At 40.2% G+C, this 247,876-nt stretch overlaps 6 protein-coding genes across 18 annotated transcripts in view; 3 read left to right on the top strand and 3 right to left on the bottom strand.

Annotated features, from left to right (window-relative positions):
* Positions 1–42,991, bottom strand: part of LOC140481459 (ubiquitin carboxyl-terminal hydrolase 35-like) — a 105,304-nt gene extending 62,313 nt beyond the window's left edge. The window contains exons 1-6 of one of the 3 annotated variants that reach the window (XM_072577661.1): positions 42,582–42,991; positions 38,744–38,852; positions 21,715–22,407; positions 13,660–13,795; positions 5,511–5,640; positions 4,797–4,898 (exon numbers count right to left, since the gene is read on the bottom strand). In XM_072577661.1, coding sequence (XP_072433762.1) covers positions 4,797–4,898; positions 5,511–5,640; positions 13,660–13,795; positions 21,715–22,407; positions 38,744–38,759 — 1,077 coding nt within the window. In that variant the 5' untranslated portion in view covers positions 38,760–38,852; positions 42,582–42,991. Of the gene's footprint in view, positions 1–4,796; positions 4,899–5,510; positions 5,641–13,659; positions 13,796–21,714; positions 22,408–24,665; positions 24,759–38,743; positions 38,853–42,581 lie in introns of all 3 variants that reach the window. The other 2 variants (XM_072577660.1, XM_072577662.1) reach the window with 2 other exon arrangements.
* Positions 42,992–51,654: 8,663 nt separating this feature from the next.
* Positions 51,655–58,462, top strand: LOC140481457 (BTB/POZ domain-containing protein KCTD21-like). 4 transcript variants are annotated; one of them, XM_072577656.1, is made up of 3 exons: positions 51,655–51,766; positions 56,450–56,639; positions 57,085–58,462. In XM_072577656.1, exon 3 carries the CDS (start codon positions 57,118–57,120, stop codon positions 57,904–57,906), a length of 789 nt encoding a protein of 262 aa, XP_072433757.1. In that variant the 5' UTR covers positions 51,655–51,766; positions 56,450–56,639; positions 57,085–57,117; the 3' UTR covers positions 57,907–58,462. The 4 variants fall into 4 exon arrangements, with proteins under 4 accessions (XP_072433757.1, XP_072433756.1, XP_072433758.1 ...); XM_072577655.1 differs by having other exon boundaries at positions 56,450–56,966; XM_072577657.1 differs by lacking the exon at positions 56,450–56,639.
* A 57-nt stretch (positions 58,463–58,519) lies between these two features.
* Positions 58,520–117,465, bottom strand: mitd1 (MIT, microtubule interacting and transport, domain containing 1). 3 transcript variants are annotated; one of them, XR_011961529.1, is made up of 10 exons: positions 117,146–117,465; positions 113,111–113,266; positions 111,973–112,074; positions 106,893–107,029; positions 106,128–106,214; positions 104,515–104,630; positions 101,638–101,698; positions 78,962–79,079; positions 64,877–65,031; positions 58,520–58,628 (listed from the first exon to the last, which is right to left on the bottom strand). XR_011961529.1 is itself a non-coding variant. In XM_072577659.1 (9 exons), exons 2-8 carry the CDS (start codon positions 113,253–113,255, stop codon positions 78,984–78,986), a joined length of 744 nt encoding a protein of 247 aa, XP_072433760.1. In that variant the 5' UTR covers positions 113,256–113,266; positions 117,146–117,465; the 3' UTR covers positions 76,204–78,552; positions 78,962–78,983. The 3 variants fall into 3 exon arrangements, 2 of the variants coding, with proteins under 2 accessions (XP_072433760.1, XP_072433759.1); XM_072577659.1 differs by lacking the exons at positions 58,520–58,628; positions 64,877–65,031 and adding an exon at positions 76,204–78,552; XM_072577658.1 differs by lacking the exons at positions 58,520–58,628; positions 64,877–65,031 and having other exon boundaries at positions 76,204–79,079; positions 117,146–117,464.
* A 534-nt stretch (positions 117,466–117,999) lies between these two features.
* mrpl30 (mitochondrial ribosomal protein L30) lies at positions 118,000–143,427 on the top strand. Of its 2 annotated transcripts, XM_072577653.1 has the most exons (6): positions 118,024–118,170; positions 119,972–120,038; positions 133,370–133,453; positions 139,867–140,013; positions 143,072–143,145; positions 143,238–143,427. In XM_072577653.1, the coding sequence occupies exons 3-6, from the start codon at positions 133,376–133,378 to the stop codon at positions 143,350–143,352; spliced, it is 414 nt and encodes a 137-aa protein (XP_072433754.1). In that variant the 5' UTR covers positions 118,024–118,170; positions 119,972–120,038; positions 133,370–133,375; the 3' UTR covers positions 143,353–143,427. The 2 variants fall into 2 exon arrangements, with proteins under 2 accessions (XP_072433753.1, XP_072433754.1); XM_072577652.1 differs by lacking the exon at positions 119,972–120,038 and having other exon boundaries at positions 118,000–118,170.
* A 5,307-nt stretch (positions 143,428–148,734) lies between these two features.
* Positions 148,735–156,010, bottom strand: txndc9 (thioredoxin domain containing 9). Of its 2 annotated transcripts, none has more exons than XM_072577651.1 (5): positions 155,881–156,010; positions 153,067–153,287; positions 152,634–152,752; positions 150,683–150,937; positions 148,735–149,407 (listed from the first exon to the last, which is right to left on the bottom strand). In XM_072577651.1, exons 2-5 carry the CDS (start codon positions 153,253–153,255, stop codon positions 149,293–149,295), a joined length of 678 nt encoding a protein of 225 aa, XP_072433752.1. In that variant the 5' UTR covers positions 153,256–153,287; positions 155,881–156,010; the 3' UTR covers positions 148,735–149,292. The 2 variants fall into 2 exon arrangements, with proteins under 2 accessions (XP_072433752.1, XP_072433751.1); XM_072577650.1 differs by having other exon boundaries at positions 155,830–155,919.
* A 195-nt stretch (positions 156,011–156,205) lies between these two features.
* Positions 156,206–246,571, top strand: eif5b (eukaryotic translation initiation factor 5B). 4 transcript variants are annotated; one of them, XM_072577645.1, is made up of 25 exons: positions 162,690–162,795; positions 163,801–163,875; positions 177,309–177,410; positions 177,501–177,597; positions 178,768–179,398; positions 190,768–190,982; positions 192,860–193,010; positions 193,771–193,875; positions 195,784–195,873; positions 198,758–198,832; positions 199,095–199,396; positions 201,430–201,537; positions 204,231–204,341; positions 204,451–204,518; positions 206,669–206,810; positions 214,624–214,755; positions 217,350–217,532; positions 223,964–224,125; positions 227,661–227,792; positions 228,734–228,865; positions 228,958–229,034; positions 232,690–232,854; positions 233,506–233,644; positions 233,820–233,981; positions 245,828–246,571. In XM_072577645.1, the coding sequence occupies exons 1-25, from the start codon at positions 162,761–162,763 to the stop codon at positions 245,933–245,935; spliced, it is 3,699 nt and encodes a 1,232-aa protein (XP_072433746.1). In that variant the 5' UTR covers positions 162,690–162,760; the 3' UTR covers positions 245,936–246,571. The 4 variants fall into 4 exon arrangements, with proteins under 4 accessions (XP_072433748.1, XP_072433749.1, XP_072433746.1 ...); XM_072577646.1 differs by having other exon boundaries at positions 162,691–162,795; positions 177,501–177,591; XM_072577647.1 differs by lacking the exons at positions 162,690–162,795; positions 163,801–163,875 and adding an exon at positions 156,206–156,420.
* The last annotated feature ends 1,305 nt before the right edge of the window (positions 246,572–247,876 follow it).

Below are 247,876 nucleotides of genomic sequence, written 5' to 3'. Positions count from 1 at the left end.
GGGATTATGCACCATCACCTGCAAATTCCCCTCCACGTCACACATCATTCCATCTAGGGAATGTAGAATCCTTGTCACTGGTAGAAATGCCATTCTAACAGCACTCAGTGTATCAAAAAGTAACATTAACTGTAGATGTTCAAGATGGTAGGTCACCATCGTCTTTTCAAGGGCAATAAAGGAATGGGAAACAAACGTTGGGTCTTGCCAGGAACATCCAAGTTCCATGACTTCAATTTCTCCTAAAGTGGAATCTCTAGCCAGAGGTTACTATTTATTTTCGAGATCTCTTATCTTAGGACCAATGTTTTGTCAATGACAAGCCTTTAACACACTCACAATATTCTTCCATGTCACTATCATAGGAAAATACGTTAGCCTTAGAAAATATAAGTCAAATATGCAGTAAACTGTTCATAATACATCTTGCAACATATTTCATTGCTTCTTTCCATCTACTATAAGATGGAACACAAATTAACCATAGGGTTAGATACAGTGGTTAGTGAAAGCCTCTTTCCTCAGATGGTGATAGCTAGTATGAGGGGACATAGCTAAAAATTGAGGGGTGATAGATATAGGAAAGATATCAGAGGTAGTTTCTTTATTCAGAGAGTAGTAAGGGTGTGGAACACACTGCCTACAATTGTAGTAGACTCACCAACTTTAAGGGCATTTAAGTGGTAATTGGATAAACATATGGATGAAAATGGAATAGTGTAGGATAGATAGGCTTCAGATTATTGCGTTGACCTGTGGAACCATCGAGGGCCGAAGGGCCTGTACTGCACTGCAATGTTCTATGTTCTACTGTTGACGAGGCAAATTTGTACCTACAACGCTTAGCGATCTGACAAAACCATTCTAACTTTTTTTGGTGCAAGCTCATGTGTCTGTGTGTAAGGGAAGGAGGGGTGCTCTTCAAAGTAGCGTCCAGAAACAATTCTGAATTGCTATAAAAGGGTGTTTTCTTTCCTCAGCAAGTGAACCAGTTTTAGTGCCATATTGTACAGCAAGGGTGGGGAGTTCAAAACTAAGGGCAATATTTTGAAGGCGAGAGGAGGAAGATTTAAAACGATCAGAGAAGGAACTCTTTCACACAAAGAGTGGTTTGTATGTGGAATGAAGTGGCAGAAGTGGTAGATGCAGGTACAGTTACACCATTTAAAAGTCATTTGGACAAGTACATATATAGGAAAGGTTTGCAGGGGTATGTACCAAACACAAACATAGAACACAGAACATAGAAACGTACAGCACAGAAGAGGCCCTTCAGCTCACGATGCTGTGCTGAGGATTATTCCTAACCTAAAATAAAATAACCTAACATATGCACCCCTCAATTCACTGCTATCCTTGTGCATGTCCAGCAGTTGCTTAAATGTCCCAAATGATTCTGCTTCCACCATCACCACCGCTGGCAACGCATTCTATGAATTCACAACTCTCTGCGTAAAGAACCTACCTCTAACCTCTCCTCTATACCTTCCTCCTAGTATCTTAAAACTAGGAACCCTTGTGCCGGTCAATCTTGCCCTTGGGAAATGTCTCCAGCTACTGACCCTATCCATGCCTCTCATTACCTGTTATACCTCGATCAGGTCTCCTCTCTCTTCTTCCTTCTCTCCAGAGAGAAAAGTCAGAGCTTAGTCAACCTCTCTTTGTAAAACAAGCCCTCCAGACCAGGCAACATCCTGGTAAACCTTCTTTGCACCCTCTCCAAAACCTGTGTATCATTCCTATAATAGGGCAACCAGAACTGGACGCAATATCGCAAGTGTGGTCTCACCGGGGTCTTGTGGAGCTGCAGCAAAACCTCGTGGCTCAAACTCAATCCCCCTCTTAATGAAAGCCAAAACACCATATGCTTTCCTAACAACCCTATCCACTTGGCCACTTGAACACCAAGATTATGTACTTGAACACCAAGATCCCTCTGTTCCTCCACACTGCCAAGAATCCGGTCATTAATCCTATATTCAACATTCACGTTCGACCTTCCAAAATGCATCACTTCGCATTTATCCAGGGTGAACTCCATCTGCCACTTCTCAGCCCAGCTCTGCATCCTGTTGATGTTGCACTGCAACCTGCAATAGTCCTCCATACAATCAATGCCACCTCCAACCTTTGGGTCATCTGCAAATTTACTAACTCACCCCTCAACCTCCTCATCCAAGTCATTTATACAAACTGCAAAGAGCAGAGGCCCAAGAACAGAGTAGTGCAGGACACCACTCAACACTGACCTCTAGGCAGAATAAATTCCATCTACAACCACTCTCTGCCTTCTGTCAGCCAACCAATTCTGAATCCAGACAGTCAAATCTCCTGTATCCCATACCTCCTGACTTTATGAATGAGCCTACCATAGGGAACCTTATCAAATGCCTTGCTGAGGTCCACATCCACCACTCAACCTTTGTCGACCTGTCTCGTCACCTGCTCAAAGAACTGAATATTGTGAGGCATGACCTGCCCCTCACAAAGTCATGCTGACTGCCTTTAATCATGCAATGCTTTGCCAAATAGTCATAAATCCTAACCCTCTGAATTCTTTCCAAAACCTTGCTGACCACTGACGCAAGACTAACTAGTCTGTAATTGCCATGGAGTTCCCTACTCCTCTTCTTCAAAAAAGAGAAACAACATTTGCCTCCTTCCAATCCTCCGATACGACTTCCGTGGGAGTGTGAGGAAGCAAAGGTCTTTGCCAGCGGCTTAGCAACCTCCTTTCTCGCTTCCTGGAGCAGCCTGAGATAAATCTGGTCTTGTCCTAAAGACTTACCAATCTTAGTATTTGCCAAAATTTCCAGCACATCAACTTCATCAATCTTGATATGTTCAAGCCTGTTTCCCAGCTCCTCTAAGTTCTCATTCACAACAAGGTCCCTTTCCTGAGTGAAAACCAAAGCAAAAAACTCATTTAGGATTTCCTCTATCTGCTCAGACTCACATACAAGTTCCCTCCATTATCCCTGATCGGCCCTAACTTCTCCCTGATTATTCTCTTAATAATCACTTATGAGTAAAATGCCTTTGGGTTCTTCCTAATCCTTCCTGCCAGGCCTTTTTCGTAGCCCCTTCTGGCTCTCCTCAATCCATTTCTGAGCTCCTTTCTAGTAAGCCTGTAATCCTCTAGAGCTGTGCTAGATCCTTGCTTCCACTTTACGTAAGCTGCCTTCTTCCTTTTGACGAGAAGCTCCTCTGCACTCATCATCCAAGGCTCCTTAATTTTACTCCTTCTTGCCTGTTTCATATCACAACAACTGCACCTTAAAGAGTCTCCACATGTCTGTTGTGCTCCCAATCTCTACTTCCCAATGCCTGTCTGAGCGCGTCATAATTTTCTTTTCCCCAATTAAATATCTTCCCTTGGTAACTGCTTCTTTCCCTCTCCAATGCTATGGTAAATGTGTGGCAGTTGTGGTCACGGTCACCAAAGTGTCCTTCTAATGCAAGATCTGACACCTGTCTTGGCTCATTGCTGAGTACCAAATCCAAAATGGTCTCTCCCCTAGTCAGCCTGTCTACATACTGAGTAAGGAAACCCTCCTGGACACACCTGACAAAAATGGCTCCATCCAAACCATCTGCACTTAGGAGGTTCCAATCGATATTGGGAAAGTTGAAGTCACCCATAAAAACAACCCTGCTACAACTGGATTTTTCCAAAATCTGCCGGCCGATGAGTTCTTTAATCTCCCTACTGCTATTAGGGGCTAGTTTAATTTGGCAAACTTGGTCAGCATGGACAAGTTTGACCAAAGGGTCTGCTTCCATGCTGTATGACCCTAAGTTCATGCTTACCAAAGTTAATTTTTTTTTCCTGTTTTAGTGTCATTCATGACAGACAATATATCAATCTAACATTGCAGTGTTCCCTACAACATAGTTTCCCACAGGATATTTAGCTGGCTCCTCTTAGCACTTCAGTTTCTGTTCTAAGCTTGCGCTGAAGCCTTGGGACTTATTCAGCTGCTAGAACTGCATAGAACCCAGTTAATCTGAAGACAGGAATATATATTGCTTTTTATCTTAAACGTGTATTTACATATATTGTACTGTAGGGCTCCCCAAAATTGGGTTCAGGACACCAAGCCTGTGAGCTTAAATTACGGGGTCACAAGCTCAAAGACAGCAAAGTCCATTGTGGAGATCTGACAAGCATTCTAATAGCTTTGCTTTCATTTCAGTAGGCCTTTGCTTTCAAGGCTCTCCTTACCACCAACCTTTCTCAGTACTAAGCTGTCACAACTTTCAAGCCTCAAAATGAGGTTACAATGGTGGAAAAATAACTGTAGTTTTGAAAGTACAGCAATCTCATGAAGCCCATGTTCAAATGTAACAAAATTTGGACAATATTCAGGCTTGGGCTGACAAGTAGCAAGCAACACACATGCCACAACCAATACAAGGCAATGACTATCTCCAATTTGGGACATTCATTCCACCACTTTCAATATCGTGGAGGTTACCATTGATCAGAAACTCAACTGGTCTCACCATATAAATATAGTTGTTACAAGATTAGGTCATAAAATCTGAAGTGTGGTTTTAACATGGATTCCTTTATGATTCACTTAAAGCCATTTCAGTTAAAGTTACAAATTTCAAGAGCACAACTGCAAATTTGAGGACTTATTGTGCCTGTCAAAATGGTGCCATTAATGCTTATACAATCATAAAATCAACAAGATGTTTATCGTGCTGATACAAAAGGTTCTGGTTCATGGTGAAAACTACTTTCATACTGCCTATCCGTTCTCACTTTACAGAGGAAGGATTATACATACAATGTGGAAAGCTTCTGGTGAATGTTGGAAACTAAGTAGCATGTATTTCAACACTTCCAGAGCTCCTGCTCTAACAATTGGATAAAATAACCTGGAGAAAACCTGGAAAACATTAAAAAATATACATCAATGTATGGTCTCAAGACAGACAAAACAACTTGCACATATATAATACAGGAGGTCCTAAACTGATTCACAGCCAAGGAAGTACTTTTAACATAAATGACACTATCTCACACAGGATATGTTGGAGCTAATAAACACCGAAAAGTCACAATGAAAAATATATATATTTATAAATTGATCCAGATGCAAAATTGCAACTATTAAGTAGGCAGAATACTAAGCAAAAACCCAACTCCAGTATTTTATAATTCGCTTTTCTGCTTTCCAGTCACCCTTAATCCTTTGTGGTTTGTTATAAATGGTGCACAGTAGTTCCATTCTATGTTCAGGGTTATGTTAAATGCTGCATTTCAATTTAGATGTTAATTGTTATAGTGGTAGTGAAATTAAAGCAAAGAAAAATCTACCAGCACAACTACAAACTATTAGTTGTAGCAACAACCATTGATCTACAAGAATGTATTGACATTTCATTTTTTGGCACTTTAACCTCGATTCAAAACTAAGTATTTTGAATAATCCATTACATGAATATTTTATAATTTACTTCAGATAATTTCAGAATCAGTCCAATAAGGTGACACTGACCTGTTCAATTTTTGCAAGTGTGACTTCAATCAAAATGCTGAACTTTTTCACAGCTGCTAAACCTTTCAATAAGCCAATAATCCACTTGTCTATGTTTCGGGCTAATGGCCATGAAAGCCAATCAACCATGCTGCAAATTTTAAAAAAGGTGACACTGTTATTAATTGAAAATAACCCTTAAAAAGTCTTTATAAATCAAAAGAAGTGCTATATGAGAAATGTTTTAAAAATGTATCTTGACTTCAACCTAGGATACAATGCATCTCAGAAAAAAAATGTGAAATAAACTCATTTACAAGTTACTGTACACTTTAAAAGTCAGTAATATATAACAAAAAAAATTAAACCAACTGTCGAGTGGAACAAACGCCCATGACAACCCAAGAATGGGCAGAATTAAGTTAAGTATTGAACAGTCTATTCTTAAAAAAAACTCTCTGCATAACGAATAGTTTACCACAATTAAAAATCAAGGTAATACCTCAAACTGCAGATGAAGCATTGAAGAAAATGAGATAATCATGAAGCAAGCACATGAGGGAGAATTCCACTTTTGAATTTCTAATAAAGAATGAAGTTTCAGTTATGGGATGGTTAAAAAGTTTTCATTTTAACTTAATGGAGATGTAGGAAAGATGTTGTGCATCTGAAGACTATGAAGAGCAAAAGAGAAATATACAGCTACAATGATCATTGTTACAGCAGCAAAAGAACGGGAATACTGTTAGAGATAGATAATAGTGCTGGCGCATAAATTCAGAGCTGGTGATGGTCACTGACAAAGATTTCAATCTTGAAAATACATTCAGGAATTGCAAATATCGCTTTGCTGGAAGATCAGAGTAACTTCTAAATTGTTTCACACCACTTCAAAGACTTGAGAAACAAGATCAGGACAAATGAAAGTGTTCATCTGAACAATTCTATAACTGCCTCCTCGCAGGGAAGAAATAGCAATGAATTGAAACACTGAACATTGTACTGGTGGTCACGGACTAGGCTAGAACATTTAAGATTTATTAGCTTTAATAAGAGTTATTTATATTTTAAAAGTAACAGACAATGTGGCATTGATAGATACAGTAGAAATGTCTATGCCTCAAGATTAGTAAAGCAGCAATAAGCAAATCATACAGAATAGCCAGCTTAGGTCCCAGATTCCTCTTATCATTTCTGGATGCATTCCAATCCCAACCCTCCATCAATACCTCAGCCAAAAAGGCATATACCATACATAAACATTATAAAGCTGTTTGATCCAAGAAGGCATGACAGCACATTTGGAACTCGTATAAATAAAGTTGGATGCGCCTACTGGAACCAATTATTTCAGTCCCAAGACTGAGGAACTCCTCAGGATAGGTTTGGAGGGATATGGGCCGGGTACTGGCAGGTGGGACTAGATTGGGTTGGGATATCTGGTCGGCATGGATGGCTTGAACCAAAGGGTCTGTTTCCGTGCTGTACATCTCTATGACTCCATGAGCTACTTTACTGACCTTCCTTTTGAAAGGATTAAAAGGCTTCTGTTAGAATAGTCTCTCCTAGGGAAATAAGATACAATTAGTTTTTAAAAAAGCAGAAAGATGATTAGCAGGTGCTCACTAGACAAGAGAAAGAATGAAACAATAAAGACAATGTCAGAAGATACGAGGAAGCCCTGCATGGATGAGAACAATACCTAGTGTATGCATACACAGGAACAAGGAACTGAAGCCACAGATGCTAGTTTAGCATGAGGCTCTATGTTGTACAGTTGAATAATGTCACGCGTATGTGACTACAGGTGTAAGGAACGAGTATGGTACAGTGGTAATCTCTGTACCTCAGGTTCAGAGGGCCTGAATTAATATCCCAGATGTTTGTAATACAACCCCGAACAGCTTGATTTGAAACTCTCTGAAGGAGGAAATATTTATAACTTTTTAAAGAGTCTTAGGCTGCTTAAGGCTGGTTCTCCTTTCTTACCCTAAATAAATAAATGCAATCTGTACCACATATTCTGGTTGTTTGGACAGAACCATGAAGGATGTCCAGACAGAACCACAACGTATCTTTATTTTCTTTTCCAGAAGACAGACAGCAAAGAGTTTCAAGTTCATATGCAGGACAAGCTTTTTGTTATAAAAACTATCATTTTAGTACAAGATAGCAGCAAAGTAAGATGTTACAGCCGGAGCTAATCTTCTCCATCTGTTCTTTTTCCATGCTTTATTCTCTTTCTTCCTTGCTTTTTTTTTTCCAACTAATGACTTTGACTTACCGGAGGGGAAATGGAGGAGCTGGTGTGCCCTGGAGCAGCAGCAGGCGCAGGGGAGCAAGCCCTGGAAAAAAATTTAGCATGGAACAGCTGAGAAGCGGACTGGAGCGAGAACATTTGTTGGTCTGGGGCCTGGCATCTGCATGCAGACCATGTGTGGAAGCTACTGAAATGTAATGTTTAAGTGTAAGTTTATATGACTATAATGATTAAACTTTTAACTATGTCTTATTTCTGTAAAATAATTCAACCCGTTTTCTTTTCTGTTCCTCTTTTTGTATCTAAAATGTGTGTGTAGGTATTTGTATCTAAGATGGCGCCATAAGTAGTAACAGTAAAACTTTTCACTGTGCTCCTCTACAACTGTACTTGAACACACTTGACAATAAAGGGTATTATATTCTATCCAAAGGCACAGACATCAACACACAAGCAGTTACAATTGAAAAAAATTTAAAAAGGAGATTTAAAATAACAGGAAGCTGGCTGGCCTCCCAATACTGTCATGTGAACTTGGAACAACTTTGAGATGCAAATTCTCTGAAGGCATTTGGCAAGTTACTTTTGAAAAACTGAGATGACATCTAAGTTGTAAAGAATCAGCATGCTAAAGACGCTAGTGCCTTCGATCAAATTGGAATATTTGAATTCTGTTTTATGAATAGTGTAAAAATACTAAAGAGATTTAGACAGGTAAGCTTCTTTGAGACTCATGTACAATTGAATAGTAATAAGAACATGCCTCAGTTAGTACAGAAGCAAAACAATAAACATATTTGACAACTTTGAATAATTTATCAGGATGCAATTCAATTGAATCTATCAATTTGGGATTATATATAAAGTGAACAAAAAGTGTAAATGAGACTAGTATTTATCAACTCTTGTTGGAAATATGCATACCATTATCAAATTCAGTTCTATTTAAAGGTGGTAAAGTATTAGAGCTCTTGCTGATTTTTCATTACTTTTAGTTTATTCTTTTATCAATTTTGGTTTGGAGCTGTGAAATAAAATGACTTTTGTATTCTGGGTAACAGCTTGCGTTGAAAAAAAAGACCAACCAAGGTTTTGTTTATTTGAGGCCAGGCCTGGAGGTTAATTGCACATTGGTTCTGATCAGAAGGTTCTGCAGATGTTGTGTCACTGGACAACAGCATTAAGTTTAAACAGACAGCAGAAGTTGATTATTAACAAAGTCATTGCCTGGGATTTGGTTCCAGCAAGTCTGGAAAAGACTACTTGCTCAAACAGATGACAGATGTTGAATGGTAACTGGGATCTTATTGAGAAGGCTAGAATTTAAACAAGATTTTGGCTGTGTTTTCTGTGGAAAAATAATCTGGCTGTTGATGCTACAGCATTAAGATTTGAAAACTCCCTGCTCACCTCCCATGTCTAGCTCAGAATAGAAAATGAGGTATTACTGCATACATCTGAGTCAACTGTAAAGGAGACCCTGACTGATTTTCTGAAGATGTCAATCAAAAATTTATCATTTATTCCTACGGAACAATGCATAGTGGAAACCACATAAGCCACCTGACCAGTTCTGTTCTTTTCTTTTATTTATGGCTGTATTGTGTTCAGCCTCACAAAGAAGACAAAGACTTTTCAGTTTATAACATAAGCCAATTAGATTACTTTGTTTAATTTTGCTCTACCAAAGCTATTGTCTTGTTAGTTAATTGCCAGATCTTTTGTTTAAGCTACAGATTGTCATCTGCAATTGGTAACTTTAAACATCTGATTAGGAATTGTTGGGGTTAACTTTCAGAGTCTTTGAAGGTTTTAATTTTACTGTTTTGAAAATAAGTAGCAATGTTGATTTGGCTTGGCTGTCAATCTCCATGTTGTTACTAGAGTCAGGCCACCACCCAAAACAGAAGGGCCATAGCTGGAGAGAGGAAGAATGGCTATCTTTTGATAAGGTCACAAGAGTCAAGAATGGCTTTATGTTGGAGAACCATGTAAGAATACAAATGAATCTGAAGTAACTAACACTGTCGCAAATCAGTTCAAAACGAGTTGGCTCAAAGAATGGAAATATTATGTTGCAAATTTTGGTGTGGCTAGTAAAATGAGATAACATTTTTAAATCAGCAAGGCACGCATTCAGCCATTTGAGAAATTGATTAAAAACAAAAGGATAGAATTAAAATACATTAATTTATTCAATTTAACAAGTCCAAACAGATGGGACAAAGTATGGCATGGAACAACATTGGTGGCTTGGTCCAACAGTGGAAGACAGCCAATTGGGTACCCCCTCTTGAGGTAAACAGTTGAAGGAAACACAATCAAGTTAATGATGTTGCCATAGCATTGAACACAGGGATCTCAGTCGTGAATTCAATTGATTTGGTAATAGAGGATCAAAAGATCCATATTTTATAAAGAGTCATAGTGATGTACAGCATGGAAACAGACTCTTCAGTCCAATTTTAAGTTCATAATTTAAGAAAACTGTGGTAAATAGGCAAGGGATCCAGGACAAACAGCTTGACACAGACAAGACCTGAGATAGGTAATTTGGTGTTTGGCAATTGTCCAAAGAATCATACATAAATAGCTTGATTAATATGCACAACAAGTTCTCAGATGATGCAGTGAAGAATGATGTCGAACAGTCATAGGAAACTGAGACAAGTTCATGAGGGAGACATGCTTGTGAATAACAAACACGCATTTGTTTAACCTGTAACATTCCATACTGTTTGGGACATTACATGTGTTAAATAAATTGTCATTATTATACCAGGGTCAATGCCTGCTAAGAGATTATTCAGTGCGGAGAATATTCAGGTAATTAGGGAGAATTAATGTATAAGGGATCGTAATATGCAGAGACAGAAGGTAATGTGATAGATATGACATGAATGTGGTGCAGAAATACCTTCAGAAGTGTGTTACATCCAATATAAGAGAAGAAACAAAGAGCGGGTTTAATGCAGCAGTCAGTTGTTTGATAGAAGCTATATAGAATGCAGTAGAGCCAACCCACATTGCGCATGCAGGCTTAGGGAGATATTGCATTACCTCATCCCAAGAAGCAAGAACAACACGAATAATGGGAACAATTAATTTTGTCATTTAATCAGCCATGCAGAATGTGCATATCTATGGGTACTAGCTCAGGTGGAAAGGTAGAACAGTTGGAAAGCTATAGGAGAGAAACACCTAACATATCAACCAAGGCAGTAAGGAAAACTGGACAGTATCTGAGCTAGTCCTCTGTTACAATAATTCCACTGTTGCCAAATATTTTCCAGTTATTCAAGTTACAGCCCAGCAACTATACAGAGTATAACACACAGCAAAAACAAGCTAGGGCACTTGATAATGTCAAGCAGGGAGGACGTATGCAATTGGGAATTGGATGTACAACTCAACCAAAAGATTAGGATCAACTCCAATGTTTTGGTTATTGTCCCATTAATACTAGCTCTATACTTAACATATTTGGTTTACTGCACCACAAGGGCATACAGAGGATGGTGAGTATGGGATAGAGGAAATGCGATGGCTTGACAGTTAAGCCAACAGCCGCACTACAGCGTCAATATGTACATATGGCAGAGTGAAGTAGCTTTACAATCGTAAGCTTGATACCTGGCTGGTAGCGATGGGTGAAGGAGCACAAAGGGAAAACAAAAGGGTGAAACAGTTTCAGTTAGAAGTATATTTTTGTAAAAAAAAATGCAAGCAGTAAATAGCAGAACTGAAAATGAACAGATATAATCTCAAAAGGATAAGGAATGAAATAAATCGAAGTCAGCAGATGAGGAGCCTTTCACAGATGAGAACAATACCTGGTACACGCACTTATCTCTCAGCCCTCTTGGGCCTCCCCCACATTCCTGATGAAGTGTTTATGCTAGAATCATCAACTCTCCTGCTCCTTGAATGCTGCGTGACCAGCTGTACTTTTCTAGCACCACACTTATTAAACAAGGAACTGAAGCCAATGACCACTGTTGAGCAGATCATTCTATGTTGTGGAATTACCTAAGGCTGGTTCTTCCTTTGTATATCCAAATAAGCAATCATACTGTGTACTGGAATCTGCCGGTGACTCATCAAGTCACACCACAGCACTTCCATCATGTTAGATGTGAGGACATTGCTAGTGATGGCAGAGTGTTCAATACAACTCAATTTATCACACTGAAGCACAATACAGAAATGGCAGCGAGACCCACACAACATCCAGGTTTGGGTTGATAAATGATGCTGATATCTATTCTGTTGTAGACAGGCAGGAGGCACGGTGGCACAGTGGCTAGCACTGCTGCCTCAACACCAGAGACCCAGGTTCAATTCCCGCCTCAGGCGACTGACTGTGTGGAGTTTGCACGTTCTCCCCGTGCGTGGTTTCCTCCCACAGTCCAAAGATGCGCAGGTCAGGTGAATTGGCCATACTAAGTTGCCTGTAGTGTTAGGTAAGGGGTAAATGTAAATGTAGGGGTATGGGTGGGTTGCGCTTCAGCAGGTCAGTGTGGACTTGTTGGGCCAAAGGGCCTGTTTCCCACACTGTTATGTAATCTAATCTAAGAGGCTGGAAGAATATAGCAAGCCCAGCAACATCAGGAAGTGGAAAAGTCGACATTTCAGGTGTTATCCTTCTTCAGGACAGGGGTGGGTGCCAAGGGAGCTGCAGATAAAGGGGGTGGCTTGGGGAGGGTGGTGAAGTGGGGATAGGTGATGACAGTTGGAGGCTCACCTGCCTCTCGTCCAACCTAGTTTACTGTATCTGGTGCTCCCAAAGTGGTCTTCTCTACATTGGGGAGATGAAACACAAATCTAGGGAATGATTCACCAAACATCTCTGCCAGGCCTGCAGGGGCCGGCCGGACCTCCCAGTCATTGCCCACTTTAATTCCCCTTCCCGTTCTTTTCCGACATGACCATCCTTGGCCTCCTCCACTGCCACAACAAGTGAAACCGAAAATTGGAGGAACATCACCTCATCTTCTGCCTGGGCAGCCTACAGCCTGGAAGACTCAACATAGAGTTCTCCAATTTCAAATAACTTCCTTTCCTCCTGTCCCCTGACTCCCTTCCTGTCCCCTCCCATCCACTCCTCTCTGTAACCAACCTGACTCATTCCTCCCATTGACCAACCACGTGATACCCTCTACTTGTCTTCACCTATCCCCACTTCACCACCCTGCCCCCGCCAACCCCTTTATCTGCAGCTCTGCCTACACCCATCCCCAGTCCTGAAGAAGGGTTACACCCAAAATATTGACTTCTCCACTTCCTGATGCTGCCAGGCTTGCTGTGTTCTTCCTGCCTCCTGCCTGTCTACTTTGGATTCCAGCTTTTGCAGTTTTTTTGTCTCTGATATCTATTCTGTTAACACATTATGTCTGGTAGAAAACAGATAGACACGGCTGTACAATGGTAGTCTTTTTCATATATTGAAACATCTTCAGTCAATTTAGCTTCTCACTGCAATTTCTACTTTCCTGCTGAAATGAAGAACCAATAATTTAACCCAATAATGAATAAACCAAGACATTCAAAATCTGCATGGTAATTGACTTCCCATCATTTTACTCCCCCAGATTCTTAATTTCCACAATATTTCTTATTCAATCCCACTTAATTTCCATACAACATCCTGGCCAAGAAGTGAGCGTTATACTTCAAGCCTCCCTGGGATAGCGTGCCTCTAACTTGTGAGCAAACAATACAGGAAAGGGCTTGTTCTTTGTTTAGTGTCTTTTCTACGAAATCACAAAGTCACCGTGCAGCAGTGGAAAATTCAGGGCCCAAAGGTTTGAGCACAGTGCTGTATCACGTTAATAAAGATCAAACACATGATCCTGCAACATAATTATGTCTTAGTTTTAAAATGATCTCAACAATCCAGAGAAACCTTACTTGGTTAAAGCAGTCATCAGCTCTTTATCTGTAATGGAGTCGTCATTGGTCAAGTTTCGAATGACCCCATCCATGAGTTCCAACGGAACATACTGGATGACAGTGGCCAGTGCATTTGATGGTCCCTCAGATCCTTCTGCAAAAGATTAGTAAACATCAACTAAAATAAAGTTCTTTGAAAAAGTATTCGGAGTCAAGCTTTTAGCGTAATCATATTAAAGCAGCTTTTCCTGAAAATTCAACATGTTTTCTTTCTGGATCTGAAATTGTAACTCATCATAACAGCATATCTTTAGTAGGCTCCCAATTTGTTTCAGGACAGAGCACTGTAAAACATTCAAATCATTAAACCAATGTCGTTGTATATCCTCATTTGGTCTACTTTGCTCCTTAGTCAATTTCCTGCTGTGCTGTTGCAGATAATGCAAAGTTATTTCGAACTAAATAGAATTTTTGTAACTAATATCTTAAGAATTCTTATACCACACAACCACCTGATGAAGGAGCAGTGCTCCAAAAGCTAGTGCTTCCAAGTAAACCTGTTGGACTATAACCTGGTGTTGTGTGATTTTTAACTTAATATTCTCACATCTTCACTTTGCATTATCTGTAAATCACAACAAAACAAAACATCCATCTAACTTCTTCACCCACACTACAAAAGGACATATACATTCAGAAATAAGTTTCTTAAAACTTTGTGTACACTAAACTGCTCACATGATTCATCAATTGGTCCTATTTCTTCAAAGCACTTAAACTCTGCAATCTTGTACCATATCACTACAGTAGTTCTAATTTTCTAATAAAAGAAAACAATCTCTCTCCAATTAATGAAATGCAGGATATACATATCCAGGTGACATTACCTGTAAACCAGATCTAGTTCAAGTGAACTGCATTTTTAGATGTCATTAGAACAGACTAACATTTTGGAGTATGTTAATATAGTATAAGAAACTTCTTTACACAGACTTACAAAACCTAACAAGAAATTATTAGCGAATATTGGCTTCAAGTTATTTAGCAATAGGGTGAAGAATGCAGAAATGCAGCACTTCAAGTTCTCCATTACATAAGCATCTGCTCAGTTTATTTTCACCCAGCTAAGATTTTGAACACATTAGGGACTATAGAAAAAAAAAACTGCAAGAATCCTACTAATTAGCCATACTTGGCATTTCATGACTCCAGACTAATTTACAGAAGAATTCACTAAATTATCTCTGGCTCATATGAGTAACACAAAGGAAACTGGCACAGCATCTGCAATGTTCCCAGGAATGTGGTATTTGTTATGATCCTAAGGATGGCAATATTTTAATAAGATAGATCCCAGGAGAAACGTGGCTTGATAGATCATTAGTTTTATTTTTAATTTTGTTTACCATGAAGGTCAATGACCTCTTTACAAGAGGATACCAATGTACTTCAACCAAAGAGCACAGCATTTATTGAATATAGGCAAAACAACTTTTATTATGCTACATAAAAACTATAGAATAATCTCATTATATCTCAAATTGACACATTCATTTTATCCCAGCAATAATTTTACAGACACTCAGATCTAACTGAAAGATTTCCCAGATCTCCAAACTAAAACTTTCTTGCTTAGATGTAATGAATTTCATTTCAGCAAACTTCTGCGCATTCATTTGATTCTACTTTCTTCTGTTAACATCTCTTACAGAAACCTTGAAAACCTGCCTCATCATCTCTGGCTTGCTAGTCATTCAACTGAAAACTGCATAACGCCCTGCAAAGGCGCTTACACTCTACGTTCAAAATGATTTTCTGACCTTAAGAGACAGTCAGACTTTCATAGAAATGGAAAACTAAAATTTATCTTTGCTCCATTTTATCAGTCAAGTTCTCAAATTATTATAGAAGTCTTCAGAACATACTTACCTAATAACATTTGATAAATATGGAAGTTTCTACAAAAATAATAAATATACAACTTAGAAACAATAGAGATGCAATGGTTTTTATACAAGTCAAGATTGATTGGTGTCCCTATTATACTTCACCTCGGCATGAATGCTAAAAATAAAGTCACACTATTTCAACAGTCTTCACAACAGATAATGATTTCATAGAAGTACTCAAAATTCCACTATTTACTTGCCTTTTAGACCCAAGTTGACAGAAAGCACAGACCAGTTTTCCGTAGTTAATGAGAGTGACCATTTATTATGCATAGAGAAATTTTAGCTACAGAAACAATAATGAATTGGCAACATATAACACTACTCATTAAAACTCTAACCCCCTTACAAAACTCCCCCTACACATACATACAGATATTCTCAGACACAAAACAAAAAAATTCATGAGTGTTAAGGGAAGAGGCAAAGACTAGGAAGACAGTTCAATGGCCCCTGTCCACAGGTTCACTTAGATTATTCTTTTGGCATTTCTGGACTTGCTGCTCATCGATCTTCCTTTCCCATGTACCTTCACTCGCTTGTAGGAGGCACAGGGTAACTGGTCCACACTTATAAAGTATCTGACTTACTGGTTTAAAAGCACAGGTCACAGTAACTAAAGGGAAAATAAAACAAACATGAGGAATGCTAGTTTATTTTCATTTCAGAGAAAAGGGCAACTCTTTGCTTCTGTGTTCCAATAGCATCTGATCAAACATTTAAATTTACAAGCTGGTCAGCTACCTCAGACCCAATCACAGTTGCTGGCAGGCAAAAGGTCATCATCATCAACAACCGGTTCTAACTCAACAGACCAATCAGCTACTTGTTACTGGCCAAATCTCCTTCATACACACTCTCCGATTCCAATTCATCTTCAGTGACTTTTCCCATTGACTGGACAAACAGCAGTGTAAAGAGGTGCCACAATGAGTGTCTGGCAACTCACTTTTAAAAAGTGCAGTAAACCCTTTGCATAATCCTTATTTCTTAAAACCATGCTTTCCCCATTTCATTCCATAATCAAAAACACAGAAAAATTACATATCCAGTCTTTACACTTCCAATGTACTGCTCCAGAAGAATGAGAAGCCGTCAAATTCCTTTAAAGGATGTCAAGTCTTAACCAGCCAACCTGGTATCAAAAAGACGTTTTTTAAAAACTCAGCTAAGTGCTGTCCAAGTAGCTGAAAGAATGATCTGACTATGTCAGTGAAAGCAAACTCGATGCTAAGTCCAGTGGCATATCAAATGCCCATTTCGTTGCGTTACTATAATGGAACAAATTGCATACCAAAGGACTAGCTATACGTTAGCTGCTTGTTTTACTTCTACCAGTTACACACCCTAGTAATGTCTCAGGTCATTTAGGATCTTGACTGTTGAGGATATGAACTGGTTTCCTTATCAATAGGAGCTCATGGACACAGAGCTCCTGCTGCAGCATAAACACCAAACAGGTACTTCAACAAAATCATCACTGATACTGCAAACAAATTTAAACATCAAACTGCCTTATGATCCCTGATGAGATTACATGAATTGAAATGAAGAGTTAAGATTAACTCTTCCTTTACAAGTACGTAGAGGTTGAGATTCCAGGTACTTCGTAAGAGAATAAGGCCACAGTGGATTTGCATACATCTGTGGATATTTGTAAACGTGGGAGAGTCGGCATTTTGTCCCAAGATTGATCATACCTGGCATATTGGAAGATAGTGGAGGTTGTTGGAGGTCAATCACCTCAGCTCCAGGACATCTCTGCAGGAGTTGCTAGTGATATATTCACGGACAAACGTGCCTTTAGTGGGCGGCACGGTGACACAGTGGTTAGCATTGCTGCCTCACAGCGGCAGAGACCTGGGTTCAATTCCCGCCTCAAGCAACTCTCTGTATGGAGTTTGCACATTCTCCCCGTGTCTGCGTGGGTTTCCTCTGGGTGCTCCGGTTTCCTCCCACAATCCAAAAATGTGCAGGTTAGGTGAATTGGCCATGCTAAATTGCCCATAGTGTTAGGTGAAGGGGTAAATGTAGGGGAATGGGTCTGGGTGGGTTGCGCTTTGGCGGGTCGGTGTGAACTTGTTGGGCCGAAGGGCCTGTTTCCACACTGTAAGCAATCTAATCTAATCTAAAATGTCCTCGGCTCAACCACCTTCAGCTGCTTCAATGACTTTCATTTGAAGTTCACTGATGACTGGACAATGTTCAGCATCATCCTAGACTCCTCAAACAGTGAAGCAGTTCATGGTCAGATGGAACAAGGTCTGGACGATAAGTGACAAGTGACATTCGCATCATCTCATATAAGAGACAACCTAACCACTGACTCTTGACATTTTATGGTGTTACCATCACTGAATTCCCCACTATCTCCATCGTGGGGATTATGGTTGACCAGAAAATTAAGTGAACTCACCAATTAAATAATGGTTACAAGAGCAGGTCAGAGGCTAGGAATACTGTGGTAAGTAATTCTCTCTAGACTCGCCAAAGCCTGTCCACCATGATGAGGCATAATTCAGATGTGTAATGGAACACTGCCCAGTTGCTTGGTTGAGTGTAGCTCCATCAACAGTCAAGAAGCTTGACATTGTCTAAGGTAAAGCAGCCTGCTCGATTGGCACCACATCCACAAATATCCAACCCTTCCACCATTGACATTCAGTAACAGCTGTATATATTATCTACAGGACACACTGCAGAAAGGCACTAAAAGATCCTTGGACAGCACCTTCCTAACCTACAACCACTTCCATCTATAAGGACAAGGGCAGCAGATAAACAACAACAACACCATCACCACCACCTGCAAGTTCCCCTCCAAGCCACCCACCATCCTGGCTTGGAAACATATCCTCATTCCTTCAGTGTTGCTGGATGAAATTTCTTGAATTCCCTTCCTAAAGACATTGTAGGTCTACCAACAAACACAAGGACTACAGAGATTCAAGAAGGCAGCTCACCACAACCACTTTCTCAATGCAACGAGGACTGCCCAGCCAGTGACACTCATCACATGAAGTGTTAAGTATATAAACCTCTCTGCTTTCTGAATCCATGACACAGATGAAGTGAGAACTTGGATTAATCTTTTACTTTTGTGATGATGACGAGAGTAGTGGGGTTAGACTATCAGTGCACTTTCTCAAGTTGGTCATAAAATCAAAATGAAAGCAAACTAGAATCCATGCTTCATTCCCACAAAGTCATAATACTAAAAATATAAATTGTTAAGTTAGCTAAATTTCTGGTGTTTTTTTTAAATGCAAAAGAGTTGTGGTTAACGTCCATGTCATGGTAGACAAGCAGGAGGCTAGAAGAACACAGCAGGCCAGGCAGTTTCAGGTGGTGGTGAAGTCGACATTTCAGGTGTAACCCTTCTTCAGGACTTGGGGTGGGTGTAAGGGGAGCTGCAGATAAATGGGGTTGCGGGGGTAGGGTGGTGAAATGGTGATAGACGAAGACAGGTAGAGGGTATGACCTGCTTGGTCAATGGGAGGAATGAATCTAGTTGGTGGCAGGAGGGAGTGGAAGGGAGGAGGGGGGGCTTGGAAGGGAGTCAGGGGACAGGAAGGGAAGTTATTTGAAATTGGAGAACTCAATGTTGAATCCTCCAGTCTGTAAGGCTGCCGAGGTGGAAGATGAAATTTTGTTCCTTCAATTTGCGGTTTGGTTCGTTGTGGCAATGGAGGAGGCCAAGGATGGGTCATGTCGGAAAGGGAGTGGGAAGGGGAATTAAAATGGGTGGTGGCTGGGAGGTCCAGTTGGCCTCTACAGGCCCGGCTGAGATGCTCCCCAGAGCATTCCCCAAGTTTACATTTGATCTCACCGATGTAAAGACGACCACATCGGGAGCACCTGACTTTTTTGTCTCTAACCAAAGTCATGGCTGAGGTTCTAATACAAAGCAATGCTCCCTACAATACTGACGTGATGATGCATTTCCAAGATGCTAGTACTTCACAAGATTTAAATTGATTTAATACCTGCCTGTTTTGGGGGGTCAAGTAGAAACAGCCCATACAGCAATGAAACAAAAAAGCTTCGCTTTCAGTAGCCTGGCAAAAGTTATTCCTCAAGGAAACATAACCAAATGGACTTATGATTGTCATAGGTGAAATATTCATGCATTAAAAGGAGTGATGGCAGTTTGGAAACATGATACTAGCCAACCACAGCATCAAACATTTCCAGGTAAATTTAGATACTTTATTTGGGAAGGATATTTAGTTGTATAATCTAAACAAGATCGCTTACAGATACAACTTCATAAAAAAGCAAATATTATCAACAGCTTGCATTTATGTAGTGCATTTAATGTAATGAATCATCCCAAAGTGCATAACAGGAGCATTATCAAACAAAACTTCACACATGACAAAGAAAACATTAAGACTACCAGCTTGGTCAAGAGACAGCTTTTAAAGAGAACATTTGAGTTAAGAAAAGAGACAGTTTTGGAAGAAATTTCCAGAACCTAGGGCTGGGGCAGCTAAGGCACAGGAATAAACAAAAGCTGTAGGAAGACATAGCTAAATTAGACATAACCTAGACCTGGACAAGCAGGATAGTACAAAGGCAGGGAGGAGAAATGCCACAGAGATTTGAACAGGACAACAGTCATAAATTGGAGACACTGGTGGACCGAAAACAATGTAGGTCAGTGAACACGGGGATGATAAATACAACTTTTTGCCCTTATATATATATTATAGAGCCATTTGAATAAATGGGACGTCAGTGGGACACAGTGCTGTCACTGGGTCAAAATCCTGGAACCACCTCCTGAACAACACTCAAATATGTGCACCACATGGATTGTTGTAGCTCATGACAGCTCACCAGTAATTTCTCAAAGGAAAAGAGAATAGCATTAAAGTCTTGCATTACCAGCAATAATCCATTGCGTGAGAAATATTTTTAAAAATTTCAGATCAACATTATGAGGATTTCAATAGCACATAATCTGGGGCATAGATAGGTTATCTTAGAGAGGGAGAAGTGGACAGTCAGAGACAATGAAGTTACAAATTTAGTTCAGAGTTTAGTTCAATACTAGACTGTGAAAATTTCCAGGGTAGAATCAGTAACAACGTAACAGTTATGGACAAGGTAACAGTCATAGGTAATTGCTTCATCTTCAAAATAGAAGCCAGCCCAAGAATAAATCCTTCAGAGAACTGAGATGATGATGAAAGAAAGTGCAACTGCAAGAGATTCTTTGTTTACAAGAACTATTTCAGCGTCGTCCCACTCATCTAGATAAAAGAGAAGAATTGGCAGAGGTGGATCTTGACAACTGTGTCAGAGGTAAAAACCAGGCATGGATCCTTTCACATGACTGATAACAGCATATTTTGTTTAATCACAAGTTAAACGTTCTCTAAACTAGGCTGCCAACATAAAATTGAATGACGGAAAAGAAGTTATTTTGCTCATAAACATCCAATCAAAAAACTTTGATTTAATAAACACTGCAAACGAGTGTAAAATGTACTCACTACTGAAGACTATCAAAATATGGTGCAAATGGTTTTTATTCTTTTTAACAAAAAAGTGAAGCCTGCATTTAGGACTACCCCTCTTTCCCCCAGCATTTTGCATGTATGTATACCCACCACATCTATTCCCTTCAGCAGTGCACATTCATAAATATGGTAAAAATGTACTGAAAAAAGAGCAAAATGGTAACAAGAGGCCAAAATAATATTTTCAATGAAGCTGCTTCAGAACAAAAATGCGCACTCATGATCTAAGGTATTAATGTTAAATGCAAGAGCAGAGAGTAACTCCAAGGTTCATTAGCACACTGAAATGCCTTTGCAAATGTATGAAGAGCTTCTCCATTTGAACCAATCTCAGGTAAAGTAATCAATAGCAATAATTCATCATACAACACTGCCTGAACAAGTCTCAGTTATTTTGGAATATCATAGCATACAAACATCCAAGTTCTCCCACAAAACAGAGCAGAAAGAAAGTAGATAAAAACCTACAAATTTAAGAAACATTTTAACCTTTGGATGATTCCCAACACCCTGAAGATAGGTTGGTTCACAAAAAGTTTGAAGGTAAAAAAATAAACATCTAATAATCATTTCAGATACAAGGCATTTTTCCTTACCTGTTGATGAAATAACAGTAAACAGCTCCCGCAAGGATGGAATAATGGCTGCAGTTTGAGTTTGCCAGATTCTCTGTAACAAGCTGCTTACTTTATTTACTTGATCCAAGAATTCCACTATTTCATCTTCCTCTTCTGATCCATTCTGAAACTGTCCTATGCTTCTAACAAGTTGCTGGCAGAATACCACTCGAAACTTCCCAGTGGGAATACACTGGGGAAATTCAACAATAAGTTTACTAATGCTGGCACATAGCTTTGATCCAGGTTTCTCACACACTATTCGGAGAAGTTCAATTTGGAGGACATGAAATACTTCATCAGCAGAAGAATTGTCTTGAACATACTTCAATCCTAGTTGAATGTACTCAATAATACCAACACTCCTCCTGTTCAATGTTCCATAACCATCTTGCATCAGTTTCAAGATAAGCTTCGCATCAAAATAAATCTCGAACTCTGAAATGTGGTTCAGAGCATAGGCCTCTAGAACTTCTTTGCCCACATCCTTTTTGAATTTTGTATCACCCAACAAAATAAGATTTGTAGATAACTCAAACATAGCCCAACACTGTTTACTGTCGAGAGGTTGCTTCGCTGCCTCTAAAATACGTCTCACAAAGCTATGTTTTACTGAAGCTGGATGTTGGGACAACAGCATGGCTTCTAATATCTTGTCCATGTCTTTGGAATCTAAAAAAAAATTGCATTAATTCCATTAAGTCACATGTTATACACACATTATTTATGAATAATTATTTGGTAATAGAGTTCAAGTATTGATCAAAAAAGACATTTTGTTAAAACACTTCACCTTGTATTAATATATGCAGCTTCCGGTAAATGCAAATTGAACAAAGCCATGTTCTTTGCAGACTCAAAGAACATGTACATGCACAGTGCCTGCTTCAGTTTAACAAAATAGGTGACCACCTTTTACTTGTTCATTTCTCAAGGCTGTGCACTGACCAACCATAATTAAATGCTTAGGTTAAAAATATTTTTCATGAACCTGCTCACGAGTATTGAGTGTATGTCTGGAACAGGTGAGACTTGAACATAGATAGCAATGCAAATATTATACCACAAGCTGTCTTAATGCCTGCTTTAAAAGTTAATCTCTGCCTATTAACTATCAAATCAGCAGTAACAGATGCATTCCTCATGGCTATGCCTCTACCACTTGCTGATCAATCTGCATTTTCCTCTTTCCCAAGTAGATGTTGGTTTTCTCCACGAATTTATAGTCTTGTGAAAATGAATGCAAGATGAAAAGTTTGGACAAAATTAGAGTATTTTCAGCAATATTCAAAATTATTTATTGATGAAAGCACTAATATTTTGAAGTTACTAAAAACTACTAAAATAAATTAAGTCATTTAACTGCCAAATACATACAAAAAGGCATGTGTAAAAGAAAGTGCATTACATTGCTTGACTAGGTACAAAAATCAATAATTTAAATTCAGCACAGTTTTAAAATCTATGCTGCTGACACTAAACTTTACCTGACATCCATTTCTCTCGATGACTCCTCTATTGCTGAATTATTTGACAGCTTATCTGACATCCAGTAAAGGAGGAACACAAATTTCCTCCAATTAGTTATTGGGGAGAATGGCACGATTGATTTCAGTCACTGCTCCAAAATCTGTACACTAGCACTGACTCTATCCCTCTTCCTAGCAATTGTCAGCAGTTTGTAACTTTGGCATCACTGGTTAAAATGACTCCTGAACCACTTATTCACAGCATCATTACCACCACCTAATTCTTTCGCCTTGCATTACCTGACTTTGCCCTTGCTTCAGTTTATCTGGTGGATAAACCCTCATTCATGACGTTGCTACTCTAGACTTGCTCGTTCTAACGCACATCTGACGAGCCTTGCACAATTTAGTTTCTGTAAACTTAAGGTCATCCATGTACTTCCTTGCATCATATCCTGTTCCCTATCACTGCTATGCTTGCTGAATTACATCAGCCTCTGATCAAGCTATGCCTCAATTTTGATAATTTTCATCCTAGGTTTCTCTAATCACCCAATTTTCTCAACACTACAAAATATTTGCATCCGTTTAATTATAGCTTCAAGCATTCACCCATTGTAAATTTTCCACTGTTGGTGACTGTGCCGTCAGCTGCCTATGCCCTAAATTCTAGAATCCCATCTTGAAGTCTCCAAAGCTCTATTCCTTCCCTTTGTATAGTCCTACAAATCCACATTTACGACCAAACCTTTGGTCAGCTATGCCAATCATACTATATATAAATACGTTTTACAATATTTGTGTGAAGTAACTTAGGATACTTTATCTTCAAGGTGTTCTATACGTTCATGTTGTTTCCTTTTCAATGCTTCAAAAATATTGCATGCACGGTGGCACAGTGGTTAGCACTGCTGCCTCACAGCGCCAGAGACCCACGTTCAATTCCCACCTCAGGCGACTGTCTGGGTGGAGTTTGCACATTCTCCCTGTGTCTGCGTGGGTTTCCTCCAGGTGCTCTGGTTTCCTCCCACAGTCCAAAAAGGTGCGGGTTAGGTGAATTGGCCATGCTAAATTGCCTGTAGTGTTAGGTGCAGGGGTAAACATAGACGAATGGGTCTGGGTGGGTGCACTTTGGCGGGTTGGTGTGGACTTGTTGGGCCGAAGGGCCTCTTTCTAAACTAAGTAATCTAAGTAACATTTCAACTTATTGGTTACATTATTCATTAACCCCTTCCAATAATCAGGTGAACGTATTAAGGGTTTAGCAATAAGCAATCCAAAGTACTTGGGAACTAACAAAGACAGACTTCCAGACTGTCAAGGTTAATACCAAGCAAAACCTTTGGGTAGAAACAGACAATGCAAATACAAATTGTGGGAAAAACAGAAAACCTGGATGTTGACATGTGGGAATAGTAATTGTGAATTTAATAATGTTATGAAGATGTGAGTGTACTATACCTTTAAGAGAGTAAAAGCTAGCAGTGACAGTACCAAGCGTTCTCAATAAGACACAATGTAACATGTGCTCCAGCTACTGGGGTAGCTAGTTGCCTGGAAACAACAAAATAGATTTGAATTAGGCCAATCAGTTTAAATTATAGCTCAAAAAAATACCAAATTCCAATCAAGTTTGAATTGAGTACATTGACAATCTTAAAAGCCAATGACACAGTCTGACGCCTTGGGGTACAAGAACGGGGAAAATTGAACAGTTGGGATGAGAACTGCCACCAGACCAAGATGTAGATTGCTAATCAGAACTCCCTGAGAGGTATCTCTAGAGAGAAGGAGTTTGCATAGAGAAAAACAGACACTGATCTGAGAGCCAATCTACCGTTGAAGATAAAGAGAAGATTCAACCACTGGCAGGTTTTAAAATTTGGATTTTTCTGTAAATCTTATTGGGAGTTTTATCAGACTAGTATTATAGAAGGGAAGGTAAAAGATAGGTTAGAGGAAGGAATTGCAAATAGTTGTTAGTTCATTATTCTGTTATAATTTATGAAATGAAGTTGTTAATGTTTACTTTAAATAGTTCTTGGCCACTTAAATTTTTAAGATTACAGCATGGGATAAATCTTTTCTGTGTCACTGATTTTAAATTAAGCTGGAGGGTTGACCCCATGTCATAACAATAAACACGTTGTAATCTGCATAAAGCTTTAAAGAGCTCTATAATTCAGTAGAATAAGCTTTGACCACAAATACATACTTTTTTCACGAGTATGAAATAAACTGTTCTCCCGAGTTCCTCTATCACTTTGTCAAGTACCCCTACACAGTCAGCGGGATCATGCATCACACCCCCAGGAGGGCACTGCATTCGAGTAAGCATCTTTTAATTTAGCACCTATAGTTAGACCAAAAGAATTAAACCAGACAGATGTAGATGATATGCAAATAATTTGAGGGAGCATTCAGTATGACTAGCTTGACATGAAAGGGCAAAATCATGCTGGCAGAGCAGGGAAGGGTTAAGTGAGAAAACCAAAGTGCCATGCAAATAGGTAAGACCCCTCAAGGTCTCGTAGTGGAAAAGTGAGGCAGGAGCTGCACTGATCAGGAAGATAGAACAGTATAGGCTGGTGAATATGGAACCAACGACATAGGAAGGGAAAAGGTTGAGATTCTGAAGGGAGATTACAGAGAGCTAGACAGAAATTTAAAAAGGAGAGCCTCGAGAGTAGTAATATCCGGATTACTCCTGGTGCTACGAGCTAGTGAGGGCAGGAATAGGAGGATAGAGCAGATGAATGCATGGCTGAGGAGCTGGTGAATGGGGGAAGGATTAACATTTTTGGATCACTGGAATCTCTTTTGGGGTAGAAGTGACCTGTACAAGGACAGATTGCACTTAAATTGGAAAGGGACTAATATACTGGCAGGGAAATTTGCGATAGCTGCTCGGGAGGATTTAAACTAGTAAGTTGGGGGAGTGGGACCCAGGGAGATAGTGAGCAAAGAGATCAATCTGAGACTGGTACAGTTGAGAACAGAAGTGAGTCAAACAAACAGTCAGGGCAGGCAGGGACAAGGTAGGACTAATAAATTAAACTGCATTTATTTCAATGCAAGGGGCCTAACAGGGAAGTTAGGGCATGGTTAGGAACATGGGACTGGGATATCATAGCAATTACAGAAACATGGCTCAGGAATGGGCAGAACTGGCAGCTTAACGTTCCAGGATACAAATGCTACAGGAAGGATAGAAAGGGAGGCAAGAGAGGAAGGGGGGCGGTGGGTGGCATTTTTGATAAGGGATAGCATTTCAGCTATCCCGGAAATACATCTAGGGAAATGTTTTGGGTGGAACTGAGAAATAAGAAAGGGATGATCACCTTATTGGGATTGTATTATAGACTCCCAAATAGTCAGAGGGAAATTGAGAAACAAACTTGTAAGAACATCTCAGCTATCTGTAAGAATAGTAGGATGGTTATGGTAGGGGATTTTAACTTTCCAAACATTGACTGGGACTGCCATAGTGTTAAGGATTTCGATGGAGAGCAATTTGTTAAATGTGTACAATACAATTTTCTGATTCCGTAAGTGCACGTACTTACTAGAAAAGGTGCAGAACTTGACCTACTCTTGGGAAATAAGGCAAGGCAGGTGACGGAGGTGTCAGTGGGGGAGCACTTTGGGGCCAGCGACCATAATTCTATTAGATTTTAAATAATGATGAAAAAGGATAGACCAGATCTAAAAGTTGAAGTTCTAAATTGGAGAAAGGCTAATTTTGGCAGTTTGAGGCAAGAACTTTCGAAAGCTGATTGGGGGCAGATGTTCGCAGGTAAAGGGACGGCTGGAAAATGGGAAGCCTTCAGAAATGAGATTTTAAAAATCCAGAGAAAGTATATTCCTGTTATGGTGAAAGGAAAGGCTGGTAGGTATAGGGATTGCTGGGTGACGAAAGAAATTTAGGGTTTAGTTAAGAAAAAGAAGGAAGCATATGTCAGGTATAGACAGGATAGATTGTGTGAACGCTTAGAAGAGTATACAGGAAGTACTTAATCAGGAGGGCAAAAAAGGGGACATGAGATAGCTTTGGCAAATAGAATTAAGGAGAATCCAAAGAGTTTTTACAAATACATTAAGGGGAAAAGGGTAACTACGAAGAATAGGGCCCCTCAAAGATCAGCAAGGCGGCCTTTGTGTGGAGCTGCAGTAAATGGGGGAGATACTAAATGAGTATTCTGCATCAGTATTTACCATGGAAAAGGATATGGAAGATATAGAAGGTAGGGAAACAGATGGTGACATCTTAAAAAAATACCCATATTATAGAGGAAGTGGATAAATCTCCAGGACCTGATCAGGTGTACCCTAGAACTCTAGGAAGCTAGAGAAGTGATTGCTGGGCCTCTTGCTGAGATATTTGTATCATCAATAGTCACAGGTGAGGTGCCAGAAGACTGGAGTTTGGTTAGGTGATGCCACTGTTTAAGGAGGGTGGTCAGGACAAGACAGGGACTATATCAGTGAGCCTGACGTCAGTGGTGAGCAAGTTGTTGGAGGGAATCCTGAGGGACAGGATGTACATGTATTTCGAAAGGCAAGGACTGGTTAGGGATAGTCAACATAGCTTTGTGCGTGGGAAATCATGTTTCACAAACTTGATTGAATTCTTTGAAGTAACAAAGAGGATTGATGAGGGCAAAGCCGTAGATGTGATCTATATGGACTTCAGCAAGGCGTTTGACAAGGTTCCCCATGGGTCACTGATTAGCAAGGTTAGATCTCATGGAATAAAGGGAGAACTAGCCATTTGGATACAGAACTGGCTCAAAGGTAGAAGACAGAGGGTGATGGTGGAAGGTTGTTTTTCAGACTGGAGGCCTGTGACCAGTGGAGTTCCACAAGAATCGGTGCTGGGTCCTCTACTTTTTGTCATTTACATAAATGATTTGGATGCAAGCATAAGAGGTACAGTTAGTAAGTTTGCAGATGACACCAAAATTGGAGGTGTAGTGGACAGCGAAGAGGGTTACCTCAGATTACAACAGAATCTGGATCAGATGGGCCAATGGGCTGAGAAGTGGCAGATGGAGTTTAATTCAGATAAATGCAAGGTGCTGCATTTTGGGAAAGCAAATCTTAGCAGGACTTCTACGCTTAATGGTAAGGTCCTAGGGAGTGTTGCTGAACAAAGAGACCTTGGAGTGCAGGTTCATAGCTCCTTGAAAGTGGAGTCGCAGGTAGATAGGATAGTGAAGGCGGCGTTTGGTATGCTTTCCTTTATTGGTCAGAGTATGGAGTACAGGAGTTGGGAGGTCATGTTGCAGCAGTACAAGACATTGGTTAGGCCACTGTTGGAATATTGCCTGCAATTCTGGTCTCTTTCCTATCATAAAGATGTTGTGAAACATGAAAGGGTTCAGAAAAGATTTACAAGGATGCTTCCAGGGTTGGAGGATTTGAGCTAAAGGGAGAGAATGAACAGGCTGGGGCTGTTTTCCCTGGAACGTCGGAGGCTAAGGGGTGACCTTATAGAGATTTACAAAATTATGAGGGGCATGGATCGGGTAAATAGGCAAAGTCTTTTCCCTGGTGTCGAGGAGTCCAGAATTAGAGGGCATAGGTTTAGGGTGAGAGGGAGAAAATATAAGAGACACCTAGGGGGCAACCTTTTCACGCAGAGGGTGGTAAGAGGCAGTTAGATGGGTATATGAATAGGAAGGGTTTGAAGGGATATGGGCCTGGTACTGGAAGGTGGGACTAGATTGGATTGGGATGTCTGGTCAGCATAGACGAGTTGGATCGAAGGGTCTGTTTCCAAGCTGTGCATCTCTGACTCTATGAATAAATACTCGTGTTAGAGGCTGCTGAGGTGAGGTTAAAAGCCTATGGTTGGGAAAATGCCACGCAGGTAGGGGAAATATATGATTCATATCACAGTCAGGTGAAATCAGATTAATGCAACAGGGAGAAGCTATTTTGTTCAGGTGGGATTCAGAGGGTTTCATTACCAATTTACAGCAGAACAGCAGTCAGAAGTGATTGAGAAGGCTCAAAGGTCAGTTAAACCCCCAGAGAACAAAACGGTTGATGGATGGATCAGATGAAAAATAATGAGGAGGACTTTTGCACCTGTTCAGATTAGTTAATAAGAAGAAACTACGAGTCAGTGGCTGCAGCAAACATAGACGAAAATAAAGTAGAAACAGCTAAAAAAAAGGAGAGAGTAAAAGCATACCAAACATGGATCACAACCACTCACTGCACTGAAGTGCAAGATTGTAACTCACCCTATAATTAAATAGGACTCAATGAATTTTTGGGTATTGTTCACAAAGAATTTCAAAAGTTTGGACAACTATTTGGAAACTGTGTGAACTGTACATTGAAATTTTAATTTGAAAAATAACTTTTTCATGTTGTACAAGCTTAAATTGTTTCCAAAATAGAGATAAGCTGCATTTTGGCAGACAATTTGAAAGGCAACTAAAGACAACTGAAATGTATGATAAAACCAAAAAGAACGTACTATCGTATTTGAAGAGTCTATTTGAGATTCTCAGAAGATTTTGGTCATCTTTTAAAATGAAATAAAATTACAACATGTCCCCAACCTCACATCCCCTTGTCAGACCAGTGCAGTGTTAATTATTTCTGCTAACAGTTTTCTTTTTGTTCCAACATCCACCCAATACTGCTAGATGTGTGTTTTTGTGTTTTACAGACATCCAACCTGGATTAAAGACTTTGCCTTTTACAGACTTGGCCTTGACCAGTCAGGCCATGTGCAATCTTCTGAGACCAGGCATTTAATAATGGGAGAATGCTAAACTAAATTACTTGAGTCTCTGATCCAAGAAGCACAGTTTAAAATAACCAAAGCTGGGACTCAAAAAGGGGAAATTACTTGAGGTTTACAAATCACCACAGTAATCCAATACATTGATGATCATCTGCTTACCTTGGGAACTGTTAAGGAACACACAGAACTTTACTGGATATTCTAGAAGCAATGAAGTTTAAAGTCAACTCAAATAAAACAATGGGAACTTTGCTGCATTTGAAAGGAGGCAATGTAGAAACTGCCAAGGCCTGAGGATGTAAGAGATAGATTATATGATTGTATAATTATTGTAAAATCCTTTACCAAGGACTTAGCTAAAATGGTTGCATCCTTTCAAGAATTGAAAAAGGGGAGAGCAGAGCTAAAGAAGTTGCATCGGTTGAAGTTGGTTAAGCCTAAAATGTTCAATTAAGAGCAAGAATGAGCAACATAGAAGTAGTTTGAAGGAAAACAAGTTCTTAAGAACTATTAAAAAGAGAACCTGTTGGTTTGAATCTGAAATATTTTTGTGACGTAAAATGTCTAAAACAAATTACTATGGAAAACTTCAGATACCTAATCATAAAACATGAACATGAAACAAATGTTAGAGCTTGAGATCAAACAGAGTTAAGAATATCATAAAGATAATTTCTAAGAATCATGAGAAGATACAAACAGTAAAATGTGTTTTGGTTTGAGAACATGGGACAATTAATTAAAATACTAAGAAATACCCATGATTCGGGTGCAAGATGCAGTTTCAGGAAAGAGAATTGTGGAATCTTTAAGTTCATTTGACATGGTTGTTAAACCATTTGTGTCTAAGTGTTTGTAACTAAGAATTATCAACAATTTCTGTTACAGAATGTTATTGAACAAGATAAACTGTGAATGGACAAAACCACAGATAGATAGTAGCCATCCACATCAAGTATGATGGAGAGAAAAAAAAACAAATTGAAATGCTGCACAAAGTTAGCACACATGTGCTACTGCATTTAGCAGGCTAACATTCATTCAGACAATAGGTAAGCCTTTGGGATTTTACAGGATTATATCATAGGATTAAGTTGAAGGAGAGCCTATAGGATGACAGAATAGATTCACAGAATCCCTACAGTGTGGAAACAGGCCCTTCAGCCCCACAAGTCCACACCGAATCTCCAAAGAGTAACCCACTCAGACCCATTCCCCAACCCTATTATTATATATTTACCCCTGACTAATGCACCTGACCTACACATCCCTGAAGATGCTGGGCAATTTAGTATTGCCAATTCACCTAACCTGCACATCTTTGGTTTTATAGTAAATGACAATAATTGAAAAGGAAAAATGAAGGAAAGTGGAGTGAAGATTTTCAGATCAGCCATTATCTCAGTCAATGGCAGAGCAGATGCTATGGGCTGAACAGCTGACTTCTGCTCCTATATTCTGTGTGGACTTAATGAAGATGATGTGGGCAGCAAAACAGCCAACACCTGCTGCATAAACGAGGCAACAGGAGTTTTGATATGGCAATAGTTGATCATTGCTGATCTATAACCATTCATCGTGATTACACCCAGAGGTTCCAGCTAGATTGAGGAAGGTAGAACTGGTTGAAATATAAAGATAAGCTGTGGAAACCATGAAGGTCAACTTGACGCAATACCCAAGCATATTTTTCTGTGTTATCCCACTACTAATCAAATGCCTCACCCTAATCAAAGGCATGGCACAGTGAGTGTAATGAATATATTAAACACTCCAGCAATAGGCCTTAGCATACCTACAACAGTTGGAATTAAGAACAAACGATACTTTTCATAAGGTAAAAACAATGACTGCAGATGCTGAAAATCAAATACTGGATCAGTGGTGCTGGAAGAGCACAGCAGTTCAGGCAGCATCCAACGAGCAGCGAAATCAACGTTTCGGGCAAAAGCCCTTCATCAGGAATAAAGGCAGTGAGCCTGAAGCATGGAGAGATAAGCTAGAGGAGGGTGGGGGTGGGGAGAGAGTAGCATAGAGTACAATGAGTGAGTGGGGGAGGAGATGAAGGTGATAGGTCAAGGAGGAGAGGGTGGAGTGGATAGGTGGAAAAGAAGATAAGCAGGTCGGACAAGTCAAGGAGGCAGTAACTGAGCTGGAAGTTTGAAACTAGGATGAGGTGGGGGAAGGGGAAATGAGGAAGCTGTTGAAGTCCACATTGATGCCCTGGGGTTGAAGTGTTCCGAGGCGGAAGATGAGGCGTTCTTCCTCCAGGCGTCTGGTGGTGAGGGAGCGGCGGTGAAGGAGGCCCAGGACCTCCATGTCCTCGGCAGAGTGGGACGGGGAGTTGAAATGTTGGGCCACGGGGCGGTTTGGTTGATTGGTACGGGTGTCTCGGAGATGTTCCCTAAAGCGCTCTGCTAGGAGGCGCCTAGTCTCCCCAGTGTAGAGGAGACCGCATCGGGAGCAACGGATACAATAAATGATATTGGTGGATGTGCAGGTGAAACTTTGATGGATGTGGAAGGCTCCTTTAGGGCCTTGGATAGAGGTGAGGGAGGAGGTGTGGGCACAGGTTTTACAGTTCCTGCGGTGGCAGGGGAAAGTGCCAGAATGGGAGGGTGGGTCGTAGGGGGGTGTGGACCTGACCAGGTAGTCACGGAGGGAACGGTCTTTGCGGAAGGCGGAAAGGGGTGGGGAGGGAAATATATCCCCGGTGGTGGGGTCTTTTTGGAGGTGGCGGAAATGTCGGTGGATGATTTGGTTGATGCGAAGGTTTGTAGGGTGGAAGGTGAGCACCAGGGGCGTTCGGTCCTTGTTACGGTTGGAGGGGTGGGGTCTGAGGGCGGAGGTGCGGGATGTGGACGAGATGAGTTGGAGGGCATCTTTAACCACGTGGGAAGGGAAATTGCGGTCTCTAAAGAAGGAGGCCATCTGGTGTGTCCTATGGTGGAACTGGTCCTCCTGGGAGCAGATCCGGCAGAGGCGGAGGAATTGGGAATACGGGATGGCATTTTTGCAAGAGATAGGGTGGGAAGAGGTGTAATCCAGGTAGCTATGGGAGTCGGTGGGTTTGTAAAAAATGTCAGTGTCAAGTCGGTCGTCACTAATGGAGATGGAGAGGTCCAGGAAGGGGAGCGAGGTGTCAGAGATAGTCCAGGTAAATTTAAGGTCAGGGTGGAATGTGTTGGTGAAGTTGATGAATTGCTCAACCTCCTCGCGGGAGCACGAGGTGGCGCCAATGCAGTCATCAATGTAGCGGAGGAAGAGGTGGGGAGTGGTGCCGGTGTAATTACGGAAGATCAACTGTTCTACATAGCCAACAAAGAGACAGGCATAGCTGGGGCCCGTACGTGTGCCCATGGCTACGCCTTTGGTCTGGAGGAAGTGGGAGGATTCAAAGGAGAAATTGTTAAGGGTGAGGACCAGTTCGGCCAAACGAATGAGTGTGTCAGTGGAAGGGTACTGTTGGGGACGTCTGGAGAGGAAAAAACGGAGGGCTTGGAGGCCCTGGTCATGGCGAATGGAGGTGTAGAGGGATTGGATATCCATGGTGAAGATAAGGCATTGGGGGCCAGGGAAACGGAAGTCTTGGAGGAGGTGGAGGGCGTGGGTGGTGTCTCGAACGTATGTGGGGAGTTCCTGGACGAGGGGGGATAGGACAGTGTCAAGGTAGGTAGAGATGAGTTCAGTGGGGCAGGAGCATGCTGAGACAATGGGTCGGCCAGGGTGGTCAGGCTTGTGGATCTTGGGAAGGAGGTAGAACCGGGCAGTGCGGGGTTCCCGGACTATGAGGTTGGAAGCTGTGGATACTTTTCATAATGTTGTTCAAAATAAAAGCTTGTGAAATAAAACCACAAGTGAACAACTGGAACATCATAATACTTGTTGTAAATGCTTTGCTTACCTATCTGCTTGGAGAACCTAAAAATAATCAGATCCATTGAATTGCAATACAACCAGAACCAAAAATAAAATAGCTCAATATTAGCATTAAAGTAGCAGTTTATTGCTGGCAATCCAAGGAGCACCTCTGATCTACAGAGCTTTGATTGGTGGCCGAAATACTTGTCAAAAATATACTGACTAGCATGAATAAAAAGTGACTAGGTTTCAAACTCTCGAAGAGCTTCAAGAAAAATGCATAAAGTGTTTCTACTTGAATTAGATGATTTGGTTTCTAGCTGGGACCACCTGGCCTAATATATAATCTATATCGAGCTATTATTTCAAAACAAAATGTTTTTAACTGAACATGTACCATAACTGAGAATATATCTAAGGTTGGAGGTGTTGTTGTCAGTAAAGAGGACTGTTGTAGGCTGCAGCGTGACATTGACAGGATGCAGAGATGGGCTGAGAGGTGGCAGATGGAGTTCAACCTGAATAAATGCGAAGTGATGCATTTTGGAAGGTCGAATTTGAAAGTTGAGTACAGGATTAAAGACAGGATTCTTGGGAGTGTGGAGGAACAGCGGGATCTTGGTGTGCAGGTACATAGATCCCTTAAAATTGCCACCCAGGTGGACAGGGTTGTCAAGAAAGCATATGGTGTTTTGGCTTTCATTAACAGGGGGATTGAGTTTAAAAGCCGTAAGATCTTGTTGCAGCTCTATAAAACTTTGGTTAGACTACACTTGGAATACTGTGTCCAGTTCTGGTCGCCCTATTATAGGAAAGATGTGGATGCTTTGAAGAGGGTTCAGAGGAGGTTTACCAAGATGCTGCCTGGAATGGAGGGCTTATCTTATGAAGAGAGGTTGACTGAGCTCAGACTTTTTTCACTGGAAAAAAAGGAGGAAGAGAGGGGACCTAATTGAGGTGTACAAGATAATGAGAGGCATAGATAGAGTTGATAGCCAGAGCAGGGCAGAAATTGTTAACACGAGGGGTCATAGTTTTAAGCTTTTTGGCGGAAAGGATGAGGGGATGTCAGAGGCAGGTTCTTTAAGCAGAGAGTTGAGAGAGCATGGAATGCGTTGCCAGCAGCAGTTGTGGAAGCAAGGTCATTGGGGATCTTTAAGAGACTGCTGGACATGCATATGGTCACAGAAATTTGAGGTTTATCTTATATGAGGATCAATGGTCAGCACAACATCGTGGGCTGAAGGGCCTGTTCTGTGCTGTACTGTTCTATGTTCCAAATCAGTATTTACACACACACACACACACACACACACTGAAAAAAGTTACATGGTTTCCAAAATCAGAACAAAATGTACACAGAAAAAAAACCAAAACCATATAGGAAAATGTATACTACCAGAAAGATCAAGTGGGTTCAATAAAGGCAAAAGCACGTGCGACATGAACTTTATCCTTACGCATATGCCACGCACAACAGATGGGACTCCATTGTGCCTTTGTTGACCTGACAAAGGCCTTTGATACAGTAAACAGAGGCCTGTGGAAAGTTTTAGCCGAACTTGAATACCGTGATCAAGATGCAAATCTGATACAGCACTTTTACAATGGAATTGCAGCCAGAGTCACTGACTGGGTGAATCCACCAATCCCTTTGTCAGAAATACTGTGAAGCAGGGTTCTGTCACAGCTGATTTTTTTTCAGAATTCTATGCTGGCATGCTTTCCGAGATATTAAATAGAAACATTGAGAGAATATCTATTCAATTCGGAACAGTTGGCAACCCCTCCAAACTGAGAAACTGAAATTTTCAACCAATTTCCAGTCATTTCTTTTTAAAAAACACTTTTTCATTCACAAGATGTGGTGGCTTGTATTTATTGCCCATTCCTAATTGCCCATCAGATGATGATAGATGAACTGCTGTGGTGTAGGTATATCAACAGTGCTTTAGGAAAAGAATTCCAGGATTTAGACAAGGGAATTGCTGTTGACCTACAACTCTGATCCCGTGTCATCCACAGTATCTCCTTCAAATGATCATGGACTGTTTTTCCAAAAAATGGCTGATGGATGTCATACCCATCAATTAAGGAATTCAGAGATACTTTACCAACTACCAAATTCTAAGTAATGATCCATCTACTACAACCTGAAAAAAAATGTTGAAAACTTCATCCACTTGAGGAGCACAATCTTCAGAAACACCGACAGTGTGGTAAACAGATTTGAGATAGCAGGTCAGCAACTGCATACTCTAGCAACAGACTGTGCAGAAAATGGGCTAACACCTGCTGTGTACAAAGCTATGCCAAAACATACTCTTCTATACGGCTGCAAGACATGTACAACTTGCATTATGCAGCTCAACTGCTTTCACACAAGACATATTGAAAACAAATAGAAGGACAAAGTGCTCAGAACAGAGGTACATAGAGCAGAGATATGCGCAACTCAAGCACTCTATCAGAGCCACTCAAATGGATTGGGAATGTACTATGTATATCTGATTGATAAATTCCCTTTGGTGGTCGGGTACTCGCAACTTAAACTTGAACACCGCCTACGAGTTAGGCTCAGATAAAGATTAAGGTCTCCGAAACAAAGAAACCGGGCATGTCCACTACAAACTGGAATAAAGTGCAGAACAAATAAAATTCTGAGGAGCAATCTCAAGGACTGGCATTATTTCTTTCAAAACAAGAACACAGGCAAAGGAAAAAGGCCAAAGGCCAATTTGGAGACCAGCGCCTCCCAACGGAAGTCTTTGACTATATATTGGAAGCCGAGGAAATGAAAAATCAGCCTCCATAGCCACGTTACAACAGATGACCTGACAGATGTAAGGAATAAAAACAGCTTTAACAGGAAACCAAAGAAAATTTTAAAAATCAATTGCCCTGATGCCATGACATGTTGCCCAAGCACTCTGTTCTGACTCAGTATTAAATCCATTGGTACACTGTAGTCACAATTTATAGAGAGCAGAAAGGTATGGTTGAATCAGATAGTCTAAGTTGCTCATAAAACAACACAACCATTTTCAATATATATTTTTTTCAATCAATTCAACAATAGTGGTGAAATTAAAAATTCACAATTCCATGTTCAAAAATGTTTTTACAACAATCCTGATGAAAAACAGCATGATTTTAAACATTATTTTAAGACAAAACATTTCAGGATGTTTGATCAACACAAAACGTAAAATATTCTTGAAACTGACAGCTGACTTCAATTAGTGATATAAACCATGGTCTGAACTGTCATTATCAGAATCTTGAAATAATATGTTGGCTTTTCAAGCCATGATCATAAGCCTAAAATTTTTGGATTGAGTGCTCTGAGGCAGCAATGGCAGCCACAACTACAAGATAGATGCAAGGATTTAAAGCTTTTTTCAAACTGTGGACATATGTAAATGAATCAGGTCAGAGAGTCTCAAGAGTCCTACTGCATAGAGACAGACCCTTCATTTTGGTCTATGCCGACCAAAATGTCCATCCACGCTAACCCCATTTCCCTGCACTTGGCCCATATCCTTCTAAACCTTTCCTATCCATCTATTTGTCCCAATGTCTTTTTAATGTTGTTCATGTACCCGCCTCAATCACTTCTGATGGCAGCTTATTCCATATGCACACCACACTCTGTGTAAAAAGGTTGCCCCTCACCTTCCTTTTATTCTTTCCCATCTAACCTTAAACTGATGCATTCTCATCATGGGGAAAAGACCAAGTGCATTCACCAGTGCCTTTCATGATCTTGTACACATTTATGATATCCCCCTCAGTCTCCTACATTCTAAAGTTAGAAATCCGATCTTATCCAACCTCTCCCTATAACTCAAACCATTGAATCCTAGCAACTTGTAAATTTATTCTGCACTTTTTCTAGTTTAATAACATTCTTCCTATAGCAAGGTAACCAAAACTGAACACAATACTCCAACTGTGGCCTCACCAACATCCTGTATAACTGCAACATAATTACCCAACTTCTATACTCAGGGCACTGAGTGATGAAGGCCAGTGTGCCAAAAGCCTTGTTCACTGCCCTATCTAACTGTCTCTCCACCTTCAGAGAACTAAAACATGAACTCCAAAGTCCCTCTGTTCCATTAGACCCTACTATTCACTATGAAACTCCTACCTTAATTTGACTTTCCATTATATAAACCTCTATTTATCTATGTTAAACTTAATTTGCCATTTCTCAGCCATTTTCCACAGTTGAAGAAGGTCCTGCAGCAATTTCCGATAACATTGCTCACTGTTCACAATACTGCCTTTTTAGTGTCATTTGCAAACTTACTAACCATGTCTTGTACATTCTCATCCATTGCAGTCTGCAATGGGCCCAGCACTGACCCAAGTACACCACTCGTCACAGACCTCCAGTCTGACAAGCATCTTTCCACTGTTACCCTCTGCTTTCTACTATCAAACCAATTGCATATCCAATTCGCCAGCTCCCCCTGGATTCCATGCAATCTAACCTTTCAGAGCAGTCTACCATGTGGAACCTTATCAAAGGCCTTAGTGAAAGCCAGGTAGACTACTTCTACCACCCTGCCCCCATCAATCTTGCTGGTCACTTCATCAAGTGACAAATGTGAGGCATAATCTCCCATGCACAAAGCCATACTGACTACTCTTAATCAAAGCCTGTTTTGCCAAATGCATCTATACCTTATCCCTCAGAATCTTCTCAAGTAACTTGACCTACCACAGAAGTTAAACTTACTGGTATATCGTTCCCAGCATTTTCTCTGCAGCCCTTTTTGAAAAAGGGCACAACATTCGCTCCCATCCAGTTTTCCAGGATCTCACCCTTGGCTAATGATGACGCAAAAATATCAGCCAGGGCCCTGCAATTTCTTCTCTAGGTCTTGCATAATACCATAAAACTTACTCACGACTCTGTTCATTTCACAGTTCGAGGTCTTTCAGGTCCCCCTTCACTCTTGTACACTTTAAGTACTCACAAGTTTTTAGCCCATTGGGGAAAAGTTTGGGAGCCTCTGGGTAAAATAAAACAACATCAGGGAATGATTCAACAAGGCACTTTTCAAAAAAAAAATGTATTTTCTGAAAACAACAGCACTCAAGCAAATGAGTTTACAACTTATGAAAAAAAGTCTTACTTTCAAAAATTTAAGTTGGTCATTTGAAGTGGTTTGTGTGGACCTGTCGGAAAATTATTAACAGCCGGTAGAATTCTTGGAATTGGATCAACCATAATTGATCAGAAATCAATAAAGTTGGGAAAGTGGGAGTGTAAATTTACAAAACTCGATATAAGAGAAAACTGTGTTGTTAACACCTGATCACACATGGGTATGCCAGGAGAAACCTGGAAGGATTCTGACTGGAAAAACAAAAGGACAAAAGAGTAACTAGGGAAAGAATGGGTCCTTTAAAGAGCAGCAAGGCCACCTATATGTGAAACTGCAGGTGATGGGCAACAAACTAAATGAGTAGCTTGCATGCGCTTACTATACAAAAGCATATGCAAACTGCAGAACGTGGAGATATAAATAGCGATACCTTGAAAAGTGTCTACATGACAGAGGAAGAGCTGCTGGATGTCTTATAATGCATAAAGATGGATAAATCCCTTGGACCGGATCGGGTGTATCCCAGAACTTTGTGGAAAGCTAGGTATGTGATTACTAGATCTGAAAATGTGTTGCTGGAAAAGCGCAGCAGGTCATGCAGCATCCAAGGAACAGGAGGATCGACGTTTCGGGCATAAGCCCTTCTTCAGGAATGAGGAAAGTGTGTCCAGTAGGCTAAGATAAAAGGTAGGGAGGAGGGACTTGGGGCAGGGGCGTTGGAAATGCGATAGGTGGAAGGAGGTCAAGGTGAGGGTGATAGGCCGGAGTGGGGTGGGGGCGGAGAGGTCAGGAAGAAGATTGCAGGTTAGGAAGGCGGTGCTGAGTTCGAGGGATTTGACTGAGACAAGGTGGGGGGGGAAAATGAGGAAACTGTAGAAATCAGAGTTCATCCCTTGTGGTTGGAGGGTTCCTAGGCCCACACCTCCCCCCTTACTTCCCTCCAAGGACCCAAGGGATACTTCCATATCCGCCACAAATTCACCTGCGCCTCCACACACATCATCTATTAGCACCTTCCTTTGTGATTACTAGATCCCTTGCTGAGAAATGTGTATCATCGATAGCCACGGGTGAGGTGTCAGAAGACTGGAAGTTGGCTAACATTATTTAAGAAAGGCGGGAAGGAAAAGCCAGGGAAATAGAGACCGGTGAGCCTGACATCAGTGGTGGGCAAGTTGTTGGAGGGGATTCTGAGGGTCAGAATTAGCATTCATTTGGAAAGACAAGGACTGGTTAGGGATAGTTAACATGGCTTTGTGCGCATGAAATCACATCTCACTAACTTGATTGAATTTCTTTGAAGAAGTAACAAAGAATATTGATGAAGGCAGAACAGCAAACGTTGTCGATATGAACTTTAGTAAGGCATTTGACTAGGTTTTACATGGTAAAATGGTTAATAAGGTTAGATCACATACAATACAGGGAGAACTAACCATTTGAATAAAAAAATTGGCTCGAAGGTAGGAGACAGAGGGTGGTGGTGGACAGTTGCTTTTCAGGCTGAAGGCCTGTGACCAGCGACATGCCACAAGGATCAGTGTTTTTCATCGTTTATAAAGAAGATTTGGATGTGAATATAGGAGTTCTGGTTACTAAGTTTGCAATGATACCAAAATTGGTGGTGTGGTGGACAGGAAAGAAGGTTACCTCAGAGTACAACAGAACCATAATCAGATAGGCCAAGTGGCAGCAGATGGAGCTTAATCTAAACAAATGTGAGGTGCTACATTTTAGGAGGGCAAATCAGGGCAAGACTTGTACACTTAATAGCAAGGTCCTGGGGAGAGTTGCCGAACAAAGATCTTGGACTGCAAATTCATAGTACCTTGAACGTGGAGTTACAGGAAAACAGGCTAGTGAAGGAGGCATTTGGTACACTTGTCTTTATTGGTCAGTGCACAGAGTGTAGGGATTGGGTGGTTATGTTGCAGTTGTCCATGGTATTGGTTAAACCACTTGTGGAATATTGCATTCAATTGTGTACCTTTGCTATAGGAAACAGGTTGTTAAACTTGAAAGGGTTCAGAAAACATTGCCAGGATTGGAGGGTTTGAACTATAGGAAGGGGCTGAAAAGGCTGGGTCCATTTTCCCTGGGCAGAGGACGAGGGGTGACCTTAAAGAACTTTATAACATGATGAGGGTCGTGGATAAGGTGAACAGTTAAAGTCTTTACCCCAGCATAGGGGAATCCAAAACTAAAGGGCACAGATTTAAGGTGAGGAGAAGACAGATTTAAAACAGACCTAAGGGGCAACTTTTTCATGCAAAGGGTAGTGCATGTATGAATGAGGTACCAGAGGAAGTGGTAGAGATTGGTACAATTACAACATTTAAGAGGCATATGATGGGTACATGAAGTGAAAGGGTTTACAGGGATATGGGCCAAATGTTGACAAATGGGACTAGATTTATTTAGTATATCTGGTCAGCATGGACGAGTTGGACCAAAGGTCTGTTTCCACACTGTACATCTCTATGACTCTATGTAAGCCAAAAAAAGCAAAGAAGCCTAATCAGATGTAAGCAAATTTTTGCACAAGGAACCAGTCAGTAACAATTAAGATGGAGAACAGGAGTACACAGATTGATCAGTTTGCTTGATTAGTTCAGTAATATATAAAAGGATAAATCCTTTAGGAAGTTAAACAGATGATCAGGAATTAAGACTTCAATTCCAGATAAATCCTCTTTGAAATATCCCATAGATGCATAAGGGTCACCAAAAAACACCCATCCAACACAAAAAAAGTCACGAAAATACAGGAATCTGAATGAAATGTAAGGATAATGTCGTGAAAGCAGTAAACTGCTAAATGCACAGCCACTCACTGTGTTACAACCAGTCATCAGCATGTATGAAAGTGATAGGTGAGGAACTTGAGATAGCAGCGCTTACAGTAAACAGATTTCAACCACGTCCTAAATGAGAGATCATCTCTGAAGAGGGTAATCGCTACTCACCAAGGGTAACTAAACATGAGACAGTGCGTGATTTCATGTAATACACGAACTACAACAGCTAAGGTCACAATTCAATACATGATAACAATGAATTATGGTTTTAGCTTGCTGTGCTCATTCTACAACAATAAGATCAGAAAAATGCAGTCTGCACATAAAAATGTCCAGGGCAGCTTTTAGCGTTACAAAATTTAGTTAAGAGTCATCCATTGGAAAGCTACGTGCATGTTTAACGAATTGTAAATCCACAACATTGATTCTAGCATTGCTAGAATTTTAATATAATTTCAATGATTCAAAGCTGTACATCATTTTGACCTTACACCTCCAGAAAAAGGTTTACTAAAACAGGATTTTAAAATGATCATTGGTTTAATGGCAGTCTCGGGTATCACTCATCATTTGCTGTTATGGTAGTTTAAAGACAACAAAATATTATTCGTTGACGCAGAATAGTTAGATTCTAATCATTTTGCAAATATAACAAAATATCCTAAGATATTAACTTAACCAGCAAACGCCATTCTGCATTAAGACATTTTGGGAGTTGCAATGAATATGCAGAAGTTAGTCTCAAGGTGAAATCACAATTAAAAGAGGTTTTGCAAAAAAAAATGTTAGCGGACGGGAGCCTTCAGAGCACATCTGCAAGAATCCTGACACTCACTCCCGAGCAGATGAGAAAGGCGGAGGATCCACACAGCTGCCAGCCCCCGACTTGGGGACAGGGGAGTTTAGTTAACGCCAGTTCGATGTCATGGCTCTCGATCTAACCTCCAAACGCCGTATCCAACAGTTGGGGAGAAACAACTGGGGCGAAAGAAAACAAAAAAAAATTAAGTTTAGAGTCCAATGCGCGAAGTCGAGAACTATCAGCAAGGCGACCGCTAGGCCCAGTATATCCGCAATGGGAGCTGCTAATGTCCGCAGCATCAGCAGAGATTCTTTGGCCTCAATCCCAGCTCCATCTCCGACTCCAACGGCACAGGTGACAGCGCGAGCGGCCCATCACATCCAGAAGGTTCCGTCTATCCGCAGCCAATGAGAGCGAGCGAGCAGCACAGCAAGCCCCACCTCACTAACGGACCGCCAGCCAATTCAGTGCGCCGGACTGCCCAGGAGGGACACGCCCACAAACGGACTATCACCCAATCAATGATGAGGCAGGCAAAACCCGCATTGTCCACACCCCATTGCGCATAAACAAGATGCGGAGAGAAAACTCCGTCCTAAGGATGGAGAGTCCAAGTCACTCTGGTACATAGTGCACTGGTCCCAATTTCATATGGAACTGTTCACACTCGACACAAGACTCATCCTACCCGATTTTCTATGCTGTCAGTCCCTTCTCAACTCATACATACATCTGGAATATCGTGTGCAGTTTCGGGTCTCGTTATCTAAAGAAGGATGATGTTGCTAGAGAACGAATGCAGGATTTATGGGCGTGATATCTGGGATGGCAGGACTGAAATATGAGGCAAGGTTAGAATTTTAGCTAGAAATCGTAGGAAAGGAGGGGGAAGTTCACAGAAACAAGACATCCTAACAGAACTAGACAGTGCAGGTACAGGAAGGATGTTCAGGGAGGGATGCAGAACCGTGAGTCACAATTTAAAGATATTGAGTAAACCATTTAGGACTGAATGAGGAGAGGTTTCTTCACCTGAGAGTGGTAAGCATGTGGAGTTTGCTACTACTGAACATAGACCAAAACATTGTATGGTTTCAAGAAGGAATTGGATATAGCACTTGGGGCTAAAGGGATAAAATGATATGGTGGAAAAGCAGAAACAGGCAATTGAACTGGATGTTCAACTTTGATCATAATGAATGGTGGAACAGGCATGAATGGCCAAATGGCCTACTTCCACTCTTCTTCTATTTCTGCAATACATGTGGCAGTGATTTACACATCCCTCTCCCCACAGTCTGTGTAAAACAATTTCACAAAAGATCCTTAATTTGTGAGTCAGGCAATGTTCTATTTGTCTGTAAGACCTGAAGTCCCTCACTCACATTAAAACAGATCTTCAAGCTATTTATCCTTAGCTCATGGCTTCTGAATAAAAATCACTGGACTTGATTGTTCCAACACACTGTTGATTGGACAGATAAATGCAAAAGAAATGCCATGAGCGGTGGAGTCCATAAGACCATAAAATATATGAGCAGAAGTGGGCTATTTAGCCTATCAAATCTGCTCCAACATTCAATTAGATTATGGTTGATCTGGTAATCCTCATCTTCACTGATCTGTCATCAAAACATGGTGTATGTGAACCCCTATCTAATTCTTCCTGCACCACCTTTAAACCTTTTATACCATTTTATACATTTATACTGCATAACTTCAATCTTCTCTGCATTAAATATCATTACCAAAATCAAGACTGATCATACCATTCTGAAGTCTGCTGCTACCTTTCCAACCGCTAATTTTTTGGAGGATTTTTATCATCTTAATTGGATACTGCTCCCAAATTTAGGTCATTAATGTATATCAAGAAGAGCCGTAATCCCAATGCTGTTATTTGGGTACGCCACTGTATACTTCCCTTCAGTATATGAACAATCCTTTTTAGCTCAGTTACTGGCAACATCTCATTAAGTAAAACTCTTCCTTTTACAACTCTCTTTTGACTTTCTCTCATTTAATTTCTTGATCTGCTTATTTGCATGGCGATGAACACATACTTTGAGTATTAGGAGTTTAGTACTCTTACATTCTTTTTTTTTTAATTTTGCCTTTGACTGCTGAATCTTCCTTTGTTGGATATTCTCCTAGCTCTTTTCTATATTATTATTCTACATTATTAACATGGACCCTCCTTTCAACATGCTTTACCCATGTTGAAGATGAACTAAAAGGAAGGTTGTGCTTTATGTTATAAAGAAGCACCAGAAGACAGTTCTTAACTCTATCTTCAACTTGACTAGTTCCAAATATAGTGATTATAAAGAGGTTAGCCAGATGGACCACATAGAATTTCTGTTCGCTGGTTGGGGCTGTTAATCGTGTCCAATCACGGTGCTTTGGCTGACAGATATAAACAGGAGAGGCTTGCTGGGTCTGTATTGTCTGCACGTTTTTTTATGTAACTGGATTGTCTTATGTATAAAGGTCATTGTTGCCGTCTTTTTATATTTGAAACTGGGATTTGTGGTTTGTCCTCAATTCCCTGTAAACTGGTTGAACAGTAGGGTTTGGGGCCTAGCTTTGCTGCTCCTCTCCCTTGTAAAATTGCTGTTGTAAACAGTTGTAAATGTTAACTGTTTTTTGTAAATTATTTTGTAATTTGTTTAATAAAATATTATAAACAGAGGCTTGCTGGGTTTGTATTGTATGCACTTTTTTTTCAGTCACTGGATTGGCTTTTTATGTACAAATGTCATTGTTGCTGTCTTTTTATATTTGAAACTGGGATTTGAGGTTTGTCCTCATCTCCCTGTAAACTGGTTGAATGGTAGGATTTGGGGCCTGGCTTTGCTGCATCTCTCCCTTGTAAAATTGCTGTTGTATACAGCTGTAAATGTTAACTGTTTTCCTTTTTGTAAACTGTTTTGTAACTTTTTAAATAAAATAATAAACAGGAAAGAAAATAAACAGGAGAGGCTTGCTGGGTCTGTATTGTATGCACTTTTTTTTCTGTATCTGGATTGGCATTTTATGTACAAATGTCATTGTGGCTGTCTTTTCATATGTGAAACTGGGATTTGAGGTTTGTCCTCATCTCTCTGTAAACTGGTTGACTGGTAGGGTTTGGAGCCTGGCTTTGCTGCTCCTCTCCTTGTAAAATTGTTGTTGTATACAGCTGTAAATGTGAACTGTTTTTTGTAAACTATTTTGTAATTGTTTAATAAAATAAAAAAAAGGAAAAAAAAATAGGAGAGTCACCCAGTTAGGCGGTAGTGTGGGGAAAAGAAAAAAAGTGTTACACATTCTGACACTCTGACATTCTGTTAAAAAAGGAAAAAAAACAGAGTCACCCAGTGCGGGGGAGGTGGGGGGTGGGGGTGGGGGTGGGGGTGGGGGTGGGGGATGGTGGGGAGAGCAGTTCAGAGGACCTCCTCGTCTGCGGTTATGTTAGAGCCCGGGTGTCTCTAGAGAAGGAGCACGCGGTGTCCACCAATACCCTTGAGTTGTTCAGGGAGGGGTGGGCACCAAAGGGAGTGGAGTTCATTATTTCCCCCTCCAACTCTATTTTGATTTAATCCCTGCCCTCCCCTTCATTGTTTAATCACGCAGAATTGCCCTTTGATGTGAAGGGCACTGCTTGTCACTGGCCACTGGGGAGTTTCTTTGCTTCCTGATGGTGGAAACTGAATAAAGATTCATGCACCTTGTGTCTTTCACTGTGTCTCACACCTACACACACACAACATGGGTGCTGGGGATAAAATAAGCACTACTGCAGTTAGGCGGTAGTGTGTGGGTAAATAAAAAAAATTAATAATTAAAAAAGAAAGAAAAAAAATAAACAGGAGAGTCACCCAGTTAGGCGGTACTGTGGGGCAAAGAAGTAAAAGTGCGTTACACCTTCTGACACTCTGACAGCTAAAAAAAAAGTGTCACACATTCTGTAAAAAAAGGAAACAAAATAAAAAGGAGAGTCACCCAGTGCTGTGGGGGGGCGGGGGGAGGGGTGGGTGTTGGTGTTGAGGGCAGGTCAGAGGAGCTCCTCGTGGGTCTGCTCCTAGGCCTGGCCAAACAAGCCATAAACAGGTCCAGGCAGCAGGCCATGGAGGGGGTCGTTAGGGTCGATTGTCTGCCCCTCTTCTGCTGTTATGTCAGTGGCAACAAGAGAAAAACACGCCTTTGAAAAAACTTGCTCACAACAGTTATCTTTGAGTTGAGATAAGCAATTTAGTCATACAGATGTACAGACCTTTCAGTCCATGCCAACCAAATATCCTAATATAATCTAGTCCCATTTGTTAGCATTTGGCTCATATCCCTCTGAACCATTTCTATTCAAATGCCCATCCAATTGCTTTTTAAATGTTATCATTGTACCAGCCTCCACCTCTTCCCCAGGCAGTTCATTCCATACATGCATCACATTCTGCATGAAAAAGTTGACCCTTCAGTCCCTTTAATATCTATCCCATCTCACCCTGAATTTATGCTCTCTAGTTCTGGTCTCCTCCACTCCAGGGAAAAGACCTTGTCTTTTTATCCTATCCATGCCCCTCATGATTTTATAAACTTCTATAAGGCCACCTTTCAGCCTCCAACACTCCAGGAAAAATAGGCCCAGCCTATACAGCATCTCTCAATAGTTCAAACCCTACAACCTTGGCAGCAACCTTGTAAATCATTTCTGAACCCTTTCAAGTTTCACAAGATCTTTCCTATAACAAGGCGTCCAGAATTGGTTGCAGCATTCTAAAAGCAGCCTAACCAAAGATTTGTACAGCCACAACATAACCTCTCAACTCATAAACTAATGCACTCACCAATAAAGGCAAGCGTACCAAACGCTATCTTCATTAATCTGTCTAACTATGACTCTACTTTCAAGGAACTATGAATCTGCTGCACTCCAAGGTCTCTTTGTTGGGCAACACTCCCCAGGACCTTACCATTAAGTATACAAATCCTACCCTGATTTGCCCTACAAAATATTGCACCTCACAGTTATCTAGATTAAACTCCATCTACCACTCTCAGCCTATCTGATTAAGGTTCTGTTGTACTCTGAGGTAACCTTCTTTGCTGTTCACCACACCACCAATTTTGGTGTCATCTGCAAACTTACTAAATACACCTCCTATATTTATATCCAAATCTTTTATATAAATGATCAAAGGCAGTGGACCCAGCACTGATCCCTGCGGCACACCACTGGTCACAGGCCTCCAGTCTGAAAAGTAAACTTCCACTATCACCCTCTGTTTCCTACCTTCCAGGCAATTTTGTATCCAAATGGCTTGTTCTCCCTGTATTCCATGTGATCTAACCTTGTTAACCAGTCTACCTTGCAAAATCTTGTTAAACACCTTACTGAATACCATATACACAATGTCCATCGCTCTGCCTTCACTAATCCTCTTTGTCACTTCTTCAAAAAGCTCAATCAAATTAGTAAGACATGATTTCCCACACACAATGCTATATTGACGATCCCTAATCAGTCCAAATTTCCAAATACCTGTAAATTCTGTCTCTCAAGATCCCCTCCAACAACTTGCCCACCAATGATATCAGGCTCAGCAGTCTACAATTCACTGGCTTTTCCTTACCACCTTTCTTAATTCTAGCGTTATGCCATTATTTGGGAAGCTTGACTCATTTGATCCTGCCCTCGAAGACTGGGCACAGTACGCAGGAAGAATGCATTATTTTTTCTGATCAAATGACATTGGGGGGTTAGAAGAAAAGCAATGAGCTTTTTTGGTTATTTGAAGCCTAACTTCCCCTGAGACAATAGATACTAAAACCCTTCAAGAGTTGATGGATTTAGTTAAGGAATTTTAAGGATCCTAAGCCTCCTGTAATTCTGAGATGCTATCTGTTTTACTTCGCAATTTGAGAACTAGGAACCAGTAGTGGGATTTTCGACTAAAATAAGCTGACTGGCAGAGGCATGCGACTTTGGTTTAATCCTTAATGAGATGGTATGTGGGATTAATGATGTAACCTGACTAAAGTGCCTATTAGCTGAAGCTCAACTGAACATCAAACAGGCACTACATCATAGGCTTTATCATAGACATATGAGTTGCAGGGTATTCCAATGGAAATTGACACCCTCGCCAGTCTGACTGAGCTTGGGGAATACCACTTGAGTCAATGCAACTGCATAGCCTCATTCAGGATATATCCTGAACAGAGGGACCCTTGGTCTGTCCACAGCAAAACCCCAAAACACAGCTAAGTCTTGGCCAAATGGTTACAATTTTCTTCAGGATCAGGTCTAGCATGCCATTGTAGTTGTTGCTGGTATGCGGACATGAGACAGCAAAATAGCCCCATTAAACCTAAATTGAGTAAGAGAACTCATGGCGTTCAGGAGAGCGCATACCTTGGAAAGTCCATCTATATCTGGTTTGGAACAGTCAAATTGCTTACAATAATCTTCACATTTGAATAGTTTTGTTGTGTAGTTTTACACCCACATCCACATCAAATCCTGCCAAAACTGAAACAGGTGGTGGTGATGGGGAACCACAGGGCCATCACAACCAGAATTGAAACCTTCTTGGACCCAACAAGACCAGATCACCATAGAGGATAGGATATTATTATGGGGAGCAAGAATCATTGTCTTGAGCAAAGGTCACTGCAGATACTTGCTGAACTGCACCAGGGTCATCCAGGTGTTTCCAAAATGACGATATTGGTGAGAAGTAATGTCTGATGGCCAGAATTGGATGCAGACATAGTTGTGTTGGTGGGGCAGTGCCCAGAGTGCGAACAAGTACAAAAACTACTGTAGCAACAACCCCACATTCACGGGAATGGCCGGATAAACCCTGGACCCTGTTACATGTGGAAAATGCAGGCCCTTTCATGATTTCAGTTTTCTTAGTTCTTGTCAAAGTGGTTGGACATGCATGGGGGGGCGGGGAGGGTTAAGTGGCATCAGAAATGCCAACGCTGGACACAAGACTCCGCTAAGTGAGAGAGACATTTTACTTCAGGGGACGATTTGGTGTAGGAACCACAGGAATGGTCCTGCATGGGTATGGGCCATGATCAATGGGAGGTCAGGACCAGTGACGTGTAAACTTCGGGTAGGTGCGACAGTCGCGAACAAACAAGTGGACCATATGAAAGATGCAAACTCGCAATCAGTGCGGGAGTAAAAAAAGCTCAACTCCTTGACAGCCTTTCTGACTACTCTGGAACATGTGGTTTCTCCCTTTCTGTCAAGCATTAAAGATTCCTCAGAATCTGAGATGAACATGGCGGATGTCACCTCTTTGATGCCTTTGCTTCCTGAACAAGAGAATGAGTGTGCAAGAGCTGAGTCCAGTGCATTAGACATCACCCGTACCAGAGGCAGAGTGGGAGGAACCTGACCTGGTGCTAAAAGCTCCAGAGGAGCTACAAAAAAGAACCAGCCCATGTCCTCAGACTTAGAGGGTGAAGTATGTAGTCATTGAATATGAGTTCGCTGATTGGGGCTGTTAATCTGTGGCACTGGAAAAATACAGCAGATCAGGCAGCATCCGAGGAGAAGGACAGCAGGAATGAAGGACTTATGCTCGAAACGTCGAGTCTTCTGCTCCATGGATGCTGCCTGACCTGCTGTGCTTTTCAAATGCTACACACTTCAACTCTGATCTCCAGCATCTGCAGTCCTCACTTTCTCCTAGTCACTGTTAATCTGGTCCAATCCGGGAACTCTGGCTGACAGATATAAACAGGAGAGTTCTCACACCTGCACACACACACCATGGGTGCTGGGGAAAAAATAAGCACTACCGCAGTTAGGCGGTAGTGTGGGGGTTAAAAAAAAGAGCAGGAACGTGACAGGTCCAGGCAGCAGGCCATGGAGGGGGTCGTTAAGGCCGACTGCCTGCCCTTCTTCCGCAGTTACGTTAGGGCCCGGGTGTCCTTGGAGAAGGAGCATGCGGTGTCCACCAACACCCTAGAGTTGTTCAGGGAGATGTGGGCGCCGCAGGGAGTGGAGTGCATTATTTCCCCCTCCAACTCTATTTTGATTTAGTCCCTACCCTCCCCTTCACTGTTTTGATCACACAGCACTGCCCTTTGATGTGAAGGGCAGTGCTTGTCACTGGCCACTCGGGTATTTTCCTATCTTCCTGGTGGTGGAAATTGAATAAAGATTCGTGCACTAGAAAAAAAGAAACAAAACAGGAGAGTTAGAGGTTTTGTTCACTCTGAGAGCTGACTCTGAGGGACCTGAATCAGTGTCAAGGAGACTCTACGTGTAACTCAAGGGTGACTCTGGGAAGGACACCAACATCTGTGGAGTTATTTCACTAATCTCTTGGATGTGGGCGTAAAACTACACACAACTACTCGAATGTGAAGATTTTGGTAAAGATTCAATACATTCTCTTGGCAATGGCCCTGTGACAGTAGATGCATATCTCCCATGATAAATTAACAATTTAATTATCATGTATAAGCGATTTCAAAATATTCAAGATGTAGGGTCGTAACTTCACAATACAAAATAAAGCAACAAGGACACTGGAAATCTGAACGAAAATAAAAATTGCTGGAGAAACTCAGCAGGTCTGAAGAAACTGGAAATTTTAACTAAGTTTTCTTTTGCAGATGTTGAGTTTCTCCAGCAATTTTTTTGTATCATAATTTCAAAAATAATTTTACAAGTATAGACTACACTGCAAAAATACTCAGATTGCTACTTTGAAATATAGATACCACAAAGCGTTGCAACAATTTATTGATATCAACTCTGCGCATTAAAATCGTACGAAAATAATTTTGAGCTTATTAACACAAAAGACAACAAAATCCAATTATACAATGGGATCTAATACGTTAATCGTTTAAACGTTATTACTGAATACAAATATACTGTGGCAGCTTGGTCTATAATCATGACTCGTTTTAGCATCTCGGCACTCAGTTTTTTGGATATGCTACACTATTCGTTTCTCGGCAATTTTAATTCTGCCGACATCCAAAACCGAACAGATAGCCAACTACAGCGCTAATCACAGTAACCTTTTCTGGAAATAGGCACAACGCGCATGAGTGTTTGCGGTGCATTGTAGGCGTTGTAGTTCACTGTCTGGTGAGGGTTTGGTAATGTCACATAAACAACGGGCAATAAAACCACAAGGTCCAGAAGTTACTGCGCTACTAGCTTCCACCACGGGTTTGTCATGAAGTTGGGTTGATACAAGGTGAGTGCAGTGCACTGTACACAATACAGCCTTTGGTCCAGCAGCGTTTGGTCGCATTTCACATGTGCTTTATCTTTGGAGCGAACGGCTTTTCCAGAGGGAGGAAGTTAGGGGGAGGGGAGCTGTAATTGAAGGATGCATTTTGAAACAATGCAGTTTCACATTGCGGGGCCACAATCTTCTGGATAAAGTGCGTTTATTTTAGATAGATTTTTGAAAAATAAATTCTGCTTTAGATTTCATTTTCTCTGCGCACTAGAGTGACGAACAAAAAAAAATGCTTCTGCGCTATATGGTGGGTTGTTAGGACAAACCATGGGGCGACCGCTGTTATGTTTTTGCAGTGTTAAAGTTTGTAATATATTTAATATTTAACTGACAGACAAATTGACTATTGGGAAGCAAAATGAACACAGTAAACTTTAGAACTTAGATTTATATTTGGTGACAACATGTTGGAGCCAGCTTTTCATTGTGACATTTGTTGGCTTAAGAATTTGACAGGCTTTGAGTTTGAAATCCAAATAAACTAGGTTATTTATACCACTAAAGCAAAAACCCCTCTTTGTCATTATTTGTGGGAAAACTTAGAAAAATTAAGTAAAGACTGTTTCAGTGCTTTACACATATGGTAACTGCTGCCACTAGAACATTTCACTGAATTCTTGTTTTTTTCAGTTTCATGGTTATGTGAATGTTGCTGCCCTAATTGCTCTTAAAAAGGTAGTGAATGGCTGCCTTGTATTGCTGAACTCTGTATGCTATGCGTATCTGCACAGTGCTGTTAAGGGATATGTCATATCAACTAATGGCAGCTGCTGAGTGGGGGTAGTTGGCTGTGCCAAATCCTCTTCTATTTTATATTATGTTAAAAGAAATACATTAAACAAAATTAGTCTAACAGCACTCTAACAAGAATCAAAAAAGAAACATACAATATATTTTAACTTGAATTTGTATGAAGATAATCCAGCACTGCAGTAATGCACCCCTTCAGTGAGCATTGATTGTGGAAGGCCTAAAATGTAGCAATGGACACTGCATGCTCCCTTTCCAACAACATCTGAGCACAGATATAATCTAGTAGCTTGCTAAAATCATTTAACAAAAAACCTGGGAAGAGAGGCAAGCAGTCGGATAAGCAATTCCTTCCACAATCTTGGCCAGGAGCAGACTCACGAATGATTCCTGATCAAGGGCTTATGCCCGAAATGTCGATTCTCCTGCTCCTCGGATGCTGCCTGACCTGCTGTGTTTTTCCAGCACTACACTCTCGACTCACAAGTAGACAGGATGATTTAGAGGTAGACTGCCCTTTTCACGGAAAGCTGCATCTAATCACAACCAATTGCTGCCCAGTTGTATTAGCCGGTAGCTTCTGACATTAGACCTGAGACTCTGCCAGGTTCATGAATGCAGCACAGGAGACATTAGGAAGAGGAGTGTTGCTGAACAAAGAGACTTTGGAGTGCAGGTTCATACTTTCTTGAAAGTGGAATCGCAGATAGATAGGATAGTGAAGAAGGCATTTGGTATGCTTTCCTTTTGTCGGTCAGTGCATTGAAATAGCAGTCGGGAGGTCATGTTGCAGCTATACAGGACACTGGTTAGGCCACTTTTGGAATATTATGTGCAATTCTGGTCTCCTGCTACAGGAAGGATGTTGTGAAACTTGAAAGGGTTCAGAAAAGATTTACAAGGATGTTTCCAGGGTTGGAAGGTTTGAACTGTAGGGAGAAGCTGAATAGACAGCTATTTTCCCTGAAGTGTCGGAGGCTGAGGGGTGACCTCATAGAGGTTTATAAAATCATGAGGGGCATGGATAGGGTAAATAGACAAAATCTCTTCCCTGGGGTGGGGGAGTCCAGAACTAGAGGGCATAGATTTAGGGTGAGTGAGGAAAGATTTAGAAGAGACCAGAGGGGCAACTTTTCCACACAGGGTGGAGCATATATGGAATGAGCTGCCAGAGGAAGTGGTGTAGGCTGGTAGAATTACAACATTTTAAAGGGCATCTGGATGGGCATATGAATAAGAATGGTTTAGAGGCATATGGGCCAAATGCTGGCAAATGGGACTAGATTAACTTAGGATATCTGGTTAGCATGGATGTTTTGGACCAAAGGGTCTGTTTCTGTGCAGTATCTCTCTATGACTCTTCAGTGGAGAGAAGGTATGTCGCCACAGGAAGGGGGTTGGGTGCTGGCGATTTAGAAATTAGAGATGATGCATAACTGGAGAAATCTGCTGAATTGTGAGTCATTTTCAATGACTTCCTGCATGGCCATGGTCAGTGAATATATACAGGACATTAATGAGGCCTCTTCTAAACGCACTGTTACAGGAAGGATATTATTAAACTGGAGAGGGTTCAGAAGAGATTAACCAAGATGTTGCTGGCAATGGAATTAGAAAGAAAGGCTGATGAGGCTGGGACTTTTTTCATTAGAGCTTAAGAAGTTGAGGGGTAACTTTATAGAGGTCTATAAAATTATGAGGGGCATGGATAAGATGAATAGCAAAGGTCTTTTCCATAAGGTAGGGGAGTTCAAAACTAGGGGGCAAATTTTTAAGGTGAGGGGAGAAAGATTTAAAAAGGACATGTAAGGCAAGTTTTTTACACAGTGGTTAGTGTGAGGAATGAACTACCAGAGGAAGTGGAGAATGCAAGTACAGTTACACTGTTCAAAAGACATAAATAGGACAGATTTGGACGGATGTGAGCCAAACATAGACAAGGTGAGACTAGTTTAGTTTGGGAACATGGCCGTGTGGACTAGTTGGATCGAAGGGTCTGATTCCATGCTGTGTGACTCTGACATTGACTGCCCAAAGATCAAGAGTGTGGGACAAAAGTGCAGAAAATATATAGCAAATTTCCCTTTAAGAAAGAAGCCTTAGTCTACAGCAACACATATAAACATGGCCAATGGATTCCTTGTGGCCATAAAATTCCAGAATTGACTTCACCAAAGGTTACATGTGGTTTGCAATGTGTAACACATCCATAATGGATAGCAGTTGTACACCACTAGAGGTCTCTGTCACTGCTGGCTGGTATGAGGGAATGCCACAGTGTGTTCAGATGGCAAAGTGAAGGAGTTTGCAGCAGCAGCCCATACAGAAAAACCTGACACAAAGGACAAGGAGGGAATATCCTCCAGACTGCTCAAAATGTGGGACATGCATACTCCAAGAGGAACCTAGGGTCAATGTGAAATTCTATCCGAACAGGGAGTAGTACAAATGGAAATCAGCTGCAGACTTCAGTAACCTAAACACTTCTGGGTCAAGCATCATCATTGACCAGAACCTGGAATTGACCAGGCATGTAAATACAGTCTCTAGGAGAGCAAGTCAGAAGCCAGGTATTCTGCAGCATGTAATACACTTCCTGCCACCCCTACCCATCCATCACCACTCTGCCTGACCACCATCTACAAGGCATATCAGGAATGTGAGAGAATACTCACCACTTGCCTGGATGTGTGCAGCCCCAACAATCAAGAGGTTTGAAATCGTCCAGGAAAAAGCAATCCACTTGATTGGTATCATGCTTGATATTCATTCCCTTCATAACGGCACAGTGGCCATCAGTGTATATCATCAAGAAAATGTTCTGCAGTAAATGACCAATGCTTGGTTGGTCACACGTTCCAAACTCATGATCTCTACCACCTAGAAGGACAGGGGCTTAAGATGCATTTGGCAAAACCACTTACCTGCAAGGTCCCTGACTTTGAAATATGTCACTGTGGGAGTGTGGGTATCCCTATCACTAAAGGAAGCCATGGGTTCAAGAAGGCAGCTGACTACCATCTTCTCCAGGGTAATTAATGATGGGCAATAAATGCTGGCCCAGTAGTGGCATGCATGTCCCTTAAAATAATGAAGTATTTATAACACACAAACCAGTAACCTGGCCCAACAGGTCTGTGTTCATATTTGTGTTCCAAAGGGGCCTCCTCTCAGCTTGCAGCATCCTCCTATCAATTCAGTCTATCCTTTATAATATTTAGAATTGCAATATAGAAGTTTATTGAAGTGCTTTTACCCTTCAGCTCAGTTAAGATTTACATAAAAAAATACCCAGCACTATACTAATATCTTGATATTTATCTCACATTGAGGTTTTGATGTTATTTGAAAACTATGGAGCAGATGTTATTCCAGAAGGAAGAAATGGATAAAGTGAAATTCCATGAATATGCCCTGAAGTATGTGAAAGGGAGACAAAGAAATCAAAATAAACAAGACAATGCAGAAGTTTTTTTTAATTTTCATTGTAATCTCTTCTTGAAAGCATTGAATAGAAATCTGTTCCTAGGCTTTTTCTGAAGGGTTTTAGCAAGCTACGAGATTAGATGCCAGAAAGCTGCATCTAAAGCTCTGCTATTGCTAGTCTGTGCCTGGTTATGGACTAATCTTTCCAGTTTATATACCTTTTACCAACTTCGAGGTTGATCTGAAACTGACTTCAATATGACAGAATTAAGCAATCTGGAGTATTATAACAACACAGTATCAGAGTAGCACTGGTTGCCTGCAGTTACTTGAAATATCTAGTTTCCACAGAAGCAAACTATACCATGTAAACAAAAAGTTAGATTGTCGATATGTCAGTCATATGTTACAAATCGGAGTATAAACTGAATGCACTTTTTTCAATTCATTCCCTTCTAGATATCCGTTTTCTTCAGATAAACTACTCCTTAAAGTCATCTTCATTGGAAATGCATTGTATTGTAAAGCATGATATGGAGGTGCCAGTGTTGGACTGGGATGGACAAAGTTAAAAATCACACAATGCCCGGTTATAGTCCACCATGTTTATTTGGAAATACTAGCTTTTGGAGTGCTGCTCCTTCGTCAGGTAGCTAATAGGACACAGCATTTACAGTAAAAGATCAAAGTGTCATACAACTGATGCGATGTATTGAACCAACCTAGATTGCTGTGCAGCAGAATAGTTTTATGGCATCCATTTTCAGTTCGACTGTTAGTGTTGTATGTAAAATTAGAAGAAATCTTCACTTATTAATCATATTTCACAACAATTATTATAATGCACCTCAAGCAAAGCCAGTCCCATTTCTTTCCTGGACTGTTGGAAAACTAATAGAATCACAAGTGTTTCAAAATGCTTGACCAAGAATAGGAGGCTATGGATAAGAAGTTGCAACATGTTAACATCAAAGGGGTAATTGTGAAGGGATACAAAGAGCATTTTGTTTAACAGAATGGTTTTGATCGTTGTATTAAACATTGCTTTCATAAAATTTCTCTTTCTCTTTTTTGATCTTTTTCCTATAAAACAGATTGTAATAAATTAAGATACTACACAGTGGCAAATGAGAATGTCTGACCCTATAACGTTAAATGTAGGAGGAAAGCTATACACCAGTTCTCTAGCAACATTAACACGTTATCCAGACTCGATGCTGGGTATCATGTTCAGTGGGAAAATGCCCTCAACTAGTGATCAGCATGGTAACTTCTTCATTGACAGAGACGGGAAAATATTTCGATACATTCTAAATTTTCTGCGCACATCAAATCTCGACCTTCCAGATGATTTTCAAGAAGTGGGGCTGTTGAAAAGAGAAGCTGATTTTTACCAGATCCAGCCTTTGATACATGCTTTGCAAGAAAGAGAATCTGAAAATGCCAAAGCAGAAAGAAATGCAATGCTCAACATTACTCTTGATCAGAGACTGCAGACTGTTTATTTTACAGTTAAACCAGCCCCACAAATGTACAATTTAACCTCATGTAGCACAGAGGTCTTTGATGCAAATATATTTTGCACGTCAGCTGAATTCTTGAAACATTTGAGCTCTAAGTTTTGTTACTTTGTGAATGGTAAACTTTTACCAATTGGCTATGAGAAAAAAGATCCATACCATTTGACACTACAATGGGTTGGACATGTGGCTGTACTGCCTGAAGATGAATATACAAGACAAAACTTAAAAAGATTATGGATTGCACCTACAAATGAGCAAGTTAACAATTTTCAGTTATTTGTAGAGGAAGTGTTAAAAACAGCAATGAGTGATGGATTCCATGTGGATTCATTACAGCCAGATTCCTCTGATTTTATGAATTATAAGGTACTACGTTTAGTCCGGTATAAATAAAACTTGTCATTTAAACTATTAATTATTACATGTTTCTTACTGTGTAACAGTATAAGCCTTAAGCTTCTCCTATTCCCCCTACCCAAACTGTATGGCACTTTAGATTCAGGATTGCTGCATTTATCTATATTGTGTTTATTGCTTTAAACAATGAAAGTCTAACAATATAAAATGTGTGCCAGTAGTTTATTTAATCATAACGCTGGCAAACTCTGCCACTAGTTCAAACTATTTAGTTGTGCCCTGACATTTGCAATTCTTGTATGACTATGTAGATACTAGTTTGCACTGGATTTTTAGCTTTCACATTTTTCAGCAGAAATATATAGTACAAAAAATGCTTCTTACGCTGTCCAAATTTAATGTTCCATTTTTGGAAAATTATCTTTGATAATTCAATATCAGATATTTTATTGGACATTAAGTCATACTGTATATATCAGTTAAAGTACACAAACAAAACCTTAAAGTATTTGTTTAACAATGGAAAATGATACAATGTTTTGTATCAAGTCTTATAGAATCATAAAAATTTACAGTGCAGAAGGAAACCATTTGCCCTATTATGTCTGTATCGGCTCCCAAAAAACTTACCTAGCTCATCCCATTCTCCAGCCCTCTAAATTCACACTTGCAAACATAAATCCAGTTCTCTTTTGAAGCATTCTTTGGAATCCGTCTCTGCCACTCTGCCAGGCAGCACATTCCAAATCCTAACAAATCTAAGAGAAGACCATCTTAGTGATGAAATAAAACAAACAAGAAAATCTAAAACCTCTTCAAACTGATCAAGTTAATGTAAAATAATTTTATTGGGGATGCAGTTGATTTTGGGCACAATGTCTGCATTTACAACATGGCTTGTAGACAACAAATGTCTGTTTTGAAGCTGTAAATTTCTCATCGTACCTGTTATTCATTTCTGTGGGTATCTTGGTCATCGGTATTTTGCTGTTTCATTCTGTATTTTAATACATTTACCCACTGGCATTTAATTTTAAAACGAAGCAAATGGGCCCAAATATTTTATTCTGCCTTTCAGCTCTGTATTATACTTATCCTGAAAATTTGCATAGATATGATTAAAAACAAGTAATTTTCATGATATGGATTGTGTTAATTAACATACTTTTGAAATAACATAGTTAATGCATTATTAGCATAAATTAATGAGTGGGAAGGAAGGCAACAGGACAACTTAGCAGGACCTCTGTTGGGTCAACAGTGGCTCTTGACAAGTTGCACTTATATTTACAAATTACCTGTATAAAACATTTAAGCAAAAGGTGTATAGGGTTTGATTTTCCAGACCATTTATAAATTTTTTTGATAAAATAACTTTGGTAGTAGAGAACTTTAATATTCCTGTAAAAAGGCACATTTTGTCAAAGGTCTTTGTCTAGCAATAATCAGAACATTTTGCAAGATTATAATTTCAAGGGGAAATGAAGACTCCTGTTGCATGAGTAAAAATTGCACAATTGTTGGTAAGTTGTTGATATAGGTGTTGCCATGGACAATGCACCCAATAATGGTTATTATCAGGTTATATGCCAGGTATTGTTAAATTTTAAATCAGGCAGGTTAATACTGGTCAGCACGTTTTCCTGAAAAGCAAAACAAGTGAATGCCTAACACCTATTTTGTTGAGGTGAAACAGATGCAATGGTCATAACTTTTTTTTTGCTACAAAGCCATGGCCCTGTGCATTAATATACATTGCTTCTAATATTTGCAAGTATACCACACTGACAATTCTACTGACAATCCTAAAATGGTAGTGAGAGTAATTCCTTGCATACTCAAGATTATTCAGTAAATGTCCAATTGCAGATCTAATGTTAAGACTGTTGAGTTTTGCATGCGTAAACCAGATGGTTTAGATCACTACCTTGCTTGTTGTGAACAGTGAGAGACATGTTATTTGATACAATCTTCTAGTCTTAGGGATATGCAACCTACATATCATAACTGATGTCACGGTGGTGCTGAAATTCATATTTGTATGATAGACGGAATGTCTTTTTGGCTTGACGGTAGCATCATCCTGTTAGTGGTGAACACAATTAGCTGCGACTACATAAAGTGAAACAGCAAGTTTCACCTATTGCTTACACATTTGAGATATCACACCATTGCAGGATAAGCTGAGGTAGATTGTGCACCAGGAGTGATTATCTTGGGGCCTGTGTCAAGTGCAATATACAATAAAACATGGTCTGATCAGGGTAGCAATTTTCTTGCAGGATAGCTTTGCACCTAATTTCTGCGTCAAACTTGCACAATGAATAAATGGTTCTGGCTTTACTTACGAGGTCAGTTTTTTAATGCTCAGAACTGTAGGAATCCTGTGCTAATTAGTGACGATAGATTTGCGGTAGACAGTGATTGAGAACAAACTCTGACCGATTTCTCGATGAGGATATCAAGGAAAGGGAGCTTATTTTTCTGTTCCATTTCATGTGAATTTGAGCATAAGATGGAGCTTATTAAGAAAATTCTTACATGCAGGTGTGGATTCAAATATAGCAAATGAGAAATAAGAAAGGGATGATCACCTTATTGGGATTGAATTATAGACCTCCTAATAGTCAGAGGGAAATTGAGAAACAAACTTGTAAGGAGATCTCCGCTATCTGTAAGAATTATAGGGTAGTTATGGTCGGGGATTTTAACTTTCCAAACATAGACTGGGATTGCCATAGTGTTAAAGGTTTAGATGGAGAGGAATTTCTTAAGTGCATACAAGACAATTTTCTGATTCAGTATGTGGATGTACCTACTAGAGAAGGTGCAAAACTTGACCTACGCTTGGGAAATAAGGCAGGGCAGATGACTGAGGTGTCAGTGGGGGAGCACTTTGGGGCCAGTGACCATAATTCTATTTGTTTTAAAATCGTGATGGAAAAGGATAGACCAGATCTAAAAGTTGAAGTTCTAAACTGGAGAAAGGTAAGAACTTTCGAAAGCTGATTGGAGGCGGATGTTCGCAGATAAAGAGATGGCTGGAAAATGGGAAGCCTTCAGAAATGAGATAACAAGAATCCAGACAAAGTATATTCCTGTCACGGTTAAAGGGGAGGCTGGAAGGTATAGGGAATGCTGGATAACTAAAGAAATTGAGGGTTTGGTTAAGAAAAAGAAGGAAGCATATGTCAGGATAGATCGAGTGAATCCTTAGAGTATAAACGAAGTAAGAGTATACCTAAGAGGGAAGTCAGGAGGGCAGAGCAGTAGATGTGATCTATATGGACTTCAGCAAGGCGTTTGACAAGGTTCCCCATGCGACACTGATTAGCAAGGTTAGATCTCCTGAAATAAAGGGAGAACTAGCCATTTGGATACAGAACTGGCTCAAAGGTAGAAGACAGAGGGTGGTGGTGGAGGGTTGTTTTTCAGACTGGAGGCCTGTGACCAGTGGAGTTCCACAAGAATCGGTGCTGGGTCCTCTACTTTTTGTCATTTACATAAATGATTTGGATGCAAACATAAGAGGTACAGTTAGTAAGTTTGCAGATGACACCAAAATTGGAGGTGTAGTGGACAGCGAAGAGGGTTACCTGAGATTACAACAGAATCTGGACCAGATGGGCCAATGGGCTGAGAAGTGGTAGATGGAGTTTAATTCAGATAAATGCGAGGTGCTGCATTTTGGGAAAGCAAATCTTAGCAGGACTTCTATGCTTAATGGTAAGGTCCTAGGGAGTGTTGCTGAACAAAGAGACCTTGGAGTGCAGGTTCATAGCTCCTTGAAAGTGGAGTCGCAGGTAGATAGGATAGTGAAGGCGGCGTTTGGTATGCTTTCCTTTATTGGTCAGAGTATTGAGTACAGGAGTTGGGAGGTCATGTTGCGGCAGTACAAGACATTGGTTAGGCCACTGTTGGAAAATTGCATGCGTATCCTATCGTAAAGATGTTGTGAAACATGAAAGGGTTCAGAAAAGATTTACAAGGATGCTTCCAGGGTTGGAGGATTTGAGCTAAAGGGAGAGAATGAACAGGCTGGGGCTGTTTTCCCTGGAATGTCAGAGGCTAAGGGGTGACCTTATAGAGGTTTACAAAATTATGAGGGGCATGGATCGGGTAAATAGGCAAAGTCTTTTCCCTGGGGTCGGGGAGTCCAGAATTAGAGGGCATAGGTTTAGGGTGAGAGGGGGAAAATATAAGAGACACCTAGGGGGCAACCTTTTCACGCAGAGGGTGGTACTTGTATGGAATGAGCTACCAGAGGAAGTGGTGGAGGCTGGTACAATTGCAACATTTAAGAGGCATTTGGATGGGTATATGAATAAGAAAGGTTTGAAGGGATATGGGCCAGGTGCTGGAAGGTGGGACTAGATTGGATTGGGATGTCTGGTCAGCATGGACGAGTTGGACCGAAGAGTCTGTTTCCACGCTGTGCATCTCTGACTGTATGAATAAATACTCATGTTAGAGGCTGCTGAAGTGAGGTTAAAAGCCTATGGTTGGGAAAATGCCACGCAGGTAGGGGAAATATATGATTCATATCACAGTCAGGTGAAATCAGATTAATGCAACAGGGAGAATCTATTTTGTTAGGTGGGATTCAGAGGGTTTCATTACCAATTTACAGCAGAACAGCAGTCAGAAGTGATTGAGAAGGCTCAAAGGTCAGTTGAACCCCCAGAGAACAAAACGGTTGATGGATGGGTATATGAATAGAAAGGGTTTGGAGGAATACGGGCCGGTGCTGGCAGGTGGGACTAGATTGGGTTGGGATATTTGGTCGGCGTGGACAGGTTGGACTGAAGGGTCTGTTTCCATGCTGTACATCTCTATGACTCTATGACTGTATCATTACTATCGGAACTTTGTCAGGTGTAGAAGGTTAGGTATCATTCCATCGAAGAGATGTTTCTCATGGAACCCAACACAAGGTATTTGCGAGTGCTGGGGAATCCCCCAGCAACACCATCTTTTTGGATGTGCAATATTGATGTAACTGACACTGAACTGACAGTGATGGTGACTCTGTGGCTAGCACTGCTGCCTCACAGCGTTAGGAACCTGGGTTCAATTCTAGCCTTGTGTGACTGTCTGCTTGGAGTTTGCATGTTCACTCTATGTCTGCCAGGTGCTCTGGTTTACTCCCAACAGGCCAATGATTTGCAAGTTAAATGCAGTGGCCATGCTTAAATGCATGATGATAGGGATCGGGTAGGGGCTGGGTTTGGGTGGGATGCACTGACCCTCTGCACAGCCTCTTTCTGCACTGTCGGAATTCTGTGAACTGAATTGCACAAGTTGCTGAGTTCATAAGTTCAACAAATATTAATTCACTCCAAGTGCCAGATCTAGATCACCATGATATCGTTCTGCAGTGCAGCTGTCAATGCCTTCTTTGAGAGGTACAGTCAGTTGTCTAGCTGTATTAGTTAAGCACATGTACACTGGATTGCTATTCATATACAAATCCTATATGGTCACAGAATCATCCAGTTATACAACACAGATATAGGCCCTTCAATCCATTTTGTCCACACCAACTCATCCTAAACTGATCTCGTCCCATTTGCCAGCATTTGGCCCATATCCTTCTAAATCCTTCCTATTCATTTACCCATCTAGATGCCTTTTAAATGTTATAATTTTACCTGCTTCCACTACCTCTGACAGCTCATTCTATACACTGACCACAATCTGTGTGAAAAAGTTGCCCCTCTGGTCCCTATTAAATTTTTCCCCTCTCACATCAAATCTATGCTCTATAGTTTTGGAATACCCTACTATGGGGAGGAAAAAAAAGGCTGTTCATGCTATCCATGCCCCTCATAATTGTGTAAACTTCTATAAAGTCACTACTCAGCCCTTGCTGCTCCAGGGAAAAAAGCTTCAGCCTCCCTACAGCTCAAAACCTGCAATGCAAACAACACCCTCGTAAAAGTCTCTGAACCCTTTCAAGTTAAACAGCATCTTTACTGTAATCTTTCATTTTACAAGTGGTTTTGAGCAAGATCTCTATGTATCAATTCACCCAACTATTTGACCAGTTCATGTTGTGCAGAACCCTATTATAAATGTCACCTGGCTGTTCATTGCTTTTAAACAAGTCCAGTAAGCACTTTGTTTGCTTTCAAATAAGATTATTCAGCCATTCTAACAGATAGGTCCAAATTTATCATTAAGAATGATATTGATTTTGTTAGTGTTGACTTTGTTGACATTGTCATGCTCATTAAGGATGACTATTCTAGTCCCTATGTCACATTTACTAGTATGCATGTCTGTGTTGGCCTTGAGGCCTTGCAATGCTGCTGGACATTCACAATGCATATGAAGTTAGGACAAGTAATTCAAAACCTGATCATCATCAAGGATACACTGCCTTGTTTATAAAATGACTTGTATCAGAATGGTGCCTTATGCAAAACCAGAAGAATGCTGGGCTGTTACTAGACACACAAAAGGACCTGCTGTGAAAAAGATTAATCTACTTTGAAAAGCATAGTCATGCAAGTTATTATTGATGAGCAGGAGTTGAGGAGGAAATAAGTAACCTACAGAGTAAAGACAATGGAATAATTCTGATCATAAATGTTTTCATTACTGCAGGGCCACATGCATATATACTCCTTATTTGCTCACAAGATATCTAACACTTAAGGCTGTGAAAAGAAAATGGACAAAAATAGAAAGTAAGTTATTTAAAAACAATTAAATAAATTTGTGACTGGGCAACTGGTTAGAATAGGATTTGAAAACAAAGTGAAAGGGCCAAAGTAGAAGGAAGACATACCAACAATTATAAGAGTGATAGATAACAATGTATTAATGCATGACCACTGGATATTTTTATTACATCTTGACATTTAAATTAAAAAGTACCTTTTACATAAGTTTTTTTTAAAAATTTCTCAACCATGGTTGAAACTCGTCTTGCTGAGACAAGTAACAAGTGATCGTACCTTGGCTGAATTACTCAAAGCAGCAATAAACACATTGTTTTTACCTAGTCTTGTGAGGTGGACACAATGACTGCAGATGCTGGAAATCCGATTCTGGATTAGTGGTGCTGGAAAAGCACAGCAGTTCGGGCAGCATCTAAGGAGCAGTAAAATCGACGTTTTGGGCAAAAGCCCTTCATCAGGAATATAGGCAGAGTGCCTGAAGGGTGGAGAGATAAAGATTAGAACCTATTATTAATCTTAAAGTTCCAAATGCAATTATTCATAATGATCTCCTCTTAGATTAAAGAAGGCACATTTGTTCATGAATATAACTGTGCTTTTGAAAGGAGTATATTTTTTATTAGATTACTTACAGTGTGGAAACAGGCCCTTCGGCCCGACCCTCCGAAGAGCAACCCACCCAGACCCATTCCCCTACATTTACCCCTTCACCTAACACTACGGGCAATTTAGCATGGCCAATTCACCTAACCTGCACATTTTTGGACTGTGGGAGGACACCGGAGCACCTGGCGGGAACCCACGCAGACATAGGGAGAACGTGCAAACTCCACCTAGGCAGTAGCCTGAGGCAGGAATTGAATCTGGGTCTCTGGTGCTGTGAAGCAGTAGTGCTAACCACTGTGCCACCACTGCCTTGGTAAGAATGTTTGTTTCAGTGCCTTGGCATCACATTAAATACGTAACTGGATTTAGTGGTAGTAGCCAATTTTGCAGCATCCTTTGAAATAAACATCCATGCAATGGCTATGTAATTCCTGAAAATTTGCCTTGACTAGGTTGTTTTATTATTGTTAATATTATCTATTATTTAGTAGACAAAGTTTACATTTGTTGCTTTCGGAAACATGCACAAGCATTTTGGAGCTGGAGCTGACCAGGAGCAAACAGAGAGCAGTCTGGGAAGGTAAGAGATTCTGATTTGAAACAATTTCAACTGAGGAGAAACTAAAAAGTGACATCACAGGAGGGCTGTGATTTGATTGGTTAATAAGGGAGTCTGCTGAATTTGAATCTGTATTAATTTGAATCTTGTTAATTTATTGGTTACAAAGTGCATAAGCAAAGATACAAAAAGTTAAAATTTTAAAAAACAAATTCAAAACTAATCAAATAAAATAAGGACGGAGGGTCAGGTGATGTGTTCTTGCTGCATGATGTGGGAGCTGGTGGACCCCATTGTGGTGCCCAGTGACCATGTCTGTAGTAAGTATTGGTTTCTGGAAGAACTCTGGCTCAGAGGTGATGAGTTGGAGACTGAGGTTCAAACATTGTGACACATCAAGGAGGCGAAGAGTTCCTGGATGCTGTGTTTCAGGAGATAGTCACACCATTTACATAACTAACTCAAATTCACCCAGTGGTCAGGGACAGGAGGGTGTGGCTGTGAGTTGAGGCAGGCAGAGGGTTCCCGGGGGTGGAGTTGCAGGAGCCTCAGTCCCTGTCTTTGACCAACAGGTTTAAGGGTTTTGCTCCCTGTATGCTCGCGAATGGGGACTGCAGGAAGGATGAACCAACTGACCGCAATACTGTGGTGCAGGGACCCATTCAAGTGGGGGGAGAGAAGAGAAATGTTGTTGTAATTGGGGGTAGTATAGTTAGAGGCATAGACACTGTTATCTCTGACCCGGATCAAGAGTCCCGAAGGTTGTGTTGCCTGCCTGGTGGTCAGGCTCAGGATACCTCTTCTGGGCTGCAGAGGAACCTGGAGTGAGAGGTTAAAGATCCAGTGATCATGGTCCACATAGGTACCAATAACATAAATAAAACTAGGGCAGAGGTTCTGTTAAGGGAGTATAAATAGCTAGGCGCTAAATCAAAAAGCCAAACCAAAAAGATAATAATCTCTGGATTACTATCTGAGCCACAAACTAATTGGCACAGGGTCAATAAGATTAAGCAGGCAAATGCGTGGTTCACAGATTGGTGTGGGAGAAATGGGTTTGGAATCATGGGACATTGGCACCAATACTGGAGAAGAAGGGACCTGCTCCAATGGCGGTGTCTTCATCTGAACTGTGTCAACCCAAGTCCTAGCGAATCACTTAACTCGGCCTGTAGACAGGACTTTAAACTAAATGGGAGCCGGGGGGGGGGGGGGGGGGGGGGGGGAGAGGGGCTCAGTTATTGGACGAATTACAAAACCTGAATTAAAGGAAGAGGTAAGAGTGCAGAACTCAGAAGAGATTATTAAAATCTCCAGCACAGACACAAATAGGAAAGAGTGTATGGGCAGGATTAGCAATCAGACTGGACAAATGAATGACAATGACGAGACAGACAGTTAATACAGGACAAGAAGTATTATATTTGAATGTACACAGTATAAGGAGGAAGGTAAATGAGCTTATGCTCAGATAGAAATTGGCAGGCATGACGTGGTGGGCATCACATAGATGTGGCTGCAAGGGGATCATGATTGCGAGCTGAATATTCAAGGATATTGAAAAGATAAGGGGGTCGGGTTGCCTTATTAGTAAGAAATTAAATTAAATCAATAGTAAGAAACAAAATAGGGTCAGATGGAGTAGAGTCTGTGTAGGTAGAATTGAGGAAACACAAAGGTTTAAAAATAACCATAGTTGGAATTATACCTAGGCCTCCAAATAGTAGTCAGGAGCTGGGGCACAAGATACACCAGGAGGTAGAAAAGATGTGCAGGCAAGGCAAAGTTACAGTGATCATGGGGGATTTCAATATGCAGTGGACTGGGAAAATCAGGTTGGTAGCGCATTGCAAGGAAAGGAATTTGTGGAATGTGTATGAGATGGCTTTTTGGAGCAGCTTGTGGTGGAGCCGACTAGGGAACTGGAATACTGGATATAGTGTTGTACAATGAAGCAGACTTGGTGATAGAACCCTGAGGAGGCAGTGATCATAATATGATTGAGTTTACTCTGCAATTTGAGAGGGAGTAAATAGAATCAGAGGTAACGGTATTACAGCTGAATACAGGCAATACAGAGGCATGAAGGAGGAGCTGGGTAGAATTGACTGGGAGAGAAGCCTAGCAGGAAAGACAGTGGAACAGCAATGGCAGGAGTTTCTGGGAGTAATTCAGGAGACACAGCAGAGATTCAACCTGAGGAAAAAAAAACATGGTACAGGGAGGTTGAGGATGAGGAGAAAGTGAGGACTGCAGATGCTGGAGATCAGAGCTGAAAATGTGTTGCTGGAAAAGCGCAGCAGGTCAGGCAGCATCCAAGGAGCAGGAGAATCGACGTTTTGGGCATGGGTCCTTCTTCAGGAAGGTTGAGGCAACCATGGCTGACTAGGGAAGTCAGGAATAGCATAAAAGCAAAAGAGAAAGCATATAACGTGGCGAAGGGCAGTGGGAAACCAGAGGATAGGGAAGCACCCAAAGACCAACAAAGGGCATCAAGAAAAGAATAAGGAGGGAGAAGATTAAATACGAAGGTAAGCTAGCCAGTAATATAAAGGAAGACTCTAAGAGTTTGTTTAGATACATAAAGGACAAAAGTGTAATTGGGCCACTGGAAAATGATGCTGGAGAGATAGTAGTGGGGAACAATGACTGAGGAACTAAGTAATTACTTCACATCAATCTTCACAGTGAAAGACACAAGTAAATCCCAAAAATTCAACAATTTGAGGGGGCAAAGCTGAGTATGGTGGCTATCACCAAGGAGAAGGTATTAGAAAAACTGATGGCCTGAAGGTGGATAAATCATCTGGACCAGATGAACTACACCTAAGGGATATAGCTGAAGAGATAAGGGATGCATTAGTGGTGATCTTTCAGGAATTGCTAAAATCGGGGAGGGTCTCAGAGGACTGGAAAATCAATAACGTGACACCGCTGTATAAAAAGTGAGTAAGGCAAAACATGGAAAATTATAGATTGATTAGCCTAACATCAGTCATGGGTAAGATCCTGGAATCCATTGTGAAGGATGATGTTTCTGAATATTTGGAAGTGTATGGTAAAATAGAGCAAAGTCAGCATGGTTTGATCAAGGGGAGATAATGCCTGACAAATCTGCTAGAATTCTTTGAGGGAGTAACAAGCAAGTTAGCCAAAGAGAGCCAATGGATGTTATCTACCTGGACGTCAAGAAAACCTTTGACAAGGTGCTACACAGGAGCCTACTGAGTAAGAAAAGTACCCATGGTATCAGAGGTAAGGTGCTAGCATGGATACAAGCTTGGCTATCTGGTAGAAAGCAGAGAGGACGGCAGCCAGTGATAAATGGTGTTTCACAGTTTCATTGTTGGGACTACAACTTTTCACTTTATACATTAACGATTTAAATGAAGGAACTGAAGGCATTCTGACTAAGTTTGCAGACAACACAAAGATAGGTCAAGGGACAGACAGCATTGAGGAGGTGAGGAGGCTGCAGAAAGATTGGACAGGTTAAGAGAGTAGGCAAAGAAGTGACAAATGGAGTACAACATAGGAAAGTACGAGGTCATGCACTTTGGTAAGGAGAATAGAGGCATGGATTATTTTCTAAATGGGGAGAAAATTCAGAAGCCTGAAATGCAAAAAGACTTGGGCGTTCTAGTCCAGGATTCTCTCAAGGTAAACTTGCAGATTGAGTCAGAAATGTTACGACAAGGAGATGAACTCCTCTGTTAATTAAACCAAACACCCAGAAAAGCTCACCTTGCCTTGTAATCTGTTAAGATATGAGTGACAGAGAACTCACAAATTCAACAGTTTAAAGAAAATAACACAATTTATTTTTTAACCTAAAAGTGAACATTAAACAACTACTTACAATTCTAAGCCCCCTTTCTCTTAACTGCTTATTGTCTGCCTCCAACTCTGTAACAATATGCTGTTACAATAAGGCTCTTATCAAAACTACATCAACTTAATTTCAAAATCACACAGCAGCTGTCATCTTCTGTGTCTCTCTTCTTCCAGCTGAGGATCTCCCTGGATCGTCTTTCTTTTTTTATTGCGAGTATGTTTCACATGAAAAGGTACCTTTTTAATAAAGAGTGTTTCTTAATTTCTTGGAGTGCAAGATGTGAGATCTCCAGGCATAATTTAAACTGGTTAAATTCGAATTTTTGTCAAAACAGCAACCAAAACTCAGGCATCCCTTTCATAGCCAAATGTTATATATTTTAAATTTTCCAGTATCCTCTGGGTCTGCCATCTGGTCATATCCCAGGTGCTTGTAAACTCTCCGTTCAGAACAGCATTCATTCTCTCTTAAAGATATAGAACACACCTTCAACTTCATAACACCTACCTCCTTAAGAAAAATATGAATAATCATATTGAAAAGATGGCTTCAATTTTTTCTAATTCTTAATCCCCATATGATGAAATACACCGGTCATTAATCTAAATTATAGTTTTCATATTAATTTCTGTATACTTACATAACATTGGTATCTGTCTAATTCTATCTACACTTTCTTTAAATCTGTGATCATGCATTTGCTATCACCTTTTTACAATCCGCAACATGTACAATTTGTAAATTAAAAGTCTAACATAAGGTCTCAATGAAACAGTCTCATATTTGTCTTTAAATCTTTACAAGCATGTATGAGGATTATGGTCTGTGGACACAACCGTCTCTAACACATTGTTATATAAACATTAAAATGTAAGGCCAGTACCAAACTCAATAATTCTTTTTGATGGGAGAGTATTTTATGGGTGTTAAGTTTCTTTGAAAAATAGCCAATTGGCTGTTCAGTTCCATCATCATCTTCCTGTAGCAGTACAGCCCAATTCCTTTGTCACTAGCATCGATTGCAACTTTGAAGGGTTTCCAAAAATTTAGTGTAACTGGTGCAGTGATTAGCATAACTTTTAACCTCTCAAATGCCTTCCTGGCATTGTTTTGTCCATCAAAATTTTGTGTTTTTTTAGTAAATCATTTTTTAAAAAAAATTCATTCATGGGATGTGGGCATCGCTGGCTCGACCAGCCTTTATTGCCCAGTGAGGATTTAAGAGTCAACTACGTTGCTGTGGGTTCGGAGTCACACATAGGCCAGACTAGGTATGGTTGTCAGTTTTCTTCCCTAAAGGACATTAGTGAATCAGATGGGTTTTTCCAACAATCGACAATAGATTCCTGGTTATCATAGACTCTTAATTCCAGATATTTATTAAATTCAAATTCCACCACCTGCCATGGTGGGATTTCAATCCAGGTTTCCTGGGTCTCTGGCTTAAGAGTCTAGTGATAATACCACTAGGCCATTGCCTCCCCTGTTAGCAGTGCTCCCACGCCACTGAAGTTTGGAACAAATTTCCAGCAGAATACGCTTAGTCCCAAAAATCAAAGCACCTCTTTCTTCAAGGATGGTCATGGAAATTCCTCGATGGCCTTTGAATCATGTTCCTTAGGGTCAACCTTCCATGACCCATGTTATGTCCCAAGAATGTCATCCCTGCCTTCGCAAATTCTATTTTCTTTAAGTTTATTAACAGTTTAGCTTCTCATAATCATTCAAAGAGCTCGGCCAATTGTACCATTTGATCTTTCCAAGATTCGTTATAGATTACTACATCATCCAGATAAACTGCACAAATTGTTAATCCAGCCACAACTCCATTCATGAGTCTTTGGAATGTGGTTGGTGCATTCCTCATTTCAAAGGGCATCACTTTGAATTGATACAGCCCATTTGGGGTTACAAACACAAACTACTTCTACTTTCTCTGATAAAGGTACCTGCCAATAACCATGCAGTAAGTCCAACTTTGTAATTTAAGTAGACTATCCAATTTTCTCTATACAGTCCTCCAATTTTGGTATTGGATAGGAGTCTGATTTTGTTATGGCGTTGACCTTCTGATAGACCACATAAAATTGGTTAGTCCCATCAGGTTTGAGAACTAACATGATTGTCAAATTCCACTCACTCTGACTCGGTTTGATGATATATTTGTTGAGCATCGCATCCACTTCCTTCTTGACTTGTGTGGCTTTGAGAGGATTAAGTCTGTAGGGGTGTTGTTTTATTGGAACAGCATTCCCTAATTCCACCTTATGCACAATAGTATTAGTCCTCTCCATTTTATTCCTGCAGATGTTTTCATACTGCTTCAACAAACCTTTCAACTCTGTTCTTTGCTCCTGAGACAGATAGCTATATTAATCCACAAGGACTTCCTCATTATTTAACATATTTTGAGGCACATCAAACTCCATGACATCTGGATTTGATTCCTCACTTTGCGGGACAGTAACTAACACCTGTTTCACCAGTGCCCTATCTTTATCAGAGTAAGGTTTCAAAATATGTACGTGAGGTACCCGATACAAATTTTTTCTAGTTAGCATCTTTACCAGAAAACCTAACTGACTTGACATTTTCTGAATTTGATAGGGACCACTAAACCTGGCTTGAAGAGATCTCCTACCATTAGTAACAAAACTAATACATCATCCCCACAGGAAAACATCCGAATTTTACAGTTTTTATCTGCTGCTTCATCCTATGCTGCACCCTCTTCAGGTGCTGTTTAGCTAACTCACATACCGATTTAATCTCTCCCTCATCTCAGATACATCATCCAGCTGTGAGATCTCCGACTTCGGTCCTATCAATTTTTCTTTAATTAATTTCAAAAGCCCTCTCACTTCACATCTGAATATTAACTCAAAGGGAGTAAACTGAGTAGAATCATTTGGGGTATCTCTAATGGCAAACAACATGAATGGGATACCTTTATCCCAATCATTTGGGTAATCCTGACAGTACACTCTTAACATGGTCTTCGGGGTCTGATGCCACCTTTCCAAAGCTCCCTGAATTCGGGATGGTGGTGCACACTTGATTTAAAGTGTTGTATGCCTAAGCTATCCATGATTTCCTGAAACAGCCTAGCAGTAAAATTAGACCATTGGTCTGACTGAATCTCTTTACCATACTGGGTAAAGAAGCTACCAACTCCTCCACCACTCTTTTTGCCTTAATACTCTGTGATGGAATTGCCTCCAGGAGTCTGGTAGACCCATCCATTATGGTTAGCAAGTACTGGTTCCCACTTTTTTAGTTTTTGGGAGGGAACCTATACAATCAATTCTAACCCGCATGAAAGGTTCTTTGATTATTGGAATTGTGAACAAAGGTGCTGGTTTTATTACAGCCTGTGGCTTACCTACCATTTGGCACGTATGACATGTCCGGCAAAATTTAACCACATCTTTGTGCATTCCAGGCCAATAAAAATTGTTTTTGTATCTTAGCCTGAGTCTTTCATACCCCTAGGTGACTTCCTTGTGCTAGTCCATGTGCTACTTGTAATACCTCTGTCTGTATGCTACTGGCAACACAATCTGGTGCACCTCTGCCCATTTCTCCTCTGCACTAACCCTGCCGTGATCTGCATTTTTATCTTAGGATTCTATCTTTAAGAATAATAACTCCCAGGAATACATTCTGATTCCTCTTCTGAGTATATATCAATACATACATCTTTTATTATCCTGTCTTTCTGTTGTAAATCCATTAGCCTTTCAGGACTAAATACTTTTGCCCAACCCTCTACCTGTTCAGGTTTTTCCTGCACCATTACATCAAACAGGGCATCTGCTATTTGAACCTCAACTCCTTTGTCTTTCTCTTTAGTTTTTGCTTCTTGCTGTGACTTATGACAGTGGGATCTTGTTGCTACACAGCCTAGAAAAATTCTGGGGTACTTTCTTTTAACACCTCAGTTCCCTAATATTCCTTTGGCTCACAAGGGGTGTCACTCCTACCTTGGATCCTGATAAATTGTTCCCAAGAACAAACTTTGTTCCTGGAATTGACACTCTGTCAATCATTCCCACTGTTACTTCCCCAGTCTTGATTTGGCTCTCCAACCTGATCTTACAGAGGGGAATGCTAAATTTCTGTCCATCTATTTCACAAATTACCACTCTCTTGGGTAACATGTGGGCGGCACGGTGGCACAGTGGTTAGCACTGCGGCCTCACAGCGCCAGAGACCCGGGTTCAATTCCCGCCTCAGGCGACTGACTGTGTGGAGTTTGCACGTTCTCCTCGTGTCTGCGTGGGTTTCCTCCGGGTGCTCCGGTTTCCTCCCACAGTCCAAAGATGTGCAGGTCAGGTGAATTGGCCATGCTAAATTGCCCGTAGTGTTAGGTAAAAGGGGTTAATGTAGGGGAATGGGTGGGTTGCGCTTCGACGGGGCGGTGTAGACTTGTTGGGCCGAAGGGCCTGTTTCCACACTGTAAGTAATCTAATCTAATCTAATAAAAAATGTCAGAAAGAATGCAAATATGTTCATCTCTTACTATTAGAGACTGATTAGCACCTGTATCTCTCAAAAAATTGTAACTTCTTTTCCTTTTTCCCCCGTGCTTCCTGAGTAAATTTTACCCAGAAAGGTGAAGTCTTTGTAGCGATCAGTCACTAACTCAATACTCAAATCCTGCCTAGGCTGTACACTCTCCTGTAGCTCCTTGACTTTTCTTGGCATTTTCTTTACTACTTTCACTAATCCCACTGTTTTAGCTTCTTTTACCACATCTTCTCCCACAATGCCTTTCTTCAACAACCAGCACTGTAATTTTGTGAGTCCCATCTTACCGCAGTGGAAACACCTGAGGCGTTTCACCTCCTTTTCACCCTTGGGGGTTCTTTTTTAACCCCTCTGTTAATTAAACTAAACACCCAGAAAAGCTCACCTTGCCTTGAAATCTGTTAAAATATGAATGACAGAGAACTCACAAATTCCATTATTTAAAGACAATAACATCAACTTTTTTTATCTTTAAAAGTGAACATGAAACAACTATTCACAATTCTAAACCCCTCTTTCTCTTAACTGTTTATTACCTGCCTCCAACTCTGTAACAATACGCTGTTACAATAAAATTCTTATTAAAATTATATCAACTTAATTTCAAAACCACACAGTGACTGTCATCTTCTGTGTCTTTCTTCTTCTGGCTGAGGATCTCCTTGGGTCATGTTTTTCTTATTGCAAGTATGTTTCAATGAAAAAGTATCTTTGAAATAGAGTGTTTCCTAATTTCTTGGAGAGCAAGATGTCAGATCTCCAGACATTTCTGTCTTGATGGAAATTGTACTCTCTCCAATTTTCAAAATGTCCGCATTTTTGAAACACCCAACATCAGATTGTCTCATTGGTTCGATGTTGGCAAACAATAAATTCAAACTTGATTGGGTTTTAATATCCTGGGGCATAATTTAAACTGATTTGGTTCAATGTGAATTGTTGTCAAAACTTCAACCAAAACGCGGATATCCCTTTCACAGCCAAATGTTACAAATTTTCAATTTTCCAGTACACCCTGAGACTGCCATCTAGTCTTATTACAGATGCTTGTAAGCTCCCTCAGTTCAGAATAGCATTCAGTCTCTATTAAAGGTACAGTACACACCTTCAACTTCATAACAGCAGTTAGGAAGGCAAATGCAATTTATTTTGAGAGGACTTTAAAATAAACACTTGGATGTTCTTCTGAGGCTCTATAAGGCTTTGGTCAGACCACATTTGGAGTATTGTGTGCAGTTTTGGGCCCCATATCTCAGGAAGTATGTACTGGCCCTGCAGCATGTTCAGAGGAGGTTCACGAGAATTGTGCCAGGAATGAAAAACTTAACATGAGGAATGTTTGAGGATTCTGGGTTTCTATTTGAAGGCGTTTAGAAGGATGAGGGGGGATCTAAAGTAAAGGGAAGGCCTTTCAGTAAAGAGCCAGAGAGTGGTGAATCATTGGAATTCATTGCTACAGAAGGGTGTGAAGGCCAGGTCACTGAGTACATTTAAGATGGAGATAGATAGGTTCTTGAATATCAAGGGGATTAAGGGTTACGGGAAGAAGTGATTGAGAAATTTATCAACTATGATTGGATGGTGGAGCAGACCCGATGGGCTGAATGGCCTAATTTCTGCTCCTATGTCTTATGTTCTGCTTTTGCAGTTGCTGTTTTTCAAAGATAGTTATGTGCCCAGAATTATGGTCTTGAGACAAAAGTTTTGATGAACTTGAGATGTTAATGATTGCAGGATGGGGAGTTCACTTGGATTTGGGTTCATAAGGCTCATAAAGTGGAATCTCCTTAGATGCTATCCAGTTTAATAATGAGATTGCTGACACCGCCAAAGTGCTCTTAGAATGCATGTGCAAAGTGACCTTGTGCAGTATTCCTGTCAGGACTGCAAGTGACACCATTCCATTCTGTTTGCTGTTATTTATTGTGCTTATTTAGACACCGTCATGTTTTGTTTTATTGATGGATCATTTCACAAAGTCTGCATGTGCAGAACTTTCCATATGCGCAATGTAGGAGACACAACCATTTGTAACACTGAACTGAACAGATTGCATTAATGTATTTGACTTACATATATACACCAGCACATTCTACATGAAAACTGACTTAGATGTATTTTTAAAATATTTGATTTAATTGGTCATCCTAAGATTTATATACACCATCTGACAGTAGATTCATGTACAGAAAGGAAATTAGGAAGGCAACTAAGGTTGCTTTGATTAAATCGCACAAACACAAAAGAGCTTTAAGTCATGGTCACTTGGAAAATCATGGAAGTCAGACACTTCTGAACAGCAATAATTTTTGTTACATTTGTATTGTACCTGTCAATATTGCTTTATGCCTCAGTAGTTTCATGATTAAAGATTTCTTTTCAGAAATAAAGAAGCATTACCACTAAATTCCAAGCTATCTTCTGAAAAACACAGTACCCACAGTGAAAGTACACTTTTCTTTGAAATGTCATATTTCTTGACAAATAATTTATGAATGTAAGACTGTATCACTGCATAAAAAACCTGATCCAAAGTTCTTATCACAGACCTCAACAAAAACTGCCTGCAAAGAACACTGTCTTGTGGTTTTCCCTTTTCTCAATGACGGTGAGAACTGTTTTTTAAATAGGGGAGTTTTGCCATAGTGGAGAAATCTGATCTTCCACAGATATAAAATTAGCTTTTCAAAGCTTCTTAATCAGATGTGTCATCACTGGGCAGGCCAGTATTTATTGTTCACCTCTAATTATCTAGACAGCTATTATGAGTTAACCACATTACTGTAGGTTGGAAATGATCTGTAGGCCCGACCAGATAAGTATGGCAAATTTACTGCTTAAAGGACCTTAGTGAACCAGATGGGTTTTTACAACAATCAATAGTGTTTACATGGTTTCCATTAGGTTAGCCTTTTCTTCAATTTTTTAAAATTGACTGCCAATTTCACCCACTGCCATAAACGCATGACCACATGGCCACACGCAAGGGGTTCTAGATGACTAGTCCAATGATTATGCTACTGTATCCCTTTAGCAGAACTCTTAGATGTATTTGATGGTAATTATTAATTCAGTATGGCATTTAAAAACTCCTCTTCCAGCAAGGTACAAGTTTATCCAGGGTTTCTGCAGCAAGGCTTGTAAATTCTTATAATTGGTTTCCAATGATTTCAGTTGGTTGAGGTTGGGAAAAGTATTTGAATAGCATACCCTCTGCAGAAATGCACCATTTGTGGATTCAAGACATTGTTCACAGTTATGACAGAAACAGACAGCAATAATAATCTCGACGTTAATTACCGCTGCAAAATCCGCACAAGAATCATTGTGGAAAGAGGTTGACTGAAATTTGAGTTATTTTGAGTGGAGTAAAGAAACCAATTAAGAATCTCTTGAATACTCTGGATTGTTTCTCTTATAACTGAACTGTGTATGGTCAATGACTTTGCTTTGTTTGCTAAATTACAGCATCCACGCAAGATGGTGAACCAAATATACGAATGTATATTTAGATTTTCATTCATGTAATGTGTACACTGCTAACCAGACCAGCATCAACTACCCTTGAGAAAGTGGTGGTAGGTCTGTTTGATGCCTTGTAGTGCTTGGAGTGTAGATTCTTCCATACTGCAGTTAATTACAAAATTTGTAGTGATGAATTGAAGTATTTCCAAGTTAGGATGCTGATGTGCTTGAGAGGGAATTTGCAGATAGCATTGTTCCCGGTACCTGTTTTCTTGTCCTTGTCATTCTTGATTTTGGATTCAGAATTCTGGAAGATGCTGTTGAGGAAGCTTTGGCAGTTTGCTGCATTCCCACTGGGCCAGATTTGATGTACAGCAGTGAATGCTTTGTGTTGCTTTGTTCTAGATGGTGCTAAATTTCCTAAACGTTGGTGGAGCTGTAGTCATCCAGGCAAATGGAGTGTATTTCATCACTTCTATTTTGTATCTTTAAATAGTAGAAAGCAATGGGGAGTCACATTATTTGCAACTGGATCAGGTGAGTTGCTGCTCAATGGTGACCTCCAAAATTTGGATAGTGAAGAAGTCAGCAGTGGTAATACATTGAATATCAAAAGGAAATGATTAGGTTTTTGTCCAACCTTTTGTTGGAGGTGGCATGAATGCCATCTGAACAACCCAAGTTAATATGTTGTTCAGGTCTTTCTGCAGGTAGCCGTGGACTGCTTCAGTATCTCAAAAGTTGAGAATGGAACAGATAACTTAATCTTAATTTTTAATTAACATTCCATTTGAGCTCTGATGAAGGAGGTAATTGATGAGAAGGTTGAAGATGGTTGAGTTAAGGCACTATCCCAGAGGAACATCTGCAACGATGACTTGGTCTCCAGCAACCATCAATATTTGTGCTAGATGCAACTTGAGCCACAATTCCTGATACTTTCATATAGTATAATTTGAGTATTGTTGACTCAAGAATGTAGATATAAAATTGAACTTGTTCTGTTAGAAGAAAGACATCTTACTTAAAAGATGTGTCCCATTTCCACCCTCATCCCTCAATAAAACTGCCTATATTGATCGAAAATAAATGATGAATATATAAATTATTGTTTACTGTAGCTATGCACAGAAATCAACATGGAGTTACATTATAAGGTGAGTGAACTGTCAACTTTTATCAAAGTTGTACTAAACATGTATAATGTATAAACAGTCAGGGAATCTTGTTAAATTATTGGTACATTCAACTTTCCAAGTTAAACAGTTTGAATATTTTAAGTTCTTTCTGTGTAGAAAATGCTTGTTTGGTGCTATATATTCAAGTAATATTAGCTTCAGGGATCTTCATTGTTTTTTGCAATAGTGAAGGGTGAGTTTTCATAAATTTCAGAACAAGATACTAACATACCCATTACAGCAGGGTCTGTGAATCATGAGTTCTTTGTATACTTGATATGGAAAATGTCCACTGTAGTTTCATGGCATTGTCTTAAGTCAAAATCGCAGTAACCAATAGAAAATCGTCCCTGTAAAAGAAACATAAAAATGACCTGATGCATCATCAGTGCTATTATATTTTAAAGAAAAAAACTTACCACATAGTCATAAAGTCAGACAGCATGGAAACAGATTCTTCAGTCCAACTCGTCTGCCCAATCTGATATCTTTCAACAATTAACATTCCATTGGCTATGGCACTTCGGTTTTAGCAATTTTGTTGAATTAATGACAAGCATGACTGCCACTTCACAGTAAAAAAAAGTGGCTCTCTATTTTACTTTAATAAATATTAACTTTAATTATGATATTTCTAACATCAATGTACAATGCATGTTGCTGTTTTAATTTTGTATGCTGTTTCCTGATTTTCACTTCTCCATTGCTGCCACTGTCACACATGTTTTAACTTAATTCTAATTGACATCAGAAAATGGACTGAATAATCATATTACAGGATGTTCCTCAGAAATGATCTACAAAAAGCTTCAATTTGTATAAAATGTTCATAGTCTAGGGATAAGTAATGAGCAATTTGTAACTTGCAATTGAAAAAGACCTGAAACCGAGTCTGTAAGAAAATCTTGAATCCCAATCTATGAATATTAGATGATAACATACAAATACCAGCAGTTGATCAGGTGTGGAAACAGGAATTGTGGAAGACTGAGGTATTTTGCTTGAGTTAAGTAATGCAATCTACTAATGGGAGAGAATTATGGCAAATGCTTGATTTGATATTACTACATAAAGGTATCTTGTGTTGATCAAATATGAAAAAAAGGCAGAAATTGTATGAGGATAGTTGGTGGTTGAGGGGCAAGAAAGGTCAGAAGTGTTGAAATTGGCGAGAATGAATGCAGGAAAGAATAGCAATAATAAACATGAGAGAAATGTGAATTTGAAGCTATTGGAAAGGAAACTCAGTGTTAGCAAGAGGTCGGTGAGATGGAGAATGAACTGTGATTCTCTTAAATTAGGAGAAACAAACTCACAGCCGCTCTTTTAAATGAGATCATTGGTCATGATACTTACCTTTTGAGTAAATCAAATGCTATTCAAAATTTGAAAATAGTTTATCTTGGATTGAAATTCACCACGTATGAGCAGAAATAAGCCATTCAGCCCACTGAATCTGCTCCACCATTCAAAGAAATCAGGCTGATCTGATAATCCTCAATTCCCACTTTCCTGCCTTTTCTCATAACCCTTGATTCCCTTGCTGATTAAATATCTGTCTTGGATATAATTAACCACTGAGACTCCATATCCTTGAAGGTAAAGAGATTCCTTCTTTCTGTTCTAACAGGCAACCCCTTATTCTGAGATTATTCCCTCTGGCCCTTCTATACAGAGGAACCTCGATTATCCGAATATCGGATTATCCGAAGGAGATCTCGAGGTCTGATAGAACATTACATCAAAGAGGTGTTTCCAACACTGATTGCATCTTTTGTTTATAATGATTAAAAATGAACCCGGCTTACTGAAATGCTGCCGAGAATAGCCCTGGACATCAACGGAAGCCCAGGCACCGTCTCCAAATGACTGACTGCCCGCCCTCTCTCCTGACACTTTCCCTGGAGTTCTACACAGGGTGTACCCTAAACCGCACCCCCCCCCCCCCCCACTTCCCCAGATAGTCTCTCCAACATTGTCCTGTACAGGGCAAAGGTGGGACTTGTCAAAACGTTGCAGTAAAAAATTGTGTGTTGCTGTGTGTGTGTGTTTGTGCTATTTTGAGACTCATCCCCCCAAAGGCAGCTGCAGTCTTGCTGTTGGTGTCCAGTCTGGCTGCCCTGAGGTGGGGGAGGGGGTGGGACAGTGTTGGAGGGAGTTTGGCGGGGGGGGGGGGCAGGGGGCAGGGGAGGTCTCACATGCAGCGTTCTGCTGCCTAGTCTCCTGAACAGGGAGCGGACCTAGCAAGTGCTTGCTGTCTCAATCCCACTGAACTTTTGGGGGGTGGGGGGTGGGGTGGGGCGAGAGTAGGGAAGATGGTGGGAGGCTTCAGCAATGCTGCAGATTCCTTACCCACAGGGTGTCTGCTCAGAAACAAACCCTGAGACAGAGAGAGGGAGCAAGGCAGGGAGAGTGAGGAAAAAGGAAACTTCAGAAAACTCTGAGCCCCAGAGGAGAGGCATTGAATTAATTAACTGAATAATCAATTATCTGAATGAAATATGGCCCGCCATCTCATTCGGATAATCAAGGTTCATCTGTATTTCAATAAGGTTGCCCCCTCATTCTTCTGAACTCCATTGAGTACAGGCCCAATCTTTTCAACTTCTCCTCAGTAGACACTATCTCCGTACTTAAGGTCAACCTAGTTAAACCTTCTCTGGACTGCATCCAATGCCACTATAATTTCCTTTGATAAGGGACCCAAAACTATTCACAGTATTCCAGTTATGGTCCGACTAGGCTTTGTATAGATTCAGTAAGACTTACCTATTTTTATACTCTATTCCCTTTGAAATAAAGACCAACCAGTGTTCCATTTGCCTTCTCTGTTACTGGCTGAACTTATATCCTAGCTTTCTGTAATTTATAAGTCAGAATTCCCAAAACTCTCCATTGCTAGAGACTTTCTGCATTTAAATAATATTCAATCCTTCTATTCCTCTTGCCAAAGTACATAACCTCACATTTTCCCAAACAGCATTCCATCCATCATGTTTTTGTCCACTCGTATATCCCTCTGCAGTATGTTTGTGTCACCCTCATTAATTGCATTCCCACCCATTTTTGTGTCATCTGAAAACTTGGCTAATACTTCATCGCTTCTATCATCTAATTCATCAATATATATCATAAATAATTGTTACCTCAAAGGGTACAAAAATGAATGAAATATTGTATCACAACAGGCCTAACTGGAAAATCACTGGCACTGTTCTCTCAAATCAATCTCCACAACAATATAGAGTAATATCTTGTAGTGAATGCTATTTTCAGAGCTCAGATGCAAGAGAGATGTACACTGACGTCTACATATAGAGGACTTCGAGAAAGAGGTTACTTTTATTCTTCAGGGTTAAAAATTTAAGTTTTAATGAGGGCAGCTAGATGAGAGGAGATTATTATAGTTATCAAAAAGGAAGGTTTCAAAAAGAATTTCTTTTACTGTGATACTAGTGGAGACTATCATCTGCTAGGTATGCGTGTTGTAAATTAAGATTTTTGATCATTTAAATGAATACTGGAAAACCATGTGCATTACATGCCAGGATCAGAGTCAGGAGATTACAAGTTATAGTTAGTACGTTTGCAGATGACACCAAAATTAGAGGTGTACTTGACAGCGAAGGTTAACTCAAGAGTACAACAGGTTCTGGATCAGATTGGACAATGGACCGAGGAGTGGCAGATGGAGTTTAATTTAGATGAATGTGAGGTGCTGCATTTTGGAAAGGCAAATTGGGGCAAGACCTATAAGGTCCTGGGGAGTGTTGCTGAAGAAAGAGATCTTGGCGTGCAGGTTCATTGTTCCTTGAAAGTGGAGTTGCAGGCAGATAGGAAAGTGAAAGTGTTTGGTATGTTTGCCTTTAGTAGTCATTGCATTGAGTGTAGGAGTTGGGAGATCATATTGCACGGCTGTCTAGGACATGGTTAGGCGACTTTTAGAATACTGTGTGCAATTCTGGTCTCCCTGCTATAGGAAGGGTGTTGTGAAACTTGAAAGGATTCAGAAAAGATTTACAAGGACGTTGCCAGGGTTGGAGGGTTTGAGCTATAGGGAGAGGCTGTATAGGCTGGGGCTATTTTCCCTGGAGTGGTGTAGGCTAAGGGGTGACCTTACAGAGGTTTATAAAATATGAGGGGTATGGATAGGATAAATAGATACAGTCTAATCTCTGGGATGGGGGAATCCATAACTAGAGGGCATAGGTTCAGAGTGAGAGGGGGGAAAATTTGAAACGGACATAAGGAGCAACTTTTAAGGGTGGTGCATGTATGGAATGAGCTGCCAGAGGAAGTGGTGGAGACTGGTACAATTATAACATTTAAAAGGCATCTGGATGGGTATATGAATAAAAAGTGTTTAGAGGGATATGAGCCAAGTGCTGGCAAATGGGACTAGATTAGTTTTGAATATTTGGTCGGTATGGACATGTTGTACAGAAGGGTCTGTTTCTGTGCTGTACATCTAAATGCCTCTAAATTCTATGTCTATTTCTGATCTTCCTTACTCAATGCTTTTTAAAAAATCTCTTCTGAATAAATCATACTTTTACCTGATTTGCTTATAGTAGTGGCGTGTTAATAGTGAGCATTAACAGTTAAGAGATGAGACTTTCCAAGTAATATTTGGGAAGGTGAAACTGCATTACGCTTTCCAAAAAGAAGCAGAGATTATTAATTCCTTATACATGGAAGGTACAGTTATCCTCAGTTTGTTTTCCACCTATGCAAGAACAGACATAAGAGGCTGAAAAATTACATCAGAATACCGATAAGTTGTTCTGAAATGAACGTATGAATTGGGCACAACTTGCTCTGTCCTATGTGGTGTCTGCAAAAATTTCTATTTCATTTATTTCTGATATTTTATTCGGAATGCATCTATCCCTGTGCAACTTAATGTTCTAAGCAAATCTTCAAGTTCAACAGATGATTTTCATTTAAGTCTCTGGTGGGACATTGGTGTCGCTGGCTGGGCCAGCATTAATTGCCCATCCCTAGTTACCCTTCAGAAGGTGGTGATGAACTGTTTTCTTGGACAACTGCAGTATATATGCTGTAGGTAGACTCACAATGCCATTATGGAGGTAATTCCAGGAGTTTGACACAGCAAAAATGAAGGAAGAGTCAGATATTCCCAAATCAGGACGTTGACTGGCTTGGAGGTGGTAGTGTTTTTGTGTATATGCTGCCCTTGTCCATCTAGATGGAAGTTGTCGTGAGTTTGGTAGAAGTTGCCTAAGAATCTTTTTGAGGCATTTCTGTAGCACATCTTGTAGGTAGTACACACTGCTGCTACTCAGTGTCAGTGCTGGAGGGTATGGATGCTTTTGGATATGGTGCCAATCAAGTGGGCTACTTTGTCCTGGATGGTATCAAACGTCTTGTACCATTAAAGCTGTACACAGAGGTAATTGGGAATTATTCCATCACACTTCTAACTTGTGCCTTGTAGATAGTGGATAGGCTTTTGGTAGTCAGGAGATGAGTCACTCACTGCAGTGTTTCAAGCCTTGGACCTGCTCTTGTTGCCACTCTTATTTACATTGAAAGATGAGTTGTGTTTCTGCTCAATGGTAACCTTTAGGATGTTGCTAGAGGGGAATTCAGTGTTAATCATGCCACAAATGTCAAGGCGTGGTGGTTAGATTATCTCTTCTTGGAGAAGGTCATTGACATCACACGTGCCACGCAATGTTACTTGCCACTTGTTAGCTCAAGCCTTTATTGTCCATACCCTATTGCATTTGAACATTGGTTGCTTCAGTATCTGAGGAGCCACAAGCAGTGCTGTATGTTGCACACTCATGAATGCACACCTCCAGTTCTGACCTTAAGATGGAGGGATGATTATTCATGAAGCAGCTGAAGATGCTTGGGTCTAGGACACTACTGTGAGGAACTCCTGCAGAGTAATCTTGGAGCTAAGATAACGGACCTTCAACAACCAGAATCAGAACCATCTTCCCTCTTTTGTTAGGACTCTTTGATGCTACACTTGTCAAATGCTGCCTTGATGCTAAGGATCTGTCACTCTCACCTCACTTCTGGAATTCAGCTCTTTTGTCCATGTTTGAATCAAGGCTGTAATGAGGTCAGGAGCTGAGTGGACCTGGCAGAACCCAAACTGGGCATCACTGAGTAGGTTTTTGTTGAGCAGGTGCTGCTTGACAGCACTACTGATGATCATCCAGCATCCAAAATCATCTCCCTTCATTTATACATCACACCCATTGCTGCTCTAAACCTTCATACTTAGTTTCTCGAGCTGTCTCCTTGTGGATCTCTCAAGTCTCACTCTATGCAAACTATTAACTCATCCAGAATTACATTTTATTCTTCAAAATAATAAGATCTCCTCACAACGGGTCTGGATAAAACCAAAATATTGCAGTTGCTAGAAATCCAAAAGAAAAACAAAATACTGCAGACAGCCAGCAGGTCTGGCAGACTCTGTGGAGAGAGAAACTGAGTTAATGTTTCAGGGCCAAAGATACTACTTCAGAATGCATTAGTTTAGGTTTTGCTTTGAGAATAATGATAATGCAATAGTGCTAACTTCTTATGGACTAAATTGAACTGAAAATTCTGAAATACAAATTTATTTCATTAACTGCGGAAAGTTGGAAGTTATGATCAGAATTGCCCTGCTGAACATTGATGTCAACATCAAGTCGATGTAAAGGTGTGAAAATAATATTCTGTAGATATTGGAAACCCATAATAGGACCATAAGATATAGGAGGAGAATTAGGCCATTCGGTCCATCAAGTCTGCTCTATCATTCAAACATGGCTGACATGTTTCTCAACCCCATTCACCTGTCTTACTAATAAAGAGCTTGTCTATCTCTGCCTTACATACACTCAATGACTTGGGTCTCCACAATCCTCTGCGGCAATGCATTCCACAAATTGACCAGCCGCTGGTTGAAGAAATTCTTCCTCAGTTCATTTCTAAAGGTTCATCCCTTCACTCTGAGGCTGTGCACTCAGGTCCTAGTCTCTACTATTAAGTTAAACATCCTCTTCACATCCATTGTACCCAGGCTTCTCAGCATTCTGTTTCAATGAGACCCCCCTCATCCTTCTAAACTCCATTGAGTACAGAGACAGTCCTCAACTGCTCATCATATGACAAGCCCTTCATTCCGGGACAGTTCTTTTTTCAGATACAAAACTGTGCACAGTATTTTAAATATGTTCGAAATGATAACGTTGCATTTGCCTTCCCAAGTGCAAACTGCCTGCATGTCAACCTTACTAAAAGCCTAAGCTAGAACTCCTAAGACTCTTTATGCTTCAGATTTCCAAAGCCTTTCCCCATTTAGAAAATAGTCAATTCCTCTATTCATCGTACCAAAGTGCATGACCTCACACTTTCCCACACGGTATTCCATCTACTACTTCTTTGCCCACTTTCTCCTAGCCAAAATCCTCCTGTAGCCTCCCCCCTTCCTCAATGCTACCTATCCCTCCACTTATCTTTGTGTCATCTCCAGACCTAGCAACAATGCATTCAGTTCCATTGTCCAGATCGCTAATGAACAACATAAATAGCTGTGGTCCCAATACTGCCACCTGAGGACCTCCACTAACCACCGGCTACAATCCTGAAAAAAAACCCTTTATCCCTACTCTCTGCTTTCTGCCAGTCAGCTAACCCTCTATCCATGCAAGTATCTTGCTCATAATACCATGGGTTCTTAGCTTATTTAGCAACCTACTGTGTAGCACCTTGTGAAAGATCATCTAGAAATCCAAATAGATCACGTCCATTGGCTCTCCTTCGTCTAACTTGCTCATTACCTCCTCAAGGAATTCTATCTTTTAGGGTTTAGGTGACCCAAGTGCGAGGTGTGGCAAAATCAGGTGACAGATGTATTGGAGTCCATCTCAGCAGTGAGATCATCTCGCTTCGTCTTTTATGCTACTCAAGTGGAATTGCGAGATTCTCGCTAGGTCGCAGTGGAATGAAAATTAATGGTGATTAATGCTTGTTAAACACTTTGTTAACATCACAACTTGCTTTATTAATATTAAGACTCTCGTATTACTAAATTTTGAAGTGGGAGAAGTTAACAAGGTTACCAGCACATGGAGATGATAGATTCAGCTCACCACTTGCTCCGAATTACCTCCATTTTGGGTACTGGGCAGGAGCTGCTAAGGGGACAATTCACGGTCATCAGCCACACACAGCTGTCATCTAGGGAGAGTGTCATCAGGCATATGAGAACTCATCACAAACATCCTGATACTTCCTTGAAATATTGGCAGCTATTCACAAGACACATGCAGTGTGCAGCAGTAACTGGCTTTGAGAAGACTACTTTGGGGACAGTGTGTGTATAGACAGGAATTCAGCTCACAGAATGCATCAGACTGAATCTCAGGGCTGCTTCTTGGCTCTCTTAACACTTGCTGATTTTGACTCGGCAAGATGGCGGCGATTCTGTAGAACTGCTGTGGACAGGTCTGCCTAACAGCCAAGGCATACTGGTGTTTTTTGCCACCGCTGGCCAACCTATGTGGTGGAATTATTAGTTTAAAACCTTCCAGAACACATTTGTTAATATTTGGGAGTGGGAAGGATGCCAAAGGGAAAAGGTGCAAGCAAACAGCAGCAGGGAGGACACTCCCCTGCAGCACCTACAACACCAGAGACTGCAGCAGTAGCAGCCTCTCCTGAACCCTCCAGGGACCTGACAGACTCACAGGAATTGGCTGCGGCGATGGGGAGACTTACTTGAAGGTTGGGGCTGCGATTGAGGAGATCCGTGGGGAGATTTGTGCCCAGGTCCAACCTATTGCATCTATGCTGCAGAAGCATGAGCACGAGATCCAGGGCCTCGGGGAGAAGCTGGAGGAGGTGGAGGGTCAAACTAAAGCCTTGGAAGCTGCAATGGAGTCCTCATCCAGTCGAATCCAGGTGCTGGAGCGAGAGGAGTGGGCCTTGTGAGACCATGTCGAAGACCTCAAAAATCGAGGTCAGAGGATAAATCTCTGAACTGTTGGGCTCCCTGAAGGTGAGGAAGGTGAGCAGCCAGTCAGCTTCTTTGAAAATTGGCTGCTGAAGTTTTTGGGCCTTCACATCGAGTCCAGCAGGCTTCAGATTGAAAGGGCATATTGGGTTACAGTGCACAGGTCCGGGCCGGTGCAGCACCCCCGCTCGGTACTAGTGCACTTCCATTCATATAAGGACAAGCAAAAGGTCATAGAAGCTTCCAGATCCCTGCGAAAAGATCCGCAGACACTGCTGTACAAGGGGTCAAAAATCAAGTTTTTCCAGGATTTCTCTGTAGTTGTAATTCAAAAGAGGAAGTCCTTCGATGAAGTTAAAAAGAGACTGAAGAACCTGGGCATCCAGTACTCCATGAGATACCCCGCAGTGCTCTATTTCAGCCACGAGGACTCAGTTTATATATTTGACTCAGCGGATAAAGCTAAAAACCTTGTGGCTGGGGGAAGAGTCTTCCATTCAAGGTTTTATAGTTGCTTTTTTGTAGTTTTTTGGTAGTAATAGTTGTTTATAGTTATGATAGAGTAGTTTTTGTATATATAGTTCTTCAAATCTGAGTCTTTATTTACTTATGCTCGGTGCTTTGTAAACAGGGTTCTCCCTCCCAGGGGTTCAAGGAACTCTGAAAAGGGGATATGGCTACGTGTCTTATTAAATGGTGCACCTGGAACATTAAGGGAAGTCATTCGCCTGTTAAAAGAAAAAAGTGCTTTCTAGCCTTAAGAGGGAAAGGGTTGATGATGGGGAACACCTGAAATTACAACAGGGGCATTATGACTGGGTATTCTTTTCATCCTTTACTACTAAAAGTAGGGGAGTGGCGGTACTTATCCAGAAAGATCTTCCATTCACATTATTAGAGCAGGTGAAAGATGTGATACTTAAAGCCCTGATACATGGGGAGGAATATGGCATTGTAAATGTCTACTGTCCTCCGGCGCATCCCCTCAAATCTTTGATTAGTGCTTTCTCTAAGTTGAGTGCTTTTTGAACACGGTACATTATTATAGGGAGGGATTTTGATTGTCTTTTGGATCTGACAGTGAACAGAATGCCTTGTGGGCCCCCAACTATTTCTTCGCAGGCCAAGCAGGTGGTTGACTTATGCGAGGAATTAGGACTGGTGGATATTTGGAGATGTCTTCACCCTACCGGCAGGGACTTCAACTTCTTTTCAAACCCACATAAATGTCACACCAGGATTGACCTCTTTCTGGCTCCCTCGGCCTTTCTGGATTCGATTATGGGTTATAAAATTGAGAATATAGCTCTCTCTGATCATGCAGCAGTGTATTTGGAGGTTAAGGCCAAGAGTTAGGGGCTAGGTTTGTGGCGTTTTGACCCTTTTTTCCTGAAGGAGAGTTATTTGGGTGGAACTGAGAAATAAGAAAGAGATGATCACCTTATTGGGATTGTATTATAGACTCCCCAGTAGTCAGAGGGAAATTGAGAAACAAACTAGTAAGGAGATCTCAGCTATCTGTAAGAATAATAAGGTGGTTATGGTAGGGGAATTTTACTTTCCAAACATAGACTGGGACTGCCATAGTGTTAAATGTGTACAAGACAATTTTCTGATTCAGTATATGGATGTAGCTACTGGAGAAGGTGCAAAATGACCTACTCTTGGGAAATAAGGCAGGGCAGGTGACTGAGGTGTCAGGAGGGGAGCACTTTGGGGCCAGCGACCGTAATTCTATTAGATTTAAAATAATGATGGAAAAGGATAAACCAGATCTAAAAGTTGAGGTTCTAAATTGGAGAAAGGCCAATTTTGGCACTTTGAGGCAAGAACTTTCGAAAGCTGATTGGAGGCAGACATTCGCAGGTAAAGGGACGGCTGGAAAATGGGAAGTCTTCAGAAATGAGATAACAAGACTCTAGAGAAAGTACATTCCTGTCAGGGTGAAAGGGAAGGCAGGTAGGTATAGGGAATGCTGGATGACTAAAGAAATTGAGGATTTGGTTAAGAAAAAGAAGGAAGCATATGTCAGGTATAGACAGGATAGATTTGAGTGAATTCTTAGAGTATAAAGAAAGTAGGAGTATACTTAAGAGGGAAATCAGGAGAGCAAAACGAGGACATGAGATAGCTTTGGCAAATCGAATTAAGGAGAATCCAAAGGATTTTTACAAATATATTAAGGACAAAAGGGTAACCAGGGAGAGAATAGGGCCCCTCAAAGATCAGCAGGGCGGCCTTTGTGTGGAGCCACAGAAAATAGGGGAGATACTAAATGAATATTTTGCATCAGTATTTACTGTGGAAAAGGATATGGAAGATATAGACTGTAGGGCAATAGATGGTGACATCTTGCAAAATGTCCAGATTACACAGGAGGAAGTGCTGGATGTCTTGAAACGGTTAAAGGTGGATAAATCCCCAGGACCTGATCAGGTGTATCCGAGAACACTCTGGGAAGCGAGAGAAGTGATTGCTGGGCCTCTTGCTGAGATATTTGTATCATTGATAGTCACAGGTGAGGTGTCGGAAGACTGGAGGTTGGCAAACGTGGTGCCACTGAAGAAGAAGGGCGGTAAAGACAAGCCAGGGAACTACAGACTGGTGAGCCTGACCTCGGTGGTGGGCAAGTTGTTGGAGGGAATCCTGAGGGACAGTATTTGGAAAGGCATGGGCTGATGAGGGATAGTCAACATGGCTTTGTGCATGGGAAATCATGTCTCACAAACTTGATTGAGTTTTTTGAAGAAGTAACAAAGAAGATTGATGAGGGCAGAGCAGTAGATGTGATCTATATGGACTTCAGCAAGGCGTTTGACAAGGTTCCCCATGGGACACTGATTAGCAAGGTTAGATCTCATGGAATACAGGGAGAACTAGCCATATAGATACAGAACTGGCTCAAAGGTAGAGGACAAAGGTTGTTTTTCAAACTGGAGGCCTGTGACCAGTGGAGTGCCACAAGGATCGGTGCTGGGTCCTCTACTTTTTGTCATTTGCATAAATGATTTGGATGCGAGCAAAAGAGGTACAGTTAGTAAGTTTGCAAATGACACCAAAATTGGAGGTGTAGTGGACAGCGAAGAGGGTTACCTCCAGATTACAACAGGATTTGGACCAGATGGACCAATGGACTGAGAAGTGGCAGATGGAGTTTAATTCAGATAAATGCGAGGTGCTGCATTTTGGGAAAGCAAATCTTAGCAGGACTTATACACTTAATGGTAAAGTCCTAGGGAATGTTGCTGAACAAAGAGACCTTGGAGCGCAAGTTCATAGCTCCTTGAAAGTGGAGTCGCAGGTAGATAGGATAGTGAAGAAGGCGTTTGGTATGCTTCCCTTTATTGGTCAGAGTATTGAGTACAGGAGTTGGGAGGTCATGTTGCAGCTATACAGGACATTGGTTAGGCAACTGTTGGAATATTGCATGCAATTCTGGTCTCCTTCCTATTGGAAAGATGTTGTGAAACTTGAAAGGGTTCAGAAAAGATTTACAAGGATGTTGCCAGGGTTGGAGGATCTGAGCTACAGGGAGAGGCTGAACAGGCTGGGGCTGTTTTTCCTGGAGCGTTGGAGGCTGAGTGGTGACCTTATGGAGGTTTACAAAATTATGAGGGGCATGGATAGGATAAATAGACAAAGTAATTTCCCTGGGATCGGGGAGTCCAGAACTAGAGGGCATAGGTTTAGGGTGAGAGGGGAAAGATATAAAAGAGACCTAAGGGGCAACGTTTTCACACAGAGGGTGGTACGTGTATGAAATGAGCTGCCGAAGGATGTGGTGGAGGCTGGTACAATTTCAACATTTAAGAGGCATTTGGATGGGTATATGAATGGGAAGGGCTTGGAGGGATATGAGCCTGGTGCTGGCAGGTGGGACTAGATTGAGTTTGAATATCTGGTCGGCCCGGAGGAGTTGGACCGAAGGGTCTGTTTCCATGCTGTACATCTCTATGACTCTGACGTTTTGAAGGAGTTTCAGGAATTCTTGACTATCAACTCAGGCACGGCTAGTAATCCATCTATACTGTAGGAGACTGCTAAGGTCTTTGCTAGGAGTTTAGCTATTTTGTATTCAGCTAGCCGGAAATGACAGAAGGAGGAACAGCAGTGTCTACTTGAGACGTAGTTGAAAGCCGTCAAGGCGGCACATTTTGCGCGGCCTTCAGTGCCTAAGCTACAGCGGATCATCGCCCTCCAGGCTGCCTTGAATTCAATACTGACATAAAAACGCAAAAAAAGAACTTGCTTTTGCTAGACAAAGGCTGTTCGAATATTGGAATAGGCCAGGAAAGTATTTAGCGTACCTGACGAGGAAAAAAGTATGCCCCTCAATCCACTACTGCAATCAGAGACAGCGCCGGGGTCCTTACATATGATGCTAGAAAGATTAATGAGGCTTTTCAGAGCTTTTACTCTGAACTGTGTCGGTCTGAAGGTTGCAAGGACAGGACGGCTAAAATGGAGACCTTTTTTAAGAACCTGGACCTCCCAGCGGTAACCTTGAAACAGGCCTCTCTCCATAATGCCCTGTTGACAGTTCAGGAAATACAGGAGGCAGCTAGGCAACTTCAGAGTGGGAAAGCGCCTGGCCTTGATGGTCTCCTGGGTGAGTTTTATAAGGAGTTTATTGGGATTCTGTCAGGGCCGATGTTGGAGATGTACAATCACTCCTATAAGCATGAATGCCTACCACCATCTTTGAGAGAAGCTAGTATTTCCCTTATTCTTAAGAAGGGGAGGGTTCCTGAGGATTGTGCCTCATACAGGCCCATCTCTCTATTAAATTCAGGTTTCAAGATCCTGGCGCTGAGATTGAAAAGGGTGTTGTCCCATATTTATTAAAGAGGGCCAGACAGGCTTTATACAGGGCTGTAGGTCCTCTAATAATATTAGAAGGTTGCTGAATATGGTCCAAGCTTGTCAGCAACAATCGCTTCAGGGGTTGGTGATTTCCTTGGATGCAGAGAAATCACTTGACCGGGTGGAATGGCCGTATTTTTCTTACATCTTAGAACAGTTTGGGTTAGGTGGAGTCTTTGCTAGGTGGGTGGAGGTTTTATATCGCCACCCTCTGGCTGCGGTCATCACCAACGGGGTGAAGTCTGGGAATTTTAGGATTTGTAGGGGGAGTCGGCAAGGCTGCCCCTCTCACCGTTGTTGTTTACATTGGTGATAGAGCCGCTGGCAGAGGCCATTTGTCAGAACATCCACATAACCGCTCTGGAAGTGGGATCGAAAGCACACAAGATTACACTGTATGTGGATGATGTCCTTCTGTTTTTAATCAAACCCAATGACCTCCATACCCCATTTGATACAATGTATCAATTCATTTGGGGCTATTTCAGGACATAAGATTAACTTTGCAAAATCGGAGGCTATGCCTTTGGGGAACGTTAAGGATGTACCAGAAGTCGAAGGTGGCCCTAAGTTCCATTTTAAGTGGTCACAGGCAGGGTTCCGGTACCTAGGCATTTTTATTACCCCCAAGTTTGATCTGTTATTTTGAAATAACTTTGCTCACTTGTTTCACAATATTAGGCGAGATCTCCAGAGATGGGAGGCTCTTCCAATGTCATGGCTGGGCCGAATGTCTCTCATTAAGATGAATGTCCTTCCTCGTTTGCTTTATCCCATGCGTATGCTCCCTATAATGTTTCCCAGGTCAACACTGCAAAAACGTTTGGGGTGGTTTGGTTCCTTTGTCTGGTATCATGGTCGGGCCCTCATCAAACTTACTAAATTGCAGTTGCCTCAAGGAGGGGGAGGAGTTGATTTCCCAGACATCAGGAGGTATCCATTGAGTTCCCTGCTGTCCTTTGTCTGCGATTGGGAAGGTAATGATCCAAACTCAATATGGCTGGATATCGAGGCCTCCCAAGCAAAGTGCCCTCTTATTAACCTGTTGTTCATGGATAAGATGAGGACAGTTATGGGCCATTGTCGGAATCCCATTGTCATTAGTACAGGCAAGGCATGGAGGACGATGTGTCAGAGTGAGGGTTGTTTATCTAAGACTTCGCCACTTACACGTATAGTTGGCATGCCAGGGTTCCGACCAGCGATGATGGACTCAGGGTTCAAACTATGGGCAGCAAGAGGAGTTTCTAGTTTGGAAGACTTGTTTGAGGGGGAGGTTATGATGTCTTTTGAGCAACTGAGCCACAAATGCGGATTACCCAGCAGAGATGTTATCCGCTTTTTTTCAGGTTAGGGATTTCATCCAGAAGAAACTTTGCTTCTCACTAAGCCCTATAAGCCCGATACAGAGAGGTTGTTGCTACGTTCCACAAGGACCCTTTCAGTTAGTGCCCTCTATTGGCTACTTGATGGCAGGGCCTGGCAGGATAGTAACCGGTTATGAGAGGTCTGGGAGCAAGAGCTGGGAGTGGAGATCTCTTCTGAAACATGGGAGAACACATGGGAGAATGCTTGAAAGATCTCAATCTGTAATAGGACATGCGCTGCACGGTTAAAAATTCAGCACAGGGCTCATCAGGCACTAGACCGTCTGGCGAAGTTTAAAAAAGGGGCATCTCCAGTGTGCTCCAAATGCAAAATAAGTGAAGGTACTCTTACCCATTCCTTCTGGACATGCAAAAGGCTCTGTGTTTATTGGAGCACTGTGGCAGGAGAGATAGGGAGGGTATTGAGGACTGAAGTCAAAGTAGACCCGATCTCTCTCCTCTTAGGTTTACCAAATTTACCATCTTTAGACAGGCATGGGAAGAAACTATTTAATATTCGTGCACGATGTGCACAGAAGAACTGGGTGTCGGAGAAGCCAGGCTTGCTGGGATGGCAGAAATTAATTATGGAGCACATTCCCTTGGACTTTTTTACAAACATGGTGCACAGACAATTTTTATAAGACATGGCAGCCCTACTTGAGTTATTTTGATATGGCTTTGTCAGTTACCTTAACTAGGGCATTTATTTAACCAGGATGGCTAGATTTGTCAAGCCCTGGGCCCTGGAGGGAGTTTCCCCAAGTTAATACAGGTATACATACAATGCTCCCGTTCCTTTGTTTGGGAGCTTTGTGCTGAGCATAGCTGTTTTGTTTTTGTGTTTTTTTTTCTGTTTTTGCTTTTCTTTCTTTTTTCAGTGTTGCTTTGTATTATAGAGTAAGTTAATAGTTAGTTGATAATAGTTGTATTGTAATTTGTGTTTTTTTTTCTTTTACACCTACTTGCATGCTTGCAACCTCCATACTGTGAACTGCCTTGCTTGTTGGCACTTCATTCAGAACCAAAGGCTGTCTTTACTGCTGTTCTGAAGAGTTTTTTTTAAGCACAGACACAAGTTGCCTGTCACTGTTGAAATGGTATTTGGGAGTGTGGTCAGAAACATCTGACTGTATGGCAAACAAGATGTAACACTGACAGTAGGCGCCAGCTGCCTGAGTAGCAAACATGTACATTCAACAAATTGGACATGTCAGAAACTGTTGAGGGTTAGTCCCAAAGGGTCTGTTAGAGATCATGGGCATAGTCCATACACAGACCTTTGCCTCTGTTGTGGTCAGCCATTTGTTCAGGATGCTTAAGGTCCAGGGATCTGTGCTGGACAACCAGCACAAGCTGACAGGGATCTAGTCAGTCAGGTCTAGGAGCTGACTGAACAAGTCAGTCACACAGTTCAGGGCAGTCCTGAGTGTCAATCTCTTGAAATTTCCAAAGAATTTGGATACGGTGGAGAATCAACGGTAGAATGCGTTTGGGGAATCTAATCTTGGGAGGGGAAAGAGATATTTATACTAAAGGGGATAAGGATGCTGATGCATAGGGACTCTTGATTTGAAAGGGGGGATTTCAGAACAGCATCAGAGAGCATGTAGTCTATGCTGTGGGGTAATTGACTGTGGCCTATACAGATGGAGCACAAAGAAACATAAGACCATAAGTAAAGCCATTTGGCTCGAGTCCACTCCGCCATTCAATCATGGTTGAAGGGCACATCAACACCACTTATCCGCACTCTCCCCATATCCCCTAATTCCTTGCGAGATTAAGAATTTATCAATCTCTGCCCTGAAGACATTCAACGTCCTGGCCTTCACAGGCCCACCACTCTCTGGCTGAAGAAATATCTCCTCATTTCCGTTCTAAATTGACTCCTCCTAATTCTAAGGTTGTGCCCATGGGTCCTAGTATCCCTGCCTGATGGAAACAAATTCCCAGTAGATGCAAAGGTGCTAGGAATGGAGGTCAGGTTCTGTATGTATTTTCCAACTTTCCATAATAATTCACAAGCCCAAGGAAAGACCTAAGATCCAGTAGAGACATGGAGCGTGGCACCTTTAATCGCCCTCACTTTATCTTCCAATGTGTGTCACCTGCTCTTGTTGGCTCTGTAGCCCAATTAGGTCACTTGAAGTGTCTGGAACACATTTCTTTTCCCTTCTAAGGCACACACCTGCCTTGGAGAAACTTCTAAGGACTATGTCCAAATTCTCTAAATGGCAACCTGGGGTACACCCGGTAAAATGTTCTCCATTATCTGCTGAAAAGTTACACAGGTTGACAATACCCCATTTATCCGGCTGCGAAAAGCCATTTAGCGTTTGCTGGAAATCCCCACAAAGGTGAACTGACCCGTTAGGCTTCACAATCAATATGACCAGTGCTGACCATTCTACAAACTGGCAGGCATCAGCAAGGTGTAGTGCTGGAGCTCAGGGGCAGTTGGGGAGGATGAGTTGAAATTGTTTGTTGAGTACCGTGTGTGAAGGCTGGACCCAATGCTGACAGTATGCAGCATGAGCTGTATTGCCAGCCATTACTTTCCCTTCTCAAGAAGCAAATGTTATTAGGAAACAGCTGAACTGCACCCAGGGTGGGTGTAGTATGTATCAGCTTGATGGCTAAAAGTACAGCGTTCATGTTTGCTGGATGGTAGTACTTCATAGAGACCAAAACATAAAGCTGTTTATGAATGCAGCTACTGTTATGCAGATGGGGGTGGACTGTACTTTTAAGAGAGTTGAAAGGCTTAGAGAGGCACAGAGTGTACTGGAAACTTTTAAATGTAACATTTGGTCGAACAGCTAGATTAGCTGGGTTACCTGGAGATAAACAAACTCAAATTTGACCAGTTTAAATTATGTCCCAAAATAACAAAATCCAATCAAGTTTGAATTTAGTATTTTGACAATATTAATACCAATGACACAATCCGATGTCTTGGGGGGGTCTAAGAGTGGGAAAAGTTGAACAGTTAAGAGAGAACAGCCAAAAGACCAACACATGTAGGCTGCTAGTAAGAACTCTCTGAGAGGTACCTGTTTAGAGAAGGAGTTTGCACAGAGGAAAAAAAACATCGACACTGACCTGGAGAGCAAATCTATAAAGGAAGACACAAAAAGAAGAATTGACAGTTGGCTGGTTTTGAAATTTGAATTTTTTGGTAAATCCTAATCGGGAACTTTTATTGGACTAGTATTATAGAAGGGAAAGTAAAAGATAGGTTAGAGGAAGGAGTTTTAAATAGTTAATTATTCTCTGATATGGTGAAAGAAATAAAATTACTTTTTACTTTAAATAGTTCTTGGCCTCTTGAATTTTCATAGATTACTGCACAGGATAAATCTTTTCTGTGCTGCTGGTTTGAATTAAGCAGGGGGGTATACCTGTGTCGTAACACGATACTGGATTTGCAATCATTGCATCACCAATTGCATTCAGTTTGAGGGTACTTAGGGGTCAGGTGATGATCAATGGCAATTAGATATGTGCTTACAAATCTAACTTGGGTATTTCAATAATAGTATTATTATCAGCGATGATGGTATTAACGGCCAGTCCAACTTCCCAGGGTGTGTGTGAGAACCATGCAAGAACTCTAAGTGTCACGTGCAGTGTCAGGATCAGTGACTGATGTGGGTGTAAAGTCGGGAGGATCAACCCCACCGCCCTGTGGCCCAACGTTTCAACTCCCCCTCCCACTCTACCGAGGACATGCAGGTCCTGGGCCTCCTCCACCGCCGCTCCTTCACCACCCGACACCTGGAGGAAGAACGCCTCATCTTCCGCCTTGGAACACTTCAACCCTAGGGCATCAATGTGGACTTCACCAGTTTCCTCATTTCCCCTGCCCCCCACCTTACCCCAGTTTCCAACCTTCCAGCTCAGCACCATCCCCATGACCTGTCCTACCTGCCTATCTTCCTTTCCACCTATCCACTCCAACCTATCACCTTCATCCCCACCCCCATTCGCCCATTTTACTCTTTGCTACCTTCCCCCACCCTCCTCTCTGACCTATCACTTCCATCCCCACCCCCATTCACCAATTGTACTCTATGCAACTTTCTCCCCACCCCTACCCCCCCCCTCTTTTATCGCTCCATCCTGCAGGCTTCCTGCCTCTATTCCTGATGAAGGGCTTTTGCCCGAAACGTCAATTTTCCTGTTCCTCGGATGCTGCCTGACCTGCTGTGCTTTTCCAGCACCACTCTAATCCAGACTCTGGTTTCCAGCATCTGCAGTCCTCGTTTTTACCCAGGAGGATGGCGTAGCCCATTCTTGGTGACACGTGATGATCACTCAGCTACCATGGTATGTTCAGGATAGTGTATTATGTTGAGGTAGAATGTGGATGTCTAATATAGACATGACCCCATTACCTGCATCCAGCATGGCTCACTGTATGGTAAAGTGTGCTTAGCCCTCATCTGCAGGGTTTGCTATCAATGATTGTTCTGGTATCTAAGAAATTCTCCTGCCCTTTCTGTACCCATCTTTCAACTAAGCATGATAGGCCCTACTGTGCAGATATAATGCTGCCCATGCCAAGGGTTTTTGATGGAGCAGAGTATAGGGCTGCTGAAGATGCGGATCTGCAGCTTGGTCCAGTCTTGGGGATGCCCACAGAGTGTTGCATCCACCCCTGGCATGCTGGGCACTGCACAATTGGAGCAGGCACTGAGGCAATATCACGAATGCAGAAGGATGGATCAGTCTTGAGGAGGAGAACAAGGACACTGGAGTAAAGGATACTGATATGATCCATATCAGAGATCAGCTGAGATGCTTGCTACCTGCCAGAAAGAACCTCTATGACACCTGCTTCCAAGAGAATAGCTGGTTCAGCACACGATTCTAAACCGTTCCAGTTTTTTGGTCTTAATTCATAAACCTTGTTGGCATTGTAGAGGTGACTTTCAGCTTCTGTTGGCTTTAGTTTTTGCACTCTTTTCTGTTTTGTAAATAAAAAATCATATATGTGTTTGTATTTGTCTGATTGCTTTCCTTACATTGCAATGGGAAGATACTGCCCTGTATAATGCTGGCTTAGAGGGAGTTTAGACAGAATGTAAAGTGTGTGGTGTGGTGATTGAACAGCAATGGAAGGTAAGAAAATGGGGTTGCATATGTGAAGAAGGGTCAGATATCCCAGCTATGTTCTGTCCCGTAGTGGTTGATGTGTCATGACATCCTCAATGAGGGTAATGCAAGATTGCTAATGCTTGTCAGGGTGCAAGGCTGCCTTTTAAAGATGGCTCCGGTGTAAGAGATGCTGGTCTTTGGGCAGATATCTGCTGGAGGGGCAAAAGTTTGTGGAAAAGGTGCATGGTGAGTTGGGGTAAAAAACTGAATGTGAGAGGTGCTATACAGGCAAGATGGGCAATTAATGAGGTGAGTTTGGTAAGGTACGACAAGTGATCTTGGTACACCTGGTGGTGACAAACCTCCAAAAGTACTCACTGCAATTCAGGTTTGCCAAAAGATGTAAGATTCAGCCCAGAGCCAACATTTCAGCTCATGGACATTTTATCAAGCTGAAGGATCACAAAACTTGAATGTTAACTGTTTCCCTCCTAATCTGTTGAGTATTTCCAGCATTTTCATTTTCTCTTTTGATAAAGGCGAGATACTGCAGAGCTTATTAGTTACTCACTAAACATGGCAGAAAGCATGCTGTTACATTTTTAGGTATAAATAAATTTTTAATTAGAGTCTCACAGCACAGAGACAGATTTTTTGGCCCAAACTGGTCAATATCAACTAAAATGTCCATCCCCAGTTCCCTGTACTTGCCACATATTCTTCTAATCCTTTCCTATCCATGTATTTATCAAAATGTATTTTAATTGTTGTTAATGTACCCACCTCAAACTCTTCCGCTGGCAGCTCATTCCATATACGTACCACCCTGTGTAAAAATGTTGCCCCTCATGTTCTCTTTTATTCTTTCCCTTCTAATCTTAAACTGCTACCTTCTCATTCTGGATTCCCCAACCCTGGGAAAAAGACTAAGTGCATTCATCCTATCCATGCCTCTCATGATCTTATACATTTCTATAAGATCCCCCCTCAGTCCCCTACGCTCGAAAGAAAAAAACTCCTAGATTGTTCAACCTCCCTATAACTCAGACCACTGAGTCCTTGTAAAGTTCTTCTGCACTCTTTTCAGTTTAATAGCATCCTATAGCAAGGTGACAAAACCAAAACACAATACTCCAATTGTGGCATCACCAGCCAGTTTAGCTCAATTGGCTTAACAGTTGGTCTGCAAAGCAGTGTAATGCCGACGGCATGGGTTCAATTCACACATCGGCTGAGGTTACCATAAAGGACTCTCCTTTTCAACCTGTCCCCTTGCCTAAAGTGTGGTTGTCCTCAGGTTAAATCACTACCAGTCATCTCTCTCTCTCATGTGAGAGCAACCCTATGGTCTGGTAAGACAATGGCAACATGACTATTACTGGAATAGTACCTGATCAGTCATAATTGCTGCCAAACAATCTCTCAGACCTGAGAGTTTTATGTGCGGAATCTCATTCTTTCAGAATTTATTTTGTGCTGGAGTTTTATTTTAAACTTTCTGTCAATGTCTCTTAATTATCAACCTCTTCTTTCTCTCCCAAGCTTTAAAATTAAATCATGTGTACAAATATTGTTGGTAAATGCAGCACTGCATAGTCTCATTGTGCAATGATTAGCAATACAATCTGGACCATTTTGCTCACAATAGCTCTTTCCACCCAATATATCAATTTTAAATTCCTAAGGTTTTGTAATCTCTCTATGATTTTGTTCCACCTTATACTGTCAACATCTTCCAGTCAGGTAGACACCCCCCCCCCACCGCCCCCTTGTGCTAACATTATCATTTATGGTAGAAATGCCTACTATTTCCCAGTACTTTGAAATACAGCTCTTAAATGCCCTGGGCTTGCTACATCTCCACACACATTCAAACATTTCCATTGAACCTACATCTTTTGATCACTGTTTCAGTCACCTCTAATAACTTTTCTACCTTCTCTTTTTAAAATTCCTACATGGGATATGGGTATCACTGGCAAGGCCAGGATTTGTTTCCCTTCCCTAACTACCCTTGAACTGAGTGGCTTGTTAGGCCACCTTAGAGGACACTTCAGCACGCACAACCAGACCACTTCGAGGTGGAGATTTCTTTCCCTAAAGGACACCAACAAACCAGATTTTTTTTAAAATCAGAGGAGTTCACAAAAACGTTAAAAAGATCAACTTTATAATTTTGATTTATTTGTTCAATTTAAATTCCAACAGCTATCAATGTCGGATTTGAATGTACCTTCTTAAAGCCTGGTACTATGCATTACTATTCAGGTAATAGTCAAGTTGCCATAGTCTTCCAGACCATAAGGTTGCTCTCTCATTGGAAGGAGATGACTGGTGGTGATTTAAACTGAGGGCCACCAAACTTCAGGCGAGAAGAGAGGTTGAGAAGGAAAGTCCTTCAATGGTAAGCTCAGCTGGTGCAGGAACTGAACCCAACCTGTCGGCATCACACTATTTTGCAAACCAACCATTCAGCCAATTGAGCTAATCCGGCCAGTTTGTAGATCTGTACAGTTTAGAAAACTATAACTTGGATTTAATTTTTTGCAGTGGTATAAAATCAGAAAATCCATTTTAACTGAAACAAACCTGTGTTTTTTTAAAGTAATCTAATCCTCTTCCAATCTTGATCATCCATCCATTGTTGAATCTGTCACAGAAAAAAAATTGTTTTACTCAAACTCCAGGTAAATACTGCTTTCTGAAGAAACATGCAACAGATGGTAATGAGGACATTTGAAATATTCTCAAAATATCAAATATTTTGCATCCATTAAACATCATTGTATACATATGTTCAGAAAAGAAAACTTGAAAGTCTAAGTTTGTAAAAGAGTTATTAAACGGCACTTAAAAGAACTCCAGAAACCTATTAGGAAACTGAACATTCCCATTGTATTTAAGTCATTCTATATATCTTCTATTAGGGAACAAAGGAGTTGCATAAAAAACAAACATATTTAAAGTTTGACACAGTCTGTTGTTCATTTCACTTTAAAGTTTTGTGAAAAGAGGAAAAAGAATGGGACTTAAGTATTGCTGCTACATTGTAAAGAAATTAAACAAACATCTAAGAATGTAGAGAAACTAGCTAAAGCCAACAGGTATTGCTTTATATTAATGGAACAATCAGCATAAATGAAAGGACATCATACTATAGGTTACTGGACTGATTTCTGACAATGGCAAAGATTACATTGTACGCAAGTTAGAATTACAGTAGCACAGTAGAGGAGGAGACTGCATTTGCTTTACAATCCATATAGTGTCTCCCACTTTCTATGCTTCTCAATGATTTGTTTTCCTCTTTCAAGCATGTATTGATTTCCCTGTTGAAGGCTACTACTGAATTTGTAACCTGCCACTCTGTTGGACAGTGCATTCCAAATCCTATCCAATCAGAGTCATAGAGATTTACAGCATAGAAACAGACCCTTCGATCCAACCCGTCTATGCCAACCAGATATCCCAACCCAATCTAGTCCCACCTGCCAGCACCCATCCCATATTCCTCCAAACCTTTCCTACTCATATAGCCATCCAAATGCCTTTTAAATGATGCAATTGTACCAGCCTCCACTACTTCCTCTGGCAGCTCATTTCATACACGTACCACCCTGTGTGTGTAAAGGTTGCCCCTTAGGTCTCGTTTATATCTTTCCTCTCTCACCCTAAACCTATGCCCTCTAATTCTGGACTCCACCACCTCAGGGAAAATACTTTGTTTATTTATCCCATCCATGTCCCTCATGATTTTTAAACCTCTATAAGGTCACCCCCCAACCTCCGACGCTCCAGGGAAAACAGCCCCAGTTTGTTCAGCCTCTCCCTATAGCTCAAATCCTCCAACCCTGGCAACATCCTTGCAAATCTTTTCTGAACCCTTTCAAGTTTCACAACATCTTTCCGATAGGAAGGAGACCAGAATTGCACGCAATATTCCAACAGTGGCCTAACCAATGTCCTGTACAGCCGCAATATGACCTCCCAACTCCTGTACTCAATACTCTGACCAATAAAAGAAAGCATACCAAATGCCTTCTTCACTATCCTATCTACCCGCGACTCCACTTTCAAGGAGCTATGAACCTACACTCCAAGGTCTCTTTGTTCAGCAACAGTCCCTAGGACCTTACTATTAAGTGTATAAGTCCTGCAAAGATTTGCTTTCCCAAAATGCAGCACCTCATATTTACCTGAATTAAACTCCATCTGCCACTTCTCAGCCCACTGGCCTATCTGGTCAAGATCCTGTTGTAATCGGAGGTAACCCTCTTCGCTGTCCACTACAACTCCAATTTTGGTGTCATCTGCAAACTTACTAACTGTACCTCAGGCTCACATCCAAATAATTTATGTAAATGACAAAAAGTAGCAGACCCAGCACCGATCCTTGTGGCATTCCACTGGTCACAGGCCTCCAGTCTGAAAAACAACCCTCCACCACCACCCTGTGTCTTCTACCTTTGAGCCAGTTCTGTATCCAAATGGCTAGTTCTCCCTGTATTCCATGAGATCTAACCTTGCTAACCAGTCTCCCACGGGGAACCTTGTCGAACGCCTTATTGAAGTCCATATAGATCACTTGGTAAAAACATTTTTCTTCATGTCCTTGATCAGTCACCTTAAATCTGGGCCTTCTGATATTGTCACTTCACTAGAAACAAAGATGAACTATCTAAATTCTTCACAATTTCAAATACATCGGCCAAACTTCCTTTAGCTTTCTCTGCTCTAAAGCAACAATCACAAAATTTCCAATCCTGCCATGTAAATGCAATCCTGGTATCAATGAAGTAAATTTCTTCCACACTTTCTTGAAAGCCTTCATGTCCTAGAATCCCACTGCTCTGCCATAAGACCTGAGCTAGAGGAAAGCTCAGAAACCAACTACATTCAAGCACAATCAGACAAGGTAAATAAAAAGTAAATATAATGCAAAGTAATGCCGATGATCAGGCAGTCCAGAACAAGGGGTCAAAGTCACAGTCTAAGGTCTGGGATAGGCCAATTAGGACAAATGAAGAGAAATTTCTTCACCCAGAATGTTGTGAGGCTATGAAATTCTTTGTCACCGAAAGCAACTGAGGCCAAAGTTTTCAAGAAGGAATTAATATAGTTCTTGGATTAAAAGCAGGAATAGGATCAGAACTGAATAATCAGACATGGTCACAATGAATCTGACTGTGCCTTCCTCCATGTCTTGAGACATTGTACAAGATGCAATGCGTCATATGAATGTTTGTCGAAGAAGAAACAGCAGGATCAAATTTTAATTGTGTTTGAACCAATCCTAGCATAGTCTTAATTGCATTTTGGAGGGGAGATGGAGTCCCATCATCCTGACTTGAAAACAAAACATGTTGAAAATAGCCAATTCTGATATTTGAACAAATCTAAATAGTGCTTGAAATGACATGAATAATATCACAATTCAAATAGAATACAACACGACAAAAAAACTACCTGATTTCTCGGTCATGTATCGAAGAGGAATGGTTCACATCCAATGTTACCCCATAACTTTGTAATGACTGCTTTATCTCTTCAAGGCCACAGATCTGCTGTGAGTTACCACCATTCTATAATAGATGAAAGAGGAAACTAATGCATGCATGTTGTGTTCACTAATGGAATGAAACCAGTAATGTAATATTAATAAACATTCCCAGATGCATGCTTACAATAAAGACAGTCTTATTTATAGAACCCTTAAATAAGGTAACTAATCAATCACATTTGGCATTTCCTGAAATTCTTTTCTCACTGTTCCTCAGTGATGTCCACTTGTAGCATTTACTCTCCATAACTGAGTAAGTGGATAATTGACAGGAAGCTTATGGCTATTATCCCAATGGAATGTGTAGCTAGGTAATACATAAAAATTGCCAGGCCTCTCCTACTCTTACATCAGATATGCAAATCAAACACAAATTCGTTGAATGAACAAATGCTTGCAGACATCTTAGTGACTTGTTAAAGAGAAGACTGGTGAAGGATGATTGTAACTTTTCTGCTCCAAGGTGCATATCAACTGCAGCTATCTTCCAGTCAGCAGGAGAGAATGGAGGCCCATTACTAACTGCAATTTAAAATGGCCACTTACATTTCATGCTGGAGCCTATGGGTCTCATTGGGGAAAGGGTGAGCATTGTCAGTATTAGGGAGTAGGGAGATGTGTTGAGGTTACTGTCAAACTGAAGGCTTTGATTTTTAGCTGATTTTCTCAAAAGCTACACCTCAGTAAGCTTTACACCTGCTAGGAACGCTTCTAAATTAGGGCCCTCTTGTGCTACAGTGGTAGCATCCCTATCCTTGGACCAAGAGTCCCGGTTCAAATTCCAGCTGCTCCAGAGGTGTGTAATAACAGGTTGATTAGAAAAAATTGGGTAAAATGAAAAAAAAACTTCAAATTAAATCAGTTTGAAAAAAAGTTGCAAACAGCTCATTTCCGCATGGCTATGGCAATTTCATTCTGCTGTTTGTAGAGAATCATGCAGTAATCTGGCTGAGAAAAGGTAAAGCCTGCAATCACACGTTTAAACTTCATGTGCACATGGGACTTTGAAGACCCAATGTGTCCAACTCGAAATAGCAACTTAACTTGAGCTTTTACTACATCCCATAATTGGAAATTTCAGGGCAAAGTTTGCTCTCAGATCCTCTACCAGAAGTCTTTTTTTAGTTCCCATAACGACAAAAATAAAAATCCACTGACAACTCTTCACTGGTGAAATTTGGTTCTCCCTCCCTAGGTTATGTTTTCTTTGTCCACCTCCTCACAGTTGATACAGCAATGGTTGTGAAATGTTGTGTGGGGTGAAAAAATATTTAAATGAAGATTTATTCTGTTTGGAAAAAATTGAAGGAATACAAAAACACAGTGCATGAATTATAAAAACTACATAAATAAACATTGTCAACATTAATGTCAGAGACATTGTTTATACTCCAACATGTTACAGCATCCAACACTTTACAGCATCCATAAGTTGCAATTCTTATAATGAATTTATTTCTGGTTTACAATGAAGACAATGGTTTTTAATATTCGCATTACAACACTTTAAATTACCTACATTGTCAAGAGAAGTCAGTAGATGGATAGTTTTTACTTTGCAAGGTCCTTTTAGAAGCAACTCACAAAATCTCAAGAAGTTGTATAGCTATAAAATAAAATGTCACAAAATCAGTATGAAGTATTGGTTATTAAAACCGTGGTGATAGATTTCAATTTAATGAAAGACAAATCTGTCTGCTTCAACATTTTAGTTTACAATAATCTCAACAGTATAATGTTTTGATTATATTTGTAAATTGTTTAGATGGCAACTGGTGTTTCTCAATTCAGTAGTCCCTTACCTCCTTTAATTTATTAGTTGCTCAGAATATATTGAGTCTATCATATTTGGTCTGTAACTGTCCTCTGTCTGACAAATTGAGTAAAGGTCAAGATGCCACAGTCCACAGAGGACCATCTGTGACTGATCTCTTATAGACAGATAACTACTGGTGATTTAACCTGAGGGTCACAGAGCCTCAGGCGAAGGGAGAGGTTCAGAAGGAGAGTCCTTCAATGGTAACCTTGTTTAATGCATGAATTAATACCACACTGTTTGCATCATTCTGCATTGCATACTAGCTGTCCAGTGAGTTAAATTATCTGACCCCCTTTTTGGTAAATTGAATAAAATCCTAGAAACTCACCTGCTTTGAAAATACTAGCATTTGGCAGATCGTTAGTAACAAACTGACAGCATTAGTAGTCTTGCCAACTAACTGAAGTTAAGCCAAAAATACTTATTGAAGTACAACTTTTAATGGAACTTTAGGTTGCTTTTCACCTGATGAACATGCCTAATGTACGGATCTTCTACCCATACTTCAGTAACAAACTGATCCAAATATGGTTTGAATAGTTTTTCATAACTAAACCCAGTAGCGTCTTCTGCAATTTTGATCTGTTCGTGATATTTCCCTTCTGAAACAGATAATTAACAAAAGGTTGTCCAAAAAAAAAACATAGCTTTTTAATAATTTAGTGACACAGCAAGCATTATAATTATCATACACACACTTCTATATTTCCAATGAAGTATTCTACATCTATATAGCGTAACATGGTTGACTACCATACAGGAATTTCATTTTAAGCCGGTGCTTTGGAAATGTGGATTTTATATGGTAAAACTATTTAGCAAATACATACCAATGTACTTTCCGAATATCATATTTTCAACCATTGTAGAGTTTCATTTTTAATGTGAATTTGAATTGCTTTTATGGCTAAAATGCAGACAGTTGTTATGGGGGATTTTAACATGCAGGTAGACTGGGAGAATCAGGATGGTATCGGGCCTCAAGAAAGAGACTTTGTGGAGTGCCTCAGAGATGGATTTTTAGAGCAGCTGGTGCTGGAGCCGACCAGGGATAAGGCGATTCTGGATCTGGTATTGTGTAACGAACCAGAATTGGTCAGTGACCTCGAAGTGAAGGAGCCATTGGGAAGTAGTGACCATAATACAATAAGTTTCAATCTGCAATTTGAGAGGGAGTGGGTACAATGGGAAGTGACAATATTTCAGTTGAATAAAGGGAAATATAGAGCTATGAGGGAGCAACTGGCCAAAGTTCAATGGTGCAATACCTTAACAGGGAAGACCGTGGAGGAGCAATGGCGGATATTTCTGTGTATAATGCAGAAGTTGCAGGATCAGTTCATTCCTAAAAGGAAGAAAGATCCCAGGAGGAGACATGGGCGGCCGTGGCTGACGAGGGAAGTAAAGAAACATATAAAGTTAAAAGAGAAAAAGTATAACTTAGCGAAGATAAGTGGGAAAACTGAGGACTGGGAAGCTTTTAAAGAACAACAGAGGATTAGTAAGAAGGAAATACGCAGAGAAAAAATGAGGTACGAAGGTAAACTGGCCAAGAATATAAAGGAGGATAGTAAAAGCTTTTTTAGGTATGTCCAAGGCAAAAAAATGGTTAGGACAAAAATTGGGCCCTTGAAGACAGAAACAGGGGAATATATTACTGGGAACAAAGAAATGGCAGAGGAATTAAATGGGTACTTCAGATCTGTGTTCACTGGGTCAGACACCAGCAATCTCCCTGAGGTAACCAAAGTGCCAGGATTTGCCAGGATTTGGTGTTGGAGAGACTGTTAGGTCTGAAGGTTGATAAGTCTCCGGGACCTGATGGCCTGCATCCCAGGGTACTGAAGGAGGTGGCTCGGGAAATCGTGGATGCGCTGGTGATTATTTTCCAGAGTTCAATAGAATCGGGGTCGGTTCCTGAGGATTGGAGGGCGGCTAATGTTGTGCCACTTTTTAAGAAGGGTGGGCGGGAGAAAGCAGGAAATTATAGACCAGTTAGTCTGACCTCAGTGGTGGGAAAGATGCTGGAGTCTATTATAAAGGATGAAATTACAGCACACTTGGATAATAGTAACAGGATAGGACAGAGTCAGCATGGATTTATGAAGGGGAAATCATGCTTGACTAATCTTCTGGAATTTTTTGAGGATGTAACTCGGAAGATAGATGAGGGAGATCCAGTGGATGTAGTGTACCTGGACTTTCAGAAAGCTTTTGATAAAGTCCCACACAAGAGGTTAGTGAGTAAAATTAGGGCGCACGGTATTGGGGGCAAAGTACTAGATTGGATAGAGAATTGGTTGGCTAATAGGAAACAAAGGGTAGTGATTAACGGCTCCATTTCGGAATGGCAGGCAGTGACCAGTGGGGTACCGCAGGGATCCGTGCTGGGACCGCAGCTTTTTACAATATATGTAAATGATATAGAAGATGGTATCAGCAATAACATTTGCAAATTTGCTGATGATACAAAGCTGGGTGGTAGGGTGAAATGTGATGAGGATGTTAGGAGATTACAGGGTGACCTGGACAAGTTAGGTGAGTGGGCAGATGCATGGCAGATGCAGTTTAATGTGGATAAATGTCTGGTTATCCACTTTGGTAGCAAGAACAGGAAGGCAGATTACTACCTCAATGGTATCAAATTAGGTAAAGGGGCTGTTCAGAGAGATCTGGGTGTTCTTGTCCACCAGTCAATGAAGGCAAGCATGCAGGTACAGCAGGTCGTGAAGAAGGCTAATAGCATGCTGGCCTTCATAACAAGAGGAATTGAGTATAGAAGCAAAGAGGTGCTTCTGCAGCTGTACAGGGCCCTGGTGAGATCACACCTGGAGTACTGTGTACAGTTCTGGTCTCCAAATTTGAGGAAAGACATTCTGGCTATTGAGGGAGTGCAGCGTAGGTTCACGAGGTCAATTCCTGGAATCGCAGGATTGCCTTACACGGAAAGACTGAAGCGACTGGGCTTGTATACCCTTGAGTTTAGAAGACTGAGAGGGGATCTGATTGAAACGTATAGGATTATGAAAGGATTGGACACTCTGGCAGGAGGAAACATATTTCCGCTGATGGGGGAGTGCCGAACCAGAGGACACAACTTAAAAATACGGGGTCGACCATTTAGGACAGAGATGAGGAGAAACTACTTCACCCAGAGAGTGGTGGCTGTGTGGAATGCTCTGCCCCAGAGGGCAGTGGAGGCCCAGTCTCTGGATTCATTTAAGAAAGAATTGGATAGAGCTCTTAAAGATAGTGGAGTCAAGGGTTATGGAGATAAGGCTGGAACAGGATACTGATTGGGAATGATCAGCCATGATCATATTGAATGGTGGTGCAGGCTCGAAGGGCTGAATGGCCTACTCCTGCATCTATTGTCTATTGTCTATTATTACAGCTGTTACTTTTAAGAACTGTCACCTTGACTCCAATTAGTTTGTTATGGGGAAGAAATCCATCTTGTTTAGCAAGTGATAAAAGGTAACAAATATTCTAACATATATGTTGGTAATTAAGTTTATAAAGACCATTTTATGATGGTAAATTCCGATATCTCAAAGAATATTTTGCAGAACCAAGTCTCACCATGGCAGTTTAAGAATTTGAATTGGGCTTAAAAAAAATCAGAGACCCTCCAAAGAGTAACCCACTCAGACTCATTTCCCTACATTTACCCCTGACTAGTATACCTAACACTGTGGGCAATTTAGGATGGCCAGTTCACCTAACCTACACATTTTTAGATTGTGGGAGGAAACCGGAGCACCCGGAGGAAACCACAGGGAGAATGTGCAAACTCCACACTGACAGACGCCAGAGGCTGGATTTGAACCTGCGTCCCTGGCACTGTGAGGCAGCAGTGCTAATCACTGAGCCACCGTGCCGCTCAAGGTTCTCCAAGGCAGCTGGTAATGTCTTCACGGAGGCAGCCAGATGCTATATAAACTGATATAAATTGATGGAGTCCTCCATTATTCAAGTCAGTTTGCACAGTATCTCCAACAAACTGCTTCCCCAAATCTGCCTGTGCATTAACATGACATTCTTAATGGCTGCCACAACAATGGGATCTCCGGCCTGAGACTGACCAAGTGCCTGATCTCTGACAGTACTCGAGTGCCAAAAACCTTGGACGTTTCCTAGAAACATAGAATCCCTCAATCAGCTGTGGAGACATGGCAGTGATGTACTCATCCAAATGTGCTCAAGGGATTAATGGGTATGGGGAGAAAGTGAAAACAGGGTATTGAATCGTATCATTAGCCATGATTGTATTGAACGATGAGCAGATTTAAAGGGTTGAATGGCATGCTCCTGCTCCTATTTTCTATGAAGGCACAAGACAAAAATATAATCAAATACTCTCCACTTGCTTAATCAGTGTAACTCCAACACCATTCATGAAGTTCAGCAGCCTGCAGAATTGGCATTGCTTCCACCACCATCAACGGCACGGTGGCTCAGTGGTTAGCACTGCTGCCTCACAGCGCCAGGGACCCGGGTTCGATTCTAGCCTTGTGTGGCGTTTGTGATATCCCCCCATTTCCTCCCACAATCCAAAGATGATCAGGTTAGGTGAATTGGCCAGGCTAAATTGTCCGTAGAGTTAGGTGCATTAGTTTGGGGGAATGGGTCTGGAGGGTAGGTGTGGACTAGATGGGCCGTAGGGCCTGTTTCCATACTGTAGGGAATCTAATCTAATTTCTAGTGGGCGGCACTGCTGCCTCATAGCGCCAGAGACCCGGGTTCAATTCCCGCCTCAGGCGACTGACTGTGTGGAGTTTGCACATTCTCCCCGTGTCTGCGTGTGTTTCCTCCGGGTGCTCCAGTTTCCTCCCACAGTCCAAAGATGTGCAGGTCAGGTGAATTGGCTATGCTAAATTGCCTGTAGTGTTAGGTGAAGGGGTAAATGTAGGGTATGGGTGGGTTGCACTTCGGTGGGTCGGTGTGGATTTATTGGGCCGAAGGGCCTGTTTCCACACTAAGTAATCTAATCTAATTACCTCCCTCCATGACGAGTTCACAGTAGTGACACCAACACCGTCAGTTGGGACCAAGAATGAGAAATAGGCTGCTGGTATTTTAGTTGAGAGTGTGTTGCTGGAAAAGCGCAGCATCCAAGGAGCAGGAAAATCAACGTTTCGAACCGAAGCCCTTCATCAGTGTGTTGCTTTTCCAGCAACACACTCTCAACTCTGATCTCCAGCATCTGCAGACCTTACTGTCTCTCTGCTGGTATTTTACTTTAGCTCTTTCATTAGTCAGCGAGCAATGAATCCAATGTTACTTAGTTCCTTCAACACAGATCACAAATCAAATATGGATTTTCCTCATCATTTTGTCTTTTTTTAAAAGAAAAGTACTAAATCAAATAATGAATTGTCCATTTTGACTTGTCAATATTTGAAGTATTTACAGATGATCCAAACATAAAATTTTGTTGAAATCATTACATCTGACATATGGTATCTGAAATATAGAAGATGTATATTCTTGACTACATTCATTTGACTACTATGCCTTTCATCAGGTTATTCAACTTAGCTACCTTCTTTGAGTTTATTCAGCTGGGTTTTAATTACTTCTGCTCGATCCATGTAGGTACTAATCTTCTGTCGATAGTAGACTTTTTTTGTGTCATCTTTTGTAGCTATCAAAACAAATGAAAATCTTTATTTAGCTTGTCAATTGTTTAATATATGACAGAATCATTACAGCACAAAAATGTATCTTGTATGCTGCATTCTTTTTCCCCCAATACAAGCCGAACTGCCTCGGAATCACAAGTCACCAAGTGTGTTTTCAACACAAATATATATATATTTCTCTGTTTATTTTGTTCATGTCACTCCAAACTTCTGGTAGCCTGCTTAATACTTCGTTTTGCTCTTCTGCTGACATTTGTCATTGGCTGCTGTGCATTCCAGTGAGATGTTGTTTTCTTGCCCCATCACCTTTAACTTTAGCCCTAGAAGACTACATTTTCTGTCATTCAACCATTTCTGTTTTCCATCTTCTAAGGCCTTTCTTTAGTTCTTGCCTCACCCACTCCTTCCTCAAACCTATTACATTGCTAGCCTTTTCTGGTTCTGATGAAAGGTCACACTCCAGAAATATTAACTTTATTTCTCTTTTTACATAGACGTTGTTAGACCTACTGATTGTCATTCTCTCTAGCATTTTGTTTTAGTTTCAGATAGCTTGCATCTGCATGTTTTGGCTTTTCAATTCATATATTCATCTGTTGAGGCTGGTGTCATTTACTGAAATATTTTTGCACAGACAACACGAACACTTTAGTACTGTTCAGACTTTGAGTGATACCAGGCATTTCAAAAACATAAAAACGGAGGATGAATTCTTACTGATATCTACATGTATACTTTCCAGCAGGACTTACAAGTGATTGATAGGCAGAACATTGTTAGGCTAACCTGTTTCCTTCAAGTAGTCCAACTGCATCATCCTTTCTTTATGTGAGTTTTATTTCTATTTATGTCATTTTTGCTGAGTTTCTTAATGACTTAATAATACAGCACTGACCAACACATGGGTGAGCTTGACTTTTAAGGTATAGGAAAAGAATTGTTGTTTATTGAATGTTGCAGAAAGTCAGAGTTTAAAATATGGTTGGTAAATTTATTTTACACCATGAATCACTCAGGGAATGTTAGAAGCTCTGTTACCTTTCAAAACCTGCAAAAGAAGATCAATTCCTTCTTGATAACAAACCAATGAACTCTGCAAACGGGACTCGTTGTCTAGCTCTACAGCCCTCTTCAGCACACTTGCAGCTGAATTTTCCATTCCCGTCAGCACACTCTGAGACATTGCAGCAGTATCTATAAATAATAGTTAACAGAACATTAAGTAGAATTTTTAAAGTTGAAAACTGTTTTAATGCATTTTATAGATCAAATATTGAAACAAAACTGACAACAAATCTCAGATTGATAATTAGAATGAAAGACAAGCTGTTTGATGATTAAGATAGGTTTAAAAACACAATAAGAAGCTGGGAGCAGATGAGGAGATGTTTAGAGAGGAGTTCCAAAAATCATAGCTGAGGTAGCTGAAAGCTCAACCTTAATGTGGGATGAGACGTACCAAAAGAATTTGAACATGCAAATGAAAATTTTAGATTCGACGCACAGGGACTGGGAGACAGCACAAGGTGGTGTGAATGAGGATGGTAGGCAACAGGGATTGGGCCTTAATGTAGAAAAGGACAGAAACACCCAACTTCTGGCAAGTTTGATTTTGTAGCGAGTGGAAAATAGAAAGCTGGCAACAAAGACATTGTAGAAACCCAGTCTATTGATAATCAAAGTGTGGTGGGATTGAGATGGGACTGGAGTGTCACAAGTTGAAATCAGCAACTCCTTTTTTTTATTCATTCATGGGATGTGAGCATTGCTGGCTAGATCAGCATTTATTACCCAGAAGGCAGTTAAGAGTCAACCACATTGCTGCAGAGATCAGATGTAGGCAGACCAGGTAAGGATGACAGATTACCCTCCCTAAAAGGGCATTAATGATGCCGGATAGGATTTTACTCCAATCAACAGTCACCATTCGGATAGCTTTTTATTTCAGGATTTTATTGAATTCAAATTTCACCATTTGTGCTGGTGGAATGTTGATGATGATGTTGTTTCTAGTTCTCATCCTAAACTGGAAAGTTTAATCAATGTCACTTTCAATTTCCACCTTTCCCTCAGTGTTCATGAAATGCATCTCCAATTTTCTTTTTCTTTCCTTCCTCACCTTCCTGTCTCCATTTCTGCCTCCTATCAAGAAATATACAAATGTCCCTTCCAAGTGAAACAGAAATTTACAGAACCTTTTTAAATTTAGTAAGCTCTACTCAATGTTTACAATGCAGACTGATATACAATGGATAGACCAAATGTAGATTGGATGAACTTTATGAAACAATGGAATAAATCTGTTCAGTCTATATATGTAACCCTGTTTCTGGTTGCTTGTCATTTTAATTTTCCACCTAGCTCCCAATCTGACCTCTCTGTTCTTGTTAGCCTGTGGTGTTCTAAACTCAACACAAACTCAAGGGATAGCATCTCACTTTTCAATTAGCCTCTTTATAACCTTCTGCATTCAGTGGTGCTGTCAACAATTTCATACCAGAACCGCTCAGCATTTACCAAAGCCCTTTCAGAAAGTTGTACATTTCAATTATCTCCCCCAACTCTAAACTAAAGGCCAATTTACTCAGGTTCTCCACATAAGCTAATCGTCTCATCAGGAACCAATCTAGTGAACCTTTTCTGTATCACCTCTGAGGCAAGTATATTTTTCTTAAATATGGAGACCATCACAGCAAGTGTTATCTCAAAGTTCTTTACGTAGCAAAACATCTTTATTCTATACTTCTATGCCTTGTAATAGATTCATAGAGATGTACAGCACAGAAACAGACCCTTTGATCCAACTCATCCATGTCAACTAGATATCCTAAATTAATCTAGTTCCATTTGCTAGCACTTGGCCCATATCCCTCTACACCCCTCCTATTCATGTACATATCCAGATACCTATTAAATGTTGTAATTCTATCAGCCTCCACCACTTACCCTGGCAGTTCATTCCATACATACACCAACCTTTGCATGAAAAAGTTGCCCCTTAGGTCCTGTTTAAATCTTTTCTCTCTTGCCCTAAATCTATGCCATCTAGTTCTGGACTCCCTCACCCCTTGTCTATTTACACTATCCATATCCCTCATGATTTTATAAACGTTTATAAGGTCACTCCTCAGCCTCTGATGCTCCAGGGAAAACGCCCCAGCCTATTCAGCCTCTCGCTGTAGCTCAAACTCTCCAACCCTGGCAACATCCTTGTAAATGTATTCTGAACTCTTTCAAGTTTCACAACATCTTTCCTATAGGGCAATGTATCATTTTCATTCTTCATCGTTTCCTGCATATGTATGCCTTTTATCACTATTTCTTCTACAAGTTATACAGTCTCACTGAATTAAACATATTGAAACTTTGTGTCTTTTCAAAAATAAAATCTGCTTTTCTGTCTTACGTGATTAACCTAAACATCCCCATATTACACTCCATCTACCATCCTGTTGACCACTCCTGTTGATCAATCTGTCTCTATCTCTTTGCAGGCTCTTTCTGTCTTCTTCACAGCTCACATTTTCATGTTATTTTGCATTGTTAGCAAACTGAGCGGTATATTAGTCTGTCACAATTAATGTCATTAATATAGATTGTATATATTTGAGATTCCAGCACAGGATACAGTAGCAATCCAATGGTTACAGCCAGTCGACTTTTAATTGATAGTTTTAATCCTACATCCATACTAATATTTTACCACAGCTTCTACAGCCTTTACTTTGCATACAAACTTCTAATTGGCACTCTATCAAATGTTCTTGAAAAAGCATCTTCTGGTTTCCTTTTATCTACACTACTACTTACATCCGCAAAAAGTGATTTTGCAAATGTAGTAATTAGTTATCAACAGTCATTCTGTTTCCCTAACTTCTAATCTTCCTTAAACAAAGCTATCTCACTTAATTCCATCTTGAAATAGTTTGTAACCATACAACATATTCTCTAGCTATTTTATATCTTATGTAGTTATACCCTTCTTAGTTATTCGGTTTTTTTCTCCAGTCTCTCACTCTCTAACCTCTTGAAATAAATCTGAATGCTTGTTTTCCTAGCACTTTTCACAACCTCAGCACATCCAAAAGGTGTCTCAGCTTTAAATTTGAATTGTAGGTGAACATGGTTGTCCAATATGGACACAGTTACCCTTAAAATGAGTGTTTAAAAAGGTTATGTGGGTAGAGAGAGACTGGTGGTGAGTTGGTTTCTCTGGGAATAGCAGCTCAGGCCAAGCATATGTTACCCTGGGGTGCTCAGCATTACAGGAAGGCAGGAATAGAATTGGGAAGAACAGCAAGACGGTATTCCATAGTTAGGAAAACAGGGAGAGTTTCTGTGGCCACAGACTTGAATTCATGACAATGTACAGTATTGCTTTGTTGATGGCAGGTTCAAGGATATCATTGCAGAGCAGTGCACCCTTCTGATGGGGATGGTCAATAGCCAATGATTGCGGTCTGTGTCAGGATCAATGTCATGGGTTTAATGAAGCAAGAACTTCTTTGGCAGATTTTAGAGACAATTACAAGCAGAACTTCAAAGATGCCAATCTCCAGCCTAATCAAAATACTATGCACTATTGCGAATAGATAAAGGATGGAGTAGATGAATGTGTGGCCTGAGAAATGGTACAAGAAGGGCTTTAGATTCTGGTAACTGAAGTGGCTGGTGCCAATGGAAATTAGAGGAACACAATCCGCTGGTTGTAGTCATAGTTAAGATAAGAAGAAATCAGTTGTGATTTTTGGAGGCCTATCATATCAGTATTCATCATTGTAGGTCCTCAGCTCAAACACTTGGGTACTTTGTCAATGACTTTCCCTCCAATTACATCAAAGGATATTTTAAACATGAGGTATCTGTAGGTAAACTGCGAGAAATTGTCACAAATATTTTAGTCTCCAGGTAATCTCTCTAGTCGCATTTTCAGTATGGATTCTCCAGTTTCTATAAACCTTTATAATTTCTCTAATTATTCCCTACAGTTTTTAACACACTCGTTCGCTATTTATACATCTGAGTAGTTATTTACTTTGCTGAAGCTCACGTGCAGTTTGCTTCAGTACTTACAACAGACCCAGAACCCTGTGCCTCCTCTGATTCTTTGTACCAGGTCAGGCACCGATATTTTACTTAATTCTGTCCACTTGAACCAACTCCGACCAGGCAAAGCACATGCACAATCCACCTGCGTTTTTTGAATCGTTGAAAGATCATAATCGATCTACACTGAAACACTGCGACACCTGCAAAGGGTGGTGTTATAAAAATACGAATAAAAACAGAAACATCGAGAAACATTAAACCGGAAAAGAAGCATCTGTACAATGCAAGTAGAAAACCTATTGACGCTAGGAAGGCAGACGGGGCCAGATATTTGTTGAGGGCGGGTCCGGGGGAAGGGAATTGTGGTGGGAAAGGGAGCAGGGACTGAGAAAGGAGACGGAACCTAAAGGAGGGACATCTTGAAAACAGGGCGGGTCTTGGAAAAAGGGTGGGGCATGGCGGGGGAGAGGCGGGGCTGGGGAAAGGCAGGAACCAGAGCTCGGGTTCGGGGAAGGGGGATGTGGGCGGAGCGAGGAATTGGGATTGGGACCGAAATTAAGGGCGGGACAATATATTTAGAGCGGGTTAGTCAGCGACGGAACCGGGAATTACCGATGACCGTGGGCTTTGGGCGGGGCCGAGAGATGGGGTGTGTAGTTTGGGGCGGGGCTGAGTGATGGATTGCGTAAGTGGGGCGGGGCTGAGTGATGGATTGTGTAAGTGGGGCGGGGCTGAGTGATGGAGTGTGTAGGTGGGGCGGGGCCGAGAGATGGGGTGTGTAGGTTGGGCGGGGCTGAGTGATGGATTGTGTAGGTGGGGGCGGGGCCGAGTGATGGAGTGTGAAGGCGGGGCTATGATGGAGGTTGTGGGTGGAACCGGGTGTAGGGAATTGTGGGGCATTCCAGCGCAGTGCATGTTGGTCTTTGGGCCTGGATTGTATAGTGTATTGAGGTTAATTTTGTGTTGAACTGGAAACATTCTTACTCCTGACAATTTCTGTACACCGTGAGGTGATGACTGCCTTGTGCAGGAACGTTAATCGATTAACGGTAGGTTGTGTTCACATTGTAATCGAGGCCCTTTTCCGAAACACACAGGAATGTAAAGGTTGCATCGTTAAGTGTGTTGTCGGCTGATATATGTTTTAACCTGGAAGAGGATCAAGGGAAAAGGCGAGAAAGGAGAGTTGAGGGTTATCAGCTTTCATTTCATTGAAGGGCGGAATAAACTCTACTTTTAAACAAAGAACTACTGATACTGAAAATCTGAAAGAAAAACAGTGGTGAAAGGTCATTGGACCTGAAATGTCGATCGTGCTTTATCTCCACAGATGTTTCTCAGCGATTTGTGTTGAGTGTTACTTCAGTTGCTACGTCTTATAATCTATAGGCTTGCAGGTATATATGCATGTTATGATTCCTGAGGAAAACCGACTATAAGAACTCAGGATGCTCTTGTCTGTCCTACAGAAGCTAATAGTTTAACTAAAAATGCTGTAAGTACTCATCAGGCCAAAGATCATCTGTGGAGAAAAACATAATTCATATTTCAGGTCAGTTTTGTTTTGCTACTGGTGATGAGAAATGAGGAAATGTCAGAATAAGCTGCAGTTTACTTGAAGTTCTTGGGAAAAGAGAATCTTGAGAGAAAGTTTTTCTTAACTGCCAAACTTGCAAATAATCACTCTTTACATGCATATTTGGATGACCAATGAGAGGACAAAAAGTAGTTGTAGTTTTGTTCGATTCAGAACAAGAAGTCCGTGGAGCTGGAATTTCAGGGAATGATGTTAAGAAATGGATGAGCTTTATAAGTTTGTTTAAAAGTGTCAGGAAGAGCAAGGTGGTTGCAGGTGAAGGGGTTGAATCTTTATTTCTGATTGTTAGAATGGGTGCTTCAAATTGTATCTTATTTAATTATAGCGAAGGTAAGAGCCAATGGGATCCAAGGAAACTTGGCAAATTTGATCCACAATTGGCTCAGTGGTAAGATGCATGGGGTGATGATTAAGGGGTGCTTTTCTCACTAGTGGTCTGTGTCCAGTGGATTCCCACTGGTGCCAGTGTTGCTGGTTGAAATCAATGAGTAAGACTTGACTGTTGGAGGGTTGATCAGTAAGTTTCCAGATAACAAAAATTGGTGGGGAGGTAAATAGTGAGGAGGATAGCCTTAGACTATGAGGATATAGATGGTCTGGCAAATGGAATTCAATTTGGATACATGTGAGGTGGTGCACTTGTGCAGGACTAACAAGGAAATGGCATATGTGATCAGTAGGACCCTTGGAAGCACTGACGATCGGGGGACTTCTGTGTGTATGAACAATAGTCTTGTAAGATATCATGTGGATGAAGTGGTTAAGAAGATATTCTGGGATACTTGCTTTCATTGGTTGAGGCATAGAGAGTAAGAGCAGGGAGATTATGCTGGAACTGTACAGCACATTGGTTAGGCTACAGATTGTGTGTAATTCTAGAGTGCGTATTATTGGAGGGATGGGATTGTACTGGAAAGAGTACAGAAGAGATCTACCAGGATGTTGTTTGGGCTGTTGAGTTTATGGGAAGAGATTAGACAGATTGGGGTTGATTTCCTCAGAGCAGAAGAAATTGAGAGGGGACTTGATTGAATAAAAAAAATTGAGGGCTTGTAGATAGAGTAGGTAGAAATAAACGTTCTTATGTTGAGGATGGATACGAGGTAAGGGGCAGAAGTTTTAAAAGAGATATGAAGAAAATGTTTTTCACCCAAAGGGTGGTGGGAATTTGGATCTCGCCACCTGTGAGGGTGGGAGAGGTGTGATGATGCTGCCCCTTTAACAAGTTTATGTTGTCCTTGTTTTGTTTTCAGAGAGATCGTAAAAGACACATACTCCACAAAGTCTAAGTTGAAGGGCCAGTTTAATTATAGCTAACAGGTACTGTTTCAAGCAAAAGACTTTTAAGTTTTAAGGAAATACTTGTACAATGAAAGAAGAGTGGCCAGTTCTCTCAGCTCAGTTTTTCTCTGGTCTAGCTGTACACTGAAAGCGGTCAGGTAGTTGTAAAAGCTGCTGGAACCAAAGAAGCAGGCCCAGGCTGGTACTTTCATTCTGTGACTTTTCTCTAATGTAAGACACTGTTTGATTTTTACCTTTTGTTCCAAGAGGGTGTTTATGGGGATTGTTGCAAGTATTGGGAACAGCATTATTAACTTGGGATAATCTGTTGGATTTTCAGATAGTTTGTTATTGTGTGTTCTGATCTCTTTTGTTTGTGTTTCATTTGGTAATCTTGTAAATAAATTCTGTTTTGTTTAAAACAAAGTGGTTTGATCAGCTGCATCCCTCCTGGAATATCTGCGTGACACCTGCTTAAAACAACTAGCATAGTTAGGGTCTACTTTCTTGAAATGCTTTGAGGGGGTCTGGCCTGGTCCATAACAGTGGCACAAATATCACAACGTGTTCAATGTATTTATGATGCCAAGGCATACAAAGTTAAGGGCCAGTATTCTAATCCCATGCAAAATTGTTCTGTCAAACCAGGCCACACTCTGGGGTCTAGGTGAAAGTGAGGACTGCAGATCTGGAGATTAGAGTGTGGAACTGGAAAAGCACAGCAGGTCAGGTAGAATCCAAGGAGCAGGAAAATCAACATTTCGGGCAAAAGCAAAAGACTATGGTGTTGTGCAACTGAACTTTCTAATTCTGATGAAGGGCTTTTGTCCGAAACGTATATTTCCTGCTCCTTGAATGCTGCCTGGTCTGATTTGCTTTTCCACACTCTTGACTCTCACTCTGGGATCTATCTTGTCCAGTATTATCATCAGCTGAGATAAAAAAAATTGCTTTTGTGAGATATTGTGTTTTAGATTTTCTTTGCTAACTCATTTGCCAGCTCGCTATATTCATGAGTACTGGGTTCTTGTTCAATTGCTCATGACCCTTTACTAACCCATTATTTACTATAACACAATTTAATTCATTCATTCATTTTTGAAGCTGTGTTTTATGGCATATTTTGCTATTACGATATAGACTAAATGAAAGCATCCCTTTCAACCCATTCATCTTAAACCCTCATCAGGCCTATTTCTACATAAATGTCTGGATTTGGAGGAGCTGGTGTCGGACTGGGGTGCACAAAGTTAAAAACTACACAACACCAGAATATAGTCCAACAAGTTTATTTGGAAGCACTAGCTTCCAAGCGCTGCTCCTTCATCGGATGGTTGTGGAGCATAAGACAGAATTTATAACAAAAGATTCATGCAACATGACACTAATCCTAATGATGGGCTTTTGCTGGAATTGTCGATTTTCCTGCTGCTTGAATGCTGTCTGACCTGCTTTGCTTTTCTAGTACCACACTCTTGACTCTCATCTTCAGCATCCGCAGTCCTTGCTTTCGCCTAAATAGAGAAGATTTTTTCCCTGTGGTGGGGGAGTCCAGAACTAGAGTGCATAAGTTTAGGATGAGAGGCGAATGTTATAAAAGGGACTTAAGGGGCAACTTTTTCATGCACAGGGTGGTGTGAGTTTGGAATGAACTGCCAGAGGAAGTGGTGGCGACTGGTAGAATTACAGCATTTAAAAGGCATCTGGATGGATATGTGAATAGGAAGGCTTTAGAGGGATATGGGCCAAGTATTGGCAAATGAGACCAGATTAGTTTAGGATATGTGCTTGGCATCGATGAATTGGACCAAAGGATCTGTTTCCAGGCTGTACATCTCTATGATGCTATTAATCAAGCCTTATCAACTGTCTCCCGTACCTGAATAGATTACAGAACACCAAACTGCTTCCCCAGTTAGTTTGTACTTGTTAAATACGTTTTAACTGGGCTGTTATCCCTTTGAGAAACTAACTGTCAAAATTTAAGTGAAATTGCATGAATGAATGAAACTCTCACTGACAAATAGTAAACAAGTCTTCAATCCAGCTGTGGTAATCAGTTTAATATCTTTTTTATATATTAAGTACAGGTGTAGTTTCTAACTTAGTTAGAGCATTTGGGTTTAGTGTGTTTAACTAACATTTACTAATGTAAAAGGCAAAAGGATTAATGCCTCTTAATTATGCAAGCAGACCTGACAGACACTCTTAATCCCATCATTTAGCACATTTTTTTGGAAAAAAGAATTTGAATTCTTTTACAAAATTATAAACTTAACTCAAAATAACATAACAATCATATAACATAACAACAATAATAAACAAACTGCTACTCTACTCCACAAACACTTTTAAAAGAAAAAGAATAAAGATAAAAAGAAAACCCTATGCAAATTATGATTCAATAAATAAATTAAACAAAAAAAAACTGAATTAAATTGAATTGAACTAAGGCAAATTAAACTAAGTTACAACAGTCTGCCCAACCCCACCAAAGCTCTCCATCACAGGGAGCACTGGAATTCCTCCAGCCTGCCAGACACAGCTCTCATTGGCTACACAAAGGCCCTGACCAACACAGCTGACAAGTTTGTGTTTGTATTGTTCAAGAAGAGTCGCCAAGTCATATAAAAACGTTCCATTTTTGGGAATGCCATATTTGTGAGGAAGTCTAGGGAGATGTGCTCTATAACTAACCTACGCCACTCTGATAGCTCTGAGGGATTCTCTTACATCCAGCTCATCTGAATGTTCTTCCATGCACAAAATGAAAGAATATTAAATAGTTTCTTCCCCTGCGCATCCAAAGAGGGGAGATTTGGCAAACCCAAGAGGAGGGACACTAGATCTACCTTGACCTCTGTTTCCAAAATTCTTTCCAAGTCACTCACTATAGCGCTCCAATACCTGTGAAGCTTGTGGTATGGCCACACAGGCAATGAGTAAGAGTACTGATATCTGTTTTACATTTGAGGCACATTGGAGGCTATCCTGTCTTAAATTTCGCAAGCCACTCTGGTGCCAAATAAGCCCTTTGGAGTACCTTCAGTTGCATAGTCTGCATCCTATTGTAGATTGAAATCTTCCTTAGGTTCTCCCAAATAGCCTCCTATGCCTCTGATGAAATCTCCACCTCCAATTCCTGAGTCCAGATCCCCCGCAGTCACTCAATGTCCTTCAAGACATTGCCTCCTAATAAATGATAGTGGGTGCTGACCGGGGGAGTACACGTGGACCGAAGTACTCTCCTCTCCACATAAGATTTATAGGGACTAACCATTAACGTAGTCTTTTTCTGTATAAAGTCCCTAATCTGAAAATAATGAAAGAGGTCCTTCTTAGATAATTCATATTTCTGGCTCAACTGCTTGAAAAACATCAAGACCTCCCCCTCAAATAAATCTCCCAGACAGGAAACTACTCTAGATTCCCAGAGCGTAAAGCCAGAATCCATCAATCCCGGCCAGAATCTTGGTATTTCTCCTATGGGAGTAAAAAGGAAAGGTTATCGTGACTTGCTCTCATTTTGTTGCATCATTCTGTATGCTTTGACTGTGTTAAGGACAATCTGATTTCTGCAATGGCCTGTAACAGTCCTCATCTTGTCCATAAACACCAAATTAATAAGGGGGCGTTTTGACTGGGAGCTCTCAATGTCCAGCCAAATTGACTTTGAGTCTTGGCAAGCCCAATCAGCTGTATAGGATAATAGGGAACTCTATTGATATTTCTTAAAATCTGTGAAGTCCACACCCCCATCCCCTGCAGGAGCTGCAAATTGGCAAGCTTAATAAGAGGCTGCCTGTGACGCCAGATGCAAGAACCGAGACAACTGTTAAGCCTCCATAGCACTTGTCTAGGCAGCATCAAAGGGAGCATTCACATGGGATATAATAAACGAGGAAGAACATTCATTTTGACCAGGAAATTGGAAGATCCACCCAGCGCTGGAGGTCCTGTTTTATCTTCTCTAGCAACTGTACAAAATTAGCCTTACATAATTGATCAAAGGCAGCGTGATAAAAATGCCTAAGTACAGGAAACCTACCTGTGATCGCCTGAAAGGGAATCTGATTCCACCCCCAAAATCGGGTACTCTAACAAGACCCCCCCACAGGCATGGCCTTCAACTTCACAAAATTAATTTGATACCCTGCGAAAGAACCAAAGAAATTAATCACTTGTATTAAACGGGTTACAAATATTGTCGGGTTAGTTAGAACAAGATATGCCCTCCTGACCCTACCTCCGGGGTAATTATATTGGGGTCCCTCCGGATAGCCTCTGTCAATGGCTCAATCACCAATGTACATAGCAACGGTGAAAGGGGCCACCCTTGTCGGTTGCCTCTACCAAGACTAAAATTGTCAGACCGTATACCATTAGTGACAATCGCTGCCCGAGGGTCACTATATAACACTGCAATCCACCTGGCAAAGACCCCTCCAAGACCAAACTATTCCAGGACATAAAAGAAGTACGGCCACTCAACCTGGTCAAATGCTTTTTCTGATTCCAGAAAGAATACCAAGGCGGAATCAACCCTTGCTGGCATACCTGAACCATATTCAGCACTCTTCTAATGTTATTAGAAGCAACCCCTAATAAAACCTGTCTGGTCCTCCTTTACGATGTAGAGCTTCACCAAAGTCAATGCCAGCATTTTCGACAAAGTTTTAAAGTCCACGTTTAATAGTGATATGGGCCTGTATGAAGTACAATCCTCTGGGACTTTCCCTCACTTGAGAATAAGGAAAATATTTGCTTCTCTAAGAGGATGTGAGGCAGTCCTGACTGTACAAAAAAATTGTACATATCCAACATTGGCCTGGCCAGCATGTTTATAAACTCCTTATAAAATACACTCTGAAATCCACCTGGGCTGGGTGCTTTACCGTTCTGGAACTGCCTCCTGTATCTCTTGGATTGTCAGAGGGGCATTCAAAAGAGATGCCTATTCTGAAGTTATACCTAGGAGGTCCAAGGTCTTAAAAAAGGACTCCACCTTCGCCAATCTGTCCTCATAGCCCTCCGACTGGTACTACACTGTAGAATTTCCTGAATGCTGCGTTAATCTTTTTAGAATCGTAAGTGAGAGTACCAGCACACACTCTGGATGTGATAGATTGGGGGGCACTCTTCTTTCTGGCCAGATATGCCAATATCTACCCAATTCATCACTGTACTCAAATAACCTCTGTTTCGCAAAGGAGATCTTGCTCGTTGCTGTCTGGGTGAGCGCAGCATTCAGAGCAGCCCTGAGGACTGTAATCTGCTGCAGCTTGGTTGCAGATGGTTTGTCAAAGTAAGCTGTTTCAGCTGGGCCTTAAGCATACGCTGCTGCTTTCGCCCTCTGTCACTACCGGGTCGCCGAATAAAAAATAATCGAACCCTTTGCATCGGCCTTGGAAGTCTCCTAGAGCACCAATGGATTACTGGCCGTACACAAATTAATGTCCCAAAAAATTTTAAATTCCCATGAAAAATACTGAGCAAGCTTGCTATCCTTCAAGAGAAAAGGATTCATGCGCCAAGACCACGAGCCTGTCTCATTACCACTGGCCTTAACCTCCATGTACACTGCCACATCATCAGAAATGACTATGTTCCCAAATCTTCAGGACAGCACCAAATTCAGAAAGGCTGATGGAGGAAAAAAACATGTCAATCCTAGTGTAGCACTCTATGTGGTAGAGAAAAAGGTAAAGTCCCTACCCTCAGGGTGAAGACATCTCCACGCATCCACCAACCCCAGCTCCGTGCTCAGGTCCACCAGTTGCCTAGTATGTGGGATATGCCCGTGAAACCCCTAAGCATCCTGTCTACCCCAGGGTCCATAAGATGATTAAAGTCTCCCCCTGTGATCGTATGACACACCCCAAGGGCCGTCAACTGGAAAGCATATCTGTTAAAACTTTGAGGGCGTGTGCTGGGGGCAATATACATTCAAGATCCCATACTCCTCTCCATGAATTAAAGCTTTAAGGATAATAAACCACCCATATTCTTCCTTAATTTGGTCAAACAGTTGAAATAGGAGATTCTTCTAGATGAGTATAGCAACTCCTCTGCTTTTACAATTAAAAGATGAGAACAACACCCGGCCAAGCCCTCCCTGCTGTAACTTTTAAGTGCTCCTTATCGGTTAGATGTGTTTCTTGCAGCAAGGCTACATCCGTTCTTTTCGAAGGCTTGAAAGTATCTTTCTTCCTCTAATTGGTGAATGATTCCCCTTAACATTCCAGATGCACCATCTAAACGATCTATTAACCATAGCTGTCCGAAATAGCCCGTGACACCCCCCCCCAGTAAACAGTTTGTATAAACTTGAGAATACAACTACAAAAACTACAAAATCAAAACTTCTAACTACTTCTGCAATGAACCAACATATAAAACAAATAAGAGGCGACTTTCCCCCTTGCTCACAGGGGGCACTCAAACTACCCACTAACCCCTCCATGGCTCATTCTAGCTGAATCTGCGCCCCAAAACCAGGCAAAACAAAGTTTTTAAAAAAAAGGTTACATGCATCTTACAACAAAAAAATTAAGAGTGGCCACCCATCCATCCATACTTTTTTTTGTAAATATATTTATTAGCAAATTTTTTTAACTTTACAAACATATAAAATTATTGAAAAAAACAATCAATCACAAATATCAGTATAATAAAAAGAAAAGAAACATAAATTACAATACAACTACTATCGACTAACTTACTCTATAATACAAAGCAAACCCTAACATTGTACAAAGCAACACCAAAAAAAAGAAAAGCAAAAAAAACCAAAAAAACCCCACAAAATACAAAACAGCTATGCTCAGCGTAAGGCTCCCAAACAAAGGAACGGGAGCATTGTATACATACTCGTATTAGCCCTGGAGTCCCCCTCCAGGGCCCAGGGCTTGACAAATCTGATCATCCTGGTTAAACAAACGCCCTAGTTAAGATAACTGATAAATCTATATCCAAATAACTCAAGTAGGGCTGCCATGTCTTATAAAAATTGTCTGTTGTGTGGTGCACCATGTTTGTAATAAAGTCCAACGGAATGTGCTCCATAATTAATTTCTGCCATCCCAACAAGCCCAGTGGGTTCTCAGACCCCAATTCATCAGAATATTCTTCCGTGCACAGTGTGCAAGAATATTAAATAGTTTCTTCCCATGCCCGTCTAAAGATGGTAAATTTGGTAAACCTAAGAGGAGAGATATCGGGTCTACTTTGACTTCAGTCCTCAATACCCTCCCTGCCTCTCCCGCCACAGTGCTCCAATAAACACGGAGCCCGTGGCATGTCCAGAAGGAAAGGGCAAGCGTACCTTCACTTATTTTACATTTGGGGCACACTGAAGATACCCCTTTTTTAAACTTCGCTAGACGGTCTGGTGCCAGATGAGCCCTGTGCAGAACTTTTAACTGCGTAGCACATATCCTAGTACAGATTGAGATCTTTCGAGTATTCTCCCATATGTTCTCCCATGTTCCAGAAGAGATCTCTACTCCCAGCTCTTGCTCTCAGATCTCACATAACCGTTTAATATCCTGCCAGGCCCTGCCACCCAGCAGGCGATAGAGGGCACTAACCGAAAGGGTCCTTGTGGAACGTAGCAACAGCCTCTCTGTATCGGGCTTATAGGGCTTAGTGAGAAGCGTAGTCTTCTTCTGGATGAAATCCCTAACCTTGAATGGAAGACTCTTCCCCCTGCCCATAGGGGGCACTCACCCTACCCATTCCCTCCTTCGCAGCTCCTTCAAACCTGGTCTGTGCCCCAGCCTTAGGCCAGAAAAAAAAACAAGGAGATGGTCCTTAAATCAAAAGATAAAGTCAGGATGAGGATGAGCACTCCACCCATCCCTGGCTTCATGACACCCCTACTTGTGACTAAAAGAGAAGCAGAACAAACAAAAAAAAGGGAGAGAGAGACAACAAAGAACATCCACAAAACTTTCCATCAGAAAATCCAGTTATTTAAAAAAAAGGAACAACTTATTCCAAAGTCTTTTCCCCCCCTTTCCAAAAAGGAAATTATTAGGGAGAAAGAAAGGAATTTTAAAAAGGAATGGAAAACATGGGGAAAAATAGAAAAGAGAACAAACGTTAATCATATTCTTCAGGCCAATCCGTCTATTTTAAAGTGTCCACAAAGTTTTTAGCCTTATCTGCCGAGTCAAATGTATAAACTGAGTCCCCATGGCTGAAACGAAGTACTGTGGCGTATCTCATGGAGTACTGGATGTCCAGGTTCCTCAGCCTCTTTTTAATTTCATCGAAGGACTTCCTCTTTCGGATTACAGCTGCTGAAAAATCCTGGAAAAGCATGATTTATGACCCCTTGTTCAGCAGCACCTGCGGATCTTTTCCCAGAGATCTGGAAGCTTCTATGAATTTCTGCTTGTCCTTATATGAATGAAAGTGCACTAGGGCCGGGTGAGAATGCTGCACCGGCCCTGACCTGTGCACTGTAACCCGATATGCCCTTTCAATCTGAAGCCTGCTGGACTGGATGTGAAGGCCCAAAAACTTTGGCCACCAGTTTTCAAAGAAGCTGACTGGCTGCGCACCTTCCTCACGTTCAGGGAGCCTGACAATTCGGATATTTATCCTCCGACCTCGATTTTCGAGGACGTCAATACGGTTTCGCAAGGCCCGCACCTCTTGCTCCAGCACCTGGATCTGACTGGATGAGGACTCCATTGCACTTCCGAGGCCTTAGTTCGACCCTCCACCTCCTCCAGCCTCTCCACGAGGCCCTGGATCTCCTGCTCGTGCTTCTGCAGCATGGATGCAATCGGTTGGACCTGGGCACGAATCTCCCCACGGATTTCCTCAATCGCAGCCGCAATGTTCAAGGTAACTCTCTCCATCACCGCAGCCAATTCCTGTGAGTCTGTAAGGTTCCTGGAGGGTTCAGGAGAGGCTGCTACTGCTGCAGTCACTGGTGTTGTAGGTGCTGCAGGGGAGTGTCCTCCCTGCTGCTGTTTCCTTGCTCCTTTTCCCTTTGGCATCCTTCCCACTCCCAAATATTAACAAATATGTGCTCTGTAAAGTTTTAAACTAATATTTCCACCACATAAGTTGGCCAGGATGGCAAAAAACACTGGTATGCCTTGGCTGTTATGTAAAGCTGTCCACAGCAGTCCTACAGAATCGCCGCCATCTTGCTGAGTCCCTCATCCATACTTTGACCCTAGGCGATCCTGGTAAACCTACCCCACCCCCAAATCCCATCCCCCCCATCCCGTACCAAGAGAGAGAAACATAAAGGGAATGATAGAAAAGCAAAGAATAATAGGAGGGGGGAAAGAAGGGAGAAGAGAGAGAAAAAGAAAAAGGGGATCCCTACATTGTAAAAGGCCAAAAGCAGGTAAACCAGGCAGACTGCAGAGAAGACAAAGTGAATACTTCTGTCTGTAATATTTGAGCCAGCCAGTCTATTTTAAAGTGTCCAGGAAGTCCTTTGCCTTTTCCGATGAGTCAAAATTAAACACTGATCCTCCGTGGCTGAAACATAATATTGCTGGATATCTTGCAGATTACTGAATATTCAAGTTCCTCAGCCTCTTTTTTTTTTACCTCATCAAAAGCCTTCTCTTGTGGATCATGGATGCATAGAAGTCTTGGAAAAACATAATTCTTGATCCTTTGTATATCAGGGCCTGTGGATCTTTCCCCAGTGCTCTTGAAGCTTCCAACACCATTTGCTTATCTCTATAGTGCTGGAGCTGCACTAAGACTGGCTGGGGTGCTGGTCTGATCCAGGCCTGCACATTGTGACCTGGTGGGCCCGCTCGACCTGCACCCGGCCCGCCCTGACTTCTGCCTCAAAAACTGCGGGAACCCTTGCTACAAAAAACTGACTAGCTGGCTGCCTTCCTCGCGTTCCGGCAGCCTGATCAAGCAGGTGTTCTTCTGACAGCCTTGATTTTTGAGGTTGTTGATCTGCTCCACTAAGGCCCATACCTGCCTTTCCAGGGCCTGAACCCGAACTGCTAATGATTCTGCTGCAATTTTGGAAGCCACAGACCGTTGCTTCACTTCTATGACGCACTGCCTGCAACGCTGGATCTCCTGGTCATGCTTCTGCAGCTTGGCCAAGATCAGTTCCAGCCTGGTCTGGGTCTCCTCACTGAATCAGTCTTCTCTTGGAGTGTCACGAACTCCAAGACCAGGCTCTGCTGCACAGATAAGTGTCCCTTGGGATGTTTGCAGAGGCCACACAGAGGCCATGGGTATGTCAGTAGCTGCAGGGCTGTTCCCTGCTTTTGCAGTGCTCCCTGCCCTTTTCCCGTTGTCATATTCTTTGCTCAATTAAACTGACACACAGCAATTCTGGGGACCTTAAACTACTGATTTTTACCACAATAATGCTGAACTGCAGCAGAGTTGAGTGATGTGTCCTGCACTTGTTTAAATGCTCACAGAACCTCTAACAAAAAAATCACCAACAAGCGGGGCCAGATACCAGCAAATAAGATACTAATTGAAGGTTAAAATGAGAAAGCTGAAGTAGGAGAACTAGGCTACAGAGTTTATGGGAGCTGCTGATGAGCACATCATGAAAGCTCTCTATCAAGGTCTCTGATCTGTCTATGGTCCCAAAGCCAACAAAATGATTATTACATTTTGGACAGAAAGGTCTTTTTCTGTGCTGTATGACTCTGTGACTCTTAAGTGAGCTCCCTTTTGTCACTGAATACTTGATTTTATCACATTTGATTTTGTGAAAATCTTGGAACACTGATTTGCATTAAGTCAGAAAAAAATTGTCTCAACCTAATTCTGGGGCACAAGCTGCAACACCCCCAGTCAAACAATATACCCAATTTAGTTCAGTATCTTGACAGTATTCTTTCGAAGATCAACACATTCCACATTGCAATTGTCCATTGCTTGGAAAAAATAAGCTTAGCATTTGTAGAGTTACCCACAGTCTTTGAAGGTAATGTGGACTTTCTGTACAAAAGTGTCCTGTGCAGTGGTTTTCGCATGACTTCTATATGGCTCTGAGGAATGGCCAACTTACTAACAGTTTCCTGATGAAGGGCTTTTGCCTGAAATGTCAATTTTCCTGCTCCTTGGATGCTGCTTGATCTGCTGTGCTTTTCCAGCACCATACTCTTGGCGCTAATCTCCAGCATCTGCACTACTCACTTTCGCTTAACTTACTGACATTATATAAACATTCTAAAAGTGTTTACATTCCAGGTGGTCTATCAAATGGCAGGAATCTGCCTCATAGCACGTCCCAAACTCAAATGCAAAAACATGCTGAAAGCCAATTTCAGAAGTTGTACATTGGACCCTATAGCATGGGGTGGGAAAAAACATAACAATATTAATTGGAACAGGAGTAGGCCTTTCAGCATTTCATGTTTCTTTGCCATTTAACATAATTGTGGCTCATTACCTAACTCCGTACCCTGTTTCTGCTTTTGTCTTTGTTATCTTTGCCCCAAGAACTATTTCTGTCTCCTTCATGAAAACATTCATTGTTTTGGGCTCGACTGCTTTCTATGGCAGAGAATTCCACAGGTTCACCACCCTAAACATGACGAATATCTTCTCATCTCAGTGCTAAATGGTGTACCCCAAACCTTTTATACTGCAACCCCTGGTTCTAGACTTGCTGGATGTTCTTCCTATGTTTACTACCCTGAGCAGATCCAAATGGAAATGCCTGGTATCAAACAATCTATGCATTTCAGAAGAACAGAGTCAGGTCCTAAACAGAACAAGCTAGTGCCTTCACACACCCCTCCAACTGTGATTTCCTGGACAATATTTGCAATCAGATCTGCAAATCAAGATTTGATTCAACATTACACATGAGGCAAGATCAACCTGGATGAACAACATTCACCAGTTTAAAGAGATGTGAAAATCCACCCTTGCATAAAACCTGGTATGCCTGAGAACCTTTGCAACAGCCTGAGACATTAACTTTGATTCTTTTCCCCAGATGCTGCTAAACTTGTTGAGTATTTCCATCAATTTCTATTTTCATTTCTGGTCTTCTAAAATCAATAGACCTGAAATGTCATAGGAAAGCAATCACACCATAAATTTCACACCTTATGGATTAGGAATTGGCTGGCTGGAAGGAGACAGAGGGTAGTAGTTGATGGTAAAGGTTCATCTTGGAGTGCAGTTACTAGCGGTGTTCCACAAGGATCTGTTTTGGGACCATTGCTGTTTGTCATTTTTATAAATGACCTGGAGGAGGGGCTTGAAGGCTGGGTGAGCAAGTTTGCGGATGATACGAAAGTCGGGGGAGTGGTGGACAGCGAAGAAGGATGTGGCAGGTTACAGCGGGATATAGATAAGTTGCAGAGCTGGGCAGAAAGGTGGCAAATGGAGTTCAATGTAGCTAAGTGTGAAGTCATTCACTTTGGTAGGAGTAACAAGAAGATGGATTACTGGGCTAATGGTAGGCTACTTGGTAGTGTGGATGAGCAGAGGGATCTTGGTACACAGATCCATGTACACAGATGTCTGAAAGTTGCCACCCAGGTAAATAGTGCTGTGAAGAAGGCATATGGCGTACTGGGCTTTATTGGTAGAGGAATTGAGTTCCAGAGTCCTGAGGTCATGTTTCAGTTGTATAAGACTCTGGTGCGGCCTTATCTGGAGTATTGTGTACAGTTTTGGTCGCCATACTATAGGAAGGATGTGGAGGCACTGGAAAGGGTGCAGAGGAGGTTTACCAGGATGTTGCCTGGCATGGTAGGAAGATCGTATGAGGAGAGGCTGAGGCACTTGGGGCTGTTCTCATTGGAGAAAAGAAGGTTTAGGGGCGATTTGATAGAGGTGTACAAGATGATTAGGGGTTTAGATAGGGTTGACAGTTAGAACCTTTTTCCGCGTATGGAGTCAGCTGTTACTAGGGGACACAGCTTTAAATTAAGGGGAGGTTGGTATAGGACAGATGTTAGGGATAGATTCTTTACTCAGCGGGTTGTGAGTTCATGGAATGCCCTGCCAGTATCAGTGGTGGATTCTCCCTCTTTATGGTCATTTAAGCGGGCATTGGACAGGCATATGGAGGTTATTGGGCTAGTGTAGGTTATGTAGGCTTCGGTCGGCGCAACATCGATGGCCGAAGGGCCTGTACTGCGCTGTATTTTTCTATATTCTATGTTCTATTCTGAAAAATACAATATTTCCTATTGAGTACTATTACAGCATCTCAGTTTAACAATAACTGTGACCTTACAAGCATCACCCATGTGTTGAGGACACATTTAAATGAAAAGCCATAATGAAAGGCTACTGATGTCGTGTGCAGTTGCTGTGTACTTTATTTACCTTTGCTAACATATCTTTTGTCATCACTAATTTTCAAAACTTGTAATTTGTTTTTACAGAACTTGATGGAACAGTTTTTGGTTCCACTATCATGGGCTGGATTTGTACGATTGAAGTTTACCAAGGCTCGCATTCCAGCAAAGGTGAGGGTGGTGGGGTGAGGTGGGGGGGGGGGGGGGGGGGGGGAGAGGAGGGGAGGGTGGTGGGGTGAGGGGGGGTGGGGGGGGGGGAGAGGAGGGGAGGGTGGTGGGGTGAGGGGGGGGGGGGAGAGGAGGGGAGGGGTGGGGGGGAGGAGGAGGGGGGGCGGGGGGGTTTGGGGGTTGTCGAATGGTTTGATATCTCAGAAGGGAAAAGGTCTAGGGAGGAGAATGGAGATGGTGAGAGGCCAAGCGAAAAATATCGATTTGTAAATGCCACAAATCCTTCAGTAAAAACTGCTTTCCATTTGTACAAAACTCTGATGTGACATTAAAAAGTGAGGAAGATAAATTTCAGGAAGTCCTGGACCAGTGAAATGGGAAGACGTGACAGATTACGTTTAGTATGCTGTTACATTCTGATTTGAAGGATGAGGCAGGGCAATATATTTTAAATGATACATTCCTGCAGCATTTGCAATTATATCGGATAAAGCTACATAAATCTTTGAGATGTTAGGAAAAGTTGACAATTTTTAATAAACAATTCTTACAGGATCCTTGTCTTTCTTATTAGGGACATAGTACTGGTATTTTGCTAATGACATAGGAATCTTGAATTCCTGACTTGGCAGCCCCATTTCTATATAACTTGCCACTATATACATTGTATTCATTACAGGAAAGTGTGCACAGAATTAAGTCAGGCCTGCCTACTGACCAGGCATTTAGAGGCAGCCACAGAGGCATGCGAGAGCTGATGTGGATTGGTTAGGTGGCCTATGTTGGTTCTGTCGCACTTCAGCTCAGTTATAGTAAAGGCTAATAGGCCCTCTCGCCCTCATCTTAATAACATGCTAATCTCCCTCGTGTTTGTGATGGGCTACAACCTCCCTTTGCCCACTCACACAGTTTGCACTAATTGCAGTACTTATGTGCCACAAAGTAACAATGACAGTTCTTGAAATGCTCATGAAAAGAAAGCATTCAGAAATCTGTTTTGAAAAGACTGCTCTTGCAGCATTATAAATGCATCAGTTAGAGACTGTCATTCTTCATTTTTTCCTTCATTCTTTCATGGGCATCAGTGCAAGGCCAGCATTATTTGCCCAACCCCAAATGACTCAAACTTAGTGACTTGCCAGGTAATTTCACAGATCATTTAAGGCACATCTAGAGTGCTGTGGGTGTGGAGTCATTTGAAGGCCAAACTAAGTAAGAATGATAGACTTTGTTCCTGAAAGGGCGTTTGTGAAGCAGATGTGGTTTTGTGATCTTCAGGTTACATACAGAACCTGATTTTCAATAATAGAAGATTTACCCCACTTCATTTCTCTTAATTTGAGGACCTATCAACCTTTACTATAACTGAGCTGAAGTCCAAAAGAACCTATTCAAATTCCACCAGCTGCCATGGATTCCTGAATTACAGTCCAGTGACATAACCACTTAATAATTTTCTCTTCTCAAGTAACAGAAGCTTCTGTTTCATAGAAACATTAAAAAGTTAATAGTACAGAAAGAGGTCACATGGTCTATTGTGTCTGTACCAGCTAAAAACTAAGACACCCAGTCAAGTCTGACTTTTCAATACTTGGATTGTAGCTCTTCAGATTACAAACTGAACCTGAGATTTTTCAATATCAGAATCTTTACCCAACTTCATATCTCAATCTAGTCCAAATACAGATTCAGCTATAGGAACATAGGAGCAAGAGTAGGTCATTGATCCACTTGAGCCGACTGCAGTATCCTAGAATGTGGCTAATGATTTAGTTCAAACCCATTTTCTTGCACTGTCTCCATATACCTTGATGTCAGAGCATTGAGTATAGGAGTTGGGGGGTCATGTTGTGGCTGTACAGGACATTGATGAGGCCACTTTTGGAATACCATATACAGAACAAATTCGAGGCGTCAATAGAATCCTGAAATACACTTCTTACTAGAGCCCCTTTATACGCAATCTTACATATATTAAAATTCCATTACTGTGGCGTGAAATTTTCTAATCCATATTACACAAATGTTTCACAGGCTTCTGTCATAGGGTCATAGAGATATATAGCACAGAAACAAAGCCTTCGGTCCAACTTGTCCATGCCTACCAGCTATCTGAACCTAATCTTGTCGCATTTGCCAGCATTGGCCCATATCCCTCTAAATCCTTCCTATTCATATACCCATCCAGATGACTTTTAGATGCTGTAATTATACCAGCCTCTACCACTTCCTCTGGCAGCTCATTCTATATATATACCACCCTCTGCATGGAAAAAGTTGCCTGTTAGGACCCTTTAATATCTTTCCCCTCTCAGCCTGAACCTATCTAGTTCTGGACTCTTTAGCCCCCCCCACCAGGGAAAATACCTTGTTATTTTATCCCATCCATGCACCTCATAATTTTATAAATCACTGTAAGGTCACCCCTCAGCCTCTGATGCTCCAGGGTAAACAGCCCCAGCCTATTCAACCTCTCCCAATAGCAGAAATCCTCCAACCCTAGCAACATCCTTGTAAATCTTTTCTGAACCTGTTCAAGTTTCACAACATTCTTCCAATAGAAAGGAGACCAGAACTGCAAACACTATTCCAAAAGTGGCCTCATCAATGTCCTGTACAGCCACAACATGACCCCCCAACTCCTATACTCAATGCTCTGACCAATAAAGGAAAGCATATCAAATGCCACCTTCACTATCATATCTACTGCGACTCTACTTTCAAGGAGCTATGAACCTGCACTCTAAGGTCTCTTTATTCAGCAACACTCCCCTGGACCTTAACCATTAAGTGTATAAGTCCTGCTCTGATTTGCTTTTCCAAAATGCAACACCTCATATTTATCTAAACTAAACTCCATCTGCCACTCCTCAGCCCATTGGCCCATCTGGTGAAGATCCCATTATGAGGTAAACTTCTTTGCTGTCCACTACATCTCCAATTTTGGTGTAATCTGCAAACTTACTAACTATACCTCCTATGTTCACATCCAAATCATTTATATAAATGATGAAAAGCAGTGGACCCAGCACCGGCTCTATTCCCTCCATAGTTGGTCTTTTGTCCTTAATGTATTTATAAAAACCCTTTGGATTCTCCTTAGCCCTATTTGCCAAAGCTCTCCCATGTCCCCTTTTTGCCCTCCTAATTTCCCTCTTAAGTATACTCCTACTGCCTTTATACTGTTTTAAGGATTCACCTGATCTTTCCTGCCTATACTTGTCATAGGCTTTCTCCTTTTTCTGAACCAAAACCTCAATTTCTCTAGTCATCCAGAATTCCTTACACAAACCAGCCTTTTCTTTCACCCTAACAGGAATATACTGTCTCTGGACTCTTGTTATCTCAGTTTTGAAGGCTTCCCATTTTCCAGTATTCTTTTATCTGCGAACATTTCACCCCAGTCCACTTTTGAAAGATCTTGCCTAATACCATCAAAATTAGCCTTTCTTCAGTTTAGAATTTCAACTTTTAGATTCGGTCTATCACTATTTTAAAGATAATAGAATTATGATTGCTGGCCCCAAATTGCTCCCCTACTGACACCTGAGTCACCTGCCCTGCCTTATTTCCCAAGAATAGGTCAAGTTTTGCACCTTCTCCAGTAGGTATATCAACATACTGAATCAGAAAATTTTCTTGTACACATTAACAAATTCCTTTCCATCTAAACCCAGTGATGTCCATCCCTGAGCCACGTTTCTATAATAGGTATGATATGCCAGTCCCGTGTTGCTAGCCATGCCCTGAGTTCATTTGCCTTCTCGGATAGGTTTCTTGCATTGATGTAAGTGCAGTTTAATTTATCAGTCCTACCTTGTACTCTGCTTTGTTCCTTCCTGCCCTGACTGTTTGACTCACTCTCTCTCCCAACTGTACCAGTCTCAGATTGATCTCTTTCCTCACTATTTTCCTGTATCCTACCCCCCCCCCCCCATCTTACTAATTTAAATCCTCCTGAACATCTCTCGCAAATCTCCTTGCCAGTATATTAGACCCCTTCCAATTCAGGTGCAATCCATCCTTCCTGCACAGGTCACTTCTATCCCAAAAGAGATTACAAAAGTCCAAAAATGTGAACCCTTCTCCCATGCACCAGCTCCTCAGCCACGCATTCATCTGCTCTATTCTCCTATTACTGCTCTCGAAGATCTCCTTTTTAAATTCCTCCTACCTTTCTGTATTCTCCCTTCAGAATCTCATCCTTTTTTCTTCCTATGTTGTTGGTTCCAATGAGTACAATGACCTTCTGCTGGTCCCTCTCCCCTTTTGAGAACATTCTGCACATTCTCTGAGACAGCCTTGATCCTGGCACCAGGGAGGCAACACACCATTCCGGTTTTTCACAGCTGGCCGCAGAAACATCTGTCTGTGCCTCTGACTAGAGAGTCCCCTATCACAATCGATCACTTGGAACCCAACATACCCCTCATTGCATTACAATCTGCCTCGATACCAGAAACCTGGCTGTTCATGCGACATTCTCCTGAGGGTTAATCACCCCCTAAACAGCATACTTGGAGACAGGAGATGGGTTAAAACGTGCTAAATGCTGGATACTTTTGATGGGATGAAGCGTATCTGAACAGTCAGCTTGCATTATTAGATGGTGTTGTCCTTTTGTGTTTTAAGTTAGTAAATGTTAGTAAATTTACTAGGCCTATATGCTCTAAGTTAAAATTGTACTTGTACTTTATAAAGGATATTAAACTGATTACTGCAGCTGGGTTGTGAGATTTATTTCCTATTTGCTGGTATGAGTTTCATTCATTCGTGCAATTTCATGGAAGTGATGTTTTGTGAGTTAATTTCTTAAATGGATAATGGCACAGTTAAAAGATATTTAACAGGTACTTAATAATTGGGGAATCTATTTATATCCAGGAGATGTTTGGTATGGACTGATTAATATTATAATGTTTCATGGAGACTTGATGGGGATGGTGTTGTTCTGTATGCTGCGCTTGTTCAGAGGTAAACACTGCTTGTAACAATGGCTGATAAGGTGTGGAAATGCAGTAGTGGATTTGAAAGGATTGTTTTAAATTTGGATAGTGAAATATACTACAGAATCGAGGTTTTATGAACATATGAAAGTGTTATAGTAAGTAGCGGGTTAGTAAAGGATTATGAATGAATGAACGAACAAGAACTGGGCAGCACGGTGGCACAGTGGTTAGCACTGCTGCCTCACAGCGCCAGTGACCCGGGTTCAATTCCCGCCTCAGGCGACTGACTGTGTGGAGTTTGCACGTTCTCCCCATGTCTGCGTGGGTTTCCTCCGGGTGCTCCGGTTTCCTCCCACAGTCCAAAGATGTGCAGGTCAGGTGAATTGGCCATGCTAAATTGCCCGTAGTGTTAGGTAAGGGGTAGATATAGATGTAGGGGTATGGGTGGGTTACGCTTCGGTGGGGCGGTGTGGACTTGTTGGGCCGAAGGGCCTGTTTCCACACTGTAAGTAATCTAATCTAAACCCGATATTAATGAATATAGCGAGCTGGTGAGTGAGTTAATAAAGATAGCATATAACACAAAATCTCATAACACTATACCTCACCACTTCCACAGTCCAAATGTGTGCAAGTAGATTGTCTACGATAAGTTGTGTTGTGGTGTCCAAGGATGGGCAGACGAGATGGATTAGTCATGGTAAAGGCAGGGAAGTAGGGTTTTAGGAGAGTGTGGGGGCTAGGTCTGGGTGGATGTTCCTTTGCAGCATTGATGCAGACTTGATGGGCTGAATGGCCTCTTTCTGCAGGGAAAATGATGCAAACCAGCTGCTGCATTTCCTATAAAGTCTAGTGACTATATATCAAGTGTTTCTTATAGGATGTTCCAATGTGTTTTATAGCCAAATGTTGAGACTAAAGCTATGTGCATATAAATCTTTACTAGACTGGTACCAAGGGTGAAGGACTTAAGTATTGTGGAGAGACTAGAGCTGTTCTTCACAGGTATAGCAAATCATTGTAGTTGATTAAATAACTCTTTCCATTAATAAAATTATTCAAGAGCAGGGCTCACAGATTTAACATGATTGGCATAAGAACCAGATATGAAGTGAAGAAAATATATTCACATGGTGATTTGTGACCTGAAGTATGTTGCCTGAACAAGTGGTAAAAGCAGATTTAATCATGACTTTCAAATTTGAATTGAACAAGTACTTGAAGGAAAGGAAATTAGTAAAAAATGGGATCAATTGCCTATTTTTACCAAAATCAGTGCACAGAATTAATAGGTTGTAAGTCTTCCCTCTGAGATTTCTAGATTCCGACTGCCTAATCTTAGACTGGAGAACTGAATTTAGTTTAGGATTCAAATCAGTGCTCCATGTTCAAAATGCCATGGAATAATTTGATGGTTTATCAGCATAAATTTTTTAAAAATGTAATTAGTGTATCTTTTGGTTTCAGATGTTTGAAGTTTCACCATCAGATCATGCAAGATATAATGGTAATCCAGACTGTCCTCACCAACTACACATCATTACTAGAATAAAATGTACAAAACGACGTCCATATTGGGAAAAGAAGATTGTCCATGACCTTGGGTTAGACAAGGTGAATTATCTTCTCTGTGTGTTGTCTATATTAATCCTAGTGTCTCCACTATAGTTAATGGTCCATCCCCACACTTCGCCTTTAGTGTTAACATATAAATTTTGGATTTTTTTTGTGACTTGTGGTCCATGTTGTGTTTTGTTGCATTGGATGGTCCTGTTTGTCATTCGGTTCTTGATTTCCAATGCAAACCAACTCTTAGCCAAAAAGGGATCTGCTACCTTTCTGGCCATTCAATTCTACAACAGTTGGATTTCCGTTTGGGTCATAAAATCCATGTTTGCTTCCCTATTGCCCTATGGTGATGGGCACTTGTTAACTTTTAATTCCTTTTGTCAATCAGATATATTCAGTTTCTATTTTTCTCCATGATTTGAATAAGCACAGGTATGCAGTGTCTTTTGGTTTGTTCCAGTTGCTGGTTTTTCAGGATGTTAAGCCATTATAATATATCACAGTATTCTTGTGGATGAAGAAGACCAACCATTCACCTGTCCAGAAACACCATACAATCTCTGTTCCTCCCCAGTTGCTGATATTTTTGTTTCAGTGACTTAAAGGTTTTCTCCTCTACCAGAGGTCCATTTCAAGTGTTGATCATTCACTATGTGAAGTACATCAGTCCTTATGTTACTATTTAAACCTGTGTCCCTTTATTCTTTTTCAAATATATAATAGTATTAGAGATCAACATTTTATACTTCATTTATGATCTTTGTTTCATTCTGTGAAATGTACTGCATGCTTTCTTCACAGGCTGAAAAGTGCAAGTTTGTTTAGCCTTTTCTCATTTGTGAATGCTGGTATAGTGATACACAACCAAACTAATGGGCCCAAGCACATGCTCTAGGGTGAGTTAAAAGCTCACTACAGCAGTTCAAAGAATTAAAATTCTGGAACTAAAACTAGTCTCTGTAATGCTGATTACAAAAATAAGATTGTTGTAAAAAACAATGTATGTCCTTAGGGAATGAAATATGCCATCTTTACCTGGTCCTGGCTAGCATATGACTCCAGCCCCACGGCAATCTTCCCTCTGAAAGAGCCTAGTAGGCCACTCAGTTGTACCTAGTTGCTATTTAAAAAAAAACAAATGTAATCTAATGGATTACTTAGCATCTGAAAATAAAACCTTGTCCAATTAACCCTGTAAAGTCTTCCTTCACAATATTTGGGGACTTCTGTCAAAATTGACATAATAATCCCATAGACGGGTCAAACAGCAGTTTCATGAAAGTATACTTAGCAAATTATACCTTGAAGATATTGCCCTGACTGTATACTACTTTTGCACTATCTCTGCTGGGGCTGACCTGGTGGGACAGGATATATCTAGGGAAGGTAATGGTGGTGTCTGAGACATTATAAGGAATGATTACATGAGTTTAATTATGTCAGGTTGCTTGACTCGTTTGTGAGTTTGAGAGTTGTTTAATTGTCCATACCAGACACAACTATTTGTGATTGGGTTGCAGAGCTTAGATCTGATGCAATTAGTTGTGGGATTGTTCAGCTCTGTTCATCACTTGCTGCTTATGCTGTTTGGAACACAAGTCATCCAGTTTGGTAGCTTCACCAAGTTTCCACCTTAGTTTTAGGTATGTCTGGTTCTGCTTCTGGTATGCCCTTCTGCACTCTTCATTGATAACCCCAGTAAGACTTTGCAGAGTCAGTAGGACTGTTTCTGCCAATGTCTTTTCTGGTGCTGAGGACAATATCAGGTCTGTCTGGTTTAATTTCTTTGAGGCCTCATAGCAGTTGGTACAAGTGAGTGGCTTATTGTGATTTCAGAAGGCAGTTGAGAGTCAACCACATTGTTGGCAGTCACATGTAGGCCAGACCAGGTGAGAATGATAGATTTCTTTCCCTGAAGGACATTAGTGAACCATATAGAGCTAAGTAGTCTGATAACTTACAGATCGGATCAAAACTTGACAATCCTTCCACATTTAGTTGTCAATAGTAGTGAACTAAATAGATTGTTTATAGTCATAGTCATACAACACGGAAACAGACCCTATCGTCCAACCAGTCCACGCTGAACAAAAGCTCAAATTAAACGAGTCCCACTTGCCCATTCCTGACCCATATCCCTACAAACCCTTTACACTCATGTATCAATCCAAATGTCTTCTAAATGTTGCAATTCTACCCACATCTAACACCTCCAGAGAAAATTCACCACTCACATGAACCACCCTCTGTTTAAAAAAAACTCTCACCTTCTTATCTCCTCTATATATCTCTACTGCCACCCCAAAAATCTGCCCCAGTCTTGAAATACCCCATTTTAAGGAAAAGACAACTACCAACAACTCTACCTATATTTCTCATTATTTTATAAATTTCTATCAGCTCATGTCTAAACCTCCTACGCTCCAGTTTACTCTCCTGACTTCCATCTTAAGAATGCCATTACTTGCTTTTTGAAGAGATTCACTTGATTCTTAACATATGCCTCCTTTACTTCTTGATCAGAGACTCAAAAGTTTTATCCATCCATTTGCACTCTTATGAGCAAACGAATTATGAGCAAGTATAGGTCATGTGGCCTGTTGAGCCTGTTCCACCATTCAGTAAGATCATGGCTGATCTGATTTGGGTCATGTAACATTAACAATCTGATTGCTCAAATGATGAATATTTCATACTTGCAAGTTACTGGGTAATTAAGAAAATAGCTTACCAGTCTGTCATTTACTTTTCGCTAACCTAAATGGAACATTGCGTAATTTGGTTCATTTCAAAATTGAAAGTTTGGCCAAAAACTTTGAATAGGTCAAGTATGTATAGCCTTTGCTGCCTAAGAGTCCAGAATAGAGGACAGTGAATTTTGAAATATGTTTATTTTCATTGCATTAGTGTTTCAGTTGATAAGTGGTTTCTGTTTAATTCAGCACAATTTTTTTATTGAAGAGTTAGAAATAAGATATTTAGGAACCTGGTATGTTGGCTTTATTTCTACGGTAAGTTGATTTATAGATGTCATTTAATTGAATTACTGTTTAATGCTGTGATAGATGATAAATGTAAAAACAAATCTTCCGTATTTTACCAGTCACATCAGCCACGGATCCATAAGAATGTTCCATCGATTAATAATAAACTAAAAGTCATCAAGCATCTTATAAGGTTGGTGAATGTAAATACAATAAACTTCAATTTGTTTTAATTGTAAAATTCTGATATAAATTTAGTGATATATATTTCAAATGTCTTTGCAGAGTGCAACCCCTGAAATTGCCACAGGGACTTCCAACTGAACAAGAACTAGCAGACAGTTACCTGAAGAGCACTGGGGAATTAATTATAAGACGCCACCTGCAACCATTGGAATAAAACACCACTAGATCTTAAGCTGCTGTTTATGTCTCACTTGTCTGTGAAATAAATATTCAAAATCATTTCCAAAAAGTCAAATTTCAAGTTTATTTTTAAAACATCGAGTGTAAATGCTACATAATTCTCTTATTCTGCACTGATCTTGAAAATGCAGTAGAACTGTTATGCCAAAGTAAATGTGTATTAGAACATTTTGGTAGAATGAATGTGTTCTACTACAACACTTGAAAAACATTACCTTAAAAGCTTTCGAGAAAGATTAAATAAGTTTAAAAATGTCATTGTTGATAGGGACTGCAGAAACATGAAATAACACATTTTAGTGTTTTTAACACTTAGGTCATTTTAAAAAGAGCAGTTTTCTAATTCTACTTGCATTGTTTTCTTTTCATTAAGGTAGTAAGTTGTTTCTTCCAATCTCCCCAGGCTTAAAGATTCTTGCTAAAACCATCAATAAGTCTAGCTGTGGAGAAACATAGAGAAGACGTTCCAGGTTTCTGACCTTCCATTGACATGAGAAAATGTTAGAGCTGAACAGTTTTTAAATGGGTTTGTAGCTGATGAAAATTGAGCAGGTATGTGACTAGGTAGAGGACAAGGGATGATTAAAGAACATGATTAAAAACAAAGAAAGTGAAAGAGAAGTTGAAGTAACAAAAGGTGCCTCCATACTCCCACTGAGTTCAGTCTTAGGCTCTTTAAACTTGAAATGAAACTCAACATAAGGTCTATGTAGGATCTTCTTTTCTCTATTAGACACTTGATAACCTTCTGTTGTAAGTTTTTCTGACAAGTGACTTTTGCTCCAAAACAGCTGCCAGTTCGTAGGATGAATCTACCCAGAACTACTCATAACTCTAGAAATATGGGCTGATGATTGCTTTTGGTACGCAATGGGGAGGTTGCTTTCTCTGTGTCTGCAATAAGTGGTTTTCTTCATGTTCCTGGAACAATGATGTATTCTCTGACCATAACATGTAGTAGCACATGGAGGCCATGAGATGAAATAATGGCTGATATAATAATCCTTAACTCCATTTTCCTGCATTATCCTCCAAATATTGATTCCCGAATTGATTTGAAATCAGCCTATCTCAGTCTTGAATTTACATAATGAGACAATTTCCGTTTTGACAGACTGTCCAGTTTTCCTGTCCAGGAGATGTATTACTTGTACATCTCCTGGACATTCATTTTGCAATGTATCATTATCTCCTTTTACCTTGTACCTCACATGATTGTTCATATCCTAACTTACTCAAGTGACTGTTTTTCTTTTGCTGCTTGCATATACCGTGTTCCATGCATGCTTAAAGTGGTATACCTTAACATGCAATTTTGACAAAAGGTCATTAAAGTGAAGCATAGTTTTTGAGCACTAACTTTCTCTTTGCAAAGATGTTGCCTCACCTGAAGATTTTTGTTATTTTTGCTTGTGCTTACTTTCTCAAGTCAGGTACTTTGAAAATGGCCTGCTGATACAGATCAATAATTTTTTTCAAGCGGTGTTTCACTTGAACAATAGTCCAGATTTTGTGAGGAGAAATTTTACAGCACACTCTGATAATCTTTCAATTTACAGATTGGGGATTGGGCCAGGCAATTTGTGAACAAGGAATTGCTGGCTTTATTTCAACTACAGATTAAACAATCAGCAAACAGGTTTTGTAGAGAATGAGGTGAATTATTCAAATCAAGTGGGAGTGGGAGGTGGCTTTGTAGTGGTAATGTCATTGGATTCCTAATGTTCAAGGGACACTGGTTATAATCCTACCATGGCACATGGTGGAATCTGAATTTGATTTTAAAAAATCATAGTCGTAGAGTAGTACAGCATGGAAATAGACCCAATATCCTAATCTAATCTCATTTGGCCCATATCTCTCTAAACCCTTCCTATTCATATACATGTAATTGTGCCAACCTTCACAACTTCCTCTGACAGTTCATTCCATACACTCCCCACTCTCTGTGAAAACGTTGCCCCTTAGGTCCCTCATAAACATTCCCCTCTCACCTTAAACCTATACCATCAAGTTTTGGACTCCCCTACCATGGGGAAAATGACCTTGGCTATTTACCCTATCCATGTCCCTCAGTGCACTGATTGGTAAAGGCAAGTGAACAAAACACCTTCACCACCCTGTCTGCCTGCTGCAAGGAACTGTAAACTTGTATCCTAAATCAACCAGTTTGCAGTCACACAAAGACCAGACCAGGTAATGATGGCAAATTTCCATCTCTAAATGACTTTAGTGAACCAATTAAAATTGTGATCACTGCTGTGGTCACCATTGGTAAGACTAGTTTTGTATGGCATATTTAAGGCAATTCAAATTCTACTATCTGCCACAGTCTGACAGAACTCATGACCCAGCTTCAGTACCACTAACATTAGATTAGATTCCGTATAGTGTGGAAACTGGCCCTTCAGCCCAACCAGTCCACACCGACCCTCCGAAGAGTAATCCACCCAGACCCATTTCCCACTAACACTACGGGCAATTTAGCATAGCCAATTCACCTGACCTGCACATCTTTGGACTGTGGGAGGAAACCGAAGTACCCGGAGGAAACCCACACAAACACGGGGAGAATGTGCAAACTCCATACGGATCTGGAGGGTTGCCGAGGAAGTGGCCAAAGATTTTTTTTTAAAAAAGTGAATATTTTTGTTACAGGTAATCATATAATTAATTATATTTCAAGTGGATAAAAAAGTTAGCTACTCTATTTTTGTTTAGCTTCTACCACCATCCAGACTATAGCCCCCAATGTACATATCAAATTTCCAACATAACAGTATTCAATGGAGTTGGTGCATGTAATAAGGATGAAGTCCATACTAACAACATGTCCTTGCTGCATAATGCATATGCAAAGCCCTGTAAACGGTTTTGTAATGTAATTTAAAATGGTAAAAATTGAAATTCAATTTTAACTTACACCACTATGTCTGAGTAAGTTAGAAATTGCCAAAAGCTAGCTTTGCCAGCAATGTATCGAAAAGCATCTTAAAAGTTCGTGTGACCCCAAACATTTGATATCAATGTTTGTGCATTATGGATCACAGTAAAATAGACAAATATGAAAATACAATGTACTTTTTATCAGTACGTTGTAACAATTTATTTTAAATATTCAAGATTCATTTGAATTCTCCAAATTCCATGGTGACAGGAGATGGAGAGATCTTTTTCCTAAACTTTAGTCAACTCCTCTTTCTCCATCATTCAAATTCATGCCATTCTGTTCAGCAATTAGTTCTAGACATAAAGGGTGGTAGAGGTTTGGAACTCTTCCACCAATGGCAGTTGATAATAGATCACTTGTTCATTTTACATCTGAGAATTTTTGTTCTTGTCAAGTAGAAGGTATGAAAGGATATAGGTCAAGGCAGGTATATGGAATTCGGCTACAGATTAGTCTTGATCTCAATGAGTGGCAGAACAGGCAAAGGGCTGATCCTGTTCAGATGTTCTGGGCAAACAACTTACCTGTCACTCCCAACCCACATTTTTCGTATTCTCACACTCAACCCTCACTGATGCTGGCTTATTACAGTCAATCCATCCTCCCATTAACCCTGCCCAGATATGGAGGAGTGGGAGCAGAAAAGCAGCAAAAAAAATGGGAAACATAAAATAGACTCAAATTTGGGTTGATAAAGTATTGCTTGATATTGTAGAGAAGCAACTAGCCAGGCCCAAATTCTAGCCTTTCAATGCAAGTTATCTAGGCTCTTGAATTGACATTTATCTTTTGAGAACAATGACTCTTGTATAGGGTTGAGCTAAGCAGCAATAACCAAAAAAGTGGTATAACAACACATTACTGCTACATCTGCCAATTTTCATATGCTAGCACAAAATGATAACAGTAGAATTACTAAAAAGTGATTGGCAACCCAGCACAACAGAAAATCTAGACTGGGTTGCCATCATAGAGATTACTACAAATTTCTGATATCCCATTTGCAACATGATCAGTGGGCAAATTCTCTGCTGTCTTTGGTAGTTGAATTGACTGAAATTTGACTTGGCCCTAATCTCCCAGCAAAATGAGATTTCTTATGGTGCAGGAGGCTACAACCCATAATACCTATACCAGCTTTCCAAGTGAGTAACTCCTGTCATGCTGTTCTGCCTGGTCTCCGTAACTGCACATTCTTCCATTTCAGATTAGTCTAATTTATTTTTCAACACAACTCAAACTGCCTTCATCACAAGCTCCCCCTATGATCAGCATTGCTACACTCCTGGCCCAGCTGACATTCCAGCTTCTACTCCCTCTCACCATGCTAACACGAGCTCTGCTTTGATAGGTACTTACCTGAGTACCTCATGAATATATCTCCTGGAACTACTGTGAGGTAGCCTTGACGTCTCTACTAAAAAAAAACTATTGAGCTTGCATATCCCTAGTCTTTACAGACAATTTAGAATGGCCAATCCGGGCATCAGCACATCTTTGGACTCTCATGCAGCTGGGGGAAGAACATACAAACTGTTATATTCCCTTCTGTTAAAAAGCCACGTCCTATTTCTTGCTTACACCCTGTTTAATATTGTGATGATTGTTATGGGGCCTGTAAACTACTCTTGCCATTTTCTGAACTTTGTTATTCCTAATTTTCATCTTCTTGACCATCTAAACCAAAATCCTTTCTCACTTCTACCCTTCTGTCCTCCTTTCTTATCTGCTCCTTCCCCACATTGCCTCAACAGCTGTTACTACAATGGTTCAAGGAGCAGCTCACCCTGTGAAATTTCACCACCATTATCTACATTCTGAATTTGTTAATAGTGTTTTTAAATTAGTTGGCTGCAGAATGATAAAAAGGAGAATGCAATCCAATTTCAATTTGCAGGTTTTAGTTTGGAATACACCTCCATAGTTGACAGCAATAGCTCAGTATTTATCCAAATGGCTGCTGACAATGAAGCATATTAAAAATATCCTAATGTTAACAATATTCCAGCCCAAGCAGGTTCACAATAGATCAACTACTCATCACAGCTTTGGTTTTGTTTACTCCCCTCCTCAACCAGCTATTGAGGGACTGATCTTGCTCCATAGCATGAATCATGCATCTTACTAAATTGTATAAGCTAGTGGCATACAAAGTATGTTGACCTATGTTTAAAAAAAAATCAGCATTTAGGAAACACAGTTATGGTTAACCAGCATCCATGGAACATGAAGCAATGTCATTTGACTAGTAAATAATGCAAGTGTTGTGCATTTGCCCATCTATGAAAAAAAAACTGAATACAATTGCATCGAAATAGATGACTTATTTGTATAATATTTCTACAAGAAAAAAAGCTTGACGCAAGTCAATACTTGTCAAAGCAATGCAATAGCAGACAGGAGAAATAGATTGCTATTTTTATTTTAATCTAGTCATTCTTTATAAAGGGAAAGCAAAGTACTTGGACAGAAACAGTTTTGACAATGATACTCTCGATAATTTTTAAAAAAACTGCTGCTTAATGGCTTAGCTATAAGAATAATTTTGGCTGGTTGACATCAGATGCCAAACAGTACCTAGAACCCTGTAACCTGGAAAGGCAACAATTCAAAATTTCAAAACATTGGCAAATAAGTGATTGCGTCCTTCCAGTTTATTCTGAGTACAATGTTTTACATAAATATTTGACTAGGAAGTGATGCAAGTGTTGTGCATTTGTTACAAAAAATAAATTTGCAACATGATTGCAGCAAAATAGATGGGTCTCTAACATTTCTATAAAGATCTTTTCAACCATCAATATATGACAAAGGCAATGTTTACAGTGTCAATTGTATGTGCAGTTTTATTAATCTACAAAAATTAAAAATTTGTCATCTCTTAACATTAAAAAGTTGACAATGAGTATGGGGAAAAAAGGTTGAATTGGAAGCAAAGATTAGGGTCAAGAAATGCACTTCAGTTTAATCATCATCTGAATCAGAATCATTGCTTTTTCCTCTAATTGCTCGTTTCTCCATCTTTGTGATGCATCCACTTCTTCTTTGCAGCTGGAAAGGTGGTTCCATCAAATTTCCACTGAATGAAGGAATCAGATGTTAAATCAGTTGTGTTTTATTATTAAGCAGAAAAATAATCATCAAGATGTGTGCATGTTATTTTGCACCTGATGCAAAGTTGCAGCTTAATTTTTGTGAGCAGAGCCACAAGCTGTAGTAATGTTTACTTTAAATAGCCTGACATAGTTGCAGATGTGAACAAATAAAGCTGCACCATTTTCACTCACATCTGTTATTCTTGTTCTATCAGCTGATCTTCCAGGTCAAACTTTCTTTTGCAACCACCTTCAGTCACTGCTACATATAAACTATTGGAACTGCCAATTTATTACTTGGCATTGTTTTATATACACAACATTCATTAGGGAAATGAGCTGTCTGAAAAATTGTGTAGCAAGTAAACAATGGATTCAACCTCTCCAACTATTGAAGCCAGGTCATGACAATAAATCTGAGGAAAAACAAACAAAGCATCAAACGGGCAAAATAGTCTGCTTAACTTGATAAATGTTTATTTCTGAAACTGAAAAAAAGACCTGCAGATAATAGGAATCATCCTGTACAATACTGATTTGCACTCTTGCTAGAGTCTGCCAATTGTCACTAAATATTCACATGAACATAGTTGCTGTCTTGGCTCAGTAGTAGCACCCATATTTGAATTCAGAAGGATATGGTTTTTGTCCCACCTCAGAGACTACAGGGTATAAGGCTCATTGTTTAAAATCTGATTAGCAGCAGCAGTCCCAAAGGTCTTATCTGTCCTGTTAGATGGACATAAAGTTTCGTGTTTTTAGAAGGTAAACCAAGGAGTTTTCCCAGTATCCTACCCAACATTTATCCCTCAGTTCACTGCAGTGAACAGATGAAATGTTCTGTGGATCTTCTGCAAATTGGTTCCTGTCTTTCCTTTAAAAAGAAATTCATTAGTTCTAAAGCTCTTCAATAATGTTGGGGGAAGGGAGGTGAATAGAAAAGAGTATCACAAAAAAAACTGCTTTTATGGAGAGTGGGCAAATAGTATGGTAATGGTATGTAATTTGCACTTATTTCCATAAAGCAGCTCGGGCATTTTAAGAGCCCAAAAGGCCTAACCAATTAAAAAGTTTAACATGTAGAAATAGATTGTGGCTTTTAGAGATAAAACATGCCCAAAGTCATAGGATTTTTTTTTGTTAGAACATCACATGTTTCATTCAATCAAAAGCAGTTATGGTTTCAAAGGTACTTTTTGTCTCCCAAATTGACAAACATACTAACTTAATTCATTTAAGCGAAGATCAGAAAGTTTTACCTGTAATTAATGATTGCAGCACAACCCAGTCGCCATTCCAAAGCTTCAGTTGTGAAGTTGTCTGTGCAACCAAGGTCATCAAACCCAACTATGTGGTCTTTAGCTTTTCCATCTTTCACCAAAACCATGGTTGGGATTACTTTGATTCGTAATCTTTCAGAAAGGAAAGGAGCCTTTTCGGCATTTAATTTGATGAACTTGGTTTCAATGTGCTTTTTAGCCAGAATTGCTAAGTGCTTGTCTACTATCTTGCATCTGCACTTAAGAACAAATTAAAATCAGTGAATTATCCTGAGCAGAGAGAAGAAATACAAAGATGTTATAACATAATAAAATGATCCAACCACATCACATTTGAATCCTGGAGAAAAAAAAAGAGTTGCTTTACATACTGAAGAGACATTAACATCTGATTACAATCTTCCAAGCTGAAAATTTTGAATTGAAAAGAATGCCAATCTCAAGGTAAGCATAGCGCACGCAGAGAAACATTTTCATATAATAAATTTTTGGAATACTTTACCAGAGTAGTGTGACTAATGTTAAAGCTGTATTTCAATAGTTATTGTATAATTATTTTAAATGATATTTCAAGATGATAGTAAGTAGGGTTCAAAGTTTGTGAGAAGATTTCTAGCTCGTGTGCTCGTTGTGGTTCTGTTCACCAAGCTGGGAATTTGTGTTGCAGACATTTCGTCCCCTGTCTAGGTGACATCCTCAGCGCTTGGGAGCCTCCTGTGAAGCGCTTCTGTGATCTTTCCTCCGGCATTTGTAGTGGTCTGAATCTGCCGCTTCCGGTTGTCAGTTCCAGCTGTCCGCTGCAGTGGTCGGTATATTGGGTCTAGGTCGATGTGCTTATTGATGTGCTCAATCAATAAGCACATCGACCTGGACCCAATATACCGACCACTGCAGCGGACAGCTGGAACTGACAACCGGAAGCGGTAGATTCAGACCACTACAAATGCCGGAGGAAAGATCACAGAAGCACTTCACAGGAGGCTCCCAAGCGCTGAGGATGTCACCTAGACAGGGGAATGAAACGTCTGCAACACAAATTCCCAGCTCGACGAACAACCACAACAGTAAGTAGGGTGCTGTAATCCCAAAAGAACTAGCTTCAGAGTCACCTTTTTTTAAAAAACCAATAAAATTCATATCACTCCATGTTGCAATAAAAGTTTAGGAAACTAACAGGTAATGGGAACCTAGAAAATCACTTGCCAGCTTCTTTCACTTCCTCACTCACATCTGTAATTCTCATTCTTCAACAGCTGATCTTCCAGTTCAAACATTCTTTTGCAACCTGTTTCTTCAGTCACTGCTACATCTAAACTATTGGAACTGCCAGGTTATTACCTGGCAATGTTTTACATACACAACATTCATTAGGGAAATGAGCACATTATTAACTGAATAGCTTCCAGTTTCAAAGTTCATTTGTTGCAATTAGTATTTTAGAAATTGATGCATTGCCTGAGTGGCCACATGCACTAATGCTGACCTTCAATGGATCTTGAAGAAGCAGATTGGGAAGGATTGGATTTAGGGAAGTACTGTTGAACTAGACTAGCAGCCGCTGTCATGTACAAATCCTATAATATTCAAGTGGAAATGTTTTAATTTACAATTTTTACCACAAGTTAACAGAGCAACTGTGTAACACTAAGTGATCTTGTCCACAGCAGTGCAAAAAAAAAATGCTAATTGGGTTTCTTTGTTATCCACCAAGTGGAAACTTGGAGGATGGCAGAGAAGAGTCATTTGTTTTTGTACCATAGTATTGAATGTTCTGAAGAATTAGAGGGTAATTACAATTGGCATTATTTAAGTGTAAGATCACCAAATCATGTCTGTAACTCAAATAATGGCAATTATAATTACCCTTTGGTTCTTAAATTCAAAATATTCTGCTTTGTTGTCTTGCTTGGGAAAAAAAATAGCTCCTCACCTAAATGTGGTATCTCTGTAAAAGTGGCAAACCACATTTTTACTCTCTTTAACCTCTTGAAAAAAATCTTTTTCACTGGGAATCTCCTTATATTCACCATGGCCCTTAGAAAGCCATTCCTGTATTTGGATTTAAACAGAAAATGTTTAAGTACTTTACATCAAAAAATTATACTTAAAACATTAATATATTAAAAGAAAATCAATTTGAAAACAACACTCCAATCCCACAGCCCACTCGAAGAACAAACTGATCAGTAGTTTGAAATCTCAAACAAACATTCACTTGAACTTTTATACTGAAATTTTTCATCACCATTAAAGAACAATAAAATTAATGTCATTTCTCACATGCTTCAAAATAATATCTTGGTTTGCTAATATGGGACAATTTGGAGTTGACAAAAATTACGTTTGCTAAGTGAAAATTTCACCTGTTTCTGATGCTGTGCTTTCTTCATTGATTCAAGCCTCTTTTCTCTGAGTTTTTCTAGTTCTTCTGCATCCATCTTTTCAAACTTTTCAATCTCTGTATCTAGATGCTGTTCCACTATCTCAGTTGTTTGGAGCATTTGCTGCTCAAGGACTTTACTGAGCATAGCCATTGAGGGGTTAGTTGCCATTCTTGTTAATTAGGAGTACACTGTATACAATCCTGAAGGAAAATTCAGGGAGACATTTGTTCAAACAAAAATTAACTATCCTACATTGCTAAGCCTATTACCGTCTATGAGCAATATTTCACCAAAATTAGCTGACTGCTTTTAATTCCATAATTCATTAACCACCATAAACATTTAAATTCTCTGTACAGTCAAGCCTTGGGGCACAAAAATCTATTTTCTAAACAATTAAAAGGTAAACTAACTTCAATATCTGCACATCTACAAAAAGAAGTTCCTTTCTTCTAGTGGCCCCCATGCCCACTTATTCCTAATTCAGTCTCAAAGGGTCCACGGGTTCCACTTTAGCCTTTACCATTCTTTTCACGCTCAGCTGCTTCATTATTATAATTCAGCCCTCTATCAGCAGCTTTTCTTAGTACTTCCGAGGAAAAAAAATCCAAGAAAACTAATAAAGGACAAATTCAAAGGAGATGAAGACAATAAACATTAATGCAAGTAGGGAAAACATATTTTTGTAGCACTCCCAATCGTCAGACCTATCAATTTTCCCTTCATTCATGAAGATGGCCTGTTATGAAAACCACCATAAGTCTTGCAATAATCAAAAACAAAGCCGAGGATGTCAATATGAAAGTCACTATTTTTCTGTAATTCCCAAACTGAATGTTTAGAAGAACGAGCAGGAATTTACAGAAACATATACACATTGAGATGTTTTGACATGGAAGATACTCACTGTTTGCCCTTATGGCAAAGACTAAAAAATAGAGGATATGGTATTAAAATAACAGGTCTCCCATTTAAGACACAGGGATGAGGCCTTTATTTGCTTTTATTAGTCAAGACATTGAATACAAGAGCAGAGATATTATGATGGGATTAGAGTAGATAGGTGCTCAATGGCTGATACAGATGCATTGGGCTGAAGGGTCTCCTTGCACCTTATTCAAGTCTGACTATGAGGAGAAATATTTTCTCTTCGCAAATATGAGTCTGTTGAATTCCCTTCCACAGAGTGCAGTTTGAGCACATTAGTGCAGACTTTTAAGCGCCAGATTCTTGATAAAGAGAGTTATCAAGTAGAGTTGCAGTCAGAAATTAGATCAGCCATGATTTTATCAAATAGTAGAGAAAGCAGGAGACAACAGCTTCGCTTCACTTGGAGGTTGCCACTGATGATGTTACCTAGCCAGGTAATGAAACATCTGGATATCAAACCTACAGCTCAGCGAGCAAACCTACACCCTAAATAGTAGAGGCTTGAGGGGCTGGATGCATAAACTTGCTCCTAATATGTACATTTGCATTAAAATCTCCCAAACAGTATTGTAGTTTTGGGTGGCTGGGTTGCAATGCAGGGTGGCACCAACAGCACAGGCTCAATTCCTGCACCAGTTGAGGTTACCATTGAAGCTCCTAATTTTCTCAATCTTATTCTTTGCTACATTCCCTCACCCTCCTCTCTGACTTATCACCTCCATCCCCACCCCCCATTCACCTATTGTACTCTTTGCTACCTTCCCCCCCCCCCCATTTATCTCTCCATTCCTGATGAAGGGCTTTTACCCGAAACATCGATTTTCCTGCTCCTCGGATGCTGCCTGACCTGCTGTGCTTTTCCAGCACCACTCTGATTTCCAGCATCTGCGGTCCTCACTTTTGCCTAACCTTACCCATTGTCTGAGGCATGGTGACCTTCAGGTCAAACAACCACCAGTCGGGATTATGGCAACTTGATCTTTAGGACTGACAATACTTTAAAAGATTGAGTTCCAATGTTATCAAAATAATTTTGACTTAAATTTGAGATACTGGGATTCATTTCCAATTTTGCTAGGATTTTTGAAGTTTTTTCTCACAATGGTGAGTGAGGAGATAGTAATTGATCATTGGTTGTTCTATCTTGAACAGAAAAACAAAACAATGCTGTCTCCAATAATTTGTTTTTGTTTCAAATTTCCAGCATCTGAAATTTTATTTTACTCCAATGTTGAATACTATATGCCAGCATGCTTAAAATCTAATTAATTAAGTCCGAATAAAGTAAGTTCAGATTTAATTAAGTTAAATCAGAGTGTTTCTTATTTTAAAGAATTGTATATTTAAAATCGGAACTGTAACGGCTAAAGCACATTCCTAACTGTCGTACCTATTCCAAACTGATTGTTTAGGTTAGCAACCACACCTATTTCCGGAAACGAATGAAGGCGGAGATCAAATATTACCAACCCAAAATAGCATGAACGAGCAGGATAAATGATCTATCTAACAAATGATGGAAAATTGAGACTGAACAATAAAAAAAGGGACAACCTGTCATTATTAGCCTTAAACTGTAAGGTACGGAACCTCCAGTCAGCCTCTGATACGGGGAAACACGAAACATGCGGAGTCACGGAGAAGTATTTGAGCAAGTGCTTTGTAATGGGGAGAGTCTTTTGGGCACCGTGAACCGACAACTTTCCAACTGCCAACTCCACGCCGAGGCCCTTCCTTTCCTTCCGCCCAACTAGGCCCCAGCACCAAACATCGATACCCCCACCCCATATCGCGGTCTCAATCTAAACTCACCAGCTTCACTCCTCACCCGCGACTGTCAACCCGTCTTCACTCGTTACTTACCCCGATCTATACCAACCACATTCACCCACCGACTGCTTCCGGTGTCTGTCTGGCTCTGGGGTTAAAGGTCACCGTCTGCTTCCCTGGCAACGGACAGAAATTCGGGGAGGGCTAGGCCGAGGCTGTCTGTTTACCCTTTAATATGTTATTAATTTATCACTGTACCTCAATTCGACTGCGGTTTTCGTATTTTATTGATTACAAGTAATCGCGTAAATCCCGTTAATACCGAGTTCCGCTCTTTTCCCTGTCCTATGTTAATCTCAGTTTCTGCTGCATAAAAGTCTGGCAAAGCTGCGCTCAAATGAGCGTATTAAATTACAAGTAAAATGGTTTATTATATGTCATTTTTAAAAAAATGTTCTGCTTTCCACACTTCTGTGGTGAATAAAAGGGGAGATAATAAAGTAATATTTCCCAGCGGAAAGAAAAGCGTATTTGACTCTACTCAACCTTCGATGTAGTGAGACGACCTAAAATGCTTCTCAAAGAAATAGAGCAAAATTTGGCAACGAGCATCATAAGGACATATTGGAACAGGTAGAGTAAAAGATTGGTTTTACCGAATCTCTGAGCAGAATGTGGCCCGTGACGTAAAAAGTTTAGCAACGGGCATTCATGTAGATTATATTAGATTAGTTAAAAATCACACAACACCAGGCTATAGTCCAACAGGTTTAATTAGAAGCACTAACTTTTGCTATAAATTCTGTGTCTTACAATTGTGCCCTCCACAACCACCTGATGAAGGAGAGGTGCTTCGAAAGCTAGTGTTTCCAATTAAACCTGTTGGACTATAACCTGGTGTTGTGTGATTTTTAACTTTGTACACCTTCGTCCAACACCGGTATCTCCAAATTTAGATTAGATTAGATTTCCTACAGTATGGAAACAGATCCTTTTACCCAACAAGTCCACACTGACCCTCTGAAGAGCAACCCACCAGACCTAATCCCTACATTTACCCTTGACTAATGTACCTAACACTATGGGCAATTTAGCATAGCAATTCACCTCACCTGCACACCTTTGTAATTAAGTCAAAATTGGAGTGGAACCAGTGGGAAGCTCCTTAGGAAGTACTGTATAGAGCAAAAAACATTTAACATGAAACTGCCACACTCTTGTCTTGAAAGAAATGAAACCATATTGTGTTTTAAGTCAAATTTGAATTTACACATTTTTACAAAACGTGTGAGGGTCTGGCATCATGGGACAGCAATTTAAAAAATACATAAGGCACTGTGGGCTCTTATTGTGCAGTGATAGTGTACATACCTTTGGGCCAACCGGTCCAGATTCAAATGCCATCCATGCAAGATGTATGTGGAGAATTGGAAGACTAGAGAGCTCCAAAAGTTGTTCGATGAGAGAATGAATTGGCAAGGACTAAGTTGTGAGACTTTGCAAAAATTTGGAAACACAATTTTAAAATGGATGTGTTGCCAGACTGAGAAATCAATGTAAATGAGCAAGGGTGATATGCTTGGCAGCAAAGTGATGAGCTCATATTCATATAGGTTAGGAGATGAAGGACTGGTCAAGATAATATTAGAATTGTCAAATCTGATTTGATGATAACAGCATGAATAAGTTTTGGCAGCAGATGAATTGGTCAGGGCTGAAACTGGATCATATTACAGAAGTGGGAATAAATGGTGTTGAAGCAGATATGGTCAGAATTTCAACCTGAGTTAAATATGACATCAATGTTTAAAACAATTTGGCTTGGTGCCAGGACAGATGCTAGGGATGTAATTGGTCACTAGAGATGAGAGGTTGTGAAAGGGGTTGCAGGCAAATACTTCACACTTCTAATATTTGATTAGAGGAAATTTCTGCTAACCAAGACTGGGTGTTGGATTAGAAGTAATGACATATCAGAGATGCTGAAGGGGATGACAGATGTTTTGCAGCTCCACCTCAAGCAAGAGTGTTCTGCTGATCTAAACAGATATCGTGTTGAGAGATCACTGGGATGAATTCCCTCACTCCCAATTGATTGGAGTATTTTTAATCGAATTGCATTGATGACAGCAAGCTCTCTGAACAGCCAATCACATTAAACAATACTAACAGAATCAACCAGAACATGAAAAACACAAATAATGAAAACACGTTTTTCAAAAAAAATGTGGAGAACAAAATAAAGCTAGGTCGTAAACATAAGGTTAAGATAGAGGGTAAAATATGTATAAATGTTTAAAAAACTAGTTTTATAAACCTGTTAATGAAGATTAACGATTTTAACAACATAGAAGGAGGCTGCAGAGAGATAAAGAGACAGACAGACAGACATTGCTTTTGTCACAATCACAGAAGATGTGAATTGTGAGTTTGAGAACCATTTTTATGCTAAAATGACCTGAAAACTTGACTGGACTTTTCAAATAAAGGTATGTGGTTCCAGAAAAAAAAATGGAAAAAATTTGGGAGTAAACATGTTCAAAGACCTGAGAGTGAAGTGAGTTTGCAGATGGAGCACAAAATAAAACAAAAAAACTGCATATGTTTAAAATCTGAAACAAAAACAGAAATTGCTGGAAAGACTTAGCAGGTCTCATACCTTTAGTGGAGAGAAAACAGAGTTAATATTTTGAGATATTTGAAACTGGTTTTTCTGTATAGATGCTGCCAGACCTGCTGAGTTTCTCTGTTCAGATACTGCTAGATCTGCTGAATTTATCTAGAAATTTCTGCTTTGTTGGAGATAAAGCAGTTGTTTGTAAGGATAAGTTAGTTTTTTTTAAGGAGAGGGGTGATGATGGCAGATATTAAGGAGATCAGGATAATACCTGAAAAGAGAGAAACATTATAATTGCTGTTAACATAGGGATCATGGAAAAAGTTGATGATCAACAATTTAAAGGAAATAGGACAGAGGGCGTAGGAGTGTAGGATATAGAATGATGTTGCGAGAAGAGTAAATCATTGCAATAATTACTGCACAAGATCATAAGAATTTAAGTGTGTATGTGTATGTTTGAGAGAGGGCAAAAATGATCAAGGGTTGTAAACTTCTAAAAATCAGATTTCTATCTTGCATTGGATAGCTCCTATCACCTTGGAAGCCCTAACACCAATTTAAAATAGGGATCCTTAAAATAGATGCTGTGCAGATCTGATGCAATTTACCGTTATATGATATGCATACTTGTTTGACTTTGGTGCTTCTATCACCACTGGCCTTGCTAATTTAGGATGTGAACTCTGCACATTGCTGTCAAAACAAGAACTCTATCTGATTTTTCTTTGCCTCAATTGGTGGTAACCAAATTAAAAAACTCTGCTCATGTGTCTCAAATTATGCAACTTTATAAGTTTCAGGAGTTATGCTTTTCCATTGTTTTGGGTAGCATCTTTGTACCAATCACTAAACAATGCTCATGGAAGAAGCCAAAGGAATATGGTGATATTTCAAAAGCTGTCCTCCAGTTTATATTGAGTATAATGAAACACACATCTTACTCCGTGCAATAACTATGACACTCAAGAATCTAGCATCTAGTGTTAAGCAATTTTTGAACATCGCATATGCCATTGTACTCAACATCCTTCTATTTCACCCCTTCACCTGTATATAAGGTGATGGTTCTGAAAAATGAGTGCTCATTTTCCATTGAGCATCACCGTTGTGATGTCACACAAAGACAGTGAGTAGAGACAAGTTATGCTCTAGTTTTGGAGGGGGCAAATGTGCCTGTACTCTATGTTCTCTAAGTTCTCTATGGTGCTAGTAATTATGCCTGATCAAATATAGTTGCACACTTTGCTATTATGCAATAAATGTTGTTATTGAACAACACAGCCTCTTCTGTAGATAGTCCATGGTGATGAATCCTCCTACCAATAATCACTAGGTAGGAAGACAAGACAAAGGACACTGTTTGCAGCAGACTATCTTGAACAATCCTGACTCAGCAGAACGTACTGCAGAGGCGGTAGTTACCATATGGTAGTCACAATTTAAATGGAGGAAAGAGTAAATACATTACAACAATCAGCTTGTAACCATTGTTAAAATAAGTAGCAACATCATTTTATGAATGAGAATAGCATATTGATATTTTTAAAATTATAACATTTACCTGATGTCTCCCTTGATCTATAGACTTCAGTAAGGCATTTGACAAGGTTCCCCATGGGAGACTGGTTAGCAAGGTTAGATCTCATGGAATACAGGGAGAACTAGCCATTTGGATACAGAACTGGCTCAAAGGTAGAGACAGAGGGTAGTGATGGAGGATTGTTTTTTCAGACTGGAGTCCTGCAACCAGTGGAGTGCCACAAGGATCGGTGCTGGGTCCACTACTTTTCGTCATGTATATAAATGATTTGGATGTGAGCATAGGAGGTATTAATAGTAAGGATCCAGTCCTTCAGAGTTCCCTACGTGCCCTTATCCCATGTACTTCTCGCGTAGACAACTTCTACTGTCTTCTGAAGATACACAAAGCCAACACACCAGGACATCCGATCGTATCAGGCAACGGGACCCTGTGTGAGAACCTCTCTGGCTATGTCGAAGGCATCTTGAAATCCATTGTACAGGAGACCACCAGCCTCTGTTGCAACAATACAGACTTTTTACAGAAACTCAGCACCCACGGACTGGTTGAACGGGAACACTCCTCGTCACAATGCTACACCAGCATTCCCCACAATGACAGCATCACAGCAACAGCCTCAATACTCAATATCAACAACTGCTAATCTCCAAGACCATCCTACAACTCATCCGCTTTATCCTTGACCACAATATTTTCACCTTTGACAACCAGTTCTTCATCCAGACACATGGAACAGCCATGGGGACCAAATTTGCACCCCAATATGCCAACATTTTCATGCACAGATTTGAACAAGACTTCTTTTCTACAGCGGACCTCCAACCAACACTATACACCAGGTACATTGACGATATATTCTTCCTCTAGACCCATGGCAAGGAGTCACTGAAAAAATTACACATTGATATCAACAAGTTTCATCCCACCATCAAACTCACCATGGATTACTCTCTACTCTCTGTCTCATTCTTGGATACAAGCAGCTCACTCTACTGCAAACTCACGGATAACCTCACAATGCTGCACTTCTCCACCTTCCACCCAAAACATATTAAAACAGCCATCCCCTATGGACAAGCCCTACGCATACACAAGATCTGTTCAGGTGAGGAGGAACATGACGGGCACCTGGTGGTACTCAAGGTTGCCCGCATAAGAATGGGGTACGATGCTCAACTCATCGACTGCCAGTTCCAACGTGCCACAGTGAGAAACCGTAATGACCACCTCAGGAGACAAACACGAGCTGCAACCGACAGGGTACCCTTCATTGTCCAGTAATTGCCAGGAGCTGAAAAACTATGCTATGTTCTTCGCAGCCTCCAACACATTATCAATAAGGATGAACACCTCGCCAAGACCTTCCCCACTTCTCGCCTTTAAACAACCACCAAACTGCAAACATATCATTGTGCGTAGCGAACTGCCTGGCTTTCAGGAGATCACCATATAACCTTGTCATAGTAGACACTGCAAGACGTGTCAGAGTGTCGACTCGGATACCACCATTAAGCGTAGAGACACCACCACCCACCATGTACGTGGCAGGTACTCCTGCGACTCAGCCAACATTGTCTATCTCATACGCTGCAGGCAAGGATGCCCTGAGGTATAGTGCATTGGCGAGACCAAGCAGAGGCTACAGCAACGGATGAATGGAATACCACACAACAATCAACATATAGGAGTGTTCCCTCCAAGTCGGAGAACACTTCAGTGGCCTGGGACATTTTACCTCTGACCTACGGGTGACCATCCTCCAAGGCAGACATCAAGACAGGCAACAATGCAAAGTGGCTGAGCAGAGGCTGATAGTCAAGTTCAATACCTATGGGGATCGCACCAACCAGCACCTTGGGTTCATGTCACACTGCAGGTGACCCCACTGCACTATACACACACAGACTGGCGTACACACACAGACAGATGCACACTTTATAGATAGATCCTCCTACACACACACACGCTCCTACAGAGACACACACACTCCTACAGACCCATACACTCATGCAGACTCTCTCTCATATACTCACACATGCACTCACACGCATACACGGACTTATACCTCTTTACACTCATACACTCATTACATCATAACATCCCCCCCCCCCATCACACACACCCACATAAGCTTGTGGGGTGAATTTGTACTTGCAGAATTACATTTTATTCTGCTCAAAAGCTGCATGAATCCTTGTGCGATTTTATAAATCTGTTTTTTAGATAAGAATCAGTCTGAACATTGTGGCGCAGACAATCTCACACAGCGTACCTCACACCTTCAATGCATTACCTGGACTTTTATGACACCAATTGTTAAAGTTCATATGAGAATGTAACTTTAAAAAAGTTCTGCTATTTTACGTATTAAAGAACTGAAACCAGCATATTCATTCTGAAAGATCAGAGACAACAATACGGGTCTTTTTCAATATATAATTTCAGTTACATCACGCTGTAAACGTTTGCTGTAAATTCTGTGTCTTATGATCTTATACTCCACAACCACCTGATAAAGGAGCAGTGCTCAGAAAGCTAGTGCTTCCAAATAAATCTGTTGGAGTATAACCTAGTGCTGTGTGATTTTTAACTTTGTACACCCCAGTCCAACACCGGCATCTCCAAATCATCTACAGTACAACTTGGACTTTCTGCTTCCGCACGAATGATTGACAGGCGGCAGGCAGCCAATCAGAAGTCACAACAGCCACCGACGCAACACGTCGTAGCGCATGCGCAGATTCAGGCAACTACCATATGTCTGAAAGAGATTTTAAAAAGTGACAGAGTGAGGCAACAGTGTGAAAAACATGGGGAAAAAACAGAAAAACAAGAGCGAGAATAAGTGAGTGTACAGCTATTTACCATTTTGTTTATTTGCCGTAGATGAGATCGGTTGCTGCGGGCGATGGGAGGAATTAAGGGAGAGGGTACCTTGACTAGGCCGCTTGACGGATCTGGTCCTCCTGCTCGAGTGCGGAGAAGCCCGTGTCCCTACTGCTGACATGACGCAAGACGGTCAAGTTGGTGTGCTACTGATTGGGGTTAACGTTACTTTGTTTTATGGAAATGGAAGGCTTTCTTCACTCCTTTCCTCTATGATCCTACGTTACGTTTTTAAGGAATCGCATGAGCTAGAATTTTGTTTCTACGTATGGTTTTAATCCAGTAGTTTTAGGGTCGTGTTAAAGGTACATCACAATTTTCTTGCCGTCAAGATTATGGGCCATAACCAGAAGATATTAATCCGGTGCAGACTTTATATACGGTTGACTCATCATGGATTTTTAAGTATGTTAACAATCCTGTTGAAGTGGCAAAGACAGGCTGTGTGAACATGATGTTGCCACTATAATTTATAGACTGAAGATTAGTGTAGAGTATAACTTCATCCTTTATTATGATATTAGTTGCAAATCTTTGTCAAAACGTGGCTGCTTATGTTGCCTTGGCCTTATCCATTTGTTATCTTCTGCTTTGTGAGCCTGGATGATACTGAGTGCTGTAAACTATTTGCACAATCAACCTGTTCATATGTGTTACAATATACCTGTGAAGCAGGTGGGACTTGAAACTGGATGTTCTGGCTCAGAGGTTGGCATACTATTGCTGTGCCACTAGACCCCTTCCATAATCCTAGTTACAGTCAAAAATAGAACTTGCAAGCATATCAGTGCACTTAGTGAGCCCTTTGCTAACTTATTTGTGTTGCAGTATGTATCTAATTAGAGTAGTTCTAGCATCTAAGGATCTAGTTAGATTTGTCTTATTCTGAAGGTTGCCCCAGTTTCAGTGATCAGTTTGTCCATTGAAAAGGATATCTAACATTTTCAGATTCTGTTTGATGAAGCTCAACCGTTAGCCAGGAAGGACCTAAAGAGAGAGCTAAGAAGAGCCAGGAGGGGACATGGGAAATCTTTGGCAGGTAGGATCAAGGAAAACCATAAAATTTTCTATAGGTATGTCAGGAATAAAAGAATGTCTAGGGTAAGATTAGGGCCAGTCAAGGACAGTAATGGGAAGTTGTGCATGGAGTCCGAAGGAAGAGGAGAGGTCCTATATGAATATTTTTAATCCGTATTCTCACAGGAACAAGATCATCATGGTGAGGAGAATACTGAGATACAGGCTATTAGACTAGGCAGGATTGAAGTTCACAAGGAGGAGGTGTTAGCCATTCTGGAAAGTGTGAAAATAGATAAAACCCTTGGACCGGATGAGATTTATCTTAGGATTCTTGAGCCAGGGAGGAGATTGCAGAGCCTTTGGCTTTGATCTTAATGTCGTCGTTGTCTATAGAAATAGTACCCGAAGACTGGAGGATGGCAAATGTCCCCTTGTTCAAGAAGGGGAATAACCCTGGTAATTATTGTCCAGTGAGCCTTACTTCGGTTGTGGGTGAAATTTTGGAAAGGATTATAAGAGAGAGGAGTAATTTGATTAGGGATGATCAACACGGTTTTGTGAAAGGTAGGTCGTACCTCACAAACCTTATTGAGTTCTTTGAGAAGGTGACCAAACAGGTGGATGAGGGTAAAGCAGTTGATGTGGCGTATATGGATTTCAGTAAAGTGTTTGACAAGGTTCCCCACAGTAGGCTATTGCAGACAATATGAAGGCATGGGATTGAGGGTGATTTAGCGGTTTGGATCAGAAATTCGCTAGCTGTAAGAAGACAGAGGGTAGTGGTTGATGGGAAATGTTCATCCTGTTCAATTTGTGGTGGTGTACTGCAAGGAACTGTTTTGGGGCCACTGCTGTTTGGCATGTTTATAAATGGTTTGGATGAGAGCGTAGAAGCATGGGTTAGTAAATTTGCGAATGACACTAAGGTCACTGCAGTTGTGGACAGTGTGAAAGGTTGTTGCAGGTTACAGAGGACATAAATAAGCTGCAGAGCTGAGCTGAGAGGTGGCAAATGGAATTTAATGCAGAAAAGGTGTGAGGTGATTCACTTTGGGAGGAGTAACAGAAATACAGAGGACTGGCTAATGGTCATGTTCTTGGTAGTGTGGATGAGCAGAGAGATCTTGGTGTTCATGTGCATAGATCCCTGAAAGTTGTCACCCAGGTTGATAGGATTGTTAAGAAGGTATACAGTGTGTTAACTTTTATTGGTAGAGGGATTGAGTTTCAGAGCAGTGAGGTCATCTTGCAACTGTACAAAACTCTGGTGCGGCCACTCTTGGAGTATTGCATACAGTTCTGGTCACTGCATTATAGGAAGGATGTGGAAACTTTGGAAAGGGTGCAGAGGAGATTTACCAGAATGTTGCCTGGTATGGAGAGAAGGTCTGATGAAGAAAGACTGAGGGACTTGAGGCTGTTTCATTAGCGAGAAGAAGGTTAAGAGGTGACTTAATAGATGCATACAAGATGATCAGAAGATTAGATAGGGTGGACAGTGAGAGCCTTTTCTCTCAGACAGTGATGGCTAGAATGAGGGGACATTGCTTTAAATTGAGGGATAATGGATATAGGACAGATGTCAGAGGTAGTTTTTTAATCAGAGTAATAAAGGTGTGGAACGCCCTGCCTGCGATAGTAGTAGACTCACCAACGTTAGAGCATTTAACTGGTCGTTGGATAAACATATGGATAATAATTGAATAGTGTAGGTTAGATGGGCTTTAGATTGGTTTTACAGCTTGGCGCAACATCGAGGGTCGAAGGGCCTGTACAGTGCTGTAATGTTCTATGTTAACATGAAAAGCTTTGAAAATTAGTTTGCCTGTATAATTAATCACCTGTTCAATGACTATACCTGTATTCTGTAATTCCATGGGAATTTTACCTTCTATGTTAAGAAATATAAATAAGTTCACCTTTCTATTGATAGGCTGGAATGAACCCGCACATCTTGTGACCTACATGTAGCACTTGGGTGCAGTTCCTTGCACCTTATCAGGTATTCAATCCTGCTATTAACAACATAAAAGTATTCACACGCAAGTTTTTAAACTTCTGAGCTAGCTAGAAAATTTGATGATCAAAAGGGAGGCAACGGACTGGTAGTATTAGTGGCAGACTGTTAATAAGTTGGTGACCAGAGTTCGAATCCCACTATGGCAAGTGGTGGAATTTGAATTAATTTAAAATCCTGCAATTAACAGACTAATGATGACCGTGAATTCATAGAAACAGAGAAACAGGAGGAGGCCATTCTGCCCTTCAAGCCTGCTCTGCCATTCATCACGACCATGGCTGATTATCCAACTTAATCGCCTAATTCTGCTCTCTCCCCATAACCTTTGTCCCGTTTGCCCCAAGTGCCGCCCCTTGACTACATTAAATGTTTTGGCATCAACTATTTCCTTTGGCATTGAATTCCACAGTCTCAACACACTTTGGTGAAGATATGTTTCCTCATCTCCATCTGAAATGGTCCATCCCAAGTCCTCAGACTGTGATCCCTAGTTTTGGACGCACCCACCATGGGGATCATCCTCTCTGCATCTACCATGTCTTGTCCTGTTATGATTTTATAAGTCTCTGTGAGATTCCCACCACCACCACCACCACCACCACTCGTCTGACCTCCAGCGAAAACAATCCTAACCTAGTCAATCGCTCCTCATATGTCAGTCCCGCCATCCCTGGAATCATCCAGGTAAATCTTTGTTGCACACCCTTGAGAGCAACAGTATCCTTCCTCAGAAAAGGAGACCAAAACTGCACAGTATTCTATATGTGGCCTCATCAAGGCCCTGTATAACTGAAACAATGCATCCCTGCTCCTGTACTTGAAACATCTCGCAATGAAGGCCAACGTACAAATACAATTTGCCTTTTTTACTGCCTGCTGCACCTGCATACCTACCTTCAGCGACTGGTGCACACTTCCCTCTCCCATTTTACAGCTGTTCAATCAGTAATCTGTCATCTTGTTTTTGCTTCCAAAGTGAATAACCTCACATTTATCCAAATTGTACTGCATCTGCCATTGATTTGCCCACTCACTCACCCAGTTCAGATCATGCTGAAACATCTTTGCATCCTCGTCACAGATCATTCTCCCATCCAACTTGGTATCATCTGCAAACTTTGCGATGTTGCATTTTGTTCCCTCACCCTAATCATCAATATATAGTGTGAATAGCTGAGGTCCTAGCACTGATCCCTCTGGCACCCCACTAGTTACTGCCTGCCAATTTGAAAAGGATCCATTAATTCCTACTCTTTGTTTACTCTATGCCAACCAGTTTTCTATCCATCTCAATACGCTCCCCCCAGTTCCATACGCTTTAATCTTGCACAATATCCTCTTAAGCGGGCTTTGTCAAATGCTTTCGGAAAGTCTAAATATACCTTATCAACTCTAGTAGTTACATCTTCATAGAATTCTAACAGATTTGTCAAGCATGAATTCCCCTTCATAAATTCGTGCTGTCTCTGCCACTGCTTTGTAAATGCTCTGCTATAAAATCCTTGATAATGGATTCGAGAGTTTTCCTCACTGTTGAAGTTAGTCTTATTGGTCGAGAATTCCCTGATTTCTCTACCACGTCTTTTGAATACTGGAGTAACATTAGCTACCCTCCAATCTACAGGGATTCTTCCAGGGTCTATAGAATTCTGGAAGATGACCACCAATGCAGCCACTATTTCTAGAGCCACTTTCTTAAGTGCTCTGGGATGTAGATCATCTCGCCCTAAGGATTTATCCATTTTCAATCCCATCAATTTTTCCAACACCATTTTTCTACTAATATTGATTTCCCTTAGTTCTTCTCTCTCGATAAGCTTTGCATTCTGTAACATTTCTGGTATCTGATTTGTATCCTCTTTTGTGAAGACAGAGCCAAAATATATATTCAGTTACTCAGCCATTTCTGTCTGTAGGAGACCTACATTTGTCTTCACTAACCTTATTCTCTTCACATACCAATAGAAATTCTTCGTGTCATTCATTATGTTTCCTGCAAGCTTACTTTCGCACTGTATTTTCTCTTTCTTAATCAATCCCTGGGTCCTTCTTTGCTGAGTTTTAAACAGCTCTTAATCCCCAGACATATTGTTTTTCTTAGCCAATCTGTATGCTTCTTCCTTGGTTTGGATGCAATCTCTAATTTCCTTTGTAATCCATGGATTGGCCCCTTACCCATTTTGCTTTTGTGCTGGACAGGAATAAACAGTTATTGCAGTTCCTCCATGCATTCCTTGAATGTTTGCCATTGCCTATCCACTGTCATCCCTTTCAGTAACTCTCCCCAATCTATCAATGCCAACTCACATTTCATATCTTCATAGTTTCATTTATTAAGATTCAGCAGCCTAGTCTCTGAATCAACTTTCTCACTCTCCATCTTGATACCAAAACAGTGTCAATCGTCAGAAAACCCATCTGGTTCACTAATGTTCTTCAGAGAAGGAAATCTGCCATTCTAACCTGGTCTGGAATTTGTGTGATTCCAGATTATCATCTGTCCTCTGGGCAGTTAGGGAAGACAATAAATTCTGGTCTAGCCAACGATACCCTGATCTCGTGAATGAATATTTTGGAAAAGTATCATTTAATAGTAGCCATTCTATTATATCTGGCAGCAGGGTCGACAGCATATTTCTGTTTTTTAAAATCATAGACGTTGGCAACTGCAATTTGCTCATTAATCTATTGCTCAAAGTTATGAAACAAGTCATCATTAATCTTCAGTGACAGAGGTTAAATATATAAAATGTGACACTGATAACGATCGATTTATGGTTGTTTGTGTGAGCAGGACTGAGTGTAAGAGGAAGGAATCTTGAGAAAGATTACATTGATGTATATAGATCAAGAAACCTGAGAGGAAGTGGTGCATGACTGAACAATCTAGAATTCAGGGATTGTAAAATATAAAATGTGCTATGTTTTGAACACAAGCAAAATACTGTGGATGCTGGAAAATAGAAATAAATGTTAAAATGCTGCAAATACACATTAGGTCTGACAGCATTGTGGACAGTAATAGTTCACATTTCAAGTTGTGACCTATCATCAGACTTGGAGTCAGAATCATCATAGCTTTCAAGTAGAAATATGGAAGGGAGGTTTAAACAAAACAAAAGGGAAGCTTATTAATTGGAGAAAATCATAACCTCAAAAGAAGTGGATCTTGGTAAATTGTTGGAACTGTGGCCTGTCAAGTGCTTATGCCTTGATGAGCTTCAGCCTATGATCTTAAAAAAAGCAGCTAATGATATAGTTGATACATGAGTTTTAATTTCTCAAAACATCTTTGATTCAGTGGCAGATGAAGTTCAGTTCAGATAATTTGCATTGATGAACATGGACAGACAACATAAAAGAACTGTGCAAGACTTAAGAGGGTGCAGAAGTAGTGGGATGTGGGTAGATATGTGCATAGAAATTGGCAGGAGAGCAGTTTTTAGAGCAAACAATAATCTGGACTTTATTAACAGGGTTCAAGACTAAAAAGGTTTGGCTGAACTTTTTATACGACACTTGTTACACTCCGACTGTAATTTCATGTGCAGCTCTGGGTGCCATTCTATTGTTATTGGCAACCACTCGCTAACCAGTATGATTGTCCATCTAGGAAATTCCGTGCTACTGGTCAGTTACACCACAGGAGTGATGTGAAAGTTTTGGAGAGAATCTGGGAGAGATTTACAAGAGTTGTTTCAGGGATGATATACTTCAGTTAAAATGGTCGATTGGAGAGGTTGGAACTGATCATGAAGGGAAGCAGGCTAAAAGGAGATTTAATAGAAGTTCTCAAAATCATGAGGCTGCATAGAATAGCTAGGGAGAAATTCTTCCCATTCATAAAAGGATCAAAAATGAGATGGTACAGATTTCAAGTGAATTGCAAAAGTCATAAAGGTGATTTGAGAGAACTACCTCACATGGGTCAAGTCTGGAATAAGCTGCCTAGAAATGTGGTCGAAACTGGTTTAATTGAGGCATTCAACAGCTTTAGATGATTATTTCTATTTAATGTGCAAAGATATGGGAAGCGGGCAGGGGAGAGTGGCACTAAGTCATAATTTTCATTTGCAAAGTTGCTGAAGACGGCATGGGTTGAATGGCCTTCTCCTGCACCATAATACTTCAGTGATTTTGAAGAGAAATATAAAATGGGGTGCAGCAACAAGATATCCTCTGGCACAAAGTGGCAGAGATAGAAATGTGTTTCTTTTAGAAAGATAGCACCATTCAGACGACTAATGAGTGGGTAAGTTTCTTTCAGAGAAGTAAGTACATTCATTGGAGAGTTAAGGCCTGTGCGAGCTTTGGTTTACCAATGCATTTCAGCAGTCTCTGAAAACAGTCAGTGCAAAAGAAAAGTTCTGTGTGGTGAAAGTTTAGGTGACATAGAAGAGAATATTCTACATGGCTGTTGAATGCATAAGTTAAGTGACCCCCTGGTGAGGAATAAATCAATTATGTTAACAGCTTAATGGTCTCTTGAAGAGATATGAATTAGAGACATGGTGTAGAGTGTGTACAGAAATTTGCTGTTAAGAAACCAAGTATAGCCATGCCTACTGAATAAAAGCTTTATGTGGAAACAGGCTAACTCTGAGTTTTAAGGTGAGGATAAGAAGATTGAAACTTCTTGTTGAAACACCCACCCCCCCCCCCCAGTCCTGAAGAAATTGGGCAAGAGTGCAGTGCAGACTGTTGTAGATGACTGGATTGAATCCTGCAAGCATGACCAGGATACTGCACTTCTGGATCTTATAAATTTTTCAAAATGTTAACCCGAAATGTTAACTTCTCCACCTCCTGATGCTGCCCGGCTTACTATGTTCTTCCAGCGTCCTGCTTGTCTACCCACTGGCTAATTGGCTAACACATGCTATATAAATGGGGATCAGGTCTGGAGCCTTTCTAATTTTCATTTTTAAAATTTTGGCTGAGGCCGTTATTGGACCAGCTTAGCATTGCAAGCCTTTGGTCTTAATATTGTCATTTATAAAAAGAAACACTTCTTGCACAAAATACATTCTGATATTTTTTGAAGCAGATTTTAAAAAGCTTGACATGGTCTTATTCACCTTGGTAGGTGCAAATGAACATTTCCTTTGGCTACATTAGTCAGTAGAATAAGCAGACTGAGTTGGGGAAAGGTGTAGAATAGGTTCGAGTTTATATTTGTCCTTATTATGACAAATTCCTTTGGTTATTTGTTTACGGGAAGAATGCAGTGGAAGTAACATGCTCCTTTTGGCAGGAGTGAAAAATATGTAAGTTAACTCATGCTTTATTTTTGCAGTTTGCTACTACTGTATGTATTACTTTGTGGCTCACTGCTGCCTCTCAGTGCCAAGGACCAGGGTTCAATTCCAGCCTTAAACCACTCTGACTGTGTGGAGTTTCCACATTTTCTTTGTGTTTGCATGGGTTTCCTCTGAATGCTCTGATTTCCTCCCGCAGTCCAAAGATGCGCAGGTTAGCTGGAGTGACTATGCTAAATTGCCCATAATGTCCAGGGATGTGCAGGCTAGATAGATTAGCCATGGGAAATACAGAACTACAGAGTTAGGGTAAGGGGTGTGGATCAGTGTGGACTTGATGGCCTGCTTCCACATTGCAGAGATTGATTCTGTGATTCTATGATTTTTTGATATTACAGAGTATTGTGATAATCAGAAGCTACTGATTTTCATTTTGGCTACAATTGTTTTATTGAGGTTCCATGGTGAATGAGGTGGTGCATTATGCTCTTGTAAAAGGAAATATTTTTGTATTTAAAAACAATTGGTTCCCATTTTCCCACTGAGCCCATTTTACAGGATAGGTGAGACTTGCTGTTGGAAAATGTATTCAGAAGGCTTTTGAAGGCACAGACAAAAACATGAAGATGAAATGGCTTTATTAGTGAATTGTAGAGATATGTGACAAAACAAAGCATCATGGCAGAGAGAAAGAAATGGATATCATAAGAGACACTCATCATAAGAATAATTAGTGTCAGAGAAGTCATGGTATATGAGTTGGCAGCATCTAGTTGGAGAGGATTGCTCAGAAATGGTAGAGCAAGAATGTGGATGAATTTGACAATAACACCTTGAAATTCATTCATTTGGGGAAGAGAATCAATTACACCAACTTGTATTGTGCCTCTGCTGTAGATATGCACAATTCAATATGTAAATATTCCAAGATCCAAACTGACAGAGCTCATCAAAAGTGTGGATCATGAAGCTTGCATAAGTTGATTTTTAATGGAGCCTTGGCCTGAAGTGTGGACATTGGGTAAATTAATCATTGAAATGATGTGTGTGTGAATTAGAAGATTTTTCTCCCCCAATGATCAACTGACAGTTTTGAGATGCTGAGGGAAAAAAAAAGAGATTGATCTCTCAGCAACAAATAGGGAGTTTTAGTAGCTGATAATTTGAATGCTGAGGTTCCACAACTTGTATCCACTCCTTTTTAAAAAAAATGAGTACCCTTTTAGAATAAGGCATCCTTTTTAACATATTCGAATACACCTGACAAAGAACTGTGGAGTATTTGAGAGCTAATAAATGTGTCAATTTGAAAGTGTTGAATAATTAGTGAAATCCAAGGTACTTGCAAAGTATGATTAGAAAACATTGTATTTATTCCACCCTTAAAATTATTAAGCTAACTCCAATGAGATTAGTGGGTACAGAAAGTCATGTAAAATTCATTTTATATTAAAATTAGTATATCCAAGTAAAATTAGTTTTTTGACTAATTTATTAAGCAATTTGCCAAAACCCTTAAAATGGAATTTGCCATAATTTTATTAAATTAAGTTTATATACTTAAAATAAGTATATAAAATTCAGGTATAATTACATGCATGATCTAAGATTTTCAATGCAATGTTTAATTTCCTGTTACTAAAGAAGCACTATGTAACAGACAAGCCAGGGTATGTTAACTTCTGTGTTTAAGAGTTTACTCATACATGATTTATTGCATGATATATGTAATGTCCAGACCATGGACAAGGTTCCCTAATTCATTTATAGTTACAGATGGGATACACCCAATTATTAAGCTTGAGGTGAAGAGAGATAAACCATCCAGGAGATGATTTGCTGTATAGTGGGTCATCAGCCTCTCATCTTTGTCATCACAAGAGATTGCAGTGCAGTCTGTTTAGCAATTTCTTTGACAGTTTTAGTTGATGCGTCCCTTTGATTCCATAAACAATTTTTTTTAAACTCCTGCAGCTATTGTCTCCAGTAGTCCTCTTAAAAAAAAAACACACTTCGGAATTCAGGGTGACCGTGACACACAGGATGAAATTTATGAAGTGATCTCTGTTGCCCATTGGCATCAATAATTTTAACCAATGTGCCTCATTACAACTTTTGGTCATCAACAAACTCTCAGCGAGGATCTATTCAATTAGTGTGCATCTTGTATGGGGGAAAAACAATTGCCTCAGTCACGAAAAGTCTATTTAGCAGAATTGATACAGCTGTACTTTCAAGAAAGTGTTATGGTTTGTCATTAAGGTGGCCTAAATTGTGAAGTTTCTGCCTTCGTCTTTTGATTTTTCAGTTTGGCTAAATAGTCAACAAGATGCAGTCCAAGAAAACACGTACCTTTTGAATCATCATTCATAGGCAAAGAGAGTTTGATTCAATTTTTTTTTCATTTCACAATTCACCATATCATTCAGAATTAGAGCAGACCTCTTGTCATTTTGTCATGTTACAAATTGTAATGGCTAATTGTTGTGGAGCTAGTTCCTGTTTGGCAATTAATAATTTTGACTTGGTTTCTGTTTGGCTGATTTTCTTATAAAAGTCTGCCGAAGGGTGCTTACTTTTTGAGAAGTTTGACTGTTTTCCTTCATGTTGTAAGCCAGCAGGATTGCTTTTCAGTACAGCATTCATGTATATAAATGTGGCAAATCTGTTAAATATCTAAGCTGTGCATGAATGCACCTTGAAACTGAGGCGGCAGAGGGTGACCAAGAAGGAGAGGCATCACTTTGGTGCATACATTGCAGCCTGGAAGCAGTCACCTGCACTGGAGGGAGGATCATCTGGCAACAGCCCCCCTGATCAGCAGCAGAAAGAGCATCGAGCACCAGGCAACTGAGAGGGAGAGACATTACTTCAGTACATACGTTACAGTCTGGAAGCAGTCTTCTGCACTGAAGAGCAGAACGTCATGAGCCTGATATCAAGGAGCTGGATGCATTCAGGATCATCCAAGATGCTAGGCGCTTCATGGATATGAGTGATATGGGACACCGTGCTCTACGGTCTGTTCCCCGGGGTGTGAACCGAAACGAACATCAACTGTGCCTGGAAGACCATCAACTCGATGAAAGATGCTGTTTGGTCTGCCCGAAACTTGCTGGTCTTCCAGCTCAAGGAGTTAACCTTGATGGAATGTGCCAGTTTGCAACACTCAAAGGTCCAGGACTACGTGCTGAGCGTTGCGCTGAAGCTCTGGGCAAGGCACAGTCAGGAAAGACCACTGTCCTTCTGCTGCAGAATAATGGGGATCCGTTTGGTAATTGGGCCCTGCTGATGCCGCCACGAAATTCCAAGTGGTTGAACAGTGAACATAAAGAATGGTAAATATCAACGACACAATTTGCTCTTGGAAAGTAAAGACAGTACACATCTGAATGGCATCAGCTGTACATGTACCAAAATTTTCTATGAATAAAGTATATTTTTTGAAATAAACAATTTTTAAAAAATTTAGTGAAGTTGTTGTTACATGTGGGACGGGTCTGGCCTGTTCAGCACGACTGTGCAGCGGCAGTCACCTAAGCTATCTTCCACTTTATGTGGAGACTGAAGACGGACTGTGTCCGAAGGGACACCTGTATAAAGAACTGGACAAAGTGGGGAGACAACACATCCATTACTACCCTCATCCTGATGGCCTCCTTTGTATGTGCTGCATGAAGCTGTGTGTGGATCCCCGGTATGCAAACACCATGATGAAATGTAGCTATTTAATGAAACTGTCATTTCCTGGTTGCCAACTGTAATGTCACTTGTATCTGCTGTTCAGAAGCTCATATTACTGTAAAAAAATACATTTAGCAGAAAGATTAACAAAAATCTTTAGTGTTGTCTTTGAAATCTTCAAACGTTTCTTGAAATCCTTCAATGTTCTTGACTAATCCGCTTTTTGTGGCAGAGAATTCAATAGGCTCACCACTTTCTGGATGAAGAAATTTCTCTTCATCACAGTCCTAAATTACTTATCCTGTGTCATTAGATTGTGACTCATGCTTCTAGACTCCTTCATCATTGGGAACATCCTTCCTGTGTTTACCCTGTCTGGTCATAGAGGTGTACAGCACAGGAACAGACCCTTTTGCTCCGCTTCGTCGATGCCAACCAGATATTCTGAATTTAGGGCTAGTCCCATTTGCCAGAACTTGGCCCATTATCCCTCTGAATCCTTCATATTCATATACCCATCCAGATGAATTTTAAATGTTGTAATTGTACAGCCTCTGCCACTTCCTCTGGGAGCTCATTCCATGCATGCACCAGTCTCGGCATAAGCCTATGCATTCTAGTTCTGGACTCTTCAAGCTTCCCCCCCCCCCCCGCCCACCCAACCCAGGGAAAAGGCCTTGTCTAATTATGTGGTACCTTTATTGAAAGCCTGCCAGAAAGTCCAAGTAAACCACATCCCCTGGCGTGCATTTATCAGTTCTGCCAGTTACATCCTTTTAATATTCCAGTGGATTTGAGCATAATTTCCATTTTGTTAATCCAAGCTGATTCTGTCAATTAAATGTGTTTAATTGTTACTGATTGCAATTTGCCCTGTTTCTGACTGAGGGACCTATGTTTTTCTTGACCAATCTTTTTTTCTCTGCAAAAGCTTCTGTGGTTATGTGGTTATGGTTATATTTTTCCTGTGAACTTATGCTCATTCTCTATTTCCCCACTTTAATTAATACTTTGCTAATCTAAACCTCATGTGTTCCCAATCCTCACGTGTGGTTTTTTGGCCATTTTGTATGGCCCTTTTTGTTCTAACACCATCCCAAATTTCCCTTGTTAGACGTGGTTAGCCATCTGTCCTGTTTTTATTTTTGTGCCAGACAGCATTGAACAATTGTTGCAATTCCTCCATATGCTCTTTAAATGTTTGCCTTTGTCTATTCATCATCATTCATAACGTTCACACCTCATGCCATCGTACTTTCCTTTATTTAGATTCAGGACCTACGTCTCAGAATCAACTGTTACCCTACATATTTATTGATATATATAGATTACATTAATTATACCCATCAGGGATGGGGATTCAGATCCTGTTGCATTCCCTATTAATAATGGCATTCTTGTGTAAAAATTGGTATATTGTCACCCGTCACTGTAGTAGTACCCTGGAAATCAAGCCCTGCTGTTCTCAGACTTGTCACAAAAGTTATAGGCTTTATCCACATATGTAAAATTCTCCAATTTACCTTTTTATTAGACCAAGGTTAGCAGAAAGCACAGACCAAGTTTTCTTTTCTACCCAGCTAGAATTAATATTTATTGCAAATAAATAGGTTCTAACTGCAGGTACGTAACTATGAATTGTTGACATTTAACTCCATGGGATTCACAGATGTGATTGTTTTTTCTTGCTGTTCATCAATTTCTCATCTCCAGGTACTTTACATTTCCTTGCAGGAGTCACATAGTGGCTGGTTCGCAAATTGCAGAATCTTTTAGCTACTGGTTAAAACCATAAATTTTCCATCACTGAGGGGAAAAATAAAATGGCTTTCTTTAGCCTTTTGATATTGCTATTTTTTTCCAAAGGTAAAATGAGAAACACCATCTTTCCTTCTGGTGTTCTGTTCGCACACCTTTAACTACGTAGGAGCCTCCACAGACCAATCAGCCAAATCTCATTTTTTATACACCCCCAGATATTAGCGCATCTGTAACTAACCTTCCCGCAATGCATGAAAAAGCAGCAGTGTTAGTTCATTTATTGCTTGGGTCATAATTTATCGCCCATCCCTAATTGTCTAGAGGGCAGTTGAGTTAATTACAATGCTGAGGATCTGGCGTCATAAGTAGTTTGGAGCAGATCTGATTGGTGGATTTGCTTCCCTAGAAGACATTTGATGAATCAGGAAAGTTGTTGTGACCACAAACAATGGCTGCACAGTCAACATTAGGCTTTTAACTCCAGATTTTTATTAAATTTAATTTCCCAGAACATTATCTTGGGTCTATGGATTTTTCATCTAGTGATGTAACCACTACACCACTGCCTCCTTATTTATAATGAGTGAGGGTAACTTTTTTTTTAAAAAGTGCAGCAATCTCTTTCACAATCCTTTTTCTCCCTAGCAGTTCTTTTTCCATTTCAGTCCACAATCAAAAATACAGAAAAATAAACAATACAATCTTTACATTATTTATTTTTGTTCCTAGTGCCAAGGATGATATTGATATTGATGCATTGGCAGCAGAGATTGAGGGAGCAGGAGCTCCCAAACCTAAACCAGTTAGTAAAAAGAAGAAAAAAGATTTTGAGTAAGTATTAGTTTTGGATTGCTTGTTTTTTTTTGTTTGTGTTCGCGTGTTTTCTTCTGTACTGAGTTTCTCTTTGTTCTCAAATTCCAGGGAAGATGATATACTAAAAGAAATTGAAGAACTTTCTTTAGAGATTCAAGGAACAAAGGGTCATAATGAAGCAGCCAAATCTTCAGCCAAAGTAAAGGTTTAACTTAGTTTTACCATTTTGAGAAGGGTACTTCCAGAATTGTACTTCGTTAGCTTTTGCCCTGCAGTGTTTATTATCACGAAGGGAGTGACTAATTGGCACTGATATTTTAGTTCTAGATAAACTATATTGTATGTTCTCTGATCTGAAGTTTCCAATCCCATACCCGGTATGTGCCAAATATCATTTACTTCCTTCTTTGTACCGTCACCCATTTCCACACCATCTCCAGCTGATTTACTATGAAAAATTGCTTGTATTTAATACTCCCTTTTAATGCATTAGTCAATTCTAGACATGGATTCTCCAGCCTTCTCTGAATTTGAGCTCACTTAAACTTTATCCATATTGTAACAATTTTTCTTATTCATTGGTCTGTTCTTGCTGACTCATATTAGTGTCTGATATGACATTGTCTGTTTTTAAATTCTCATTTCTGCTAAGTCCCTCTGTATCCTTAGAATCTACTACATTCGTACCTCTGCAGTTTATAAAGTTTCCTAGAATTTTCTCCTCTGCCCACTGTTGCTCTCCTCCCTTTGTCATCCCCCATTTACCATCCCACACTTTTGTCTCCATAGCTTGCCTACCTGTGTGAAAAGAATTTGGCAGAATTTCAGCACAGCACGACACTAAGTGCATTGCCCATAATGCGAAATGGGTTTGAATTCTTTTGTTCCCTCTTCATTTCTATTGACTTAATTTTTTTCATTCATCTTTAAATTTTCTAGGTTTTACTGTTCTCAATTATTTAGAAATGCCAGAAAAACATTATATCATAAAACATACAAAAGTCAGCACAAGTTTTTTTTCTGATATTCATAAGAGCTGACGGCATTAGTTTGTGTCCAGTTGCAGATGTGTACAGATATTCCAAAAGGTTAAAAAGTGTGCTTTTTTTTTTGATAATTTCAATTAGACTTAAAATCATTCCTGCACTAGCAAGATGTGTTTAGTCCCTTTTGACTTAAAAGCTGCTTTTAGTTTTAGCCATTTTGGATCTCAAACAGCACTCTAGGTCAAGATTGAATCTTAATTCTATCTGAAAAAGCCCTTTCTGCTAAATTGAATAAGTTGGCCCAGACAGGGCTGGCATAATTTTCAATTTCATGTTTTGCAATTGAATGAATGTTCAATATTTTATTCAAACTATTTTTATTCTAATAGAAAGAAGAAAAAGATGAATCTGAACCAATCAATAAAAAGCAAGATAAGAAGAAGAAGGGCCAGAAAGTCTCAAAATCTAGTTTTGAAGATGATGAAATGGAAGGTAAAGAGTTTGGGCTACCAAAAATCAAAGGTCAGAAGCAAAAATCTGAGCAATCAGATGAAGAAGAGTTCATTGAGATACCTAAAGGGAGATCCCAAAGTCTTGCACAAAAACTAGAACTTTCAGAAGGTGAGGAAGTTGATACTAAGAACTCAAAAGCAAACTCAGACAGTGATGAAGAATGCAGCGAGTTCCCTCAAAAGAACAAGAAGAATCAAAAAAGTAATCAGGCGAAGAAAGGTGAAAGTGAAGGGGAGGATGGAGGAGATTCTGCATTCAAACTAAAAACAGCTGCACAAAAGAAAGCAGAAAAGAAAGAAAGGGAGCGCAAGAAACGGGAAGAGGAAAAGGCTAAACTTCGTAAGCAGAAAGAAAAGGATGATTCTGAGCGACAGAAAAAGGAAAAAGAGCAGGAAGCTAAAACTCAGAAAGCTGAAGCTGAACTCGTTTCTAACAATGTCAGTGAGAAAATGGATGTTACTCCAACTGCTGAAGTTAAGGGAATTGAAGATACTACAGGTGCAGAAGGTACTGTTTTATATATCTGATTTATATTTGTAAAAAAACTGGTTGTTGGACCATTTATTTTTACCTTCTGAGCTATTTCCTTAAAGTATTCATTTTGAAAAAGGTCACATTTGGTTATCAAACCTTGCATTGGAAGCCAAATGGCAATAACATTTCATGGTTTTCAGTTGGTTTTCTTTTTAACAAACTAGTCAATTTCTTCTGTTCCTGTGTACAATAAGGTGAAGAATGTGGTCGCACTCTACCTGTCACTGTCTTCATGTCCCTTGTTCTTTAATTCTTTTCTTTCTAATCCTGACTCTTTTATTTTGTTTTTTTCTGCATATTTGTTTTTGTGTGTTTGTTTTTTCCATTGTCCTCTCTCTCTTTTCCTTTTGTTTTTGGCTGATGTTGTGGGGGATGTGCCATTTTGTTTGCCAAAGGCAACCAGTAGATGCAGGCAACCTTGGGAATCTGGATTTACTGGAAGTCTGGCCTTTGCCTCTAATTTTAGGAAATTTTTGCTTGCTAATGTTAGTAAATAGTTAGTGATTTAAACTTGAGAAACTAGTTATTATTGAAACCACATTGTTGGCTAACCAATAAAGTTAGATTTGCTACCAACCACGCCATGCAGCAACCCACAAGATTGTGCACAGGCCCTGTTAGAGTTAATGTTTTTAGGTGAATGTGCATCTCGGGCAACACTTAGAATCATAGAGATGTACAGCATGGAGTCAGACCCTTGGTCCAACCCGTCCATGCCGACCAGATATCCCAACCCAATCTAGTCCCACCTACCAGCACCCGGCCCATATCCCTCCAAACCCTTCCTATTCATATACCCATCCAAATGCCTCTTAAATGTTGCAATTGTACCAACCTCCACCACATCCTCTGGCAGCTCATTCCATACACGTACCACCCTCTGCATGAAAACGTTGCCCCTTAGGTCTCTTTTATATCTTTCCCCTCTCACCCTAAACCTATGCCCTCTAGTTCTGGACTCCCCGACCCCAGGGAAAAGACTTTGTCTATTTATCCTATCCATGCCCCTCATGATTTCGTAAACCTCTATAAGATCACCCCTCAGCCTCTGATGCTCTAGGGAAAACAGCCCCAGCCTGTTCAGCCTCTCCCTGTAGCTCAGCTCCTCCAACTCTGGCAACATCCTTGTGAATTTTTTCTGAACCCTTTTCAAGTTTCACAACATCTTTCCGACAGAAAGGAGACCAGAATTGGAAGCAATATTCCACAGTGGCCTAACCAATGTCCTGTACAGCCACAACATGACCTCCCAACTCCTGTACTCAATACTCTGACCAATAAATGAAAGCATACCAAACACCTTCTTCACTATCCTATCTCCCTGCAACTCCACTTTCAAGGAGCTATGAACCTGTACGCATTCCCTCGGACCTTACCATTAAGTGTATAAGTCCTGCTAAGATTTGCTTTCCCAAAATGCAGCACCTCGCATTTATCTGAATTAAACTCCATCAGCCCATTGACCCATCTGGTCCAGATCCTGTTGTAATCTGAGGTAACCCTCTTTGCTGTCCACTACACCTCCAATTTTGGTGTCATCTGCAAACTTACTAACCTCTTATGCTTGCATCTAAATCATTTTTGTAAGTGACAAAAAATAGAGGGCCCAGCACCGATCCTTATGGCACTCCACTGGTCACAGGCCTCCAGTTTGAAAAACAACCCTCCACCACCACCCTCTGTCACCCTCAAATTCACCTTTTGAGCCAGTTCTGTATCCAAATGGCTAGTTCTCCCTGTATTCCATGAGACCTAACCTTGCTAATCAGTCTCCCATGGGAAACCTTGTCGAACGCCTTGCTGAAGTCCATATAGATCACATCTTCTGCTCTGGCCTCATCAATCTTCTTTGTTACTTCTTCAAAAAACTCAATCAAGTTTGTGAGACATGATTTCCCACACACAAAGCCATGTTGACTATCCAGAATCAGTCCTTGCCTTTCCAAATACATATACATTCTGTCCCTCAGGATTCCCTCCAACAACTTGCCCACCACTGAGGTCAGACTCACCAGACTGTAGTTCCCTGGCTTGTCTTTACCATCCTTCTTCTTCAGTGGCACCACTTTTGCCAACCTCCAGTCTTCTGGCACCTCCGCTGTGACTATCGATGATACAAATATCTCAGCAAGAGGCCCAGCAATCACTTTTCTAGCTTCCCACAGAGTTCTCTGGTACACCTGATCAGGTCCTGGGGATTTATCCACCTTTAACCATTTCAAGATATCCAGCACTTTCTCCTCTGTAATCTGGACATTTTGCGAAATGTCACCATCTATTTCCCTACATTCTATATCTTCTAGCTCCTTTTCCACAGTAAATACTGATGCAAAATATTCATTTAGTATATCCCCCATTTTCTGTGGCTCCGCACAAAGGCCGCCTTGCTGATCTTTGAGGGGCCCTGTTCTATTCTCTCCCTAGTTACCCTTTTGTTCTTAATATATTTGTAAAAACCCTTTGGATTCTCCTTAATTCTATTTTCAAAAGCTATCTCATGTCCTTGTTTTGCTCTCCTGATTTCCCTCTTAAGTATACTCCTATTTTCTTTATACTCTCCTAATGATTCACTCAATCTATCCTGTCTATACCTGACATATGCTTCCTTTTTTTTCCTAACCAAACCCTCAATTTCTTTAGTCATCCAGCATTCCGTATACCTACCAGCTTTCCCTTTCACCCTGACAGGAATATACTTTCTCTGGATTCTTGATATCTCAGTTCTAAAGGCTTCCCATCAACAAATTTCTTGTGCATGCCAAAAACAATTCAAGGCTGGGTTGCAGCTCGTTTGCTGTAAATGCCGCAAGTTGAATTTTGTGGGTAGCATTGTGATCCAGACTATTGTTTCTGTGAAATGTCTGCAGTTGGAGGAGCTTAAGTTCAAATGTGTTGATCTAGAATCCCTCATGTTGTGGGCTTTCAGGGAGTGTGACGAAATACACCTTTTAACCTTTATATTTAAATAATCTTTAGAGTTATTTAATGATAGGGGTAAAGAAAAATAGCGTTCCCTCTAATTTTCCTTCCTACTGTGTGGACCTTCAAGTGGCAGTGACATCCAGAGCCTGACGTTAGTGCCAATCATTGTGTGTGCAACCTTGGAGCAGGTACCTGTATGCACAGATGCACACCTTAGTCACATCTGTGCTGTGTAGGTACAAGGATTCAGTTTGTAATGGTCGAGTCTGTGCCCTTGATTTTGGCCAACAGGGTATCCAAGGTACTTGGTACCTGCATGAAGTAGAAGAGAGACTTAATGGGGAAATTGACCATTGAATAAGGGTGCAGGAAGCTATTCAGTTGTGGTCAGCATAAAGATTTGTTGTAATGATAGGAAACCGTATACAATCAGTTCTTTTGTACCGCAATGGTTGCATTTTTGTTACAGCCAACATGCATTTTAGAAACAGCGCCCTCACTCAGTCAGTTGCGTTACAGCAAATTTGCATTGACGAAATGCGCGTTGTAACGGAAAGGCCTGTACTGCAGGGAATAAATACTGTTCTCTGAAGCTCCATTGGCGAGTTCAGAAGTTTGCTTAACTCCAAAGTGCCAGGATTAAAGATATCTGTTTGTAGATGGGCAGGATTCAGTTGTTGCGGTGCACTTGGAAACCAATGTCATGTCTAGGGTTAAGAATAATATTTTACTGAAGAATAGTAATCTTGGCATGGTTATCTAAATCATAGTCCATTTGACGTGAGGATAAACAGATTAACAATTTAAATGCAAGGCTGAAGGAATGGTGTAGAAGACAATGGTTTTGTTTTTAGGCCACACAAAGGGAGCTGTTTGTTTTTTTGGGGATAAAATTCACTTAAACTAGGCTGGCACTAGTCATAGTCACAGAAATCATTGTGTTATAGAACGCAGAAAAGGCTCTTCAGCCTATTGACAGTGTCCTGGTGAATCGAGTAACTTGGAACAGTGGATGGCGTTTTAAGCTACTTAAGCAGGCTGATGCGTGAGGATTTAGCTAAGAGTGACTTCAGAATGAGCAAAGCAATTAACGTCTTTTGGGAATGGTGTGGGGAAGAGAATCAAATCTGAAGATACTATATATCTGAATGGACACATTCACAATAAATGTAATCTGTTAATAGCATAATCGTTAATTGCTTTTGATCTACTAGTCATTTCAGAGACGTGATCGCATGATCACATTTGAAAGTTAAAATTCCTAAATGCATTCTATTTTAGAAGGAATAGGTGACATTTGATAAACAGGAGTAGCAGCCCTGGTGGGAAAGAAATGGATAAAGATGATTGTGAAAAAGGAAAAAAATTCATGAACTATAATCAGTGTCCGTTTGTAGCAAGACCTGGATAGTCTCTATGCTTGCACAGATGTTGCTTGCCACTTAAGTGCTAGGCACTGTTATCTCTAATAAACAGTGGCATTGCTATTGCTGAATGTACTACTGTCAGCATCCTTGCTGTTACTATGACAGGAAACTGAACTGGACTAGTGAAATGAATAATATTTACGGTTCAGGTCAGAGGCTCGGCTTTTTGTAGTGATTGACTTGAGCTCCACGCAAGCAACATTTAAAGCTCAGTGTCAGCCTGCAGATTGGCACCCTGTGCACCACCTTCACTCACTCTCTTTAGCCCTGACACACTGGAAGTTGTCTTTAATCTACAAGGTGCACTGCAAAATCTCCACATGCCTCCTTTGACAACCCATTCTGTGTTCTCGCCAACTAGAAGCACAAGGGCATATGTTAACCTCCAAGCCACCATCCTGATTTGTGATAATATTGTAGTTCCTTCACTGTTGCCATGTCAAACCTTGGAATTCCCTCAACAGCAATGTGGGTGAACCCTATGAATCAAGAACTCTAGTGGCTTAGGAAGAGAACTCATCACTACCATTGCTGCTGTGGTATTTAGGGTTGGGCAATAATCTGGGCCAAGCCAGCAATGCCTGAATTCTGTCAATGAACATTCTTTTTAAAAAACAAAGACACACCGAGGAGTTAAAATTATAATAGAGTCATAGAGATGTAAGGCATGGAAACAAACCCTTTGGTCCAACTCGTCCATGCTGACCAGATATCCCAACCCAATCTAGTCCCACCTGCCTGCACCCAGCCCATATCCCTCCAAACCCTTCCTATTCATATACCCATCCAAATGCCTTTTAAATGTTGCAATTGTACTAGCCTCCATCACTTGCTCTGGCATGAAAAAGTTGCCCCTTAGGTTTCTTTTATATCTTTCCCCTCTCACCCTAAACCTATGCCTTCTAGTTCTGGACTTCCCCTATCTCAGGGAAAGATTTTGTTTATTTATCCTATCCGTGCCCCTGATGATTTTGTAAACCTCTATAAGGTCACCCCTCAGCCTCTGACGCTCCAGGGAAAACAGCCCCCACCTGTTCAGCCTCTCCCTATAGCTCAAATCCTCCCAACCATGGCAACATCCTTGTAAATCTTTTATGAACCCTTTCAAGTTTCGCAACTTTCCGATAGGAAGAAGACCAGAATTGGAAGCAATATTCCAACAGTCGCCTAATGTCCTGTACAGCCGCAACATGACCTCTCTACTCCAGTACTCAATACTTTTGACCAATAAATGAAAGCATACCAAACGCCTTCTTCACTATCCTATCTACCTGCGACTCCACTTTCAAGGAGCTATGAACCTGCACTCTAAGGTCCCTTTTTCAGCAACAGTCCCTAGGACCTTAGCATTAAGTGTATAAATCCTGCTTAGATTTGCTTTCCCAAAATGCAGCACCTCGCATTTAAATTAAACTGAATTAAACTCCATCTGCCACTTCTCAGTCTATTGGCCCATCTGATCAAGATCCCGTTGTAGTCTGAGGTAACCTTCTTTGCTGTCCACTACATCTCCAATTTTGGTGTCATCTGCAAACTTAGTAACTACACGTTTTATGCTCGCATCCAAATCATCAATCCTTGTGGCACTCTACTGGTCACAGGCCTCCAATCTGAAAAACAACCCTCCACCACCACCCTCTGTCTTCTACCTTTGAGCCAGTTCTGTATCCAAATGACTAGTTCTTCTTGTATTCCGTGAGATCTAACCTTGCTAACCAGTCTCCCATGGGGAACCTTGTCAAATGCCTTACTGAAGTCCATATAGATCACATCTACTGCTCTGCCCTCATCAATCCTCTTAGAGTCATAGAGATGTACAGCACAGAAACAGACCCTTCAGTTCAACTCATCCATGCCAACCAGATATCCTGATCTAATCTAGACCCATTTGCCAGCACATGGCCCATATCTCTCTAAAACCTTCCTATTCATATGCCCATCCAGATGCCTTTTAAATGCTGTAATTGTACCAACCTCCACCACTTCCTCTGGCAGCTCATTCCATACATGCACCACCCTCTGCATGAAAAAGTTGCACCTTAGGTCCATTTTATGTCTTTCCCCTCTCACCCTAAACCTATGCCCTCTAGTTCTGCACTCCGTCACCCCAGGGAAAAGACCTTGTCTATTTATCCTATCCATGCCCCTCATGATTTTACGAACCTCACCCTCTGATGCTCAGGAAAAACAGCCCCAGTCTATTCAGCCTCGCCCTATAGTTCAAATCCTCCAATCCCGGTGACATCCTTTTACATCTTTACTGAATCCTTTCAAGTTTCACAACATCCTTCCCATGCAAATGAATAAAACATATCGTGACACTGAGGAGCTGGTCACTTAAACTCATAGTTTCCATGTCATGTGCTTCGTATGCACAAAAGTAAATCCGTTTTATACCACTCCCCTATCCCACAACCCTCATTATAATAATCAAACGCAAAGTATGATTTGCACTTTTGAGGGCTGTTTCAATTTTATGGTAAGAGTAGTAATCAGGTGATGAAATCTCAAACATAAAGCTCCAGCAAAAATTTAGTAAAGTTAACTCAGTAAAAGGCAAAGATATCTGCTCTGCTGGTTTTGTGCGCATCAGGTTTATGTGATAAAATAATTGAGGTGCAAACTATTTTAGTGCATATGCCTTGCTTTATACAAGGTTTTGGACAGTTATGTTAGCTAGTTGTGTGCTTCATAACACTGAATATTGTTCCAAGAATTTTAGCAGTTACGTTCTGCAAATGTCTTTAAAATGTAAATTTTCTTCAAATTTTCTCCTCCATCCATTACCCTGCACCCACCCTACCCTCACAGAGAATGAGAATGTTCACGGAGCTTCTGCAGTTCATGAATTGCTGATCTCTAGTTGTGATGAGATGTGGGGGTCCTCATGTAAAGTGATCATCGTGTTCCTGAAAATCATGAAATCAAATGAAACAATTTAAAGTGAAATATGGCTTCCCATAAAAATCAATGTTAAAGCCCAAGTTAGGTTTCTACAGATAGTCTTTGCTGAGAAAAGACAGTATACATGTATAAATGCTGTACCATATGTTTACTCTCAGCTGAAATAACTTTCAAGCAAAATAAATCACAAAATATAAAATAGTGTACAATCTGGTATGTCAGGGTGTTTCTAAGCAGAAAGCGTTAGTTGAGTACATTCCTCAATGTCCATATTTAAATAAAATAACTTTCAAAACAAAACTTTTTACATAAAAATACAAAATACAGAGAAAGGTCGATTATCCGAACAACACAGTCGGGAGTATTTTGTTTGAATAATTGAATGTTTAGATAATCAAATGCCGGAGAACGTAGTTTAGCCAAGCATCGGGACCTTGTGAATTTGCCCAGATAATCCAAAATTGGGATAATCAAATGCCGGATAATCAAGGTTCCTCTGTGTAGAGGACAATACAAAAGGACAAGTTTAATAAATTAAAGTTAAACATCTATCTGATCATGTTTTAATTGACTGGGCTCCATCTATTGACAGAGCTATTTTACTCAATTATACATTTTTGACCACACTTGCATGTTATAATTCTCAATCTCTCAGAAGCTCCATTACAGGTCCGTCTAGAATAAATCTTCTAATATAATACTGAGTGACTTTGGCATCCGCAATCTTATCAATTAACCATTTAGTTGTTTTCATGACATTTTTGTAATCTGAATTTAAGTCCAAATCTTTTCCAGCCGTAACTTTGCTTTAATTTACCACAGCATTTTGTTCAAATCAAATGTCTTTACAAATAACCAACTAGCCAACTTTGGCTTTGCTTTACCAATGTGACATTATTGTACCCTGGGCAAGTAAAACAGAAGAAGCCCCATGTCCTTTTCTTCAGTTGCAGATGTCGCTGGCCGGCTAACATTTATTGCCTGTCCGCAGTTGCTAGAGGTGGTGGTGGTGAGCTGCTTTCTTGAACCATTGCAATCCGCGTGCAGTTGGTAGACCCGCTATGCCCTTAAGGAGGGAATTCCAGATTTTGACTCAGTGATACTTCAAAACCATCTTATCAAGTTTGTGAGACATGATTTCTCATGCATAAAGCCATGTTGACTATCCCCAATCAGCCTTTACAAATGCATATACATCCTGTCCTTCCGGATTTCTTCCAATAACTTGCCCAATACCGACGTCAAGCTCACTGGTCTATAGTTCCCTGGCTTGTCCTTAACATCTCTTTTAAACTGTGGCATCACGTTAGCCAACCTCCAGTCTTCCGGCACCTCACTTGTGACTATTGATGATACAAATATTTCAGTAAGAGGCCCAGCAACCACTTCCCTAGCCTCCCCACAGAGTTCTAGGGTGCACCTGATCAGGTCCTGGGGATTTATCCACCTTTATGCATTTCAAGACATCCAGACTTCCTCCTCTGTAATATGGACATTTTTCAAGATGTCACCATCTATTTCCCTACATTCTATATCTTCCATGTCCTTTTCCACAGTAAATACTGATGCAGAATGCACGTTTAGTATCTCCCCCATTTTCTGCATAGTGAATAAGAAAATGACAGAGGCTTTATTAGTCTTCAGGTAGAAGATGTAAAAGCATTCTGGAAATAAATAGGGAACCATGGGTCTAGTGCTAATGGCGGATCTTGAAGAAATCAGTGGGAGTAAAGATAATAGTACTGGAGAAATTAATCAGTTCTCTTGGTCTTGACAGCCTGCAAATGAGGGTTTGCATTCGTTTTGATTTTCCATTGATCAAAGAATGGTAAAACAGAAACAGAGGCCCAGATATCTGAGAACTTTTGAATGTTTTAATAATTCCCGGACAGTAGGGGAGTTATCTGACAATTTTCCAGCAATATTTATTTCTTAATTAACATCAAGATGCGTCTTGTCATTTCAAATTGCTGTTTGAGTTTATGTGCAAATTAGCTACCTCACTTTCCTGGTCATGTTCATCACTATACAGTAACTAGAGCACTGAATTGGTTTTAAAATGCTCTGAGACTTTCTATGGTTTTGAGAAGTGCCTTATAAAAATGTCTTTCTCCTCCTTTGTTATGTGTAAAGGAAGAGGATGGTAGGTATATGGGACCATAAAAATTGGAAGTTCCACTTCAAGTCAGCACCTTCCTGATATGGAGCTATGTCTACCTTCACTCATTGTTACTGTGTTTAAATCCTGGATTCCATCCCTAACATTGCATAAATGAACTTTTCCTAGGGGTTCAAAACTGTGTTCACCATCACCTTCTCTAAAGCAATTGGGGACCACAGTAAACACTGGCCTTGTCAGTAATGCTCTTTTCTGTTTCCCATATGATTGACTGTTGAACGGTCAGAAATTATTTAGTAATTTTGGAATGCTCAACTATGGAGACTGATACCAAGTATTTATTCAGCTCCTGCCACTTTGATTCCCCATTGTTATTTCCGTTAATTTTGTTTCCTTTGTTCTGCGAGGGGTGTGTGTTCACTTTAGCTTTGATCAAATCACTTCTTAGCCTCCCAAATTTCAGGAATAACAGTCCAACTTTGGGTGGTCTTAAAATTTGTCAGAAAAAAATTGAAGTCCTTGCAGACTGTATGTTTAGTGCCTCAAATCTGACTCCATTTTGTTAGTGGATGAACTTTGACAAAGAACATTTGAGAATTATCATGCCTGCTACTGTCCTTTTTATCATAGTCATGGACATTTCTCATGCCTTGCATTGCAAATGCATTAGTATTTGTCTGAATCAGTGTTTTTTTTTCTTACCCATTTATACTAACAATGACCCACATCCACTGGTTGTAACCTTTTATTTTACTCAGTGGTCTAGCAAGTTCTGTGGCTGAGTCAAGCCTTTTGTTTCCATGGTGATGACATAACCCAGGACTCCATGTGTTAGTTTTGAGCAGAATCTGCTTTCTTTTCTCCCCACATGCTGTACACTAATTCAGGAATAAGATCAAATTAATAAAGTTCTAATGACATGAGAAGTAAATTTGTCATCTTACTTTAAAACAATGAGTTATTGAAATTTAGTGCTGAAAATAAATAAGACAGTTGATTAGTTAGCGTTCAGTTTACATAAATTTCATATTTCCACAAATTTTAACTAGTTATGAGGTACAACTGAGACAGTTCTAAACCTCCCTTGGTTTATTAAAAACATCAGGGGGAAAAAAAACAAGAGAGATTATGCCACGCATGAAGCAATTCATGACGTACTGAGTACCTTGCGCTTTCAAATCACCGTAATATTGCAGAACAGTAATTGAAGAAAAGCTTGCATTGTTTAATTTGTGCATCTTTTCAAAAGAAACCTAATATTCTGCCTCTGCTTCAGAGTAATCCAGATTTTCTTTTGCAAATTTCTTCCTTTTTTACCAACTTGCAAAAGCCCTGAGAATCTCTGTTGCTTGTTTTTAATTTTATGTTTGGTTCCCAATTTATCATTTTATTTCCTGTCCTTGGTTTTTTTTTCTAAACCTTAACAATTCTCAGTCTTGTTACTCTTTTACATAGGATGTGGGAAAGATTAGTGTAAGTCAGAGGATTAGCAAAGTTCAAAGACCAACAAAAGATGACCAAAGACATAATAAAGAGGGAGAAAATAAACTCTGAAGATGCTGTGTGAATTTATCCCGTTAAACTTCCAAGTGCTTCTAAAAAGATGTGGAGGAGCCTTATAAAATTGAAACTAACAGCTTGGAAATTGAACTGTCTTCCGTGCTAGCCAAGCAGAAGTTGCTGTGAATTACATTAGTGATATGAGGATGGGCACTGCCTATATTAGACACCCAGTTGATGTTCAAAATAAAATTCACCAGTATTTTTGGAGGAAATTATTTTGTTAGAATGTGACAGGGGCGAAATGAAGTTTGCATAATATTTAAGTTGTATAACAATTAGGAAAAAGCAAAACAAACTCTAGATTTCGGTGTCTTTTCTAATGGGTTTCTCCTTGATATGTGAAGGTAATGTTGGGTTGAGCAGTTTGATGAGGATTTCAGAATGGTTCCGCTTATTTTAACTTGCAGGTGAAGAAAATGATGGGGAGAAAAAGAAAAAAGACAAAAAGAAAAAGAAAGATAAAGATGAAAAAGAGAAAAAGAAAGCTGGTCCCAGCAAGGCTACTGTAAAAGCTATGCAAGAAGCACTTGCAAGATTAAAAGAAGAAGAAGAACGACAAAGAAGAGAAGAGGAAGAACGTTTAAAACGATTGGAAGAACTGGAAGCCAAACGTTTAGAACAGGTATATTATTAATTAATTGATGGAATGTTCAAAAATTGATTTTTGCTGAGAGGCAAATGGGGAACATTCCATTTGCTTTCCCTATTAACTGCTGAATTTGGATGCTAGCTTTGTATGATTTGTTCAAAAGGACCCTCCAATTCCTCTGTACTGCAATTTTTTGCAGTCTTTCTCCATTTAAATAATATTAATCCCTATTTTTTTCTGTCAGGTTTAAAGTGTCACATCTTTTCCACATTGATTTCCATCTGCTGAGGTTTTACCTTCTCACTTAACCTGTCTGCATACTGTGTTTAGGTCATCCTCAACACTTGCATTCTCACCTGTCTTTTGTGTTATCCAGAAATTTGGCCATAGTATTTTCATTTCTTACTGCATCCACAATCTCTTTCACCTCCTCCCCCCCCCCCCCCCCCCGCCCCCGCAACTCCCCCCACCTTACCTCCCCGCTCTCACTCTGTTAAATGAGATGCAAGTGTTTCACTGCAAAACTCTGGAAAAGATTAGTCTAATAGGACATGGTATTATCAGTTCAGTAACTTCTATTTGATTGCAATCTGTAGCAACATCAACTGTGATCTCTATAACAAAAAAACTGAGTCTCCGATAGCAACTTCAGGGTTTCTGTATATCACAATATACTCAGAGCCAAGACATTGTTGTCACCTTTAGAAAAATAGTTATGAGTGAATGCTAAGTTTTCTTGTCGATGTTATCATAAAATCAAGTGGTTTCTGGTTCTTTAAATCCTGCTTTTATTGAAAAAATTTGGGTATTTCAGTAATTTGTAGCAGGTGTTCTCAAGAGATGTGTCAAGGTGTGATATTTCTGAAACATATTACCTTTTGAAGGCACAATGCAGCATCCTGGTTACTAAGTTTTAATACTTAAATAATCACATGCCTGGTAATTCAACAAATGCAGGGAGATTAATAAAACTACTGTATGCAGTAGTTGTGGGTTTGTTCATCGGGCTGGGAATTTGGTTCGCAGACATTTCGTCCCCTTTCTAGGTGACATCCTCAGTGCTGTGGAGCCTCCTGCTGTTGTCAGTTGTTCATGGCAGTGGTCGGTGTATGGACCACTGCAATTAACAACCGGAACTGGCAACCGAAGCATCAGAAACAAAACTAAATAAATTCCAACTGATGCAGTACAGCGGCGCTTCACAGGAGGTTCCACAGTATTGAGGATGTAAACTAGAAAGGTGATGAATCATCTGCAAAACAAATTCCCAGCTCGGTGAACATAGCCACAACAAATGCAACTGACACCCGAGCTACCTATCTTTACACAAACTTTAAACTACTGTATCTCAACACAGCAAAAACATGGATGCTACAATAAAACAGGGCAAATAGAAAATTCCACAAAGCTGGTGATACTCTGTTTAAAATCTCTGCATCATCAGATATGTACCAGTTGGAACTTTGAAATGTATTTTGGACAGTGAAAATTTCCTCTCAAGCATTTCTGATGAGAAAGTGAGAGTATGGCCTGCACTCCTAAATTTGCCAGTAAAGCTTTTGAGCATATAACTTTGCTGTGTAAAGTTAGTCCCGATTTCCTCTGTTTGCTACATCTGAAATTAAAATGTGACTAATCAAAAACCTTGAGACAAAACTGACTTCAACACTGGAAAATCTTTTTGATTCATTCCATTGCTAAGTATGATGAACGTGGGCTAAATTTTGAATGGTTTGTTTGAACATTTATAAAGCTGAAAATAAATAGCTACAAGTAGACATTTTGAGGTAACTTCTAAACTGACTATGAAGTGACCTTGTAGCTTGAGGGTTGTGTGCTTCAGATGTAGTGAATCAAGTGTGACTTACTAGTGATCATCTTTAATAATATGCAATATCTTTACTTTGCAGGAGAAACTAGAACAGGAGCGTAAAGAAAAAAAGAAACAAAAAGAAAAGGAAAGAAAAGAACGCTTGAAGAAGGAAGGCAAATTGTTGACAAAGTCCCAGAGGGATGCGAAAGCAAGAGCTGAGGCTACACTTGAACTTCTTCGTGCTCAGGGTATAAATGAAATTGGAATATTTATATTGTTAAAAAATATTTAATAGTATTAAGATAACTGGTGTATTTACTGTAGCACTGAATGTACTTCATAGCTAATGCAGCTAAAACCACAGGAGGCTTTTGACCACTTAGTATAATAGTATATCTTTGTGTCTGTGTGCCACTGCAGTGGTTCAGTGTTTTGAGTGGCACTTTATTAATAGCATGTAAGAAAAAAATGGAGTTCAGGCATTATGATCAATATGTGAAATTGTTGAATTCAGTGTTGAGTCCTAGAGGCTGTAAAGTGCCTACTTGCAAATGAGGTGGTGTTCTTCAAGCTTGCATTGTACTTTATTGCAACATTACAGCAAACAATGTTAGCATATTAGCAGGAGCAAGGTGGTTTATTGAAAAGGCAAGTAACTTTCTTTCACCATCAGTAACAACCCCCTTGTCTTTTGCATCGGGCCTCCATGCTAACAGTTCCCATTGTCTCTCTGCTTCTATTAAAAGTATATTTTAAAAATTCTGAAGAAGTCATATTGGGCTCGAAATGTTAACTCTTTTTCCAGAGATGCCGTCAGACCTCCTGAGTTTCTTCATGCTTTCTGATTCTGACAAATCAGAATTGTAATTCATGAATCTTTTTAATTCGTGACAGCAAAATGTTGCTTTGTTTAAAGAATGCTGCAGATTATAGAAAAAACATTTATGAATGTGATTGCCACAAGGGAAAAGATTGTCCTGAATGCAATTCTTGACTTTGGTTTCAAAGGTGTTGATGTGCCATCCAAAGATTCAATGCCAAAGAAGCGACCAGTATATGATACCAGAAAAAAGAAAAAACAGCATGAGAGCAAAGAGGAGGAAAACAAAGAAGGTGAGTGCTTAGTCTTCGGGTAATTTTGCCAATCTACAATAATAAATAATATGGATCAGTCAAGCAATTCGTATAAATCAGACATAGTTAACTATGTGAACATTAATGTTTTGAAGTAGGTCCCAAAGCAAATCTTCAATAAACTTTACTTATTATCTCAAAAGTACACACAACATACAACAGTCATTGTAGTGCAGAGAACATCTCCAATTAGGCAAAAGAGGTGAGTTTATTAATTATACATCCAATGCAACAATCTCTTAGAATTTGCCACTGGAGTGAATGAGGGCATGTATTGAGATTATTTCCTAAATTGGTCAACGTTTTCTTTTTGTATTCATTCACATTGTTTAGAGAGGGTGATAGTTGGGGTAATGGTACTTGTGGGCTCTACCATGTCGGGATGAAATAAACCAGATAGATTATGTAGACTTTTCCCTATGAGTTTTCATGAGTTACTTTCTTTCAAGTTTAATAGTGTAATCTTTGTTTTAAATTTAATGAGGATAATCCCAGCTTAAATCATTTTGATTAATATTTCGCTTATAAACTCTTTTTGTCAGGACAAAAGCAACACAAGTCACAGAATCATAGTTCATCATCAGTGACTAACTTTGCAGCAATAGTGACTTATACATTTTCTGGGTGAAAGGTACCAACATATTCTTGCTTTGTCTGTAGAAGCATGTTACATTCTCATTGAATCATTGTTATCTTGGGCAGTCCATTGGCATTGAGGATGATCTTCCACCTGGTTCAGTGCATTTTTATATGCCTGAGTCTGTTGCCAAAGTCCCCTCCCCAAAAGGCAGGTAATTTTTGGGGCGGAAAGGCAAGTCAGGTATTTATGGAGCTATATACCCTTTATTTCTGCATCCTGAACTTGGCCTCCATTCAGTGCCTTCCTATATGTTATTTCTTCATTTTGGGCAAATTCCTGTTGACTGCTAGGGAGTCTTTTGCCATTGTATGGCTTAGAGTAGAGCAATTGTTCTGAGAGGCTATTGTTTGGTGTATGAACAAGATGATCCACCCAACGAGGTTGGTTTTGGGTAAATACAAACTTGATGATGCGAATGTTGATTTAGGAGAAAGCTCTACCATTAGACTCTATTCAATCAACAAATTTGAAGGATCTTATGGAGACAGTGGTTTAGTATTTCTCCAATACCTCAAGGTGGTTTTTGTAAGCAGTTGTGTCTTTGAAGAGCATAGAAGCACCAGCAGCACTGTTGTCTTAGTTCCAGGTTTGAAACTTGACTACTTTATTCATCAGTTATCTGAAGGCTAAGCTGATGCACTGAAGGTAGTGTTGCTTTTGTTATCAATGTGTACCTTCTTTAAGATGAAATGTCCGATATGTGGGAAGTTATCCATATTTCCAGAGCCTTGGATGATTTTGATTAACTGGCAATGATGTTGCACTTAGGGGTTGGTTAGAAGAGGATCTTAATTTTCTGCCTGTTTAAGGTAACTCCTGTCCTTTTATATCCTTTGGTGAAAGAGTCAATAATGACATGGCGAACAGCCTCTAATTGAGCACAAATATGAGCATTGTGTGTGCGTGTGTTGATGACTGAAGTTTGAGGGACCTTGGTTTAGAAGTGGAGATGACCAAAGTGAAATAATTTTCTCCTTGATCCTTAAATAAACCTGTAGAGAGCTTGCTTGGAGTTGAGTTTCAGAATTGCAGTAAGAAAGGTGAAGATGATAGTTGGTGCAATGACTCAATGAGACCATAAAATGATGCTCAGAATTAACAAAGAAAGCCACATCAAAATAAAATATTGAAATAGAACAAATATTTAACTGCATGCTCCAGTACAGGAAATTGATGATTTGTTTAACATGTTTGTTTCCTGGCTTAGCAAAATGCCAAAGTATTTATGGTATTTTCTCACTTTTCAGAAGCTTTGGAGGTTATTTCAACACCAGTACATGAAGAGCTTGAAGTAGAGATGACAGAGGCACCAGATGTAATTTCAGAACCCACACCAGGTTAGTTATTTAATTCATGACTTTTTCAGAAACTCTGCTCTCAGTTAGGATTTTGCTGCTGCAGACATTTTGTTTGATTCGGTAATGCAAGTCGATCCCAAAAACAATTTGGTTTTATTATAATTGACATTTACTGTCCTGTACGCACTTGTATGGCAGTAAGTCTGGTAAAGATTTATAACATACTATTATTATTATTTGGGAACTTAATTCTAAAGTAGACATTTGTGGGATTTTGGTTTTCAGTTCTGTGAAGGTGAATATTTAAAGGTTCAAACTTTTTTTCGCATTGGGTCAAAGCAATATTTGCAAGAAAACTTGTAATTTAAATCAAATGACTTGACAAACTACCAGGTGAGATAATCATAGAAGTGTTTACTAAATTGTACTTTTATCACTGAGAAAGGAGGACTAGAGGCCAGAAGCAAGTTCAGTTCAGATGAAAAGATCTTTACTGCTAGGTTTGCTGTTGAGCAGCCTCAAAGTAGTCAAAATCCAAAAGGTATCCTGGTTGTGCGCCTTAGCAAGTGCTGAAGAGAATCTTCTACTTAATGTGCAGAAATTTGGGAGATCGTATTGCAGCTGTACAGAACATTGGTTAGGCCACTTTTGGAATAATTATGGTGTCCTTCCTATCGGGAGGATGTTGTGAAACTTGAAAGGGTTCAGGAAACATTTACAAGGATGTTTCCAGGGTTGGAGGATTTGAGCTACAGGGAGACGTTGAATAGGCTAGGGCTGCTTTCCCTGGAATGTTGGAGGCTGAGGGGTGACCTTATAAGAGGTTTATAAAATAGTGAGGGGCATGGATAGAGTAAATAGACAAAGTCTTTTCCCTAGGGTAGGGGAGTCCAGAACTAGAGGGCATAGGTTTATGGTGAGAGGAGAAAGATATAAGAGACCTAAGGGGCAACTTTTTCATGCAGAGGGTGGTACGTGTATGGACTGGGCTGCCAGAGGAAGTGGTGGAGGCTGGTACAATTGCACCATTGAAGAGGCATCTGGATGGGTATATGAATAGGAAGGGGTTGGAAGGATATGGGCCAGGTGCTGGCAGGTGAGACTAGATTGGGTTGGGATATCTGGTCAGCATGGACGAGTTGGACCGAAGGGTCTGTTTCCATGCTGTACATCTCGATGACTCAATTACTCTATGTGCCAAAAGGCCAAGCCTGTGAACTTGTCAGTTTAATAAGCATCTAAAGAGTGGTGAAATGCTTCACCTAACAAACCTGTTTTTATTCTCTTTCAAGAGCTTGACATCCTTGTTAGTGTGATTCCCAAGTCTGGATATTGTATTCTATCTAAGGCCCAGATTCAGTATTACTGGCTTGTTTCCTTAATTATAAGGTCAAGTTTCCCTACTTACTTAACTTGTACTGCTACCTTTAAAGATTTGTGACTATCTATCTCCAAAATATCTACCCAGTTTAGTAGTATGTCTCTGCTTTCCTCAAGAATTCTCCTAACCTGCTTGCTATTTTATATTAGGAGAAAGTGAGGACTGCAGATACTGGAGATCAGAACTGAAAAATATGTTGCTGGAAAAGCGCAGCAGGTTAGGCAGCATCAAAGGAGCAGGAGAATCAACGTTTCAGGCATAAGCCCTTCTTCAGAAGCCCTTCTGAAGAAGGGCTTATGCCCGAAACATCGATTCTCCTGCTCCTTTGATGCTGCCTGATCTGCTGCGCTTTTCCAGCAACACATTTTTCTGCTATTTTATATTGTCAAGTTTAGTATCGTCACAAGCTTCAAAATTACGCTCACTCCATTTCCCTGCTGTTTACTTACTCCGTGCCCTATCATTCTATTGCACAAACATTCCTCGTCTCTTCCCTCCCAAAACCCAACTCACTTTGGTCTTTATTGCATCAATTAAGAACAAAACGTGAACAGTCTGGATAGCAGCTACGAAGATTTCTTTACACAAAAGGCCCAAGTATTTTTGTCATTAATTGCTGCTGTGGTCTTTGTCTTCTGTATCAGGCTACTTTGTCTTCTGTTTAAAGAACTTTCTGGTAATCACTACCCACACTATTAATTTCAAATGGATGATTCCACGTTACTGACCATAAGCAAGAGAAACAGTGCCTTCTTAGTTGCTCTATCAGCACTTGTACACCATTTCTGTTTTGGAATTTGCTCATCTAACCTGACTTGCCATGTTGAAAATTACTTTAAGGTGACTACCTCTCCAGTTGACAGTCACTTTTGTTTGATTTTAAAGGATGGATCAGCTTTACCATTATCACACATTTCTCTCAACATGCCAATGCAAGAAACTAAACCATCAAGTAATTGTGAAATTTTAATTGAGATATCAGCAATCATGGACATATCTCAGTTGATAAAATTTGGACTTGTTGCTGTATGTTGTACAGTTGCCTGCCAATACTATTGAAGATCACTTGTACGATTTCAGTAAGGTGACGGGAGAAAACTGGGATAGAAAACTTCTTTTAATATTTGGCACTTTGTGCACCAATTTGATTAGCCAAAAAAATCTGCATTAATATGTTTGGGAAAGTTACTGTACATAGAAGATGGTTCTGTGTTTAAATTGCATTCTTTGAAATTTAAAAACAAACATTATTAGTATAACACACACGGCTTTTGTTTTTAAGAGTAGTATTTTCATTGACACAAACAAAGGTTATATGGTCCCATATAGAACTCTGTATTTTCATAAATGTATATATCTTTCTAAATTCCTAACCTTAATAGTTATTGATTATTGAGAAGACACTTTTGTATAATAGCTAGTGTCTTTTACTTCCCCCAAGTGCAAAATTCTTGTTAATTTAAAAAAAAACTTCGGATGTTCATTGATCATATTTTTAGTTTAAAGTTGAATGTTTAGTTTGTTTGAAAACTTGTTTTCTAGAACATGAAGAAGAAAAAGGTGAGGCTGATCTTGATGATTGGGAAGCTATGGCAAGCGATCATGAACAAGATAAAGGTAAATAAATGCTGCAACTTCTGCAAACCGAAAGACTTCAGTGTGAAACTAGAGTGCATATGAATCTTGTAAAATTGAAATTCCACAAAGAAAATCTATTGAATCTATTTCCCTCTCAAAATGTAAAACTTGCCCGTTTAAAATGATATTTGCCCAAATTATTTTAGGTATTTTTTCGCCAAGGATACCTACATTGAGATGCGATGTTTTGAGATTAAACCATTTCTTTAGTTAATCACAGTCATTTAACAAATCTTTTCAGAAGTGAAAACTGTTCATATTGAAGTACAAGAGGAGGCTGAAGATGAGGAGGAGGAGGAGGAAGAAGAAGAGAGTGATGATGATGATGGAGCAACTGAGGAAAGTGAGGATGATGAGGAAAAGCAAGTTTTTGATGAGACTAGGACAGCATCGCTAAAAATGGAAAAAGAACCCGAAGTGGTAACAAATGAAAAAGCAAAACGACCAAAAGAGTTTAGCTCTGATTCTGAAATTGAATCTGATTCAGATGATGGCCGAACAAAAGAAGAACGAATTTATGATGAAGCAAAGCGACGTATTGAGGTATTGTTACAGAATTTTCTGTGTGGCCTTAATTAAGTTAAGGAAATGTCTCGTATCCTTCATTCATTTTGCAAGCCTGTTGATACGATTGTTATTTTAAATTTTCTTTGTCTTCTTCCCTCTTTGCCTCTTAAAGGTTAATTTATCCAAATGTTTTCAAAGTGAAAATGTATTTGATAAATTTTTCAGAATTCTTACAGCATATAATAAGCAGAATGGATGAACAGGAACTAGAAAATGTACTGCATTTGGATTTCCTAAATCCACTTGACTAGGTGCGACATGTAAGGTTACCTTAAGACATGGGTGCATGATATAAGACAGTGGGCTAAGCAACTAAGAGGGTCAGGATAAATGGATTATTTTCAGATTGTTGAGCTATAACTAGTAGAGTGCCACAGGAATCAGTGTTGGGGGGACTGTGTATGTGAATCACTTAAATCACTTAGATGAAGGCGCCAGGTGTACTGTTTGTTTTAAAATACATTAGGCAGGGGAGCCAATTTTTAAGAAGATGCAAGAAGTGTGGGAATTAATATAATTTGTGGCAAAAATGTGAGCTTATTTATTATGATGGAAGGAATAGAAAAGCTGAATGTTTTTAAATGAGTAGAGACTGCAGCAACAAAAATACAGAGCGATCTGGTTTCCTGTATCTGAATCTCCTCAAAAAATAGAATGTAATTACAGCAAGTGATTAGGAAGGTAAATGTTAGGCATTTATTGCAAGAAAACTGGAGTATAAAGCTAGGGACGTCTCCCAGTGACCATGCAAAGCATTGGTGCAACCACAACTACAGTATACAGTTTTTGACCTTCTGAAAGGAGGCACAAGGTGTGTCTGGAAGACATCAGACAAAATTCACTTGGCTGGCTACTAGAATGAAGGGATTGTCTTTTGTTGTTGGTAGTCATTGTAGATTAAAAGAATGAGAGCTTATCTGATTGTCGTGCACAAGGTTGTGGGGGATTGGCAAGATAAAGGCTGGGAGGAGATGTCTCCTGATATGGTAATCTGGAACCAAGGGGCGCATGTCAAAATAAGGTCTCACCATTTAAGATGGAGACGGAGTGGGTTTTTTTTTACTGTTTGGAATTCATTACTTGTTGAATTGTTCAATATAGTTAAAGCTGAGTTACATTTTTGACCTATAATAGATCAAGAATTGAGGGGGATAGCAGGGAAGTGAACTTAATGTCACGATGAAATGAAGTGTTGGAGCAGGCCTTGGGGACCAAGTTGCCTAGTCCAGCTCCTCTATCTTATGTTCTAAGGGTAATTTGTAAGCTCCAGTTAATCATCTTTCACTTATGATGCTTAGCAAATAGTTGTTTGAATTTTCAGCTTTTTGATATTGTCACACTGGGATCTTGCACCCTGTTTACATTTGCATTTCCCATTGAAATGAACAAATGATGATGTAGGAAAATTAATCAGCAATATTAAAAGAACTTTGAGCTTCTCTTCTACACTTATCCTGGCAAAGATGAACTAACTCAGCACATGCCAGGAAGTAAACTGGAAGCCTCCGGACTCCACTCTGTACTTTTACCCACTAAGTCAATCTCTTTCTTGTTTGCTATTTAGCAGCAGTTAAATAACAAGTCTATAACATATTGACCTGGACAGTTTTGAAGATAATCTAATATAAGCATCTTTCCTGTATGATGTTTACTGTTGTGGAGAAAGCCAGACCCACAGCATAAACTTGAAATTAGTGTTTGGTCATTTTGGTTTGATATCAGTTTATAACAAAATGGAAATCTGGAACATATCTAACTTCCAAACCAATCAGCACCCAATCGAGAAGCAGTGGATTTTGGATGAAGTAAAATTTTCAGGAATGAGATTGATCATATATTTGATTTGTAAGGGTATCAAGCTATGAAACAAAGCTGGTAAATGTCAGAGGTAAGTGAACCTGTCGCTATTTCTCTTTGTTCATTATAGTCTGCATTTGAGTTATGTATCATAGACTTGCTGACTATGTTGATTGCTTTTCATTTTGAATATGTCTTCTATGCTTTCTCAGAAACGCAGAGCAGACAACATTATGAATATAGACACTGAAAAGTTCCGAGCACCAGTTATTTGTGTTCTTGGGCATGTTGACACAGGGAAGACCAAAATTTTGGATAAGGTATGTAAAATGGATCCTACAAATATTTTCACAATTAGCATAAAAGAATAAATGAAGCACCGGTTTGAGACAAATGCCTGCAAGTTGACTGCCCGTTATTACTGCACACAAAATTAAGGCTAAGTGTTGCCCTCGATTAAAGTTCATTTAGGTGTTTTGAGTATAATTGGACCAGATTCACGGTTATAGTTCAGTTAAAGTCATATATTCTGTAATATTCTAATTATAATATTGTTATTGTTGATTATTAAATGGATGTTTTATTGTAGCACTTGGAGAAGAAGAGTTACTTAAATAGATTGCAGTGTGCATTTACTACATGGGAAATTTAAATTGACAGATGTTGTTTTAAATAAGGGCAAAAAATTTATAAACAACAGCTTGACGGAGGAATAATGTTCAACGGCAAAATTATTTTGCTTTATGCGTGTTCATATTCCTGTGGCCTAGTTCACATTCAGTGAGTTGTAATGTCTTTAGTTGTACTCCTCACAAGCAGTGCATTATTGAGTTTTTTTTAAATGAAGGAGAATAAGATGTCAGGTATCATTAAGATTCATGCATGAATGAATGAGGTGACCAGGGTAAGTAGCCAAAATTATGGACTGAGCTCTACCATAGAGTTTAAACCCGATCCCAAACTCCACTTGATTTGTTATCACATGTACCTAAGTACTTTGAAAGCTTTATAGGCAGATTATAGTAAGCAAGAACATACAGATCATAAGGTGCTTGAACAGAGTGAGGCATGCAGGTTACACTGCACAGGAGGTACGTGAAACAAGATCAACCTTATTTGAAGTCCATTCATCAGCATAATAATGGCAGGGAAAGAAGCTGTTCTTGAACATCTGTGTGTGTGTGTGTCTGTGTGTGTCTGTGTGTCTGTGTGTGTGTCTGTGTAAAAAAGCTTCTGCATCTTCTGCTTGATGGAAGAGTTGTGGGAAGGACAGTTGGTCTCCTGATAGTACTGTACTGGCTCTGTAAAGTGGCCATTGATGCAATCTTCAATTATTGCAAAATGTCAAGCATGCAAACACTGATTAACTTCTAGCACCAGTCATTTTCGTTTCAGTCATGCTGACACACAACCCCCTTAGGGTTCACCACTGGAAAAACTCCCAGTGGAAATGTTGTACTTTGGCTTCTGTCTATTTAAGCAGACCTCTGTCCTTTACCATCTTCGTTCCTGCCACCTTTGAGCCATTGAAGTCATGCCCTTTATTTCAGAATTCCATTGAATATGGATGTTTAGTGAAGGATTGGAGAGTGGTCAATGTGTCACCACTTTATGAGATAGGCAATGGGTTAAACATTCTTGGATATGAACGGGTTGTCTTAAGGGGAAATGTTAAACAGATTTAATAAATACTCACTGGAGTTTAGTAGCATAAGATGAGCAGACTAAAACACATGAGATTCTGAGGGGACTTTGAGGCAAATGCTGGGGCAATTTGTTCTCTCCACTTCTCTTCTCCCAACAATCTTCATAACTGAAATTTATAAACCCAGAAACATTCTTTTAAGTTTCATTTGGACTTTCTCCAATGCATTCACATCCTTGCTGAAGTATGGTGCACAGAACAATACTGCAGCCGATGTCTACCTTGTGTTTATACATGTTCGGCACAGCCATGCTCTTTTATTCTGTGCCCCTAATTCAAAAAGAAACCCTAGGATCATGTACATTTTATTGATCGTGCTCTCCCTGTATTCTGCCATCTCTTAATGATCTATGCAAATACACACAGGACGTTCTACTCCTGCACTTGTAAGACTAGTACCTTTTTATTTGTGCTGTCTTCATATTCTTTCTACTGTAATGGATCTCTTCACCCTTCTCAAAATGGACCCTACACTTTGACCCCATCCTGTATTTGTTTTAGCTCTCTCTTCTTTGACACATAATAATAATTAGTGTTACTATTTTTGATATACCTAATTATTGGCTATATTTACTTGCAAAATTGTTGTAATTTTTACCAACAGTTAAGTCATCACTGTTGAGGCTGTCTGTCTTATAATTATGAGGCAGATGGAGGAAGAAAAGTTGCTTGGGGATGTGCTGTAGTGCATCCACATTGTGTTCTCTTGTAGACAAACTTGTTGGGGTATAAATTGCTCTCTACAAATGTGGCTGTGTTCAGGATAAGGGCAAATGAAGCCTGCACAGTCTTAGCTGCATTTCCTGTAATTTTCACTGTTTGCAGGGCCTACCTCTTTGGTCCACCATTCAAAGCTCGGTAGTGAAACTGCTGAGGAAAACCTTGAAGAGGATTTTTGCAAGTGTTCAGTGCAGTCCCACACAGGTCCCATTGTTAAAAGATGCTATTTCAAGTTTCTAAAAAAAAGCACTTCACTGCTCCTTTCTTTCCTTCTGCAGCAGGCACTTGACACATGCTCAAACCAATCTCTACCTGTGCCACTCTCTTCTTATAGACACTAGCAATTCCAGTTACAGAGAAATGAACAATCTCTAGACATCATTTAGAAAACAATATCAGTCACTTGATTGGTTCATCAATGTATGTTGGTGGATTGTTGACCTGCTGATCAGAATATTTCCATGATGTGTATTAATACAGGGTGCATGATGTCTAGACAGAAAATGCAAATACTCATAAATGTTTTAATGAGGTACATAGTTGCTTATAGACTTTATAGTACGGTATCTTGATTTTCTTTGTATACAGCTCCGCCATACTCACGTGCAGGACAGTGAAGCAGGTGGTATAACTCAGCAGATTGGTGCAACCAATGTTCCTCTAGAAACCATCAAGGACCAAACTAAAATGGTGAAAAATGTAAGTTTATCAAATGTTGTAAGATTGCAGTTTAAACTCCAATTTATTTCTAAATGAATATTTGTGAAGTAGTGTTCAAATTAATAACTCATTGATAACTCTCTTTTAGTTTGAGAGAGATGAAATTAAAATACCGGGCATGCTGATCATTGATACACCAGGTCACGAGTCCTTCAGGTAAACCCTTTAGTTTTATTCTAGGTGTTTGATCTTAAGGAGTGATTTTTTTTTCCCCAATTACAATGGAACTAATACAAAAGTTGATCCATAATGAGTAGGCGAACATGCAATTTAAGACTGTAGCAATTTTCTGAATGTATTTATGCTTTGAGCTATGAGGCGATGAAATACCCATTGAAGTAGATAATGTGACTTGAGCAATGATGTCAAAAGACAACTGACATCGCAACAATGTTTTTTTGCTGACTAGTATTTGTTTTCATTTGTAATTTCATTTGTAGATGAAACCAAATTTGTTCAGTTGAACAACTCAAGAATAGTTAATTAACTAAATTTAACATGTAGACACAGATTTTCATACTCAAGGCAGGTCATGCAAGTTGGGAATTTCCCAACTCATGAAATCAACTCAGGAGAGAAACTCACCTGAATGGCATGATCTTCGGCCCAGGGAGAGGGGAGGTGTATGCAGGATACAACCGGACTCTTGCCGGTTTGCAGATCAGACCACAGAAGCTGCTAAGTGCCAGTGCTGTTTAAAAGACCTGCCTTATTTATCAGGACATTTTTTATTCCAGTTGTTTCATTTAAAGGTAAGGGGGGGCGTTTCAAACCTCATAACCTATCATACCCCTATCCCCTGCCCAACCATCGCAACCTGATCACTGTGCCCCCTCTCAACTAAACTAAATTCAATCCATGTTCTCCTAGCAATCTTTATCAGCTCCATGCCAATCCTTTGGATCCATTTAGCCAACTTGCCAATTTACTGCCAACCCAACTACCAGCCTTGGCCTTTTTCAACTTTCCAAATCATCCCATGTCTACCATGGGCAGGCCTATGAAAATTAAATTTAAAAATGTCAAAGATCTCTTCCAGCCTTTACTATATATTTTTCAAAAAACAAATTCCTGTTCATGAAAACCAATTCAGAAGTTTCAAATGCTGTTAAGTGTTTAGTCCTTTACATAATCAAGCAAACTTCTAATTATAACCCATCAGCAAAGAGTTAATTATTTAATAACCTCCTGAATTGTCAGTCATCAGTGGAATTAGGACCTTATGCTGAAGTTCTTGGAAAGCAACCAAACATTTGTAATGTAATTATAAGCCTTGAAGAAATATCAACAAACTTGTCATTGTGATTCCAAGGACACTTTTTCAGCACTCCTTGATGCAGGCAACTCTTGTTTATATTTTAGAGGGCTGAGGATTTAAATAATAACACAGCATGGCTGTTCTACAGAATGTATCTTCCTAGCAAGAGCATTTATATGGTTTAAAAAAAAGCTCTCTAGTTTGTTACAGTAAAAATGGTGTCTCTTTGAACTCTACCAGTCCAGTTGAGTTTAGGTTTCTTTCCTGTATGAGGTGGCCAACCCATACCTGTACTGATGAAACTGTGGACAGTATTTCCTCATCCCAGACAGTATATTTACAGGTCCACAGATTATTGCTGATCTTACTTTTTGTTCTTTCTCTAAACAGTTTACTGAGCATTTTTGTCAACTATTGACTGACATGTTGTGTCATGTTTGCAAGCTAAATTTAAGTATTAGCTGGTTGTCTTTATTTTTCTGCCCTGAAAATAGCAACTTGAGTCCGACTTGTTTGAAATCCAAGGTGTGGTCTAAAATTCACAAAAAATGTTGTGATATCTGGACAGGTAACTATAATACAGGGTCTGTAGTTATGCTCCATAAAATCTCCTCTCTATTCTTTGCTAATACATTTAATTTGTTACACAGCTGATCAAATAATTGATTAGCTATAATGTGGCTTGCTTTTGCTGAATATTCACCTACATCATTCCTTAGGTCTTTCATCATGGCAAGTAGTTATGAAGAGTTCAATACCTGTGGATATGCCATGCAATTGCTGCACATGTAATAACTGATTTATTTTGGTGTACTTGAACATTTTTTGATAAAATAAGATTCAAGTGCACTCAGCATTAGAGCTTATTTTTAGTTGTTCCTCTCTTCCAGTTTCAAGGCTAGTAGACACTGATGATCAAACTTTTACATTCTTGAAACAAACATTTTTGTATGACTCCATATCTTCTTTGTGATGCAGATTTCAAACTCTTAAATTAGAGATAACTATATTGAAAATATTTTCATTTTTTTTATTGTTCCTCTTGCAGTAACTTGAGAAATAGAGGAAGTTCTCTCTGTGATATTGCCATCCTTGTGGTTGATATTATGCATGGATTGGAGCCACAGACAATAGAATCCATTAATCTTCTAAAAACAAAAAAATGTCCTTTCATTGTTGCACTTAATAAGGTGAGTAAAGGTTTTAACTTAAGCAATGCAAATCTAGACCATTGCTTTAAAAATGAATTGTAAAGAAAAATGCAATTGAAATCATTTCAGTTTGCAACTTAAACTTTGTGGCATATCTGATAGGTGGAAAGGTGATATTAACAGAAGAGAAAATTTCCTGAAATTCTCATGCTTTTCAAAAGATCCCTCATGGTTTTGCCCCCGTCTAGCTCCATAATGACTAACTGTACCACTCTTTGATTTTTTTTTCTGTGCTCTTTCAGTTTTGATCACGTGTACATCCTAAGTTTTCATTGTATCACTTTTGATTGCTGTTCCTTCTGCACTCTTATGGCCATAGTCTGGAAATTATTATATTCCTGCCTTTGTACCCCCTCCTTTTAAGACATACCTTAAATCCTATACTTAGGTGAATATTTTTAGTCACTTAGTATCTCCATTTGTGCTTCGTGTCAAAATTTGTTCGCTAACATTTCAAGATGAGCACTGGGGCTTTTTACCTTGTAGCTTAGATATCTTAACAAGTTGTTACTGTTTTTCCAACAATTTTAATTTTAATTTGGCTAAGCAATCTGTAACCAATCTATGGTCTACAATTCTGCCACATCCAGTGATTAATGGTGGTGGACAATTAAAAACCTAGCAGCTCCAGGGGGCAGCTCCACAAATAACCTCATCCTGACCAATGATGCATCAGTGCAAAGGTCAAAGCTGAACCTAATTAATTGACATCTCTAAGGTCTCTGTAGGAAGCTTGGAGGAGTCTCTACTCAACACACCTGATCAGTCTTTGTTGAACCAAGGTTGACCCCAGGCTTGGTTATAAGTTGTGTGGTGAAGGATCTGCCAGGCCATGAGGTTCCAGATGAGAGTATATTTTGCTAGTTCTGAGTTGTCAGATTAATTCTGAATTCCTCTTATTTAGCATGGTGTTATGCCATCAAATATGTGATGAATGGTATCCTGAGTATGAAAGCAGGATTTTGTATTCATGTGGACTATATGGTCATCACTCTTTGCAGATCTTTCATGGATCAATGCTTTTGTGCCACATGGATTGGTGATAATAAGATCATTTGTGGTTTCCCTTTATAATGGTGTTCTCACCCACTGCTGAAGGGCCAGTTTGGCAGCTTTGTTCTGGAGTAAATGTTAAGAACTACCAGTTTCACTTCTTTCTGATTGAAGTTCATTGCAGAGAAGTGTGAAATTATACACTTTGGTATGAAGGACATGAAGAACCAGGGTAAAATAAAGGATATTATTCTACCCGATTTTCAAAAGCAGTGTATATATGTATACATATATATTAGGCATTTGAGGGAGCTGCCAATATAATTTAAAATATGCTAAACTTTATTAATGGGAGAAAAAGAGTACAAAAGCAATAAAGTTATGATCAACTAAAATAGAACTCTAATTATATCTTAGCTGGATGATTGTGTACTGTTCTAAGCATCACACGATAGGAAGGGTGAAGCATTGGAGAGAGTGTAGTGTAGGTTTATTAGAGTGGTTCCAGGGATGAGATATTTCAGTTATCATATAAAATTGAAGAAGTTGGATTGACTTGACCAGAAATTATGACAACCCTGTCAACCCTGCAAAGTTCTCCTTAGTAACACGTTGAGGCCATTGCCAAAATTTAAACACCTCACTCACAGACTAGTCAAGCACAGCCTGATATAGTCATACTCATGGAATCATAACTTGTTAGAGACCATGTCCTATGTAATCACCGTCATTATATATATCCTGTCCCACAGATAGGACAGTCTCACTAGAGATGGTGGCACAGTGGGGGTCCTCAACATTGAGTCTGGGCACCATGATATGTCAGAGCATCAGGTTAAGTCATAGTCATAGAGTCATAGAGATGTACAGCATGGAAACAGACCCTTCGGTCCAACCTGTCCATGCCGACCAGATATCCCAACCTAATCTAGTCCCACCTGCCAGCACCCGGCCCATATCCCTCCAAAACCTTCCTATTCATATACCCATCCAAATGCCTCCACCACATCCTCTGGCAGCTCATTCCATACACGTACCACCCTCTGCGTGAAAAAGTTGCCCCTTGGGTCTCTTTTATTTCTTTCCCCTCTCACCCTAAACCTATGTCCTCTAGTTCTGGACTCCCCGATCCCAGGGAAAAGACTTTGTCTATTTATCCTATCCATGCCCCTCATAATTTTGTAAACCTCTATAAGGTCACCCCTCAGCCTCCGACGCTCCAGGGAAAACAGCTCCAGCCTGTTCAGACCAGAATTGCACGCAATATTCCAGCAGTGGCCTAACCAATGTCCTGTACAGCCGCAACATGACCTCCCAACTCCTGCATGTCAGGCAGCATCCAAGGAACAGGAGAATCGACGTTTCGGGCCTAAGCCCTTCTTCAGGAATCCTGAAGAAGGGCTTATGCCCGAAACGCCGAATTCTCCTGTTCCTTGGATGCTGCCTGACCTGCTGCGTTTTTCCAGCAACACATTTTCAGCTCTGATCTCCAGCATCTGCAGTCCTCACTTTCTTCTCTCAACTCCTGCACTCTATACTCTGACCAATAAAGGAAAGCATACCAAATGCCGCCTTCACTATCGTATCTACCTGCGACTCCATTTTCAAGGAGCTACGAACCTGCACTCCAAGGTCTTTTTGTTCAGCAACACTCCCTAGGACCTTATCATTAAGTGTATGAGTCCTGCTAAGATTTGCTTTCCCAAAATGTGACACCTCGCATTTATCTGAATTAAACTCCATCTGCCACTTCTCAGTCCATTGGCCCATCTGGTCCACAACCTGTTGTAATCTGAGGTAACCCTCTTCGCTGTCCACTACACCTCCAATTTTGGTGCCATCTGCAAACTTACTAACTGTACCTCTTATGCTCGCATCCAAATCATTTATGTAAATGACAAAAGTGAGGGCAAGAAAATCACCCTTGGTTGATGTGTCAAGTACTCCTCCATGGTGAACATGCTTGGATGTGGCACTGAGGACAGCAAGGCCACAAAATAAAGTCTGGATGGCTGATGGCAACGTTCAACAGCAGCATCACTGATTGAGCTGGTCGGGTGCTAATAGGCATGGCTGCTAGGCTGGGTCTGTGACAAAAAGGAAAAACATACTTGACCTTCTTATCAAACTACCCACTGCGCATGTATCTGTTCATGACAGTATTACTAAGAGTGACCATGGCACAATTCTTATGGAGACAAAGTCCCAACTTCATATTGAGAATACCCTCCATCTTGTTGTATGGTACTATCACTGTGTTAAATGGAACAGACTTCAAATAGACTTAGGATCTCAAGATTGGACATTCATAAGGCACTGTGGGTCATCAACAATCATACTCCCAACACAGCGTGCATCCTTTTGGCTGGGCTTATTTCCCACTTAATCATTGCCATAAAGCCAGAGGATCAACTTTTAACGGAGCATGTGGAAGGGCATGTAAGGAGCACCGAGCATAGCTGTAAAGGGGGTGCCAACTTGGTGACGCTACCAGAAAGGATGACTTGTGTGCCAAACTGCATAAGCAGCAAACGATAGACAGAGCTAAGCAATCACACATCACCATCAGAGTCAAACATCATAGAGATGTACAGCATGGAAATAGACCCTTTGGTCCAATTCATCCAAGCTGATCAGATATCCTAAATTAACCCAGCCCCATTTGCCAGCATTAGGCCCATGTCCCTTTAAACCCTTCCTAATCACATTCCCTTCCAGATGCCTTTGAAATGTTCCCTTCACCATTTCGTCTGGCAGCTCATTCCATACAAAAAAAAGAGTATAAAGGTTGCCCCTTAGGTCTCTTTTAAATGATGTGCAGATTAGGTGAATTGGCTGTGCTAAATTGCCCAATGTTCAGGGATGTGTAAGTTAGGTGTATTAGGGGTAAACATAGTGTAGGGGGAATGGGTCTGGGTGGGCTACTGTTTGGAGGGTTGGTGTGGACTTGGGCTGAAAGGCCTGTTTCCACACTGTAGGGAGTTCTAAATCTTTCCCCTCTCACCTTAAACCTATGCCCTCTAGTTTTGGACTTCCCTACCATGGTGCAAATGACCTTGACTATTCACCCTATCCATGTCCCTCAATATTTTATAAATTTGTATAAGATCATCCCTCAGCCTCCTATGCTCCAGGGAAAACAGCCCCAGCATATTCAGCCTCAGCCTGTAGCTCAAACCCTCCAATCCTGGCAATATCTTTTCTGCGCCCTTTCAAGTTTCACAACATCTTTCCTGTTAGCAGGGAGTCCAGAATTGTACACAGTATTCCAAAAATGGTAAAAATAATGACTGCAGATGCTGGAAAACAGATTCTGGATTAATGGTGCTGGAAAAGCACAGCAGTTCAGGCAGCATCCGAGGAGCAGTAAAATCGACGTTTCGGGCAAAAGCCCTTCGTCAGGAATATAGTGACTGAAGGGTGGAGAGATAAATGAGAGGAGAGTGGGGGTGGGGAGAAAGTAGTATAGAGTACAATAGGTGAATGGGGGAAGGAATGAAGGTGATAGGTCAGGGAGGAGGGTGGAGTGGATAGGTGGAAAAGAAGATAGGCAGGTAGGACAAGTCATGGGGACAGTACTAAGCTGGAAGTTTGGAACTGGGGTGAGGTGGGGGAAGGGGAAATGAGGAAATGTCTAACCAATGTCCTGTACAGCTGCATAATCACTCCCACCTCCTACACTGAATGTACTGACCAATAAAGACAACCATACCAAATGTTGCCTTCACTGCCCTGGTTTCCCCTTCCAAAATGCAGCACCTCACATTTATCTAAATTAAACTTATCTGCCGCTCCTTGACCTATCGGCCAATCTGATCAAGGTCCACTCTGACGTAATCTTCTTCGCTGTCCACTACACCACCAATTTTGATGTCGTCTGTAAACTTACTAACTATACCTGCTATATTCACATTCAAATCATTTATGTGAAAGATGAACAGCAATGGACTCAGCACCGATCCTTGTGACACACCGCTGGTCACAGGCCTTCAGTCCAAAAAGCAACCCTCCACCACCACCCTGTCTCCTACCTTTGAGCTAATTTTGTATCAAAATTGCTAGTTCTCCCTGTATTCCATATGATTTAACCTCGTTAACCAGGGTATCATGCGAAACCTTGTGAATGCCTTACTGAAGTCTCTGTAGACAACATCCATTGCTCTGCCTTCCATCAATCCTCTTCAGCAGATCAGATCTAAGCTCTGCAGTCCAGCCGCATCCAGTCATGAATGGTGGTGAGCAATTGAACAACTCACTGGAGGAGGTCACTCACAAATGTCCCTATCTTCAATGATGGAAGAGCCTCGCATATTCGTGCAAAAGATAAGACTGAAGCATCTGCAACAGTCTTCAGCCAGAAGTGCCAAATGGATGATCACTCTCTGCCTACTGCAATCATCTCCAGCATCATGGATACCAGTCTTCAACCAATTCAATTCGCTCATTTGGTATCAAGAAGCACTTGGAGGTACTGGATGCTGCAAAGTATAGGACCTGACAACATTCTGGCTTGTGCTTCAGGGCTTGCTGTTATCCTAGCCAGTTGTTTCAGTGGAGGTCTGATGATGGCATCTATCTGACAATGTGGAAATTTGCCCAGTTATGTTCTGTTCATAAAAAGCAAGACTGATCCAATCCTGCTAATTACTACCCCCATCATTCTACTCTTGATCATCAATAAAGTGATGGAAGATGGTATCAACAGTACTATCAAGCAGCACCTACTATGCAATAACCTGCTCACTGATGCCCAGTTTGAGTTCTGCCAGGCCCACTTGGCTTCTGATCTCATTAACTGGCATATACTTGGTTCAAACTTGAACAAAAGAGCGGAATTCCAAAGGTGAGGTGAGAAAACAAAGCCACGTTTGATAGAGGGTGACATCAAGGAGCCTGAGCAAAGCTTGGAATCAGTGGGAATTAGGGAGCAAACTCTTTTCAGGTTGGAGGGATACCTGACACATAGGAAGATGGTTATGGTTTTGGCGATCGGTCATCTTGGAACCAGGATATCCCTGCAGGAATTCATTAGGATAGTGTCTTAGGCTTGAATCATCTTGAGCTGATTTATCAATGACCTTCCCTCCATTGTAAGGGCCAAAGTGGGGATGTTCATTGATGATTGCACAATGCTCAGCATCATTTCGCAACTGCTCAGGTACTCAAGCAGTCCATGTTCAAATGCAACAAGGCTTGGCAAGTAACATTTGGCAACACAAATGCTAGGCAATGACCATCTCCAATAAGAGACAATATAACCACTGACCCATGATATTCAGTTGTGATTACATCATTTAATTCCCCACTTCTGGGAGATTGCCATTGACCAGAAATGCAACTGATTCCATATAAATAGTGAGTTTCCGTATAAATAGTGCTAAAAGAGTAGGTCAGAAACTAGAATACTGTAGCAGTAACTGTCCTCCAAAGCCTGTCCATCATCTACAAGGCACGTGTCAAGAGTGTGATGAAATGCTCCTCACTTGTTTAGATAGGTGCAGCTCCAACAACATTCAAGAAGCTTGACACCATTTGGACAAAGCAGCTTGCTTAATTAGCACCGTATGGACAAGCATCAATGCCCTTCGTCATAGTACACACAGCTACTACTGAGTATCAATCTACAAGATGCACTGTTGAAATCTGCCAACTAGTCCAAATCCACAACCAATTACAGTTAGAAGTATATGGGCAGCAAATGTAAGTTCCCTTCAAGCCACCCACCTGGCTTGGAAATATAGCCTTGTTTCTTCACTACCTCTGGGTCAAAATTCTAGAATTCCTTCCGAAGGGCATTGTAGGTCTATCTGCAGCACATGGACTGCAGCTGAAGAAGGAAGCTTGCCAGCATCTTTTCCAAGCTAACTAAGGGTAATGTGATGATTATTGTGGCTTTAAGAGGTTATATTGTTCTTTTTATTTTGGAGAGATTTAAAGGCAGAGGTGGCAAGCAGCATACAGACCCACGAGGGGAAACAGCTAGTGAAGCCTTGGGTTTTTTTTTCAAAATATTGGAACAATAGAAGCAGCCTGAATGGGTGTGGGCACAGAACCAGAATTTTTAGTTTTAACTTTCAGCAGAATTGTTGGGATCTAGGTTTTACCCCTTTTGCTTATAGCCAAAAGCTCTTCCAGCTGCTGCTGGAGTTGCATGTGCGAATCTGTTTTCTGAATTTACCTTTTGCTAAAGGTGTGTTTGTGGGAGGTTATATATTCGAACAGTTAATTAGTAAGAGTTACAGTATATTATTCTGTTAAGTTTCCAATAGAGTTGTTATTCCGATTGGTTTCTCTTTTGTTGTATTTTAGCTATAGTGGGTGAATAAAGTGTCTTTTGCTTTAACTCCAGTAGTTTGGCCAATTGAATTGCATCTGGAGTGCAACATCTTACATTTACCTTTTGAAATAAGAAATCAGACTGTCTTCTGAATATTTTTAGGGGGTTTGGAATAGCCCATAACAGCGAATGCTGGCCAGCCAGCGATGCCCACGTTCCATGAGTGAATAACAATAATCATCTTCAGCTATGCAGTAAAACAATGGATACATTGATTGCTTTTCCCCTTTGTGACTTTTCTGTCTTTCTGGTGCCCTTCTTATTTGGATTGTTCTGAGGAAGGGTCACCAGACCTGAAACGTTAACTCTGATTTCTCTTCACAGATCCTGCCATACTGCTGCGTTTTTCTAACAACTTCTGTTTTTGTTTCAAATATAAAACTTCTGGCAGATTGTAAACATTTTGCTGCTGAGTGGTGACTAAATAAATACTTCAGCTCTGTATTTTTTTCGTTGCAATAGATTGACAGGTTATATGATTGGAAGAAAAGTCCTGACACCGATGTAGTTGCCACGCTAAAGAAGCAAAAGAAGAACACAAAAGATGAATTTGATGAGAGAGCCAAATCAACTATTGTGGAATTTGCACAACAGGTTTTGTGACCTTTTCTGTAGTGTATTATGTTTTTAAAAACCAATTGGGAGGGGTTGGTGTATGGAATAGGTGGAAAATTTCAGCTCATGTTCAGAATATGCTTTCACCTAAATTGTTATGCCTTTTGTTTACTGTAATACAGCAGAGAAAACAGCTAGTCAGTCAGTCATGAATGTACCAGCTCTACGGGGGCACTGTCCTACTAATGCCACACTGTTGTTCGTATGGTCTTTCCACTTTGTTCTTGCAAATGTTTATATAATAGTCTTTCTTGTGTTACTGTTGAATCTGTTGTTTTCATCTTCTTAGACAGTACGTTTCGATCATGTCAGCTCAATACTTAAAAAACAGTTTCTCTTTGCTACCTCTGAATCTTCTGCCAGTCACCATAAATCTGCGTCCTGTGGTTACTGGCCCTTATGCCGATTGAAAACAATTTATTTTTTAATTTATCAAAAGCATTCATGCTTTTAAACAATTTTGTCTTAGATTCTAACCTCTGCTGTAGGAATAAGACCATAAATAGAAGCAGAAGTTGGCTGTTTGGCCCCTTGAACCTGCCCTGTCACTCAATAGGATTGGCTGATGTGATATTCATTATGCCCACTTTCCTCCATAATTGTTGATTCTTCTACTGATCAAGAATCTATCTATCTCTGCCTTAGCCTTAACTGTAGGACTCTGTGCCACAGTTCTCTGTAGCAGAGAGTTCCAAAACATTCCTCTGAGGGAAGGAGTTCCTCATCATTTGTGTTGCATTGGTCCTTTTCATCCAGAAACTGTGCCCTCTGGTCCTAGTCTCTCCTAAGAGAGGAAACACGCTCTTAGCATTTACCCTGTCAAGCTTCTTAGGAATCCTTCGTGTTTCAATGTGATCACCTCTCAATCATCCAAATTCAAGTGGGTATTTTCCTGCTTTTTTGCTTCCCTCCTATTTTTGAACAGGAGTATCACATTGACAGTTTTCCAGTTCTCTGATATTTCTCCAGAATCTGTGGAGTTTTGGAGAATTACAACCAATGCATCTGCTATCTCTATAGCCAGTTCCTTTATGATCCTAGAATGCAAGCCATCAATATCACAGACTTATCTGCCTTTAGCCCTGTTAGTTTATTCAGAACTACTTCTCTAGCGATGGTAATGGTACTTAATTCCTGCCCCATATTCCGTTGTATTAATGAGATGATCAAAGTATCTTCCACCGTAAAGAGTGATGCAAAATATCTGTTTAACTCCTCTACAATTTCCTTGTTCCCCATAACTATCTTCTCAAATTCATTTTCTAGGAACCTGTGTTCGCTTTGATCTCTCTCTTTTTATATATTTAAAGAAGCTCTTATTGTTATAGTCCTTGCAAATTTGTCCTCCTCATTTATGTTCCCTGTCTTTATTATATTTTTAATCCTCCTTTGCTGGATTGTAAAATTATCCCAGTCTTCAGGGCTATCACTGAATTTTGTCCCCTTTTAATATGCTGTTTCTTTCTACTTGAGACTCTGCTGAACATCTTTGCTTGGCCATGGTTAGTTTATTCCTTTCTCACAATTTTTCCTTCCTACCAGGATATATTTTTGGTGAGAGACATGTATTACCAGCTGCTATTGATTGTATAACCCCGGCTTCTCCACTCTCTCCACATAACTGATGCCTCTCATCCATGTTAGTAAATTTCTTCATCATCTTTAGGGCCTTGATATCCTTTTGAATGTTTAAATGCCCGAGCTGTATACTGTTCTAACTATGGTCCAAGCAGATTATATAAAAAATTGAGTATAATTTCCTTTTTACCTCACATGACGCCTCTACCAATACAGCCAAAATTTCCATGTCTATATTTTTAAAGCAGCTTTTTCAGTTTGTTCTGCCAGCTTCCGAAATGTGTGTTATTTATGCCTCAGGTTTCTCTTCCATTCCCTCCCACCCCTTTCAAAGTCATGGCAAGAAGGATGAAGACAGACCATTCATGCTAAAATATGTATGATTTTGCGAAACTCTGCATTAAATTTCCCATATAAATAAATGTATGCAGACATATAAAATCGAGCAATGTTTCTTTGGAACACTACTGCATAATTACCTCTAGTCTGAAAGAAACAGCTGTTCACCATTACTAATACAAAGTACTGCTGAAACCAAGCTGGTCTGGTAGCATCTTTGGAGCAAAGCACCAAGTAAATGCTTTGCATCTGATATGACCCCTCTTTTGAACTTACGCTCTGAAGTGGTCATCTGTTAACTCTGCTTCTCTGTCCACAGATGTTGTTAGACCTACTGAGTTTCTCCTGCATTCTGTGTGTTTACTAAATACTATTTCTGTTTCTAACATGGTACATCTTTCTTTCTTTCTTGCGCTGTTTTCTTTTTAATCCCTTGATTTTTTTTTTCTTTTAAAATGGGCTGTGGAGGGAAAGGATGTCTAATGAGCAATGCCATGAGTCTTCCACAAATATTGGAAGTGATTGGTTTTCATCTGTGTGCCAACTTTGCTTACTATTGTTGATAGGGTGAAGAAATTCTAACTTGATGTCTAAGCTATTTTGCAGTTCGCACATTTATCAATACATTGCTAATGGGTTAAATGATTCATTTTTAGGGCCTGAATGCTGCTCTATTCTTTGAGAACAAAGATCCACGTACATTTGTGTCATTGGTTCCTACATCTGCTCACACTGGTGATGGCATGGGAAATCTTATTGCAATGCTGGTGGAACTAACCCAGACTATGCTTGCTAAGAGACTAGCATACTCTATGGAACTGAGAGCTCAAGTTATGGAGGTAAGTACTCCTGATCAGTTGTAATTTTAAATAATTTCCAGTTCAACTTAAAACATTCTGCAGCAGTGTACAGTGTTTCTAACTTTTGTGATAAATGGTACAGATTTTTAAAAAGTTTAATTCACAAATAAGTGACATTCCTTCACTTGCCAAACTGAAATAGTCAAGCCCACCAGCTATCAAGTATCTTGCTTGATGTAATGACCATTCATCTACAAACTTAGAAGCTAGCGTTCGAAGACTGACTGTGTAAGTAGAATGGCAACCTACCCAATTCCTGTCACTGGGTCAAAATCCTTGAATTTCCTTCCTAATGGCATTGTGAGTCAACACAGAGCAGGTGGACTGCAGTGGTTCAAGAAGGAAGCTCACTACCACTTTCGGAGGAGTACTAAATGCTGACCAGCCAGTGACCGTCACATCCAACAAATGAATACATTGCAGTCATTGTCAATAGACATGTCTCACTGAAGAGGTTATTGGTAGCTGCCAAGAATAAAAACCTTGTCGCCATATTTTTACCGAGACTCCCTTTTTCCTAGCCTCGAGATTGAGAGACGAATTTTAGTGTTCTGATTGCTGTCTTAATTGAATCGTTATAGATCAGGTATTGAACCAGTAGTTTTTCTGGTGTAATAGCACACAATAAGTTTTCAGGAAAGTTCGGGATAATCCTTTTCCATACTATTTATTTTGTTTCATTTTAGAATCTTTTACATGCTTGCTTTCTTTGTTGGTTGGTCAATTTAAATGCACGGTAAAGAGCAGTAATGATTATCAGCAGCTGTCAGTGTTGGGTCAGTGATAGCATTCTCATCTGAGTCTAAAGGTTGTGGATTTAAGCATCACTCCAGAGCTTTCAGGAAACAATCTGAGTTGGAACTTCAGTATAGTCGTGAAGGAATACTCCATTATTGGAAGTGGCATCATTCCAGTTGTGCTATTAATTGAGACCCGGTTTTCTTGTTATTTGAGGAACCAGAAGTTATGATTTTCTCCGCAACATTTATCACTCCTCCTGCATTATTGAAACATGTTAGCTGGTTATTTATATGAATGGTGTTCATGAGATCTTGTGCAAATTGTCTGAGGTGTCTTTCTATATTACAACAGGGACTGCAACTCAAAATACTTTGCAAGTTGTGGGGCAACTTCGTGTATTTTTCTTTCTTTTTGCTTTTTGTGCGAGAAACTCATTTTTGATCGGCATTAAATGCATTTTAAGTTGACCCTATATTTCTGAAAGGCTGTATGAAGCTGCTGGATTTACTTGTCCAAGTGTCCAATCTAGTGAAAATGAAATTTCATCTTCCAAAATCGTCTCCAATCCAATTAATGAAGATTAATAACTAAACAATATTCACTGTTGTCCCTGTAATCTGCAAATGCAGTTGACAGATGTGTTCAAGTGTTCTATTCAGTTTCTTGTGTCTCAGCATTACAGCATCACTGGCTTGGCCAGCATTTATTTCCTGTTGCTATTTGCCCATGAGAAAGAGGTGGTGAGCAATTGCCTTGAACAACTGCAGTTCATGTGCTGTAGGGACACCCACTGTGCTGTTTGGAAAGGCGATGCTGCATTTTTGCTTAGCAATAGAGAAGAAATGGCAATATAGTCAAGATGGTATTTGGCTTGGATTAGAACTTGGGAGTTTGCCCACACATTTGTCCTTGATCTTGTAATAATGAAGGTTGCAGGTTTAAAAGTTGCTGTCAAAAATGCCTTGGTGAGATGTTGCAGTGTGACTTTCAAAGAATTATGTACCTGAACCCCTAGGTCTCTCTGACAACACTATCCAGGGCCCCACTGTTAACTGTATAAGCCCTGCCCTATTTGTTTTACCAACATGCAGCTCCTTGAATTTATTCAAATTAAACCACATCTGTCACTTCTTAACCCATTGGCTCAGTTGATCAAGATCTCTTTGTAGTCTGAGATAACCGCCTTCACTTTCAAATGTATCACCAATTTTGGTGTCGACTGCAAATTTACTACCCATACCTCCTAAATTCTCATTCATATTGTTAATATCAATAACAAACGAGTGGACCCAACACTGAAACCTGCAGAGCACCACTGGTCACAGGCCTCCAATCCTAAAAACAATCCTCCACTACCACTCTGTACTACCGTGAAGCTAATTTTGTATCCAAATGACCAGCTCTCCTTGAATCCCTAATTTTTCTAATTATTCTAACATTTGAACCTTGTCAAAGCCTTTACTAAAATCCATGTAGACAATGTCTATCGCTCTGCCCTTATCAGTCTTTTTGGTTGTGTCCTCAAAAAACTCAGTCAAGTTAGTGAGACATGATTTCCCACGCACAAAGCCAGGCTGACTATCCCTAATCAGTCCTTGCCTCTCCAAACGCACTTCTGTTTAAAAAGACTAAGGCAAAAGATGAAAAATTACAGACAGAAAATTAGCCTAACCTCGATCGTGGGTAAGATCCTGGAATCCATTGTGAAGGGCGAGATTTCAGAATATTTGGAAGTGTATGGTAAAATAGGGCAAAGTCTCCTATCTCTTCCAACTTATTCACCACTGATGTCAGACTCAACGGTCTACAGTTCTCAGGCTAGTCCTCCAGAGACTGTCTTAAATAAAGGCACAACATTAGCCATCTGCCAATTCTCTGGCACCTCACCCATGGCTGTAGGTGAAATAAATATCTCTGCCAGGAGCCCTGCAATTTCTTCCCTAACTTTCAATAAGGTCCAGGTAGACAGGGTAGTTAAAATGGTATTTAGCATGCTTGCCTTCATTGCTCAGAGCATTGAATATAGGCGTTGGGATGTTGTGTGGTTGGACAGGGAGTTGATGTCATTTTTGAAATACTGTGTAAAGTTCTGGTTGCCCTGCTTTAGAAACGATATTATTAAAATATAAAAAATTTACCAGAATGTTGCCAGAACTGCAGGAGGTGAGTTGTAAGGAGAGCCTGGGACTTTTTTCACTGGAATATAAGTTGGGGGGGGGGGTGCCTTTAGAAGTTTATAAAATCATCAGGGGCACAGATAAGGTGAATAGCAAAGGTCTTTTTCCCTAGAGTGAGGTGAGTTCAAAGCTAGAGGAATATTTAAAAGTGACTTACTGAATTTCTCCAGCATGATTTTGTTTCAGATCTTGTGTTTTATCTGAATGCACTCTGTATAAGATCAAAACTGGCTTGTGGACCAGATCGAAATTGGCAAGTATGACATTGTGGGCATCACAGAGACATGGTTGCAGGGGATCAGGATAGGGAGCTGAATATTCAAGATATACATCTTATCGAAAAGATAGACAAGTGGGCAGAGAGTTTGGGTTGCCTTATTAGTAAGAAACGAAATGAAATCAAAAGTAAGAAACGAAGTAGGCTCAGATGATACAGAATCTGTGTGGGTAGAATTGAGGAACCGCAAAAGTAAAAAACCATAGTTGGAGTTATGTACAGGCCTCCAAACAGTAGTCAGGAGCTGTGGTGGAAGAAATACCAGGAGACAGAAAAGATGTGTAGAAAAGGCAAAGTTATAGTGATAATGGGGAATTTCAATATGCAGGTGGACTAGGAAGATCAGGTTGATAGTGGATTGCAAGAAAAGGAATTTGTGGCGTGTCTATGAGATAGCATTTTGGAGCTGCTTGTGGTGGAGCCCACTGGGGAACAGGCAATTGTGGATTTAGTGATGTGCAATGAGGTAGACTTGATAAGGGAGCTTAAGGTTGAAGGAACCCTTAGGAGGCAGTGATCATAATATGATTGAATTTAATCTGCAATTTGAGAGGCAGAAGATTGGAATCAGAAGTAATGGTGTTACAGCTGAATAAAGGTAGAGCCATGTGGGAGGAGCTGGGTAGAATTGACTGGGAGAGGACCCTAGTAGGAAAGACAATGGCACAACAGTGGCAGGAGTTTCTGGGAGTAATTCAGGAGACACAGCAGAGATTCATCCTGAGGAAAGAGAAACATGGTACAAGGGGGACGAGGCAAACGTGGTTGACTAGGAAGTCAGGGATAGCATAAAAGTAAAAAGAGAATGCATGTAATGAGGCAAAGAGTAATGGGAAACCAGAGGATTGGGAAGCTTACAGAGGGCAACAAAAAATTAAATAAGGAGGGAGAAGATTAAATCTGAGAGTAGGTTCGCCAGTAATATAAGCAAAGACTGTAAAAGTTTATTTAGATATATATAGGGTAAAAGAGAGGCAAGAGTGGGCATTGGACTGCTGGAAAATGATGGTAGAGAGATAGTGGGGAACAAGGAAATGACTGAGGAACTGAATAATACTTTGTCAGTCTTCGCGGTGGAAGACATGAGTAATATCCCAAAAATTCAAGAGTGAGGGGAAAGAGCTAAGTATTGCCAAGAAGAAGGTGCTCGAAAAATTGAATGGCCTGAAGATAGATAAATCACCTGGACCAGATGGACTACACCCCAGAGTTCTAAGGAAGATAGTGAAGAGATACTGGAGGTGTTAGTGGCGATCTTTCAGGAATGACCAGAGTCAGGAAGAGTATCGGAGGACTGAGAAATCACTAATGTAACACTTAAGTTTAAAAAAAGTAAGGCAAAAGACGGAAAAGTACAGACAGAAAATTAGCCAAACCTCGATCGTGGGTAAGATCCTGAAATCCATTGTGAAGGTCGAGATTTTGGAATACTTGGAAATGTATGGCAAAGTCAGCATGGTTTCATCAAGGGGAGGTCATGCCAGACAAATCTGCTAGAATTCTTTGAGGAAGTAACAAGCATGATAGATTAAGGAGAGTCGATGGATGTTATCTACTTGGACTTCAAGGAGGCCTTTGACAAGGTGCTGCCCAGGAGGTTACTGAGTAAGGTAAGGGCCATGGTATAGAGGCAAGGTGCTAGCATGGACAGAAGCCTGGCTGGCTTTAGAAAACTGAGAATGGGGATAAAAGGGTCTTTCTCAGGATGGCAGCCGGTGGCAAGTGGTGTTCCGCCAAGCTCGGTATTAGGTCCACAACTTTTCACTTTATAGGTTAACAATATAGATGAAGGAACTGAGGGCATTCTGGTCACATTTGCAGACGATACAAATGTAGGTAGAGGGACAAGTAGCATTGAGAAGGCGGGAGGCTGCAGAAGGATTTGGACAGATTAGGAGAGTGGGCAGAGAAATGGCAGATGTCGTACAACATGGGAAAGTGAGAGGTAGGAAGAATAGAAATATGGACTGTTTTCTAAATGGGGAGAAAATTCAGAAGTCTGAAGTGCAGAGAGACTTGGGAGTTCTAGTCCAGGACACACTCAAGGTAAACTTGAGTCAGGAGTTAAGAAGGCAAATGCAATGATTGCATTTATTCTGAGAGTACTTGAATGAGGCTCTATAAGGCCCTTGTCAGACCACATTTGGACTATTTTGCACAGTTTTGACCATGATATCTCAGGAATCATATACTGGCCTTCGTGTTTTCAGAGGAGGTTCATGAGAATGGTCCGAAGAATGAAAAGCTTAACATATGAGGAATGTTTGACAACTCTGGGTCTATGCTGGATGGAATTTAGGAGGATGAGTGGGGGATCTAATTCAAACTTTCAGAATACTGAATGGCCTGGACCGAGTGGACGTTGGGAAGATGTTTCCATTAGTAGGAGAGACTAGGGCACAGTCTTTGAGGAAAGGGAAGAGATTTTAGAATGGAGGTGGGGGAAACTTCTTTAGCCAGAAAGTGTTGAATCTGTGGAATTCATTGCTACAGAAGGCTGTGGAGGCCAGATCACTGAGTGTATTTAAGAATGCGATAGATAGGTTCTTGATTGTCAAGGGGAACAAGGGTTACGGGGCGAAAGTCGGAGAATCGGGTTCAGAAACTTATCAATCATGATTGAATGGCATGGGCTGAGTGGCCTAACGTCTATGACTTATCATCTTCTCTGCAGTTCTTTGTTTAATTTCACTGTTCTTAATTATGTTGGAAGATGTGTAGTGAGAGGATGTTGTATTGGAACCAGAAATTTCTGTTCATTTCAAAAGGTGCCAGAGGGTTTTATTGATGTTTGCCTGAATGAATAATCATGTTCTTGATTTTAAACCTCTGCTGGAAAATGGCCCTTTCCGTTTGAACTATTAATGCACAATGCACTGACCAATCATGAACACATGCCTAGAATTTCATATAATGGGCTGGATCTGTCCTTTTCAGGCATGTATGTTTTGGCAATTGACTAATATTGATGCATGTCCTCAATAAGATGGTAACCAGATCCAGTTCACCTGTTGGTGCTAATATCTAAGCATATAACCAGAGATGACAAAACACCAGCTGACTGTATATGTTCATTGAACTGTATGATATTATGACTCACCAGTCTTTGAAAAAGGGAGTTGAAGCAAAAGAAATGACCCAACACAGACATGATTGTAACCTCAAAATACATTTTGCAACAGTAAATTTGTGTCTTTTGTTTGAATGTTTCCCAGGTGAAAGCACTTCCTGGAATGGGAACGACTATTGATGTGATTCTAATCAATGGGAACATAAAGGAAGGAGATACTATTATTGTTCCTGGAGTTGAAGGTCCTATAGTTACACAAATCAGAGGTCTTCTATTGCCACCGCCTCTCAAAGAGCTGAGAGTAAAAGTATGGAGTTTTACTTCTTGTGGAAAGTAATGCTATGTTATAAACATATGTTGATGTTTTACCTAGTATGTGTACTTTGATAAAACTTACTTATGTTAATCTTGTATGGGGCTTTTGTGATCACTGCCAACAAAAAGTTGCAATGCTGTGTCTGTCTATCTCTCCCCTAATACTGACCTATCCTTTAAGAAATCAAATTTCGTTTTGCATTTTTCAATACCTGTTAGAATAACTTTCAGTAGACCCTTGGTCCATTTCAGTATTAGAGGAACTGTAAAACTGTATCCACATCTGTAAACTGAACACTTGTGACTTTGGAAAGAATTCATTTGTGAAGCTAAATGACTAAATGACTTTCTCTTTGATATCTAATGAATAACAGAAACATTTAGTGGAATCTGTTAATTTTATTGTATGCAATTAAACTTGAAAAAAGTAGTTACAGTATACAATTTGATAACTGTGTCACAATGAAGGATACATATGCGTCAGTCATGATTTGGAGAGGAGATGCGAGACTAATAATCTTCAGAATCGGGTATGAAAAAATATAGAATGTTAATCTCCAGAGAACAATTGGAAAGAGATTTGAGGGAATACTTGTTAAAGTATGTAAAGTATTACAGGGGATTGAATTCTCTATCAGAGATGGCTCTGGAAGCTGAATCATTAAACATGTTCAAGACACCATTTGATAGATTCCTGGACATCAATAAACATGGAGATACTATGGGGAAAGTAGCATTGAGATAGATCATTAGCCATGATCTAACTGAATGGGGGAGCAGGCTCAATGGGCAGTTCTGATGTAATTCAGGTGAATACTTTAAATCGATTCATTTGGATAAGAGAATGTTAATTTCAAGACAATCGTAGTTTTAAATTTAATATACAGGAAACAGAACTGCAGTAGTCTCACAGGTAATACAGTAGCGTCAAGCACAGGACATTGAAAGTGTATATGACCAGGTGAGTTGAGTACTAAGTAGATGAAGTTTCCTCAGTTAAAGTTCTTGGTTTTATATTCTCATTTCAGCTATATAGTAACAGCAATTATATTTCAAGAAATGTACTTAGTGATACAAAACTGATATTTCTGGAAATAAGGATATTGGACAGTTCCTATTTATGGTCAAAAGTGTGGTGCTGCAAAAGCACAGCTGGTCAGGCAGCATCCGATCAGCAGGAGAGTCGACTCTCCGCTTCAGCTTATGCTCAAAATGTCAACTCTTCTGCTCCTTGGATGATGCCTGACTGGCTGTGCCTTTCCAGTGCCACACTTTTAGACTCTGATCTCCAACATCAACAGTCCTCACTTTCTTCCTGTTCCTATTTATGGCTCTATATAATTTTCATTACTATATGTCTATTTGTTGAGAATATAGTATGTTTGTAGGATTACACTATTTTAGTGCAGGAATTTATTTGTGTTACTGGTGAAATATTACTTTATTGAAGAGATGCACATGTTAGTAAGTTAAATTTACTCCTCTTTTATGACAATAAAATCTTCCTTTGATCTTGTTGTGCCATTCAATAAGTTCACAGCTGACCATCAATTTCAATTTTTTTTATGAAGTATGCTCATATTTCTTCTTCCTCTTTGTGTCCAACATCAACTTATTTCTGTTTTGAACATACTGAACAATGAAGTGCCCACGATCCTGTGTGGTAAAGAATTCAAAGTTTTGGGGAGCATGCCTTGAATTGATACCTTGCAAAACAAAAGTTTAAACTGAGTTAGAGTTTTTCTGTAAGCATTATTGAGCAAGCTGACTTTAACCTGTGTGGTTATTACTCATGTTAGAGAGAATAAAGTCAGACAGCATTATTGCACCTGATCACTATCCTCTAACTACGCTTTCTGAAAGTGAATTGAAATGTTCTTTTTGGTTAATTTGGTTGACAATATTTATTAGGAAATGTGCAGATACTTTTGTGTGTGACTCAAAGAAAATGTCATTGCTTTTGTCATCCACATTTGCCACACCCCAAAAATGGGCAGCACAGTGGCTCAGTGGTTAGCACAAGCTGCCTTACAGTGCCAGGGTCACTGGTTCAATTTTCACCTTGGGTTACTGTCTATGCGGAGTTTGTCCATTCTTCCCATGTCTGCGTTGGTTTCAAAGAGCAAGGAACAAAGACAATTTACAGTCCAGGGAAAGCCCTTTGGCACTTCAAGCCTGAGCTGATCCAAATCTACTATCTAAACCTGTTGTTCAATTCCTAAGCATCTGTATCCCTGTGCTCCACGCCTGCTCATGCATCTGACCAGACGCATCTTAATGAATCTACCATGCCTGCCTCAACTAGCTCTGATGGCAATGCATTCCCGACACCCACCACCTTCTGTGTGAAGTACTTAAACTTTTCACCTTGAAAGTGTGATCTCTCGTTATTGAATCCTTCACCCTGAGAAAAAGCCTATCTCTCTCTACCCTTCATGATTTTGTAAACCTCAATTAAGTCCCCTCTCAATCTCCTTTTTTCTAATGAAAACAAACCTAACCTACTCAACCTCTCTTCATAGCTAGCACCTTCCATACCAGGCAACATACTTGTAAACCTTCTCTGCACTGTCTTCAAAGCATCCACATTGTTTTGGTAATGTGATGACCAGAACTGTACATAATGCTCTAAATGCGGCCGAAACAATGTCTTGTACAATTTTAACATGACTTGCCAGCTCTTATACTCAATGCCCCATCCAATGAAGGCAATCATACCAAATGACTCCTTGACGACTCTATCCACGTGTGCAGCAACCTTCAGGATACAATGGACCTGCACTCCTGGATCTCTCTGCCCATCAACTTTTCCCAAGGGTCTTCTGTTCATTGTAATATTCACTCTAGAATTAGCCTTGCCTAAATTCATCACCTCACATTTGTCTGGATTGAACTCCATCTGCCACTTTTCTGCCCAACTCTCCTGTCTGTCTATATCCTCCTGTATTCTTTGACAGTCCCTTATGCTTTCTGCTACTCCACCAATCATCTTGTCATCTGCAAACTTGCTGATCATACCAGTAATGCCCTCTTCCAGATCATTTATGTATATCACAAACAACAGTGGCCCCAACACTGCCCTCTGTGGAACACCAGTGGTCACCTTTCTCCATTTCGAGAAACTCCCTTCAACAACTACTCTTTGTCTCCTGTTGCTCAACCAGTTCTTTATCCACCTAGCTAGAACACCCTGCACACTGTGACTTCGGGTTTCCTCCAGATCTTCTGTTTCTTCCCACAAAGATATGCAGATTGGGGGGGGAGGGTGGGGTTAGCCATGTTAAATTGTCCCATAACGTTCATGGATATGCAGGCTAGGTGGATTAACCATGCAAATTTGGGGGTTATGGGGATTGGGTGGGAACTGGGTCTGGATGGGATACTGTTCAGAGAGTTGGTGCAGACTCAATGGGCCAAATGACCTCTTTCCGCACTGTCGGGATTTTATGATTATATTGGCTCAGTGAAAAAATAATAGAATTTGTAATGACATTTTTGCTTTAAGGTGGTTATCATTTTTTTTTCAGAATCCGTATGAGAAACAGAAGGAAGTCTGGGCTGCACAAGGTGTGAAGATTCTTGCTAAAGATCTGGAGAAATCTCTTGCAGGTTTACCACTACTAATAGCCCACAAAGACGATGAAATTGCAGTTCTAAAGGTTTGTATTTTTGTCTGAAAGCATTATCAGTATATAAAACTTCATCTGGGGTCTTGTACAGTGGCAGTGTCTCTACCTCTGAAGTAGGAGGCTTGTGTTCCAGTCCCACCTACTCTGGAAGGTGCATTGTAACATGTCTGAACAGGTTGATTGAAAATACATGTAAATTTTAAGAATTGCTGAAGTACCTTCAAAATCTTATTGCTATCCATGTGGAATTGATTGTCATTGTAGATCCTTAGAACTCCAATAATGCATTGCTCAAAATGAAGTTTCTGGGATCATAAAAGCATAAATTCAATATTTACTGTCAACTAATAAATTTCTCTATATGATAGTGTTTGAAATCTGCACCATTTTCTCCCACCACACATGCTTTCTGTATTTTTTTAAAATCCTGATCATTAGAAGTATTATTCATCTAGATTGGAAATCAGATTGAATAAGAATCTTTTTGAAACATCTGCCTCCATAATTTCTGATTTTCCTGTGTTACTGTAACAAATAGTATTAGTCTACTTCAGTTAGTCAAGCTTGAGTTCTTGAATATTCTGTGTCGTAACTACTGAACTGCTATTTGGAATAATATATGTAATTTCACTAAATAAGCTTTTTTTAAATCGTGAATGCTGAGTTTATTTTAAGATTGAAAAGCATTTAATGGAAAATCAAATATTTTCGTATTTTAGATTTAGCATTTTGTCTGATCCTTGTTTCCATTGCCTTGTGAACATTGTGTTGATGCTGATGTAAAATTAAGAGTACATTTGCATAACCATGTGGTGTATCTGGAAATGTACATTTCTTTACACTTTTAATTATCCTTGCCTGTTATTGTACTTGCCTGTTTCTATCTTCAAAAGTAACATTGAACAGTCAATATTAAGTTTGAAAATGTGGCCATAATGTAATTTGAAATCTTGTCACGGTACTGTTGGTAGGATGAACTTGACCACGAACTGAAGCAGACACTGAATTCTATTAAACTTGAGGAGAAGGGTGTTTATGTACAAGCCTCTACATTGGGTTCCTTGGAGGCACTCTTAGAATATCTTCGGGCATCAAATGTGCCAGTAAGTATTGTAGTGTGAAATTTCTACTATTTCTCATTTGTTTGCTTTATTTTCAATATGAAACAAAATCTGTCCTCCTCTTTCTGTCATAGTATGCTGGAATTAACATTGGACCTGTGCACAAGAAAGACGTGATGAAAGCTTCAGCGATGCTTGAACACGATCCTCAGTAAGTTCTAAACACAGCTGTTGCAATAATCCAAACGTTTTTTACATAAAGAAATTGTTGCCTCATGTTGATTTTAAAGTGCAGTGCAAAGTTCTGAAATTTGAAACCTCTTTAACATGTCATTGTTCTACCATTGTAACAAGTTTTCAATGTGGGAAGTGACCTCTAGAGTTCCAGTGGCACTCATGTGCAAATCCAAAGCTCACATTGTCACTGTCTCTGTTTTTACATACTTCCACAAACCATTCTTTACTGCCACGTTTTCCTGGCTGTCACAGCTAGAAGAGTTTACATAGCAACATAAGGAGCAGGGGTAAGCCATTTGGCCCTTCGAATGTGCTGCACCATTCACGATGATCAAGGCTGATTCTCAACCTCGATGCCTTTTCTTTTGCTGACATAATTCCTTGGAAAATTTCTAACAAGCTCAATAGGTTGGTGTAGGGACTTTTTTTTTCCCTGTTTGGGAAGTATAGAACCAGGCATTTATGGTTTCAGGATAGGTGTAGGCATTTACGACTGAGATGAGAAAAGTCTTTTGGAGCGTGGTCAACCTGTAGAATTTGTGTCAGAGGCTGGATGCCAGATCACTGAGTATTTTCAAGAAAAAGATTGCAAGTTTATTTAGATAATAAAGGCATAAAAGATTATGGCGAGAAAGAGGAACTTAGCTTTGAGATGGAAGATTAGCCATGATTCTATTGAATGATAGAGCAGGCTCAAAGGGCTGACTGGCCTACTCCTGTTCCTAGTTTGTGTTTACATCCATTCAAGCATTATCGTCGCCATGAGCAATAGCTATTTTGTCAGCCTGGTTTTACATTTGAAAATTACCATAGACTTTAATGTTTTCCCATCAAGGGTGCTGTGAAGTTTGACTTGTCGTAATCACAAGAATTGTTTTTGAATGTCTCCACTCCACGGTTTAGCTGCCGGCCAATTGAAATTTGTAAATGCTTCATCCTTATTGCTGACGTGAGCTGATTGATCCTCATTTTTGCTACTGTCTGATGATAAATTGTTGGAAAGTAGGAGTTTGGGGATTCAGGTGGCTTGTCTATCATCAGTTGGGAGTGTCTTTCCAAGTCAGACCTTTGGCTTGGGCCATCATCAGTCATGTGGGTCTGTTCACTGAAAGTTGAAGGTTTCAGCAGCCATTGCTGAGATGGGTAAGTTGGGAAGTCATTTGTGGGGATTAGAGACAACAGGTTAGGATGCAGCATAGGAAATAGTGTGAATAGGAACAATTTCTCATAAGGTTGAGATGATATAGCATTTGAAGGCAAAGGTTGATCAAAGCAACGTGGTAATTGATCACACCCCCTGGCTTCAATAGTGGGAACCAATGCAAAACATGTCAGCATAACTAATCTGTAGACAGGGAGTTTATGGAGTGGGGTCAAGTGTTTTGGTTTTATCCTAACCTTTTTTACTTGTTCATAAGACAGTCCCTTCATTCAATAGATAATCCTGGTGAACCTTCTCTGAACTGCTTCCAATGAAATGCTATCTTTCCTTAAATAAGTGGGTCAAAACTGCTCTCAGTACTCCAGATGTGATCTCACCAGCATCATGTCCAGTTGCAATAAGACTTCCCTACTCTTATACTCCAACCTCCTTGAAATAAGGACCGTTATTCCATTAGCTTCCCTAATTACCTGCTGCTCAATCAATCTTTCTATCTAAACTGTTTGCACCCCTCTCACATCTTGCCTGTACACCCACTTGTTTGTCTGCAAATTTGGCTACAGTACATTTGTTTCCTTCGTCCAAGTCTCAATCAGTTCTGCTCACCCCACCTTTCTCTTTGTCAATAGCATGATGACCATTTATTTCCAGACTCCTTCAGTTTTGAAAAAAGGGCCATCCATTCATTTAACAGAAAACAGCTACAGAAGTTCATTACTTTTCATTTGATTACTTTTCAATTTCCCAACGGCATTCTGAGGAGTTAGCCATCCTAGGTATGGCTTCTTGATCGGATGGAAATCTTAACCTGTTAGCCATCTTAATAGTTGCACGATCTTTGAAGATCGATGTCACTAGTCATCTCACATGCTTTTCCTCCAGCTGAATTCTTCGTGTCCCATATATCACATACTTTTCATTTTACTGAAATTGACTTTTCTAGCCTTCTGATGGAAATTTGCATGAAATTTGAAAGATTGATCATAGATTTATACAGTATAGGAGAGGCCCTTCAGCTCATTGAGCTTATACTGCCAAAAATACACTAATATTTATGCTAGTCCCATAGACTTGAATGTTATAATACTTCACATCCCTAAGGACTTTGGAAAGGTTGGGAGGTTACCTGCCTCAAATACCACCCAGGCAGTTCATTGCAGACCCCACCACCCTCTGGGTGAAATGTATTTTACTCCAGTCCTCTCTCAACTGTCTACCTTTAATTTAAAAGTATTCTCCCTTGTTCTTGACCTTTTGACTAAGGAAAACAGCTGCTTTCTACCCCTCTGTCCATGCCCTTCATAATCTTTTACACCTCTATCAGATCCCCTCTCAGCCTTCTCCATCACAGGCAACATCCTGGTGAATCTCCTGCTGTTTTCCCTGCAGTGCAATCACATCCCTTCTGCAATGTGGTGACCAGAACTGCACACGGTACTCCAGCTGTGGCTTAACTAAAGTCCTGTGTCCTAACTACAGGCAAGTGTCCCATATATCTCCTCTAATAATCTATCCTGCCACCTTCAGGGATTGATCATTTTGTCTTGAAGTGAGGTTACTTATTAGAAATTGACTTGTGCTAATCTCCCAATGACACCAAAATGCAAGTGTAGCTAGTATAATTGCAATTATACAGTCAAGTTGGTAGGCCTAAATTGGAAGCCTGGTTCTGTTTTGAATATCACAGAAGAAGAATGTACTGGTTTTGGAAGTAGTCTGCTGATACTTTCTGTGGATTTACCTGGGAGAAAGGAATTTAAGAAACCAGAGTTGTGTTTCTTAATAAAATAAAATAATGAAGGAAATGCACAAAGTAGGTGGAAGAAGATTCCTTACATTAAAATGTGGCCATATCCAATCAAAGCAAAATTTTATTAAAGCACATCTAGGATTTCCCCCCACAGTTAAAAATTTTGATAGAACCTTCCCGGGAGTTTATGAGAGAGTGATAAGAGTACTGATGGATAGAGGGAGAGGACAGAAAATACAGCATCTGTGTCTAACAAAGTGATGGAAGAAGCTTCAAGATGTAGATTAGATTAGATTACTTACAGTATGGAAACAGGCCCTTCGGCCCAACAAGTCCACACCGCCCCGCCGAAGCGTAACCCACCCATACCCCTACATCTACATCTACCCCTTACCTAACACTACGGGCAATTTAGCATGGCCAATTCACCTGACCAGCACATCTTTGGACGGTGGGAGGAAACCGGAGCACCCGGAGGAAACCCACGCAGACACGGAGAGAACGTGCAAACTCCACACAGTCAGTCGCCTGAGGCGGGAATTGAACCCGGGTCTCTGGCGCTGTGAGGCAGCAGTGCTAACCACTGTGCCACCGTGCCGCCCACAAATGTAGGTTCCTTTAAGTTATAGATTTAAGTTTGTATACTGTGACAATATCTGAACTTCAACATTGAATAATGTAATGGTCTAAAGTAACTTCTCATTCCTATTTTTACAGGTATTCAGTTATCCTTGCTTTTGATGTGAAGGTTGAGCGAGATTCCCAGGAGCTTGCTGATACACTCGGAGTCAAGATCTTCAGTGCAGAAATTATCTACCATTTATTTGATGAATTCACAAAATACAGACAAGATTACAAAAAACAAAAGCAAGAAGAATTCAAGTAAGTTCATGACTTAAATGACTGCTTAGGGTTATACACACATTATCATTTAACTTCTGTAAAAGTTAGAGACACTACTAGTTTTTGATGGTGACTTCTATTGATCGGAGTCATTCCTTTTTAAAAAAAAATTACAAAATGTTATACATTTTCTTTTACTGGGGTGCTCACTTCTTTACAAATACAAACGTGAATGATTGAAACAAAGTTGCATCATAATCTGAAACAACAAATAAGATCTGATGAGAGAAACACTTTGAAATAGCAAGCCTGGCAGCATCTACATGAGTGGGAAGCAATGAATGAAATGTTGATCTGATGAAAGATTACAGACCTGAAAAGTTAACTCTGCTTTCTCCCCATGGATACAATTTGATTTTGTTTAAGATGACCAGCATCCACAGTTCTTCATTTTATGTTACTGAACAGTTTCAACATTATCCTATTTTTATTTCAGATTTCAAGCATTTGCAGTATTTTGATTTTGTTCCTCATATAAATGAGTCCAGGCTGTTAACTGGGAAGTGATGTACTTAGTTATTTTAAGGTTTGAACATGAGAATTTTTCAGACGAAGATCGGATATCCTAGGTCTTTAATTTTTTCGTCTCTAATGTGTGTTTAAATATCTAAATTTTTCTTCCTTTTGTAGACATGTAGCTGTTTTTCCTTCAAAACTGCGCATTATCCCTCAGTTCATTTTCAATTCTCGTGATCCAATTGTAATAGGAGTTTCTGTGGAAGCTGGCCTTCTGAAACAAGGCACCCCTGTGTGTGTTCCTTCAAAAAATGTAAGTTTACACAAAGTTTTGTTTTCCAAGTGATGAAAAAATATATTGTTTTTAACTTTTTAGTTTACGTTGATTCGGTTTATATTTTTGAACAGATTTCAGTTGTTAACATTTGTAAGTCTATCCTGTTTTTAGTCAGACTACTCATATAAGTTAATTATTTATCCTTTTCCAGTTTGTTGATATAGGAATTGTCACTAGTATTGAAGTGAATCATAAGCAAGTTGATGTTGCTCGAAAAGGCCAAGAGGTCTGTATTAAAATAGAACCCATTCCGGGAGAATCGCCAAAAATGTATGGGCGGCATTTTGAAGCTACAGACTTCATTGTCAGTAAGGTATGATGTTGTTCTATAAAGAAAATTATGCAAGCATATTTTCCTATCTTTCTACAAAATAGATTGTAACTTTAAAGTTGCAATTTAAGAAAGCAAGATTAAAAAATAATCATGTGTTGCTAGGTGTATTGCTTGACTAGGATAGAATGGACAAAGTATTCAACTTTATGGTGCCCATTAAGTTTAATATTCAAATTGCAGATGCAGACATCTGAACAGATGTAATTGTTCACTGAGTGGTGTAAAAGTAGAATTCAGTATCTACTTTAGAAACCACTAAGCTTCAGCCAAGACATTTAACTAGCTTCTGTACCTTAGAATTAATTATGTTACTGTGCTGGTGGAAATAAACTAATCCATTCTCCTGTCAACTACAACAATGTTCACCATACAAAGTTTTCAAGATTTTCAAATCTAATTGAAATTGTTTGTTGTAGTAACCACTTGCAGTTTGTATTTTTCCGGTGTTTTCAATGAATCAGTTTACCTTCGCTGGAACAGCGCCTCATTTTCTGCTAGGGAACTCTTCAGCCTTCTGGGCTCCATATCAAGTCCTACAATTTTAGGGTTTGAGCACTTTTTCCCATATCCTTACCCCAACCCTCACACCAGACCTTGTCATCAGCTACTATAAACCGCCTATTGTTAGCTACTAATAGTCCCTGTTAGCAGCTATTCACACTCCTAGGCTGATCTTTACCCAGTCCTTTGTTTGTCCAACCGGTTTTCTCTCTCTTTGAGCTCTATCTCCACCTATCACTTCCTCCCACCTTCTGCATAAATACCAAACTTTTCCCAGCTACAATCAGTTCTGAAGAAGGATCCGATGCAGCCAGACTTGCATTTTTTCAGTTCGCCGAGCTGGGAATTTGTGTTGCAGACATTTTGTCCCCTGTCTAGGTGACATCCTCAGTGCTTGGGAGCCTCCTGTGAATCGCTTCTGTGATGTTTCCTCCAGCATTTATAGTGATTTGTATCTGCCGCTTCCGGTTGTCAGTTCCAGCTGTCCGCTGCAGTGGCCGGTATATTGGGTCCAGTTCAATGTGCTTATTGATTGAATCTGTGGATGAATGTCATGCCTCTAGGATTTCCCTGGTTGTTCTCTGTTTGGCTTGTCCTATAATAGTAGTGTTGTCCCAGTCGAACTCCTGTTGCTTGTCATCTGAGTGTGTGGCTACTAAGGATAGCTGGTCATGTTGTTTCGTGGCTAGTTGGTGTTCATGGATGCAGATGTTAGCTGTCTTCCTGTTTGTCCTATGTAGTGTTTTGTGCAGTCCTTGCATGGGATTTTGTACACTACGTTGGTTTTGCTCATGCTGGGTATCGGGTCCTTTGTCCTGGTGAGTTGTTGTCTGAGAGTGGCTGTTGGTTTGTGTGCTGTTATGAGTCCTAGTGGTCGCAGTAGTCTGGGTCAGATATGTAGATGATACCTTTGTAATCATTAAAAACACAGAAATAGAGAACGCACACCGGATCATCAACTCCACACTCACAGGAATCCGATTCACTAGAGAGGAAGAAAAGGACAACCAACTCCCATTCCTAGACGTGATGGTACAGAGAACACCGAACAGAGAATTCACCACAAAGGTATACAGGAAAGCCACACACACAGACCAAGTCCTAAACTACGAAAGCAACCACCCCAACACACAAAAGAAGTTGCATCAAGACAGTGTTCAAAAGGGCCACAACACACTGCAGTACACCAGAACTGCAAAAAGAGGAAGAAGAACACCTATACAATGTATTCACCAAAAATGGATACCCTCACAATTTCATCAACAGATGCCTAAGGGAAAGACAATGGAATGAGGACATGCCACAACCCAAAGGACTAGCCACACTACCGTGCATCAAAAACATTTCTGAACTGACAGCCAGACTACTGCGACCACTCGGACTCATAACAGCACACAAACCAACAGCCATTCTCAGACAACAATTCACCAGAACGAAGGACCCGATACCCAGCATGAGCAAAACCAACGTAGTGTACAAAATCCCATGCAAGGACTGCACAAAACACTACATAGAACAAACAGGAAGACAGCTAACGGTCCGTATCCATGAACACCAACTAGCCACGAAACAGCATGACCAGCTATCCTTAGTAGCCACACACTCCGATGACAAGCAACATGAATTCAACTGGGACAACACTACTATTATAGGACAAGCCAAACAGAGAACAGCCAGTGAATACCTAGAGTTTTGGCACTTATCCACAGATTCAATCAATAAGCACATCGAACTGGACCCAATATACCGGCCACTGCAGCGGACAGCTGGAACTGACAACCGGAAGCGGCAGATACAAATCACTATAAATGCCGGAGGAAACATCACAGAAGCGCTTCACAGGAGGCTCCCAAGCACTGAGGATGTCACCTAGACAGGGGACGAAACGTCTGCAACACAAATTCCCAGCTCGGCGAACAGAACCACGACAACGAGCACCCGAGCTACAAATCTTCTCCCAAACTTTGAAGCATATGAAATATTATCATGACATCGCCTACAGACTGCTAGAGGTGAATGTGAGACTCATTCTTTAGGTGTTATTCTTTGCCATTGAATTTGGATGGCATTGTGTATTATTGATTACATCACGCAGTATGTGCACAGATGTAGATTAGATTCCCTACAGTGTGGAAACAGGCCCTTCGGCCCAACAAGTCCACACCGACCCTCCGAAGAGTTACCCACCCAAACCCCTTTTTCCTCTGACTAATGCACCTAACACTGTGCAATTTAGCATGGCCAATTCACCTGACCTGCACATCTTTGGACTGTGGGAGGAAACCAGAGCACCCAGAGGAAACCCACGCAGACACAGGGAGAATGTGCAATCTCCACACAGACAGTTGCCAGAGGTTAGAATCAAACCTGGGACCCTGGTGCTGTGAGGCAGCAGTGCTAACCACTGAGCCATGTATATAAAGCGTACAACAGTACTGCATAGGAACCAGCTGTTTGACACACCGTGTCTGTACTTACCATGATGCCATTCGAATCTAATCCCATCTGTCTGCACATAGTCCTTATCCCTGTATTCCTGACCTATTCATGTCTGTCTAAATGCCTGTTAAACATTGCTATTGTATCTGCTTCTACCACCTCCCTGGCAACTCATTCAGAGTACATACCACCCTCTGTGTCCAAAAACAAAATTTCCCCTCACGATTCCTTTACACTTCTCCCCCTCTCATTAAATCTATGCCTCCTAGCATTTGATATTTCCACTCTGGGAAAAAGACTCTTAACTATCCACCCTATCAACGCCCGTCAATTTTATTTGTTTTTAGTATTATATACTGCATTGTGGTCACCCCTCACCCTCCAATGCTCTAGTGAAAACAATAAGCGTTTGTCTGACCTCACCTTATAGCTAAAACATTTCAATCTAGGCAACATCCTGCTAAACCTCTTTTGCACCCTCCACCTCCTTCCTATAGTGTGGACACCAGAATTGCAAGCAGTTCTGCAGATGTGGCCTAACTAAAACCTTATACAACTGTCAACTTTACACTGTTGAAGTCATGTGTGCCACATGCCTTCTTTACCACCTTATCCACTTATGTTGCCACTGTCAAGGAGCAGAGAACTCTCACCCCAAGATCCCTCTGTATATCCAAAGCGTCCTGTCATTTATGTACACTTTGCTTTTTCAGTTGACCTCCCAAAATGCATCATTGTGGGTTGGGATTAAGTGCCTTCTGCCAGTTCACCCCTTAATTTTTCAACTGATCTATATTCTGCTGTATACTTTTGATAACATTTCTCAATATCCACAACTTTACCAATTTTCATGTTTTCTGCAAACTTATTAATCAGACCACCTACATTTTTATTCAAATCGTTTTAAATAAATTACAAACAGCAGAGGTCCCAGCACTGATCCTTGAGGAACACCACTGGTAACAGACATCCAGAAAAACATGGAAGAGAAAGTGAGGACTGCAGATGCTGGAGGTCAGAGTAGAGAGTGTGGTGCTGGAAAAACACAGCAGGTCAGGCAGCATCCGAGGAGTAGGAGAATCTGTGTTTTGGGCATAAGTCCTACATCAGGAATAAGCCTCATTCCTGATGAAGAGCTTTTGCCCGAAATGTCGATTCTCCTGTTCCTCGGATGCTGCCTGACCTGCTGTGCTTTTTTAGCAACGCGCTCTCAACTTCTGTCTTCTATGACCAAGCCAATTTTATATCCAACTTACCAATGCACCGTGGATCTTATGTGATTTGATCTTTTAGACCAACCTACCATGAAGGACCTTGTCTGATGCTTTAGAGGAGTTCATGTAGACAACATCCACTACCCTGATCAGTCATCCTTGTGTGATAAGACATTCCCTGCATAAAGCCATGCTGACTATCCCTAATAAGTCCTGCCCTTAAGAGCTGTCTTTAGTAATCACCCTATCACTAATGTAAGGCTTGCCAGCCTATAATTTTCTGGTTTATCCCTATTGCCCTATTATATAAAGAAGCAGTATTGGCTGTTCTCCAGTTTCCTAGGACCTTGCCTGTGGCTAAAGAAGATGCAAAGGTCTTTGTCAGGACCTCGGCGTTGCCTCCTTCAGTATCCGGGGATAGAAGCCATCAGGCCCTGAGGCCTTATCTTCCTTAATGTTTTCGAAGACACCTAACATCATCACCATCTTGATATTCCAGGGCAGATCAATATTAACATACCCCTCCCTACTCTTACTATCTTCTGTGTCCTTCTCAATAAATATCAATGCGAAGTACTCATTAAGGACCTCGCCCATTTCCTCTGGCTTCTCGCATAAAGTCCCTCCTTTGTCCTTGAGTAGATACACCCCTTCTCTAGCTCTTGCTCCTGTTAAACATTCAAAATGCCTTGGAATTTTCCCTAATCCTATTTGACAAGAATATTTCATGGCCTCCTTTTAGCCCTCCTAATTCCTTGTTTAAGCTCTTTTCTGCTGCCTTTATATTCCTCAAGGGCCTTATCTGATTTCAGCTTCCTAAGCCTTATATATGCTTCATTTTCCTCTTGGTTCTTGCAGGGAAAAAAAGTCAATAATACAATCAGAAAGAATGCCAAGGTCTGATAGACATGGTATGTCTAAGTGAGATTTGTATTATCTGTGTCAGGTATTTTATGTGGTCACATCAAATATGTCTGAATACTGCTGCAGCTACTGTCAACCACTGGTGCCATACGTGTGAGTCGGATTCATGCAATATCCATGGGACTCTGATGATGGACTTGAATGTAGGATTCTTCTGTATCAACAGTTATCTATCTCCTGCAGGGTTATGGATTTTTTTTTTGCTCTAATATATGACTGTTCCGTTGCCTTGTCTATACTTTATGTATGTTCAATGCACTTGTAAAGGCAGGATTCATTCCATGGTTGTTTCTGAGTTGAGGACAGCTGTTTGGTCTGTAACCAGAAATTTTGTAAATGGTGTTTCTTTTAAACTTACATGATATAGTAATCAGTACAGATTCAAGCTGTTTGGTGTGCTGTTGAGTTTTGAATCTTAGCAAGATTATTGAACTGACAATAAATGTGTTTGTTAGTCTGAATTAATTGAAGTGAACTTTTATCGGTCGTTCTCATACCATATGGGATATTTACAGCAGAATTCAAAATGCTGCTCTCTGAACAGTTGCAGAACATTCTTATGTCTTTGCAATGTAATGAAGAACGACACACCTGCATGCTGTCTGTCAACAGCATCAAGCTTGTACGTAAAGTATATACAACACTGATTTGTTCATAGCCGGCTGTCATGATTGGGGACAGAGAGGTGCATGAATGCTTGCTCAAGCTTCATGGTGGAAACATGCTCTGTTCTTAGGTATCCGCATTTCTGGGGAACAATTCAGAGTATCTCAATTTATTGATCCAAATGCTTTAGTCAAGTTGATGATGCAACGAAGAATTATTGGTGGTGTTCTCAACCATTTTTTTTTTGGATTTGTTTGGCATTGAAAACCATGTCAGAGGTTCCTTTGCAAGCTCTAAATTCACTCTATGCTTCTGGTAGGATTGTTTCACCCACATGAAGTGGACACTCTAGTGGAATGGAGTTTTAGGATTTTCCCGAGTATGGAAAATCACTCCATAGTTTCCACAGCATGATTTATCACTTTTCTTGAAGATAGTTACAACTCTATAATTCTGGAAGTCAGGGCTGCATTCTTTTCCTCCCAAATCTGCAGAATGAGTGCATGTAGTCTTGATTTGAGTATAAGGCTGACAGCTTTGAAGACCTCAATTGTGATACCATTATTGCTACAGACTTTGTTGTTTTTAATCTGTTTGCTTGTTATAGTTTTACTACTGATGATGTTCCATCTATGAATTTTACCACAGGATACTGGAGGATAGATTGTGAGTTGACTCAAGGTTGAGATGTTGATCTCTCTCTTGAACATTTTGTTCTTATGATGACTTTGTGCTAGGTAGATGTTCATTTCTGACGGAAGAAGTTGATCATCTGCCCAGCAAATATTAGTCCTGTGAATGGAAAAAAATGATACAGACATTACTTAACCTTTGACTCAAATAATGGCAGAAGGAAGTTTGACAGCCTATTTCGGCACATCTTCTAGCCCTTCCTTCACTTCAGGTGAGTGGAGGATATCCAGGTGACAGTGTTGAAAGACATCTCTGTCCCAACACAGGCATCTACTGTTAGTGTGTATATTCTTGACGAAGGTTTCCTAGGTTTGCAGGCCTGTCCCTGTCTCCAGATCTCAGTTGTCACTGATATTGGCAAATACACCTTGGTAAAAGTCAGCTTGTGACTTTGATAACATGGGCACCTTGGACACCATTGACCATGGAATAGGTTGGTGGTCAGATTATTGCTACTGCAGGTTTATTCTGCTTTCACAGCCAGTATGGTGCACATTTTTTGTTTTGGACAGCATTTTGTCTGGTACTGCTGTCATGGGTGATCCTATGAGGACCACGACAACATTCCTCAGGGTACTTTTGGAACACAAATATCTCTCCAGTGTGTCAGGATGATGATTTGTAGGGAAGATAACTGATTATAATATCAGTAAGACTTGAGTTATAGGATGAAAAGAAATTGTATAACCCTGCTTTGTACTACATGGAATCTGCAATGACTGATATATCTATGCCTCTGATATATGCTTTTACACTATCCTTTGAGTTTTGCTTTACTGTATCCCTGCACTGCCCCCTTGGCTCTGTCCAGAGTGCCTTTCATTAAATCATATTTCCAAAGTTTAAAACTACGAAATTTTGCTACACCAGAACCTTAACTTGTGTAGCTGTCCAATTACAGTCATACAAGCACACCATGTCCTTGTTTACTCATTTTGATTGCTAGTTTTGACTTTTGGGCCTGTCATCAGTACTACTTCTGTTATTTAAAAAAAAACACATCATCACTCTGGGGCTTTTGACCCTTTTATCACACCCAAAAATGATTACTTGCCTGTCTATTCATAGGAACATAGCTGTTTCTATTTACTATCCTGTTCATATTACTTTTTATAATTGTGATTGCTGACTTTATAAATAACCTGCCTATATAGTTTTTAAACCATCCTTTTAATTGACCAGTTTCCTACTCTATTCTTGTCAGTTGAGGGACAGCATTTTTTTCACAGTGGTTTGTGTGTGGAATTAACTGCCAGAGAAAATGGTGTTTGTGTACAGTTGCAGCATTTAAAAGATATTTGGATAAGTACATGAACAGGAAATGTTTGGAGAGAAATAGGCCAAAGGCAGGCAGATGGGACTAGTTTAGTTTGGGAACGTGGTCAGCATGGACTAGTTAGACTGAAGGGTCTTTTTCCCTGCTGTGTGAGTCTTATGACTATAAGTCTATAACTTGCCTGAAAACCTGCTGGTTCCACCAGGTCTAAGATCAGATATTTCAATATTTAACTAGTTTAATGCACCAGCATGTGCATACCTTAAACATTTTACTTTGATTAGGCAAAAGTCACTGGAGAATTCTCTGGTAATTCTATCATGTTGGACTTTTAACTATTTTGGCATTGGAAAAGATGGGCAATTGAAATGATCATCAACACTGCAAGTTCCCCTCCAAGCTACATATGATCCTGACTTGGAACAATATAACTATGGGCAACAAATGCTGGCCTAGTCAGTGACCCGCACAACTCTTGAATGAAGCAAATTCACACCCCTTGAATATAGGGAGAAAGACTCAACAGGCAGCAGATTGTCAATCACTTATTGCATATATGGATTGTTGTGGTGACATTGAGTTTGATCAAAGTTTTTTGCTTCTGAGTTTTCCTTTATTGATGTCTACACTTGTTCATCTATCCTTTCAAACTCCTGTGCTGACAGCATGGCCATTATCACCTTGAGTCTCCAGCTACAGCTCTGGAATTATTATAAATGGGCAAGGGGTGTATTTATTCCAGTCCATCCGTCCATAACCAAAATATTTTAGTTGTGTGAAAGAGGGTGTATTTATTAGCTTATGGATGTAGACATGGCTGGCTGGCTAACATTTACTTCCCATTCCTAGTTACCCTCAAGAAGGTGGTCTGAGCTGCTGCAGTCTTTGCTGTAGGCAGACCCACAGTGCTGTTAGGGAGTTCCTGGATTTTGACCCAACAACATGTTTCCACCAATTCCTCTGTCTGTGAAGAACAATTTTTAAATCATTCTCTTTAGGGTTAAATCAAAGTATGGTTTACTTGTACATTTCAACCTGAAATGATTGCAACACTCTTGCAAATGTAATAAGAGAAAATGAGGACTGCAAATGCTGGAGATCAGAGTCAAAAAGTGTGGTGCTGAAAAAGCACAGCCAGTCAGGCAGCATCTGAGGAGCAGGAGAGTTGATGTTTTGAGCATGACCTCTTCATCAGGAATGCTTCTGATGAAGACCTTATGCTCAAAATGTCGATTCTCTTGCTTCTCGGATGCTGCCTGACCGGCTGTGCTTTTCCAGCACCACACATTTTGACTCTACACATGTGATAGTGGAGTAGGTCATTCAATTCCCTCGAACCTGCTCCACCAATTGAAATCATGGCTGATCATCTACCATATTCCTGTGCTATCCTCCTATAACTTTAAATTTGTTATCTACTTGATCTTGCCCACTTGCCCTGTTTAGTTCACTTGAAGCCCCTTGATATCTTCCTCACAACTCTTTCTTGTCAAGTTTCTGTTGTAATATTATGTAAAGATGTTGGTGATCTAAAATAAAAGCAAAGTGCGGTAGAAATTCAGCACCAGCAGCATTTGTGGAGAGAAAAAATTCAAGTCTGATATTCATTGTCTTCTGAAATGGAGAAGAATTTTGGTTCAGAAGAAGTCACATTGGACTTGAAATTTTAACTTTTGTTTGTAAATATTTGAGGACCTGGCACTAATCCCTGTGGCATTCCACCAGTTACAGCCATTTCTTTCCTTCTGTATCCTGTTAGCTTAATCCCTTGATCCATGCTGATATCCTTGCACTTTAGTTGAGGAAAACCAGCATGGATTTGATGAAGGTAATCATATTAAATTATTTTGATTGTGTTTGAGGTAACAAAGGGCTGTTGGGTGTAATGTAGTTAATGAGATGTCCAAAGATATTTTAATGAAGATAACAATTGATACGTAAGCACGCTCCAAGCCCATGGAATAAAAGTAACAGCATAACAGGCAGTAGAGATCAGTGGTGAATGGTCACTTCTCAACTTGAAGTAAGATCTAACGTGAGATTTGCGTGCTTCAATATCTCCTTGCTTCTTTGATTGTTTTGCATATCAACAATGAAGGAACGTGTTGCCTATTTTATGATACAAATGCTTGATGGTTTTACAGTTCACTTGGGGAGACTGTAGTACCATGCAATTTTAGGATGTATTTTGTAATATGGAGTTGTGGATGGTGATGTTAAAGCTCCAACATTTTTTTTCATCACATGTCTGATCAGGAATCTCTTTCACTTTTACCACCCACCATTTACACAAATATTTGGCCACATTACAAATGCACTATTATAGAATATTAAGTGTGAGGTATTGTGATAGGATGACAAATAGACCAGAGTTTCCACACAAGACCAATTCCCTGCAACTTGTTTGTTGTGTTCAACAAACTTGCAACTGTGTCTATTATAGAATACTAATTGCCTGGTCTCAGATTTGAAGAATGGATTCTAATTGAAAGACGGAGCAGCAGATTGTTGCTCAGAGCCATATGAGTTAATTACAAGTTGTTAGGCAGCCTGAGCAGCAGTGATAGGACTGAGGTGAACTATAACTTCCAATGAATGTTATCTATAGCCAGTCTTATCTTTAAATACAGAGTCCGCATTGTTGTTTCACCAATCCTTGTTTGTGATTTTGCATTTATGTTTAAGAGCTTCTAGGTCAGAGACCATGAGAGTTCCTCTCTACAATTGCTGTTTTGTTATTTTGGTTATTTTATGTTACGTGTTAAAAAGGATCTGGATTAATTTGCTGAATGTGCTAGATAATTGCCATTCTGATTTTAATGCAAATAAACAATAAAATTGCAATAAAATGTGCACAAAATTGTATGTATTATTTAGTCTATTCTAAAACACTAAGATATTTTTGTGAACTTATATTTAAACCTTTGCCGATGCTTAAAAAAAAATCATATGTGGTTACAGATTGGTTATACCAGTGCTTAACGTGAAGCTTTTATCAGTAAATAGAGTACAATACTTGTTTGGAGCTCAAGGACAATTTGTTCAAGTCAAGGCAAATCATGCTGGCCTTGAATAGGAAACTGACATTAAATGAAATTTTGAACACGTTGCCTTCAAGCAGACTTTGATGCTTTCAAGAAGATTGAAAGAAAAACCAGGAAAATAACTTAATGACTTAGTAGAAATAGGAAGAAAGGTACCTCTTTTGTCTGAGTATCAGCTATAGAGAAGAAACTTTGAGTGAATAATTTTACTTCAAATAAAGAGCTGGATAGATAAAACAAGTTGTAGGAATAAGTACAGTACAAACAAGAATAAGCAAATGCTCCATAGAACAAATTTAAATAGAAGTAAAAGTTTTGATTTAATTGAGCCTAATTTTTGACCTTGTATCTAATAGAGGAGAAAAAGTGTAATCCTTCAGAAACGTGGAACTTGCTTTACTTCATAATTACCATTAATAAGCAGATTAAATTATTCCTTGTATATTGATGTCAAATATTAATGCATCCCAATAATCCATCAAATTACATACTTTTTTCTTTTAATTAAACAAGGAATCTAGGAAATGCAGCAAGTTCCATCAACATCTGATTTTGCTACTTTATCCTGGAGTATTACAATAGTTGGACATCACTTATTGCCACAAAGGTTGGGAAAACTGACTAGATACAAACTAGTATATATGATCCTGACCTTTAACTCTGCTTTATTGGTATCGCACAAGAATTAACATTTTTTCAAGGAAGTAATATAACTGTTTGAAACATCTGTTCCCTGTGGAGCTTCATATAAAGGCAGAATCTGACACATTTAGAGACCAGACAAATTGAGAATTAGGTAAACTAATACTGAGTGCAAGTACATGAACACTCATTGATTAAGTAGGACAGTCTTTTTTTAAACAAAAACATAGCTGGAGAAACTAAGGTCTGGCAGCACTGTAGAGAGAAAGCAGAGTTAATGTTCTTGTGACTCTTCAGACTGAAGCTTTTATTAATATTGAGCAACAACTAGCTGGGGGCAAGAATAGATGAAATCAAATTTACAACAGTTCTTGTTGGAATTACTTCTTTGCTCAAAACAATAGTAGTTTTTGTGCACACTGTTAATTTTAAGCCTGCTATTCAATAATTTATTGAACTTTTCACCAACTTTTTTTTAAATTATAGATCAGCCGACAATCCATTGATGCTTTGAAAGACTGGTTCCGAGATGAGATGCAGAAGTCTGATTGGCAGCTTGTTATGGAACTGAAGAAAATATTTGAAATTATCTAAGTAATACAGTTTGTTTTCATTTAAAACTTCAGCAGTGGGAGGACTGATTGTGATTTATGGTCTGTGCTTGAACTGGACCTATTATTAAGCCACGCTGGAATGCTGAGAATCAGAATCCAGAGTAAAAAGTGGTTATAGTTAGTAAACGTTTTCCATGACAAACCAAAACTCTTGCACTGGTTTGACAGTGATATGTTTTACATATTCGTACAGTTCTCAATGTGCCTGTTCTTTTTCTTCCTGTCCTTTGGCTCCCGATATTGGCTGCTATTGTTAAATTTCCCTTCCATTACACAGAACTTGTAAGCAGCACTCCCTGATTCTAATTTTAACTGTATGAAATAATGAATAAAGTGTTTGAATCCTGTGTGCTATAGTGCAGAAGCAGTGTACAGCCTTTTTGACAAATAATTTCGGGTATAGAGAAGTTTTCTCTGTTCCAGGAGCTGCTTTTCTCAGCTACTTCATGATGCATACCCTGCTTTTGTGCCTATAAATTTTTATAAATAATTAGGTAAAAGGAGAATTCCACCTGCATTGTGAGAGAAATAACAAAGCAACCTTGTAATGGTTGTGACCCACACTGTAAACTTTCAAAGCTGAAATCACAAATAAAGCTGAAGCTGATAAGATTTACATTTCTGATATTGTACCTTTTCAACATCAACTATAATTGATAGCTACCATTTCATAACTTTACCTAATTCATGTGTAAAAGTAAGCACATACTTTTGCAGAAAACAAAAGAGCCAGATTAGTTATTGCAGTTCAGATAATTTCATTGTGTATCATGCAGGACTGTTCTGTCTGTTCAACTAAGGATGAATCAAAGGGATAGGAGGAATGAATTTAGAATTAATATATTGATTTTAGTTTGAGACATTATCTGTAATATAATTGCTTTATGCAGTTTTCTTTCACCATTCTACCCTAATTTTTCTGCTGTTCTAGTCTCTCAACTGTTTTATCCATTTTCTACTTAAAATGGAATTGGATAGAGAAATATTAATTTAACCAAATATTTAGCATTCACTGATTTTCAGGCAATGTTCCCATTCAGTATGAAGCCTGTATCACCTGTGACAATCATTCCCTTCCATTTCTGGAAAGGAATCTTTCTGTTTTAGAAGCTTTAAAAACATACTGCCTTGTACATTACTCTCCTTTTTTTCCATTTATTAATTCCTGAATCTTTCCCTTGGAAGTTATTTTCTTTTGACTACTTTTTCCATTTTACCCAATGCCATCCAGGTGCTTTGAAATTAATAGCCTGGGTTAGAGCTCTGTTTTGTAACAGATTTCACTATAAGCCAGATTCATGTGATAATCATGATGTAACATATTTGTATCCCATTTTCATCAGGCTTCTTGGTGTTCTTAACCAATTTTATATATTTGTGAAGTTGTCAATAAATTAGGTTTCCTGAATCAAAGCAGTAGGCAAACACTAGGTAATGTTCATGGGACAGATGTGTTTTTGAGGAAATAGGCTATATATTTCCCAGAGATTATCTCAACAAGTGATTTTTGTTTATGGTTAAAATGGTTGACACTGCATGTGTAGTAAGAGAAAGGTTCCTGTATAGCTGCCTTACTGAATTATATGCTCAAAAAAATTCTTAATAAATTTGTCAATCAGCAATTCCCTTTTGCAAAGGACTTTTATAAGGGCATTACTAAGACACTCTTCCTTCAGGAAATCTTCATAATTGACATGATTTTACATGGTCTTTGCATTTGGATGCACATTAATGCCATTTCATGATGACTCCGACTCACACCATTTTGGAACAGCCTCTCCTGTACCCTAAAGGGTCTAGAGTGTAAAGCTACAAGGCTACCAAAGAGATATAAGACAATAGTTCACCCTCAGAAGAGTATTGCAACCTGTTGTTGCTAACACACATTTTTAGGAGGATGTAAAGACATTGGAGTGTAGAA

The sequence above is a fragment of the Chiloscyllium punctatum genome, chromosome 9 (genome assembly GCF_047496795.1).
Source record: "Chiloscyllium punctatum isolate Juve2018m chromosome 9, sChiPun1.3, whole genome shotgun sequence".
NCBI lineage: Eukaryota > Metazoa > Chordata > Chondrichthyes > Orectolobiformes > Hemiscylliidae > Chiloscyllium > Chiloscyllium punctatum.
The sequence above is the reverse complement of the archived record's forward strand: the minus strand, read 5'-3'. Positions and strand labels throughout refer to the sequence as shown.

Bases quoted from the DNA above. Each gene is read 5' to 3' on its own strand.
- LOC140481457 (XM_072577657.1), top strand. From the start codon at position 57,118: ATGAGAATGTCTGACCCTATAACGTTAAATGTAGGAGGAAAGCTATAC.
- mitd1 (XM_072577659.1), bottom strand. From the start codon at position 113,255: ATGTCTCAGAGTGTGCTGACGGGAATGGAAAATTCAGCTGCAAGTGTG. The intron at 106,215-106,892 runs GTGAAAAGCAAC...TTTATTTTATAG, and splicing joins ACATTAGGCATGTTCATCAG to CTATACAACTTCTTGAGATT. The intron at 101,699-104,514 runs GTAGTTTTTTTG...TTTCTGTGACAG, and splicing joins ATACATGACCGAGAAATCAG to ATTCAACAATGGATGGATGA.
- mrpl30 (XM_072577652.1), top strand. From the start codon at position 118,135: ATGACTGCCTTGTGCAGGAACGTTAATCGATTAACG. The intron at 118,171-133,369 runs GTAGGTTGTGTT...TTGTTTTTACAG, and splicing joins GGAACGTTAATCGATTAACG to AACTTGATGGAACAGTTTTT. The intron at 140,014-143,071 runs GTGAATTATCTT...GTATTTTACCAG, and splicing joins ATGACCTTGGGTTAGACAAG to TCACATCAGCCACGGATCCA.
- txndc9 (XM_072577651.1), bottom strand. From the start codon at position 153,255: ATGGCAACTAACCCCTCAATGGCTATGCTCAGTAAAGTCCTTGAGCAG. The intron at 150,938-152,633 runs GTGAGGAGCTAT...TCTTAAGTGCAG, and splicing joins TACAGAGATACCACATTTAG to ATGCAAGATAGTAGACAAGC. The intron at 149,408-150,682 runs GTAAAACTTTCT...TCCTTCATTCAG, and splicing joins GCTGCAATCATTAATTACAG to TGGAAATTTGATGGAACCAC.
- eif5b (XM_072577645.1), top strand. From the start codon at position 162,761: ATGGGGAAAAAACAGAAAAACAAGAGCGAGAATAA. The intron at 193,011-193,770 runs GTATAAATGAAA...TTGGTTTCAAAG, and splicing joins TGAACTTCTTCGTGCTCAGG to GTGTTGATGTGCCATCCAAA. The intron at 233,645-233,819 runs GTAAGTTTACAC...ATCCTTTTCCAG, and splicing joins TGTGTGTTCCTTCAAAAAAT to TTTGTTGATATAGGAATTGT.